This window comes from Bufo bufo, chromosome 5 (genome assembly GCF_905171765.1).
Source record: "Bufo bufo chromosome 5, aBufBuf1.1, whole genome shotgun sequence".
NCBI lineage: Eukaryota > Metazoa > Chordata > Amphibia > Anura > Bufonidae > Bufo > Bufo bufo.
Window position 1 is genome coordinate 529,476,693 of NC_053393.1, and position 288,358 is coordinate 529,765,050.

The 288,358-nt window shown below is 45.5% G+C and overlaps 2 protein-coding genes across 2 annotated transcripts; one reads left to right on the top strand and one right to left on the bottom strand.

The window, feature by feature from the left end:
• Positions 1–28,531: 28,531 nt before the first annotated feature.
• On the top strand, positions 28,532–194,570 carry LOC121000638 (probable acyl-CoA dehydrogenase 6). Its single transcript, XM_040431205.1, has 10 exons — positions 28,532–28,625; positions 28,763–28,955; positions 56,426–56,546; positions 130,288–130,417; positions 162,515–162,621; positions 179,015–179,182; positions 184,445–184,618; positions 185,866–186,027; positions 189,106–189,256; positions 194,281–194,570. Exons 2-10 carry the CDS (start codon positions 28,797–28,799, stop codon positions 194,372–194,374), a joined length of 1,266 nt encoding a protein of 421 aa, XP_040287139.1. The 5' UTR covers positions 28,532–28,625; positions 28,763–28,796; the 3' UTR covers positions 194,375–194,570.
• Positions 194,571–213,070: 18,500 nt separating this feature from the next.
• On the bottom strand, positions 213,071–223,442 carry BET1 (Bet1 golgi vesicular membrane trafficking protein). Its single transcript, XM_040431206.1, has 3 exons — positions 223,254–223,442; positions 215,315–215,371; positions 213,071–213,749 (listed from the first exon to the last, which is right to left on the bottom strand). Exons 1-3 carry the CDS (start codon positions 223,374–223,376, stop codon positions 213,594–213,596), a joined length of 336 nt encoding a protein of 111 aa, XP_040287140.1. The 5' UTR covers positions 223,377–223,442; the 3' UTR covers positions 213,071–213,593.
• Between the last annotated feature and the right edge of the window lie 64,916 nt (positions 223,443–288,358).

A 288,358-nucleotide genomic window follows, 5' to 3' on the forward strand; every position in this document is an offset into this window, starting at 1 on the left:
TATTCTTGTACATAGGAGCAGTATTATAGTAGTTATATTCTTGTACATAGGAACAGTATTATAGTAGTTATATTCTTGTACATAGGGGCAGTATTATAGTAGTTATATTCTTGTACATAGGGGCAGTATTATAGTAGTTATATTCTTGTACACAGGGGGCAGTATTATAGTAGTTATATTCTTGTACATAGAAGTAGTATTATAGTAATTATATTCTGGTTTATAGGTGGCAGTATTATAGTAGTTATATTCTTGTACATAGGGGCAGTATTATAGTAGTTATATTCTTGTACATAGGGGCAGTATTATAGTAGTTATATTCTTGTACATAGGAGCAGTATTATAGTAGTTATATTCTTGTACATAGGAGCAGTATTATAGTAGTTATATTCTTGTACATAGGGGGCAGTATTATAGTAGTTATATTCTTGTACATAGGAGCAGTATTATAGTAGTTATATTCTTGTACATAGGAGTAGTATTCTAGTAATTATATTCTTGTTTATAGGTGGCAGTATTATAGTAGTTATATTCTTGTACATAGGGGCAGTATAATAGTAGTTATATTCTTGTACATAGGAGCAGTATTATAGTAGTTATATTCTTGTACATAGGAACAGTATTATAGTAGTTATATTCTTGTACATAGGGGCAGTATTATAGTAGTTATATTCTTGTACATAGGGGCAGTATTATAGTAGTTATATTCTTGTACACAGGGGGCAGTATTATAGTAGTTATATTCTTGTACATAGAAGTAGTATTATAGTAATTATATTCTGGTTTATAGGTGGCAGTATTATAGTAGTTATATTCTTGTACATAGGGGCAGTATTATAGTAGTTATATTCTTGTACATAGGGGGCAGTATTATAGTAGTTATATTCTTGTACATAGGAGCAGTATTATAGTAGTTATATTCTTGTACATAGGAGCAGTATTATAGTAGTTATATTCTTGTGCATAGGAGTAGTATTCTAGTAATTATATTCTTGTTTATAGGTGGCAGTATTATAGTAGTTATATTCTTGTACATAGGGGCAGTATAATAGTAGTTATATTCTTGTACATAGGAGCAGTATTATAGTAGTTATATTCTTGTACATAGGAACAGTATTATAGTAGTTATATTCTTGTACATAGGGGCAGTATTATAGTAGTTATATTCTTGTACATAGGGGCAGTATTATAGTAGTTATATTCTTGTACACAGGGGGCAGTATTATAGTAGTTATATTCTTGTACATAGAAGTAGTATTATAGTAGTTATATTCTTGTACATAGGGGCAGTATAATAGTAGTTATATTCTTGTACATAGGAGCAGTATTATAGTAGTTATATTCTTGTACATAGGAACAGTATTATAGTAGTTATATTCTTGTACATAGGGGCAGTATTATAGTAGTTATATTCTTGTACATAGGGGCAGTATTATAGTAGTTATATTCTTGTACACAGGGGGCAGTATTATAGTAGTTATATTCTTGTACATAGAAGTAGTATTATAGTAATTATATTCTGGTTTATAGGTGGCAGTATTATAGTAGTTATATTCTTGTACATAGGGGCAGTATTATAGTAGTTATATTCTTGTACATAGGGGGCAGTATTATAGTAGTTATATTCTTGTACATAGGAGCAGTATTATAGTAGTTATATTCTTGTACATAGGAGCAGTATTATAGTAGTTATATTCTGTACATAGGAACAGTATTATAGTAGTTATATTCTTGTACATAGGGGGCAGTATTATAGTAGTTATATTCTTGTACATAGGAGCAGTATTATAGTAGTTATATTCTTGTACATAGGAGTAGTATTCTAGTAATTATATTCTTGTTTATAGGTGGCAGTATTATAGTAGTTATATTCTTGTACATAGGGGCAGTATAATAGTAGTTATATTCTTGTACATAGGAGCAGTATTATAGTAGTTATATTCTTGTACATAAGAGGCAGTATTATTGTAGTTATATTCTTGTACATAGGAGCAGTATTATAGTAGTTATATTCTTGTACATAGGAGCAGTATTATAGTAGTTATATTCTTGTACATAGGAGCAGTATTATAGTAGTTATATTCTTGTACATAGGAACAGTATTATAGTAGTTATATTCTTGTACATAGGGGGCAGTATTATAGTAGTTATATTCTTGTACATAGGAGCAGTATTATAGTAGTTATATTCTTGTACATAGGGGCAGTATTATAGTAGTTATATTCTTGTACATAGGAGCAGTATTATAGTAGTTATATTCTTGTACATAGGGGGCAGTATTATAGTAGTTATATTCTTGTACATAGGAGCAGTATTATAGTAGTTATATTCTTGTACATAGGGGCAGTATTATAGTAGTTATATTCTTGTACATAGGAGTAGTATTATAGTAGTTATATTCTTGCACTTAGGAGGCAGTATTATAGTAGTTATATTCTTGTACATAGGAGTAGTATTATAGTAGTTATATTCTTGTACATAGGAGGCAGTATTATAGTAGTTATATTCTTGTACATAGGGGGCAGTATTATAGTAGTTATATTCTTGTACATAGGAGTAGTATTATAGTAGTTATATTCTTGCACTTAGGAGGTAGTATTATAGTAGTTATATTCTTGTACATAGGAGCAGTATTATAGTAGTTATATTCTTGTACATAGGAGGCAGTATTATAGTAGTTATATTCTTGTACATAGGGGGCAGTATTATAGTAGTTATATTCTTGTACATAGGAGTAGTATTATAGTAGTTATATTCTTGCACTTAGGAGGTAGTATTATAGTAGTTATATTCTTGTACATAGGAGCAGTATTATAGTAGTTATATTCTTGTACATAGGAGCAGTATTATAGTAGTTATATTCTTGTACATAGGAGCAGTATTATAGTAGTTATATTCTTTGCCAATTTTCTTTTTATTAAACATCAGCAAAATGTTACAAGAAGAAATAACTTGCTTTTTCACAAGTACAGGTAATGTTTGGATAATCACATCATCAAACAGTAAACATGTACGCATCAATATTTGTTCGAAATAAAGACATATATAATCATGTGACAAAAAGGACGTTAGGAACCGAACATTTGTTAGGCTTCTGATGTGGCCAAAAAGGTGTTCCTATAAATCACAATGATACGTAAACAAGGGTAGACAGATGACAACAGGTAGGTTGACATACAGGAAACATATAAGGAGGAAAGGGGAGGGGGGGGAGGGAAAAGAGAGAAGATTGCTATGAAACAGTTGGAAAGCTCAGATGATCAAGCAAAGCCACGAAAAAGCTTCCAGGGTTGCCAGACCTTTAGGAATTTCTGGCAGTTTCCCGTTTCCCAGGCCGCTAACTCTTCTAGGCGGTATACCTGGTCCACTTTATCTAGCCATTCCACTTGTGACGGGGGTCTATCTGATTTCCATTTGAGCGGAACAAGTAGTCTAGCTGCTGTGAGCAGCATCGTGGGTAAATTAGATTTTGAAGGGGTAAAGGTTTGGTTTGGGCACCAGAGTAGTACTAGTTTAGGGTCCAATACTAATGGATGTTGTGGAGAGCATACTTGGTTAATAGTATTTTCGACTTGGAGCCAGAAGGGGCGCATTTTTGTGGCAGCTCCACCAAATGTGGAACAGTGATCCCTGTTCAGTGCCGCACCTCCAGCATACATCAGGTATGGAAGGGTTTAATTTGTGGAGAAATATTGGTGTTTTATACCATCTAGTCGTGAGTTTGAAGGAGTTTTCCTGAACTATTACACAGCGTAAGAAGCCATGCGAGTTGGTTAAAATGGCTGCTTTTTCAGGAGCCGAAAATTTCGTTGAAAGCTCCATTTCCCATGCAGTGAGATGCGACATGGTTGGTGGAGCGGCTGAGAGAAGGAGCTTGTACATTTTAGATAGAGCTTTCGAAGCAGCGAAGGGTATCCCCACACGTTCTTCAAGCCACGTTGGCGGGGTATTATGAGGGGGGGGCATCTCTAGTTTCTTAACCACCTCAGCCCCCAGTGCTTAAACACCCTTAATGACCAGGCCACTTTTTACACTTCTGACCTACACTACTTTCACAGTTTATTGCTCGGTCATGCAACTTAGCACCCAAATGAATTTTACCTCCTTTTATTCTCACTAATAGAGCTTTCATTTGGTGGTATTTCATTGCTGCTGACATTTTTACTTTTTTTGTTATTAATCGAAATTTACAGATTTTTTTGCAAAAAAATGACATTTTTCACTTTCAGTTGTAAAATTTTTCAAAAAAACGACATCCATATATAAATTTTTCTCTAAATTTATTGTTCTACATGTCTTTGATAAAAAAAATGTTTTGGTAAAAAAAAATGGTTTGGGTAAAAGTTATAGCGTTTACAAACAAATGGTACAAAAATGTGAATTTCCGCTTTTTGAAGCAGCTCTGACTTTCTGAGGACCTGTCATGTTTCCTGAGGTTCTACAATGCCCAGACAGTAGAAAAACCCCACAAATGACCCCAAGTTAGTGGAATATGAGACTTTGTAAGAAAAAAAAAAAAACTTGTGACAAAAAATAAAAAATTCTAGGAACTCGCCATGCCCCTCACGGAATACCTTGCCACAAGTTAGCGGAAATTGATTTTTTTAGTTTTTTCTCACAAAGTCTCCCTTTCCGCTAACTTGGGACAAAAATTTCAATCTTTCATGGACTCAATATGCCCCTCAGCGAATACCTTGGGGTGTCTTCTTTCCAAAATGGGGTCATTTGTGGGGTGTTTGTACTGCCCTGGCATTTGAGAGTCTCCGCAATCATTACATGTATGGCCAACATTAGGAGTTTCTGCTATTCTCCTTATATTGAGCATACGGGTAATGAGATTTATTTTTTTCGTTCAGCCTCTGGGCTGAAAGAAAAAATGAACGGCACAGATTTCTTCATTCGCATCGATCAATGTGGATGAAAAAATCTCTGACAAAAAAAAAAGGAGGGGAAAGGCGTCTGCCAGGACATAGGAGCTCCGCCCAACACCCATACCCACTTAGCCCGTATGCCCTGGCAAACCCGATTTCTCCATTCACATCAATCGATGTGGATGAATAAATCATTGCCGGGATTTTTTATTTATTTTTTATATACAAAGTATTTGCCAAAGTATATGAACACCGCCGCCTCCTCAGCTCATATGCCTCGGCAAACGTATCTTTTACTGCAGAGGAGAAATCTCGTCTTGCAGCGCCGCATACACCGACTTTTGTGTAATCTGACAGCAGCGTAATGCTTCTGTCAGAATGCACATCAGTGCTGCAGCTAGTCGATCGGTTGGTCTACCTGGAAGGTAAAAAAAAAAAAAAAAGAAAAAACCAGGCCGCAACGCAATAAATTTATTAACTTTATAATAACATTTGAATGGAACATATAAACTTTATTTAACTTTTTAAACAGAACGTTAACTTTTTTGCTTACCGGTGTTTTTTTTATTTTTTTTTATTTTTTACCTTTATAGGACAAACCTCTCCTTCCCCATGGGACAATGTGCAAAGCGCAAATTGCCCAAAGATGTGGCGAAGTACATTATGCACTTTATCCCAGGTGAAAGGAGAGGTTTGCAGTAGCTGTGAGTGACAGGGCCCTAATAGCCCTGTGTGCCTGTCCTTTGAGATGCAATCCCTATGCTAAGTATACCTGTGTGTGGTACTTCCGGAAACACTCCCCTAAGCATAGGGCAGGGTGGTCAGGGCAGTCAGGACAGAAATAGCGGGTGTCACGCCTTATTCCACTCCTGCTACAGACACGACATCTTTTTCGGGGTGACGGTTGGGATGAGGTACCAGCAACGACATTGGGGAAATGTCGCTCGTGTAGACGGCTCACTACACTGGTGGTTGGGGCCACGGAACCTCCTGGATACAGGAGGTTCACGATGATCTCTTCCTGAAATTTGAGGAAGGATCCTGTTCTCCCAGCCTTACTGTAGAGAACAAAACTATTGTACATCGCCAATTGAATCAAATATACAGACACCTTCTTATACCAGCGTCTGGTGCGTCGGGAAACTAAATAGGGAGCCAACATCTGGTCATTGAAGTCCACCCCTCCCATGAGCGAATTATAGTCGTGGACTGAGAGGGGCTTTTCAATGACACTGGTTGCCCGTTCAATTTGGATTGTCGTGTCTGCGTGAATGGAGGAGAGCATGTAAACGTCACGCTTGTCTCTCCATTTCACCGCGAGCAGTTCTTCGTTACACAAGGCAGCCCTCTCCCCCCTTGCAAGATGGGTGGTAACGAGCCGTTGGGGGAAGCCCCGGCGACTAGGTCGCACGGTGCCACAGCAGCCAATCTGTTCTAGGAACAAATGCCTGAAGAGGGGCACACTTGTGTAAAAATTGTCGACATAAAGATGGTACCCCTTGCCAAATAAGGGTGACACCAAGTCCCAGACTGTCTTCCCACTGCTCCCCAGGTAGTCAGGGCAACCGATCGGCTCCAGGGTCTGATCTTTACCCTCCGAAAGATCCGAAATTTGTGGGTATAGCCTGTGGCCCTTTTACAGAGCTTATACAATTTGACCCCATACCGGGCGCGCTTGCTTGGGATGTATTGTTTGAAGCCAAGGCGCCCGGTAAAATGTATAAGGGACTCGTCTACGCAGATGTTTTGCTCAGCGGTATACAAATCTGCAAATTTGTTGTTGAAGTGGTCTATGAGGGGCTGAATTTTGTGGAGCCGGTCAAAAGCTGGGTGGCCTCTGGGACGGGAGGTGGTGTTGTCGCTAAAGTGCAGGAAATGCAGGATGGGCTCAAATCGTGCCCTGGACATAGCAGCAGAGAACATGGGCATGTGATGAATCGCGTTCGTGGACCAATATGACCGCAATTCATGCTTTTTGGTTAGACCCATGTTGAGGAGAAGGCCCAGAAATTTTTTTAATTCGGAAACTTGGACTGGTTTCCACCGGAAAGGCTGGGAATAATAGCTTCCCGGGTTGGCGGCTATAAATTGAGTGGCATAGCGATTTGTTTCTGCCACGACTAAGTCCAAGAGCTCCGCAGTCAAGAACAGCTCAAAAAATCCCAGTGCCGAACCGATCTGAGCTGTCTCAACCCGAACTCCAGACTGGGCGGTGAAAGGGGGAACTAATGGTGCGGCTGAAGTTGGGGACTGCCAATCAGGGTTTGCCAGCACCTCAGGGACTCTAGGGGCTCTACGGGCCTGTCTATGCGGTGGCTGCGACGGGGTAACTATTGCACGTGCCACCGTACCAGCTTTAACTGCCCTTCTGGTGCTCGCCACTTCACCATGTTGTACGGCAGTGCTGGTACTAGGTCCAGGGAGGGCTGCGCTGCTGGTGTATGCCTCACCACGTGATCCGGCAGCGCCAGCCCCACTCTGCTGCTCTTGAAGCGGATCCTGCGTAACCTGTGGTCTAGCGACACGGGGCCGGGTACGCCTGGTGCTGCCAGGGACCTCCACCTCCTCGTCCGAACTTTGGGTCAGAGAGCCACTGCTTTCCACAGGTTCATATTCTGACCCGCTAGATTCATCAGATGAGGGTTCCCACTCCTCATCCGACTGGGTCAGAATCCTGTAGGCCTCTTCAGAAGAATACCCCCTGTTTGACATTTTGGACTACTAAATTTAGGGATATTCCCTGAGACTACCCAAGAAAAAAAGCAAGCCTGTCTTACAAAGGGGAGGCTAGCGAAGTACCGGAGGCCGCTGCGATTGATAAAAAATATCAAAACTGATCGCCGCAGCGCTTGTAAAGTGATTGTGCAGTGATAAAAAAATATATATATTTTTGTCACTGCGGCAGGGTGGGCGTAGGTGAACGCACGTGTGGGTGACCAATCAGGCCTGATCGGGCAAACACTGCGTTTTGGGTGGAGGGCGAACTTAGGTGACACTAATACTATTATAGATCTGACCGTGATCAGTTTTGATCACTTACAGATACTATAAAAGTACAAATGCTGATTAGTGATACGCTAATCAGCGAATCAGTGACTGCGGTGCGGTGGGCTGGGCGCTAACCGACGCTAACTACCTAACCAAGGGACCTAAACTATCCTAAACCTAACAGTCAATACTAGTGGAAAAAAAAAAAGTGACAGTTTACACTGATCACTTTTTTCCCTTTCACTAGTGATTGACAGGGGTGATCAAGGGGTGATCAAGGGGTTAATTGGGGTGATGGGGGGTGATCTGGGGCTAAGTGAAGTGTTTGGTGTGTACTCACTGTGATGTCTGCTCCTCTGCTGGAACCAACCGACCAAAAGGACCAGCAGAGGAGCAGACAAGCTATTTAACACCTTATATTTAAAAATATAATGTGTTAGATGGCTTGTGATTCGATTTTTCAAAAATCATCAACCTGCCAGCGACGATCATTGGCTGGCAAGTTGATGACGAAATACTCCTCTAACTTTTGCCGGCCCGCGATGCGCCGGCCGGCTTTGAGCGAAATCTCGCGTCTCGCGAGATGACGCGTATATGCGTGACTCTGCCTGCAGCTGCCGCCTCCGGAACGCGATCCTGCCGGTCCGGAGGTGGTTAATGTCCTTACGGAAGCCCAGTATCTGCAGGAAAGACGCTTTATTCACTAGAGGTGCATCTAGTATGGACGACCAATTCAGCTCCCCGTTTTCGTTTCTTATACTGTCAAGAGAGTGGTTATGGAGAAGTGACCAGATGCCTGAGGCATCAAGTATATCTCTGTGGATGTGAGCTTGTAACAAAGATAGAGGGAGATGAGTAAGCGGGAATCTCAGCTCCTTGGCAGTAAACAGCTTAGACCATTCCGCTAGTACTGCTTTCCACATATACGATACATTTGTGGAATTATGTAGGCAGGGGCGAACCCCCCATAAGGCGAGTTTTTCTCTGTAAGTAAGGATGGCGGCTTCCAGATGGGCGCACATTGACGCTGGCTCCCCAGCTAGTATGTCCAATCCCCTGATCACTTGGGTGGCCTTGTAATAAAGGCCGATATCTGGTAACCCAAACCCCCCAAACCTCTTTTCCCTTGTTAGGGTCGAGTAGGCTACTCTAGCTTTTTTACTCTTCCAAACGAAAGAGGAGAAAATTATTTTGATATCATTAAAATAGGAATTGGGCAGCCAGATAGGTAGCGTTTGTATGAGATAAATGAACTTGGGGACAATGTAGGCCTTTAAGTCGTTTTTTCTGCCCATCCATGAGACAAACGGGAGCTTCACTGTTTGGAGGTGCTGTCGTATGTCCTTCAGGAGCAGGGCGTAGTTTAAGTTGAATAGATCAGTTGGATTGGCCGAGATATGAATGCCGAGATATTGTATGGAGTGCGGGGCCCATGTGAACGGGATGGTACGTTGGAGTTCTAGGACCATATTTCGAGGGCACGTTATGTTAAGCGCTTGTGATTTACTGTAATTTATCTTGAAATTGGACAAAGAACCAAATTCTTCAAAAATTCTCACTAGTTCTGGGAAGGAGGTTGTGGGGTTGGATGTTAGAACAAGCAGATCGTCTGCAAAGGCCGCCGCGACATGGGTGTGTTTATTCACGCTGAGTCCAGAAATCTTAGTATTTTGACGAATCTTGCATAATAGGGTCTCCATTACAATTATAAATAACACCGGAGACAGGGGGCACCCCTGTCTGGTACCATTGGCGATGGAGAAGGGGGGGGAAAGATAACCATTAACCCGGACCCTGGCCGAGGGGGCTGAGTAAAGAGACAATACTGCCCTGACTAACTGGGGGGAGAAGCCAAACCTTGACATGGCAGCGGACATAAATTGCCAGCTTACCCTGTCAAAGGCCTTCTCAGCGTCAGTACTTAAAAGTGCTAAAGGGCAATGTTTTGATCTGGCCCAGGCAATCAAATGCAACAAGCGCTTAGTGTTTTCGTTGCCTTGTCTGCCGTGGACGAACCCTACTTGTTCCCTATTAATGATGTCTGGAAGGACCGATTGGAGTCGGGTAGCTAGTATCTTCGCCCACCATTTGATATCTGTGTTCAGGAGGGAGATTGGTCTGTAATTTCCACATGACGTGGGATCTTTGTTTGGTTTTGGTATTATGGTCATGTGTGCTTCCAGCGCCTGAGAAGGGAGGGTTCCCCCGGTCAAGAGGTGGTTACACAGATCTCTAAAGTGCGGTGCTAAGATATCTATGAATGTCTTGTAATAGACAATGGGGTATCCATCAGGGCCTGGACTTTTGCCCGAGGGGATCGATGCAAGAACTTCACGTAGTTCTGTATCTGATATTGGGGCTGTCAGGGCTGACGCTTTATCACTAGGAATGACTGGTAGTGACAATGTCTCAAGGAATTTATCAGTCGCTGCCTTAAGTTCAGCAGCCGGAGTTTGGTTTGGGGAGGGGAGGTTGTAAAGCTTGGCATAGAAGTCACAGAACGCTTTGGCTATATCTGGCGTGGTTTTAAGCTGTTTACCGTCTGAAGTTTTAATAGAGGATATACGAGAGGTGTCTAGTTGCTTTTTAGCTAGGGCTGTCATTAATCTGTTTCCCTTATTACTGTGCGCATAAGCTCGGAATTTGGAGCGCATGAGGAGCTTGGCAGAAGTTAAGTTTAATAGATTCTTTAGGTTTGAGCGGGCTTCTGAGAGTTCATTTAGGACAGCTTGAGCCTGACTCCTTTTATGGGAGAGCTCCAGCTTTGAGATGTGATCAAGCAGATTAGACAGCGCTAAAGTGCGCTGTATTTTGATGAATGCTCCTAAAGATATCAGATCACCCATGATTTTGGCCTTATGCGCCTCCCAAATAATGGACGGGGAAGGAGCTGATGGTCCCCCAGTATTAGTGGTAAAGATGGCTTTTGCGGTTTTGGCTTTATGGTTAACATCAGCGAGGAGAGTCTCGTTCAGCCTCCAGACACGTTCCCTAGAGGGGGGGGTCTGAGATATGAAGATGCAAAAAGATCGGGGCATGGTCTGAGAGAGTGATGTTACCTATAGACGTTTTTGATACTCTGTGAATCTGGGCCGAAGACAGGAACAGGTAATCAAGTCTTTGATAAGATGCTTGCGCCGAGGAGTAAAACGTATAGTCTTTTTCAACCGGATTCAGAGTACACCACACATCGACTACACCTACTCTCTTCAGGTGTTGTTTGAGGCTCTTCAAAAGCTTGTGGGAAAGGGCAGAGCGACCGGTCGAGGAATAAAGATCCGGTTCCAGGGTGGCATTAAAGTCCCCCCCTAAGATTACTATACCCTCTTGAAAAGAGGATAGGTGTGTCAGGGTTTGAGTTAGCCAGGGGATTTGACCTCTGTTTGGGGCATATAGGTTAGCAAGTGTCACTGGGTTATCCGCCAACAAACCTTTTACGAAAATGTAGAGCCCATCTGGATCCACCTCCGTCGCTAAATGTTTAAAAGATAGTTGTTTATGAATCGCTACACTCACCCCTCTACTGGCAGAGGAGAATGGACATTGAAACCAGTGTGAGTATTTAGTAGAAGAGAGATTGGGCACCTTACCGGATTTTAAGTGTGTTTCCTGCAGATATATGATAGATGGCTTTTCTTTCTGAAGCAGAGACAGTACCTGGGCCCTCTTGCAAGGTTCATTGAGTCCCTTTACGTTGTACGATGCCACCACAACAGCCATTTCGTGCAGATTCGACTCTCAGGTGGGGAGCAGTCTACGTAGCTGTGGTCGATCTCTCTGGAGCTATGGGATGGGGAAGAAGGAGACAGAAAATAGAGGGGGGGGGGGGGTACGACGAGGACACACAAGTCAAAGACAACAATGAGAGACACCAAAAACACACACAAGGATTTTCAGTATCTAGAAAAACAGGTGTAAATCCCAATGATTTGGGGATATAATAGGGGAGATAAGGAATCCCTTATGTAGGGAATAAGATGTGCCCTGTTCTGCTGAGGACACACTATCAATAGTGATAGAATCCCTTCAGGTGTTAAAAGAAGAAAGGGGGTGAGTAAATATCACAAAAGTGCCTAGACATGACGGACACCTCGGCACCGCCAAGTGTCTTACAATAATAGGTATTTAAAATTTTAACAGAATTAACATACAAAATTGTTAACTGGTAACATAAGAAATATAGAGCCCTGTGAGGCGGAAGGAAAAGCAGCCTCATCGCTCTACAGTTTACATATAATCTAATCAGGCATGTTATAGGAGTGGGTGTCTAATGATTGGGAACATACAAGGTCATGCATGAGGTAGCAGGAAGAGACGCCTATGATGAGAAGCTAGCTCACTCAAGAGCAGGATAGCATTTTCTAACTACTCCCAGAATACATAGCCAAAACCCCAGATCAATTAGAAAAACTCTTATAACGAATGATGCATCTAATTTAAATCTGAGTGCTGACTTAATAGGATGGAAGAATCTCCTCCAGCTACAAAAAACCTACCCTGTTCCCCTTTTAAAATAAACCACACCAACACTTACTTGCTTGGTATAATGACCATAGTGGCCAACTTTATTATTCCACGCATAACAAAACCACATCGTACACCATATAACATTAATAATAATAATAATAACAATAATAACAATAACCATAATAACATCCGACATTTTACACACATAACAAGGATCCTGGAGGGCAACCCAAACGAGCCGTATCCTCCTTCACCGCCTCACTTCAAGACTTACCCCTGGCCGCACTCACCGACCCAAGGGCACCAACTCCTTGAAGTATACTAGTATCCCCCCTGTAGGCCTTGTAGCCCAAACAGGGGACCCATCCTCGTCATTAACAAACCATCTGAGATGCAGGCTCCAACATGTCCTGCACCTCTTAACCATTGAATTGCTCCCCAGGATCCTATTTCCATCAGCCCTACTACTATCACCAATCTCAAATTAAAATCAATAAAAAAGGGGTGGGAGGGAGGGAAATTCCACGTTGGAAGGCTGCAACTGACCCAAAGCTCCGCCTCCCAGTCTTATATTTTCCCGCCTCAAAACCAACTCCTCCCCACCCAACTCAACCAACCCCTAAACATACCCCCGTCCATTTTAACCCTCTCCTAGCCTCCGGTCTTCCCCCTAAGTCAGCTCGCCCTGCGCTAAGGCTGCGCCCCCGCTCCGTTGCTTTTATGACTTAATAGGATGGAAGAATCTCCTCCAGCTACAAAAAACCTACCCTGTTCCCCTTTTAAAATAAACCACACCAACACTTACTTGCTTGGTATAATGACCATAGTGGCCAACTTTATTATTCCACGCATAACAAAACCACATCGTACACCATATAACATTAATAATAATAATAATAACAATAATAACAATAACCATAATAACATCCGACATTTTACACACATAACAAGGATCCTGGAGGGCAACCCAAACGAGCCGTATCCTCCTTCACCGCCTCACTTCAAGACTTACCCCTGGCCGCACTCACCGACCCAAGGGCACCAACTCCTTGAAGTATACTAGTATCCCCCCTGTAGGCCTTGTAGCCCAAACAGGGGACCCATCCTCGTCATTAACAAACCATCTGAGATGCAGGCTCCAACATGTCCTGCACCTCTTAACCATTGAATTGCTCCCCAGGATCCTATTTCCATCAGCCACCGACAACCACCGGTGAAACCTCACCTGTGGGCGTCCCGCCAAACCCTAATAGCCGTCTCCAAACCCTCCTGGATTCCCAAAGCCCACATATCTATGCCCACATCATTCAGATGTACACCATCATCTCTTAAGAATTGAGGCGACGCCGCCTCCAATTCCCGATGACGAACAACAATCCCACCTTGCCTGCGCACAAACCGCCCCACTTCCTTATTCAATTTCGCCCGGGCTTTGTTAATCCGCTCCACCGACCTAGCAAACCGCCAGCAACGCCGCGCCACCACCTCTGACCACACCAGCAACAGATCCGGAAACTCCGACAATAAGCGTAGCACATCCAATTTGATATCCCGAATAACATCCCGGGAACGCCGCACCCCCAAATCGTTGCCTCCAACATGAAGCACCAATATATCAGGTGGCCGATCTAAAGTGGCATTCGTGTGAATTTCAGGCAGAACCCGCCCCCAAAGTAGCCCCCTCAAACCAATCCAACGAACTAGCAATTCCTCCACCGGGAAACCCAACTGGCGTCCATTCCTTCTAACATCGGCGCGTAAGGCCCCCCAGTAGACGTAGGAATGCCCGAAGATCCATGCGAGACACGGCGCCGCCCCTAAAACAAAATAACATAGTTGTGACAACAGATCCAACACACTGAATCCCGTAAACAACGCCACCCACCCCACAATCACAACAAATGAGGCCGAATATAAGAGTGAAAACAATCCGACTCCCAACGCCCAATCCTTTTAATCACTTCTTCACCGAGCCCCCACTTGGCCGCCTCCGTCGCAGCCCCTATCCTAAAAGAATGAGACGCATATTCATTAACAGGGAGCCCAGCTGCGCCCAGACATTTTTTAAATACTGCAACAAATTGAAAACGCGACAACCGCGAACCGTCCCGGTGAATCAACAAAGAACCCATACCATCAGGCCGCACCTCCAAATACTCAGTCACACAACGCACCGGACAAAGCGCAGACCCCACCAAAGGCCTGAGCCACAAAACTGCACCCTTACCTAGCTGATCTGTTTTTGACCTGCGTATCACACACCGTAAACCGCCCTCTCCTAACCAAACATCCTCCCTCAACAAACCACCATCACCAGACCGACTGGCAGAAACCAATTCTGAAATCCGAAAGGCTCCGAAAAAGGCCAACGAAAACGCCGCCCTAAACAAAAGCCCTTCAAATTCAGACACACAAACCACACCTGCTTTCTCCCACAAGACTTGTAACACATCAAAAGAAACCGGCCGTCTACCGTCCTTACGAATCGTGCCCCGCCTATAACCTTTCAGCGCCTGCCGAACCATAAAACACCGAGACACATCCGTAAGTCCCCGCACCCGCAACCAGAAGGCAACAGCCGCCACCCTCTTAGACGCCACAGAAAAAGACAAACCTTCAGCATAACATGAACCTACCCAAAAAACCAACAAAGTCTGAAGCTCCGCAACCGAACTATACCCCCCAACCCGCTCTATCAACTGTTCCCACAACAACCACACTGACGAATATGCCGACCACGTACCTCTACTGAGTGACTGACCAATCAAGCCCGCTGACACCCCAAGGCCACGCTCCAGAGCCACTGGGGACAGGACAAGCCCTGAACTTCGGCGCCTGGCGCCAGACTGCGGAAACGATCCCACTGAAAACGAGAAAGGGAATCTGCGAGTGAGTTATCTACACCTGGAACATGTACCGCGACAAAACATGCATTCAAGCGCAGCCCCCGCAACACCAAATGCCTGAGTAAATTTAACACCGGCGGAGAATTAGCCGTCTGGCTATTAATCGCCTGCACTACCCCCATGTTGTCACAATAAAACCGAACTCGCCGATTCCTGAGCCAATCCCCCCACAACTCAGTAGCCAAAACTATGGGAAAAAGCTCCAACAGAACCAAGTTGCTAAGGAAACCAGCCCGCTCCCACTCCACAGGCCACGCACCCGCACTCCATTGTCCCTGGCAAAAAACCCCATATCCACACGAACCCGCGGCATCAGAAAACAACTCCAAATCCACACTACTAATCGCTTCCTCCATCCACATTGACCGCCCATTATATTCCCCCAGAAAATTCTCCCACACCACCAAATCCTCCTTTACCGCAACCGGCAATCGCAAATAATGAAAAGGGGCGACCACCCCAGCCGTAGCTAACGCTAAACGCCGACAAAAAACCCTACCCATTGGCAAAATACGACACGCAAAATTCAATTTTCCCAATACAGACTGAACCCGCTTAAGCTGAACCTTCTTAGCTTTCCTCAGAAAAACAACCTCCTCCAACAAATCAGACACCTTATTGTCCGGTAACCGACATTCCATGGCCATGCTGTCGATTTCTATCCCCAAAAACGTAATGACCGTGGACGGCCCTTCCGTTTTTTCCCCGGCTAAAGGAATACCAAACCTCCCTGCAACTCGCTCCATCGTGCGCAACAACACCGGACACACCCTGGATCCAGCCGGACCTAAGAACAAGAAATCATCTAAATAATGTAGCACCGAGTTCCATCCAGACTCCTGCTTCACCACCCACTCCAGAAAAGAACTAAACGATTCAAACAGTGAACAAGAAATCGCGCAGCCCATAGGCAAACAACAATCCACATAATAACAACCATCCCATTGAAATCCCAGCAAATGCAAACTATCCGTGTGAATGGGCAACAACCGAAAAGCAGCCTCAATGTCCGTCTTAGCAAGCAAGGCGCCCTGCCCAAAACGCCTAACCCATCGCACCGCCGCATCAAAGGACGTATAAGACACAGAGCACAACTCATCCGCTATTCCATCATTCACAGACCCCCCTTGCGGATAAGACAAATGATGAATAAGTCTAAACTTATTGGGTTCCTTCTTGGGAACCAATCCCAACGGGGACACCCACAAGTCGGGCAAGGGGAGCTCAACAAAGGGGCCTACAACCCTGCCCATAGCGACCTCCTTCTCAATCTTCTCCCTCACCACATCCGGATGACGCAACGCTGATGGCAAATTCCGCACCGACAAACACGGCACAACTGAACTACACGGGATCACAAAACCCTTAGTAAACCCCGCCAGCAAAAACCGCCCAACCTCCTTATTTGGATAACTCTTTAAATAGGGCTCCATCTCTCCCACCCTCACCGGAGTCACCCCTCTTCTGCACAACCTCGGGTCCCTTACCCTTCCCTCGCTTGAAGCAGCGCGACAAACTATGGGAACCGCCGCAACCGGAACACTCGTGCTTGTACCTGCAATCCGACAAGAACCTACAATGTCCCTCATTGTATTGCCAACAACAGCCTTTTCTACCTCCTCCCTGTGATTCATAAGCCGAGGGACCCCCGGCCGGTCCCCGAAAAGGCTGCGGGCCACTCCTAGGTGCCGCCATCAATCGCATCCAGAGACCGATGTCTTTATGATCCCACCTTATATTAGGCCTAACCGCCTTCCGTTGCCGGAACTGCTCATCATACCTGAGCCACGCCACGCCCCCATACGTCCGATGAGCCTCCCCTATCGCATCCATATAACAGAACAGCGAAGAGCAATGTTCAGGCGATTTTTCCCCAACCACGCTGGCCAAAATCGCAAATGCCTGCAGCCAATTCTGAAACGTACGTGGGATCAACCTGTACCGCCTCCTTTCCTCGTCCTCCTTTTTACTGTCATCTGGCCTTCCACGATCCAAATTAAATTTTTCTAAAGGAAGCAAGGAAAATATTTCTACATATTCATCCCTCCATATCTTCTCCCTGATTTCTTGCTTTAAATGAGACCCCAATGGCCCTTCAAAGCACACGTAAATTTCACCTTTTGCTGCATCCGACAACCGAACGCCATCCCCCACTTCACTTCTACCCCCCGCCGCAGAGGCCTGCACACCACCGGTGCCCACGCTATCCCCAACACCCGCCGTACCTTGCACCGTCACTTGCCCTAGGGTCCCGCCCGCCTGCACGGGCGCCCAGACCGACGCCGGAGATGAAGGTGCTCCTGACCCCAACCGTGACAACAAAGACAACATCCCTGACAGAACCTCCCGCGCCAAATTATCTGAACCCCCCCCACTATACTGAACATCACTCCCAGCTAACATCTGCCCCGTAGTCATCTCACCTGGCCGTCCCCGGACAGATCCTCCGGCAGCCGCCTCTTCCCTCAGAGAAGTCCCCGCCGGCGAGCTCGCTCCACATGGCACGGCCAGTTCCAGAGTTGCGTCATCTCTTCCGCCTGCCGCGACATCCTCTCCCGATTCCAGCTCTCCTTCCTCCATAATCGCAGCCTCCCCCTCAGAACGCCGTCGTGAGGGGAGGGTAACCGTCCGCACCCCAGCCGGGCAGGCCTCATCCTCTGGCCGCTGTTCCACAATCGCTCCTGCTCCCCCAGTTACCGGCTCAGCTGCGGTCCTGCAGCCAGCCGCCACACCATGCCGCCGTTCCGTGTATATGACCCCAGCTTCCTCCCTGACGTTAATCTGGCTGCCATGCCGCCGACCCACCGCCAGGGGTCGCGGCGTACCTGCATCAGATCCAGCCGCTGCGCACCGATCCTCCTCACACTGAAGCTGCCGGCCAGAAACCCTCTGCCGCAGCGCCGGAGACGCCAGCTCTTCACTCACCGGTAGGCCCAAGCCCGCAGACAGCCCAGCCGCGACACTTCTTCTCTCCACAGGTGATGTCCTCCTGGCTCGACCCCGACGCGGAGCTTCTCGCGGGGACGTCGCCGCCTGGGAACGATCCCTCCCCCGTGCTGAAAGGGAGACTGGTCTAGGGGAAGCCTGACCCTCTCCCGCCGGCCCGCCACGCGATGCTGAATTCCTCCCGCTGCGTCTGGGGGTCCGGTTGGCCAAAGACACCCCAGACCTCAGCGGAGGGTCCCTGGCGGGGCTTCTAATGCGTCGGCGGACCCGGGGGGTAGCTTCTGGGCTCAAGCGCTCAGGGGGGACAGATCTCCTGGCCCTGACAGCGCGAGCTACCGCAACCGGCGGGGCGGGAGGGAGGAGGGCAGCCTGGATGGATTGCTGCATAAAATCCACTCCATGTACCTGCACCGCGTCCCTCAATGCCGCCAGCAACTCGTCCAGGGAGGCCATGTCTAAATTCCACGTTGGAAGGCTGCAACTGACCCAAAGCTCCGCCTCCCAGTCTTATATTTTCCCGCCTCAAAACCAACTCCTCCCCACCCAACTCAACCAACCCCTAAACATACCCCCGTCCATTTTAACCCTCTCCTAGCCTCCGGTCTTCCCCCTAAGTCAGCTCGCCCTGCGCTAAGGCTGCGCCCCCGCTCCGTTGCTTTTAATATTCATGTTATTTAGTGGATGCAGGACCGCACCACCACATACATATCACATACTGAGAGCTGCAGTACATCCCTATGGAGAGAACGCTTACCGATAGTGGCAGGCAGGCAGCGCTTCCCCACACACACAGCAAGCGCCCAGAGCAGCACTGCACCTCCACTCCCAGCACAATCAGCAAGCGCAGCGCCGCCCGCACACTCAAGGTAAGCGATCCGGCGCTGCCTGGCAGATACCTGATCGAGGAGTGAATCCCTGCTGGAGGTAGTAAATATAGAAGGGGCCCCAGGGTCAGCGCAGGCAAACAGAGGAGGCCAAGCTAGTACAAAGCCCTCCCTGAGCGCCGCTGCTATCGGTCAACAACATAACAATAGTAGAGAAGGGGCAACAGGAGGATAATCTTCCAATTTGGGGGAACTTCAACAATTAACCCTACCAGTCCCGGCCAGAGCCGATGCAAGGATTTTTGCCGCCCTAGGCAAGAAAAAAAAAAATTGCCGCCCCCCCCCCCCCCTTATCAGATGATCTGCCCATATCATGTTCCACCCCTTTCTCAGCTTTTAAATTAAAAGAACTGCTATGTTTCCCTTAGGGTCAATCCAGCTTCTTGTAGCCGTCTCTTTTTGCGGAACGGAATTGCGGACCCATACATTTCTATGGGGCCGCACGACGTGCGGCCCCGATCCGGAATTGCGGACCCGGATCCGCAATTCCGATCCTGAAAAAAATAGAACATGTCCTATTCTTGTCCGCAATAGCGGACAAGAATAGGCATATTCTCTTAGTGCCGGCAATGTGCGGTCCGCAAAATGCGGAACGCACATTGCCGCTGTCCGTGTTTTGTGGATCCGCAAAACACACACGGATGTGTGAATGGACCCTAAATGTGAGGTAAATTAGTTTCCAATGTAGTATTAATAACTAAACAATTAAATAATAAACATATTGCATTGTCTACTTACCACCAGGACAATAAGATGATCTGGTCTCTGGCTGCAGTCTGGCTCTTGGTCTGGCTCTGGGGACTCCCTTGTCACTCTCTTCCCCCCCCCCCCCTCCCTCCTTTGTCACTCTCTCCCGCCCCTCCCTAGTCCCTCCCTTGTTACTCTCATTATTCCCCCCCCCCTCCCTTGTCACTCTCATTATTCCCCCCCTCCCTTGTCACTCTCATTATCCCCCCCTCCCTTGTCACTCTCATTATTCCACCCCCCCTTGTCACTCTCATTATTCCACCCCCCTCCTTTGTCACTCTCATTATTCCCCCCCCCTCTCCCTTGTCACTCTCATTATTCCACACACCCCCTTGTCACTCTCATTATTCCACCCCCCCCCTCCCTTGTCACTCTCATTATTTCCCCCCCTCTCCCTTGTCACTCTCATTATTTCCATCCCCCTCCCTTGTCACTCTCATTATTCCCCCCCTCTCCCTTGTCACTCTTATTATTTCCCCCCTCCCTCTCCCTTGTCACTCTCATTATTTCCACCCCCCCTCCCTTGTCACTCTCATTATTTCCACCCCCCTCCCTTGTCACTCTCATTATCCCCCCCCTCTCTCTTGTCACTCTCATTATTCCACCCCCCCTCCCTTGTCACTCTCATTATTTCCCCCCCTCTCCCTTGTCACTCTCATTATCCCCCCCTCTCCCTTGTCACTCTCATTATTTCCCCCCCTCTCCCTTGTCACTTTCATTATTTCCCCCCTCTCCCTTGTCACTTTCATTATTCCCCCCCCTCTCCCTTGTCACTCTCATTATTTCCCCCCCCCCTCTCCCTTGTCACTCTCATTATTTCCACCCCCCTCCCTTGTCATTCTCATTATTTCCCCCCCCTCTCCCTTGTCACTCTCATTATTTCCCCCCTCCCTCTCCCTTGTCACTCTCATTATTTCCACCCCCCCTCCCTTGTCACTCTCATTATTTCCACCCCCCTCCCTTGTCACTCTCATTATTCCCCCCTCTCCCTTTTCACTCTCATTATTCCACCCCCCCCTCCCTTATCACTCTCATTATTTCCCCCCCCTTGTCACTCTCATTATTTCCACCCCCCCCTCCCTTGTCACTCTCATTATTCCACCCCCCCTCCCTTGTCACTCTCATTATTCCCCCCCTCTCCCTTGTCACTCTCATTATTTCCACCCCCCCTCCCTTGTCACTCTCATTATTCCACCCCCCCTCCCTTGTCACTCTCATTATTCCCCCCCTCTCCCTTGTCACTCTCATTATTTCCCCCCCTCCCTTGTCACTCTCATTATTCCCCCCCCCCTCTCCCTTGTCACTCTCATTATTTCCCCCCCCCTCCCTTGTCACTCTCATTATTCCACCCCCCCTCCATTGTCACTCTCATTAATCCCCCCCCCCCTCCTTTGTCACTCTCTCATTATTTCCCCCCCCCTCTCCCTTGTCACTCTCATTATTTCCACCCCCCCTTTTCACTCTCATTATTTCCACCTCCCCCCTCCCCCCTTGTAACTCTCATTCTACCCCCACCTCTAGTGTAGCGTGGCCGAGCTCTGTTCGATCCGCGGTACAGGAGCATTTGTTTCCTGTACCCGGCCGGACTGACAGGAAGTGCTCACTAAGTGAGCACTTCCTGTCAGTCCGGCCGGGTACAGGAAACAAAAGCTCCTGTACCGCGGATCGAACAGAGCTCGGCCACGCTACATTAACAACAGCACAGAGCAGACACAGCAGGCGCAGGCAGGATTCTTTAGAGCGGCAAGCGTTCAGCCTCAGCCGCTCAGGCGGCGCAGCATGAGGGGCGCCGCCGGCCGACCGCCCGAACTTATACAGGGAGTGCAGAATTATTAGGCAAGTTGTATTTTTGAGGATTAATTTTATTATTGAACAACAACCATGTTCTCAATGAACCCAAAAAACTCATTAATATCAAAGCTGAATATTTTTGGAAGTAGTTTTTAGTTTGTTTTTAGTTTTAGCTATTTTAGGGGGATATCTGTGTGTGCAGGTGACTATTACTGTGCATAATTATTAGGCAACTTAACAAAAAACAAATATATACCCATTTCAATTATTTATTTTTACCAGTGAAACCAATATAACATCTCAACATTCACAAATATACATTTCTGACATTCAAAAACAAAACAAAAACAAATCAGTGACCAATATAGCCACCTTTCTTAGCAAGGACACTCAAAAGCCTGCCATCCATGGATTCTGTCAGTGTTTTGATCTGTTCACCATCAACATTGCGTGCAGCAGCAACCACAGCCTCCCAGACACTGTTCAGAGAGGTGTACTGTTTTCCCTCCTTGTAAATCTCACATTTGATGATGGACCACAGGTTCTCAATGGGGTTCAGATCAGGTGAACAAGGAGGCCATGTCATTAGATTTTCTTCTTTTATACCCTTTCTTGCCGGCCACGCTGTGGAGTACTTGGACGCGTGTGATGGAGCATTGTCCTGCATGAAAATCATGTTTTTCTTGAAGGATGCAGACTTCTTCCTCTACCACTGCTTGAAGAAGGTGTCTTCCAGAAACTGGCAGTAGGACTGGGAGTTGAGCTTGACTCCATCCTCAACCCGAAAAGGCCCCACAAGCTCATCTTTGATGATACCAGCCCAAACCAGTACTCCACCTCCACCTTGCTGGCGTCTGAGTCGGACTGGAGCTCTCTGCCCTTTACCAATCCAGCCACGGGCCCATCTATCTGGCCCATCAAGACTCACTCTCATTTCATCAGTCCATAAAACCTTAGAAAAATCAGTCTTGAGATATTTCTTGGCCCAGTCTTGACGTTTCAGCTTGTGTGTCTTGTTCAGTGGTGGTTGTCTTTTAGCCTTTCTTACCTTGGCCATGTCTCTGAGTATTGCACACCTTGTGCTTTTGGGCACTCCAGTGATGTTGCAGCTCTGAAATATGGCCAAACTGGTGGCAAGTGGCATCTTGGCAGCTGCACGCTTGACTTTTCTCAGTTCATGGGCAGTTATTTTGCGCCTTGGTTTTTCCACACGCTTCTTGCGACCCTGTTGACTATTTTGAATGAAACGCTTGATTGTTTGATGATCACGCTTCAGAAGCTTTGCAATTTTAAGAGTGCTGCATCCCTCTGCAAGATATCTCACTATTTTTGACTTTTCTGAGCCTGTCAAGTCCTTCTTTTGACCCATTTTGCCAAAGGAAAGGAAGTTGCCTAATAATTATGCACACCTAATATAGGGTGTTGATGTCATTAGACCACACCCCTTCTCATTACAGAGATGCACATCACCTAATATGCTTAATTGGTAGTAGGCTTTCGAGCCTATACAGCTTGGAGTAAGACAACATGCATAAAGAGGATGATGTGGTCAAAATACTCATTTGCCTAATAATTCTGCACGCAGTGTATAGCCAACTTTTTTTTTTTTTTTAAACTGCAACGGGCGCCGGGTGTCCCCTGCTAAATGGCACCCTGGGCGACTGCCTAAGTCGCCTTACTGGTGGCGCCGGCCCTGGTCCCGGCAGTGCGGCTCACGATGCATCCAATCGGTAACAGGTTTATGTTTAAAGCCAGTCCTCCTCTGTATTCAGGTGCCTCTGAAGGAGAGGGATCCCGGAGCTCCTTTTCTGGACCTGGATGATCCGGCAAAGCGCTGCGGCAGTCCCAGGTTCTTCTGTGTTGCCGATGGGAGATCTTCCTCTGGAGGTAAGGGCAGCCACGATGGTATGGGTAGCGGCTCCATATTCAGTGCACTCCACACTCTTTCCAGGTCATCCGGCGAGTGGACAGTGAGCCTCTTCCCGTTAATTAAGACGGCCAGGCCAAACGGGAAGAGCCAGGTGTATTGGATGCCTTTCTCACGCAGGGCCTCTAAGAGCGGCTTCAGGATGCGCCGCTTGGCTAACGTCGAGGGGGCGACATCTTGGTAAAACAGGATCTCTTCACCCCCATAGGTAATCGGGCGGGTTTCTCTAGCCGCTTGCAGGATCTGTGCGGTATCTACAAAAGATAGGAGTCCGCATATGATGTCTCGCGGAGGGTCTCCCTGTTTGGGCTTAGGTCGCAGCGCTCGGTGGATGCGCTCTATAACCACGCTTGCAGCCCTCTCTGGACCAAGCAGGGATTGGAAGATTTCCATGGCGACCTTCCTCAAGGATTCAGGTGCGTACTGCTCTGGGAGTCCAAGCCCAAAGACTCTAATTTATTGATAAGCCTTCTATGTGGGACAGTATAAAAAAAAATTAATGGTAAAAAATAAAATAAAAATACACCATTTGATTTTTTTGGTTACCTTGAAGCCTAAGCTGTTGGCAATTTTAGAAGGGCTTGCATTTTGCACAACTGCCCATAGCATTAGCAATCCATAGGAATTCAATGAGTGAATCAACGCAGGTGACTCGCCACGACCGTACAAAATCTATGCAATACTGTCCAATACAAACCAATCAGAGGATGACTCAACAGGGAAAATTGTGTCACTTGGGTTGCATAACGTTGGCAGCATGTAACTCACATCACTTGACCCCTTTGTGCCCAGCATTGCACGACAGTCATTACAGCGTAGTCTGGGCCTAAACTGCATCAGCCTTCATCATGTACAAGTTGGAAGAATAAAACCGCCAGAATAATCTATCTTTCCAAGGTTTGGCAGCCGTGGCCGTATGACCAAGGGCAGCAGAAACCACCACAAAACCATTGTACGTCTTCAATTATAGAGTAGTAAAACTGAGAGTTGCAGAAAAACTGCTGCTCCAATGAAAAACATACAATGGAGACTTCCCAGGATGCCCCATGGAGGAAGTGTGGATTATGACCCTCATCCTTTGCTCTTTTTGAGGTACCATCTGGAGCCTGAAGCCCAGGGAGTAACCAGTGAGATCTTCCTCCTGCTGACCCATAAATCATGACCTTTACGGCTTCCTGTGGATGAAATGACCGGGTTTGGCTTTCATCCTGTGTTTTCAGCCACATACTTGGAGATTCAGGCTGCTGACTCTTCAGGTCCCACTTAAATTCACACAGGCTCATAAATTTTAATACAGGCCATATGAGAAGATGAGAAGCGCAACCATCAGTTGTGGTTTTCACCCCAGGAAAGACTCGGAACAATTCCCAAAGGGCAAAGAAGGATAGAGTTTTCCATTCCAATGCTGATTTGGCCTGAGGAAGTTTCATTTGGCCTTACAGGGGCAGAGGGGACAGTCACAACTGAGTCCTGGTGCCGGAGGCGGCCCAAAGCTTCTCAGCCACATAAGTCAGTAGTATTATAAAAGATACAAGCTAGGGACTGTTAGATATAGCATTGGGGCCCAGGAGCTTCACGTTGCACCTTTGTGGCCTTACTTGTCCTATTACACTCCGCCATATCAAATAAATAATCCACATGGCCCATGCCTCCCAAGCTGGAGCTTCTCGTATTTAGGAACCCTCTGCTCTGGCCCATAGTAGAGGGGGTCCCTGAACAAACTACTGTACATGTACTGTGTGGTGATGGCTCAGGAACATGGGTATTCCCATCTGGAACATTTATTACATATGGATAGGATATGCCATAAATATCTGACCTCCAGGACCTGCTGCTGTATCAAGAATGGGGCCCCACTCTGAATGGAGAGCACACCGTGCATGCGCGACGTTCTCCATTTACTGCTATGGGACTTTGAAAAATAGCTGGATGCATTGTTCTAGAAGTCCCATAGCAGTGAACAGATGTGTGGCGTCCTCTCTATCACTGCCTAGGTGTACCTGCACAGACTGAAAATGGCAGCACTGATGGGTTAGAGTCAGTCTGTGCAGGTACACGCCCCCAACTGGTTACCTCCTGACCTCAACCCCATCCAAAACCATTGGGATGAACTAGAATGGAGATTGTGAGCCGGGCCATCTCCTCCAACATCAGTGTCTGACCTCACAAATGCTGGATCAATGGCCAAAAATTCCCACAGACACTCTCCAAAATCTTATAGAAAGTCTTCCTAGAAGAAGAAAGGAGGAGCAACTCCATATCAATTCCTGTGGATTTAGAAAGGGAAGTCATAGAAGCTCCTAGAGGTGTAATTAGGGTTATCACCCGGCCGGTATTTCAGCCAGTATTTTAGTGCTTTTGCCAGTGCCAGTAATTTTTTTCTACCGTCAATTTTCCTATATGGACTATTACTAATGAGCTCTTCCATTGTGGGGCGCTCATTAGTACAGCCTTTGCCTCCCTCCCCCTCCCCTACTTGTGTTAAAAAAAAAAAAAAAAGAACTCACCTCACCCATTAGATGGCACCGCGGTGAACACTCGCTGCTCACTGGAGGCTCAGGACAGGACCTGCATTCCAGTGCGATGACGTTTCGCCTCCAGTGAGCAGAGAGTGTTCACCGCGGTGCCATCTAATAGGTGAGGTGAGTTCTTTTTTGCACAAAGATAGAGGCATTACTATTACTGGGGGGCATTAATGGGGGCATAACTATTACTGGGGGCCACTAATAGGAGCATTACAATTACTGGAGGGCACTAATGGGGCAATACTTTTACTGGGGGGCACTAATGGGGCCATTACTATTACTGGGGGCCCTACTGGGGGCATTACTATTACTGGGGGGCAGTAATGGGGACATTACTATTACTGGGGGCCCTAATAGGGGCATTACTATTACTGGGGGCACTAATGGGGGCATTACTATTGCTGGGGACACTAATTGGGACATTACTATTACTGGGGGCACTAATGGGGGCATTACTATTACTGGGGGCACTAATGGGGCCATTACTATTACTGGAGGGCCCTAATGGGGGCATTACTATTACTGGGGGCCCTAATAGGGGCATTACTATTACTAGAGGCACTACTGGGGGCACTAATGGGGGCATTACTATTGCTGGGGGCACTAATGGGTACATTACTATAACTGGAGGGCACTAATAGGGGCATTACTATTACTGGGGGCTCTAATTAGGGCATTACTATTACTGGGGGCCACTAATGGGGGCATTACTATTACTGGGTGCCCTAATGGGGGCATTACTATTACTGGGGGCCCTAATGGGGGCATTACTATTACTGGGGGCCCTAATGGAGCATTACTATAACTGGGTGCCCTAATGGGGGCATTACTATTACTGGGGGCCCTAATGGAGCATTACTATTACTGGGAGGCCCATATGGGGGCATTACTATTACTGGAGGGCCCTAATGGGGGGATTACTATTACTGGGAGGCACTAATGGAGGCATTGCTATTAATGGGGGGCACTAATGGGGCATTATTATTACTGGGGGTACTAATAGGGGCATTATTAATTATAAGGTGCACTAATGGAGGCATTAATATTACTGGGGGACATTAATGAGGGCACTATTAATGCTGGCAGCCACATTATGACATAGCAACTTAAAGGGTTTCTGTCATCAGAAAAATGGGTATTACGCTGTCTGACATTCACGATGTGCTACTGTCAGTTGAACGTAACTATATTAGTCCCATGTCACCGTGTGCCGCCGTTATTTAGAAAAACAAATTTTTGAAATATACAAATGAGCCTCTAGGAGAAGGTGGGCGTTGCACCTGCTCCTAGAGGCTCCGTTCGCTTACCTCTTTCCACGCCTCTTTTTGCGTCTGCGCCGTCCCGTTCAGTATTTGGCGCAGTGAGGGAAGGACGTTCACCGATAGCCGGCTTCCTCACTGCGCCTGCGCTGAATACTGAACTGGACGGCGCAGGCGCGAGATTTCCCCGGCAGACAGGAGACCAACGCTGGCCTGGCCCTGTCAATCAAGTGTAGAAGGGCGTGGAAAGAGGTGAGCAAACTGAGCCTCTAGGAGCAGGTGCAATGCACCCCCCCCCCCCCCCCCCCCCCCTAGGAGGCTCATTTGCATAGTATATCAGTTTGTTTTTCTAAATAACGGCGGCACATAGTGACGTGGGACTAATATAGTTATGTTCAGCTGACAGTAGCACATCGCTAATGTCAGCCGGGTTAATACCCATTTTTTGGATGACAGAAACCCTTTAACACCCTGCTAAGCCACGCCCCCACAACCACACTCTTTTTAGGTGTGGCTTAACTTGGCCGGTATTTTTTGTTGGGGAAGGTGGTAACTAGTGTTGAGCGAACTTGTGTTTTAAGTTTGGCGTTTAAAGTTCGGGCTCATCGAAGAATCGCGTTACGGATTCTAAATTCCGCTATGGTCCGTGGTAACGGAATCCATAACGGGATTCTTCGATAACCCGAACTTTAGACGCCGAACTTAAAACACAAGTCCGCTCAACACTAGTGGTAACCGTCGGTGTAAGGCCTCTTGCACACAAACGTTTTTTTTTTTTTACGTTTACATTCCGTTTTTTTCGCGTTCCGTCTATGGAAGCATTCATTTTAAACGGATCCACAAAAAATACGGAAGATGCTCCGTATGCCTTCCGTTTCCGTATTTCCGTTTCAAAGACAGAACATGTCCTATTATTGTCCGCTTAACGGACAAGGACAGTACTGTTCTATCAGGGGCCGGCTGTTCCGTTAAATACGGAATGCACACGGACGTCATCCGTATTTTTTTGTGGATCCGCTTTTTGCGGACTGCAAAATGCTGTGCAGGTTTCCTAATGCTTTTCCCCATATAGTAAACCTTTAGCAAATGCAGCAACCCCCTTCCCCTCACGCGTCGTTGGGGAACTTTCGGCTCCTTCCTTATAATTGCCTATGCATCGGCCTGTGTGTGAAAGTGCCTTTGTGAAAGTTTCTCTCCTCCCTCCCTCCTCCACCATTCTAGGCTCCCAAGCAGCTTCTTGCAGATAGGGGCATGGTCAGACAGCGGGCTGTGTACAGGAAGTGCTGCGGCCGGGAGCCTTGCTTACTTGCTACAGTGAGTGCAAACAAGTGACTTTTACTAATAAATCTGCTACTGTATTGCACTGAGCGATATGATACTAGCTGCACACAACCCTGCCACCTGCAGACGTAGCAGTGACACGGTGACGACATTGTGTCCTTTGTTTGCAGGTCATAGTCCTGGGAACAGATCACTGCTGCAGTCATGGCTCTCAGACTGTGCTCCCTTCAGCTTCTGCGAAGCAGGCCCGGATCCGTGTGCAGGCTCTTCTCGCTGACAGCCCCTGCTAGCCAGGTGGGCCCCCGGGACGTGACCGCCCTGTACACCCCGGAGCACAATGCAATCAGGGACTCTCTGAGAAAGGTACAACATCCCCTTATACACACCTAAGGTCACGTCTGACATTTTGCAAAGTGACAGATCTATATATATGAACCACTTTAGGTTTTGGATGTGTTTCTGGAGCGTAATAATATTACAGGCTAGAGCTACTAGAGGGGGGTCGCTGATCCGGGGAGTTTGTCTGATTGGAGTCGGGAAGGAATTGGCTTCTACCTCACAGGGTTTTTTTTTTTGCATTCCTCTGGATCAACTTGCAGGATGACAGGCCGAACTGTTATGGGTAGGGGTAGGCAACCTCCGGCACTCCAGCTGTTGTGAAACTACAACTCCCAGCATGCATACTTGTTCTGCTCTTCTAAGAACTCTCATAGAAATGAATGAAGCATGCTGGGAATTGTAGTTTCACAACAGCTGGAGTGCCGAAGGTTGCTGATCCCTTCTATAGTGTTACCCTAAATAAATGTAAATATATTACACAGCATATCATTGTACATTTCTTTATATATATATATATATTACATGTCTAATTAAAGGGGTACTCCGGTTGTTAGAAGATGTCTCCTATCCACAGGATAGGGGGATAACTATTAAGGCTCATACACGCGTCCGCCAAAAATATGAACGATGTCCGTGTGCATTCCGTATTTTGCAGAATGGAACAGCTGGCCTCTAGTAGAGCAGTCCTATGCTTGTCCGTAATGCGGACAATAAGGCCAGGTCTACACGACGACTATAAGTCACAACTACACTGCAACATTTGTCGTGCGACAATTTTTATAATGGCAGTCTATGGTGTCGCACTGCGACATGCGACATGCTGCGACGGCGACGCGACAGTTGCAGAAAAATCCCACCTCAAATGGATTTTCTGCGACGGTCGTGTCGCCGTCGCAGCATGTCGCATGTTGCAGTGCGACACCTTAGACTGCCATTATAAAAATTGTCGCGCGACATTGGTAAGACAAATGTCGTCATGTAGACCTAGCCTAATAGGACATGTTCTATTCTTTTGCAGAACTGACATACGGAAACGGAATGCACACGGAGTAACTTCCGTTTTTTTTTTTTGCGGACCCATTGAAATGAATGGTTCCACATATGGTGCACAAAAAAATGGAACGGACAGGGAAAGAAAATACATTTGTGTGCATGAGCCCTTCGATTGGTGGGGGTTAGTGGTGAGCGAACTTGTGTTTTAAGTTCGGCGTCTAAAGTTCGGGTTCGGGTTATCGAAGAATCGCGTTATGGATTCCGCTACCACGGACCATAAGTTATGGTCCGTGGTAGCGGAATCCATAATGCGATTCTTCGATAACCCGAACCCGAACTTTAGACGCCGAACTTAAAACACAAGTTCGCTCAACACTAGTGGGGGTCCTACAGCTAGGACCCCATATCCCCTGCAGACCCCCTGAAATGAAAGGAGCGGCCGGTCGCCTGTATGCGTGGCTGCTCCATTCATTTATATGAGAGTTCCAGAGATAGTGGAATACAGCGCTCACCTATCTCCGGAATTCCCATAGAAATGAATGAAGCGGCCATACACTCATTTCAGGGGGGGCTGCAGTTGGGTATGAGGCTGGTGATCGCTGGGGGTCCCAGCAGTAGGGCGGAGGATAACTTATAACAACCGGAATCCCCCTTTAAGGGCTATTGGGTCTCGGCTAGGACGACAACAATGTATCATTTGTTTTTTGTTTCTTTATAATTTGCTACACTGTAACTTTTTGTTGCGCTACTGATTAATTTTAACTATTGAACATCAGCTGCATTAATTTGGACTGCAGCTGTAGTTCAATAGTTAAAATCTATTTGTCGCACTACAAATAGTCGCAGTGTAGCCCAGGCCTCATACCTTTGTTTATTTTTTATTTTATCAATTTTATAGTCTGTCCCTTAAAGGGAACCTGTCACCTCAAAAACGCATATAAAACCGCCAGCATTACCTCATAGTAGCCCCCAGTCTGTTAATAATCATATGTTTTATCCGGTAATCTGATGCTCTATAGATTCAAAAAACAATGTTTTAAGCGCTGTCCACGCTATCTTTCCGGTCAGCTTGAAGTCAAGGGGGCAGTGGCTTCCTTGCCTCAAGTCAAGGTAAGAACGCCCTCTATTCGTCCCTTCTTTTGTTAGATTGACATCCTGCAGTGCGTCCGGAATCGTATAAGTCTCGCGCGGTGCGCTCCTTGGTTAACCCTGATCCTGTCTCCGGCTGCCGCTGTTAGCCGGGTTTCAGTGGAGCACTGCGCATGCGCGAGACTTAAGCGGCCCGGCCGCACTGCAGGCTGTCAATCTAACAAAAGAAGGGACGGTTAGGGGGCGCGCTTAAAACATAATTTTTTGAATCTATGGAGCATCAGATTACCGGATAAAACATATGATTATTAACAGACTGGGGGCTACTATGAGGTAATGCTGGCGGTTTTATATGCGTTTTCGAGGTGACCGGTTCCCTTTAAATGGTTAGTCCTCCACATTTCGCAATTATCACTAGAGATGAGTGAATCGAAGTCAAACAAATACATTTTTCCTGAAATCGTGGTAAAAACAAAACAAAAAAACATAGTTGCCTTATCCATTTGCTCGCGGAATGGCCATTGCGGCCATCTTGATTGAAGAAACCGCGCAAAATCTCATGCAGATTTTGCTCGGTTTCTTCACTCAAGATGGCCGCTATGGCCTCTCCGCGAGCAAATGGATAAGGTGACTATCTTTTTTATTTTTTTACCCTGATTAACCCCTGAAAGGCCTCAATTTTAATGTCAGATGTTGTGATCAGCGATGAACGCGGCATCTGAGGGGTTCAATGACGGGGGGCGGCACGATCCCCGTCATTGCGCCCACTACATACAATCGAATGCACCTTGAGACAAAGTAATTTGTAACTAATCGAACTTCTCTGTGAAATTCAGCCAAATCAAATTTTTGATAACTTCGCTCATCACGAATGATCACCTACTGGATCTACAGAACATCATAGATGTCTGATAGATGGGGGTCCTATCTTTGGGACCCACACTTATCTCCAGAACGGCAGGGGGGCACCAACCCATCTGGTGAGGCATTAAGTCCAGATGGAGAATGAATGGAGAGGTGGACTTGTCCACAACTCTCTCCATTCAGGGCACCGGTTTTACCAGATATATTGGCGTCAAGGGACCCCCCCATTCTGAAGATAGGTGTGGCTCTCTGGGATGGGACAGTTATGGCGTATCCTTTTGAATATGTCATAAATGTTGTAAGTGGAAATACCCTTTAAAGGATTTACAGGATCTCCAGCAATCTCTAATTGGCAGGCACCCAATGATCCAGGACCACAATGTATGATCAGTGAGAGGCCGCATCCATGGCATCCTGCCGATCAGTCCAACATAGGGGCGGCTGTGCTGCAGTACACGGTACAGTGACATCCATACAAGTGTGGCTGTACTTGGTACTGCAACTCAGCCCAGTTAAGTGAATGTAGCAAGGCATGGTGGAGCTGCAGTACCAAGAACTGCAAACACAAATGGGTGCTGCATGAACCATGCTGATAAATAGGGGTGCAGTGGAAGGAACCCACACAATAAATGGGGGAGCACTGGAAATGCAGTGGGCGCCTCAACCCAGGGCCCTTTAAGAGGACAAAAGTACTTGTTTTCGTGACGCCAGTTGCAGTGAAGCAACAAGGGCACAGGGCCCCTTTTATTGATACTGTGGATGGCACGCAGGTGTAGGAATGCCAGAGTGGTGTAGGGTGGCCTAAATGTCCCTTAATGTTGGTGCACGTGTCACGGTGCTCCTATCTGGATATACTGGACCCTAGGCGTTGGCTCCGAAGCAATGAAAAGGGGGGTTGTTGATGAAGGGGATGAAGAAATAAATTAGGTCCAGACCTTGTGATGAGGTTGATAACAGCTTTACTTTCATTAAACGTTTCTCCAAACAGTTTCAGGCTTTGTCTTGGATCCCAGCAGGCGGTAGCATGTAAACTCTGGCAGGCAAACAAAATCAACTTTGCTACATCTGTTGCTCTCTAGCCCTGCTGTGCTGACAAGTTTAAATAGAATATCTGCTTCTGCAGGATGCTGCAACTTCTCTAGTCTGTAGTCAGACTCTAGGTTTGTCCAGTGAACTTTTCCTCCTGGCTTCAGAAACTCCAAGCTGTGCCTCCACATCCAGCAGAGCTGAAGGTGCTCTAGCTGGCCTAGACAAGGCACATCCAGCAGGGACGTGGCCCTGCATCCTTCCCCCAGCAGGGGGTAAGCTAGACCTTCACCTAGCAGGGGTAAGCAAGCCTGACTATAACCTGTCCCCACCCTTCCTGCAGGAAATGGGACTCGCCCATTCCTCCACAGGGGGGGTTAGAATGGAATAGACAGCTCCATTCTATGAGACTATAGCTCTGCTGTGTTTTCTGCCACCTACTGTTGAACCAGACACATTACATGATAACATAAACAGTTTCAAGAAATAGATATGCACAGTGTGATGGTCCTGCAATAAATACTCAGAATGACATTAGGTTAACCATAGAAGATAGAAGCGGGGTGCGGAAGTGGTAATAGCGCTCTGGGTCATTACAGAAAGGACCCATACACTGATGGCATATCCTAAGAACAGAGGATCAATGTAATATCCTGGAAATGCCTTTAGTTTTTGTTTGACTCTATTAACTATGACACAAGTGTAGTGTACGGGGACTGTAATGCCCGTCCCTACAAAAGTGTCACTTGGTGTGCTGTCGTCCCCCCTTATTTATGGGGAAGTTGGTATATATCATCTTTATAAATTGTCATGTAATGTAATGTTATGTATTTCCCTGTTACTGTGACACTTGCATGTACAGGCCTGCTAGGGGTGTCATTCCAGTTTCTAGTCACTAGAGGGAGCTAGGGAGCCCTAGTTTATATAAGGCCCAGACAGGGAAGCAAAGGGGAGTCTAGTCTAAAGTCAGTCTACAGCAGTTGGAGTTTAGACTATGTCTGAGTCAAGTCCAGGCCTGAAGCCTGCGGACCAGGAGGGGGTATTGCAGTCCCTGTAACCGGGTTCCAGATCCAAGGAGAAGGATCCCCTCCTGAATTCATATATGCAGAAGCAGGAACACCTCAAGTCAGAAGTGTCTAGTTTGGAGTTCAGAAGTTTCTAGAGTCTGAGGAAGCTGAGAGAGAGACAGGGGCAAGCTCAGAGAAGCAAGAGGTACTCAAGATAACAGAGGAGGTACTTTATAAAGAGAGAACCAAGGATATACGCCAGAGTTAAGGTATTGGGCCTTGGAGAAGATTTTCTATGTTCCAGGATCAGTCAGGAATAGAGTGCAAGCTCCTGTACTGCAAGTCCTGTGTTTCACACTCTGAAGTCACCTTGCTTAACCTGTATTGCCTGCATCAACTGTATTGAAAAATCAACCGTATGCCAAGGAACTGCGATTCCGTTAATGTCTCTATATGGAAACTACTAAAGTTGGAGTTTTGTTTTAACATCACGTGGTTCCTCAGTTATTCCTGCTATCAGCAAACGGCGTGCCACCGTTTAATTGGCACTGGCGTCACGAACATTTTCCTACCATCACCTGCCTATGCAGAGAGTCAGCCGTCTCAGGTTAGTGTCTATTGCACTACTACACCCAGGAACACATTTCTACACACAACTTGAGTACGCTGCACCTCTCTTTTGGCGTCACGAACAGGATACGCACGCTTTCCAGTGCAAGAAGCGTGAACTTTGTGCCTTATACAGTTGCCCTGTGACCAAAGTGACAAATTGCCTGTTTTATTAAAGTGGACTTTGTGGACTGAAAATCCTACCCAAAGTGTGCCTAAAACCTCCAAAAAGCGCTGTACAGTGTTGCGCTACCAAGAGGAAGAAAATCGCCACATTGGAGTGTGGTTTTGTGGACTTTTTACAATCTTGCTTGCTGTCAGTGAATAGACAGCGTTTCTTGCTAAAGATGGCCGCTGAGCTTGCTGAATTTACTGCTGCGTCATCTTCGTCCCGAAAAGGCGGGAAAAATTGGCGCCTTTCTGAGGAAATAGCGGGAAGGAGTTCAAGGTCAGGCGCCACTGCTTATCTGGACATTTGCATGTCTGCCAGCATGGACACCGCCTTCCATATACTGGAATACCTGGGGAACGGCCTCCCAGTGCAATGGGAGGAGCTGGCTGATTTAATTGACGCAACCCTATCGCTCTCCGGAGAAGGATCGAGCATGTTGGAAAGTGAACAGAGCGTTGCTGCAACGTCCGCACCTGAGATTTCAAAAATGAGTGCTATTGGTGTCGAGCCAGAGGAGGCTCCACCGGCCTACTCTCCGGGACCGGAGAAACCCGCCTGCCCGCCACGGGAGAAAGAACCGGAGCCCTGCTATGGCTCCTGGAGAGACTTCTTTCAACCCTCTTTCAAGTGGTCGTCACTTATGGCAGAGATCCGGGAGGCCGCTATAAAACGGAATACAAAGACCAAGATCTATTATGAAGAGTTGACCAAGACAATCCATGAAAGACACACCAACACCCAACCCCGCCTGGAAAGGAGAAAGGGAGTGGTGGTGTCCTTTGACAAAACCCGTGGCTACGGGTTCATACAAGATTACCTGACTGGCAGAGACTTATATGTTAATAGAAGGTCTGTCAAGAGAGACTACCTCCCTTCCTATCAGCACAGCCTCCGCGAGGGAGAGGAAGTGGAGTTCACCCCTGCCGAGAGCCTGAGAGGCCCTTATGCCACTGCCGTGACCCGTCCCAAGCGAGAACCTGAGGACTGGGAGGCAGAAGAAGAAGACTACTCTGGCTGCGAGCGGGAACCGGAACGCTCTCCAGAGCCGGCCCATCACGCCTTCCAGGAGCGGAGCTCCTTCATTGGGCCTAACGTCTTCTGGCAGCCAACCGTGTTGGAAAAATGGGTGAGCCCTTACCCTTCCCCCGAGCTGCCTCGTCGGGAGAAGACCATGCAAGAGATGGAAAATCTAAAGGGGCTTCGAAATACCTTTGAGAACATCCAGAGGGGTCGGAGACCCGATGCATCACCAGAACCTGCAGAGGCCGAGTCCGCGCCATCGGTGACTGTACCTGCGCCGGCGGCGCCAGCAGATGACCGCGACTCTGACACAGAGAGCATCGGTGAGCAGATTGTCCGGCTGGAGGAGAAATTGCGGGAGCTGCGCAAGATCGCGACCGCCAGGATCCAGACGCCGCCAAAGGAGGACGAGGTAAGGGTGCCTGTCACCACCCGTAGACTACCTTCTGCTGCCACCGCTCCGCCAGTGCCCCAAAGAAGACCCCCTGTTGTTGTGAATTGCTGCACAGAGCCCACCGGACCGCTTGCGGCGGCGGTATCCACTCCACTTCATCCCACAATTATCATGCCGGGACCGGTACGGTCCACCCAAGGGTTTACCCCTAGGCCCATGGGGCCAATACCTATTAGGGGTCCCTTCACGTTGCAGCTTCCCCCTAACACTGTTATGTGGGCCCATCCTCCTGTAGAGGACTACTACAGGCCGTACTTGCCAGCAGAGCCGGGTAATGATGACATACCCCTGTGAATCAGCCTGCTAGGCCTTTGATTTATTTCACCAATGAAAAATGCTGTTAACCCTTCCAGGACAGGAGTCCTATGTTCCCTGGTCGTTTGTTGCTGCTGCCAGTTTATCCACGGCTCAGTGGTGGGTGTTGACCACTGAAGTATTAAAGTCAACAAAGCCAAGTTTGTTTCCAGGACCTCCTGCCTGCTTTTGCTATCCCACGCCAAGTTGTGCCTGTTCCTGAGTTGCACCTTTTACCCTTAACCCCCTTTTCAGGTTGATCAGGGGTATTACAGCACTTGTCTTTGCTGTCATTTTATTGTGCAACTTGATACTAAGGAACCGTGCCCGGAGACAGACTCAAAAGAACCTGAGCCTCTGAGATTCTTACTCTTTTAAAAGGAAATGTGCCCAGAGATGGACTCCACCGCACGAGAGCCTCTGTGATTTAATAGAAAAATAACCTGGGTACGGACTCATGTTTGTTCTTTGAGCCTCCAAGAACTTTTATACTGTTTTATCTATTTTGCTGTTCTATTATGGACTTATTCATTGTCATGGACTATCCTGGTTATAATGTTACGCTGTGCCAGGTCAGCGCCCCAGTTCCATTCACTATCCTGAGAGAAGAGAACGACGCCCCTTGTCACTACCCTTCACCTTTGCCAATTGGACCTGATGTTAATGTAAATGCAGATGGATTACATATATGTATGCCTGCATGTCTCTTTTTTCTGTTTCAGGTAGAGATTCCAGTTGGGCGAGCCCTGATGGAGTACGAGGTCGTACTCAGCTTAAAGCAGTGATGTATGTAGTGTACGGGGACTGTAATTCCCGGCACTACAAAAGTGTCACTTGGTGTGCTGTCGTCCCTCCTTGGTCATGGGAAGTTGGTATATGTCAGTTTTATAAAATGTCATGTAATGTAATGCTATGTATTTCCCTATTGCTGTGAAACTTGCATGTACAGGCCTGCTAGGGGTGTCATTTCAGCTTCTAGTCACTAGAGGGAGCTAGAGAGCCCTAGTTTATATAAGGCCCAGACAGGGAAGCAAAGGGGAGTCTAGTCTAAAGTCAGTCTACAGCAGTTGGAGTTTAGACTATGTCTGAGTCAAGTCCAGGCCTGAAGCCTGTGGACCAGGAGAGGGTATTGCAGTCCCTGTAACCGGGTTCCAGATCCAAGGAGAAGGTTCCCCTCCTGAATTCATATATGCAGAAGCAGGAACACCTCAAGTCAGAAGTGTCTAGTTTGGAGTTCAGAAGTTTCTAGAGTCTGAGGAAGCTGAGAGAGAGACAGGGGCAAGCTCAGAGAAGCAAGAGGTACTCAAGATAACAGAGGAGGTACTTTATAAAGAGAGAACCAAGGATATACGCCAGAGTTAAGGTATTGGGCCTTGGAGAAGATTTTCTATGTTCCAGGATCAGTCAGGAATAGAGTGCAAGCTCCTGTACTGCAAGTCCTGTGTTTCACACTCTGAAGTCACCTTGCTTAATCTGTATTGCCTGCATCAACTGTATTGAAAAATCAACCGTATGCCAAGGAACTGCGATTCCATTAATGTCTCTATATGGAAACTACTAAAGTTGGAGTTTTGTTTTAACATCACGTGGTTCCTCAGTTGTTCCTGCTATCAGCAAACGGCGTGCCACCGTTTAATTGGCACTGGCGTCACGAACATTTTCCTACCATCACCTGCCTATGCAGAGAGTCAGCCGTCTCAGGTTAGTGTCTATTGCACTACTACACCCAAGAACACATTTCTACACACAACTTGAGTACGCTGCACAAGGGCAAACATAGAAATCAGGAAGGGGGCAAATACTTTCGCTGTGAACATGCAGGGGCACATTTAGTCCCCTTTTCTGTCCCGTGGTTTTGCGCCGTGTCTGCCAGTTGGGCGTGACAGGGGCAGAGGGCTTGTCGGGGCCCATATCTCCAGCCTCGGCAAATTTAATTACATTTGTGCCTGAAAACAGGTAGCTGGCGTAGATTTTACTCCAGGCGCACAGACTGCAACAGATGAGCGCACCCCTTGTTATAAATTAGACGTATCCAACGTCAGCGCAGAGCGGAAAATTAAGACCAGTGTAAAAAGCCGATCTTAGTAAATGTTCCCCACAACGTAATGTATGCATCGGGTGTGACATAATTGGCTTATCCTGACTTTCTCTACAGAGGAAATAGCATTGCCAGGAGAAGTCTTCTCCCTGTGTAGACCACAGAAACTGTCGAGAAGAAAGACTGTTGTTTTTCCTTTTAGACAGTTTTATAACTCTGCCCCTATGTGTTTTGAGACCGAAAGATGAAGATCCTGACTATGGGAGATTTGCATTTGCAGTAGACAACAAGGACTAAGCACCCTACTTTCTTCACTTAATTTGCCCAGCTCTGCAATCACAAGTACCTAGGGGGCGGTCCCTCCATGTGCAGTGCACCCTCGGCTCTCTGCACTGAACGCTCACTGGCTCCTCCCCCGCTGCCCTGAGTGACAGCCCTAGTGTCCTCCACTGTCCATTGAGTTGTGGATGGAGCTGGTTACCATTCACTTCAGTGGGATCAGCCCTATAGTAACCAGCTCTGACCACCATACAATGGATGGAGCTGTTAAGTTCTGGCACCTATTTCTGATGCTGTAGCTAATCCCAAACAGTTGATGGCAGGGGTGCGGACCCCTGCTGATCTGATATAGATTACCTATCCTAGAGAGAGGTTTTCAATGGTTATATCCTTGAGAACCCCCTAAATATATAACCAGTATGCAGCAGCTCCTGAGCTCCCCCTAGTGACGAATGCATGTAGCCAGAATTTTATTATTTAACTCTTTGTCTATGCTGGTCTACGCTCAAAAAAAACTGAAGTCAAAATAAAGAAGTGAAAATAGGGTAGCAGGCTGCACTTACATAAGGAGCACGTATTTATTATTAAGTGTTAAAAACAAATAGTATTAAAAATATATAGCAGCTAGTACAAGTGGATGCAATATATAGCAAATGACAAGCAGCAAGTAAATATGGTGCAAAATAGCAAATAAATATGAACAAGTAAAAGCAGCAGCTGGTGGAGATCGATCAAGTTGAATGGAGATCGATAGGTATATGAACAAATAACGGCAATCATTCGCTGAATGTTCCAATTGTAAGGAGAGTGCTTTGGTTCGAATCAATAATCCATAGAAAAACTAAATGTCATAATAGTTGCAATGTGAACAGAAATAGTGGTAGTTTGTATCTACCAGTGGAAGATTCAAATAAATGAAGGACCTGCAATTGAGGGTGGAATGGATCACATGCCGGATTGCTTTAGTGCGGCGTCCTGCAAGTTCTACAGTATACAATCCGACACTTACCTGTCACGGCCTTTGCTGTGTGCGCCGTGACACTGGTGCCATGCCGTTGGCAACGTGTTGCTGTTATGGCATGTGGTGGCAGTGTCTCGGCTTTGGCTGTGTGCGCCATGGTTGCCACGCATGCTGTTGCAACGTTGTGGCTGGCGTGTGCACTTCCCCTTTGCGTTGTGGCCTTCCCCTGTCTGGTGCAGTGGGGGTTGACTACCTTGCTGGGTGTGGTCGCTGGGTGCTTCTCTTGCCTGTGGCTTAGGGTCGAGAGTCGGTTGTGCTCCGGCCTTGGTGTGTGCTGGAGTTGTGCTCCTTGTCTGGTTGTTCCGTCTTCCGGTGTGGGGGCCGCCTAGTGGGACATCGATGTCTTCCCATTTTATCCAAATTGTTCTCCCTTTTGTACCCGCCTTGTACCTTTACCCTCACTTGTTGTATGTGTAGTGTGGGTTTATGTTCTGGGTGTGTGTAGTGTTTTGTTTGTTGTTACATGTCTGGTCTTTTGTTGGTGTTGGTCCCTGCATATATGCAATACGTCACTAGGTATGTGGATACCTCCATGAGGGGGCTGGTTTTCCGGAGGGGTTAACCATTAGTCTGTATGCAGTGCTGCCTGGGGCTGCCGTGCTCCTTGTGGCATGGGGTCCAGGCAGTATCTGAAGTGCTGTATACCTGTGTGTGTGTGTGTGTGTGTTGTCTGTACGGTGTCCTGTTTGGTGTGTGGACACCTGTACTGATGCATGGGTTCCAGTAATGGAGGCTTCGGCAGGTAAGTGAGTTGTCTTGTTGTTCTTACCTGCCGATCCTCTTGCTGTGAATGGTCTCTCCTTTTCCCTTTGTCGCTAGGCCTGTGGAGACTCTGGTTCATCCGTGTCTTGGATGAACCTGGTTGTCTCTCCCCTGCTCCTAAGTGAGGGATTTCCAGGGCGACTCAGGATTTTAGGTATCCAGGGTATGAGCCGTCCCACCATCAGGGTCCACTCATACGGTTAGGAGTTAGGGAGAGGATTAGGGACGCAATAGGAGGTGACCTGCTCCCTGATTCCGGCGTCCTGGCCTAGTTGCTACCGTTATCCCTTTAGCATTGTACGGTGGGGGGTTTTCCCCCACTCCCCACCGTGACATTACCTTTCCTGAAGTTTTCCCTCTGCAGTCCCGTAAGTATGCGTCTCTCTGTTCAGGCTTTCTCGGCGTCTCACGTGGAGTGGTACTTCCAAGTTCCGTTGTAATGGAGCGATGTCGTATAGTCCTGATGTAAGCAGTGACGCTGGGGTTACCTTTTGCACGTGACCCACTGATGAAGGGACTACGTGTCTCGAAACGCATTTGAAGATTTTGGGGATGTACCCCCTGCTTGCAAGCTAGGAAAATAACTTAGTTTGGCCTTTCAATTTGAAATAACCAGATAGCGCATGGTGATATCAATGTGAATAGCAATAAAAAAGTACTCCATTGAATCCAGCGTACTGCTCTCCAGCATCCGGGTCACGTGCAAAAGGTAACCCCAGCGTCACTGCTTACGTCAGGACTATACGACATCGCTCCATTACAACGGAACTTGGAAGTACCACTCCACGTGAGACGCCGAGAAAGCCTGAACAGAGAGACGCATACTCACGGGACTGCAGAGGGAAAACTTCAGGAAAGGTAAGCGCCAGATTGTACACTGTAGAACTTGCGGGACGCCACACTAAAGCAATCCGGCCTGTGATCCATTCCACCCTCAATTCCAGGTCCTTTATTTATTTGAATCTCAGTTGCGCTTCCACTGGTGGATACAAACTACCACTATTTCTGTTCACATTGCAACTATTATGACATTTAGTTTTTCTATGGATTATTGATTCGAACCAAAGCACTCTCCTTACAATTGGAACATTCAGCGAATGATTGCCGTTATTTGTTCATATACATATCGATCTCCATATTTTGCACCATATTTACTTGCTGCTTGTCATTTGTTATATATTGCATCCACTTGTACTAGCTGCTATATATTTTATACTATTTGTTTATTTTATTATTATTATTTATTATTAAAGCGCCATTCATTCCATAGCGCTGTACATATGATAAGCGGTGAGAGGCAGAGGAGTAATAGGGTGAGAGGTGGATTAGTCAGGCAGCAGAGTTGAGGATAGATTGGAGGGGTGCGAGAGTGCTAGATGGAAGGCCACAGAGGAGAGTGTTACAGTAGTCTAGGCGAGAGATGATGAGGGCATGTACAAGAATTTTCACAGATTCAAAGTTAAGTAAAGCACGGATGCGGGAGATGTTTTTGAGTTGGAGGCGGCAGGTGGTGGAAAGGGCTTGAATGTGCGGTCTGAAGGAGAGGGAGATGTTTTTGAGTTGGAGGCGGCAGGTGGTGGAAAGGGCTTGAATGTGCGGTCTGAAGGAGAGGGAGATGTTTTTGAGTTGGAGGCGGCAGGTGGTGGAAAGGGCTTGGATGTGCGGTCTGAAGGAGAGGGCAGAATCCAAGGTCACTCCAAGTCAGTGGACTTTGTTGACCGGAGAGAGTGTGCAGCCATTGATCGTGATAGATAGGTCTGTTGGGGGGGTTGAGCAAGATGGATGAAAGAGGATGAATTCTGTTTTATCCATGTTAAGTTTTAGAAAGCGAGAGGAGAAGAAGGATGATATAGATTATAGATGATTTGTTTTTAACACTTAATAATAAAAACGTGCTCCTTATGTAAGTGCTGCCTGCTACACTATTTTCATTTTCAATATTTAGAGTGGGTGAGTCTAATAGCAGTGCACCTATCCGTTTGTTAACCCCTGGTTGAGCAACCCATCTTATTTTTGCTTCAAAATAAAGAAGTGTGTGCACATCTTTGACCATTCTTTGGCCCTTTTTCTCATCATCATTTATGATGAGTTGACTTACTCAAACGTCTTGGGTGTAATTCCTCACATGAAAGCTTTTGTTTTGTGCACAACATTTTGGTCAAAGTCTTTTGAACAAGCAATCTGGTCATAACTGATGAGGAAGCAGGGTTGGAAAAGAGCTAAAAACAATCAAGGACTGTTAGGACATGACCGTTCTTCACTTTGGAGGAAGGTGGTTTGTAGGTCTGCCCAAAGGAAGATTTGGTTCACCGTTCCAATGCCAAATTATTTAGTCCATGGTGTAAATTTGTACAAGATAGTAGCCAACTGCCAGGGAACCCAAGTAGGGATGAGCAAATGGTAGGGGAACACTTTTTTCCTGAGAACATTTGTCCAGGAAAATGTCATGGAGTGGGGGGCATTTCTTTACCGCTTTAAAGGGTCAACAAACCGTAGCCGATCCACCGATGTATCTATGATATTATATTTCCACACAATGGCCGCTAACATCTCCCCTGGCAGTCCTAGAACGTTGAGATCACTACTCTTATTAAAGGGATTGTCTGTGATGGATCGGCAAAGTGATGCAATGATGTTTTTATCAATGGGACTACTACAGTATGCCCCAAAATTACAGCACAGTCCTCTCCTGATATAAAAGAGGGGTATTTACTTGCAAGCTCATGTACATGAACCCTTTTATATCACTGCAAGCCCCAACCATCACATCATCAATAATCAATATTCAGGTGATACATTTCTGTTTGTACAATGATAACAGGTCTTACTGCAGTGACCCGATGGTTCACTGCTTAAAGGGTTAATTCTATGATTTATTATTAAATAAGTTAATGTTCTTATGCTTTATGGTTTACTGTTAATTCTATGGTACTACAAATGGTTAATGTTATTCTGTTATGCACAATTTGCCTTCAAAATCTGTCTATGGTTAGTTAAGGATGGCAGTCTTGGTTATGGTTGCTGGGTGGTGGGCTGGCCCCACTGTTCCCTGATTAGAAGTTGTAATAGGAGGTTCCTGGTAAGCAGGCCAAGAGTGAGGACGTGGTCAGTGTGTGCTGCTGCCAACTAGACCCAGACTGAAGCTTGCAAATGGCATACTGCCTTTCACCCTGCTACCCATCCACCTAAGGCTACTTTCACACTCACGTTTTGGCTTTCCGTTTGTGAGATCCGTTCAGGGCTCTGACAAGCGGTCCAAAACTGATCAGTTTGCATTCTAATGCATTCTTAATGAATAAGGATCCGCTCAGAATGCATCAGTTTGCTTCCGTTCTGTCTCCATTCCGCTCTGGAGGCGGACACTGCCTGCAGCGTTTTGCTGTCCGTCTGATGAAACAGAGCCAAACGGATCCCTCCTGGCACACAATGTAAGTCAATGGGGACGGATCCGTTTTCACTGACACAATCTGGCACAATAGAAAACGGATCGGTCCTCCATTGACTTTCAATGGTGTCCAAGACGTGATCCGTCTTGGCTTTGTTAAAGATAATACAAACGGATCCGTTCTGAACGGATGCAGGCGGTTGCATTATCTGAACGGATCCATCCATGACGGATCAGCACAAAACGCGAGTGTGAAAGTAGCCACATCAAGGGCACCACCAGACAGGAGACCCCAAAAGTCCAGTCTGCCCTGAGAGAAAGAGGCTTTCTCACCTCCTATCACTGCATGGCCCAGAGAGCACCAGGGTATGGATTGCCCCTGTGAGAGCTACTACCAACCCTAATATTGCCACTACCACAACCATTCTCCTCCCATCCTGGGCTCGCTGCATAAGTATTTGTAGATCCCTGTGGGGTTACTCATTAATGATGCCCTCACTGAGAAGCATAGCTTAATGATATACAATACATGGCAAAAGGATCAAACTACACAGCAAATGCTGCTTCACATGAAAGGATGTGAGTCACAGGGGAGCAGAGGAACAGTCCCTGAAGGAATTTCCTGTCTCAAAGAACTTGCCATAGAAACAACAACAATAGAGACATGTACGGAATGTATTAATAGCTTTATGCCACTTTTGTTTCATAATTATTTTTTTCTAAATATTGCCGCATGCCACACTCAAATTTTCAGTCCTTTCAAAAGTGGTGAGAAAAGGTTGAGTATGGTCAAGGATGAGGAACGGGGCCGCCATAGGTTAAACTTCTGTCGTTCTTTTGCATTTTAAAAGAGCTCCTAAAAGGTGGCAGCCCTCTGACAATACATCAGTGTCTTCTTAATTCTAGTGCACACACTTGTGATAACCAGACTTGGGAGCCATCCCTATGTCCTGAAGGCCTGTCAGAACAAAGACAAAAACCTTAGGCCTACCTCCTGACTGTCCTCACTTAGTTGACTCCCTTGCATGCAGACCGCCTGCCAACTACTACTGCGAGCATCTGTCTGCATGGGAATCCATCTAGTGAGCTTAGAGAAGGGCCCAACCACCAAAACCCACAGCTGGTAGGCTTTCATCTACCATCAATCCTGGAAAGTCATCCACCTAATCCAAAAGCACCTCCAACGAGCTCAGACTGAGACACTGACCTGTGATTTGTCTCGTTACATGCCTCCCTATTGGAGGAAGACCAGTCATCACTCTGGTTTGGATCAGCTCTGGAGGCCTACCAAATGGGAACACAGGAGCACCTTGAAGTTTTGACCAATCAAGAGAAGTGGAAGGAGCCTCGCAAAACAATATTAAAGAGACTGTTTGGACACTAATTTCTGTTGTTAATGTTAAGAGGCCTGTAAAATGTTTGGCATAGCATTCTGAACTTTCATTCGACCTTATGCAAAATCATTACCAGGCCTCTTAAACTTCTCAAAAGGATTATTAAAATGGTTAATGTCAACATCCCTGATGATCAACTTCACCAGCAGTCTAAACCAGAGGAGTTGAAGTCTGCATCCATGATGATCGAGGGCAGAGAAAATGCTAGGAATGTCTCTGCTTACTGTATATAGTTTTCTTTTAGTCAACCTTCAAAATTGGCGTATACCTCCTGACAACATTCTTGTTTTCTTCTTGTGTAGTGCAGTGAATATGGGGCAAACAAGTGGAAGGTGATTTGTCCTTGGTGATCTAGGGTGGTGAAGAGGTATCTGTGTCCCTGGTGGTCTGAGGCCCAAAAGAAGTTAAAATCTGCATTTCTCCCTAATGGTTTGGGGCAGTGAAAAAGTTACCGGAAGTAAGTTCTCCAGAATTATATAACACTGTGAACTGTCCTTAAGGTAGGTCAATTAGGGGGTTTTGATCCTTGTCCCAGGCATAGCAGCTCATCTGTCTACCAGTTCTTGGGGCTGATCATCAGTAGTCCTGAAGGTCGAAACTCCACTAATCAAACATTGACAGCTTATCCTAAGGACAGATCATTATTGTTATAGTCTTACGGTGATCTAGTGCCATGAAGAAATTAAAGCCTGTATATCTAGTGGTCTAGGACATAAAAAAGGTAAATATATAAATCCCTGGTACGTTAGGGTGGTGAAGGTTGTGGGTTTGGGACAGCAAATGTTGGTAATACCAGTATCCCTGGTGGTCTAGGACAGTAAATGAGGTTAATTTCTGTATCCCTGGTGGTTTAGGGCAGTAAATGAGTATATTGTCTGTATCCCTGATGGTCTAGGGCAGTTAACTAGGTACTGTCTGTGTCCTTGGTAATCTAGGGCAGTAAATGAGGTTAATGTCTGTGTCCTTGGTGATCTAGGGCAGTAAATGAGTTTAATGTCTGTATCCCTAATGGTCTAGGGCAGTTAACTAGTTACTGTCTGTGTCCTTGGTGGTCTAGGGCAGTAAATGAGGTTAATGTCTGTTTTGCTGGTGGTCTAGGGCAGTAAATGAGGTTAATGTCTGTTTTGCTGGTGGTCTAGGGCAGTAAATGAAGTTAACGTATGTACCCCTGATATTCTAGGGCAGTTACCAAAGGTAATGTATGTATGTCTGATGGTCTAAGGCAGTAAATGAGGTTAACGGATGTATCCCCGGTGGTCAAGGGCAGTAAATGAAGTTAATGCCTGTACCTTTGATACTCTACAACAGTTAACAAGGGTAATTTATGTATTCCTGCTGGTCTAGGGTAGTAAATGGGGTTAATGGCTATATCTCAGGTGATCTTTTGTCAGTGAATGTAGTCAATGTCTGTATCCCTGGGGGTCTATGGTAAAATCTTGTGTTTATGTCACACTTTAGGTCTGGTGACTTACTCACCTTTCCTGGCTCCACGTCCCTGTAACAGGAAGCTGAATACCGATGGCTCAGCTTCTTGTTTCCTCCCGCCATTCTTCTCATGTGGCATCCTACCCTGACTACTGGTTGCAGCAATCTTGCAGATATACAGTCCCTCCCTGCACTTTCCCATCCCCAGAAGCAGGCGCCATATCTCCTTTCATTTCAGGCAGTAAACAGGCTCGAAACTTCTCTACTTACTTACTTAACTAGTCTCTTATTTCCATGCTAAGGCTTCACCATGTGTCTTGGGAATTACTTGCCGTGCTGTACACTGGTGTATACCTCCTGACAACATTCACTTTCGATCTCCTCTCGAGAGGCAGAGCTCATATAGTGGAAGGTGACTTGTCAAATGAGACAAGGTCAAAAAATGTTGTGGGAAAACATAAAAAAAAAGAAACTACAAAATAAATAATATACCATCTGCATGGGATTTCTGTAGCATGGTAATGCTCAGAGGCATCTGGCACCAGAAAAGCTTAAAATATCCTTCATTAAAACTTAGCTATGTCTTGACTTGCAAATAATGCGAGGTTCTTCTTGTCTGAAAGGTAAAGTATCAGAGGTGCATTAGAGCAGCCACAGGATAGAGTAATGATTATTAGATTACCTTCTCAAACACAATTCATGAAAATGAGACATAACTGTGGTTCTGAAATCCAAAACCTCATGGTTCTGTTTAAGGACACTTTTGCACTGGGGCCCACGCTGGCCCAGCAGTGCTTCGGGATGTGTAACATACGATTATACATTATGTAAAGTATACAAACTATATTTTACAGATGCAATTATTGCTTTAATCTATCCATGACTCAATGGAGAATAGAACCCAAAATGTTCCCCTACCATGGACAATCCTATAGTAGGCAAATTCCTTGGAAAGCCAAGAGGTTGTCTCTAAAGACATTGGTGGCACATCCCAAGCCTGATCAGTGGGGTCCAACTGCTGTGACCTCCTCCACTTACTTGAATGGCTCCTCTTCAGTTCCACTCGATTAATTTTTTTCCAAAGGTCGTTTGGTTGGGCATTAACTATAATGGACCAAATGCATATTCTCTGCTAAATTAGCAATGAGGTGGACCTTAAGCAGTCACCAATCTGAGGGTTTCCTAATTTCAAGCCGTTGTTGCCCCTTTTAAGACCATCGACGCCTAAAAATGGATATTTTAGCCACCATTGTCTTGAATGATGGCAGTACTAAGTTGTCTTTCAGCTCATCTTCCATAAACAAGGCAAGATGTAAGATGAGAGAAAAGAGAAGGGGGACACTCCCTAGTCAGTGTAATATCTTCAGATGTCTGCGTACAGTACCCAGGTAAGTATATCTTACCAGATGGTGTGGTGCAGGCTAAACACAACAATAGTTGAAAGTGAAGTCACTCCCTGGACAGGAGGTGTATCAGGCTGCTGCACTCATTAGCCAGAAACATCTCTATGGATGCTAGAGGAGACACATGGAGAAGAAAACTCAGAAGAGCCAAAAAATAAAAATAAACATTTTATACCAGTCCCCAGTGCAGCAGGCCGTTTTCTGAGCTTTCTTCTCCACATTTACCTGTAAGATGAGGGACAGTGCTGGGGTCTCCAAACTTCAGCCTTTACTGAAGCACTAAAAGGAAAAATGGGATAGTGCCTTGCTTCATCCACCTGCATGTTGGGAATGGGTCATGACATAATGACCATGGGTTTGCTCTAAGCGCCATAACAAGTGGTGTTGGGTTAGGTTGGATGAAGAATAGGAGAGCCTATGTTTTCACAGCAAGACCACCAGGGCCATAAGAAGAAGAGGGTTGCAAGAAATGTGTCACCACTCTGGTAGGAAACTGTTTTAAGTTGTTGGCAGGAATATTTTACAGTACAAGATTGATTCATGATGAATCAACTTTAGACTGATTGCCCGGATTTCGATAAAATTGTCATGTCTTTTTACATCTAAGGCTCTTGGGTGGCATACCATAACTCATCAGAAACTGTAGGGTATCTCACTGGTGAGGCCCCTTTGTCTTGAGAACATGGTTACCAATGCAATGTCACAATTAGTATTGAGCGGATCAAAGTATCCGAAGTGGACTTCGATCAGAATTTTAGGGAAAATTCGATTCGCAGCAAAGCCGAATTTCCTTGCGCTTCATGGTAACAAATCAATTTTCCCTGGAATGGTATTCAAAATTAAAAAAAAAATCATACTACCCTCATCCATTTGAGAGCGAAGAGGCCACCGTGGCCATCTTGTTGAGCATCCCGCAATATAAATCTTTGATGCTGCCATCAGAGATGAACGTGGCATCTGAGGGGTTCAATGACCGGGGCAGGGGGGTGGAGGGCGTCACTGCACCCGCTATTTACAAAGAAATACACTTTGTGACGAAGTACACTAATTTGTCTTGAAGCAAATTTTTTTTTTTAATTCGGTGAAGCAGACAAATTGAATTTTTAAGGACTTCACTCATCTCTAGTCACAATCAGTGGTTTGGTATGACTGAAGTCGTATGATAGAATTCTATTTCCCTCCACATACAGTGAGTTCGGAAAGTCTTCAGACCCTTTCACTTTTTAGACGAAATAGTAAAAACTGATTTTTAAAAATGTTATTAAAAAGGAAAAACTAAATTTGGTATGGACATAAGTATTCAGACCCTTTTCTGTGACCCTTGAAATTCAGCTCTAGGGCCTCCTATTTCTCTGGATCATCTCTGAGATGTTTCTACACATTGATTGGAGTCACCTGTGGTAAATTTAGTTGATTGGACATGATTTGGAAAGACACAGCCCTGTCTATATACGGTCTCGCAGCTGACAATGCATATCAGAGCAAAAAAACAAGCCATGAGGAGGAAAGAAATGCCTGTAGAGCTCAGAGATTTTGTGGAGGCACATATCTAGAGAAGGGGACAAAAATGCTGCTCCACTGAAAGAGCATAGTGGCCTCCATAATTCTTAAATGGAAGAAGTTTGGAACAACCAAGACTCTTCCTAAAAATGTCCACCCCACCGAACTAAGTAATCGGGGGAGAATGTCCTTTGTAAGAGAGATGACCAAGAACTGAATGAGCTCCAAAGATTCTGTGTGTAGATGGGAGAAACTTCCAGAAGTCAACCATCACTGCAGCATTCCACCAATCTTGGCTTTATGACAGAGTGGCCGGAATGAAATCTCTCCTCAGAGACATGGAAACAAAAACAAAAAAGGACTTATAGGACTCTCAGAATGTGAGAAACAAGATTCTCTGGGCTAAGCATTATGTTAGGAGGAAACCAGGCACTGCTCATCACCTGCCCAATACTATCCATACAGTGAAGCAGGGTGTTGTGAGTGTCATGCTGTAGGGGTGTTTTTCAGTGTCTGGGACAGGGAGACTGGTCAGGGTTGAGGAAAAGCTGAAAGGAGCAAAGCACAAAGAAATTAATAATGAAGACCTGATCCAGAGTCTTCTGGACCTCAGAATGGGCTGAAGGTTCACTTTCCAACAAGACAATGACCCTAATCACACAGCCAAGATAACACAGGTGTGGCTTAGGGACACCTCTGTAAATGTCCTTGAGTGGCCCAGCCAAAGCCCTGACTTGAACCCAATAGAATATCTCTGGAGAGACCTGAAAATGGCTGCCCACCGATGGTCCCCATCCAACCTGACAGAGCCTGAGAGGATTCACAGAGAAGAATAACAGAAAATCTCCAAATCCAGGTGTGCAAACCTTGTGGCATCATCCCCAAGAAGACTGAAGGCTGTAATCGCCGAGAAAGGAACAAGTCCTGAGTTAAGGGTGTGAATACTTATGTCAGTGCAAGATTTTAGTTTTTTCCTTTTTAATACAGTTACAATAATTGCCAAAAGTCTGCTTTCACTTTCTCATTATAGATAATTGATTGCAGAATGATGGCGAAAACTGGAATTTTATTTTTATTTTAGCACAAGGCCGAACCTAACAAAATGTGAAAAAAGTGAAAGGGTCTGAAGAAGACTTTCCGAACACACTGTACACATATGGTGGGATTCACAGCTAACCAATGGGCTATGATGTAGGGGCAGCATTCTTCTGTGGCCCATCATAAAAGAGCGTTGGGTCTGACAGCTAATCACACACAGCAAAAGCTTCTCCGGACTCTGGGCGTAATAACCTTGCCTCTCAGGAACTGTCTGTAAAGGTCGCTGTGCAGAATTTTAACGGAGATTTAGCTCACATCATATTTCACTTTCCTGCACCCTGAACTCTTGTCCACATCAATTATATCTCCAAGCGGAAGTAATTCAATTTCTCAAAGCAGTTTGAAGATAAGTGGATTTGCTATAATAGGATATGAAGGTGATTACACAAAAAATACAATTTAAATGCAAGTGAATGTGTGTGTGTGTGTGTGTATATATATATCTTATTCAAATTAACTTTATTGGTAGGTCAGTTTGCCAGCCAAAGCAAGTGGGAAATAACTGGGTAGTGATGGGGAATGGGGATAGAGACACATCCAGGGGACACATCATTCTTCTATCTATATACACTGCCTGTCCAAAAAAAAAGTCGCCACAAAAAAAAAGCCTTTAGCTTTGATTACGGCTCGCATTCGCGGTGGCATTGTTTCGATAAGCTTCTGCAATGTCACAAGATTTATTTCCATCCAGTGTTGCATTTATTTTTCACCAAGATCTTGCATTGATGATGGTAGAGTCTGACCGCTGCGCAAAGCCTTCTCCAGCACATCCCAAAGATTCTCAATGGGGTAAAGGTCTGGACTCTGTGGTGGCCAATCCATGTGTGACAATGATGTCTCATGCTCCCTGAACCACTCTTTCACAATTTGAGCCCGATGAATCCTGGCATTGTCATCTTGGAATATGCCCGTGCCATCAGGGAAGAACAAATCCCTGGATGGAATAACCTGGTCGTTCAGTATGTTCAGGTAGTCGCTGACCTCATTCTTGGAGCACATACTGTTGGTGAACCTAGACCTGACCAACTGCAGCAACCCCAGATCATAGCCCTGCCCCCACAGGCTTGTACAGGAGGCACTAGGCATGATGGGGGCATCACTTCGTCTGCCTCTCTTCTTACCCTGATGCACCCATCACTCTGGAACAGGGTAAATCTGGTCTCATCAGACCACATCACCTTCTTCCATTGCTCCAGAGTCCAATCTTTATGCTCCCTAGCAAAAAAAATTCTGGTTTGCCTCACTGATTAGTGGTTTTCTTATGGCTACACAGCTGTTCAGTCCCAATCCCTTGAGTTCCCTTTGTGTTGTTCGTGTGGAAATGCTCTTACTTTCACTATTAAACATAGCCCTGAGTTCTACTGTTGTTTTACTTCGATTTGATTTCACCAAACGTTTAAGTGATCGCCGATCGCGATCATTCAGGATTTTTTTCCCACCACATTTCTTCCTCGAATACGATGGGTCCCCACTATCCTTCCAGTTTTTACTAATGCGTTGGACAGTTCTTAACCTAATTTTAGTGGTTTCTGCAATCTCCTTAGATGTTTTCTCTGCTTGATGCATGCCAATGATTTGACCCTTCTCAAACAGACTAAGGCTACTTTCACACTGGCGATTCCGGGTCCGCTTGTGAAATCCATTTCAGGGCTCTCGCAAGCGGCCCAAAACGGATCAGTTCAGCCGCAATGCATTCTGAATGGATAAGGATCCGTTCATAATGCATCAGTTTGGCTGCGTTTGGTCTCCATTCCGCTTTTGGGGGGCATGGAAAGGAGAGAGAGGTGGAGCCCTCCGCTCCCTAGATAAGGCACTGTTCACATTTTCCTACAATGGGGATGCACTTAGCACCCATATAAAGTCAATAATCTTACATATATAATGTGAAAAATTCCATAACCAAAACAGTGAACATAAATGTAAACTTTCATATGCAAAAGTCAAATAAAAATACACAGTATACATATAAATACTGATATAGATTATCATGTATAGGTATCTTTAATCGCATATGCTGATTCCAACATAAATAAATCCTAAGCCTCCATTACCAATCGAAAATAAAATGGTCAATAGAAATGCATGAGTTCATTTTTCATGTTGAGACCATTCGGGTATCTAGTATCCATTAAAAATCCAAAAAGCCTCCCTCAATCTCACCAGTCTCTTCAAATCTCCTCCCCTTTTCGGTAGCCTCACTTGTTCAATCGCAAAAGCCCTAAAGTACAGGGATAATAAACACAGTGATGTCACAGTGCAAGGATAATAAACACAGTGATGTCACAGTACAGGGATAATAAACACAGTGATGTCACAGTGCAAGGATAATAAACACAGTGATGTCACAGTACAGGGATAATAAACACAGTGATGTCACAGTACAGAGATAATACACACTGTGATGTCACAGTGCAAGGATGATAAACACAGTGATGTCACAGTACAGGGATAATATACACAGTGATGTCACAGTACATGAATAATACACACAGTGATGTCACAGTACAGGGATAATGCACACAGTGATGTCACAGTGCAGGGATAATAAACACAGTGATGTCACAGTACAGGGATAATAAACACAGTGATGTCACAGTACAGGAATAATAAACACTGTGATGTCACAGTGCAAGGATAATAAACACAGTGATGTCACAGTACATGAATAATACACACTGTGATGTCACAGTACAGGGATAATATACACAGTGATGTCACAGTACATGAATAATACACACAGTGATGTCACAGTACAGGGATAATGCACACAGTGATGTCACAGTGCAGGGATAATAAACACAGTGATGTCACAGTACAGGGATAATAAACACAGTGATGTCACAGTACAGGAATAATAAACACTGTGATGTCACAGTGCAAGGATAATAAACACAGTGATGTCACAGTACATGAATAATACACACTGTGATGTCACAGCGCAAGGATAATAAACACAGTGATGTCACAGTTCAGAGATAATAAACACAGTGATGTCTCAGTACAGAGATAATAAACACAGTGATGTCACAGTACAGAGATAATAAACACAGTGATGTCACAGTACAGAGATAATAAACACAGTGATGTCACAGTACATGAATAATACACACAGTGATGTCACAGTACAGGGATAATGCACACAGTGATGTCACAGTGCAGAGATAATAAACACAGTGATGTCACAGTACAGGAATAATAAACACAGTGATGTCACAGCGCAAGGATATTAAACACAGTGATGTCACAGTACAGGGATGATAAACACAGTGATGTCACAATACAGGGATAATAAACACAATGAATTCACAGTACAGGGATAATAAACACAGTGATGTCACAGTACAGAGATAATAAACACAGTGATGTCACAGTACAGGGATAATAGACACAGTGATGTCACAGTACAGAGATAATAAACACAGTGATGTCACAGTACAGGGATAATAGACACAGTGATGTCACAGTACAGAGATAATAAACACAGTCATGTCACAGTACAGAGATAATAAACACAGTGATGTCACAGTACAGGAATAATAAACACAGTGATGTCACAGTACAGGGATAATAGACACAGTGATGTCACAGTACAGAGATAATAAACACAGTCATGTCACAGTACAGAGATAATAAGCACAGTGATGTCACAGTACAGGGATAATAAACACAGTGATGTCTCAGTACAGGGATAATAGACACAGTGATGTCACAGTACAGGGATAATGCACACAGTGATGTCACAGTGCAGAGATAATAAACACAGTGATGTCACAGTACAGGAATAATAAACACAGTGATGTCACAGCGCAAGGATATTAAACACAGTGATGTCACAGTACAGGGATGATAAACACAGTGATGTCACAATACAGGGATAATAAACACAATGAATTCACAGTACAGGGATAATAAACACAGTGATGTCACAGTACAGAGATAATAAACACAGTGATGTCACAGTACAGGGATAATAGACACAGTGATGTCACAGTACAGAGATAATAAACACAGTGATGTCACAGTACAGGGATAATAGACACAGTGATGTCACAGTACAGAGATAATAAACACAGTCATGTCTCAGTACAGAGATAATAAACACAGTGATGTCACAGTACATAGATAATACACACAGTGATGTCACAGTACAGAGATAATAAACACAGTGATGTCACAGTACAGAGATAATAAACACAGTGATGTCACAGTACAGAGATAATAAACACAGTGATGTCACAGTACAGGGATAATAGACACAGTGATGTCACAGTACAGAGATAATAAACACAGTGATGTCACAGTACAGGGATAATAGACACAGTGATGTCACAGTACAGAGATAATAAACACAGTCATGTCTCAGTACAGAGATAATAAACACAGTGATGTCACAGTACATAGATAATACACACAGTGATGTCACAGTACAGAGATAATAAACACAGTGATGTCACAGTACAGAGATAATAAACACAGTCATGTCACAGTACAGAGATAATAAGCACAGTGATGTCACAGTACAGAGATAATAAACACAGTGATGTCACAGTACAGAGATAATAAACACAGTGATGTCACAGTACAGGGATAATAAACACAGTGATGTCACAGTACAGGAATAATAAACACAGTGATGTCACAGTACAGGGATAATAGACACAGTGATGTCACAGTACAGAGATAATAAACACAGTCATGTCACAGTACAGAGATAATAAGCACAGTGATGTCACAGTACAGGGATAATAAACACAGTGATGTCATAGTACAGGGATAATAAACACAGTGATGTCACCCTATCCTGTTCCTATTGCTAAAACCCGTCTTTCTATCAAGTAGTTCAATCTATCTATATATCTAAGTTAATATTGCCCTTCCTGATTGGCTGAGAGGCTGACTGCAAGGCATTATGGGCAAGCCCGTCGGCACCATGGTTCATGTGATCCTCCATCTTCATTTTCCTTGTTCTGCTTCCCTCCCTAGGGTACTGAATTTGAAATGTAAGATGGTGGGTGCCATCTTACATAATTCATCATTGGAATCGAATTGCCAAAAGTTTGGATTCGTCAGGATAATATTTTTGGGAAATTCATTTAAAAAAAATCAATTTATTTAAAGGGAACCTATCACGTTGAACATGCAGGCAGCATTTTATAGAGCAGGAGAAGCTGAGCAGATTGATACAGTATATACTTTTTGTAGTAAAAGATTTAGTAAAACTTGTATTTCACTCATTTCAATTCCTGCGCTTTCTGGGTTTTGAAGTCCAGGAGGCGGAGCTATCAGTGATTGACAGCTCTCTCTGTATATACAATCTTAGAGGGAAGGCTGTCAATCACTGAAAGGACCGCCTCCTGGACTTCAAAGCCCAGAATGAGAAAGAATTTAAATGTATAAATTATGTTTTACTGAATCTTTCCCCATAAAACTTTATATCAATCTGCTCAGCTCCTCCTGCTCTATAACCTACTGCCTGCAGATTACATGGTGACAGGTTCCCTTTAATCTATCAATTCGCTTATCTCTCCTCAGCATCTTGAATAGGGCCGAGCTGCAATTCCACACATATCCTGAGGACAGGAGTGGAAGACAGCGCCTGCAATTCTTACACCTTATGTACATCCGACCCCATAATATTTCTTCATAATTCTTCATCTACAGATCATAGACGCTGAAATTAACCCTTATGTAGACCAATGGGAAAAAGAGGAACAGTTTCCCGCTCATCATGTGTTCAAAATCCTTGGACGGGCTGGGATGTTGGGAGTGAGCAAGCCGACAGGTAAGAAATTCTAGAAAAAGATATTATATTGGTAAAATAAAAGAAACTTGAGCCATTTCGGAGTAGAAGTACATAGGTGCAGCTGAGCTAAACTTGATGGGTAACAATGCTTAGTAAAAAATGGCACAAGAGGTTAACTAACTATTTCAATTAAATAACTCTGTGCCATGTGTTATCAGAGTCGTTTTTAGCTCAGCTACATCTGTGGCTCTGCACAGGGCGAGATATTACTGCAGCAGCGGAATCACAGCAGCTCTAAGGATCCTGGGTCTTGGAATGGCTCATATGCAGCTTGTAGTATGTGTGAGAGAATTAATATGTTACAATTACAGAACTCTGCAAAAAATCCCATAAATGTTAAAAGTATGTGCACCAACTGTGGACAATGTAGGAGATGTCTGCACCAACTGCGGACAATGTAGGAGATGTCTGCACCAACTGTGGACAATGTAGGAGATGTCTGCACCAACTGTGGACAATGTAGGAGATGTCTGCACCAACTGTGGACAATGTAGGAGATGTCTGCACCAACTGTGGACAATGTAGATGTCTGCACCAACTGTGGACAATGTAGGAGATGTCTGCACCAACTGTGGACAATGTAGGAGATGGCTGCACCAACTATGGACAATGAACGAGATGTCTGCACCAACTGCGGACAATGTAGGAGATGTCTGCACCAACTGTGGACAATGTAGGAGATGTCTGCACCAACTGTGGACAATGTAGGAGATGTCTGCACCAACTGTGGACAATGTAGGAGATGTCTGCACCAACTGTGGACAATGTAGGAGATGTCTGCACCAACTGTGGACAATGTAGGAGATGTCTGCACCAACTGTGGACAATGTAGGAGATGTCTGCACCAACTGTGGACAATGTAGATGTCTGCACCAACTGTGGACAATGTAGGAGATGTCTGCACCAACTGTGGACAATGTAGGAGATGGCTGCACCAACTGTGGACAATGAACGAGATGTCTGCACCAACTGCGGACAATGTAGGAGATGTCTGCACCAACTGTGGACAATGTAGGAGATGTCTGCACCAACTGTGGACAATGTAGGAGATGTCTGCACCAACTGTGGACAATGTAGGAGATGTCTGTACCAACTGTGGACAATGTAGATGTCTGCACCAACTGTGAACAATGTAGGAGATGTCTGCACCAACTGTGAACAATGTAGGAGATGTCTGCACCAACTGTGGACAATGTAGGAGATGGCTGCACCAACTGTGGACAATGAACGAGATGTCTGCACCAACTGTGGACAATGTAGGAGATGTCTGCACCAACTGTGGACAATGTAGGAGATGTCTGCACCAACTGTGGACAATGTAGGAGATGTCTGCACCAACTGTGGACAATGTAGGAGATGTCTGCACCAACTTTGGACAATGTAGATGTCTGCACCAACTGTGGACAATGTAGGATATGTCTGCACCAACTGTGGACAATGTAGGAGATGTCTGCACCAACTGTGGACAATGTAGGAGATGTCTGCACCAACTGTGGACAATGTAGGAGATGTCTGCACCAACTGTGGACAATGTAGGATATGTCTGCACCAACTGTGGACAATGTAGGAGATGTCTGCACCAACTGTGGACAACGTAGGAGATGTCTGCACCAACTGTGGACAATGTAGGAGATGTCTGCACCAACTGTGGACAACGTAGGAGATGTCTGCACCAACTGTGGACAATGTAGGAGATGTCTGCACCAACTGTGGACAACGTAGGAGATGTCTGCACCAACTGTGGACAACGTAGGAGATGTCTGCACCAACTGTGGACAATGTAGGAGATGTCTGCACCAACTTTGGACAATGTAGGAGATGTCTGCACCATTGCCTCCCAGCTGAAGATCTCCAGTGCAGATATTGTGGAATGGTTTACTTCTCAGCGGTCAGAAGCTTTCACTCTCTGGTCCTTTCTGCTCATATATCTATAAGACCTCGCTTATCTACAACTCCTTTACCTTCTTGCAACGTGCCGGGTCCACAGGGGAAAACACATGAGGCTCACGGTGGGCCGATAGGGGGTACTAGTTATTTGTACCAGCCCGGTGGAAGTTGAGGTGCCCTTGATGGTGGTGGTGTTTAGGGTGCTTGTGGCAGCTGGGCCCCAGGTTTGTGACAACAGCACCGTTAGGTGCAAATGTTGAGTGTAGGAGTGGAAATGATGAGGAGTCAGTTGTTATCCAACAGTTGAACATTTACCAAATCAATTGTCTTTAAGTAGTCAGTACAGACACAGTTCATTTGTATGATATAAGTGATGACTCAGAAATAGGTTGAATAGTAATCCTTTTATCAGGTTTAGGCAATTGTCAGTTAAGGAGTTCTCTTTAAGGTTGACACTTTACAGGCAAGACTTCTGTAATTATTCTACTTATTTCTACTTATCTTGAGCTATCCAATAAGGGCGTTCTCCCTCGTGGCAGGCATCAGTCTTCTGCTACATTATTTGCAGGACGCTCTCCTAAAAAGGTTTCGATTTTCCACTAGATCCCGGAAGGCTTCTAGAGAATAAGGACAATTCTGCGCATTAATTATCCATTTGTGTCTCGGCACTTGGAAAGTTGCTCTCAGGCACTCGTGCTGATGAGGTCCATAAGCTAGATTCAGCTGTAACCCTCACTAGGCTTGCTTCATATTTGGATATAGACTCACTGTCTGGTGCTTGACTGCTGTAGATAAATGTTCGCTGTACTCCCTTAGCCTGGCCATGACCAAGGGGTAGAAATAGCAGACCACATGGTGGACGATGCCTGTTTCTATCCTCCATACACTTGCTTTTCCTCCTCTCACCAAATACTTCACTTCAACTCTACATTCTGCTCTCTCTCTCTCTCTCTCTCTCTCAGCTAGATACACCCAAGCTATATATATTATGTGGTGCCAGCACCACCTAGGGGCGAATGGGTGAAATGACAATGCCGGACTGATAATAGGAAATACCATACAATGCAATTCAGATGTTTAAATTGTCCCATTTACACACGTATGTGGGACGCTGCATTATCTCCTGCCTCTTCTCACCTGGATGTGGACTCAGGATCTTTGTTTCATGATGGAGTACCTTCATTTACCTTCATTATTAAAAGCTGTGCTAGCTCACCTTGAAATGGTTGCACCCAGAGGGGATAAGCCAAAAATGCTGATCCATGGGACACGGATCCGCCGTGTGCATTCTGCATTAGGGGTTCAGAACTTCCTGCCCTAGATGGTAATGCCCATTCTTGTCCGCAATATGGAAAAGGGTGGGACATTTTCTATCTCTTCCGGGGATGGAAATGGATGTGCGGATGTGGACGGCACACTGTGTGCTGCCTGTGTCTCACAGTACCATTTGCAATAATGGGTCCGCATGGGATCTGCAAATTGTGGGACATGAAAAAATTCCTTCATGTGAATGGGCCCTAAATGTCCCTCTCAGTTCATGTGATCCCCATAGACACTCTGCGCAGAGGGACATTCTGTTAGCGCCATTTTTTTTTCCTCACCAAATGAATTATATTTAGAATCAATCGTTGTTACAGAGGGGTCTCCTTTCCACAATATACCTCTAGGTCTTCATTCTTCTCATTTTCATTCCAAAGATCACCTAAGAGGGGCTCAGAAGGAACAGATAGAGAAGAGTACTACGTTCTAAGTGTTCAGGCTCTCCAAGCACTAGAAAGTAGAAATTTGGAACAGGGAAACATCAAATGTAGGACCCCAGTCTTCCGGTGGGATTACAGAACCTTTTCTCAAACTGGGCAAGGATTACGTCAGACTCCTGGATAGAATCTTGTACCCAGGTCACTCCCTCAGGTTAAAGGGATTCTGTCACCTCGTTTTAGGTTATAGAGATGCGGACATGCACGGCTAGATCGCCACTAGCATGTCCGCAATATATCTGTCCTATAGGGCTGTGTCCTTTTATTTTGTTTAAAAAATAATTTTAGAGATATGTAAATGACCCTGGTAAGGAAGCCAAGGGGCTGTACGAACCTTCCTGGTGCCCAGCCACGCCCCCTGTGAAGGAGCCCAGCACCGCCTGCGTCCTCCGAATCTCCTCCTTTCTTCACAGTTAGATTGCCGTAATCTCACGATGCGCGAGCTCGAGCATGCGCAGTGCCGGTATAGTGTTCCTTCCCTGTGCTGGCATCAGCCTCAGGGAAGGAACTGTGCATGTGCGAGCTCGCGCATTGCGAGATTACGGCAATCTAACTGTGAAGAAAGGAGGAGATTCGGAGGACGCAGGCGGTGCTGGGCTCCTTCACAGGGGGGGTGGCTGGGCACCAAGAAGGTTAGTACAGCCCCTTGGGCACCTTTCAAGGCTCATTTACATATCTCTAAAATTATTTTTTAAACAAAATAAAAGCACACAGCGCTATGGGACAGGTATATTGCGGACATGCTAGCGGCGATCTAGCCGTGCATGCCCGCAGCTCTATAACCAAAAACGAGGTGACAGAATCCCTTTAAAGAAGTTGCCCCCCAAGGCAAAATGGTCAACCCTTCACAAAGCCTCATATGGTGGTTGTTTCCGGACTTCACAGGAAAATCTTAGACCTCTTTCCCTGGAAATTTCTGTGGTCTTTTCAGGATTGGATGCAGTGCCAAAGCCACAGGTAAGATGGAGGTTAGATCTGACGTGTTTAAAGAAATACCTTCTCGGAACAATTTTGTGATGTAACATTCAACAGCAGGATGATTTTATAGCCAAGATCATATATACAGTTGCAAGAAAAAGTATGTGAACCCTTTGGAATTATATGGATTTCTGCACAAATTGGTCATAAAATGTGATCTGATCTTCATCTAAGTCACAACAATAGACAATCACAGTCTGCTTAAACTAATAACACACAAAGAATTAAATGTTACCATGTTTTTATAGAACACACTATGTAAACATTCACAGTGCAGGTGGAAAAAGTATGTGAACCCCTAGACTAATGACATCTCCAAGAGCTAATTGGAGTGATGTTTTAGCCAATTGGAGTCCAATCAATGAGATGAGATTGGAGGTGTTGGTTACAGCTGCCCTGCCTATAAAAAACCCACCCGTTCTGGGTTTGCTTTTCACAAGAAGCATTGCCTGATGTGAATGATGCCTCACACAAAAGAGCTCTCAGAAGACCTACAATTAAGAATTGTTGACTTGCATATAGCTGGAAAGGGTTATAAAAGTATCTCCAAAAGCCTTGCTGTTCATCAGTCCACGGTAAGACAAATTGTCTATAAATGGAGAAAGTTCAGCACTGCTGCTACTCTCCCTAGGAGTGGCCGTCCTGTAAAGATGACTGCAAGAGCACAGCGCAGACTGCTTAATGAGGTGAAGAAGAATCCTAGAGTGTCAGCTAAAGACTTACAAAAGTCTCTGGCATATGCTAATATCCCTGTTAGTGAATCTACGATATGTAAAACACTAAACAAGAATGGATTTCATGGGAGGATACCACAGAGGAAGCCACTGCTGTCCAAAAAAAACCATTCCTGCACGTTTACAGTTTGCACAAGAGCACCTGGATGTTCCACAGCAGTACTGGCAAAATATTCTGTGGACAGATGAAACCAAAGTTGAGTTGTTTGGAAGAAACACACAACACTATGTGTGGAGAAAAAGAGGCACAGCACACCAACATCAAAACCTCATCCCAACTGTGAAGTATGGTGGTGGGGGCATCATGGCTTGGGGCCGCTTTACTGCGTCAGGGCCTGGACGGATTGCTATCATCGAAGGAAAAATGAATTCCAAAGTTTATCAAGACGTTTTGCAGGAGAACTTAAGGCCATCTGTCCACCAGCTAAAGCTCAACAGAAGATGGATGTTGCAACAGGACAATGACCCAAAGCATAGAAGTAAATCAACAGCAGAATGGCTTAAACAGAAGAAAATACGCCTTCTGGAGTGGCCCAGTCAGAGTCCTGACCTCAACCCAATTGAGATGCTGTGGCATGACCTCAAGAAAGCGATTCACACCAGACATCCCAAGAATATTGCTGAACTGAAACAGTTCTGTAAAGAGGAATGGTCAAGAATTACTCCTGACCGTTGTGCACATCTGATCTGCAACTACAGGAAACTTTTGGTTGACGTTATTGCTGCCAAAGGAGGTTCAACCAGTTATTAAATCCAAGGGTTCACATACTTTTTCCACCTGCACTGTGAATGTTTACATGGTGTGTTCAATAAAAACATGGTAACATTTAATTATTTGTGTGTTATTAGTTTAAGCAGACTGTGATTGTCTATTGTTGTGACTTAGATGAAGATCAGATCACATTTTATGACCAATTTGTGCAGAAATCCATATAATTCCAAAGGGTTCACATACTTTTTCTTGCAACTGTATACTACTTATATCACGTTACTGCCAACCCATCGCAAGTTCTCAGGTTGGCCATCACTCACCAGGGTTTCATCGCCTGGTGTTTTTACTAAGTGGTGGCACTAACTAAGCCCTTAGCTTCCAGTTAGACTCCAGAAACTGGTTGCTTAAGCTCTCACAGGAGCAGATCCAGAAATCAAGGTGGATGTGAGTTCTAAGGTCCCATCACCAAGTGCCAGTGGAGTAACTAGAAATAACTGGGCCCCACAGCAAATATTTGAACAGGGCTCCCCCCAGCACCCGGGCACATGGCCGGCTGCCACTTGCCTCTGGGCACTGGCTTGCTCGTTTACCTGTACACAAGACTCTGCAAATGTAAAAGCATATAGGGTTTGCATGATGTGAGCTAATGTCACCTGATAACAACCTTACAGGTAGACACCCCAGTCACCCCTAGGTGGTACTGGTGCCCTGACACATAAAAGTAACAAGGTAGGAGGCAGGAAGTTAAGTTATCGCTAATGCGCAAACCAAAGGTGTCCTAAGGTGAAGAACCTCAGGTAAGAACCTCACCCAATGTGGGCAAGGGCAAGCCTAAAGGAGATGAGTGGTAGTTCATTCTATGGACTCTACTAGCATTTGGTGAACGGGAGTGCAGCCAGCCAGTCGCAGGGGCAACACGTGAGGTGCACAGTGGACCGATGAGGGGCCAAATGATATAACACACCGTTCATCAGTTTACTCACGGTTAGCAGAAAGCCTCCCTGGGCTGGCAGCACAGTGTTGAGGTGGACAGCACGAAATCCTCCGGGGCACGCTCTGTGGTAGGAAGCATCAGCCAAGATGGTGGTTGAGGTGCCCTTGATGTTAGGGGTGCTTAGGGTGCTTGTTGCGGCTGAGTCCCTTGATGGTTTTTGTCGTGACGCCAGTACCGTTAATGGTGGTACAACCATAGGTAGTAATAATGAGGTAGACAGTGGTAAGATGCAACTCACAACTTTTACTTTGGAGGTCTTTTGGTTGCAGCAGTACAATTATGCAGTCTCTAGATGGTACAGAGTAAATTCTGCAAATCCACTGTTTTAAGGCTGTTTAGGTTTCTTGGTTTTGGAGCAGTGGGTTAGAAGTACCTGGTTCCTTTAGATGTGTTGGATCCTATTCCTTGACTTTCCCTACAAGCTGAATAATTTAGACAGGAAAACTCAACTGTCTCTCAGATGTATGGTGTGGCTGCCTGAAGCTATAAAACCTCCACCATGCAAAGGTGTCTTTGGCCCTCAATAATGGCTCTTATCACCGATGAATTCCTAGGAATGCTTGTTTCTTTTCCAGGGAGGCAAACTCTTCTCCTACTGGTCAGGGATGCAAGTCTATAGTCCGGCCACAGAAGTAAAACGCTCTTCTGTGCCTAACATCTGAGTAAACACCTCCTAGCAAAGTTGGCTCCACTCACTAATCTGTGTTGCGAAGTCTTCACTCTATCTTTTCTCCCACTAACTTGATCTGACTACCTCAGATCTGCTCTCTTCTGAACTACATTTTTCCAACTATCTTGCTCAGCATCTCCCCTGGTCTCAACTCATCTGCCTCACTAGGCCTGACCTGAGTATATATATATAGGACCTGAACTTTATCCCCATCTAGTGGCGGGATGTATAAATTACACCTAATAGGCCTGTTAACAGGGATTTTGCAGATACATAAATGCAAAGTTATACATGACAACCTAGTGCTCTTAATAATATAAAAAGTGCTTTTAAGCAGTGCCCACACACACGTAGTGGGACACTGCAGCAGTAGCCTACAGTGCCTATCCACGATCTATAGTTTAGCGCAAAGCTGTATTTGGAGTCACATTCCTCCATGGACAATGGGGACAATATTAATGGAAATTGTAGGTAACTCAAGGAGTGCAAGACATGATATGTATACCAGCCATGTGCATTATAGGGTATAGTATACTCTACACCTGGACATAGTATGAGTCAGCCTGTAGTTAAAGGAACATTCATGTGACCAGAGCACTAAAGATCCTACTCAAACCTGTTATAGTTGAATGCAGCACCAACCTGGCTGTGAATTCTTCTTGTATGGATTACATCTATCCCCTCTATGGCCATTGGTATATCTACTGTACCTCAAGATAAGTGACTTTCAGTAAATGTCAACTTAAGCCCAAATAAACTCTTCTCTTTGTTACTCTATCTATTTGCACCTAAGGGTGCTGATGTCATGAATATTAGGGACTCTGCCACCTAATACCCAAAACATCAAGGGCACCTCTGTCACCACCTGGAAGGAGACACTGCACGCCAACCCAGGGAGCTACAAAACGTCAATAGAGACTGTGCATTTCTCTGTCCACTGTGGGGATTTGCTCTGGTAGGCAGGTTAGCGGATGCAGTATAGAGGCAATAACAAAGTCTTTAACTTAAACAGTTCAGTGTTTATTCACACATTAAGTAAGTGACAAAAAAAAAAATCAGTTTCCAGAAAAAAACAGTCACTTTGATTCTGGTGTTGGTTCACACCAGGCAGTATGCAGAAGTCCTTGTATAAAGCAGAATCCACGTGCTTTCACACAAACAAGGTAGCATGCCTTAATCCCGGCCCAAACTCCCAGGCCCCAACACAGAGACTGGCAGCACTCCACTGTCAGAGAGGAGTAATCCACCCCACCTGACAGTGCTGCCTGTGTTTTATATTCCAAACCAAGACCCGGCCTGGAACGTGGGGAGTAGCCACCCACCCATCACTTTGACTACTCCCAATAAGAGCCGTCCCGGGTTAGCTTTGCAGCCATACTAAAACAGCTTAAGTGTCAGACTTCAATCTGCAAAACGGACACTTTGAGAACAACCGGCTCTTACATCACCGAGGCAAGGAACCTCGGTGACACATACCGACCATCAATGATGACCCCTTGTTCCTTCCTACACCACATTCACACTTGCAGCCATGCTCACACATATAAGCTGCGGCTATGTACGCTGCACAGGTCCTGTAACCTCCTGCAACGCCTCAGTTCCTGTGTCTCCTGGCTAGTGCCATGTAGAGATCTTTTGAAACCCATAAGACTTCCTCTGAGCTTGAAGCTATGCGGGCAGGTGGGTTCTCGATTGGCCTGGTTTCGTCGGGAGGGTTCTTTCTCCCTTCTTCCTTGAGTTCATACAAACACCTCCTGGTACGGGGTCCCGAGCTTGTCCTGGACTGGTATGAAGTAAATGGTACAGTTTTGGTTACCTCAACGTTGATGTCCATGCCTGCAGTGCGCCAATGCTCTCAGCCCGGCTGGGCTTCTTACATACCGTATTTTTTCCTCTAGAAGTGGGGCAAAAATGCCCCTGTGTCTTATGGGGCGAATATTAATGAGTACTGAATTAGTATCGGAGGACCGGGAAGTGGTGGAGCCTCTGTACTCACCGCCAGTGGCAGATTACAATAGGGACGTTCGGGTCGGCAGCCCAGGGCCCAGCACCGCTGGGGGACCCAACGCTGACCCGAACGCCCACATACTGCGGCGGGGCACGGGAGCGCATAGCTCCCTGTCCCGTCTGCGATCACCGCCATAGGCTTCAGGCCTTGTAGGCCTGAGGCCTATGCGGTAGAGAAATCCCGGCGCAGGCGTGCGTGATGACGTCATCGCGCGCCTGTGCCGGGACGCAGCACTGTGACGCGCCTGACTCATCCCGGCTTCCTCTGCGAGCAAGCGCCTGGCCCTGAACATAGGTGAGTATTTATCTTTTCATTTTTTTGTTCATTTTTTATTTTTTTATTTCATGTGCCTACTTGGGGGGGGGGGGCAGTGTGGGGACAAATTACTATATGGGGCAGTGTGGGGACAAATTACTATATGGGGCAGTGTGGGGACAAATTACTATATGGGGCAGTGTGGGGACAAATTATTATATGGGGCAGTGTGGGGACAAATTACTATGTGGGGGGCAGTGTGGGGACAAATTACTATATGGGGGCAGTGTGGGGAAAAATTACTATATGGGGCAGTGTGGGGACAAATTACTATATGGGGGCAGTGTGGGGACAAATTACTATATGGGGGCAGTGTGGGGACAAATTACTATGTGGGGGCAGTGTGGGGACAAATTACTATATGGGGCAGTGTGGGGACAAATTACTATATGGGGCAGTGTGGGGACAAATTACTATATGGGGGCAGTGTGGGGACAAATTACTATATGGGGCAATGTGGGGGCAAATTACTATGTGGGGGGCAGTGTGGGGACAAATTACTATATGGGGGCAGTGTGGGGACAAATTACTATGTGGGGGCAGTGTGGGGACAAATTACTATATGGGGCAGTGTGGGGACAAATTACTATATGGGGCAGTGTGGGGACAAATTACTATGTGGGGGCAGTGTGTGGACAAATTACTATGTGGGGGCAGTGTGGGGACAAATTACTATATGGGGCAGTGTGGGGACAAATTACTATATGGGGCAGTGTGGGGACAAATTACTATATGGGGCAGTGTGGGGACAAATTACTATATGGGGCAGTGTGGGGGCAAATTACTATGTGGGGGCAGTGTGTGGACAAATTACTATATGGGGCAGTGTGGGGACAAATTACTATATGGGGCAGTGTGGGGACAAATTACTATATGGGGCAGTGTGGGGACAAATTACTATATGGGGCAGTGTGGGGACAAATTACTATATGGGGCAGTGTGGGGACAAATTACTATATGGGGCAGTGTGGGGACAAATTACTATATGGGGCAGTGTGGGGGCAAATTACTATGTGGGGGCAGTGTGGGGGAAACTATTGTGTGGGGACAGTGTGGGGGAAATTGCCATGTGGGGACAGTGTGGGGTAATTTCTATGTGGGGATAGTGTGGGGAAATTGCTATGTGGGGGGAAATTACTATGTGGGAGCAGTGTGGTGGAAATTACTATGTGGGGGCAGTGTAGGGCAAATTACTGTGTGGGGGCAAACTACTATATGGGGGCAGTTTGGGGGAAATTACTGTGTGGGGCAAATGAGTATGGGGGGATTACTATGTGGGGGCAGTGTGGTGGAAATTACTATATGGGGGTGTTGCTATTGGGGACGCACTGTAGGGGCAATTCTATTATTTCTGGGGACACTATACAGGGATTATTGCCTGGAGCACAATATAGGGTGTTATTATTACTCGGGGCACTCTAGGGGACATTATAGCTGCTGTAGACACTATAGGAACATTTGGTGTAATTGATCAAACTGGTGTAACGCAGAACTGGCTTAGTTGCCCATAGCAGCCAATCAGATTCCACCTTTCATATTTGACAGCTCTTTTGGAAATCCAGTTCTACTTTACACCAGTTTGATAAATTACCCCAATTATGTCTATTAGGGTCACTATTTTTTCAGCAGTATAGTTCCTGGAGCATTGGAAAGCACAACGGGCACAGTATTGGGGGTGGCAGCAGGATGACACTGTGGGGACACCAGGATGGGGGGGTTGATGGAAAAATTGAGAAATCTAACGTGTCTGTGTTACAAACTGTAGAGACGAGATGCGGCTGGGTAGACAGCCCCGGGCCTATCATGCACTTAATCCGCCCCTGCTCACCGCTACCTGGTTCTTGGCTGTACTGTGGCTGCGCACAGTGTGAGGGCGCTCTGAGACCTCACGCTGTGCGGCAGGAGGAAGAAGATCTCTGGCGGTGTCCGGAGCAGGAGAGGTAAGTGTTTTTTTATTTTATTAAACATGAGGCAATAGGGGCTGCTGGAGCTAATATGAGGCAATGGGGGCTGCTGGAGGCAGATGAGAGGCATGGGGCTCTTATCTGAGGTTTATTCTTAGGCCTGGGTTCACAAATTCTGGTTGCATCCATCCTGTTCTAGTAATCTGGAAGAACACCGGAGGGTGGAGGTGGGGGGACCTTTTACCTGTTTCCTGTCCCAAGAAGGTCAAAGGGGAACAACCTGTGGTGATGTCATGATGAGGGATGAGCTGGAAACCGAATTACCAGTAAGTCTAATTCCTATTATCTATCGCATATATATTATATATTGAGAAGGCAGCACCGTGGCCTTCTTGCTGTTTACCGCAGGCCCTGTGATGTCACAACTAGTATTACTGACTCGGGCGCAACTAAACCACATTGAAGTGAACTCATTTTCTATTTATCTATAATCTATCTATCTCATATCTATCTATCTATCTATCTATCTATTATCTATCTATCTCATATCTATCTATCTATCTATCTATCTCGTATCCAGGGCCGGACTGGCCATAGGGCAGACTGGGCATTTGCCCGGTGGGCCGGGCCGCCTAGTGGGCCGGGCCGAACACAATCAGCCGGAGTCTCCCTTGCCCATTCCTCTGATAGGCTACAGGCCTAGTGCCTGCAGCCTATCAGAGGCCGGTGCAGGCGGAGCGATGACGTCATCGCGCGCGCCGCCCGAGCCGTTCAGCGCGGGACACAGGCCGGAAGAGGCCTGCATCGCATCGCTGACAGCAGCATGGAGGTAAGTGTATGAGTTTATTGTTTGTATTATTTAATTTTATACTATACTGTGGCAAGAAGGGAGGTGGGGGCCCTATATACTGGCACAATATAGGGGGGGGGTCGGCACTATGGAGAAGAGGGGAAGCACTATGGCGCCATATATACTGGCACAATATGGGGGGGGGCTATATACTGGCACAACATGGGGGACACTATGCAGAAGAGGGGAAGCACTATGGGGCCCTATATACTGGCACAATATGGGGGGGCACGATGGGGCCCTATATACTGGCACAATATGGGGAGGACACTATGCAGAAGAGGTGAAGCACTATGGGGCCCTATATACTGGCACAATATGGGGGGGGTTGGCACTATGGAGAAGAGGGGAAGCACTATGGGGCCATATATACTGGCAGAATATGGGGGGGCCTATATACTGGCACAATACAGGGGCACTATGGAGAAGAGGGGAAGCACTATGGGGGTCCTATATACTGCCACATTATGGGGGGGGGCACTATGGAGAAGAGGGGAAGGAGTACTATGGGGGCATCTACTGGGGGCCCTATATACTGGCACGCATTATAGGTGGGCACTATGGAGAAGTGGGGGACAAGAGCACTATGAGGGCATTATATAGGGGCATTTAATACTGGCACCCATTTTGATGCCACTATGGGGAAGGGAGGAAAGGAGCATTATGGGGGTATCTATGTGGGGCAGTCTATAGGGGCATTTTATAGTGCCACATTATGGAGGGCACTATGGAGACGGGGAAGGAGCACTATAGGGGCATCTTCTGGGGGGACTATATAGGAGTATTTTATACTGGCACAAATTATAAGGTCACTATGGGCACCTAAGCTCAACTGGTGGCACTAAGTGTTTTTTGTAGTGGCACACAGTACGGGTCATTGGAACCCAGGAGGGCACTCTGGGGACATTGGCTCTACGGGGGGCACTAAGAGGAGGTATTTCTTTTTTTACTGCCACACAAGGGGGCATTTTTTGTACTGGTGCACATTATAAGGGGGGGGGGGAGTTCTACTGTCACACATTATAAAGATAATTATTACTATCGGGGCATTATGGTGGGCTTTATTACAACTGGGGGACTATGGGAGCATTATTACTTGTGGGACACAATTACTGTTGGGGGCACTGTAGGAGCACTATTACTACTAAATGCACTCTGGCAAAGAAATAATTACTATTGTTGGGACTTTGGGAGCACCATTACTGTGGGAGCACCATTACTTTGGGGGCACCCTGGCACAGCATCAGCTTGGCACAGTTCTTTTTGCAGTATAGTTTTGGGGAGCACAGCTTCTCAGTATTGGGGGTGCATGATGGGATGTTAATTGGAGGATGATGGAAAAGTAGGAAACTAAGATGTCTGTCAAACTCTGCAGAGATGAGAGATGGCTGAAAGAAATCATCATGGCGGTCTGGTCTGAATGGAGAAGATGAAGAAAGAGAACATCTACATCAGAGGAGACGTCACTGGATATAAGAGGTAGGGGGCGCTGTATGAGGCTACTTTCACATCTGCGTTAGTGATCCTGGCGGCTGTTCCAGCTGAGAATTCACTGGATCCGGCACTGCTGGATGCAGACAGAATGCCCGCCGGCCCCATTATTTATAATGGGGTACGGCAGAGATCCGGCCACAATCTGGGAAAAATGCAGAGAATCAGTGGGACATAAACCGCTGCATGCTGTGCTTTGTGTCCAGTCGATTCCTTGCATTTTCTGCCGGATTAGGTGGCCGGATCGTACTAAGACCCCTAATGTCACCTGGGGACCCCCAAAGAAGCTTGTGTGTTGGCTGAAGCCTTCCTATCTTACTGGTGGCTGGCCCTGCCTCTCAATTGTGCTTCCGGTTTTGGCTCCGCCCCTAGACTGCAAGGGGGTGGGGCCTGTTGGGGGTCATGTGATTGGGCTGCTCAGTCAAAAATGCCCGGGCCTATTTTTTTGTCCCATGTTTTCTGCATAAATGTGTTTCTTTGAGTGTCTAATAATCCAGAATATCAGATAATCTGGCACCTATCAGGTCCATTTGGTGCTGGATTAAAGGATTTTAATATATGCAGTTCTGTATTTCCTTATTATTAATCTGCCTATTTACGAATGAATACTATAAGAAAGTATCGGAGATGATTCAGGTCTTGTACATGTCATGGAATGTCCGTGTGGGAAAGTCTGGATGAGAAGCAGCAGCCCCATCTGACACCTCACACGCGGGAATGTCTTCTGCGGACTGAGGGGTTGTCATTACTGTGCAGATGCAGTGGACGGCGAAAAGTGGGTCTGCTGCAGAGATTATCTGGATTTCCTATGATATGAATCATACGTGAAGGAAGAGTACAGATCCTGCAGATTGTGAGAAATGTGTTTATTCCACTTTCTTACAAGTAATTAAACGCTGAGTCTTCAGCTGCTGATGTGACCGCAAACCCAGCAGTAGCACAAATCCGGTAATTCCACAGCGCAGGCGCTTGCAGCCGGGAAAATGCTGAGCGAGCGAAGGGAGAGGAGTTAACTAGACAGAGAGGATTATAATATTATCAGGAGACTAAATGATCCCTTGTCACATCTATCTATATCAGTCTAATCATCTATCTAATATCTATTCTATCTACAGATGTAGCTGTTATTTTGGCAGACAACGCGTTATCATAGCAGAAACACATTACAGTAATACAATAAATCCCATTAAAGTGACTATCCTGACACAGATGTTTTCAAAAGTATGCTTGTTACACCTCTATCTATTATCTATCTATCTATCTATCTATCTATCTATCTATCTATCTATCTATTATCTATTATCTATCTATCTATTTATTATCTATCTATCTATCTATCTATCTATTATCTATCTCCTATCTATCTATCTATCTATCTATCTATTATCTATCTATCTATCTATTTATTATCTATCTATCTATCTATCTATCTATTATCTATCTATCTATCTATCTATCTATTATCTATCTATCTATCTATTTATTATCTATCTATCTATCTATCTATCTATCTATCTATCTATTATCTATCTCATATCTATCTATTATCTATCTATCTATCTATTATCTATTATCTATTATCTATCTATCTATCTATTATCTATCTATCTATCTATCTATCTATTATCTATCTATCTATTATCTATTATCTATCTATCTATTTATCTATCTATTATCTATCTATTATCTATCTATTATCTATCTATCTATTATCTATCTATCTATCTATTATCTATCTATTATCTATCTATCTATCTATCTATTATCTATTATCTATCTATCTCATATCTATCTATTATCTATCTATCTATCTATCTATCTATCTATCTATCTATCTATCTATCTATCTATTATATCTATCTATCTATTATCTATCTATCTATCTATCTCTCTCCTATCTATCTTATACCTATCTACAGTTGAAACCAGAAGTTTACATACACTATATAAAAAGACACAAATGCGTGTTTTTCTCAATATCTGACATGAAATCAGAATAAACCTTTCCTGTTTTTTTGGTCAGTTAGGATTACCATAATTATTATTATTTTCCAAATGCCAGAATAATGAGAGAGAGAGAATGTTTTAAGGCATTTTTATTACTTTCTGCAAAGTCAAAAGTTTACATACATTTCATTAATATTTGATACCATTGCCCTTAAACTGTATGACTTGGGTCAAACGTTTTGGATATCCTTCCACAAGCTTCTCACAATAGTTGGTCGGAATTTGGGCCCATTTCTCCTGACAAAACTGCTCTAACTGAGCCATGTTTGTTGGTCGTCTTGCTCGCACCTGCCTTTTCAGCTATGCCCATACATGTTCAATAGGATTGAGATCAGGGCTTTGTGACGGCCGCTCCAAAACACTGACTTTGTTATCCTTAAGCCACTTTGTAACCTGTCTGGCAGTATGCTTCGGGTCATTGTCCATTTGGAAGACCCATTTCCGCCCAAGCTTTAACTTCCTGGCTGATGTCTTGAGATGTTTCTTCAGTATTTCCACATAATCTTCTTTCCTCATGATGCCATCTATTTTGTGAAGTGCACCAGTCCCTCCTGCAGCAAAACAACCTTACAACATGATGCTGCCACCCTGGGGCGTAGCTAATGGCTCAGGGGCCCTGGTGCAAGAGTTCAGCTTGGGGCCCCCTTCCCTCAGTGCTTTGTGGCCAAGGGCAGGAAGTGCATAGCCTTTGTGCTGCCTGAGGCTAAAATTGAAATGGCACCCCTGCCCCCATGCCAAATTCATGATTTTACCCCCTTCCCTTGAGCCAGAGGTGTAACTTGACCAGCATGGACTTTCTATAATACTGGTGTCTTCTTATGCACCACAAGGGTCTTTGGGCCCCCTCAGGCTCCTGGGCTCGGTAGCGACTGCTACCTCTGCACCCCCTATAGCTACGCCCCTGCTGCCACCCCAGTTTTTCACACTTGGGATGGTGTTCTTAGGCTTTCAAGCTTCTCCCTTTTTCCTCCAAACGTAACGATGGTCATTTTGGCCAAAAAGTTCAATTTTAGTTTCGCCAGACCACAGGACATGTCTCCAAAAATGTAGGTTTTTCTTCCTGTGTTCAATTGCAAACATGAATCTGTATTTTTAATGTTTCTTTTGGAGTAATGGCTTCTTCCTGGCAGAGTGGCCTTTCAGCCCATGTTGATACAGCACTCGTTTCACTGTGGATAGGGACGCAATCTTACCAGCTTCCTCCATCATCTTCACAAGGTCTTTTACTTTTGTTCTTGGGTTGATATGGACATGTAAGACCAAAGCACGTTCATCTCTGGGACACAGAACCCGTCTCCTTCCTGAGCGGTATGGTGGCTGGACATTCCCATCTTGTTTCTACTTGCGTATAATTGTTTGTATAGATGAACGAGGCGCCTTCAGGTAACTTGAAATTGCACCCAAGGTTGAGCCAAACTTGTGCAAGTCCACAATTCTCCTCCTGACATCTTGGCTGATTTCTTTAGACTTTCCCATGATGCTACACAAAGAAGCCGTGTGTCTCAGGTGTGCAGTTAAATACATCCACAGGTGTGTCTCTAATTAACTCAGATGTTGCCAACAAACCAAACAGAAGCTTCCAACACATGACATCATCCTATGGGCAGTCCAGGATTGTTTAAAGGCATAGTGATCGTAGTGTATGTAAAATTTTGACATTGCAGAAGGTAATAAAAATGCCTTAAAACATTCTCTCTCTCTCATTATTCTGGAATTTGGCAAATAATAATAATTATGATAATCCTAACTGACCAAAAACAGGAAAGGTTTATTCTGATTTCATGTCAGATATCGAGAAAAACATGCATATGTGTCTTTTTATATAGTGTATGTAAACTTCTGGTTTCAACTGTATCTGTCTATTTATCTCGAAATCCCCCCTTTATAACCCTGTAATCCAGTATCTGATAATCCACAAATGTAATAATCCGTCACTAATACTGCAATGTAATATCTCATATCTAATGTTATGCACTGGTATCCGGGGTGTAGCTATGGGTGCTGCAGGGGCAGAAGTTACACCCAGGCCTAAGTCATCGGCCATATGAGAAGACACCGGCGTTATAAACGGCATATGGCAGGTGGGGACCTGTTACAGATGTTGCACTGGGTCCCGGCAGCTACAATCTATTCTTTTAATTGATCCACTTCGCACTCATCGAGTGGGTATTTAGCGATTGCCCACATGGCACACACCAACTGTACCACAGGGCCCTTACTATTTGCACCACAGGACACCTAATGGTTGGTGCCCCTCCGGTGGCTCTGCAGTGATGCCCCCTGCAGCGTGGCTGTATCCTTAAGACTCACTATTTGTGGCCACTGATTTGCGCTGACCTGATGGGTAACACTCTCCACGTGTGCCCCTGCCTCCTCTTTGTGCAGGGCATGGACTGACAGGGGCGAGAGGTGGAACGTATAGATAGTGGGCGATAAGTCCTGGGCTCCTGGTGATTCCTCCCTTATCAGTAGCTCCGTCTGCACAGTGTTAAGCCCTATTCACACGAACGTATGGCCGCCGCGCCCGTTTCGCAGACCGATTGACTTGAATGGGTCCATGAGCCGCAAAAGATAGGACATGTTATATCTTTTGCTTTGCAGAGGCACGGATCGGAAGTCCACGGAAACCCTATCTTTTGCCGTATGTTGCGGATTGTAGACCTATTCAAGTCAACGGGTCTGCACCGCAGTATGGAGTTCACATGGCTAGTGTCTGTGTATTGCCGACCCGCAACACAGGCATGGCGGCCATACGTTCGTCTGAATGGGGCCTTACATCAGATTTATGCCAGGAATTATTCAGATAAATACGTTACACGCATGAGATAAAAATACCGAGCTGAGTGTGTGCTCCGAGCCCGGGAGGACTACTCAGCAGGCGTGGACCCAGCGCGTCTCCTACACCGCCAGCCATGCATTTATTCTGTGGAAATCTAGCATTACGTGGCAGCCATACAGATAAATGGGCGTCTGTGTAACACAAGTACGGCTCCTACAAAGTGTCTCTACCTTCTAGCTCATTGAGGTGGAACTTACTGAGTGAGTCCCTCCATGATCTCCAAATGCCCTAATAGGCCTTGTCTTCAGGAGACAACCCCTTTAAGGTGCCTATACGCCTTAGATAGCAGTCAGCCAAACATTTACGTGATCGACACCTACCCTTCCTGACTCCTCTGTCCACATGCAGCGTGTGTTTTCAATGGAGGGAACGGAATAAGCCACTGCCAGGCACCTCAGCCAGCTGCTTATCTCCTCTAGGAAGAATGGACTTGGCATATTGAAATCGAACATGCCCGATCCTTCTTTCCCCTGACATCTGCTGAAGGGAGCCCAATGCACACTAGAAGCATGACCATTCCTGCCAATATTGGATTTAAGCTGACCATACTGTACATATGAGATAACCTGTTGGCCACATGCCAGGCCCACCGTGGTCCCTCCCGATCCATCAGGCTGAGCATTGCATGTGTCATGAATCGGAGAGGGGATAAAGCCACTGCCAGACAGGGGCAGACAGGCCATAGACCCTACAGGGAAATTATTTCCTGGTGGGCTGATGCCTGGGCCCAAATGAGCCCTCGTTATGGCCACCAGCCAGGTACATAATGACCTGATGCTCTCCGCTGTATGTCTTTGGGACAGCAACGGTGAACAGGAAGAGAGAGAAGGGAGACGGCACGTGCACAGCTGATCGGTGGGGGTGGCGGGAGTCGGGCCCACGCCGATCTTATATTGATGACCTATCCTAAGGATAGGTCATCAATATGAAAAAGTCCAGAGAACCCCTTTAATTAATGACAGGAGCATAAAGGCACGTATGCATCTGGCTGACAGCCACAGATTCCCTCCTGAATTCAACTGTATCACTGTCCGCAGGATGGTGATACTACAGAATACTGTGTCGGGGGTGACAGTATATTGTGCTGCACTGTGATATCTGGTTCTGCTCGGGCAGTATATTGTGCTGAACTGTGGTATTTAGTTCTGCTGGGGCAGTATTTTGTGCTGCACTGTGGTTCTGATGGGACAGTATTTTGTGCTGCACTGTGGTATTTGGTTCTGATGGGGCAGTATATTGTGCTGCACTGTGGTATTTGGTTCTGATGGGACAGTATTTTGTGCTGCACTGTGGTATTTGGTTCTGATGGGACAGTATATTGTGCTGCACTGTGGTATTTGGTTCTGATGGGACAGTATATTGTGCTGCACTGTGGTTCTGATGGGACAGTATTTTGTGCTGCACTGTGGTATTTGGTTCTGTTGAGGCAGTATATTGTGCTGCACTGTGGTATTTGGTTCTGATGGGACAGTATATTGTGCTGCACTGTGGTATTTGGTTCTGATGGGACAGTATTTTGTGCTGCACTGTGGTATTTGGTTCTGATGGGACAGTATTTTGTGCTGCACTGTGGTATTTAGTTCTGATGGGACAGTATTTTGTGCTGCACTGTGGTATTTGGTTCTGATGGGGCAGTATTTTGTGCTGCACTGTGGTATTTAGTTCTGATGGGACAGTATTTTGTGCTGCACTGTGGTATTTGGTTCTGATGGGACAGTATATTGTGCTGCACTGTGGTATTTGGTTCTGATGGGACAGTATATTGTGCTGCACTGTGGTATTTGGTTCTGATGGGACAGTATATTGTACTGCACTGTGGTATTTGGTTCTGATGGGACAGTATATTGTACTGCACTGTGGTATTTGGTTCTGATGGGGCAGTATATTGTGCTGCACTGTGGTATTTAGTTCTGATGGGGCAGTATTTTGTGCTGCACTGTGGTATTTAGTTCTGATGGGGCAGTATTTTGTGCTGCACTGTGGTATTTGGTTCTGATGGGACAGTATTTTGTGCTGCACTGTGGTATCTGGTTCTGCTGGGGCAGTATATTGTGCTGCACTGTGATATTTGGTTCTGATGGGGCAGTATTTTGTGCTGCACTGTGGTTCTGATGGGACAGTATATTGTGCTGCACTGTGGTATTTAGTTCTGATGGGGCAGTATTTTGTGCTGCACTGTGGTTCTGATGGGACAGTATATTGTGCTGCACTGTGGTATTTTGTTCTGATGGGACAGTATTTTGTGCTGCACTAAGGTATTGCTGGTGCCCGCCTACTTGTAGTATTGGTCCCGCCTTCTGGCACTTTGGACCTGCCTACAACATGGGGACACTTTTATTTATTTTTTCCCCAGGGCCGCTTTGATTTCCCAGCCGCTATCTGTCGGCAGGTGTCTTATTTCTGCCGAGAACAGAAGGATTGGGCATGTCCAAACATGTCTGGAAAAAAAAGATTAGATGATTGGTCAGACCCATCAGAATCAGCAGGTTTTCCCAAAGGGTAAAGTGCCCACCATGGAATAGCGGGCATGTGATACCACATTTCCCCTTCGATGGTCTGGTCAGGCTATGCTTCCCCTGGGGGGGGGATCACCAATCACCAGATGGGGCCAAAATTAAAAAAGGCTCATCTTCTTGAGATGACTGGAGAAGTTTAAGAAGTTTTTGTTTTCTTTCTCATTACATCATCATAACCAAGTCCAAACGTAAAAAAAACCTCCTCATCTGAAGATGTCCTTGTTCTTTGCTTACACGGTAATTTAGCAGGAGAACGATTGATGCGGCTGCTCCTCCATCCTACACACCAGCCTGGAGCTGTCCTCCATCAATACTTCACAACATTTCAAGGAAGTTTTGAGATCTCCTGAAGAGTCTTCTAAAAACCGTTAATGTCAGGAAGATTGATGTGCAAAAAGCACGGCCGCCCCCACAGGCTGCACCTCCTCAGATTTGTTGTTTCAAATTGTTTTATTCTGTATTTATACAATTGTTTTAGCGTTACTACTGCTTGTTTCATATAACGTCATTTGTTTTTTGTTGTTTTTTTGCATGATTTTTTTATTTTAAAAGGGATTCATCTTTCAAAAATACATGGGCAAACAAACTGGATCTACTGGATCTACTGGATCCAAAGGCTGCTCGATATTTTTTGCAGGCTACTGTATTAGTTGCTCTGCAAATCCAAGGGCAGACTTTAGACTCCTTTTAGACGCCGGTCTTAATAAGCCCCTGCGCTGGCGGTGGATCCCCCGACGTTATGTAGAGGCCCCGCCCTCTACATAACTTCGGCGGACCCACTACCGCTTCTAAATGTAGCTGACTTACATTTAGACCCTACGGGCCCGTCCCCTTCCCCACCCATGCCACGTCCACTTTTTTTAGACCTGGCGTGTGCAGGAAAAGTTGCAGACTGTGGCGCTAAGGACCTTGGCGCCATAATCTACGCCAAAAATGCACCTAATATAGGCGTATTTCTGTTTAATAAATGACCCCCTAAGTGCCTGACCAGACACCATCTATAGGCCCTTTTTCTAATCCCTTAATATAAACCTTTCAAAGAGGTCGTCTTATCTTGACATACGCCGTGTCTACCCATGGGATCCCTTTATGAGCCAGAATGGGGTCCCTGCTCTGAACTTCTTCTCCTGTACCCTACATAGATTCACAGCATTTACAGTCAGTCTTCACTAAGGGGAGCTCAGCGCAAAGAGGTTTTACAACTTCCATTGAGTTTAATGGAGATGGTATAATTTCCTATGCACAGAGCTCTCCCTAGTGGTCAAACATTATTTTTTTTATACTTTTTTTCTTTTTTTAAAATTAAAAATGAAAAATAAAAAAATTGCAAATTCGATTCAGTCATGTTCAGCGTTGCCTGAGTTCTGAGACACTGGGTGGACAAGAGAGACCCCTACTAAATTCTGCTATGGGGCCCTTTTGAGATCTGTGTACGCCCCTGTTGGCCTTTTAAATGGTCGCCATGTAATACAAAATTACCGCCAATGTATGACCAGTGACAACTTCTCCCGACACCTGCAACATTTTATCAGTTGCTTCTGAATAATTGGTCAATGGAAGTATCTTCTCTGGCTACTGAATGACCGAACCTGATGTAGAGGTGTCCAGTATTATGAAATATTAGACATATAACACACATAAGTGCGATATATAACTCAACTTTTCAGCAGTGGAATCATCGAGATTCTGAGAACACATCCCACCCCATTAGGTATGTCTCCTGCCTAAGACATCTGAATCACAAGTAGTCCATATAACTCCCATCCAGAAATAGATACAGACCCAAGACATGACCACCTACATTCAAAACGCATACAGTCCCAAGATTAGAAATCTAACAAAAGACACAGAGTCCCTTAAAGAAACACAGACCTTTTCTAAGCTCTAGACCACCAGGGATGCTGACATTGACCTCTTCACAGATCTTAGAAGTATCCCCTTCTATGTCCTAGTCCTCCAAGGTGACATTAATCATTTCCACGGTCCAGTCCTCCTGGCGCACACACATTTATCCAGCGTTTCCTAGCTTTAAATAGTCACCATGTTATACAAAATAACAGTTAAGTAATAATAGTTACTAAGACAGACAAGTGAGGAGCTTGTTGGCTGCTTCCTCCCACCATAACAGTTGGGTGACCCAGGCCCTTTGCTGATGTCAGCACATTGTAAACTGGTTTTCAAGATAGGAAGGGTTCTCCCAACAGTCGAACCCTTTTAACCCCTCATATCTCTTTTTTTTTCCTCTTAATATCCACCTCTCAAGGAGTAGGAATAATAGAGGAACGGCACAATGACAGAATAGATGTTTCAGAAGTTTTATTACATAGAAAATGTAAGTAGTTGCTAAAACAAAATGGAAAAATGAATCCAGCCAGCAAAGGAGGCATTATGGAGAATCACAATACATTAGTAAATGCCTTGTAGTAACTTTCTCTACATAATAGCCATTAGCTGAAGTGAGGCGACCCCTTTAACCTCCTCTCTGGCCTAGACCCCAGGGATGTTACCCTTAAACTTAACTACCCTCGACCATCTGGTTTGCCGGCACTTACCCGTCAATGCCCTTTAATATCAGGCATTTTGGAATAAACACTAAAAAACTTTATCTTGATTTTATATTAAGCTATTTATCTGGACGCTATGTGGCACTGCCGTCCTGTTCACTAGTTACAAAAGCTTACAGGAAACATTAGGCACCCGGCTCCATTGCACGGGAAATATGGAGGTTTGAAAGCCGCTGTATGTTGTCTTATGTTATTTTACTGTTTTTAACTAATTATTTCGGGCTGGACTACTCTATACTTTTCTTCTGCTGCACTAAATGCAATTCCCTAATATACAACCAAAGGAGAACTTTAAAAAATAGTCTAATTTTTGTAACTAATTGAATTACCTTTCTTACATGGAATGAGCCTATAAGACCCAGCAACAGCCGCCCCATTATCCTAATCTGTCTCTAGGCTATAAAGCTTCAGCGCGAAGAGATCTTTACACTGAGCTTTAAAAACCACAACAAAAATGATGATTCATGGTGATGAAAACTAAAATTTGAGTCATTGTTTGGTGCAATGTAGTAAAGTGAATGTTGAGAGATAAGTCGTGACGAACCATGCCGCAACCTAGACTGTGCTGGAAAAGCTGCAAGCTGGCAAATCCCCTCATGTGCACGTTCCCGTAGCAGGAGGCAGCCGCTTGGATCTCTATACTCTCACGTACTTGACGTAGGCCTAACCTAAGGCCATTATCCTGGTGAGTCCCTGGTTTTCAACCTTTAACCCTGGAATTTGGTGCAGGGAATGCACCAGGCTGCTACCTCCTGGAGTAGTCTGCGTGTGGTTGGCTGTTGACCCACAGAAGTCGACAGACACTGGTGTACAGCACCGAAGGGACAGGCAAAATTCATGGTCGGTGAATCAGTGAAAGAGTCCAAGGGTCAGGGCAGGAAGCTCAGGGTCAGTATCCAGGAACAGGGAAAAAAAATAATAAAAATCCTACACCTGGGAGAGGCATGTGTAGGATGCAGCTTGGTACTACTTTGCCCAGATTGTAGGCTGTAAGCCCAGGAGAGGCATGTCAGAGTAGGACCCATCTGATTAGAAGCGACCTTGACGACCGGTAGATGGGCCCGAAATATTTTTGATCAATTATATTCGCAAAAAGCTTCTAGCTGCATTTGCAGTAAGTATGACCCCCAAGCATTTATTCTTTTAGTGTTTGCTTATATCTTTGCGCAATTGACTAGCAGAGTGCTGTTACCTGTAGTTCTACGTATCCAAGTGTGTTTTAGCCAAGGTAGCGTGCACCTGCGTTCTTATATTCACTTATTGTGGAGGTGCTGGTTCGTTTATTTTTTTTCCCCATTGTCACTGCCACTAGGGGAGTGGCTCCCCCTGGTGGTGAGATTGAACCGTGCACCACCAGCCCATTTACCATGTGCTTTTAATTAGATAGCTTGTACAGCTGTATTCTACCCAGCCCATACTGCAGGCTCACAACCTGGGAGAGGCATGTGTAGGATGCAGCTTGGTACTACTTTGCCCAGATTGTAGGCTGTAAGCCCAGGAGAGGCATGTCAGAGTAGGACCCATCTGATTAGAAGCGACCTTGACGACCGGTAGATGGGCCCGAAATATTTTTGATCAATTATATTCGCAAAAAGCTTCTAGCTGCATTTGCAGTAAGTATGACCCCCAAGCATTTATTCTTTTAGTGTTTGCTTATATCTTTGCGCAATTGACTAGCAGAGTGCTGTTACCTGTAGTTCTACGTATCCAAGTATCCAGGAACAGGGAGAAGTCAGTACACGGGCAGACAATCAATTCTGCAGGACACCTTGGAACAGGAACCTATTGTTTAAGCACCCTCCCACTGAGGAAGGTGCCTGAGGTTCCTCAGGATTGCCAGCCATTTGCAGATATGGGTGTGCACATGCTGGCCCTTTAAGAGCTAGAGATTGCGCCCTAAGGGTAAGAGGAAGAGGCCTTGCCAGCAAGAGCAGGCCGCAGGCTGCAAAGGGAAAAGAACCAGAAGACGTTGATGGCCTGGCCCACCATAAAGTAGCTTTGGGGGATTGGTGGGTCCGGACTACTGTAACATCATCAGAGGGGTGAGTGGAGCAGTGTCCATGCCTGCAAAAGCTGGAGGGCCACAGGTTGAGCATCCCTGGCTTAAACAATCAGTTGCAGCTGCCGATCTATAGAGGAAAAACCATGATACCAAGACCGTCGGTATCACTGGCGCCCTTAGGCCATCAGCACTATTGGTTCTCCCTTATGTAGTGACAGGTAATGCGTTCTGCACCCCTAAGGCCACAATAATGAAAGCAAATGAAAATGTGCCCAAACAACTGGGGCGGTCAAACTGAGGAAGAACCTTGGATATAAAAAAGCTGTAAAGTCATAAAGTTTATTGCGTTTGAAAACACATGGGATCCTAAGGTATAAATAGGGAATATAATAAAAAAACAAAAAAAAGTGTAAAGCAAAAAGTAAATTGGCAAAGTTTTTACCTTGGATTTGACAACAGAAAAAATAATGTACAAAAAGTCTCATTCAGTTGATAAATGAGATAAAAGAAGAGCGGAGGGACCTCTGGGAGCCTGCTGCAGTATCGCTAATTATTATTTCCAAAATAAAGGGGGTAAAAAAATGTCCTTTTGACCATTCGATAGAACAGGATTGTCTTAAATACAGTTTATTTGTCAAAATAGATTTCACAGCCAACCTGTAATGAAAGAAATATGTTGTCCCTGCTTTTATCCAAACTATCCAGTTTAGTTTTTCTTGGCCGGCAGACGAGCTCATCTTTTGTTCTCCGAGCCTGTTATTTTCTTCTGTCAAGTGTCAGCGGTTCGTTGTGTGCAGGCCGTCCTTTATACGCTAAATATTTTTTACACATTTTAAAAGGATCAAAGGAAACATCTGCGATCATAAAGATCACCAGAATGGTTGCCTTCCTCTAAAAATTAATCTGAAAAAAATAAAAATAAAAATGTTGATATAAAAAATGTGGGGAAAAAATAAACAAGAGTAGAAATGCAAAGCAAAAATGAAAAGTAGCGTTGAGCTAATCAAAGTCAAATGAATTTACTTTTCATCCGAATTTCCAGAAAAGTTTGATTCGCCGCAAAGCCGAATTTCCTTGCACTTCATGCTAGCTAATCAATTTTCCCTGAAATGGTGGCGGGGGATCATACTCACCTCATCTATTTGCGCGGAAAGAGGCCGCCGTGGCCATCTTGATTGAAGACACAGCACAATGACCTGGGTACGTTAAACGTCACCGCGCAGTGTCTTCAGTCAAGATGGCCACGGTGGCCTCTACGCGACCAAATGGATAAGGTGAGTTTTTTTATATTTTTTTTACCGGATTAACCCCTGAAAGTATTGGGGCTCATGCACATGTCTGTGCCGCCCGCAAACAGTGGGTCCGCAATACACGGGCAGTTGCTGTGTGCACCCCACATCACAGATGTGGACCCATTCACTTGAATAAGTCTGCAATCCGGAAGGTCAATGCGGAACGGAGGCACGGATGCACTATGAAGTGCTTCTGTGGGGTTTCTTTCCGTGCCTCCTCACCGCAAAAAAATAGAACGTGCATCCGTCTGTAGAAATTGCACAGTTGTTGCCCTTGCGTTGGGGACCCATTACGGTCCCCAATGCACAGATCGGCCGATCAATGCGGCTGTGTGCATGAGCCCTTAATCTCAGATGCCACAATTAGCGATGAACTCGGCATCTGGGGGGTCAATGATGGGGGGCAGCGCAATCGCAATTCGGCAAAGCAGCTGAATAGAATTTTTGATAACTTTGCTCAACACTAATGAAATGTATAAAAATACAAATTTTTAAAGTGTGAAGAGATAAACAAAACTAAAATTTATAAATAAGAAGGTAAATAGCATGCAAATAAAATGAGAAAATGTGAAAAAAGCCTAAATAAAGTGGTAAATATGAGCTTTATAAGGAATCCTGTTGTAAAATAAAATATGGATAGAGAGCAGGAGCAATATCTCCGGATGCTGGGTTGCAGTGATGCTTTGAAATATGACATCACCATCCAGCTGTCAGAAACATGAGCCAAAAATCCTGTTTGCTCATCTGATCGAGCTTCCCGAGTCATACAAATAGGAAAGATGACAATACAGCCCTGACCGTCAGTGGAGATTGATATAATGTGCAGGAGGGGATTTGTGGATATTTAAAGGGGTTATCTCATGATTAATGTAAAAAATGAAATTCCGACATCATATAGTACATGACAATACCTTTCTAACAAAGCTAGAACCAGCCCTGGACCTCACATGGGTCCAGAGATCTCCTCATTCATTGCTCCAATTGCTCTTTCAAACTGACAGCTTAGGGGGCGTGAACTTGCTTAGGGGGCATATCCTGGCGGCAGTTGAAGGATGGAACTGAGCATGTGCGTCCATCTCAGTGAGCAGGACAGGCAAATTAGAAAAAGAGCAAACAGCAGGTGGCGCTATACAGATAGATTTCAGTGAATAACTCAGTGGCTATAATACATATTTAATTACATGCAATTACAAAAGTATTCAGATCCAGGTTCTGGTTTGAAAACTGTAGAATATTGTTTTGTGGGACAACCCTTTTAAGGAATGGAGATAGTAATATGTAATTTTTACATAAAAAAAAAAGTAATTTCCAACACTTGACTAGTTTATATATAGAAATAATCTCCGAGGGGGACATTTATGAAGACTGGTGATTTAGACGCCGATCTTTATCCCTCCTGCGCTGGCGGTTCATCCGGCCTCTACATAGGGCCCCTTTCACACTACCGTATGGCTATTTCAGTGTTTTGCGGTCCGTTTTTCACGGATCCGTTGTTCCGTTTTTTTTGTTTCCGTTGTTTTTCCGTTTCCGTTCCGTTTTTCTGTACCATTTTTCCGTATGGCATATACAGTAATTACATAGAAAAAAATTGGGCTGGGCATAACATTTTCAATAGATGGTTCTGCAGAAACGGAACGGCTACGGAAGACATACGGATGCATTTCCGTATGTGTTCTGTTTTTTTTGCGGACCCATTGACTTGAATGGAGCCACGGAATGTGATTTGCGGGCAATTATAGGATATGTTCTATCTTTCAACGGAACGGAAATACGGAAACGGAATGCATACGGAGTACATTCAGGTTTTTTTGCGGAACCATTGAAATGAATGCAAAAAACGGCCCGCAAAATGAAAAAAAAAAAACGGTAGTGTGAAGGAGGCCTAAAAGGTGAACTTTATACTTCTACGCCAGCTTCCTTGCTGGCATAGATTTAGACCGTTTTCTACACCTAAAAAAAGCCTTGAAAATGATTAATGAGACGGGCCTGCCGACCTGCTCTTTTCCCCACCCACACCACTTTTTTTTCGACCTGACGTGAGCAGCGGAAAAAGTCGCAGATTGTGATGCAAAATAACCTTTGCGCCACAATCTGCGACAGATATATGCCAAAAAGTGGCATATATATCGGTTCGTAAATGATCGCCGAAGACTTTTGTAAATAGAACTCTGCGAATGGCAAAAATAAAATAGTTGGCATTCAGCTGGAGAGGACATAGTTAGGAAAGCCCTGTCTGTCAGAAGCACTCCCTACCATTGATACTTATTGAGTGAAAGAAGCTGCCGGAGGGCTTTTTTTTCACTGTATTCCTCATAAATTTCCTTTTCACTTGGATGCACTATGCTATGTCCACCTTTTGCAACCATTTGTATTATTTCTCTAATGCATCTAAAATAAAAATGTAGCAAATGGGTCTCTTAAAAATCCTTTGTGATTTCGTGTTTCAATTTCAGTGTAGATCTAGGTGTCTCCATGGTAACAGACAACAAACAAATCTGGTGTAGTCTGATCCTACGGTCATACTCCCTTCCATCTGCCATCTATTGCTTGGTCACCTATCACATGTACCTGACATTAATGGCATATCCTAGCGACATGCCATCAATGTTTTAGATGGGACAACCCCTTTAAATGTCTTTTTTAAATGTCCCAAAAATACAACTAAGATTTTTCTAATGTTGTTTATGTACAAAATGGACATGCTATATAGAGTTGAGCGAACACCTGGATGTTCGGGTTCGACGAGTTCGGCCGAACTTTCGAAAAATGTTCGGGTTCGGGATCCGAACTCGACCCGAACTTCATCCCGAACCCGAACCCCATAGAAGTCAATGGGGACCCGAACTTTTGGGCACTAAAAAGGCTGTAAAACACACCCGGAAAGGGCTAGAGGGCTGCAAAAGGCAGCAAAATGTAGTTAAATCCCCTGCAAACAAATGTAGATGGGGAAATGATGAGTTAACATAAAATAAATAAAAATTAAACAATATTAATTGGAGTGAGGTCCCATAGCACAGAATCAGGCTTCAAGTCACCCACCAATGGAGAAGGTCACTTACTATTATTTTGACCACAGCACCCAGACAAAGGAGAGAGGTCCCACAGCAGAGAACCAGGCATCATATCACCCACCACAGGAGTAGGCCACCATTTAGTTACTTTGACCCCTACACCCAGACGGAGGAGAGAGGTTACACAGCAGAGAATCAGGCATTTAGATCACCCACCACAGGAGTAGGCCACCATTGAATCAGACCCCGGCAACCATGTCAGATGGCACAAGCATAAGCTTTATATCAATCAGCACAGGAGAAGGCGACTTTGACAGACTTTGACCCCTACACCCGGACGGAGGAGAGAGGTTTCAAAGCAGAGAATCAGGCATTTAGATCACCCACCACAGGAGTAGGCCCCAATTTAATGGGACCCCGGCAACCATGTCAGATGGCACAACCATCAGCTTCATATCAATCAGCACAGGAGAAGGCGACTTTGAAAGACTTTGACCCCTACACCCAGACGGAGGAGAGAGGTTTCACAGCAGAGAATCAGGCATTTAGATCACCCACCACAGGAGTAGGCCCCCATTGAATCAGACCCTGGCAACCATGTCAGATGGCACAACCATCAGCTTTATATCAATCAGCACAGGAGAAGGCGACTTTGAAAGACTTTGACCCCTACACCCAGATGGAGGAGAGAGGCCCCACAGCACATATTCTGGCATCATATCAACCACCACAGGAGAAGCCATCATTTAGTTACTTTGACCCCTGCACCCAGGAAGAGGAGAGAGGCCCCACAGCACATATTCTGGCATCATATCAGCCACCACAGGAGAAGCCACCATTGAGTTACTTTGACCCCCGCACCCAGGAAGAGGAGAGAGGCACCACAGCACATATTCTGGCATCATATCAGCCACCACAGGAGAAGCCACCATTGAGTTACTTTGACCCCCGCACCCAGGAAGAGGAGAGAGGCACCACAGCACATATTCTGGCATCATATCAGCCACCACAGGAGAAGCCACCATTGAGTTACTTTGACCCCTGCACCCAGGAAGAGAAGAGAGGCCCCACAGCACATATTCTGGCATCATATCAGCCACCACAGGAGAAGCCACCATTGAGTTACTTTGACCCCCGCACCCAGGAAGAGGAGAGAGGCACCACAGCACATATTCTGGCATCATATCAGCCACCACAGGAGAAGCCACCATTGAGTTACTTTGACCCCTACACCCAGACGGAGGAGAGAGGTTACACAGCAGAGAATCAGGCATTTAGATCACCCACCACAGGAGTAGGCCACCATTGAATCAGACCCCGGCAACCATGTCAGATGGCACAAGCATAAGCTTTATATCAATCAGCACAGGAGAAGGCGACTTTGACAGACTTTGACCCCTACACCCGGACGGAGGAGAGAGGTTTCAAAGCAGAGAATCAGGCATTTAGATCACCCACCACAGGAGTAGGCCCCAATTTAATGGGACCCCGGCAACCATGTCAGATGGCACAACCATCAGCTTTATATCAATCAGCACAGGAGAAGGCGACTTTGAAAGACTTTGACCCCTACACCCAGATGGAGGAGAGAGGTTTCACAGCAGAGAATCAGGCATCATATCAACCACCACAGGAGAAGCCACCATTTAGTTACTTTGACCCCTGCACCCAGGAAGAGGAGAGAGGCCCCACAGCACATATTCTGGCATCATATCAGCCACCACAGGAGAAGCCACCATTGAGTTACTTTGACCCCCGCACCCAGGAAGAGGAGAGAGGCACCACAGCACATATTCTGGCATCATATCAGCCACCACAGGAGAAGCCACCATTGAGTTACTTTGACCCCCGCACCCAGGAAGAGGAGAGAGGCACCACAGCACATATTCTGGCATCATATCAGCCACCACAGGAGAAGCCACCATTGAGTTACTTTGACCCCTGCACCCAGGAAGAGGAGAGAGGCCCCACAGCACATATTCTGGCATCATATCAGCCACCACAGGAGAAGCCACCATTTAGTTACTTTGACCCCTTCACCCAAACAGAGGAGAGAGGTTCCACATCAGAGAATCAGGCATCATATCAACCACCACAGGAGTAGGCCACAATTTAATGGGACCCCGGCAACCATGTCAGATGGCACAACCATCAGCTTCATATCAATCAGCACAGGAGAAGGCGACTTTGAAAGACTTTGACCCCTACACCCAGACGGAGGAGAGAGGTTTCACAGCAGAGAATCAGGCATTTAGATCACCCACCACAGGAGTAGGCCCCCATTGAATCAGACCCTGGCAACCATGTCAGATGGCACAACCATCAGCTTTATATCAATCAGCACAGGAGAAGCCACCATTGAGTTACTTTGACCCCTGCACCCAGGAAGAGGAGAGAGGCCCCACAGCACATATTCTGGCATCATATCAGCCACCACAGGAGAAGCCACCATTGAGTTACTTTGACCCCCGCACCCAGGAAGAGGAGAGAGGCACCACAGCACATATTCTGGCATCATATCAGCCACCACAGGAGAAGCCACCATTGAGTTACTTTGACCCCTGCACCCAGGAAGAGGAGAGAGGCCCCACAGCACATATTCTGGCATCATACTAACCACCACAGGAGAAGCCACCATTGAGTTACTTTGACCCCTGCACCCAGGAAGAGGAGAGAGGCCCCACAGCACATATTCTGGCATCATATCAGCCACCACAGGAGAAGCCACCATTGAGTTACTTTGACCCCCGCACCCAGGAAGAGGAGAGAGGCACCACAGCACATATTCTGGCATCATATCAGCCACCACAGGAGAAGCCACCATTGAGTTACTTTGACCCCTGCACCCAGGAAGAGGAGAGAGGCCCCACAGCACATATTCTGGCATCATACTAACCACCACAGGAGAAGCCACCATTGAGTTACTTTGACCCCTGCACCCAGGAAGAGGAGAGAGGCCCCACAGCACATATTCTGGCATCATATCAGCCACCACAGGAGAAGCCACCATTGAGTTACTTTGACCCCCGCACCCAGGAAGAGGAGAGAGGCACCACAGCACATATTCTGGCATCATATCAGCCACCACAGGAGAAGCCACCATTGAGTTACTTTGATCCCCGCACCCAGGAAGAGGAGAGAGGCACCACAGCACATATTCAGGCATCATATCACACACCACAGGAGAAGGCCTCTTTCAGTGATTTAGGCCTTTGGACCCAGACAGAGGAGAGAGGCACCACAGCACATATTCTGGCATCATATCAGCCACCACAGGAGAAGCCACCATTGAGTTACTTTGACCCCTGCACCCAGGAAGAGGAGAGAGGCCCCACAGCACATATTCTGGCATCATATCAGCCACCACAGGAGAAGCCACCATTTAGTTACTTTGACCCCTGCACCCAGGAAGAGGAGAGAGGCACCACAGCACATATTCTGGCATCATATCAGCCACCACAGGAGAAGCCACCATTTAGTTACTTTGACCCCTTCACCCAAACAGAGGAGAGAGGTTCCACATCAGAGAATCAGGCATCATATCAACCACCACAGGAGTAGGCCACAATTTAATGGGACCCCGGCAACCATGTCAGATGGCACAACCATCAGCTTCATATCAATCAGCACAGGAGAAGGCGACTTTGAAAGACTTTGACCCCTACACCCAGACGGAGGAGAGAGGTTTCACAGCAGAGAATCAGGCATTTAGATCACCCACCACAGGAGTAGGCCCCCATTGAATCAGACCCTGGCAACTATGTCAGATGGCACAACCATCAGCTTTATATCAATCAGCACAGGAGAAGCCACCATTGAGTTACTTTGACCCCTGCACCCAGGAAGAGGAGAGAGGCCCCACAGCACATATTCTGGCATCATATCAGCCACCACAGGAGAAGCCACCATTGAGTTACTTTGACCCCCGCACCCAGGAAGAGGAGAGAGGCACCACAGCACATATTCTGGCATCATATCAGCCACCACAGGAGAAGCCACCATTGAGTTACTTTGACCCCTGCACCCAGGAAGAGGAGAGAGGCCCCACAGCACATATTCTGGCATCATACTAACCACCACAGGAGAAGCCACAATTGAGTTACTTTGACCCCTGCACCCAGGAAGAGGAGAGAGGCCCCACAGCACATATTCTGGCATCATATCAGCCACCACAGGAGAAGCCACCATTGAGTTACTTTGACCCCCGCACCCAGGAAGAGGAGAGAGGCACCACAGCACATATTCTGGCATCATATCAGCCACCACAGGAGAAGCCACCATTGAGTTACTTTGACCCCTGCACCCAGGAAGAGGAGAGAGGCCCCACAGCACATATTCTGGCATCATACTAACCACCACAGGAGAAGCCACCATTGAGTTACTTTGACCCCTGCACCCAGGAAGAGGAGAGAGGCCCCACAGCACATATTCTGGCATCATATCAGCCACCACAGGAGAAGCCACCATTGAGTTACTTTGACCCCCGCACCCAGGAAGAGGAGAGAGGCACCACAGCACATATTCTGGCATCATATCAGCCACCACAGGAGAAGCCACCATTGAGTTACTTTGACCCCCGCACCCAGGAAGAGGAGAGAGGCACCACAGCACATATTCAGGCATCATATCACACACCACAGGAGAAGGCCTCTTTCAGTGATTTAGGCCTTTGGACCCAGACAGAGGAGAGAGGCACCACAGCACATATTCTGGCATCATATCAGCCACCACAGGAGAAGCCACCATTGAGTTACTTTGACCCCTGCACCCAGGAAGAGGAGAGAGGCCCCACAGCACATATTCTGGCATCATATCAGCCACCACAGGAGAAGCCACCATTTAGTTACTTTGACCCCTGCACCCAGGAAGAGGAGAGAGGCACCACAGCACATATTCTGGCATCATATCAGCCACCACAGGAGAAGCCACCATTTAGTTACTTTGACCCCTTCACCCAAACAGAGGAGAGAGGTTCCACATCAGAGAATCAGGCATCATATCAACCACCACAGGAGTAGGCCACAATTTAGTTTATTTGACCCCTGCACCCAGGAAGAGGAGAGAGGCCCCACAGCACATATTCTGGCATCATATCACACACCACAGGAGAAGGCCTCTTTCAGTGATTTAGGCCTTTGGACCCAGACAGAGGAGAGAGGTCAGAGATTAGCTTCATATCCCCCAGCACAGCAGAAGACCGCTTTATTTGACTTAGGCCTCAGCACCCAGACAGAAGACAGAGGTAGCATGGCAGAGGTTATGGCTTCATGTCACCCGTTAGTTTAACCGGCCACTTTCATCTGGTTAGGCCCCGGCGCCCAGACAGAGAAGAGTTTCATTCAACTGTGGGTTTCATAAAATTTGTATCAAATAAAGAAGTGGCCCGTAGCACAACAAGACATGTTTTAGGCAGTTAATAAGGACTACTCTGCACAAGGGAGGGACAGGTCCTGTGAGATCCATGCCTGGTTCATCTTTATGAAGGTCAGCTTGTCCACGTTGGCTGTGGACAGGCGGCTGCGCTTGTCAGTAATGACGCCCCCTGCCGTGCTGAATACGCGTTCAGATAAAACGCTGGCCGCCGGGCAGGAAAGCACCTCCAAGGCATAACATGCTAACTCTGGCCACGTGGACAATTTCGAAACCCAGTAGTTGAATGGGGCCGAACCATCCGTCAGGATGTGGAGGGGTGTGCAGACATACTGTTCAACCATGTTAGTGAAATGCTGCCTCCTGCTAACACGTTCCGTATCAGGTGTCGGTGCAGATAGCTGTGGCGTGGAGACAAAACTTTTCCACATTTCTGCCATGCTAACCCTGCCCTCAGATGAGCTGGCCGTGACACAGCTGCGTTGGCGACCTCTTGCCACTCCTCTGCCTTCACCTTCCACCTGTTCCCCTGTGACATGTGGGAATGCTCTCAAGAGCGACTCTATCAGCGTGCGCTTGTACTCGCGCATCTTACGGTCGCGCTCCAGTTCAGGAATTAAAGTGGGCACATTGTCTTTATACCGGGGATCCAGCAGGGTGGCCACCCAGTAGTCTGCACACGTTAAAACGTGGGCAACTCTGCTGTCGTTGCGCAGGCATTGGAGCATATATTCGCTCATGTGGGCCAGGCTACCCATGGGTAAGGACAAGCTGTCCTCTGTGGGAGGCGTATCGTCATCGTCCACCGTATCCCCCCAGCCACGCACCAGTGATGGGCCTGGGCTGCCACCCCGCTGTGAACTTGCGTCATCCTCGTCCCCCTCCACCTCCTCCTCCTCATCCTCCTCGTCCTCCAGTACAGTGCCTTGGCTGGCGACTTGTGAACCTGTCCTCTGCTGCTTAAACAAACCTCCCTCTGAGCCACTTCGAACAGACTGGCCCGAAAGTGTTAGAAACGAGCCCTCATCCTCCTCCTCCTCCTCCACCTGGGCCACCTCCTCTAACATCATTGCCCTAAGTGTTTTCTCAAGGAGACATAGTAGTGGTATTGTAACGCTGATAACAGTGTCATCGCCACTGGCCATGTTGGTGGAGTACTCGAAACAGCGCAGCAGGGCACACAGGTCTCGCATGGAGGCCCAATCATTGGTGGTGAAGTGGTGCTGTTCGGCAGTACGACTGACGCGAGCGTGCTGCAGCTGAAACTCCACTATGGCCTGCTGCTGCTCGCACAGTCTCTCCAGCATGTGCAAGGTGGAGTTCCACCGGGTGGGCACGTCGCATATGAGGCGGTGAGCGGGAAGGCCGAAGTTCCGCTGTAGCGCAGACAGGCGAGCAGCGGCAGGATGTGAACGGCGGAAGCGCGCACAGACGGCCCGCACTTTATGCAGCAGCTCTGACATGTTGGGGTAGTGGTGAATGAACCTCTGCACCACCAAGTTCAGCACATGCGCCAGGCAAGGGATGTGCGTCAAACCGGCTAGTCCCAGAGCTGCCACGAGATTTCGCCCATTATCGCATACCACCAGGCCTGGCTTGAGGCCCACCGGCAGAAACCACTCGTCGGTCTGTTGTTCAATACCCCGCCACAACTCCTTTGCGCTGTGGGGCCTGTCCCCCAAACATATGAGTTTCAGAATGGCCTGCTGACGTTTACCCCGGGCTGTGCTGAAGTTGGTGGTGAAGGTGTGTGGCTGACCGGATGAGCTGGTGGAAGCAGTGGAGGAGGAAGCCGAGTAGGAGGAGCAGGCTACAGGAGGCAGAGAATGATGCCCTGCGATCCTAGGGGGCGGAAGGACGTGCGCCAAGGAACTGTCCGCCGGGGGCCCAGCCGCCACTACATTCATCCAGTGTGCAGTTAGTGAGATATAGCGTCCCTGGCCGTGCTTACTGGTCCACGTATCTGTGGTTAGGTGGACCTTGCCACAAATGGCGTTGCGCAGTGCACACTTGATTTTATCGGACACTTGCATGTGCAGGGAAGGCACGGCTGTCTTGGAGAAGTAGTGGCGGCTGGGAACCACATACTGCGGGACAGCCATGGCCATCAGCTGTTTGAAGCTGTCTGTGTCCACCAGCCGGAATGACAGCATTTCAAAGGCCAGCAGTTTAGAAATGCTGGCGTTCAGGCCAAGGGCTCGAGGGTGACTCGGGGGGAATTTGCGCTTCCTCTCTAAGGTTTGAGATATTGAGAGCTGAACGCTGCTGTGTGATATAGTGGAGACGCTAGTTGACGGTGGCGGTGGTGGTGGTGTCGGTGGCACATCCTCTGTTTGCTGCTCGGCCGGTGGCAACATTCCTCTCGAGGCGGAAGCCGAGGCAGCAGCGGTAGAGGGAGCAGGGGGAGCCTCAGCGAGTGCCTGGTTTTTAAGGTGTGTACCCCACTGCAGTTCATGCTTTGCATGTAGATGCCTGGTCATGCAGGTTGTGCTGAGGTTCAGAACGTTAATGCCTCGCCTCAGGCTCTGATGGCAGAGCGTGCAAGTCACTCGGGTCTTGTCGGTAGGACATTGTTTAAAGAAGTGCCATGCCAGGGAACTCTTTGAAGCTGCCTTTGTGGGGCTGGGTCCCTGTTGGCGATGTCCAGTAGCAGGCGAACTCTGGGGGCGGCGGCTCGTCTGCTTTGGCCCCCTGCTCCCTCTTTGGCTTCGCTGTTGTCTCGGTCTCACCACTACCTCTTCCTCTGAACTGTGAAAGTCATCGCCACGACCTTCAGTCCATGTGGGGTCTAAGACCTCATCGTCCTCTGCATCGTCTTCCACCCAGTCTCCCTCCCTGACCTCCTCCTGTTCAGTCTGCACACTGCAAAAAGACGCGGCAGTGGGCACCTGTGTTTCGTCATCATCAGAGAGTCAGTGACTCTGCTGTGGTGGTATTCCCATGTCCTCTTCATCTGGAGACATAAGTGGTTGTGCGTCAGTGCATGGTATGTCTTCCTCCACTGGGGAAGGGCTAGGTGGACGCCCCTGGGAAACCCTGGAAGCAGAGTCTTCAAACAGAAGAAGAGACTGCTGCATAACTTGTGGCTCAGACCGTTTCCCTGATATGCTTGGGGGTGATGTGACAGACTGATGGGCTTGGTTTTCAGGTGCCACCTGTGCGCTTTCCGCAGAAGACTGGGTGGAAGACCATGTGGTGAACGTGCTGGAAGCACTGTCGGCCACCCAATCGATTAATGCCTGTACCTGCTCAGGCCTTACCATCCTAAGAGCGGCATTGGGCCCCACGAGATATTGCGGTACATTCTGCCGGCTAGTTGAGGGAGTTCGTTCCCTACTGTGTGCGCCTGGGGCCGAACGGCCACGTCCTCTACCAGCAACAGAGGCTCCACGGACACCACCACGACCGCGTCCTCGTCCCTTAATAGTATTTTTCTTCATTGTTGCGATTCAACTCGCACCACAATGAAATATATTATTTTTTATAAGCAAAATCCCCTCACTGGAATACTTTCAGTCTTTTGACTGTATGGATTACAGATGGAATGACTGTTATATGTGAGTACTGCTTTCTTTGACAGATTCTAGTATGGGTACATATATGTTTTCCCAACCCCAGCACATTAGTTTGCTAATTCCAGATGTATGAAACGCAGGCCTAACTGTATCTAGTATATTGAACGCCAGATAAACTAACTTGGCCTTTTTTAAATAAAAAAAAAATTCCCTCACTGGAATACTTTATGGCTTTTCACTGTATGGATTACAGGTGGACTGGTATTAGTAGGGGTGACACAAGCACACCCAAGTCCCTGATGTAGGATTTCTATGGCACAGACCACTATTACAAGTGATTAATGGACGTTGGGAGAGATTGTGCTGCAGCACTAGTCCCAAGATGGCCGCCGCCTATCAGCCCAGTAACATGTGCCACAAAATGGTCTGCACAACCTTTAAAAAAAATAGCCTTGGACTGTGCTGCTAAATCGCTATTGGTCTGAATCCCAGGTGTAGATGTCTGACTTGTTTGGAGCTTTGGAATGCACACTGTGGCAGCTTCTGCTGCAGCACTACAAGTCGCAAAATGGCGGCCGGCGGTCAGCCCGGGTACATGTGGATGGAAAAATCACTCTGGCCACTCTAAAAATAGCCAATCCCTATCAAAAAAGCAGCTCAGCTGCAGTTGTTCAGATGAATCACAGGTGGAGGAGAGAAATTTGCTTCCAGTTATTCAATTATCCCTGCCTATTCTCGCCCTAGCATCAGCTGCGTCTATCCCTGTTCTATTCACATCGGGAGTGAGCACGTCCCGACGTGCGCACAAGCTTATAAAGAGGCTGAGTCACATGCTGCACTTGGCCAATCACAGCCTTGCCAATAGTAGGCATGGCTGCGATGGCATCTTAGGGCAAGTAGTATGATGCATGTTGATTGGCTGCTTTACAGCCTTTCAAAATGCGCCAAAATACATGCCGAACGACGAACCCGAACCCGAACTTTTACGAAAAAGTTCGGGTTCGGGTCCGTGTCACGAACACCCCAAAATTCGGTACGGACCCGAACTATGCTCGAACTGTTCGCTCAACACTAATGCTATACTAATCTGTACTTATTAATGTCTTCATATACTTTCATAGCAGTTGGACCTCCATTTTTTTCTAACACAGAGCTCCAAATCCCCTGCTTAGACATAAGTTTAAAAGGAACATCCTGGCTGCCTGCAGCCACCACTAGAGGGAGCTCACAAGCTTATTGCATACTGGGTTATTATTCAGGTCAATAGGTATAACAATAGGTAGTACATGGATTGCAGGATAAAACTTACCAGGAAAGGTTAAAGGACCATAATATGTATAGCTTTGAAGTAAGAAGAGACAGAGGGGATATGATAGAAACTTTTAAATACATAAAGGGAATCAACTCGGTAAAAGAGGAGAGAATATTTAAAAGAAGAAAAACTACCACAAGAGGACCCAGTTTTAAATTAGAGGGGCAAAGGTTTAAAAGTAATATAAGGAAGTATTACTTTACTGAGAGAGTAGTGGATGCATGGAATAGCCTTCCTGCAGAAGTGGTAGCTGCAAATACAGTGGAGGAGTTTAAGCATGCATGGGATAGGCATAAGGCCATCCTTCATATAAGATAAGGGCCAGGGGCTATCCATAGTACTCAGTATATTGGGCAGACTAGATGGGCCAAATGGTTCTTATCTGCCGACACATTCTATGTTTCTATGTAACACTATACAGTAAGCTCTCTCTAGTGGTGTCTTTTAACTCTATGCAGGGGATTTGGAGCTCTGTATCAGAAAAAACAAAGCTCTGCTTGCTATAAAAGACATAATACATTTTTTTCAGAGCGCAGACATTAAGGCAACATCAGAATGTGACATAGACATTAGAGATGAGCAAATTATTGAAAAGTTTGATTTGGCCAATTCGCCGAATTTTACAAAAACATTCGCTTCGTGACGAATTACTTCATCATGAAGCGCATTTTTTGTAAGTAGCGGGTGCAATGACAGGAAGCTGCAATAGCGCCACCCCTCGTCATTGTACCCCGTTGGCCTCATGCACACGACCGTTGTGTGCACCCGTGGCCGTTGTGCCGTTTTCCGTTTTTTTTCGCGGACCCATTGACTTTCAATGGGTCCGTGGAAAAATCGGAAAATGCACCATTTTGCAGCCGCATCCGTGATCCGTGTTTCCTGCCCGTGAAAAAAATAGGACCTGTCCTATTTTTTTCACGGCCAACGGTTCACGGACCCATTCAAGTCAATGGGTCCGTGAAAGAACACGGATGCACACAAGATTGGCATCCGTGTCCGTGATCCGTAGGTTACTTTTTATACAGACGGATCCGAAGATCCGTCTGCATAAAAGCTTTTTCAAAGCTGAGTTTTCACTTCGTGAAAACTCAGAACCGACAGTATATTCTAACACAGAAGCGTTCCCATGGTGATGGGGACGCTTCTAGTTAGAATACACTACAAACTGTGTACAAGACTGCCCCCTGCTGCCTGGCAGCACCCGATCTCTTACAGGGGGCCGTGATCAGCACAATTAACCCCTTCAGGTGCGGCACCTGAAGGGGTTAATTGTGCTGATCACGGCCCCCTGTAAGAGATCAGGGCTGCCAGGCAGCAGGGGGCAGACCCTCCCCCCCCCTCCCCAGTTTGAATATCATTAGTGGCCAGTGCGGCCCAATCCCCCCCACCCACTCTATTGTAATAATTCGTTGGTGGCACAGTGTGCGCCCCCCATCGGCCCCCCCTCCCTCTATAGCATTAACAACATTGGTGGCCAGTGTGCGGCCTCCCATCTCCCCCCCCCCCCCATCATTGGTGGCAGCGGAGTTCCGATCGGAGTCCCAGTTTAATCGCTGGGGCTCCGATCGGTAACCATGGCAACCAGGACGCTACTACAGTCCTGGTTGCCATGGTTACTTAGCATCCCATCCCCCCCCCGATCATTGGTGGCAGCGGGTTACTAGCAATAGTACAATAGTAGAAGATTCATACTTACCGGCTGCTGCGATGTTCGTGTCCGGCCGGGAGCTCCACCTACTGGTCTGTGCGGCGCATTGCTAAATGAACTGTCACTTACCAGTAGGAGGAGCTCCCGGCCGGAAGCAGACATCGCAGCTCCCAGGTAAGTATGAATCTTTTACTATTGTACTATTGCTAGTAACCCGCTGCCACCAATGATCGGGGGGGGGGGGGGGGAGAGATGGGAGGCCGCACACTGGCCACCAATGTTGTTAATGCTATAGAGGGAGGGGGGCCGATGGGGGGCGCACACTGTGCCACCAACGATTTATTACAATAGAGGGAGGAAGGGGGAGGCCGCACACTGTGCCACCAACGATTTATTACAATAGAGGGAGAAAGGGGGGGGGGGGGGGCGGGGGGGGCGCACACTGTGCCACCAACGAATTATTACAATAGAGGGAGGAAGGGGGGGGGCCGCACTGGCCACCAATGATATTCAAACTGGGGAGGGGGGGGTCTGCCCCCTGCTGCCTGGCAGCCCTGATCTCTTACAGGGGGATATGATAGTACAATTAACCCCTTCAGGTGCGGCACCTGAGGGGTTAATTGTGCTGATCACGGCCCCCTGTAAGAGATCGGATGCTGCTAGGCAGCAGGGGGCAGTCATGTACACAGTTTGTAGTATATTCTAACTAGAAGCGTCCCCATCACCATGGGAACGCCTCTGTGTTAGAATATACTGTCGGAAATGAGGTTTCACGATCTAACTCATATCCGACAGTATATTCTAACATAGAGGCGTTCCCATGGTGATGGGGACGCTTCAAGTTAAAATATACCATCGGATTAGAGAAAACTCCGATCTGATGGTATAAAAGGGACTCCAGACTTTACATTGAAAGTCAATGGGGACGGATCCGTTTGAAATGGCACCATATTGTGTCAACGTCAAACGGATCCGTCCCCATTGACTTGCATTGTAATTCAGGACGGATCCGTTTGGCTCCGCACGGCCAGGCGGACACCAAAACGACTTTTTTTTCATGTCCGTGGATCCTCCAAAAATCAAGGAAGACCCACGGACGAAAAAACTGTCACGGATCACGGACCTACGGACCCCGTTTTTGCGGACCGTGAAAAAAAACGTTCGTGTGCATGAGGCCTTAGATGCCGAGATCTTCAATCGAGATGGCGGCTGGGGGCCCGTCGCAAGCAAATGGAGCAGGCAAGTATGATTTTTTTTTTTGTTTTTTTTACACTATTCCAGGTTAAATCGATTCACTAACACGAAGCACAAGGAAATTCGGCTTCGAGGCGAATCGAATTTATCCTGAAATTCACTTCATGGGATTTGATTCGCTGATCTCTAGTAGACATAGGTTTAAAAGGAACATGCTGGCTGCCTGCAGCCACCACTAGAGGGAGCTCACAAGCTTACTGCATACTATTATTGAGTTCAATAGGTATAACACTATACAGTAATCTCTTGAGCTCCCTCTAGTGGTGTTTTTTTTAACTCTATGCAGGAAATTTGGAGCTCTGTATCAGAAAAAAAACAAAGCTCTGCTTGCTATGAAAGACATAATGAATTGACTAGAGCAGAACTTGTTTCAGAGGGCAGATATAAAGGCAACATCAGAATGTGGCCTATAGCAATTATCTAAAGCTGCCTATAAATTACAGACAATGCGAAAAAACAACAAGGTATAAAGATCACCTTCATAAAAAAAACATAATGATAAAATAAAATCTTAAGCGAGGTGGCAATTACCCAGTTGTTGTCTCGTAAAATTAACTAAATTGACGCCTCGCTCACTACCGGGTAGATTTTCTAGCAGAATAAGTGATGGTGATTGCAGTCATTATCCTGTCTTCACAGCGATGATAAGCGAAAGGTCAGTTATTACAGAAGATAAACTGAGTCGGAAAATCATGCTCCGCTAACTCATTTCATGACAAAAAAACTTCTTTTGATTCTTGCTGGGCTGGAAAATAAAATGCACCTTGCTCTACAAACTGCAGAATGAATGGAGGGGGGAGGGGGGGAGGGGGGTTACACTTTGGGGACCCTCAGAACTCCATAACCAAACTTTAAAAATGTCTACTACCTGTTGCCACCACTAAGGGGGCTCGTCTGTATAAAGCTTCCATTCACAGCAGTGGAACCTGTATAGATTAGGTCGCCTCCTGGTGGCCATGACAGGCAGGTGTCATCTTCATTGCTCCATAGGTTTTGATAGCATGCTGCCCTGTCTTATAGCAAAGATTAAATTAACTCTCCTGATCCGGGGACAGTCGGATTTGCTATTTTCCTCTACCCAACTCCTTCCATTATCCTTAGGATAACGTTTTCACCCTTTTTGCCTGAAGTTCAAATAGAAATAGAGACAGACACACTGTGCAGCCTCAATGGAGCCAACCTGGGCTGGGCCCCTATCTCCAGGGGCCCCATAGCAGATATGTTTCCCTTCAACAGGCAAGGATTAGTAAAAAAAAAAAGAGTCTATTTTGCAGAAAAAAGACCACTGCCGTACAGTGGCAGTGTTTGGTATTGCAGCATATACTTGAACATATACTGAGATGCAACACCAGGGACAACCTGAAGGCAAAGGTGGCGCTGTTTCTGCAAAAAAAAATTCAGATGTTACCGGGCAATTTTCCATTTTTGTGTTTTAGTTTTTTACTCCCTGCATTCCCAGAGCCATGACTTTTTTATTTTCCTGTTCACATAGATGTATGTTCTTATTGTGGGATAAGATGGACTTCATAAAGGCACCATGTAATAATGTCCATGATCTAGTGGGTAGTTGTAAAAAAAAAAATCTAAATGGGTGAAATTGAAAAAAACACAATTTTGCCACAGTTTTTTGGGTTTAGGTTTTACGGCATTCCCTATGCGGTAAAACTGACATGTTCCCTTCATCCTTCCAGGTTAGTAAGATTACAGCGTATAGTTTTCCTTGTGTTCCAAAAACTTTAGAAATGTGAAGAAAAAGAAAATTTCACTTGCATTGACTTACAGTTGTTTTCAAAATTATTCAACCCCCACTGAAATGTCTTTTCTGTGCTCACATCATTATCAGTTTTATTCAACCCCCAAGTGACATTCAATCTTAGTACTTAGTACAACATCCTTTTCCAGTTATAACAGCTTTTAAACGTGAAGCATAGCTTGACACTAGTGTCTTGCAGCGATCTACGGGTATCTTCGCCCATTCTTCATGGGCAAAAGCCTCCGGTTCAGTCACATTCTTAGGCTTGCGCGCTGCAACTGCTTTCTTTAAGTCCCACCAGAGGTTCTCAGTCGGATTTAAGTCTGGTGACTGCGATGGCCACTTCAAAATGTCCCAGCCTTTAATCTGCAACCATGCTCTAGTGGACTTAGAGGTATGCTTGGGATCATTGTCCTGTTGAAAGGTCCAACGTCTCCCAAGCCTCAGGTTTGTGACGGACTGCATCACATTTTCATCCAATATCTCCTGGTACTGAAGAGAATTCATGGTACCTTCCACACGCTGAAGCTTCCCTGTACCTGTAGAAGCAAAACAGCCCCAAAGCATGATTGACCCCCCGCCATGCTTCACAGTAGGCAAGGTATTCTTTTCTTCATAAGCCTTGTTCTTCCTCCTCCAAACATAGCGTTGATCCATGGGCCCAAACAGTTCTAATTTTGTTTCATCAGTCCACAGAACACTATCCCAAAACTTTTGTGGTTTGTCCACATGACTTTTGGCATACTGCAGTCGACTCTTCTTATTCTTTGGAGACAGCAAGGGGGTGCGCCTGGGAGTTCTGGCATGGAGGCCTTCATTACGCAGTGTGCGCCTTATTGTCCTACCTGAAACTTCAGTACCCACATCTGACAAATCTTTTTTCAGTTCCTCAGCAGTCACACGGGGACTTTTCTCCACTTTGCGCTTCAGGTAGCGCACAGCAGTCGAAGTCAGCATCTTCTTTCTGCCACGACCAGGTAGCGTTTCAACAGTGCCCTTTGCCTTGAATTTGTGAATGATGCTTCCTATGGTGTCTCTTGGTATGTTTAACATCTTTGCAATCTTCTTATAGCCATTGCCCTTCCTGTGAAGAGAAATCACCTCTTCTCTTGTCTTCCTGGACCATTCTCTTGACTTCACCATGTTTGTAAACACACCAGTAAATGTCTAGAAGGAGCTGAGTATCACAGTCCTTTTAAATCTGCCTAATTGGTGCTTATTATGCTTGATTGCTGCTCCTTGACATCCACAGGTGTTTTCAATACCTGATCGAAAACACTTGAATGAACCTCTGTTCTTAAGGCCCCTTTCACACGGGCGAGTATTCCGCGCGGATGCGATGCGGGAGGTGAACGCATTGCACCCGCACTGAATACCGACCCATTCATTTCTATGGGGCTGTTCACATGAGCGGTGATTTTCACGCATCACTTATGCGTTGCGTGAAAATCGCAGCATGCTCTATATTCTGCGTTTTTCACGCAACGCAGACCCCATAGAAGTGAATGGGGTTGCGTGAAAATCGCAAGCATCCGCAAGCAAGTGCGGATGCGGTGCGATTTTCACGCACGGTTGCTAGGAGACGATCGGGATGGAGACCCGATCATTATTATTTTCCCTTATAACATGGTTATAAGGGAAAATAATAGCATTCTGAATACAGAATGCAAAGTAAAATAGCGCTAGAGGGGTTAAAAAAAAAAAAATCATTTAACTCACCTTAATCCACTTGCTCGCGATGCCGGCATCTCCTTGTGTCTCCTTTGTTGAAGGACCTGTGGTGACGTCACTCCGGTCATCACATGGTACGTCACATGATCTTTTACCATGGTGATTCACCATGGTAAAAGATCATGTGACGTACCATGTAATGACCGGAGTGACGTCATCAAAGGTCCTTTATCCAGGTCCTAAAGAAAGGAGACAGAAGCAGATGCCGGCTGCGCTATCAAGTGGACTAAGGTGAGTTAAACATTTTCTTTCTTTTTTTTAACCCCTCCAGCGCTGTTTTACTATGCATTCTGTATTCAGAATGCTATTATTTTCCCTTATAACCATGTTATAAGGGAAAATAATACAATTCACAGAACACCGATCCCAAGCCCGAACTTCTGTGAAGAAGTTCGGGTTTGGGTACCAAACACGCACGATTTTTCTCACGCGAGTGTAAAACGCATTACAATGTTTTGCACTCGTGCGGAAAAATTGCGGGTGTTCCCGCAACGCACCCGCACATTTTTCCGCAACGCCCGTGTGAAAGAGGCCTAAGAGTGGTAGTCTTTAAGGGGTTGAATAATTGTGTCAATGAAGAAATCACAAAAAAAACATTTAATACTGTATTACAAAAACAATTGATGTCATTTTAGTTGCATTTGGTTCTTTAAAAAGTCCTTGTAAGATTTCATTCTGAACACAATTACAAATGTACACTAAATTCCCTAAAACCCTTTACAGCATTGGGGGTGGAATAATTTTGAACACAACTGTATATTGACCTTCATAACTTTTTATGGTTATGTCTATGGAACTGTGTGAGGGATCTTATTTTTTGTGGGGTGATCTGTAGTGTTTATTGCCACCATTTTGGAGCATGTATGATTTTATTTTATTATATATATATATATATATATATATATATATATATTTATTATATTTTTAATAAAATTTTAGGGGGAGGTAAAGCAACGACAAAAAACCTCTGAATTGGCAGTTTTTATCCATTACATCGTTGACTGTATGGGATAAATAGGCTTATATCTTAATAGTATGGGTGTTTTGGGACGCAGCTGTGTCTATGATCATAATTTATTAGTGTTTATTTTTAATATGGGGAAAGTGGGGGTAATTTGGAAATTAGAATTTAATCTTTTAAAAATTTTGTTCTTACTTTTTCGACACATATTTTAGGTCCCTTAGGGCACTTTAACAAGTTATTGTTAGATCGCTTGTCCCATAGACTGCAATAAATTAACATAGCCGTCTATGGGAAATTCGCTACATTCCTATAGAGCCCTGCCACCGGCAGGCCTCCATGGGAATTAATGCTGTGATAGCCTTGGATCCTTCAGAGGAACCAAAGCTAGCACAGTGAATGAACGGCTTTCCCGATCTCAGCGCAGGAGAGCTGTTTGGGCCCTGGGAGCGCAGCGCTCCTGGGGAAAGCCTGCGCAGATGTCATGATTGTGAATGACCACAGCATCTGAGGGGTTAAATGTCTGCCTCCGCGTGTCTGCTATTAAAACGGCAGAAACCAGGACGGTTCTGTGTTATCACTGTAGTCTATAGGAGATTTGCAGCACAAACCAGAAGGGTGCTGAATTATCACTGCAGTCTATGGGAGATTTGCTACGTTCCTATAGAGCTCTGACACCTGCAGGCAGGGGTACTTAGGGCCACCAGTGTAACTGATTCTGGGGGCCCATCTTAGGGCTCCTGCACACTAACTTATTTTTTTTCCATGTCCGTACCGTTCCCTTCACTTTAATGAGGCCACAAAAAAAAATTACTCTGTGTGCATTCCGTGTCTGTATGTCCGCATGGCCGTTCTGCAGAATGATAGAACACGTCCTATTATTGTCGGCATTACAGACACGGACAGGACGGTTCTATCAGAGGCCGGATGTTCTGTTCCGCATAATGTGGAATGCACACACCCGGTATCCATGTTTTGCGGATCCGCAATTTGCGGACTGCAAAACATCCAACGGTCGTGTTCATGAGCCCTTACAGCGATAACAGAAATATTACAGATGAAGTATGATGGCGGACAGTCACAAACATACATGTGGCAGAATTTACACATATATGGATATCCTGCACTTAAGTCAGTCAGAAACAAGACACATGCAGCGCACACCGATCACTCACTGGACACACGTGGCACATAAGACACTTATACGTGGCTCACATGCCACTGATGCATATGTCACATACTGCACACACACCACTGATACATAGATCATACATAGCACACACCAATCACACATAGGAAACACGCAATGCACACACCAAGACATTTATGCCTAACCCTATTAAGTGTAGCACAGTAAGGTTGTCTCACATCAGCAATTGGCATTTATCATGCAGTTAATACAAGGCACTTACTAATGTATTGTGATTGTCCATATTGCCTCCTTTCCATCACATTATACACAGCACGTATCCGTGGTTATTACCACCGTGTAATCCAGCAGCGATGGCCGTGCTTGCACACTATAGGTGAAGGTGTTGGCCTATGCGCACTTCCAGCCTTTCCCTATAGTGTGTAAGCACGGCCACCACTGCTGGATTACACGGTGGTCATAAACACGGATACGTGCTGTGTATAATATGATGGAAAGGAGGCAATATGGAGAATCACAATACATTAGTAAGTGCCTTGTATTAACTGCATGATAAATGCCATTTACTAAAGTGAGACAAACCCTTTAACCTCTAAGCATAAATGTCTGGCATTGCAGCGTACTCAAGTTGTGTGTAGTAGGTGTTTCTGGGTGATGTAGTGCAATATACACTAACCTGGTACAGCTGACTCTCTGCAAGGGCAGGTATAGGTAAGGATAGTTCGTGACGCCAGTGCCAAGTAAACGGTGGCACGCCGTTTGCGGATGCAGGAATAAATTGAGGAAACGTAGTCTTAAAACAGAACTCCAACTTTAGTAGTTTTGCAAGCAGAGACAATATAGGAAATGCAGTTCCTAAGCATACAGTCGATTTTGCAATTCGGTCGATGCAGGCAATTCAGTTATAGCAGGGTCATTACAGAGTGTTGAACACAGGACTTGCAGCACAGGAGCATGCACTCTAATTCTGTCTGATCCTGGAATACAGCAATTCTTCACCAAGGCCCATTAACCTAGTTCTGGCTTTATATCCTTGGCTATAGCTTTAATAAGTACCTCCTCTGTCTTTCTGAGTACCTCTTGCTTTCCTGATCTTTGCCTCTGTCTCTCTCAGCTTCTGAAAGGTTCCTCAGGCTCTTAGTCTAAGGTATTCCTGCTTCTGCATATGGGAATTCAGGAGGGAATCTTCTCCTGAACAACAGGCTTCAGGCCTGGACTTGTCTCGGACATTGTCTAATCTCCAACTGTAGATTACAGATACTAGACTCCGTCTGCCTTGCACTTCCCTGTCTGGCCTTATATAAACTAGGGCTCCCTAGCTCCCTCTAGCGACTAGAAGCTGGAATGACACCCCTGCAGGCCTGTACATGCAAGTTTCACAGCAACAGGGAAACACATAGCATTGCATTACATGACATTTTATAAAACTGACATATACCAACTTCCCCATAATTAGGAGGGACGACAGCACACCAAGTGACACTTTGGTAGTGACGGGTATTACAGTTCCCGTATACTACATACCCCACTGCTTTAAGCTGAGTACGACCTCGTACTCCATCATGGGTCTCCCAACTGGAATCTCTACCTGAAATAGAAAATAGAGACATGCAGGCATACATACATGTAATTCATCTGCATTTACATTTACATCAGGTCCAATTGGCAAAAGTGAAGGGTAGTGACAAGGGGCGTCGTTCTCTTCTCTCAGGATAGTGAATGGAACGGGGGCGCTGACCTGGCACAGCGTAACATCATAACCAGGATAGTCCATAACAATGAATAAGTCCATGATAAAACAGTAGAAAACGGTATAAAAGTTCTTGGAGGCTCAAATAACAAACATGAGTCCGTACCCAGGTTATTTCTCATTAAATCACAGAGGCTCTCATGCGGTGGAGTCCATCCCTGGGCACAATACTTTTAAAAGAGTAAGAATCTCAGAGGCTCAGGTACTTTTGAGTCTGTCTCCGGGCACGGTTCCTTAGTATGAAGTTGCACAATAAAAGGACAGCAAAGACAAGTGCTGTAATACCCCTGATCAACCTGAAAAGGGGGTGAAGGGTAAAAGGTGCAACAAAGGAACAGGCACAACTTGGCGTGGGGTAACAAAAGCAGGCAGGAGGTCCTGGAAACAAACGTGGCCTTGCTGACTTTGTAATTTCAGTGGTCAACACCTACCACTGAGCCGTGGACAAACTGGCAGCCGCAACAAAGGACCAGAAACATAGGACTCCTGTCCTGAAAGGGTTAACATCACTTCTGGTGAAATCAATTAAAGGCCTAGCAGGCTGATTCACAGTGAAATATTGTAATCACTTGGCTCCGCTGGCAAGTATCGTCTGTAGTAGTCCTCTACAGGCGGGTGTGCCCACATAACTGTGTCAGGGGGCAGCTGTAGGGTAAAGGGGCCCCTAATAGGTATTGGCCCCATAGGCCTAGGGGTGAACCCTCTGATGGACCGTGCCGGCCCTGGCATGATCACTGCAGGGTGTGACGTGCTTGGCACCGCCGCAGCAAGCGGTCCGGTGCTCTGGGTGCAGCAGTTTACGGCAATCGCGGGTCCGGTCTGGGGCACTGACGGAGCGGTGGCAACAGAAGGCGGTCGGCGGGTGGTGACAGGCACCCTTACCTCATCCTTCCTCGGCGGTGTCTGGATCCTGGCGGTGTATGTCTTGAGCAACTCCCGCAACTTCTCCTCCAGCCGGACGATCTGCTCACCGATGCTCTCTGTGTCGGAGTCGCTGTCCTCTGCTGGCGCCGCCGGCGCAGGTACAGTCACCGATGACGTGGACTCGGCCTCTGCAGGTTCTGGCGATGCGTCTGGTCTCCGTCCCATCCGAATGTTCTGAAAGGTAGCACTAAGTCCTTTTAACTGCTCCAGCTCAGATATTGTCTTCTCCCGACGAGGCAGCTCGGGGGAAGGGTAAGGGCTCACCCATTTTTCCAACACGGTTGGCTGCCAGAAGACGTTTGGCCCAATGAAGGAGCTCCGCTCCTGAAAGGCGTGATGGGCCGGCTCTGGAGAGCGTTCCGGTTCCCGCTCGCAGCCAGAGTAGTCTTCTCCTTCTTCTGCCTCCCAGTCCTCAGATGCACGCTTGGGACGGGTCACGGCAGTTGCATAAGGGCCTCGTAGGCTCTCGGCAGGGGTGTACTCCACTTCCTCTCCCTCGCGGAGGCTGTGCTGGTACGAAGGGAGGTAGTCTCTTTTGACAGACCTTCGATTAACATAGAGGTCTCTGCCAGTTAGATAGTCCTGAATAAACCCGTAGCCACGGGGTTTGTCAAACGATAGCACCACTCCCTTTCTCCTTTCCAGGCGGGGTTGGGTGTGCGTATGCTTCTCATGTATGGTCTTGGTTAGTTCCTCATAGATAATTTTGGTCTTTGTGTTCCGCTTGATAGCGGCCTCTCGGATCTCCGCCATCAGGGAAGACCATTTGAAAGATGGCTGGAAAAAGTCCCTCCACGAGCCATAGTAGGGCTCGGGTTCTTTCTCCCTTGGGCGGCAGGCGGGTTGCTCCGGTCCCGGAACGTAGGCCGGTGGAGCCTCCTCTGGCTCTACACCGATGTCAGTCATCTTTTTAATTTCAGGTGCGGACGCTGCAGCAACACTCTGCTCACAATCCAACATGCTCGATCCTTCTGAGGAGAGCGATAGGGTCGCGTCAATTAGAGTAGCCAGCTCCTCCCATTGCACTGGGGAGCCGCCCCCCAGGTATTCCAGTATATGGAAGGCGGTGTCCATGCTGGCAGACATGCAAATGTCCAGATAAGCCGTGGCGCCTGCCCTTGACCTTCTTCCCGCTTTTTCCTCAGAAAGGCGCCAATTTTTCCCGCCTTTTCGGGATGAAGGTGACGCAGCAGTAAATTCAGCAAGCTCAGCGGCCATCTTTAGGTACAAACGCTGTCTATTCACTGACAGCAAGCAGGATTGTAAAAAGTCCACAAAACCACACTCCAATGCGGCGATTTTCTTCCTCTTGGTAGCGCAATACTGCACAGCGCTTTTTAGAAGTTTTTGACACACTTTGGGTATGATTTTCAGTCCACAAAGTCCACTTGAATAAAACAGGAAAATTGTCACTTTGGTCACAGGGCAACGGTATAAGGCACAAAGTTCACGCTTCTTGCACTAGAAAGCGTGCGTATCCTGTTCGTGACGCCAAAAGAGACGTGCAGCGTACTCAAGTTGTGTGTAGTAGGTGTTTCTGGGTGATGTAGTGCAATATACACTAACCTGGTACAGCTGACTCTCTGCAAGGGCAGGTATAGGTAAGGATAGTTCGTGACGCCAGTGCCAAGTAAACGGTGGCACGCCGTTTGCGGATGCAGGAATAAATTGAGGAAACGTAGTCTTAAAACAGAACTCCAACTTTAGTAGTTTTGCAAGCAGAGACAATATAGGAAATGCAGTTCCTAAGCATACAGTCGATTTTGCAATTCGGTCGATGCAGGCAATTCAGTTATAGCAGGGTCATTACAGAGTGTTGAACACAGGACTTGCAGCACAGGAGCTTGCACTCTAATTCTGTCTGATCCTGGAATATAGCATATCTTCACCAAGGCCCATTAACCTAGTTCTGGCTTTATATCCTTGGCTATAGCTTTAATAAGTACCTCCTCTGTCTTTCTGAGTACCTCTTGCTTTCCTGATCTTTGCCTCTGTCTCTCTCAGCTTCTGAAAGGTTCCTCAGGCTCTTAGTCTAAGGTATTCCTGCTTCTGCATATGGGAATTCAGGAGGGAATCTTCTCCTGAACAACAGGCTTCAGGCCTGGACTTGTCTCGGACATTGTCTAATCTCCAACTGTAGATTACAGATACTAGACTCCGTCTGCCTTGCACTTCCCTGTCTGGCCTTATATAAACTAGGGCTCCCTAGCTCCCTCTAGCGACTAGAAGCTGGAATGACACCCCTGCAGGCCTGTACATGCAAGTTTCACAGCAACAGGGAAACACATAGCATTGCATTACATGACATTTTATAAAACTGACATATACCAACTTCCCCATAATTAGGAGGGACGACAGCACACCAAGTGACACTTTGGTAGTGACGGGTATTACAGTTCCCGTACACTACAGCATGAAATAAGGGGGTAGATAGTATAGATAGAGAGTGGGATATAGGAGGGGACAGTGGGGATTTAGTGGGGCTGGGGTTAGAGAGGAAAGTAGGGAGAAGACTGGGCAGAACTATACACCAATGAAAAATAGAACTGCTGGTAACAAGAACCTGTTACATACAAACATCAACCAAGATAACCCCAAAATCCCAGATATTTACTTTACAGGTAATAGTCATTTAAAATGTATTTTCACAAATGCCAGAAGTCGAGCTAGAAAAGTGGGGGAGCTGGAGGCTATGGTACTAGAAGACCACATAGATGTAGTTGGTGTGGCTGAGACATGGTTGGACTCTTCGCATGACTGGGCTGTAAATATTGAGGGTTTTACACTATTTAGGAAAGACCGGGTCAATAGAAAAGGTGGTGGTGTGTGTCTCTATGTGAGGAGTGATCTGAAGACAAGTGTGAAAGAGGCAAATGTAGATGAGGATGTGGAAACCTTATGGGTGGAAGTTCAAAGGGATCTAAACACTGAAAAAAATAATACTTTGTGTAATCTATAGACCCCCTAACATCACAGAAGAGATAGAAACGCAACTGTATAACCAAATAGAGCGGCTGCACAGGCTGGTACAGTGGTCATAATGGGAGATTTTAACTTCCCAGACATGACCATGACCCCAGTCAAAGGGGAGAAAATTCCTCAACTTGCTGCAGGACCACTTTATGGGCCAGTTTGTAGAAGCTCCCACTAGGGGCGATGCTCTGTTGGATCTGGTCATTTCTAATGATGCAGAGCTTGTTGGAAATGTTACTGTTCGAGAAACACTAGGTAATAGTGACCACAATATAATTAACTTACCTCATCCTGTTGTTCGGGCAGCCGGCATCATCTTCTTTCTTCTTCTTTCAGGACCTGCCAAAGGACCTTTGACGTAATCGCCCTCACCACGTGGTGAGCGCTGTGACGTCAGCGCAGGTCCTGCTGAATGAAGATAGAAGATTTCTATCTTAATTCAGCAGGACCTGCGCTGACGTCACCGCGCTCACCACGTAGTGAGCACGATTACGTCATCAAAGATCCTTTGGCAGGTCCTGAAAGAAGAAGTCGCCGGCTGCGCGAACAACAGGATGAGGTGAGTTACATTTTTTTTTATTTTTTAACCCCTAAAGCCACATTTTAGTAAGCATTCTGTATTAAGAATGCTATTATTTTCCCTTCTAATCATGTTATAAGGGAAAATAATAAAATATACAGAACACCTAACCCAAACCCGAACTTCAGTGAACAAGTCCGGGTCTGGGTACCACAGTCAGTTTTTTTTTATCACGCGCGTGCAAAACGCATTGCACCCGCGCGATAAAAACTGAACATCGGAACGCAATCGCAGTCAAAACTGACTGATATTGCGTACCTAATCGCACGATTTTCCCTGATCACAGACGCAACGCATTCGGACCTAATCTGGACACGCTCGTCTGCAAGGGGCCTAAGTGATTGGGCATCAACTTGGAAAATGAAGTTCAACGTGGATAAACGTAAAGTGATGCATTTTGGTAGTAATAATCTCTGTGCTTCATATGTCTTAGGTGATGTAACGCTGGGAGAGTCACTTATAGAGAAGGCAAAAAATTGAAAATATAGTGGCTCACCCCTCCTGATAAAATGGACAGGTGCTCACACTAAGGTGTGGTTCACCCCAACCACAATAGATATGTAGAGATGAAAAATTTAGTGGGCACTCAATATCTGCAACTCCACAAAGGGTACAACACATTTATTACATAGCATTCAATAAAATACACAAAGATAATGTTAAAAATTGGTTGGCATAAATTAATATAGATTAATAAAAATTAATAGCAGCTTTAGTTGAAATAGATGATATAAATAAAATGCATTTCATAGCCTGTATTATGAATTCATGATATCGATTTGAACCTAAAAAGTTCCTTAAAAAACTTCAATTATGCTGGTTCCAAAAAGTCCAAGCACTGTGTGCTATATGTTGTATCCAAAGTTATAACTATCAATGATCAGGGTGGTATAATGCAGTATATGTATTGTACTTACTGCTTACAGTCCTGTCGTTTTTAGTATTGACTGTAGTGGCGTCCCACTATAAGTCAAACCACTCACCCCTCTTCTTCTATCCAGTGATGTATATAGGTTTGCGGCTTGTCCTCGTTGTGATTACCGCGTCTGTTTGGTATGCTTCTTCCGGGTTCTGTTTAGCGTCCCACGTGATGATGGTAACTCACGTGATCGGAGCTTGCGGTGAACTCAGTCAGCTTCTTCCGGTTCCTGCTTAGCGTCCCACGTGATGATACTCTCTCACGTGATCGGAGCTTGAGGGAATTCCAAGTGATCTCTAGTGTTCCGGAGGCGGTACCAACCTCTGTACGGACAATTGCTTCCGCAGCTGATCTCCTTGGATTTTTCACAATAGTATGATGCTGTACAGTATCTTCTTAAGTTGAGGATCTCATCCGCTATCGCTATACGCGTTTCGGGGTCACCTACCCCTTCATCAGTAGCTGGTTTGTGAGATCCATCTTGCTTCCTTATATACTGATATGAGTTCCACCCTTTGTTTTAATTAAGGTTCTTTGTAAAATCTGGTTCGGAATTTATGGGATTCCGGAATTTCCTTCATTGTTCATATCCCAGCACATTTACATAGTATATTCTTATTGTGTTATATTTATATAATTATAAGACTATAAAATTGCCATATTTACAACATATTCGCAATGTTGTGAATATTTCCTGCTCCATATACTTAATAACCGATTTTTAAAAAAATATATATAGAAGTTCTCTGCCATAATTCCAATATGATAATAATATAATTAAAATGACAATAAAATAATAAATTATTAGCTTATATTTAAAATAAAGTTCATTTCATTACCTAATACATCTTAATTTGTTGGCTATATATATATTTTTTTGTGTGTATAATTTTATATTTTATATTTTAGCTGTGTATTTTCTATACATTTTCTAGAACACAGACTAACAAAACCTTAAACCAAAGGGAAAAAGAGAAAGAAAAAGAGCAAATTGATGAAAGATCAGTACAATACAATATCCAAACTACAAACAGATATGAGTCACTGAGTAATCCCCATTTTTTAGATCGCACACCCCCACACCACAGGGTACGGACGAGATCCTCCCAACAATCACCGCAGAATCAACACTACACAACACCAGTTATGGGGCACAATTACAATTTGAGACACAGGGAGGAGACTCAGAAAACGAACCAGGAGTATTACCCTCAGAGAACACACCAAGGGAAGAATCACTATACACCTCACCTAAACAAGGAAATTTATATAGGGAATCAACACAAACACTATCACAGTCAAAACACCGAAAAAAGACGACACGAAGAGGGAAGGGAAAGAAGAGAAAGGGGGAACCCCAGGAGACACTAACTGAGGAGGAAAACTCAGTAATTAATCTAAGCACAATCACCTTATCACCAGCACAATATGCACTGTTAAATAAGGGTTTAAAATTTGCACCCACAACACAATTAAGTAAATTTGACACCTATATTGGTATTGAAAAATTTGTACGTAAACTTTGCCTAAAAAAGTACTTCCTAAGGAATCCCATACTACCAAGAGAGGATAAACAAGAACTGTATATACATACGGATCTAAAATTAAAAAGCAAAATGTACCCAAGACATGAAATGGGACAGGACCTAACCACTTTTAAGAAAAATGTGGAAGCGGACATAAGAAAAATTAAAGGAGATTCGAGGAGATTCAATAATTTAAAACCACATGAAATTCAGGCAATTAAGTTATTACAACAGAATGAGAATATAACTATACGTCCTGCAGACAAGGGAGGAGCTATAATTATTTTAGACACATACAAATATGACAGCGAATGTAGGAAACAATTGGAAGATAAGGAGACATATAAAAAATTGAAAAAAGATCCAATAAAGGAATATAATAAATGTTTGGAATTATATGTGGAGCAGGGCCAAAAGAAGGGATTCCTGAATGAACAGGAATCTAAGTTCATTGTGGGAACCCCACAACGTATGCCCGTTTTTTACACAATACCAAAAATACATAAAGATCCACTCAACCCCCCTGGAAGACCTATCATTTCGGGTATAGGATCATACACTTCCAATTTATCCCAATACCTAGATAGGTTATTACAACCAGCAGTTAGGAAAACATTTTCATACATTAGAGACACTACTCAAATTGTACAAACTATCGAGAGTTTAAATTATAATCCTAGGTGGATCCTTGGTACTCTTGATGTTACTTCCTTGTATACAATAATAAGACATGACCAAGGATTAGAAGCGTTAATGCAACAATTAACAATATATGGGGAATATGCATCTGAGCAAGTAAAATTCATAGTGGAAGGAGTTGAACATATTCTTACTCATAATTATTTTTCATATGATTCCGAATTTTACCTCCAGATAAGGGGAACCGCCATGGGCACCAGGTTCGCCCCCAGTTACGCTAATTTATTTATGGCGCATTGGGAAGATCAACATATAGCGCCTAAGATGGGGGAGAACCTGGTGCTCTGGCGAAGATTTATAGATGATGTGATCTTTATATGGCAGGGAACAGAGGAAGAACTAACATTGTTCTTTAATGAAATAAATATGAATGAAAACAATATAAGATTTAAGCTAAACATGAGTAAGGACCAGATAGAATTTTTGGATTTGACTATTAAAGTGGAAAATGAAGGATTAATATGTCATACATATCAGAAAGAGGTAGCTAGAAATAGCTACATTCTATATACTAGCTGCCATCTACCGAGGTGGTTGCTGAATATCCCTAAGGGGCAGTTTAGAAGATTAAGGCGAAACTGCACAAAGGAAGAAGACTATATTAGGGAAGCAACTGATATGAAGGAACAATTTCTTATTAAGAAATACCCCATTAAACAGGTCGATAAATCCCTAAAAGAAGTTTACAATATGAATAGAGGAGTATTCTTTGAAGAAAAAGTGAGTGTAGAGTCAGATACAGATAAGCAAAAAGATGATCTAACGAGGATCATCCTACCCTACAGCGCACAATATAAGAAAATTGAAACTATTATAAAAAATCACTGGCATCATGTCGTGAAAGATAAAATGATAGGATCACATCTAATTAATGGACCACGAATGGTATATACCAAGGCCCCAAACTTATCTATAAAGGTGGCACCGACAATAAAAAATAGGAAGAAAAACACCAACCATAATTTATTCAATCTAAAGGGATTCTATAGATGTAATAAGTGTAAGAATTGTAAGAATACGAAATTTCCCAACAAAACAAGTAAAGCCTCCTCCACTACGAATACATTTTCCTATGAAATTGACACGTTTCTATCCTGCAATACATCTAACGTCCTATATTTAATTGAATGTCCTTGTAGGAAACAATATATAGGACGCACGAAAAGATTATTGAAGACCAGAATAGGAGAACATATGACGAAAATCAGGTCAGGGTATGAGAAACACTCGCTGTCCAAACATTTTAAAATTTATCACAACCAAGACCCTTCCTTGCTGAAATTTATGGCATTTGAAAAGATTGATATACACTGGAGAGGAGGGGACCATATCTCGAATATGTCGCGACAGGAGGCAAGGCGTATATACGATTTTAACACCTTGCAACCTGAAGGTTTAAACGCGGACTTCGAGATATTTGGATTCTTGTAAATAGGTGGGGTGCCCCTCGTTGATGGGATATCGGTGTTTTATTATAATACGAACATCCGATTTCCTCTTGATGAGGGGCCCCCCACCTCCACTCCCTCAGAAAATGTATAGAAAATACACAGCTAAAATATAAAATATAAAATTATACACACAAAAAAATATATATATAGCCAACAAATTAAGATGTATTAGGTAATGAAATGAACTTTATTTTAAATATAAGCTAATAATTTATTATTTTATTGTCATTTTAATTATATTATTATCATATTGGAATTATGGCAGAGAACTTCTATATATATTTTTTTAAAAATCGGTTATTAAGTATATGGAGCAGGAAATATTCACAACATTGCGAATATGTTGTAAATATGGCAATTTTATAGTCTTATAATTATATAAATATAACACAATAAGAATATACTATGTAAATGTGCTGGGATATGAACAATGAAGGAAATTCCGGAATCCCATAAATTCCGAACCAGATTTTACAAAGAACCTTAATTAAAACAAAGGGTGGAACTCATATCAGTATATAAGGAAGCAAGATGGATCTCACAAACCAGCTACTGATGAAGGGGTAGGTGACCCCGAAACGCGTATAGCGATAGCGGATGAGATCCTCAACTTAAGAAGATACTGTACAGCATCATACTATTGTGAAAAATCCAAGGAGATCAGCTGCGGAAGCAATTGTCCGTACAGAGGTTGGTACCGCCTCCGGAACACTAGAGATCACTTGGAATTCCCTCAAGCTCCGATCACGTGAGAGAGTATCATCACGTGGGACGCTAAGCAGGAACCGGAAGAAGCTGACTGAGTTCACCGCAAGCTCCGATCACGTGAGTTACCATCATCACGTGGGACGCTAAACAGAACCCGGAAGAAGCATACCAAACAGACGCGGTAATCACAACGAGGACAAGCCGCAAACCTATATACATCACTGGATAGAAGAAGAGGGGTGAGTGGTTTGACTTATAGTGGGACGCCACTACAGTCAATACTAAAAACGACAGGACTGTAAGCAGTAAGTACAATACATATACTGCATTATACCACCCTGATCATTGATAGTTATAACTTTGGATACAACATATAGCACACAGTGCTTGGACTTTTTGGAACCAGCATAATTGAAGTTTTTTAAGGAACTTTTTAGGTTCAAATCGATATCATGAATTCATAATACAGGCTATGAAATGCATTTTATTTATATCATCTATTTCAACTAAAGCTGCTATTAATTTTTATTAATCTATATTAATTTATGCCAACTAATTTTTAACATTATCTTTGTGTATTTTATTGAATGCTATGTAATAAATGTGTTGTACCCTTTGTGGAGTTGCAGATATTGAGTGCCCACTAAATTTTTCATCTCTACTTATAGAGAAGGGTTTGGGTGTCCTTGTAGATGGTAGATTAAATAACAGCATACAATGTCAATCAGCTGCTTCTAAGGCCACCAGGATATTGTCATGCATTAAACGAGGCATGGACTCGCAGGGCAGGGATGTAATATTACCACTTTACAAAGCGCTGGTGCGGCCTCATCTGGAATACGCAGTCCAGTTCTGGGCACCAGTACATAGAAAGGATGCCCTGGAGCTGGAGAAAGTACAAGGAGAGCGACTAAACTGATAAGGGGCATGGAGGGTCTTAGTTATGAAAAAAGATTAAAAGAATTGAATTTATTTAGTCTTGAGAAGAGACGTCTAAGGGGGGACATGTATAGGTTAATCAAATATATAAATGGGTCAGACAAAAAAAATACGGCGAAAAGCTGTTCCATGTAAAATGCCCTCAAAAGACAAGAGGGCACTGCCTCCGACTGAAGAAGAGAAAGTTCAGTCTCCAGAAGCGTCAAAGCTTCTTTACTGTAAGAACTGTGAATCAGTGGAATAGACTTCCTCAGGACGTGGTCACAGCAGGAACAGTGGACGGGTTTATACAAGGGTTTTAGATGAATTCTTAAAAGTAAACAACATTAATACTTATGAAAACGTGTAGAAATCTGAGTCTCACCTCCTTCTGGGATTCGCGTCCCGACCTATCCCTTGGTTGAACTTGATGGACTTTTTTCAACCGTATCAACTATGTAACTATGAAATTTACCAAATTTTAACCTCCTCAGATTGCACATAATCTACATTATAATTAAAAGGGTTGTCCTACCATACTGACCTATCGCCTATCTACAAGATCGGTGATAAATATCAGATTGCTGGGGTCTGACTGCTGGAACACCCACTGATCATGAAAAAAGGGGTCCTGAGACATTCAATTTCATTACCGCCAATCTATGTACACAAGGGTCTTAAGACCACGTTCCCTTATATCGTGGGGGTCCCAGCAGTCAGACCCCCAGCAGTCAGACACTTATCACCTGTCGTGTCATAGCTGTTGGACCCTTTCACATTCCCTATCCTTAAAGGTTTTCTTTGGTTGTAAAAAATAAAAAAAAAAATAATTACAAATCTGGCCCAAAATATGTGTCAAACTAAAATAGAAATGCTCGCCTGTTAAAGGGCCTGTGTCCACTTTTCTAGTTATCCTCTATCCACAGGATCGGGGATAACTAAGTGACCCGTGGGGTCTTAACGCTGGAGCCCCCACTGATCCCCCTTCTTGACTGAGTGGCAGGTCGAGCATATGCCCTGCCTCTCCATCCATTCTCTATTGGGTCGCTGGAGATGGCGGAGTACAGCGCTGGGTATTTCCAGTGGTCCCAAAGAGAATAAATGGAGCAGCAGGGCATATGTGTGGACACACCATCAAAGTGGGGGAACAGAACCCGTTCCTGGAATCAGTGGGGGGTTAGCAGAATCGGATCCCAATAATCATATAATTATGCCCTATGGTGTGGAGAGGATAACTTGAAAACCTGGACAACCCCTTTATATCCTCCACCACTCCACCACCAGTATCTCTTTACATGGCAGCAGTGATGCCTGTAAATACAGAATATCATCACTGCCGCCATGTAAACCATAAGTGTCCATACTGGAGAATGTGACGCACTGTGCAGAATTTTTCAGTCAACCTCCTTTGCAGGTCACAACCTTTAACAAACCCCAAGAAAAGGCGCTAGAGGAGCAACGTGAGCAAAGGGCACAAACGGAGGGTCATAATTGAAACAGGGGCATTAGGGTCACCTGAGGCAGGGTAATAGTGGGGATCCTGGAGCAGGGGTAACTGGAGAAGAGGCAATATTAGCGGTGCATTTAGAGTGGGGGCATCTGGAGCTGGGGCACTAATGGGTGTGCACCTAAAGCAGAGGCATTAGGGTCGCCTGAGGCAGGGTAATAGTGGTGATCCTGGAGCAGAGGTATTAGGGGGGCAACTGCAAAAGATGCAATATTAGGGGTGCATTTAGAGTGGGGGCATTGGGGGCATCTGGAGTTGGGGCACTTTTGAGGGTGCACCTAAAGCAGAGGCATTGGGGGGACCTAGGACAGAGTCTCTGCAGAGAGCAGCACACATACACAGATCTGAGTCTGCTATAAACAAATCCTGTATTTCCCCCTTACAGTCTCCTACAGCTCACTCCTGTCACACCTGCGAAATCAGCCCAGCAACGCAGAGTAGTCCTTCTCTCCAGCAGCCAGTTTTCTGACAGCAGGGAGGGCAGGAGGATGGCCAGACATGTTCTCCCCTCCTTCACTGCCAGCAGCCATGAAGATACTGCGGGGTCTCCTGAACAATTTTCACCAGTAGGAGTCTGCATCACTGTGCGATACTGCCACCTAGTGGCTACAATAATTATCTCTCCTGAGAAACAAGAAAAAAAATTACTCCTCCGTCTTAGGCTACTTTCACACTGGCGTTCGGTGCGGATCCGTCTTGTATCTGCACAGACTGATCTGCACCGATAATGCAAACGCTTGTATCCATTCATAACGGATCCGTTTGCATTATTCATTCAAAAAAAAGTCTAAGTCAAAATGGATCCGTCTTGACTTACATTGAAAGTCAATGGGGGACGGATTCGTTTTCAATTGCACCATATTGTGTCAGTGAAAAACAGATCCGTCCCCATTGACTTACATTGTAGGTCAGGACGGATCCGTTTGGCTGCGCATCGTCAGGTGGACACCAAAATGCTGCAAGCTGCGTTTTAGTGACCTCTTCAAAAACACAACGGAGACCAAACACAGCCAAATTGATGCATTCTGAACGGATCCTTATCCATTCAGAATGCATAGGGGCTGAACTTTTTGGGCCGCTTGTGCGAGCCCTGAAACGGATCTCACAAGCGGACCCAGAAACACCAGTGTGAAAGTAGCCTTATCTCCGGGGCATAGGAGACTGGGGGCCCACTGAGGAATCCCCTGCCTCCCCGGTGGGCCAGTACAATCCTGCCGGCAGGCCTCCATGAGGATAAATGTTGTGATAGCCTTGGATCATTCAGAGGAACCAAAGCTAGCACAGTGAATGAACGTCTTCCCCGATCTCTCCGCAGGGAAGCCGCTTCGGACCTGGGAGAGCAGCCCTCTCGGGGAAAGCCTGCCCAGATGCCGTGGTGATGAGTGACCACAGCATCTGAGGGATTAAATGTCTGCTTCTGGGTCTCTGCTATTAAAACAGCAGACACCAGGAGGGGGGCTATGTTATCACTGTAGTCTATGGGAGATTTGCATCAGAAACCAGGGGGGTGCTGAATTATCACTGCAGTCTATGAGAGATTCACTACATTCGTATAGAGCCCTGCCACCTGCAGGCCTCCATGGGAATTAATTCTGTGATAGCCTTGGATCGTTTAGAGGGATGGCCAACCTGCCGCTCTCCAGCTATTTATAAACTACAACTCCCAGCATGCCCAGACTGCCTATAGCGATCAGCCTACAGCAGGGCATGGTGGGAATTGTAGTTTTACAACAGCTGGAGAGCCGCAGGTTGGCCATCCCTGGTTTGGAGGAACAGCTTCCCCAGTCTCTGTGCAGGGGAGCCCGTGGGCCCTAGCAGGGAAGTGCCCCCGGGGAAAGCCTCCTCATATGTCGTGGTCAAGTATGACCACAGCATCGAGGGGTTAAATGTCTGCCATTAAAACAGCAGAAATCAGGAGGGTGTTTAAATTCGGAGCAGGCGCCAAGTCCCTACTGCCAAAATATATAGTCGAAGGGCAGTAGGAAAGTGGTTAAAAGGCAAATATATTTATTATTCAGTGATACAAAACCAGAGTATTTGCCATACAGGAGCTGAAATTTTGCAAAGTGTTGGGTTCACGGGAAAAATCTTCTCCTTTAACATTGCCAGATAGATGAGTCTTGTGTGGTTCGTATGCTTAGGTCGGAGCCTCCTGCATTGGTTAATGGCCATAATTTAGGGCTCGAAATGCGTTGCTTCATTCATCTATGGTGCGATTTACCTGTAGATGAGGACATTGATTTGTAGAATTCACAGTGCCCAGATTCTGCTTTATAGTGTTTAGCACATGATGGGAAAAATCCATTTGCTTTCATGTAGTGGAGCTACGCTACCTGCTTTGTGTGATTTACTGCAGATAATGGTGGAGAGCGGCCAGATCCCCCGCCGCAGCTAGTCTCCTGGTCATCACTCTTCTCGTACTTTTTCTTTTCCACTTTTATCCTTGTTATCTACAGCGTGCAGTATCCCAGAAGAAAAGCTGTAAGATATGCAGCAGCTGTAATAGGAAAGTATCACTGCAGCACGGCTCAGCTACTGGCGAACTACAAGTCCCTGCATGACCCACTAAGTGTCTGAGTAGGTGTCGGTGTGGAGGAGAAGAGGAACCTTATCATTAAGGATGAGCGGACCCGTGGATGTTCGGGTTCGCTGGGTTCGGCCGAACTTCGGGTAAAAGTTCGGGTTCAGGACCCGAACTTGACCCGAACTCGAAACCGAACGCGAACCCCATTAAAGTAAATGGGGACCTGAACTTTGGGGCACTAAAATGGCTGTAAAATAGTAGTACTAAGGGCTAGAGGGCTGCAAAAGGAAGCAACATGGGGGTAAGAGCAGGACAGTTGCCCTGCAAACAAATGTGAATAGGGAAATGACTTAAAATAACATAAAATATATAAAAAATAATAATAATAATAGGGGTGCACCGAAATGAAAATTCTGGTCCGAAACCGAAACCGAAAATTCAGGATGCCCTTGACCGAAAAACCGAAACCGAAACTGCCTTTTTGCCCAAATACTTTTTAAATACTTTTTTTTTAATGATTGGCGCTGTTATGGAGAGGGGGATCTGTGGGTGGCGCTGTTATGGAGAGGGGGATCTGTGGGTGGCTCTGTTATGGAGAGGCGGATCTGTGGGTGGCGCTGTTATGGAGAGGGGGATCTGTGGGTGGCTCTGTTATGGAGAGGGGGATCTGTGGGTGGCGCTGTTATGGAGAGGGGGATCTGTGGGTGGCGCTGTTATGGAGAGGGGGATCTGTGGGTGGCTCTGTTATGGAGAGGGGGATCTGTGGGTGGCTCTGTTATGGAGAGGGGGATCTGTGGGTGGCGCTGTTATGGAGAGGGGGATCTGTGGGTGGCGCTGTTATGGAGAGGGGGATCTGTGGGTGGCGCTGTTATGGAGAGGGGGATCTGTGGGTGGCGCTGTTATGGAGAGCGGGATCTGTGGGTGGCGCTGTTATGGAGAGGGGGATCTGTGGGTGGCTCTGTTATGGAGAGGGGGATCTGTGGGTGGTGCTGTTATGGAGAGGGGGATCTGTGGGTGGCGCTGTTATGGAGAGGGAGATCTGTGGGTGGCGCTGTTATGGAGAGGGGGATCTGTGGGTGGCGCTGTTATGGAGAGGGGGATCTGTGGGTGGCTCTGTTATGGAGAGGGGGATCTGTGGGTGGCTCTGTTATGGAGAGGGGGATCTGTGGGTGGCGCTGTTATGGAGAGGGGGATCTGTGGGTGGCGCTGTTATGGAGAGGGGGATCTGGGGGTGGCTCTGTTATGGAGAGGGGGATCTGTGGGTGGCTCTGTTATGGAGAGGGGGATCTGTGGGTGGCGCTGTTATGGAGGGGGGGGATATGTGCACTGTTATGGGCATAACAGTGCACAGATCCCTTTCCCCATAACAGTGCACAGATCCCTTTCCCCATAACAGTGCACAGATCCCCCTCCCCATAGCAGTGCCATAGACCGATCCCCCTACCCATAACAGCCCCGGCCCTGCTGCTCACAGCATCACTCACTGCATCTTTATTTTACCTTACAATCGTGACGCTCCAGTAAGAACTCTGCAGGCAGAGCGGAGGGCGGCGCAACGTCACTTACTCACGTGACGCACCTGCTCCGCCCACTTTATGAATGAAGGAGGCGGAGCAGGCGCGTCACATGAGTAAGTGACGTTACGCCGCCCTCCGCTCTGCCTGCAGAGTTCTTACTGGAGCGTCACGATTGTAAGGTAAAATAAAGATGCAGTAAACCGCCCGCCCGGCGCCCGCCCGCAGATGGTGGGTGACAAATCCCACACCCCATATTTTCGGCCGATATGTAACAATATCGGCCGAAATGGATTAGGTACATTTTCAGCCGATATTTTCGGCTGCCGGAATTTCGGTGCACCCCTAATAATAATCTTGAACTAGGAGGCGGAGGTCAAAGTGGAGTAGGAGGTTGAGGAGGCAGTGGACATGGCAGTGTCGGTGGAAGCGGCGGTGGAGGAGGTAGCCAACACTGTTTTTGTTATTTTTATTTTTTTTCCTTTATTTTTTTTATAAATTTGGGAAGATCCCAAAACATTGGGAAATAGAAAAGAGAATGCAAAGAGAAAGTGCGCTGGAGTCTAACAATGGCTGGTTAGTGCCCGGTATACTTGTCTACTCAGCACAAGGTACGGACAAGTCCTGTGGGATCCATGCCTGTTTCATTTTAATGAACGTGAGCTTGTCCACGTTGGCTGTGGACAGGCGGCTGCGCTTGTCTGTGATCAACCCCCCCCCCTGCCGTGTTAAACACACGTTCAGATAATACACTGGCTGCAGGGCAGGCCAGCACCTCCAAGGCGTAAAGGGCAAGCTCAGGCCATGTGCCCAATTTGGAGACCCAGAAGTTGAAGGGGGCAGACCCGTCATTCAGTACGTGTAGGCGTGTGCACACATACTGCTCCACCATGTTGGTGAAATGCTGCCTCCTGCTAAGGCGTTCCATATCAGCTGGTGGTGCTGGTTGTTGTGGCGTGCTGACAAAGATTTTCCACATTTTGGCCATGCTAACCCTCCGTTCCGAGGTGCTGGTGGTGCCCCAGCTGCGTTGGCGACTTCTTCCTCCTCTGCCTTCGCCTTCTGCTTCCACTGAGCCCTCGCTGTCAGGTGTGAATGCCATCAGCAGCGTGTCTACCAGCGTGTCCTTGTACTCGCGCATCTTCCGATCACGCTCCAGTGACGGAATTAAGGACGGTACATTGTCCTTGTAGCGGGGATCCAGCAGGGTGGCCACCCAGTAATCAGCACTGGTTAGAATGTGGACAACTCAGCGGACGTTGCGCAGGCACTGCAGCATCTAATCGCTCATGTGTGCCAGGCTGCCCAGAGGCCTCGACAAGCTGTCCTCTGTGGGAGGCGTATCGTCTGTGTCCTCTGTATCCCCTCAGCCATGCTCCATTGATGCCCATAAGCTGCTTTGGGTGCCACCCTGCTGTGAACACGGTTCCTCATCATCATCATCCTCCTCATCCTGCAGAACTATGCCCTGGCTGGACAGTTGTGTACCTGGCCTCTGTTGGTGCAGGAACCCACCCTCCGAGCCACTTGTGAATGACTGGCCTTCTTTCATTGTTGCATGGTCCACTTGGGATGCTCACATGCCCATTGTGGGCACTGGGAAAAGATTCCAACCCTAGAACTCTTGAGATGTCATGTTCCTCTGTTATTCCTCCTGGCAATGCAGAAATAAATTGATATCTTACCATCTCTCCTGTCAAAAAATTGTTCCCCTGCCCCCTCTTCTCGCTAATCCACAGACAGTAGAAGAGAACTATTTACACTGCTGCAGGAGTCTCTGGGATTGGAGAAAATTCAGATCCCGAAATCATAATATTGCAGTTGGTAGATTCGGGGCATGTAAACTCTACCCCAAGGATGGGCCAAACCCACCCAGGAGCGCCCACTTATGGGCAAAGTTTACATAAGCCCCACCCATTTGAGTCCCAGACAGCCCAAATTTGCTAGGACTGTCTGGAAAGTAGGGATGGTCCCTGCAAATTCCGAACTGTTGCAAAAGTTTAACCCTTGTGATGCCTTGGTGTGACCAATAGCCACCTATTGCAAGGGGCGGAGAAGAAGAGAAAAGGGGAACGCTGAGACCAGTGATTGGTCGCAGTAGTCACAGGACCAAGAAGCAGCCGGGAAAGGGTCAGCTGTGCTGGAACGGCGGGGCGGCGGACAGGTGGAAGTTTTTTTTTTTTTTTTTAACTGGGTGCCAGTTCCGTCCATTAGGATTGCCAGAAACTGGGCCGGACAACCCCTTTAAAGGGTTATTTTCTATCTACACTCCTCACTTCCTTCGACGGTGTGCTCTGTTTACACTCGGTGACATTTATAAATCAGTTTTTCCCATCCGCCGAAATGTCTTTGTGCGACGTGATTGAAAAATGATCTTGTTTTTATCCAAAGTTTGCAAATTGCCGATTGTGCAGCTGTTAGGAAAGCTCCAAAATAAATTTCTATGGGATTAGACGCCGCGGGAAGATGTTCGCAGGCATCTGAGCAGCTGCTTTATCTCCAGCACGGTCTCGAGGAGGCTTCGTGATTGTATTCTAAAGCTCAAAGCTTTCATAAAGGAAGGATTTTCTTGTATCGTTTTTCACGTCCTGTACTCATCGCACAGATGGGTTATGGGCAATAGTAACGAAAACTATGCAGTAAAGCTTAAACATTTCTGACCACGGTAGAAATCAAAGATATTGTTCTTTCAAATAAAACAAAAAAAAAAAAAAAACGGTGTCAGTATTTACAGCAGGTCTGGTGTTCTATTCATGAACCAGGAGGCTCAGGATAAGCAGTGTCCTAGATCCTGCCCAGATAGTAGCCGACACATACCGACCTAAAATGCTCTTTTGTCATGTACTGGATTTATTATGGGGGGGGGGGGGTCTACGAATACATTTGGCGATTTCCTGGTGCTTAGGCTAAATGTGGTCTGAGCAGAGCATGAGCTAAACACATGAGCAGCAGATGCACAGATCTCTCTGGTGCTTTGCTACAATGTATCAGTCTGGATTCACAGAGCATTGTTTGGACTGGATATGCAAAGACACCTTAAGGAGCTGGGATAGAAGATGGGAGTGGTAGTGGCCCTGATGAAGTGTTGAACAACATACAGTAGTAGCAGGCTTTAGTGCAATTCTTCTCTGGCACCAGCAAAGATATCGAGGCAGTTTGGTTGGTGGTAATTCAGCATTTAGGTGATCCTGGCCAGGTGGTTATTTGGTGATGGGTGGTTTGGCTGTAGTCCCTCACCTTACAGCAGTGTCTATAGATGCAGAAGTAGCAACGTAGCTTTACTTGAGGACAATTTGGAGAAATCTGTAGAAGGAGCTCTGTCGCCAGCTTATTCTACCTTCCAGTCTTGGCAAGACGCAGGGCCAGCGCTAGACTCTACCACTTGGAACCAAACCCCAGTTCGGGAAATGTTTTTGTACAGTAAAAATTGATTTATGAAATTATTATGAGAAGTTTCGGGAGACTTCGCGAAGTAATAACTTTAGCTCATCGGAGCCAATACATTCTAATACTGTACGGCGCTCCTGCTCCGTACAGTATTAGAACGAAGTTTTATGCGAATCGACTTCGGATGAAATACCTGAAGTAGATTCGCTCATCCCTATTGATGACGTCACCACACCCCGTCAGTGCGGTGATATGGTGATGTCACGATGGCTGCGGTGGCCTCTCTGCGAGCAAATGGATGAGGCATGTTTTTTTGGGGTTTTTTTGTTAGGAAAAATAGATTCACTACCACGAAGCGTGAGGAAATTCGAATTCGTGCAGAATCAAATTTTTCCTGAAATTCGTATCGAAGTCGATTCTTTTGACTTTGATTCCTTCATCTCTACTTATGACTTTGTTCTGCCATGAAATAAATGATTTTTAGCTTGAAATAAATAAAATTCAATCTTAAAAAAATGCCCCCGAAGATGGACATAGCCTTTAAGGGTATATCCACATGGGAAGGATATGGTGGGTTTGCATAGGGAAAATCTGCAGCATTTTAAAGCAGCAAAGTGGATGAGATTTAAAAAAAATTATGAAATAGCTCATCCACACACTGCAAAAATTTAAAAATAATATAAAAAATGCATTATGTCAATTTATGCTGTGGATATCTGCCAGTGTGCAAACGGTACAGTAGGTGGGGGATCCCAGAATTTGCATAGAAGCTTAGGAATTTCAAGTTACTCTTCTGCAGGTTTCCATACAGATGCTCCACTGGATACAAGAGGGTTAATCACACCAGCCCCCATGAATAAACTCCCTGATATGTGGGGATCTTTAACGGCACGTCTCTCGGTTATGTACCATCTCGGGAGAGCTGTATTAAAAATGGCTAATTAAATCTCGCCATCCTTCAGAATCTGTCATCTTCGGTCATGTCCGGAGCTCGGGGCAGCAGGTGCAGAGCTGACTCCAGCAGGAAACGCCATCTCCAGGGCTTCCTGACCCGACCCCAATCTACCAGCAAAACATTAGAAATAAAAAGGGACACCTATCTGATTTTCCTTACTCTAGATTTTCTCCAAAAATGTCACGACCCCTTCTCCTTCCTTTCACCTGCAAAGCAGTTTCTGTATGTGTGCACTGCAGTAAACGCTTACTATGCGCCAAGTGGCTGTATGGCGCTGAGAGACATGAATCAGCTCTGCGTACTATCAGGAATATAGTACATAGAATTTACAGGGACTAACGCAGAAGCCCTGGGGTTCGGTACATGAGATAAGATGTCACGCACATGGGCTCCTGCTTTTATACTCCCTCCATACAGTCATGAAGCCTTAGGCTCCGTTCACATTGGTATTGGGCCAATTATGGATTTCAGTTAATCCTGACAGAGCCTATTGACTTTAAAGAGGTTTTCCGAGACGTTTTTACTGATGACCTATCCTCTGGATAGGTCATCGGTATCTGATCGGTGGGGGTCAGACACCTGGGACCCCGCCACAGCCTTCTCCCTGCTGACCAAGCACAGCGCCGTCCATTGTATTGTGGCTGTGCATGGTATAGCGCCCAACCCCATTCACTTCCATGTGACCGAAGAACACAACGTCATATGGCCTAGGGAAAGCTGAGAGAAGGCCGCGGCGCTACTGATCAGATACCGATGACCTATCCAGAGTAATAAATTCTCGGAAAACCCCTTTGATGGATTTATTAGGTTTCCATTGGGTTTCCATTTTTTTGACAGCAAGAATACTGCAACCAGGGGAGGATTGGGAATTTAAAGTGGCCCTTGGTACAAACTAAAAGTGGCCCCATGTTGTTGGTGGATCCAAATTGGCAGAAGACCATAGTGCAAAATATCGTCCCATCTGAACTATATACCACACAGAAACACAATATACGGCCCCAAAGGCTGTTCCTCTGTGGTGGCCATCAATAGATGTCATTTGCTGTCCTCCTCCTCCTCCAGTTGTCTCTCATTAAGGTATGGAGAAGGGGGCTTAGGAGGTGCGGGCCACAGCAGTTGAATTCAGGAGGGCATGTGTGGTCACTGGCTGGGTACATGAGTACCTGATTCTCACAGCGTTAATTACCACTCATTATATACCCGGCCAGCGGCAGAGAGGAGGGCTTGAGTGGCCTCCTGGACATCAACCCACCGGGAAGTTTCCCTGTAAGGTCTATGGCCAATCCGTCCCTGAGTGAAACATACAACATGCTGTTCTGTCCATCAAAAATCATAGGAAATCTGACAGAACGGAACCCCAGGCCATTACAAATGGGCCAAAAGATGCAAAATATACTAATAAATATGATAGATATACTAAAAACATGTTAAAGAGGTATAAGATGCAAAATATAAAAAAAGAAATGGTAAAGGGTTTGTCCAGTTTATAAACCCCATTTCATACACTCTGTTAAAGGGGTTGTGCAGTGCTATTATAATGACCTATGCAGACAGGTCATTATTATCAGATCGGTGGGGGGTCCAACTCCTGGCACCACTCACCGATCAGCTGTTTTGAGTGCTGGTTCCACTTCAAAATTACCTGAATGTACGGTAGTCTCCTTTTCAGTGGGGTGCAAACTTAAAAAGACATCAAAGGAGGCTTTACCATCAGTCTGACTACCAATAAAAAGGGATTTAGTAGGATGCATCAGGAAGGTATAAAAAAAAATGGCTTACATTGATTTTTGTGGTGTCCACGTAATGTCACATGGTAAAGAGAAGTCCTAATGTTGGTAGAGGTAGCATGGAAAGCTTCCTTTAGTTACCTGACCCAAAACCCAAGTAACTTACACAACCTGGCTGGAGACTCCAACCTACCTTCAATCAAGCCTCAAGACACTAGGAACATCTTAAAGAAAGTTGTAGTTCTTTTCTTTATCCTTGTAACTTCTTGAAGAATGTTTTTGAACTTTTATAAGCTCAAGACATAGCAACATTATCAATCAAGGGACTTCAAAAGTATGCTTGATATCCATTGTAATGGTTTGGGTAGTACATCATCATGGTTTGAACTTTTTTTTTTAATATGGCCATTGTTTTGTCTTTTCTTTACATTAGAATATGGTGGAATGGGATTGGACTTCTCCTATAGTATTGCTATTGCTGAAGAACTTGGGAACATTAACTGTGGAGGCATACCAATGGCCATAGGCGTTCAGTCTGACATGGCTACACCAGCTCTCTCCAGGTAAAGTACTACCATTTATCTCCATTAAATGGAGGCCTTTCTCCACTATATCATCCTGCAAGAAAAAAGTGTCTTGGCAGTAGATGGTCTTACTGATGCTACTGATCCAGGGTTCTGATGAATCCCATGTCAAGGAAGCATGAAAAAAAGTCCACATCTAGAACTGTGTTGGTGGATTGAATGCAGTACTTATATCATGCATCATGGTCCAGAATGAAAGGACCACGAGGGGCACCTAAAAATATAAAGTAAGCTACATAGTTGAAGACTGATAAGAAAAGGGTGAAAGAGACATTACTACTGGAAGGGGAAGAGGCACTGGCAGAACTACTGATGTAACAGCCATAGTGATGGCAATGGTCCTGAGGGGGACCTCAAAGTCCAAATAGCTTATTTTACCATAGTTTAAGCATTGCTGATGTTACCCACGCTAGAGCTGATGCCGACTACTGTGCACGAAATCACTCTGATCATAAATGGTCACTATCTTCATAGAGAAAATAAATATTTCAACACCAATAAGACATCAGGGAATAGTCAAAGGGTACCAAGGAGAAAACATGGAGGCACAGAGTAGTAGGTAGAGAGAAGGAGGCATCAGGTAGTAATTGGTCATCAACTACTGTAATACAAGGGATTCTAAGAGATACTAAAAAGGAATATAAAGCAAAGGTATCAGATCCTGAATGTACCACTGACCACCAAGAACACTGATTATATCAAAGGTACCTAGACCCTCAAGAACTCCGATCATATCAATTACCACCTGATACTTCTACCACCAAAAACAATCATTATATCAATGACCACCAGGTACCTAAACCATTAAGAACTCTGATCATATCAATGACCACAAAGAACATTCATCACAGACTACTGGGTACTTCTGACCAACAAGAACCTTGATTATATTTCGGAGCACCAGATACTTATGGTCACTAACAGCATTGATATAGATACAATAAGATAAGACTTTATTGTCATTGTAACTTACAACGAACTTTGTAGCTTGTTGTGTAGCTCGTACAGTTGTCCAGCAGCAATGTACAATGTTCACAATGTCATCTACAGAACCATGTGCATACAATACACTCACAACTAAACTGCATACAGTACATGCAGAAATTTAAAAAGAAATCAAATCTAACCTGTCAAAACCCATAACCAAAAGTACATCAATTCTTAAATGCCTGTGCATATATGTGCGAAAATAAGATGAGGAAAGAGCCATATTATCTGATACAACCTCAGTAGTGTTGAGCGAACTTCTGTTTTAAGTTCGGCGTCTAAAGTTCGGCTTCCGGTTAGCGGAGAATCCCGATATGGATTCCGAATTCCGTTGTAGTCCATGGTAGCGGAATCAATAATCGGCCACAACGGACCACAACGGAATTCGGAATCCATATCGGGATTTTTCGCTAACCGGAAGCCGAACTTTAGACGCCGAACTTAAAACAGAAGTTCGCTCAACACTAAACCTCAGTCCTCAGTCTATTTGTTCATGCCTTAAAGGTTCTGTGTGTTTTGCCAGGTGGTAACAAAACAAATGACTCATAACCTTGGTGAGTTGAATCCGCTTTTATTCTACAGGCTCTCTTATACAGACAGCTAGCATATACCATATCCAAACTCGGGAGCTCAACCCCCACAATTGTCCGTGCAGTCTTAGCTACCCTAGCCATATCTCTCCTATTTCCACAGTGGTATTTCCATACCAAACTGTGATACAATAGGAGAGAATACTCTCTATTACACTACTTAAAAAAAAGGTGGGATGGAAGTCTAGCTTTATTCAACTTCCTCAAAAAGAAAAGCCTTTGTTGGGCCTTCCTTACCATATAATATACAATATTTTGAATTATAAAGCCCCACCAAACCTAAGATCATCTCCCCTTTCTACTCCCTCTCCATTTACACTGACAAGCAAAAGGGTAACAATGTTTTGAACTTTTGACTTTCAAGCTCCATATCTCACCATCCACTACAGCCAATCTCGACGTATGCTTCAGGTCGTTGTCCTACTGGAACACTATGTCGTCCTTTTCATACCCATAGTACTTAAGTGTACGAAGTAACTCATCTTGTAGGATACTGACATATAGCTCAGAATTGAGACCACCATCGATCCTGGTCAAGTATCCAACGTCTTTGGCTGTGAAATAACCCCATATTATGAGGTTTCCTCCAAAGAACTTGACAGTTCCTTCAATTTCTCGATCCGTTAGCCCCCTTTTCCCTTCTTTCTTCCAGACCCATTTCCACCCATCAGAACCCAGTCTATTGACTTTCGTCTCATCATTTCAAATCGCCTGTTTCTAAGGTTCTACTGTCCACCGTTCATACATTTTGCAAATGACATTTCTTATGATGATATTGAAGTCAAGACTTCTTCACCTTTTCTGGGGTCACCATTCCAGACTTGTGTAATGTGCGTCACACTGTACTTGCATGGACATCTGAGAAGCATACGAGCTACCTCCAATGCAATGTTTTTTCTACTGGATTAACCCCTGAAAGCCATCAATGTTAATCTCAGATGCCACGATCAGCAATGACGGGGAGGTGGCGTGATCGCCGTTCCCTGTCGTTGTGCCAGCTACATAAAAAGAAATGCGCTTCATGAGGAAGTAATTCGTCATGAAGCGAATTTCTTTGTGAAATTTGGAGAAGCAGCCGGATTCAATTTTTGATAACTTTGCTCAACACTAATAGAGAGGAGAAAGTGCTGTCCTCCTTATTCTCCTAAAATCAGTTATAACCTCTTTCATTTTTGCTTTATTAACCACCTCCGGACCGCCGAAAGCAGCGACGCGTCCTGGAGGTGGTTGATTCATTCCTCCTGGACGCATATACGCGTCCTCTCGCGAGACGCGAGATTTCCTGTGAACGCGCGCACACAGGCGCGCGCGTTCACAGGATTGGAAGGTAAGCGAGTGGATCTCCAGCCTGCCAGCGGCGATCGTTCGCTGGCAGGCTGGAGATGCAATTTTTTTGACCCCTAACAGGTATATTAGACGCTGTTTTGATAACAGCGTCTAATATACCTGCTACCTGGTCCTCTGGTGGTCCCTTTTGTTTGGATCGACCACCAGAGGACACAGGTAGCTCAGTAATATGTAGCACCAAACACCACTACACTACACCCCCCCTGTCACTTATTAACCCCTTATTCACCCCTGATCACCCCTGATCACCCCATATAGACTCCCTGAACACCCCCCTGTCATTGATCACCCCCCTGTCATTGATCACCCCCTTGTAAGGCTCCATTCAGACATCCGTATGATTTTTACGGATCCACTGATACATGGATCGGATCCGCAAAACACATACGGACGTCTGAATGGAGCCTTACAGGGGGGTGATCACCCCATATAGACTCCCTGATCACCCCCCTGTCATTGATCACCCCCCTGTCATTGGTCACCCCCCTGTAAGGCTGCATTCAGATGTCCGTATGTTTTTTACGGATCCACGGATACATGGATCGGATCCGCAAAATACATACGGACATCTGAATGGAGCCTTATAGGGGGGTGATCAATGACAGGGGGGTGATCACCCCATATAGACTCCCTGATCACCCCCCTGTCATTGATCACCCCCCTGTCATTGATCACCCCCCTGTAAGGCTGCATTCAGATGTCCGTATGTTTTTTACGGATCCACGGATACATGGATCGGATCCGCAAAACACATACGGACATCTGAATGGAGCCTTATAGGGGGGTGATCAATGACAGGGGGGTGATCACCCCATATAGACTCCCTGGTCACCCCCCTGTCATTGATCACCCCCCTGTAAGGCTGCATTCAGATGTCCGTATGTTTTTTACGGATCCACGGATACATGGATCGGATCCGCAAAACACATACGGACATCTGAATGGAGCCTTATAGGGGGTGATTAATGACAGGGGGGTGATCACCCCATATAGACTCCCTGGTCACCCCCCTGTCATTGATCACCCCCCTGTCATTGATCACCCCCCTGTAAGGCTGCATTCAGATGTCCGTATGTTTTTTACGGATCCACGGATACATGGATCAGATCCGCAAAACACATACGGACATCTGAATGGAGCCTTATAGGGGGGTGATCAATGACAGGGGGGTGATCACCCCATATAGACTCCCTGGTCACCCCCCTGTCATTGATCACTCCCCTGTCATTGATCACCCCCCTGTAAGGCTGCATTCAGATGTCCGTATGTTTTTTTACGGATCCACGGATACATGGATCGGATCCGCAAAACACATACGGACATCTGAATGGAGCCTTATAGGGGGGTGATCAATGACAGGGGGGTGATCACCTCATATAGACTCCCTGATCACCCCCCTGTCATTGATCACCCCCCTGTCATTGATCACCCCCTTGTAAGGCTGCATTCAGATGTCCGTATGTTTTTTACGGATCCACGGATACATGGATCGGATCCGCAAAACACATACGGACATCTGAATGGAGCCTTATAGGGGGGTGATCAATGACAGGGGGGTGATCACCCCATATAGACTCCCTGGTCACCCCCCTGTCATTGATCACCCCCCTGTCATTGATCACCCCCCTGTAAGGCTGCATTCAGATGTCCGTATGTTTTTTACGAATCTACGGATACATGGATCGGATCCGCAAAACACATACGGATTTTTGAATGGAGCCTTATAGGGGGATGATCAATGACAGGGGGGTGATCACCCCATATAGACTCCCTGATCACCCCCCTGTAAGGCTGCATTCAGATGTCCGTATGTTTTTTACGGATCCACGGATACATGGATCGGATCCGCAAAACACATACGGACATCTGAATGGAGCCTTATAGGGGGGTGATCAATGACAGGGGGGTGATCAATGTAAGGCTCCATTCAGACATTTTTTTGGCCCAAGTTAGCGGAAATATATATTTTTTTTCTTACAAAGTCTCATATTCCACTAACTTGTGTCAAAAAATAAAATCTCACATGAACTCACATACCCCTCACGGAATCCAAATGCATAAAAATTTTTAGATATTTATATTCCAGACTTCTTCTCACGCTTTAGGGCCCCTAGAATGCCAGGGCAGTATAAATACCCCACATGTGACCCCATTTCGCAAAGAAGACACCCCAAGGTATTCCGTGAGGGGCATATTGAGTCCATGAAAGATTGAAATTTTTGTCCCAAGTTAGCGGAAAGGGAGACTTTGTGAGAAAAAAAAACAAAAAAACAATTTCCGCTAACTTGTGCCAAAAAAAATAAAATTCTATGAACTCGCCATGCCCCTCATTGAATACCTTGGGGTGTCTTCTTTCCTCACATGTGGTCACATGTGGGGTATTTATACTGCCCTGGCATTTTAGGGGCCCTAAAGCGTGAGAATAAGTCTGGGATCCAAATGTCTAAAAATGCCCTCATAAAAGGAATGTGGGCCCCTTTGCGCATCTAGGCTGCAAAAAAGTGTCACACATCTGGTATCGCTGTACTCAGGAGAAGTTGGGCAATGTGTTTTGGGGTGTCATTTTACATATACCCATGCTGGGTGAGATAAATATCTTGGTCAAATGCCAACTTTGTTTAAAAAAATGGGAAAAGTTGTCTTTTGCCGAGATATTTCTCTCACCCAGCATGAGTATATGTAAAAAGACACCCTAAAACACATTGCCCAACTTCTCCTGAATACGGCGATACCACATGTGTGACACTTTTTTGCAGCCTAGGTGGGCAAAGGGGCCCACATTCCAAAGAGCACCTTTAGGATTTCACAGGTAATTTACCTACTTACCACACATTAGGGCCCCTAGAATGCCAGGGCAGTATAACTACCCCACAAGTGACCCCATTTTGGAAAGAAGACACCCAAAGGTATTCCGTGAGGGGCATGGCGAGTTCCTAGAATTTTTTATTTTTTGTCACAAGTTAGCGGAAAATGATGTTTTTTTTTTTTTTTCTTACAAAGTCTCATATTCCACTAACTTGTGACAAAAAATAAAAACTTCCATGAACTCACTATGCCCATCACGAAATACCTTGGGGTGTCTTCTTTCCAAAATGGGGTCACTTGTGGGGTAGTTATACTGCCCTGGCATTTTAGGGGCCCAAATGCGTGCAAAGTAGTTTGAAATCAAAATCTGTAAAAAATGGCCGGTGAAATCCGAAAGGTGCTCTTTGGAATGTGGGCCCCTTTGCCCACCTAGGCTGCAAAAAAGTGTCACACATCTGGTATCACCGTACTCAGGAGAAGTTGGGCAATGTGTTTTGGGGTGTCTTTTTACATATACCCATGCTGGGTGAGAGAAATATCTTGGCAAAAGACAACTTTTCCCATTTTTTTATACAAAGTTGGCATTTGACCGAGATATTTATCTCACCCAGCATGGGTATATGTAAAATGACACCCCAAAACACATTGCCCAACTTCTCCTGAGTACTGCAATACCAGATGTGTGACACTTTTTTGCAGCCTAGGTGGGAAAAGGGGCCCACATTCCAAAGAGCACCTTTCGGATTTCACCGGCCATTTTTTACAGATTTTGATTTCAAACTTCTTCTCACGCATTCGGGCCCCTAAAATGCCAGGGCAGTATAACTACCCCACAAGTGACCCCATTTTGGAAAGAAGACACCCCCAGGTATTTCGTGATGGGCATAGTGAGTTCATGGAAGTTTTTATTTTTTGTCACAAGTTAGTGGAATATGAGACTTTGTAAGAAAAAAAAAAAAAATTATCATTTTCCGCTAACTTGTGACAAAAAATAAAAAATTCTAGGAAGTCGCCATGCCCCTCACGGAATACCTTGGGGTGTCTTCTTTCCAAAATGGGGTCACTTGTGGGGTAGTTATACTGCCCTGGCATTCTAGGGGCCCTAATGTGTGGTAAGTAGTTTGAAATCAGAATCTGTAAAAAATGGCCGGTGAAATCCTAAAGGTGCTCTTTGGAATGTGGGCCCCTTTGCCCACCTAGGCTGCAAAAAAGTGTCACACATGTGGTATCGCCGTACTCAGGAGAAGTTGGGCAATGTGTTTTGGGGTGTCATTTTACATATACCCATGCTGGGTGAGATAAATATCTTGGTCAAATGCCAACTTTGTATAAAAAAATGGGAAAAGTTGTCTTTTGCCAAGATATTTCTCTCACCCAGCATGGGTATATGTAAAATGACACCCCAAAACACATTGCCCAACTTCTCCTGAGTACGGCAATACCAGATGTGTGACACTTTTTTGCAGCCTAGGTGGGCAAAGGGGCCCACATTCCAAAGAGCACCTTTCGGATTTCACCGGCCATTTTTTACAGATTTTGATTTCAAACTACTTTGCACGCATTTGGGCCCCTAAAATGCCAGGGCAGTATAACTACCCCACAAGTGACCCCATTTTGGAAAGAAGACACCCCAAGGTATTTCGTGATGGGCATAGTGAGTTCATGGAAGTTTTTATTTTTTGTCACAAGTTAGTGGAATATGAGACTTTGTAAGAAAAAAAATAAATCATAATTTTCCGCTAACTTGTGACAAAAAATAAAAAGTTCTATGAAGTCACTATGCCCATCAGCGAATACCTTAGGGTGTCTACTTTCCAAAATGGGGTCATTTGTGGGGTGTTTGTACTGTCTGGCCATTGTAGAACCTCAGGAAACATGACAGGTGCTCAGAAAGTCAGAGCTGCTTCAAAAGGCGGAAATTCACATTTTTGTACCATAGTTTGTAAACGCTATAACTTTTACCCAAACTATTTTTTTTTTTTACCCAAACATTTTTTTTTTATCAAAGACATGTAGAACAATACATTTTGAGAAAAATTTATATATGGATGTCGTTTTTTTTTTGCAAAATTTTACAACTGAAAGTGAAAAATGTCATTTTTTTGCAAAAAAATCGTTAAATTTCGATTAATAACAAAAAAAGTAAAAATGTCAGCAGCAATGAAATACCACCAAATGAAAGCTCTATTAGTGAGAAGAAAAGGAGGTAAAATTCATTTGGGTGGTAAGTTGCATGACCGAGCAATAAACGGTCAAAGTAGTGTAGCGCAGAAGTGTAAAAAGTGGCCTGGTCATTAAGGGTGTTTAAGCTAGGGGGGCTGAAGTGGTTAAGAACCTAATTACATTCTGAGCACAACCTAACCAAATTCTGAATCCCCCCCCCTATAATAACACTCATCATTTGTAGTCAGCAAACATCACTATAGTATTAGATGGATATATGGATACACAGTCATGATGATATCACTGACTACTAAGTATGTCTGACCACAGGGCCGGTGCAAGGATTTTTGCCGCCCTAGGCAAAGATCCATTTTGCCGCCCCCTCATGTCACTCACTCACTGACAGACACACACACACACACTGACAGACAGACACACACTCAGACACTCACTGAATGACGTACACAGAAACTCACTGACAGACAGACACACACTCACTCACTGACAGACACTCACTGACAGACATACACCTACCCACTGAAACCCCAACACACACATATACTCACTGACAGACAAACACACTCATATACTCACTGACAAACACACAGACACTTACTGACCAACAGACATCCACACTCACTGACATACACACACAGACACTCAATGACAGACACACATACATTTACTGACAGAAAGACAGACATACATACACTCACTCACTGACATAAATACACAGGCAGACACTCACTCAGTCAAACACTTAAACACTCACCTCCCTGGGGTCCAATGTGGTGCAGCTCCTCAGTCCTCCAGCGCGCAGTTTAGTATGCCGGGGCCGGAATGACGTCATATTCCGGCATCACAGAGGGCGCACGATGGAGGAGTGGGGAGCTGCTAGAACAGCCTCCCTTGCTGCCCGCCTCCTCATCAGGATAAGCAGATGTCTGCTCTGCCATATTTAAGAAGGACCTTCACCTCCTAGCCCCCCTGTAACGGCGCTGGGGGCGGCTCAAGAGCCGCTCGCCCAGGGCTGCAGCCCCAGTCAAGGGGAGCCCACCAGGGCGCCCCCAGCAGGCTGGCGCCCTAGGCGAACGCCTAGTTCGCCTATATGGTTGCACGGCCCTGTCTAGCCACCAAGAACATTGATTATATCACAGACCACCATGTGCTTCTGATTCTGACCACCATGAACTCTTTTTATATCACTGACTACCAAGATACTTCTGGCCAATATAGACATTGATTACATGACTGGTTGCCAGGTACCTGTGACCAACATAAACACCGATTATATCACAGACCACCTGTTACCTCTGGTCACCAAGAACATAGATAATTTCACTGACCACCAGGTACCTCTGACCACCAAAAACATTGATTATATCACAGACCACCTGTTACCTCTGGTCACCAAGAACATTGATTATATCACAGACCACTAAGTATGTCTGACCACCAAGAACACTTATTATATGACAGACCACCAGGTACCTCTGACCACCAAGAACATTGATTATATCACTGACCACCAGGTACCTCTGACCACCAAGAACATTGATTATATCACTGACCACCATGTGCTTCTGATTCTGACCACCATGAATTCTTTTTATATCACTGGCTACCAAGGCACTTCTGGCCAATATAGACACTGATTAGAGATGACCTTGCGTTTCGCCCGGCGGTCGTTTTGCTGCGAACTTTGCGGGTCCCCGATTCTCCGAACATGCGAACATATGGCGATGTCTGCTGGCGCCATATTCTTTTGCATTGCGCCGAACTTTGACCCATGACACATCCATCAGGTGTGACAGGACAGCCAATTGAGATGTTTCAGCACATGGACACACTCCCACCCTATAAAAGAACTCATTCTGACAGCCATTTTACATTCTGTGTTTTGCCAGTGTATGGAGAGGTTGCTGTGTGGAGCAGGGACAGACTGTTAGGTACACCAAATGCTAGCTAATAGGGCCACAAAAGTCCTTTTAAGGACTGGTATAGGTGTGCTATCGATAGGTGTGATATAGAGGGGTGTGATACACTTATAATATACTTTCTAACATAGAAAGTATATTATAGTGCATTTGTATTGTGCAGCAGTTGTGTGCTGTTCTGCTGCGATACCGCAGCTATATAGAGGGACAAACGCTATTGGAACAACTAATTGCAATGGGTGTGATACACCTGTTTCCACCAAATATTGATTGAGGCCTGCGATATACCTGCTTCCACAAAATACTGATTAAAGGGTTTGATATATCTGCTTTCACAAAATACTGATTAAGGGGTTTGATATACCTGTTTCCACAGAATACTGATTGAGGGCTGCGATATACCTGCTTCCACAAAATACTGATTAAAGGGTTGTGATATACCTGCTTCCACAAAATTCTGATTGAGGGGTTTAATATACCGGCTTCCACAAAATACTTATTGAGGGCTGCGATATACCTGCTTCCACAAATACTGCTCTTCTCTAGGGACTTTAGACACAGGGTCTTTTCGAAAATGACTGGCAGAGAAAGAGGAAGGCCGTTTCGCGCGGGGGGGGGGGGGGGGGGGGGGGGAAGGGTCGAGCAGGTGCACCAGGCTGGAGCCTAATGTACCTCCAGCCACATAATCACAAGTTCTTTTCTATCAGGTAAATGCCTAATTTTGGGGGCCTGTACTCCCATGGCCTACAGTATAATTTTTATCCAGTGACCGCCTAATGTACCTCCAGCCACATAATCACAAGTTTTTTTTCTGTCAGGTGAATGCCTATATTTTGGGGCCTGTACTCCCATGGCCTAAAATAAAATTTTTCTAGGCTCCAGCAGGGCACATTTTTGAGAGTTTCCCTTTAAGACGCATAAAAATGGCCCCTGATTAAAATACATATTTTTTTGTGGGAATTTTTGCCAATGATCCCCCTCTGGTATGTCACTGTCCATGTTGTGGCACTATTTGTGCACTTCTAGTAAGTATATGGAGGCTGCAAATATGACCTGAAGGTTTTTCGGTTCGCCTGCCATTCAATGGGGCCCACCGCGAACGAGCGGTTCTCAAATATTTGATCGCGAACCGTCCCGGCCGATGTTCGTCCATCACTAACACTGATTACATGACTGATTGTCAGGTACCTGTGAGCAACAAGAAAATTGATTATAGCACTGACCACCAGGTACCTCTGGCTACCAAGAGCACTAATTATATCACTAATCACCATGATCAAGGCCGGCATCAGCACCCGGCATTTCAGGGCAAGTGTCGGGGCCCACAGCTCCTGCGGGTGCCCACAGCGCAGCTGCCAGAAGCAATGAGCACTTCCATTAATACAGATGGAAGCACTCATTGCTGGAGTGCAGGGAGCTGGGTCCTGTCACTCACCGCTCAGCTACCCCGCGCTCCACCCCTCCTTCAGGCCAGTGGCGCTCTGGTGAAGCAGTAAGACTTCTCGCCGCTCCACTATTCAGCCTGCAGGCACGGATCGCGCTGCCAACCTGTGTGGGCAGAGTCTGCAGCCCAGTAATCTGCATAGGCTCCGCCCACACAGTGCTGCAGAGCGATCTGTGCCTGCAGGGAAGAGAGGACTGTGAGCTTCAGGAATGGGACAAGGTGAGTAGTTACTGTGTTTTTTTTTTTTTTTTTAATACAGAGGGGTAACAGAGGACTTTATTACTATGGAGGGGGCACAGAGGACATTACTACTATGGAGGGGGCACAGAGGTCTTTATTACAATGGAGGGGGCACAGAGGTCTTTATTACTCTGGAGGGGGCACAGAGGTCTTTATTACTCTGGAGGGGGCACAGAGGACTTTATTACTATGGAGGGGGCACAGAGGACTTTATTTCTATGGAGGGGGCACAGAGGACTTTATTTCTATGGAGGGGGCACAGAGGACTTTATTACTATGAACGGGGCAAAGAGGTCTTTATTACTATGGGGGGGGCACAGAGGGCATTTCTACTATAGAGGGGGCACAGTGGGCATTACTAATGTGAAGTGGGCACAATGGGCATTTCTACTATGGAGGGGGCACAGAGCCAGAGGGCATTACTACAATGAAGGGGACACAGTGGGCATTATTACTATGAAGGGGGCACAATAGGGATTTCTATTATGAAGGGGGCACAATGGGGATTATTAATGTGAATGGGGCACACATAGGGCATAACAACTGTGAAAGGGGCACAGAGAGGGTATAACTACTGTGAGAGGGCACAATGTGGGCATAACTACTGTGAGGGGGCACACTTCTGTATAAAACTACTGTGAAGGTTGTACAATGAGGGCAATACTACTGTGAGGGGGTACAATTTTTTTTTAAAGTATTGAGGGGGAAGGAGGTGCCAGAGAAAGGACACGCCCCAGGTGCCAAACACCGTAGGCACGCCACTGAAGCAAGGAACTATTTGCTCTCTGTTCCACCACTGAGGCGCCAGCAGCACAATGTCCTCACACATGGTCCTGCTGACCTGTGTAGGAGGAGGAACGGGGCAGGCTGGGAATCAGCTTCTGCTCCTCCTACACAGCAGCGCCATGTGTCACAGTATCCTGCTGATGGGGAGCACAGATCATGGGAGGAGCCAGGTGACTGAGGCCAGGAGGATTTATTGTTTGTTTTTTTCACTTCCTGTGAAGGGGGCACATCTGGGCATAACCACTGTGAAGGGGGCACTGGGCACATATATTGGCATATCCACAGTAAGAGGGCACATATCTTGGCATATCTAATATGAAGGGGCACACATCTTGGCATATCAACTGTAAGGGCGCACATATTTTGGGATATCTACTGTGAGGGGGCACATATCTTGGCATATCAACTGTGAGGGAGCACATATTTTGGGATATATATTATGAAGGGGGCACATAGCTTGGCATATCTACTGTGAGGGGGCACATATCTTGGCATATCAACTGTGAGGGGGCACATATCTGTGAGTAGACCTGAGGGACTAAAACACTGGGTAGAAAATAAAAGCAGGCACATAAGGACTGATTCCCATATAGCATGCTCTGTGTAAGGTATTTAATCTATAATACATGCAGTTTCATTGCTGTAAGCGCAGTGCAAAATGCCACAAGGGGCCCAACTGAGACTTTATCGGCCAAGGGCCTACATTAACCTGGAGCCGGCCCTGACCATGATCATCAATGATATCACTATTCATCAGGTAACTCCGGCCTCCACGGACACTGATTATATAACTGATCACCAGGTACATCTGACCACCAAGAACATTGATTACATCACTGACCATCAAGAACATTGATTACCGTACATCACTGGCCACCAAGAACAGTGAATATATTACTGACCACCAGAGACCACATGACTATCTCTTTGCTTAGCAACGTGAGAAGACTTGTTCCACATCCTTGTGTGTTGAGTAGAGAAGATAGCCTTTAAGATTTCTTGACAGAACTTTTATTTGGCTCATTAATTGAATTATTGGAGCCATTCCTATAGCTGCTCATTTATCAGCGTTTGCTGTTGGGTTCCCAAGGAAATCATTCAAAGCTATAGCTTGGGATTTATGCCAGGATGCTAGTCTCTGAAAATGTCCGTCTTACCAGTAATGATATTCCATGAAGCCTGCCAGGGGGAGACAGCCTAAACAGCCACTTGACTAATGATGCAAGCGAAGAGATTGTCTTTCTTCATTAAGAAGATTGCTCCATTCCTCTGTTGCTGGGGCTATGAAGGTTCCTCACAATCCGGCTCATATGTTTGAACAGTTTACTCCAACATAATATCTTGGGCGACCTATATGCTGTTCTAGATTTGCGATAAATTAGGATTATCAACCATTCATATCTTTAGTAGTGATGAGCGAGCATGCTCGGCCGAACACCTGTTCGGCTTGAGCATCTCGATGCTCGGCACATGGCGGTACTCGGCCGAGTACCGCATGTGCTCAAGCTCCATGCTCGAGTCTCCTCCCTGCACGTTTCTTGGCTTCTACGCAGCCAATAAACGTGCAGGTAAGTACTGCCCTCACTTTAATGCCAGTAGTCAAATATCTGTGACATCCAGTGTACTTTTTCAATAGACGGTGTCCGCGGCGGACAGTGAGATTAGCTGCGCCACATCTTCAGTGTAAAGTGTGCACATCCCAAAAATATCTGTGACATTCAGTGTACTTTTTCAATAGACAGTGTCCGCTGCGGACAGTAAGATTAGCTGCGCCACTTCTCCTGTGTAAAGTGTGCACATCCCAAAAATATCTGTGACATCCAGTGTACTTTTTCCGTAGACGTTGTCTGCTTCTGACAGTGACCTTCTCAGGGCCACATCTGCAGTGTAACGTGTGCGCTTAAAAAAAAATTCTGTGACATCCAGTGTACTTTTTCCGTAGACGGTGTCCGCTTCTGACAGTGACCTTACCAGGGTCACATCTGCAGTGTAACATGTGCGCTTCAAAAGTTTATCTGTGACATACATTGTAATTTTTCCATAGACGGTGTTCGCTTCTGACAGTGGCATTACCAGGGCCACATCTGCAGTGTAACATGTGCGCTTAAAAAATGTATCTGTGACATCCAGTGTACTTTGTCAGCTTTCAAACCATACTCCCCCCGGAACCAAAAGACTTTGGTTTCTCAGAATCAGCTCGGTGGTTCATGGGATCGCCGGTCGTCATCGTTTATGATCGGAACTACGACGGTATCTGATCGTCTTCGAACCTCCGACTTTCGTTCTTGATTAATGAAAACATTCTTGGCAAATGCTTTCGCTTTGGTTCGTCTTGCGCCGGTCCAAGAATTTCACCTCTAGTGGCGCAATACGGATGCCCCCGGCCATCCCTCTTAATCAGGGCCCCAGTTCCGAAAACCAACAAAATAGAACCGGAGTCCAATTCCATTATCCCTAGCTGAATGGTTAGCTAGGCAGCAGGCACAGCTCAGCGCCAGGACCTCAACCATAAAGTTTTAGAGGGTCAGCTAAGCAGCAGGCCCTCGCATATAATTTTTTAGAGGGTCAGATCACCTGCAGGCCTAACCTACAATCTTTTAGAGGGTCAGCTCACTAGCAGGCCCTCACCTATAGAGTTGAGCGGACACCTGGATGTTCGGGTTCGACGGGTTCGGCCGAACTTCACCAAAAAGTTCGAGTTCGGGCCCCGAACTTGACCCCGAACCTTATTGAAGTCAATGGGGACCCGAACTTTTGAGCACTAAAATAGCTGTAAAAAGGTCATGGAAAGGGCTAGAGGGCTGCAAATGGCATCAAAATGTGGTTTAGAGCATGGCAAGTGCTCTGCAAACAAATGTGGATAGGGAAATGACTTTATCATAACATAAAATACGTAAAAATAAAAAATAATAATCTTGATCTAGGAGGACAAGGTCCATATGGAGTAGGAGGTTGAGGAGGCGATGGATGTCGCGGTGGAGGAGGAGGTAGCCTACACTGCTTTTTGATTTTAAATTTATTTTTATTTAATTAGGGTCCACCCCAAAACATTGGGAAATATAACCTTGATCCAGTCATGCTAAACACACGTTCAGACAATACACTGGCTGCAGGGCAGGCCAGCACCTCCAAGGCGTAAAGGGCAAGCTCAGGCCATGTGGTCAATTTGGAGACCCAGAAGTTGAAGGGTGCAGACCCGTCATTCAGTGAGTGTAGGCGTGTGCACACATACTGCTCCATCATGTTGGTGAAATGCTGCCTCCTGCTAAGGCGTTCCATATCAGCTGGTGGTGCTGGTTGTTGTGGCGTGCTGACAAAGCTTTTCCACATGTCGGCCATGCTAACCCTGCCTTCTGAGGTGCTGGCGGTGCCCCAGCTGCGTTGGCGACCTCTTCCTCCGCCTCTGCATTCGCCTTGTGCTTCCACTGTGCCCCCGCTGTCAGGTGGGAATGCCACTAGCAGCGCGTCTACCATCGTGCGCTTGTACTCGCGCATCTTACGATCATGATCCAGTGACGTAATTAAGGACGGTACATTGTCCTTGTAACTGGGATCCAGCAGCGTCGCCACCCAGTAATCAGCTCAAGTTAGAATGTGGGCAACTCGGCGGTCGTTGAGGAGACACTGCAGCATGTAATCGCTCATGTATGCCAGGCTGCCCATAGGCAACGAAAAGCTGTCCTCTGTGGGAGGTGTATCGTCTGTGTCCTCTGTATCCCCGTCCAACAACGGGTGATGTTCAAGATTGGATGCTTCATGCATAGGGTATTCCATGGTGTGGGGCCCTTGTACCTGCAACGTAAATTCACCAGGTATGCCCCGTTGAGGACATTGAGGTCTAGTAACTCTGCGAATTTTAACATCCCACAAGTTATTAAGATCAGACGTGGAGGTAGATCCTTTTCGGCTCAAGGGGCCAGATTTTGGAACCACCTACCTCTGGCCCTGAAAATGATTCCCAGTCTTCTCTCATTCAGACGTGCACTGAAAACCCTACTTTTCAAACAGGAGTTTGATCTTCCTATGTAACACTTACCTTGGTTCATATAATTTTGGGGGTTTTCCTAAATCTTAGTCTATAAATTCACGGTTGGTAATGTCCCTTCTATTTCAAAGATACCTTTTCCTCACGTTTATTAATTTTGTTCTCTTCACATTCTCTATATCTCGTCCGAACCCTTTGAACCTTGAGATCCCCCTACCTTCCCTCCCTCTTTCTTGATTCTCCATTTGAAAAGTGCTAGGAAATTGGTCTCTGGAATAGGTGCCTTATCCTCTAGGCCTTTGCAGCCCATGGTAAAGTGTCATGCCTTCTTCTTAGCCAGCTAAGCGCATCGAGGCCCTAAGGGTAAGACTGCGTGTACACAAGACTATACATCATCATCATCATCATCATCATCCCCCCAGCCACGCAACCGTGATGGCCATGAGCTGGTCTGGGTGCCACCCTGCTGTGAACAAGGTTCCTCCTCCTCCATCTCCTCCTCCTCATCCTCCACCTCAACATCCTCCAGAACTGTGCCCTGGCTGGACAATTGTGAACCTGGCATTTGTGGGTGCACGAACCCACCCTCGTAGCCACTTGTGAATGACTGGCCGGAAACCCTACGAAATGAGAAGTGGTGCTGTTCCACAGAGCGACTCACCCGTGCGTGCTGCAGCTAAAACTCCACTATGGCCTGCTGCTGCTCGCACAGTCTGGCCAGCATGTGCAAGGGGGAGTTCCACCTTGTGGGCACGTCACATATGAGGCGGTGAGCGGGATCGCCGATGTTATGCTGCAGCGCTGACAGGCGAGCAGCAGCAGGGTGAGAATGCCGAAAGCGCGCACAGACGGCCCGCACTTTATGCAGCAGCTCTGACATATCGGGGTAATTTTTAAGGAATTTCTGCACCACCAAATTCAGCACATGCGCCAGGCAAGGGATGTGCGTCAAACCTGCTAGGCCCAGAACTGCTACGAGATTTCGCCCATTATCGCACACCACCAGGCTGGGCTTGAGGCTCACTGGCACCAACTACTCATCGGGTCTGTTGTTCAAGGCCCATCCACAGCTCCTGCGTGGTGTGGGGTTTGTCCCCCAAACAGATAAGTTTTAAAACTGCCTGCTGTCGTTTACCCCTGGCTGTGCTGAAGTTGGTGGTGAAGGTGTTACGCTGACCGGATGAGGAAGCGGAGTAGGAGGAAGTAACAGGAGGCAAACTGAAGCGCCCTGCAATCCTTGGTGGTGGAAGAACATGCGCCAAACTGCTATCCGCCTCAGGCCCAGCCACCACTGCATTCACCCAGTGTGCTGTTATGGAGATATAACGTCCCTGACCGTGCTTACTGGTCCACGTATCCGTAGTCAGTTGCACCTTGCCACAGATGGCATTGCGCAGTGCACACCTGATTTTGTCCCCTACTTGGTTGTGCAGGGAAGGGATGGCTCTCCTGGAAAAGTAGTGGCGGCTGGGCACGACGTACTGTGGGACAGCCACCGACATAAGGCTTTTAAAACTCTCTGTCTCCACCAGACGGCATTTAGGGCCAGGGATCACGGGTGGGTAGGGGGGTACTTCCTCTTCCGCTTCAGTGTTTGGGAGATGGAGAGCTGAACGCTTCCGTGGGACATTGTGGAGATGCTTGGTGACCCAGATGGTGGTGTTGCTGGCAGATCCTCTGTTTGCGGGGTGGCAGGTGGCACTGTCACTCCAGAGGTGGGTGAAGAGGCCGAGACTGCAGCAGAAGAGGAAGCAGGAGGAGCCAGAGTTTTTGAGGTGTCTACTCCACTGCAGCTTGTGCTTTGCACTTAAATGCCTGGTCATACAGGTTGTGCTCAGGTTGAGAACGTTTATACCTCGCTTCAGGCTCTGATTGCACAGCGTGCAATCCACTCATGTCTTGTCGTCAGCACATTGTCTGAAGAACTGCCACGCCAGGGAACTCCTTGGAGCTGGCTTTGGTGTGCTCGGTCCCTTGCTGAGGTGGGCAGTAGCAGGTGTACTGTCTAGAGGACGGCCGCTCCGCTTTTGCACCCTGCTCCCTCTCCTGCTGTGCTGGTGGCTCTGTGCGACCACCGCCTCTTCCTCCTGAACTACACAGGTCACTCGCATGACCTTGATTCCATGTGGTGTCGAGGACCTCATCGTCCTCCACATCATCTGCCACCCAGTCTTCACCCCTGCCCTCCTTGTTTGCACACTTTCGAAAGCCCCAGCTGTTGGCACCTGTGTTTCGTCATCATCCGAGACATGCTGCGATGGTCCTCCCATGTACTCATCTTGAAAGATAAGTGGTTGGGCATCGGTACACTCAATCTCTTCCACTTCTGGGGCAGGGCTAGGTGGATGGCCCTGGGAAACCCTGCTAACTTGGGGCTCAGACTGCTTGGCTGATTTTCAAGGGGGTGAGGTGAAAGACTGATAGACATCGGCTGCAGGTGCCAACTCTGATCTTTCAGCAGGAGACTGGGTGGGAGACAATGTGAAGGAACTGGAGGCACTGTCAGCAACCCAATCTACTACCGCCTGTACTTGTTCTGGCCTCACCATTCGTAGAGCCGCATTAGGCCCGACCAAATACCGCTGCAGGTTCTGTTGCCTACTCGCACCTGAGGAAGGGGTTTCACTTGTGCGTGTAGCTGGCACAGATCGACCACGTCCTCTCCCTGCAACAGGAGCTCCACCAGCAGCACCACGACCGAGGCCTTGTCCCTTATTTGACGCTCTCCTCATATTTCTCAAATTTAGGATCTTGCCCAAAAAGGGTGTTTTTCTAATAGCAGAATAGAACCACAGTATCTAAAGTGTGTATCTCACACGTACAGATGCAGACTAGGCCACAATTAAATATTTTTGTCCAAAATCGCTGTTTTTCAAATAACAGAATAGAACCACGGTATGTAAAGGGTGTATCTCACATGTACAGATCCAGACTAGGCCGCAATTAAAGATTTTTGCCCAAAATAGGTGTTTTATTAATAGCAGAATAGAACCACAGTATGTGAAGGGTGTATCTCACACGTACAGTTGCAAATTAGGCCGCAATTAAAGATTTTAGCCCAAAAGGGGTGTTTTATTAATAGCAGAATAGAACCACAGAATCTAAAGGGTGTATCTCACAATGACATATGCAGCAAAGGCTGCAAAATTAATTTTTTTGCCCAAAAAGGGTGTTTTTTAAAACCCAGAAAAGTATAGCTGTATTTCTAGCTTAAATTGCATACTGACTAATGCTGCAAAGGCACCAGATGTAGGATATTGCCAAAAAAGGGTGTTTTTTCAAGCTTGAATTTGAATGTCACAAAAGCACAGATGCAGTGCTGGTGCACTGAGCTTGCATAAAATGGCCGCCGCCGCCCACCTAACAGACGGATAAAAGTTATTTTTTTCTCTGTCATTGAGCCCACGGCAGGGTAAAAAGATTGTGCACTGCACCCACACAACTAAATCTATGTAGATCGCTGAATTCAATTGGAGTTCTGATTAAAGATTGTCCTATTCTCTCCCTCACAGCAGCAGCATCCTCTCCCTTCACTAAGCACAGCAGAGTGACGTGCAGCGCTACGTGACTCCAGCTTATATAAAAGCTGGGTCACATGCTGCACTGGCCAATCACAGTCATGCCATTAGTAGGCCTGGCTGTGATGGCTTCTAAGGTCACACAGTTAAACGCTTGTTGAATGGATGCTCTGCAGCCTTTCAAAAAGCGCCAAGAAATCACCGAACCTGAACCCGAACTTTTACTGAAATGTTTGGGTTCGGGTCCGGGGTCCAAAAATCCTAAAGTTCGGTACGAACCCGAACTTTACAGTTGGCTCTACCCTACTCACCTACAATCTTTTACAGGGTCAGTTCACCTGCAGGCCCTCACCTATTTATTATACCTAATAGGTAATTTGCGCTCATGCTGCCTTGCTTGAATGTGGTAGCCGTAGCCGTTTCTCAGGCTCCCTCTTCGGAATCTATCACTGATTCCCCCTTACCCGTGGTCACTGTGGTTGGTGCTGAAAAGAACATCGAAAGTTGATAGGGCAGACATCTGAATGGATTGTCGCCGTCACGGCAGCAGGCCCTTGCCCCTAAGGTTTTAGATGGTCAGATCAGCAGGCGCTTGCTCCAAATGATTTCGAGGGTCACCCACAGGCCATCAATCATAATTTTTCAAGGCTGTGTATGATGCTCTCCTTTATGTGTAACAAAGGGTGTATCGGAGTGCCGGTTCCTTGTAATTTTTGGCAGCCCTTTCACTTAGTGCATAGGCTTTATGAGTGTAGGAGTCCCACTACCTGAACTATTGTACCACAATGTGAATGAGGCCCTCCACTATGTGATATACAGGTTGTATTGGAGTACCTCTTCATTATAATTTTTGGCAGCACTTGCACTTTATACGCAAGTAAATATACAGGAAAGAATGTTTCCTAACAATGTTTCCTCTAAAATCGATTTTATCTTCGGTTTTGTGCGTATTATTGTCAGTTTGTAAAAAAGGCGCACTACTCGGACAACATCGTTCCCAGCAGCGACCTGGGAGTCCAAGATGCATCCAGACATCCTCCCCATGCTGTTCCCGAACCATTTCAATAGTGTTTCCATCAATGTCTGACCTTTTCCTATGAACCAGACACCCTCCCCTCTTCAGAGCAGTGGGTTCCTGGTTTAATGCTCGGGTTCTCCCATTGACTTCCATTATACTCGGGTGCTCAGTAGAGCACCTGAGCATCCCGATGTGTTCGGCCCAAGCACTATGGTGCTCGATCAACACTAATCTTTAGTATTTGCTAAGTTTTTCTGGTTTGTGGCTATTAGAGTGCAAGCATTGTGGGAGCTCGGACGACAGGCACCGTGCATATGGCTTTGTCAAGTGAGCCCTGAATATGGCACCAATAAATATATAGACCCAAATGGTAGCTCCATTGGCAGTATAGATGTATTCATAAGGACTTAACCCATTTGCAGTGAGAAAAACTTAATCAAATGGTTGAACATTACATCAGGCTATGTAGTCTGGAGAGCTCTGTATAATAGAAGTCTGGATGTGTAGTCTGGAGCACCCCCTATAACAGCCGTCTGGCTGTGAAGTCTGGAGCGCCCCCTATAACAGCAGTCTGGATGTGTAGTCTGGAGCACCCCCTATAACAGCAGTCTGGATGTGTAGTCTGGATCGGACCCTATAACAGCAGTCTGGATGTGTAGTCTGGAGCACCCCCTATAACAACAGCCTGGATGTGTAATCTGAAGCGCCCCCTATAACAGCAGTCTGGATGTGTAGTCTGGAGCGCCCCCTATAACAGCAGTCTGAATGTGTAGTCTGGATCGGACCCTATAACAGCAGTCTGGATGTGTAGTCTGGATCGGACCCTATAACAGCAGTCTGGATGTGTAGTCTGGAGCGCCCCCTATAACAGCAGTCTGCATGTGTAGTTTGGAGCGCCCCCTAGAACAGCAGTCTGGATATGTAGTCTGGAGCGCCCCCTTTAACGGCAGTCTGGATGTGTAGTCTGGAGCACTCCCTATAACGGCAGTCAGGAGCACCCCCTATAACAGCAGTCTGGATGTGTAGTCTGGTGCGCCCCCTATAACAGCAGTCTGGATGTGTAGTCTGGAGCACCCCCTTTAACGGCAGTCTGGATGTGTAGTCTGGAGCACCCCCTATAACGGCAGTCAGGAGCACCCCCTATAACAGCAGTCTGGATGTGTAGACTGGAGCACCCCCTATAGCAGCAGTCTGGATGTGTAGTCTGGAGCGCCGCCTATAACTGCAGTCTGGATGTGTAGTCCGGAGCGCCCCCTATAACAGCAGTCTGGATGTGTAGTCTGGAGCGCCCCCTATAACAGCAGGCTGGATGTGTAGTCTGGAGCGCCCCCTACAACAGCAGTCTGGATGTGTAGTCTGGAGCGCCCCCTATAACAGCAGTCTGGATGTGTAGTCTGGAGCGCCCCCTACAACAGCAGTCTGGATGTGTAGTCTGGAGCGACCCCTATAACAGCAGTCTGGCTGTGTAGTCTGGAGCGCCCCCTATAACAGCAGTCTGGACGCGTAGTCTGGAGCGCCCCCTATAACAGCAGTCTGCATGTGTATTCTGGACCTCCTCCTATAACAGCAGTCTGGATGTGTAGTCTGGAGCGCCCCCTATAACAGCAGTCTGGATGTGTAGTCTGGAGCGCCCCCTATAACAGCAGTCTGGATGTGTAGTCTGGAGCGCCCCCTATAACAGCAGGCTGGATGTGTAGTCTGGAGCGCCCCCTACAACAGCAGTCTGGATGTGTAGTCTGGAGCGCCCCCTATAACAGCAGTCTGGATGTGTAGTCTGGAGCGCCCCCTACAACAGCAGTCTGGATGTGTAGTCTGGAGCGCCCCCTATAACAGCAGTCTGGCTGTGTAGTCTGGAGCGCCCCCTATAACAGCAGTCTGGACGCGTAGTCTGGAGCGCCCCCTATAACAGCAGTCTGCATGTGTAGTCTGGAGCGCCCCCTATAACAGCAGTCTGGATGTGTAGTCTGGAGCGCCCCCTACAACAGCAGTCTGGATGTGTAGTCTGGAGCGCCCCCTATAACAGCAGTCTGGATGTGTAGTCTGGAGCGCCCCCTATATCAGCAGTCTGGACGCGTAGTCTGGAGCGCCCCCTATAACAGCAGTCTGCATGTGTAGTCTGGAGCGCCCCCTATAACAGCAGTCTGGATGTGTAGTCTGGAGCACCCCCTATATCAGCAGTCTGGATGTGTAGTCTGGAGCGCCCCCTATATCAGCAGTCTGGACGCGTAGTCTGGAGCGCCCCCTATAACAGCAGTCTGCATGTGTAGTCTGGAGCGCCCCATATATCAGCAGTCTGGACGCGTAGTCTGGAGCACCCCCTATAACAGCAGTCTGGATGTGTAGTCTGGAGCGCCCCCTATATCAGCAGTCTGGATGTGTAGTCTGGAGCGCCCCCTATAACAGCAGTCTGGATGTGTAGTCTGGAGCGCCCCCTATAACAGCAGTCTGGATGTGTAGTCTGGAGCGCCCCCTATAACAGCAGTCTGGATGTGTAGTCTGGAGCGCCCCCTATAACAGCAGTCTGGATGTGTAGTCTGGAGCGCCCCCTATATCAGCAGTCTGCATGTGTAGTCTGGAGCGCCCCCTATAACAGCAGTCTGGATGTGTAGTCTGGAGCGCAACCTATAACAGCAGTCTGGATGTGTAGTCTGGAGCGCCCCCTATAACAGCAGTCTGGAAGTGTAGTCTGGAGCGCCCCCTATAACAGCAGTCTGGATGTGTAGTCTGGAGCGCCCCCTATAACAGCAGTCTGGATGTGTAGTCTGGAGCGCCCCCTATAACAGCAGTCTGGATGTGTAGTCTGGAGCGCCCCCTATAACAGCAGTCTGGATGTGTAGTCTGGAGCGCCCCCTATAACAGCAGTCTGCATGTGTAGTCTGGAGCGCCCCCTATAACAGCAGTCTGGGTGTGTAGTCTGGAGCGCCCCCTATAACAGCAGTCTGGATGTGTAGTCTGGAGCGCCCCCTATAACAGCAGTCTGGATGTGTAGTCTGGAGCGCCCCCTATAACAGCAGTCTGGAAGTGTAGTCTGGAGCGCCCCCTATAACAGCAGTCTGGATGTGTAGTCTGGAGCGCCCCCTATAACAGCAGTCTGGATGTGTAGTCTGGAGCGCCCCCTATAACAGCAGTCTGGATGTGTAGTCTGGAGCGCCCCCTATAACAGCAGTCTGGATGTGTAGTCTGGAGCGCCCCCTATAACAGCAGTCTGCATGTGTAGTCTGGAGCGCCCCCTATAACAGCAGTCTGGGTGTGTAGTCTGGAGCGCCCCCTATAACAGCAGTCTGGATGTGTAGTCTGGAGCGCCCCCTATAACAGCAGTCTGGATGTGTAGTCTGGAGCGCCCCCTATAACAGCAGTCTGGAAGTGTAGTCTGGATCGGACCCTATAACAGCAGTCTGGATGTGTAGTCTGGAGCGCCCCCTATAACAGCAGTCTGGATGTGTAGTCTGGAGCGCCCCCTATAACAGCAGTCTGGATGTGTAGTCTGGAGCGCCCCCTATAACAGCAGTCTGGATGTGTAGTCTGGAGCGCCCCCTATAACAGCAGTCTGGATGTGTAGTCTGGAGCACCCCCTATAACAACAGTCTGGATGTGTAGTCTGGAGCACCCCCTATAACAGCAGTCTGGATGTGTAGTCTGGAGCACCCCCTATAACAGCAGTCTGGATGTGTAGTCTGGAGCGCCCCCTATAACAGCAGTCTGGATGTGTAGTCTGGAGCGCCCCCTATAACAGCAGTCTGGATGTGTAGTCTGGAGCGCCCCCTATAACAGCAGTCTGGATGTGTAGTCTGGAGCGCCCCCTATAACAGCAGTCTGCATGTGTAGTCTGGAGCGCCCCCTATAACAGCAGTCTGGATGTGTATTCTGGAGCGCCCCCTATAACAGCAGTCTGCATGTGTAGTCTGGAGCGCCCCCTATAACAGCAGTCTGGATGTGTAGTCTGGAGCGCCCCCTATAACAGCAGTCTGGATGTGTAGTCTGGAGCGCCCCCTATAACAGCAGTCTGGATGTGTAGTCTGGATCGGACCCTATAACAGCAGTCTGGATGTGTAGTCTGGAGCGCCCCCTATAACAGCAGTCTGGATGTGTAGTCTGGAGCGCCCCCTATAACAGCAGTCTGGATGTGTAGTCTGGAGTGCCCCCTATAACAGCAGTCTGGATGTGTAGTCTGGAGCGCCCCCTATAACAGCAGTCTGGATGTGTAGTCTGGAGCGCCCCCTATAACAGCAGTCTGGATGTGTAGTCTGGAGCGCCCCCTATAACAGCAGTCTGCATGTGTAGTCTGGAGCGCCCCCTATAACAGCAGTCTGGATGTGTATTCTGGAGCGCCCCCTATAACAGCAGTCTGCATGTGTAGTCTGGAGCGCCCCCTATAACAGCAGTCTGGATGTGTAGTCTGGAGCCCCCCTATAACAGCAGTCTGGATGTGTAGTCTGGAGCGCCCCCTATAACAGCAGTCTGGATGTGTAGTCTGGATCGGACCCTATAACAGCAGTCTGGATGTGTAGTCTGGAGCGCCCCCTATAACAGCAGTCTGGATGTGTAGTCTGGAGCACCCCCTATAACAGCAGTCTGGATGTGTAGAGGCCCCTATAACAGCAGTCTGGATGTGTAGTCTGGAGCGCCCCCTATAACAGCAGTCTGGATGTGTAGTCTGGAGCGCCCCCTATAACAGCAGTCTGATGTGTAGTCTGGATCGGACCCTATAACAGCAGTCTGGATGTGTAGTCTGGAGCGCCCCCTATAACAGCAGTCTGATGTGTAGTCTGTAGCGCCCCCTATAAACAGCAGTCTGGATGTGTAGTCTGGAGTGCCCCCTATAACAGCAGTCTGGATGTGTAGTCTGGAGCGCCCCCCTATAACAGCAGTCTGGATGTGTAGTCTGGAGCGCCCCCAATAAACAGCAGTCTGGATGTGTAGTCTGGAGCGCCCCCTATAACAGCAGTCTGCATGTGTTATGTCTGGAGCGCCCCCTATAACAGCAGTCTGGATGTGTATTCTGGAGCGCCCCCTATAACAGCAGTCTGCATGTGTAGTCTGGAGCGCCCCCTATAACAGCAGTCTGGATGTGTAGTCTGGAGCCCCCCTATAACAGCAGTCTGGATGTGTAGTCTGGAGCGCCCCCTATAACAGCAGTCTGGATGTGTAGTCTGGATCGGACCCTATAACAGCAGTCTGGATGTGTAGTCTGGAGCGCCCCCTATAACAGCAGTCTGGATGTGTAGTCTGGAGCACCCCCTATAACAGCAGTCTGGATGTGTAGTCTGGAGCGCCCCTTATAACAGCAGTCTGGTTGTGTAGTCTGTTACGCCCCCTATAACAGCAGTCTGGATGTGTAGTCTGGAGTGCCCCCTATAACAGCAGTCTGGATGTGTAGTCTGGAGCGCCCCCTATAACAGCAGTCTGGATGTGTAGTCTGGAGCGCCCCCTATAACAGCAGTCTGCATGTGTAGTCTGGAGCGCCCCCTATAACAGCAGTCTGGATGTGTATTCTGGAGCGCCCCCTATAACAGCAGTCTGCATGTGTAGTCTGGAGCGCCCCCTATAACAGCAGTCTGGATGTGTAGTCTGGAGCGCCCCCTATAACAGCAGTCTGGATGTGTAGTCTGGAGCCCCCCCTATAACAGCAGTCTGGATGTGTAGTCTGGATCGGACCCTATAACAGCAGTCTGGATGTGTAGTCTGGAGCGCCCCCTATAACAGCAGTCTGGATGTGTAGTCTGGAGCGCCCCCTATAACAGCAGTCTGAATGTGTAGTCTGGAGCACCCCCTATAACAGCAGTCTGGATGTGTAGTCTGGAGCGCCCCCTATAACAGCTGTCTGGATGTGTAGTCTGGAGCGCCCCCTATAACAGCAGTCTGGATGTGTAGTCTGGAGCGCCCCCTATAACAGCAGTCTGGATGTGTAGTCTGCAGCACCCCCTATAACAGCAGTCTGGATGTGTAGTCTGGAGCGCCCCCTATAACAGCAGTCTGGATGTGTAGTCTGGAGCGCCCCCTATAACAGCAGTCTGGATGTGTAGTCTGGAGTGCCCCCTATAACAGCAGTCTGGATGTGTAATCTGGTGTGCCCCCTATAACAGCAGTCTGGATGTGTAGTCTGGAGCGCCCCCTATAACAGCAGTCTGGATGTGTAGTCTGGAGCGCCCCCTATAGCAGCAGTCTGGATGTGTAGTCTGGAGCGCCCCCTATAACAGCAGTCTGGATGTGTAGTCTGGAGCGCCCCCTATAACAGCAGTCTGGATGTGTAGTCTGGAGCGCCCCCTATAACAGCAGTCTGGATGTGTAGTCTGGAGCGCCCCCTATAACAACAGTCTGAATGTGTAGTCTGGAGCTCCCGCTATAACAGCAGTCTGGATGTGTAGTCTGGAGCGCCCCCTATAACAGCAGTCTGGATGTGTAGTCTGGAGCGCCCCCTATAACAGCAGTCTGGATGTGTAGTCTGGAGCACCCCCTATAACAGCAGTCTGGATGTGCAGTCTGGAGCGCCCCCTATAACAGCAGTCTGGATGTGTAGTCTGGAGCACCCCCTATAACAGCAGTCTGGATATGTAGTCTGGAGCGCCCCCTATAACAGCAGTCTGGATGTGTAGTCTGGAGCGCCCCCTATAACAGCAGTCTGGATGTGTAGTCTGGAGCACCCCCTATAACAGCAGTCTGGATGTGTAGTCTGGAGCGCCCCCTATAACAGCAGTCTGGATATGTAGTCTGGAGCGCCCCCTATAACAGCAGTCTGGATGTGTAGTCTGGAGCGCCCCCTATAACAGCAGTCTGGATGTGTAGTCTGGAGCAATGTTTTTTTAGCGGTAGTCAGTATAATAGGCATCTTCCTTCTCCTCCTCAGAAGTTTACATTCTGTAAACTTTTTCCTTTCTGCTGCGGATCTTTCCTTACAAGATCCAACACGTGTATTGTTGTGGGCGACATAATCACGTTTTAGTCTTGTTAGTAGGCTTAGAGACGACGCGGGATGATAGTTCTGCTCTTTTGTCCGCTTTACCTGGTAATTAACCAGCCGCAAAGAATTTTAAAATGTGAAAACAATTTGAGGCAGCTCATCGAAGATTCACAGAATGACATCCCCCATCATCTCCATCTGTGTAATGCAGGTCCCTGGAAAAGAGCTGACAAGTCTGATCCTCTAATTTAGATGTTTTCCATCCCTTCACTTATTTTAAAGGTCAAATCTGCAATGTAATTTGCATAATACCAGTGACACTGCAGAGTAAGTGAAAATTACTTCTGTCCCTATTTTTGCTTACGGCAAAAAAAAAAAAAATCCAAGGGCGCCAATTGTAAATGTCGAGTGGAGCCGTCTAATTTGTACTTTTATATATTTTTTACTCTAAAAAAGAAAATTTCACACATAGCGAGCATTTGGTTTCTGCAGACAAGAGCATTGTGACCCTCACGACATGAAGCTGTTGCAGAAGCTCGGAGCGGAGCAGCAGAAACATCCGTAGGAATGCACGCTTCTATATTATCGATGCAGCTTTACTAATATTGCTGGACCACCGAGCGGTCTACCGGTTTGTTTAAGGGCTTATGCACATGACCGTATGTATTTTGGGGTCCGGAAAAAATACGGATGCTGTCCTTGTGCATTTCGTACTTTGCGAAACGGAACAGCTGCCCCGTAATAGAACAGTCCTATACTTTTCCGTAATGCAGACAATAATAGGACATGTTCTATTTTTTTGCGGAACAGACATATGGACATACAGAAACGGAATGCACACGGAGTAACTTCAGTTTTTTTTGCGGACCCATTGAAATGAATAGTTCTGTATACAGTCCGCAAAAAAAAAAAACGGATGACGTCCGTGTGCATTCCGTACTTTGCGGAACGGAACAGCTGGCCCCTAATAGAACAGTCCTATCCTTGTCCATAATGCAGACAATGAGAGGACATGTTCTATTTTTTTGGGGAACAGACATACAGAAACGGAATGCACACGGAGTAACTTCCGTTATTTTTGCGGACCCGTTGAAATGAATGGTTCCGTATACGGTCCGCAAAAAAAAGGAATGGACATGTAAAGAAAATACGTTTGTGTGCATGAGCCCTAACAGTGTAGCACACAGTATTCGACAAAACCATGCAGCCACTGAGCGATGCGAAAAAGTGTAAATATGACCGCTCATTTATGAAGTCACCATGCCATATAAAGGGACACAGAGGGAGCCCCATAGGTCACTCACCGGACTCTTTTTCTGACCAATAAGATAGCAGCTAAGGAGTCACAATAGTTTTGATTTAGCAAAAAGGCTCAGAGTGGTGCAAAATAATGAAAGAAGCCATATTCACCCCACCAATCCTGTTCCGACTCTTCCCGGTTTCCCGCCAGTCTTGTCTGGCCCCATAGGAAATGATAGCACGGCCAGTTATTTGTTTAAGTGAGGACCCGCCTCAGCCAGTGATTTTTTATTTTTTTTCTGGATGGCAGAGGGCTCTAAACAAAGGTGCGAACCTAGCCTAATGATGGATACAACGGGTCAGTTTCCAACAGTCCTGAATTTGCAGGGGATGTCCTAATTATCAGAGCCAGTTCTGGCAAATTCAGGCTATCCTAGACTGAAAGTGGGCAAGGTTTATGTAATCCCCATCCATAAGTGGGTGGCTATTGACTGGTTTGTAGTGATGACCGGCATAGGCAATATTCGCTTTCGTGATATTTCTTGAATTTTTCGGTTAATATTCGCAATAAATTTGTGAATTCTAGAATTCGTGAACTCCAGTCATTATTTTCGCGATTGCGCAGATCAGCACTAATGATGCGCATATTTTTTGTGCAATACGTGCAACTTCACATTTTATCAGGTCTGAGTAGATATTACTGATTGGTGCACTAAGTATTGTTGTGACATCACAGCACTATGTCTGTAGCATGTATGTATGGAGAGCAGAGAAACAGTAATTCCTATCACACTGCCTAACACCCTGCACTGGAACCTACCAGCTACACTATATCAGGATATAACCTACACTGACTATCTCCCACTAACTATCTGTATTATATATATGAACTAACTAACTAACTATCTAATGTAATTGAATAAGGAATAGGATCCAGATGAAGGCACAGAGCACAGCAATGTCACTGCTCTCTCTCTCTCAGAACTGCAAAAAATGGCTGCTGGGGAGGTTCTTATATAGTAAAGGGGTAGGCAACTTTCCTATTGGTTGCTAGGGATGTTGCTAAGCTCTGACAAAGATATTGCAGCCTTCTCATTGGCCCACAAGCAAGTAGGGAGGTTACTGATGAAAAAAAAAATATCTAGAATATTCGCGATTGCGAATATATAGCACTATATTCTACATCTTCGCGAAGTCTCGAAGTGCCGATATTCGCAATAAAAATTCACGAATAGAATATTCGCAATTCACACTACTGGTTTGGGGCGTTCCCAAGGTGGGCTTACGTGCCTCGAAGTTACCAAGTGCAATGTCTGTAAGTATGCAACTGTAGAAGGATGGTGCCAAAATAACAGTGCCATATGTTAACCAAGTAACACCATCATACTGTTGCCTAAATAGCGCTGCCTTTCAAAACGGTATACTGTTCAGTGCCACACAATGCCTAAGTAGATTACATACCGCCACAGAGTGCTCAGATATTACCAACATAATGTAATAGTGCCGTACAACAATGGACAAATACAGGTTCTTCTAAAAAAATTAGCATATTGTGATAAAGTTCATTATTTTCTGTAATGTACTGCTAAACATTAGACTTTCATATATTTTAGATTTATTACACACAACTGAAGTAGTTCAAGCCTTTTCTTGTTTTAATATTGATGATTTTGGCATACTACTCATGAAAACCCCAAATTCCTATCTAAAAAAATTAGCATATCATGAAAAGGTTCTCTAAACGAGCTATTAACCTAATCATCTGAATCAACCAATTAACTCTAAACACCTGCAAAAGATTCCTGAGGTTTTTAAAAACTCCCAGCCTGGTTCATTACTCAAAACCACAATCATGGGTAAGACTGCCGACCTAAATGCTGTCCAGAAGGCCATCATTGACACCCTCAAGCAAGAGGGTAAGACACAGAAAGAAATTTCTGAACGAATAGGCTGTTCCCAGAGTGCTGTATCAAGGCACCTTAGTGGGAAGTCTGTGGGAAGGAAAAAGTGTGGCAGAAAACGCTGCACAACGAGAAGAGGTGACCGGACCCTGAGGAAGATTGTGGAGAAGGACCGATTCCAGACCTTGGGGTACCTGCGGAAGCAGTGGACTGAGTCTGGAGGAAGACTGGGGAGAGGGAAATGCCAAAATGCCTGAAGTCCAGTGTCAAGTACCCACAGTCAGTGATGGTCTGGGGTGCCATGTCAGCTGCTGGTGTTGGTCCACTGTGTTTTATCAAGGGCAGGGACAATGCAGCTAGCTATCAGGAGATTTTGGAACACTTCATGCTTCCATCTGCTGAAAAGCTTTATGGAGATGAAGATTTCATTTTTCAGCGCGACCTGGCACCTGCTCACAGTGCCAAAACCACGGGTAAATGGTTTACTGACCATCGTATTACTGTGCTCAATTGGCCTGCCAACTCTCCTGACCTGAACCCCATAGAGAATCTGTGGGATATTGGGAAGAGAAAGTTGAGAGACGCAAGACCCAACACTCTGGATGAGCTTAAGGCCGCTATCGAAGCATCCTGGGCCTCCATAACACCTCAGCAGTGCCACAGGCTGATTGCCTCCATGCCACGCCGCATTGAAGCAGTCATTTCTGCACAAGGATTCCCGACCAAGTATTGAGGGCATAACTGAACTTAATTATTTGAAGGTTGACTTTTTTGTATTAAAAACACTTTTCTTTTATTGGTCGGATGAAATATGCTAATTTTTGGAGATAGGAATTTGGGGTTTTCATGAGCTGTATGCCAAAATCATCAATATTTAAACAAGAAAAGGCTTGAACTACTTCAGTTGTGTGTAATGAATCTAAAATATATGAAAGTCTAATGTTTATCAGTACATTACAGAAAATAATGAACTTTATCACAATATGCTAATTTTTTGAGAAGAACCTGTATTGTTAGTGCTCTCAAGTGCCAGACCATCGGTACCCCCATGTTCAGCAGGGTGAGGTCGTGTGCGTTGTACCACCACACAGGTCCCACCACACAGGTCCCACCCACCAAAAAGAACAAACAAAAAACAGCCCCATTACTACAACTGCTTGCTATGGAATTACGGAGAGTCTTTGCTGATCCTGTTCTTTTTGCTTCCCTATTTTCCAGGTTTGGCAGCGATGAATTGAAGCATCAGTTCTTGGCGCCAACTATAGCTGGAGATGTGGTGGTCTGTCTGGGGGTCAGCGAGACCGGAGCAGGATCTGATGTGGCAAGTAGGTAATGGAGTCAGACTCCAAAATAGACAAAGTAAACTTTTTGAGAGCAGAACCCAGAACTACAAATGGTGCACAATTGTATCCACTCTAGACAACGCTCTGTGAGCTTTACTGATGCACTGTATCAAATGACCAGAGACTGGATACAATTGTATCACTTCTCAGCTATAGCACTAGCTATGGACGGGTTTACTGCCTCTGAGTGTAGACAAGAGTGTTTTTTTAATCACTGACAGCAAGCGGAGATCTTAAAGTTGTGAACAAGGGATATGTAAAGCCTGTTGTAGAACTTTTCATTTCTACAGTGACTATGCTTCATTGCCACAAAAGTTAACTTAATCCTTCCCGACCAACTCTGGCACACCCGTATGCCGTTCACTCAACATGACCGTTTGCAAATAGACCTGGACGTTTCGGAAGTTAATTGCATTTTTCTGACTTGCAGATGTCACAGTTTCGTTCTGTCAGATGAGGGCTTCCCCGACTAACGCCAAATCTCATTTTAATTAAGTCCTGTCACTGGAATACTTGTCCCCGCTTGATGTCAATTTGCATGGAAATTGATCAGGGAACTGTGTGAAAAGTTAGGAACCGTGATTCTTCTACAGATGGAGAGATTCTACCATCAACTTATAGAGCACTTGTCAGCAGGATCAATGGGCGCCCCCAGGGCCCTTAATCGATGTAATGACACGCGTCCCAGGTGTAGGAATGCCGAGTGATTTAGTGCGGCCTAAAATGTCCCTTTATGTGTCACGGTGCTCCTACCTGGATACGGCTGGAACCCAGGCTTTGGCTCCGAAGCAATAAATAGGGGGATTAATTGAGGGATTGAAGAAAGAATCGAGTCCAGACCTTATATAAAGTTGAACAGCAGTTTTACTTCAATAAATGTTCATCCAAGTCAATCTTCAAGCTTTATCTTGGTCCTAGCAGGCTTTAGCATTAAAACTTGGCAGGCAACCTAGTCTCTGCTATATCTGTTTCTCTCTGGCTCTGCTGTACTGACAGGCTGGCTGTATAACTCAGATTTTTCTGTCTGCTGCACTTCCCTCTTTGTAGTCTGACTCCTAGATTTTGCCAGGGAACTATACTCCTGGCTCCTGAGGCTTTATTATTTGGCCTCCATGGCCAGCAGAGCTGAAGGTGCTCTGGCTGGCTTTTGGGCACATCCAGTAGAGACGTGCCCAGTACACCCTCCGTTGGCATGGGGTAAGCTGGAACTTACTAACTCTGGTTCCCACCCTTCCTAAAGGAAGTGGGGAGAGCCCACTCCTCCACAGAGGGGTGTTAGAATGGAATGGAAGGTTCCATTCTAATTGTAGCTCTGCCGTGTTTGCTGCCACCTGCTGGTAAACCAGGCATCTTATATTTGAACATAACAGTTATAAGATGACATTATATTAGCCCATTAGAAATAGTAGCGGGGTTAAGAAGTGGTAATGCCACTCTGGGGCATTACGTTCCTCCTTACTTAAAACCAAACCATCCTCGGCTTGTGCTTAGGATATGCTCTAAAGCAGCGGTCCCCAACCACCGGGACGCGGCCCAGGACCGGGCCATGGAAGATACTTTGCCGGGCCGCAGAGGAAGAGAGAAGCGCTGACGCCATGCGCGCCCGACGCGTACATGTTTTTTCAAGTCAGTGGAGAAGGAGGGAGGGACGGAGGCTTGGGAATCCCTCCCTCCCATGACGTGGCCGCCGCAGAGCCCAATACAATGAGCTGACTCTGAGGCGCCGCACCACTGCCACCAATGAATATGTCTAATATTAAAGTAGGGGGCGGGCTTACCGCTGCGTACCGCTTGTGCTCGCCGAACGGCAGCCTCCTCCTCCTGACGTTGCTCTGTCTGCCCTAACGCTGCCCGCGCCCTTCTCCCGCCCATTTATTGTACATAGGAGGTGGCGGAGCTGGAGCGGAGGCAGAGACGTGAGCCAGGACAGGAGAGGGAGTAGTCCCATCTGGGGAGGCAGAGGAAGCAAGAAGAGCCGGCCTGCCTGAAGATACTGCGTCACTGCGTGCCTGCTAAGTTAGGTGAGGGTAGTGGTGTCATCATGGCCAACTGCTGCTCCCTAAATGTAAAGTACAAAAAACTGTGCCCTGAGTGAGACGTTCAGGGAATAAAAATCCATGTGCAAACCTACAAAAACACTTTTCATGCTGTAATATTGCGCTGCAGGTATATTAGGGAAGGACGAAATAACTTTCCACAAATGAGACCTTCAGAGCAGAGATTGTGAAAGGTGATACTGAGGTTGTCTGATTGCTAGCCATTTTCCCTAAGGCTACTTTCACACTAGTGGCACGGACCTCCGGCAGGCTGTTCCGGCGGGTGAACAGCCTGCCGGATCCGTCCTGCCGCTAATGACCGCGTGCCCCCGGACTGCTACTCTGCCCCCATTGACTATAATGGGGGCGGAGTTCCCGCGAGTCACGGCAAAAGGCTGTCGGAATAAAACTAGAACATGTCCCGTTTACTGTACATAGGGTGGCGGAGCTGGAGCGGAGGCAGAGACGTGAGCCAGGACAGGAGAGGGAGTAGTCCCGTCTGGGAGGCAGAGGAAGGAAGAAGAGCCTGCCTGAAGATACTGAGTGCCGTCCCGCGTGCCTGCTAAGTTAGGTGAGGGTGGTGGTGTCATCATGGCCAATAATAAGCTCTAAGTAACCAGATACAAAGGGCCACAGAACATCCAGCATTCAGGCAAACTGCATTAAACAGCATGCAAGTGAAGCTTATTGTCTGCATCCCTGGTGGAGTAAGGCAGTCACAGGGTTAATATAATATATATATATATATATATAATCCAAATAAATGTAACGCAGCACTCCTTAGATAAAAACACATTTTGATACAGGCAACGTTTCAGCTCTCTCACAGAGCCATTATCAAGCCAAGTGATAATGGCCTGATACTGAAACGTTGCCTGTATCAACATGTCAAAATCACAGAAATATAGTGGCAAATATGGAGGAGCTGCTCAAACCCCAAACACTGTATCGTGTTTCTCATTGGGGGAGCAGTCCCACCGCATGTGGACCGCAGTAATCGACTATCCCCAGCAAAAAAATGCGTACAATGGAGGATGTCGGCGCGGTCCACATGCACCACAAAGGCATCCTACACAAACCGAAGCATTGTGCGGAGGAAAATATAATCGTATAAATCACACAAAAAAATGCACCAAACGGATATGCCACTGACTATACTGGCTAGTCATAAATGCAGATATTAAAAGCTGAGACTTTTGCCAACACGTGTTGAATAAATTTTGTATTTTTTCACTTTTTATCTAAGAAGTGCTGCGTTACATTTATTTGGATTGTGTTTGCACCCCAGGACCCAGGGGAAAATGCTGGCACCTTAATCATTTGCATCACTTGAAGTGAGGAGTGCTGCCCTGCCATCCTTTGGATATATATATATATATATATATATATATATATATATACACTGTACAAGGGTATATACTCACTGTACACAGGGATATATATATATATACACTGCTCAAAAAAATAAAGGGAACACAAAAATAACACATCCTAGATCTGAATTAATTAAATATTCTTCTGAAATACTTTGTTCTTTACATAGTTGAATGTGCTGACAACAAAATCACACAAAAATAAAAAAATGGAAATCAAATTTTTTAACCCATGGAGGTTTGGATTTGGAGTCACACTCAAAATTAAAGTGGAAAAACACACTACAGGCTGATCCAACTTTGATGTAATGTCCTTAAAACAAGTCAAAATGAGGCTCAGTAGTGTGTGTGGCCTCCACGTGCCTGTATGACCTCCCTACAACGCCTGTGCATGCTCCTGATGAGATGGCGGACGGTCTCCTGAGGGATCTCCTCCCAGGCCTGGACTAAAGCATCTGCCAACTCCTGGACAGTCCGTGGTGCAACGTGACGTTGGTGGATAGAGCGAGACATGATGTTCCAGATGTGCTCAATTGGATTCAGGTCTGGGGAACGGGCGGGCCAGTCCATAGCATCAATGCCTTCGTCTTGCAGGAACTGCTGACACACTCCAGCCACATGAGGTCTAGCATTGTCTTGCATTAGGAGGAACCCAGGGCCAACCGCACCAGCATATGGTCTCACAAGGGGTCTGAGGATCTCATCTCGGTACCTAATGGCAGTCAGGCTACCTCTGGCGAGCACATGGAGGGCTGTGCGGCCCTCCAAAGAAATGCCATCCCACACCATTACTGACCCAATGCCAAACCGGTCATGCTGGAGGATGTTGCAGGCAGCAGAACGTTCTCCACGGCGTCTCCAGACTCTGTCACGTCTGTCACATGTGCTCAGTGTGAACCTGCTTTCATCTGTGAAGAGCACAGGGCGCCAGTGGCGAATTTGCCAATCTTGGTGTTCTCTGGCAAATGCCAAACGTCCTGCACGGTGTTGGGCTGTAAGCACAACCCCCACCTGTGGACGTCGGGCCCTCATATCACCCTCATGGAGTCTGTTTCTGACCGTTTGAGCAGACACATGCACATTTGTGGCCTGCTGGAGGTCATTTTGCAGGGCTCTGGCAGTGCTCCTCCTGTTCCTCCTTGCACAAAGGCGGAGGTAGCGGTCCTGCTGCTGGGTTGTTGCCCTCCTACGGCCTCCTCCATGTCTCCTGATGTACTGGCCTGTCTCCTGGTAGCGCCTCCATGCTCTGGACACTATGCTGACAGACACAGCAAACCTTCTTGCCACAGCTCGCATTGATGTGCCATCCTGGATAAGCTGCACTACCTGAGCCACTTGTGTGGGTTGTAGACTCCGTCTCATGCTACCACTAGAGTGAAAGCACCGCCAGCATTCAAAAGTGACCAAAACATCAGCCAGGAAGCATAGGAACTGAGAAATGGTCTGTGGTTACCACCTGCAGAACCACTCCTTTATTGGGGGTGTCTTGCTAATTGCCTATAATTTCCACCTGTTGTCTATCCCATTTGCACAACAGCATGTGAAATTGATTCTCACTCAGTGTTGCTTCCTAAGTGGACAGTTTGATTTCACAGAAGTGTGATTGACTTGGAGTTACATTGTGTTGTTTAAGTGTTCCCTTTATTTTTTTGAGCAGTGTATATTGCAAAAATCCACGGCACTCCTTAAAAGTGAAAAAACTTGCTATTTATTCACACATGTCATACAGCAACGTTTCGGTTCTCTTTCAGAACCTTTTTCAAGCCTTCAACACTTGGCTTGAAAAAGGTTCTGAGAGAGAACCGAAACGTTGCTGTATGACATGTGTGAATAAATAGCACATTTTTTCACTTTTAAGGAGTGCCGTGGATTTTTGCAATTTGTCTACCACCCAGAATCGAGGGGTTACCGCTGGCACCCACTTTACAGTTGGCAAAGGAGTGCTGCCCTACTTTTGATGTGTGTGTATATGTATATATATATATATATATATATATATATATATATATATATATACGGTATATATATATATCGCTAGTGGCCTAGGGAAGTACAGGTGTTAGTGTTAGCATCCTGGGTGATCAAAAGCATTGAAAGGGCTGATATCAGTTTTCCTGGTGGTCCTGCTTGCATCTGTGACCCCGCTAGCTATACCACTATGCTGTATTAATATGGCGCAGTTTAATTGCATTTGCAGTAACATATTGCGTTGATTTGTATCCTTAAGTTAGGACACCCCATGTTCACATTATAGGGCACCTGAATATGTGAGAGGACGTCCCTGACCAGAGTGAATCAGCAGGACCTTCATGTGAGCAGCTACAACATCTGGGCTGGCAGTACGGTGCCAGAAAACCAGCAGTAGTCCTTCAAAATCCGTGACCCCAGGTGCCCGGCTGAGACCCTATAAGTAGAAGTTATAATACAGTATGCACTACGCATATAAAGTACCTGCACCCCTCCTCAGCTCAGTTATATTACCCCACTGTATAATGTACCCTATACTCCACAGTTATATAACTGAGGGCTATCAGGGTACATTATACAGGGGTAATATAACTGAGGGGTATCAGGGTACATTATACAGGGGTAATATAACTGAGGGGTATCAGGGTACATTATACAGGGGTAATATAACTGAGGGGGGCTATCAGGGGACATTATACAGGGGTAATATAACTGAGGGGTATCAGGGTACATTATACAGGGGGTAATATAACTGAGGGGTATCAGGGTACATTATACAGGGGGTAATATAACTGAGGGGTATCAGGGTACATTATACAGGGGGTAATATAACTGAGGGCTATCAGGGTACATTATACAGGGGGTAATATAACTGAGGGGTATCAGGGTACATTATACAGGGGGTAATATAACTGAGGGCTATCAGGGGACATTATACAGGGGTAATATAACTGAGGGGTATCAGGGTACATTATACAGGGGGTAATATAACTGAGGGGTATCAGGGTACATTATACAGGGGGTAATATAACTGAGGGGTATCAGGGTACATTATACAGGGGGTAATTTAACTGAGGGGTATCAGGGTACATTATACAGGGGTTAATATAACTGAGGGGTATCAGGGTACATTATACAGGGGGTAATATAACTGAGGGGTATCAGGGTACATTATACAGGGGTAATATAACTGAGGGATATCAGGGTACATTATACAGGGGGTAATATAACTGAGGGGTATCAGGGGACATTATACAGGGGTAATATAACTGAGGGGTATCAGGGTACATTATACAGGGGTAATATAACTGAGGGGGGCTATCAGGGGACATTATACAGGGGTAATATAACTGAGGGGTATCAGGGTACATTATACAGGGGGTAATATAACTGAGGGGTATCAGGGTACATTATACAGGGGGTAATATAACTGAGGAGGGGTATCAGGGGACATTATGCAGGGGGTAATATAACTGAGGGATATCAGGGGACATTATACAGGGGTAATATAACTGAGGGGTATCAGGGTACATTTTACAGGGGGTAATATAACTGAGGAGGGGTATCAAGGGACATTATGCAGGGGGTAATATAACTGAGGGGTATCAGGGTACATTATACAGGGGTAATATAACTGAGGGGTATCAGGGTACATTATACAGGGGTAATATAACTGAGGGGTATCAGGGTACATTATACAGGGGTAATATAACTGAAGGATATCAGGGTACATTATACAGGGGGTAATATAACTGAGGGGTATCAGGGTACATTATACAGGGGTAATATAACTGAGGGGGGCTATCAGGGGACATTATACAGGGGTAATATAACTGAGGGGTATCAGGGTACATTATACAGGGGGTAATATAACTGAGGGGTATCAGGGTACATTATACAGGGGGTAATATAACTGAGGGCTATCAGGGGACATTATACAGGGGTAATATAACTGAGGGGGGCTATCAGGGGACATTATACAGGGGTAATATAACTGAGGGGTATCAGGGTACATTATACAGGGGGTAATATAACTGAGGGCTATCAGGGGACATTATACAGGGGTAATATAACTGAGGGGTATCAGGGGACATTATACAGGGGTTAATATAACTGAGGGGTATCAGGGTACATTATACAGGGGGTAATATAACTGAGGGGTATCAGGGTACATTATACAGGGGTTAATATAACTGAGGGGTATCAGGGTACATTATACAGGGGGTAATATAACTGAGGGGTATCAGGGTACATTATACAGGGGTAATATAACTGAGGGATATCAGGGTATATTATACAGGGGGTAATATAACTGAGGGCTATCAGGGGACATTATACAGGGGTAATATAACTGAGGGGTATCAGGGGACATTATACAGGGGTAATATAACTGAGGGGGGCTATCAGGGGACATTATACAGGGGTAATATAACTGAGGGGTATCAGGGTACATTATACAGGGGGTAATATAACTGAGGGGTATCAGGGTACATTATACAGGGGGTAATATAACTGAGGGATATCAGGGGACATTATACAGGGGTAATATAACTGAGGGGTATCAGGGTACATTTTACAGGGGGTAATATAACTGAGGAGGGGTATCAGGGGACATTATGCAGTCGTAATATAACTTATATATTACCCCTTGTATAATGTCCCCTAATACCCCTCCTCAGTTATAATACGCCCTGTATATAATATACCCTGATAGCCCTCAGTTATAGACAGAGCATTTCTTCTGCTCACACAGGTTAAATAAAATAGTCTGCTCTATAAGCACCACATTATTTTCTGTCCGCCGCCACAAAACAATCTGGAAGTGCCCCCCCCGAGACCAGGCTCTGGATCCGCCACTGTCCAGTCCCCAGGCATCAGTGATCTGAAAAGCGCGGGTACCCACACACTGTCCCACAGATGGGGTCGCCTATTATTAATCTGAGGTACATGGTGCTATTACATTAGTACCCCCATGTACCTCAGATTAAAAGTAAGTGGCCCCCAAGCACCTCATCAAATAATGGGCAACATTGGGTTAACCATTAATGTGAGGTACACATAATGAGGTTACTTAGTGTTAATGTGAGGCACATGCAGGTCCAACTTGATAAAGCAATGTGCCTCATATTAACAGCATGTACCTGATTCCATTAACCCCATGCTGTCCATTATGTTAAGCGGGGTACTTGACGAGGTTGCTATTAATATGTGGCACATGGTTTCATCAATTCAGACTCCATGTGCCTCCCATTAATAGCCAGTAACCTTATCATACCCAACACCAACCCACACATTAACCCCATGCTGCTCAATGTCCATTATGTCAGAAATTACTTGCTGGTGTTACTATTAATATGAGGCACAAGGTTTTATCCATTTAGACCTCTATTTGCTTCACATTAATAGTAAGTGACCCCATCAGATACTTAGCAAAAATGAAAAATGAAAAAATACCCACACATTTACCCCATGCAACATGGGGTTAACGTGTGAGTATTTTTTATTTTTTTGCATGTTATCGAATTGGTGTTGCAATACTTTTTTTGGTATCAAACTCAAAATTCTGGTATTAGAGAAGACTTCATCCCTGTTCAGTGGACGTTGTATTCTCTCTAGCTGAGACACCGTGCAATTGCTGCGGACCTCTTCACAGCCATTGAGAAGATGAGCGGTTCCTGCAAGAATGACCTAGTCTCGCAAGAACAGCTCATCTTCTCCCTGGCTGTGAAGAGGTCCGCAGCAATTGCACGGTGTCTCAGCTAGAGCGAATACAACGTCCACTGAAAAGGGATGAAGTATCTTCCTCCCTGAACCTAGAATTACAGATTTTTCAATATAGGGCGCTGCCTATACCTATACTATGCTACACTACATGCCAATCACAGCTTGACAAAGGGCGTATTCACTGTTGCCCAAAACGTTACAGCAGTATGTGAATATCCATATGTGGTGGTTCTCCAATTGCAGGATTTATTAGGGCAACGCGACAAATAGGAGAACAAGAATAGTGCCGTTGAACTTGTGTATAAGTCAAGTGAATACATACTAGGCGTGAAAAAGAAACAGAAAGCTGCATTTAAAAGAAAATACCAATAGTCCTACTTAAATTACGGGTTCATCGCAACAGGTGATTCACATGCCCCAAACCCGCTGTGTGTAATATGTGGCGAACGACTACCTAACGAGGCCATGAAGCCTTCAAAACTGCTTCGCCACTTAGAGACCAAGCACCCTGCATCAAAAGACAAGCCTTTGGAGTTTTTTGAAAGAAAAAAACATGAATATGAAGGACAGAAGCAATTACTGAAGACCACCTCATCATCAAATGTGTCTGCACTGAAAGCATCATTCTTAGTGGCTAACCGCATTGCCAAGGCTAAGAAGCCCTTGGTGAAGAGTTGATCCTGCCTGCCGCTAAGGACATCTGCCGTGAGCTTTTAGGAGAGGCTGCAGTTAAAAAGATAGCACAGGTTCCTCTTTCGGCTAGCACCATAACTAGACGAATTGATGAAATAGCAGAGGACATTGAGGTACAATTGTTAGAGAGGATTAACGAGTCACCGTGGTACGCAATCCAAGTTGACGAGTCTACTGACGTTGACAACAAGGCAATAATGCTCGTCTTTGTGCGATATATATTTCAGGAGGATGTGCATGAGGACAACCAACAATACCACAGCTGCAGAGCTATTCAAGTCTTTGGATGATTACATAACAAGAAAACTAAACTGGTCATTTTGTGTCGCTGAATGCACAGATGGAGCCGCTGCCATGACTGGACGGCTTTCTGGTTTAACTACTCGGGTCAAGGAGGTTGCGCCTGAATGGGAGTCTACGCACTGTGTCATCCATAGAGAAATGCTGAAATGTCACCCGAACTTGACAGCGTTTTGAAAGATGTGATTAAAGTAATAAATAACATCAAAGTACATGCCCTTAACTCTGGTCTGTTCGAGCAGCTCTGTGAGGAGATGGACACGGAGCACAAACGTCTTTTGTTACATACAGAAGTGAGGTGGCTTTCTAGAGGTAGATCTCTGGCAAGAGTTTTTGAGTTACGAGAGCCGCTTCATAGATTTCTTTTAGAAAAAGAATCACCACTTGCTGCACATTTCAGTAGTAAAGAATGGGTTGTAAAACTTGCTTACTTGTGTGACATATTCAACTTGCTCAATGACCTCAATCTGTCACTTCAGGGGAGAATGACAACTGTCTTCAAGTTGGCAGATAAAGTGGCTGCATTCAAAGCGAAACTGGAATTGTGGGGACAGCGACTCAAAATAGGGATATTAGACATGTTTCAAACATTAGCAGGGATTTTGGAAGAGACCGAGCCTGTACCTTCATTCTCCCAATTGCTGCACGCTCACCTATCTCAGCTTTTAAAAGAGTTTGAGCGTTATTTTCCAACCACACAAGACCCTAGAACCAGGAAGGAATGGATCCGTGACCCATTTGTGAACAAGCCTGGTGAGGCAACCTTGTCCGTGCTAGAAGAAGACCAACTGCTTGAGTTTGCAAATGATGGCGGCCTGAAAAGTATGTCAAATCTCGCAACGTTCTGGATTAAAGTCAAGGCAGAACATCCTGAGATCTCCACAAAAGCGCTGAAGACTGCTGCCATTTCCAACATCCTATCTTTGTGAAGCAGGGTTTTCTGCAGTAACAGCAACCAAAACAAGATTACGGAGTAGACTGGACATAAGGAACACACTTCGGGTGTCATTGTCGCCCATCACCCCTAGATGGAACTGTCTCGTTGCACGGAAGTAAGCCCAGTGCTCCCACTGATTCAGCATTATGGTGAGTTGAGTCACATTTAAATAATAAGTGTATTCGTTACATAGTGTAATATATTTTAACATGCACCTTGTGTTTTGTCATGCGCGTGAATCAGTGAACCCCGCCCACTGCAAGCCCCGCCCACCCCCTAAGCCCCGCCCCAGAACCCACCCGGTCCCCGGGAAAATTGACTTGTATGAAACTGGTCCTTGGTGCAAAAAAGGTTGGGGACCACTGCTCTAAAGGTACCAAGGAAAAGTTAAAGTGCTGCATGAGATTATTTTCTATTACTGACATACATAAACGGATATAGCAACAGCTACCACTAGGTTCCTGCCCTTATGAGTAGGGTGTCTATTCACAATTTGCCCTCTCGGTAATGAACTAACAAGACTGCACAAAGCGCTCAAATACTCAACGACGTGGCCGTAGTTGTATATGGAGCGTGAGGGTGACATGTACTGTAATCCCTCTATGATGCTATGAGACGCCCGCAAATAGAAGGGTGGCTTCATCCTGTATTCCCTTCCAAGCACCAAGGTCTATAAATAGATTTTCGCACGGTCACCTTGATGACTAACAGGTAGCTACTACATTTTTCTTAAGGCAGTGCACAAGGCCTTAGGACATAGACTAGGAGAAGGAGCCGATTCTCTCCCATATCTCCATGAGGGTTATTCCCTCCAAACATATATTAGCAGCGGGTCTACCCTTGACTGTGTTAGATCTGCTTGTGACGTAACCTGACGTCCTCAGAGGCAGTCCATTTTCAAAGGGTGCTCCCAATTAACCTGCGCAGACGTGCGCAACTGGGGATGTTCCTGAAGATGGGGGGAGTCCTGACGAGCATGGCCATCTGAGTGAGGACAAAATGGGGGCAACAAAACAAATAAAACATAGCCAACAGTTCCTCACCCGTCAAGTCCAGTCCATGAAGTGGCTCCCTTTAGTCCGTAATTTTCTAAATTCAATAAAGAGGCTCCTTAGAGGAGGTTCTTGAAATCCTCCTCACTGCTACTGCTGCTGATTGACATAAGAGGTTGTTCCTGCCTCTTGTAGGCCAGGCGTGCTGCAACAGTAGTGCTCTGGCGACTCCTGCTGGCAGATCTCGGAAGTGACCTTGTGGTTACAATAGCCACTGCTGCAGCGACTCTCTGCTTCATCGGGCCGGAACCTCCTGCCATGGAAAAGGAATCCAGTACCTCCAGCTGAAGAGGCAGTGGTAGAGAATCCTCCGGTCACGGTGGTGACTCCCAGGCAACTCTCTCCATTGCCGATGCCATTTTCAAAGGTAGTTGGTAGTTTACTACCGTCGGGCTGAACGTAAACATAGCAGTAGCCGCACATTCAAGTTGGCATGTGGGTGGCGGGGGCATACCTGGAATAAGGAACTCCGGCTTTGGCTGTGGATTCTCACCAAAGTGTAGTACTCACCCTGCGGTTTCTTGCAGGCAGTGTACTCGACCGACGGCTACTGGGTCTTCCTGCCAGCACTCCGGTGCTAGCGCTGGGACGAGGGGCTTCTCCAGGAGGGTCACTCCAACAGCGAAGGGTCCCTTGAGGGCCTCCATAGGGGTATATTCCACCTGGTCTCCCTTGTACAAGCTGTGCCAGGCCTGGGGCAAATAGGGGCGCTTGACAGAGCGACGTCCTACGAATATCTCCTGCCCGGTCTCGTCATCCATAAGGAATCCACTTCCGCATTCAACTGAAAACCAGACGACGGTTCCTTTTCGCCGTTCTAATTTCGGGGTCCCCTGGCCATGGACGATCCAAGATGCGGATTTCCCAGTCTTCAATGGCTCGCTTATATTCCCACATAGTAGAGGTGTGGGCCGTTATTTCTTTAGGGACCATAGGGTTTAGTCTAACGAAGGTACCGCTCTTCCTGGGCGGCGGAGTGGATACATAAGTGGCGCCATCTTACTTCCTCTTTGGCCACAATGAACTGGTGAGGGAGGAGGAGCTTTTGGGGTGGAGTTTCCTTTCTGTATATTTACATCGGGTTGTTCCCTGTGGGCAGGGCTGTATTTTCCTGCTCTTGGGCTGGACGTTCCTTGGTTTTCCCGCTCTTGGGGTGCAAGAAGAAGATACGCCATCACAGGCAAAGATGGAAGATTAACCCCTCGGATGCCGATGTGTACTTTTCTGTGCCTGTCGCTCCACAGTAAACGTAATAAAGTCATTTCTAAAGGAACCCAGGCTTTGGCTCTGAAGCAATAAATAGAGGGAATAATTGAGGGATTAAAGAAAGAAAGAATCGAGTCCAGACCTTATATAAAGTTGAACAGCAGCTTTACTTGAATAAATGTTCATCCAAGACAATCTTCAAGCTTTATCTTGGTACATTAAAGCTTGGCAGGAAAACCCGTCTCTGCTACATCTGTTTCTCTCTGGCTCTGCTGTACTGACAGGCTGGCTGTATAACTCAGACTCTTCTGTCTGCTGCACTTCCCTCTTTGTAGTCTGACTCTTAAGTTATGCCAGGGAACTATACTCCTGGCTCCTGAGGCTTTATGCTTTGGCCTCAATGACCAGCAGAGCTGAAGGTGTTCTGCCTGGCATGGCCACGTCCAGCAGAGACGTGCCAAGCACACCCTCTCTTGGCAGGGGGTGAGCTGGAACTCACTAACTCTGGTCTCCACCCTTCCTGCAGGAAGTGGGGAGAGCCCACTCCTCTACAGAGGGGGGTTAGAATGGAATGGAAGGTTCCATTCTACCTAATTGTACCTCTGCCGTTTGTGCTGCCACCTGCTGGTGAACAGGCATATTACATCTGAACATAACAGTTATATTAGAAATAGGAATGCACCGTGTAGTAGACTGAAATAAAAACACAAGATGACATTATATTAGCCCATTAGAGATAGTAGCGGGGTTAAGAAGTGATAATGCTACTCTGGGGCGTTACATATTTAACTAGGCATACTTCCTGGTAGGATTGATCTGGCTGGTTAAAATGATTCCTTACTTTTCCTGTGCTGGCTATGCCCCTCAGTGCACTGGCAACCTTGTTTGAATAAAAAATTTAACTTTTTATTCTTGGGAACAAGACAGGTATCACTGTGATTAGCAGGATGTACCCTACCAGGTGGTATGCCTGGTTTAATAGAGTTGATCATGCTGACAGGTGCTCTTTAAAGGGGTTGTGCCAAAATATAAACTTTACTCCATGTCAACCGCATAGGTGTCACGACGGGGAGTGGGGGAACCCCCATCGCGCAATGCTCTGGCTACCAGGCCGCAATGCAGGGAAAAGGGAGCTGGTCACCTCCTAACGCTTCCCTCAACAGGCCCTAGTCTCCTAACTGTATGAGCCCCCTTCAGTGGTAAGAGGACTCATACCCACGTGCCTAGAGACCTAGGAATCCCTGCATTGACCTACAGATGATGACAGGGCAGAGAATACCTGTGCATCCATAACACGGATGACAGGCGTCTCCAGAGGCCCAGGTAGCTGACAGGATGCAAGACTATGGGTGAAACAGTATGGCAGGTAAGTCACACAGCAACATAACAATGCTATAAACACTTACCTGCTGCAGCCGAGATGGACGGAGGCTCCAGGCTGGGAAACCCATAGTCTTGCCTTCGCTTAAACTCCTCTGGGAAAGGAAGCCCCTTCCGGAGCAATCACACCACCATGCGAACCTCCAAACAGGGACCACACCAAAACTACATACAACAGGTGGGGGAGGAATAACAGAAACACACCGGAGAGGACAAACTGACACAGCAAAGGAAACAGAATCAGAAATAAGGGTGGCTCAAACATCAAACATACAGCCAGGGAGCAAAGCTCCAACACAGGCTGACAAGCAAACTCTGACCTCAGACAGCAACACACCAACATATAAAGAGGCCAGAGGTCACACCCACCACAGAACATTAACCCTGTGCAAACCAAAAATGGGGAAACACCCCAACCCAGGGAAAATGCCTCACATGCAAACACCGTGGCCAGCGGCAACCGCACGTGTAGACAGAGTCACGACTTAACCAAGGGTCGTGACACTCCCAACCCTCAAAGCCCCCCCAACCGAAAAGGGGAAGCTGGTGGGGCCAAACAACAGGGAGGGGGGGAGGGGCAATGCCTGATAACCACCAGTGTCTCCCTCCAGAACTGCCGCCAACCAACCTGGACCGTCACAAAGGTCCCAGGTCGTCAGCCACCAAAGCAGACTGGAGAAAAGAATAACTGGAGGCACTGCCAGACAGGTACCCGTATCTCCCTCCAGAACTGCTGCCAACCTACCTGGACCGACACCTAGATCTCAGGCAGCCAGCCACCAAAGCAGTCTGGAGGAGGGACACTGGACACCGCGTCCAACTCTGGAAAACGTTCCTACTCCAGGTCGCTGCCAGCAGACATTCCCAGACCAGCACCGAGCAGGTATACCAAGGAATACACTGCCAGCAGACGACCAGAGCAAGAAACCCTGAGAGGGACGAGGGGTCACCAACATGGACACGGTTAGCAAGGTGGCGGGGAATAAGCCACCAACCGCGCCGTTAATGGTGAACCCCATAACGCTCTCCCTCCGGAGAACACGCATGTATGCCGAAAACGGCAGACAATACATGCTGCACCCTCTTTCGAAGGCCCGCGACTGCGGAGCCATTATTTGTGATTATGTCACGACGGATTGGATGTGGACCAAGAATACGTTTGTGTGCATGTGGCTTAATCCTGATATGGAGAACGGCCACGACTCGAGCATAGGGACCAGAAAAAAATGTCATCAGATGTGTAATCTATAGGGTCCTGTGAATGGAAGAGGTGCAGCCATGTCTCATAACAGCCAATCATAGATGATGGGGATGTAGTGCTACAACCGCAAGTTGTAAAAGAAGGCACTTTTCATGCTGAGATGCAAGGAAATTTGAGCAATCACTAGTAGATGGTGGAAGAGCTTGCTTAGAACTTTACTAGGTCAAGTCTATGTGAGAGACATCTTAACTGAGTGTCTGATACAGGCGTTCAGGAGCTATAGAAAATAGCCCATATTCTGCCAAATTTATTTTGCGCATTTAGCTAGGTATGGAGTACACCCTTCTCCTTACACTACCACATTTTTTAAAATATATCATTTGTATTTCAGTTGCTCAACAATTCAAGATCTCTGCTTGCTGCCAGTGAATGGAAACATTAAGCAATTCTTATTTAAACACATGCCACCAACAACTGTCGTTTCACAAATTTTCCTTCTTCGTTAGGTATTAAGACCAACGCTGTGAGAAAGGGGGACGACTATATTATCAATGGAAGCAAGATGTGGATCACTAATGGCTGCCAGGCCGACTGGATGTGTCTCCTTACAAACACAAGCGCTGGACAACCCCACAAAAATAAGTCTCTTATTTGTCTCCCCATGAAGACACCCGGTAAGCTCAGGCTCCTTGATAATGTGTGTTATGCACCATGTTTTCTACTGAAAAAAACACATCTTTGGGGGGCATTTTTCTATTATTATTGCATTGTACTCATTTTGAGCTAAAAATTATTTTATCAATTGGTCTTTATTAAAAATATGGAGCCCTTTTTTCTATACAGAGCTGAGATGCTCTAGAAGCTCCCTTCGGATTCTCTGTCTTTTCCGTCAGACCAGGAGCAGACGGACCCCTTATCTCTGCTCTCTGACATTATAAACACTCATTATAGCTCATTTCTTATATTACTAATAAGAATGTGGCTTAAAAAAGTGTTTATGCCCTTTTAGTAAATTAGAGATAATGGTTATTAGATGACTGGCAGGGGAAAGTGAAAGTAGGATGCACACAGCTAGAAAAACAATTAACTCTTTGTGACAGAACAGTTCAATATTTTTAATAAAGGCTAATTGAAAAAATAATTTTTAGACAAAAATTAGTAAAATGCAGTCATAAACAAAAATTGCCTCTGAAAGAGTACAGAGCCTTTAAAGGACTATACCAAGCAGAAGAACTGGACAGGTGATAAATACTAGATACTCATCCAATGGCTAGGACCTCGACCAGCTGCCAGCCGTTGGATCCTGTTCCCCCATTCCGTCCAGCCTGCTGGTGCGGCAGTGGAGCATGCACCCCACCACTCCATTCAAAATCTACGGCACTGACCAAACCAGATGAGCACAGTACTCCATTCAAACGCCTCCTAGCTCATGTCTGGCAGCTGAAGAGAACAGGGGACCTTTTCAGGGGCAGGACCCCCATCAAGCTAGACCTTTTATAAAAACGTCTAGAATATAAATGTTTCTGTATGGAATGCCCCTTTAAATGAATTAGATTAGAAAAACATGGCTGCCTTCTAGTTTGGGGAAGTGTTTAGGGTCCATTCACACATCCGCAATTCTGTTCGGCATTTTGCGGAACGGAATTGCGGACCCATTCATTTCTATGGGGCCGCACGATGTGCTGCCCGGATCCGGAATTGCGGATCCGCACTTCCGGGTCCGCAATTCTGTTCCCGGAAAAAATAGAACATGTCCTATTCTTGTCCTCAATTGCGGACAAGATTAGGCATTTTCTATTAAGTGCCGGCGATGTCCGTGTTTTGTGGATCCGTGGATCCGCATAACACACACGTTCACATCAATGTTTAGCTTTCCGTTCTTCTGATCCGTCAGAAGAAGAGAGAGAGAGAGAGAAAAAAACAGGATCCTGTAAAATAAATACGGATCCTGTTGCATCAGTTGTATTCCATTTGAGCCCTTTCCGTCTGAGATCCGTTTTTCTTAGACGGAAACGAAAGTACTGCATGCCGACAGAAATGGCTGAAACGGATGACAACTGATGCAACAGGATCCTGTTTTTTTTTTTTTTCCTCTCTTTTTCTGACAGATCGGAAGAACGGAAGGCTAAACGGTGATGTGAATGCATCCTTACCTGCAATGTATTTAGCTCTGCTCCATTAGGACACAGCTCCATGACTCCAGCTTAACTGCATTGTCTACTGGAGTCTACGGTAGTCTGAAATCCAGTCCCTGTTTCATCAGAGGCTTAGACTGCCATGACATTTTTCATAGCAACTCTGCCTGTTCAGGTTGGCTGCTCTGTGAAAGCACAAGCCCACTAGGATGTTAAAGGGGTAGTCGTCCAGTTAGAAGAAATTCCCTATGTACAGGATATTTCCAGTTGTTAGAGGATATTCCCTAAGACTACTAGACTGGTGAGTGTCCTACTCTCGGGGACCCTAATGATCATGAGAACAGGGATCCCAAACCCCCCGGAGCTCCCTGAAATGAATGGAGCGGCAGGTCGGGCATGCGTACTGCTGCTCCATCCATCTCTATGGGGACTTCTGGAAATAGCTGAGCGCCGTACTCGTCTGCCTCCGGAATGCCTGCCACTCCATTCATTTTGGGGGGCTCCGAGCTGTAAGCGGTCTCCGTCTTTGTGATCAGTGGGGTCCCATTGGTAGCACTCCTACAGATCTAATACTGTGGATAGAGGATAACTTCTTACAACCGGAATACCCCTTTAATGCGTGCAGAGCTGATATGTTTTATGGCAAGGAGAGAAGCATCAACTACCAGTAACTAATCCACCAGTGAAGATATCTGGTAGCATCCACATATGTTAATTAGGGGGAGATCGTTCCTGGGTTATGAGAAATACATTATATTGGGGAGTTGCCAGTTTAGCAGTTTCCTATGCGGCTCAGCACAGAACTATACTGTTAAATGGAGCTACATCGTTCACATCATTTCCTCCACCTTTTCTGTTGGAGCAGAATGTGTTGCCTCGAGCTGATTATTACCTGCAGGCAGGGCCGGCTCCAGGGTCATGTGGGCCCTTGGCCGATAAAGTCTCAGTGGGCCCCTTGTGGCATTTTGCACGGCGCTTACGGCAATGAAACTGCATGTATTATAGATTAAATACCTTACACAGAGAATGCTACAGAGTGGATATATGTGAATCAGTCCTTATGTGCCTGCTTTTATTTTCTACCCAGTGTTTCAGTCCCTCAGGTCTACTCACAGATATGTGCCCCCTCACAGTACATATGCCAAGATATGTGCCCCCTCACAGTAGATATGCCAAGCTATGTGCCCTCTTATGGTGGATATGCCAAGATATGTGCCCAGTGCCCCTTCATAGTGGTTATGCCCATATGTGCCCAGTGCCCCCTTCACAGGAAATGAAAAAAAACAAACAATAAATCCTCCTGGCCTCAGTCCCCTGGCTCCTCCCATGATCTGCGCTCCCCATCAGCAGGATACTGTGACACATGGCGCTGCTGTGTAGGAGGAGCAGAAGCTGATTGCCAGACTGCCCCGCTCCTCCTCCTACACAGGTCAGCAGGACCATCTGTGAGGACATCGTGCTGCTGTTGCTGTGGAGCGCTGGCGGCTCAATGGTGGAGCAGGGAGCAAATAGTTCCCTGCTTCCGTGGCATGCCTACGGTGTTTGGCACCCGGGGCGGGTTCTTTCTCTGGCACTCCGTACCCAATACTTTAAAAAAATTTGTACCCCCTCACAGTAGTATTGCCTTATTGTACAACCTTCACAGTAGTTTTGTACAGAAGTGTGCCCCCTCACAGTAGTTATGCCCACATTGTGCCCTCTCACAGTAGTTATACCCTCTCTGTGCCCCTTTCACAGTTGAAATGCCCTATGTGTGCCCCATTTACAGTAATAATCCCCATTGTGCCCCCTTCATAGTAATAATCCCCATCGTGCCCCCTTCACAGTAATAATCCCTATTGTGCCCCCTTTATAGTAATAATCCCCATTGTGCCCCCTTCATAGTAGAAATCCCTATTGTGCCCCCTTCACAGTAATAATGCCCACTGTGCCCCCTTCATTGTAGTAATGCCCACTGTGCCCCCTTCATTGTAGTAATGCCCTCTGGCTCTGTGCCCCCTCCATAGTAGAAATGCCCTCTGTGCCCCCTCCATAGTAATAAAGACCTTTGTGCCCCCTCCATAGTAATAAATACCTCTGTGCCCCCTCCATAGTAATAAAGTCCTCTGTGCCCCCTCCATAGTAATAAAGTCCTTTGTGCCCCCTCCATAGTAATAAAGTCCTCTGTGATCCCTCTGTATTAAAAGCAAAAAACACAGTAACTACTCACCTTGCCCCGTTCCTGAAGCTCACATACCTCTCTTCCCTGCAGGCACAGATCGCTCTGCAGCACTGTGTGGGTGGGGCTTATGCAGATTATCGGGCTGCAGGCTCCGCTCACACAGGCCGGCAGCGCGATCTGTGCCTGCAGGCTGAATGGTGGAGCGGGGAGAAGTCTTCCTGCTTCACCATTCTGTGTGCGCTGGCCTGAGGGAGGGGTGGAGCGCTGAGAGCTGAGCGGTGAGTGACAGGACCGCAGCTCCCTGCGCTCCAGCAATGAGCGCTACCATCTGTATTGATGGAGGCGCTCATTGCTTCTGGTCTCTGTCAGCTGTGCTGTGGGCCCCGGCATTTGACCGGGTATGCCGGGTGCTGACGCTGGCCTTGCCCCATTGTATTCACCCGTCTTCCCTGCCGCTCACCATCTCCTATGACGTGACTAAGGGTTACTCATCTATATGGGTTATTGCTATGGGTACGGTCAGCCTGCCTATGGTTTCCCAGAATTTGGCTTATCTGATGATTTTTAGTTCTCACATCTCATCTGTATTCTGCTGGCGTACCCTTTGATGACACATCGCCCGGAAATGTACTATATCATCCTATAGTATGTGGGCCAGACCCAGAATTTAGCACGCATTGGATCACATGGGGGGGTCTTCTGGTGAATGTCCACATTTTTTCACTATGTCCATTTTAGGTCCAAAATTCTGCTCTCAATAATTTCTTAATATAGCTTTCATTTTTTCCCTGCATAGAGAATTGGTAAATTCTGCCACCACTAGGGGGAGCTTACTGCATACTGAGCTATGATTGGGTTCAATGTATTACAGGTCATCTGTCAGCAGATTTGTCCCTATGACACTGACCTGTTACATGTGCTCTTGGCAGCTGAAGGCATCTGTGTTGGTCCCATGTTCCTATGTGCCCGCATTACTGAGAAAAATGATGTGTTATATGCAAATGAGCCTCTAGGAGCAACGGGGGCGTTACCATTACACCTAGAGGCTCTGCTCTCTCTGCAACTGCCACTTTGAATGACAGGACCAGGAGTGATTATGTTTTTCCTGCCTGGAGGGTGCGGCAGTTGCAGAGAGAGGTGAGCCTCTAGGTGTAATGGTAACGCCCACGTTGCTCCTAGAGGCTAATTTGCATATATTAAATCTTCATTTTTCTCAGTAATGCGGGCACATAGGAACATGGGACCGACACGGATGCCTTCAGCTGCCAAGTGCACATGGAACAGGTCAGCCAGTGTCATAGGGACAAATCTGCTGACAGTATGTAGTTAGCTCTGATGCTCCCTCTGGTGGTGGCTGCAGAAAACACAATTCTATTACTATATAGCTGTGCAGGGGTTTTGGAGCTTTGTATCAGAGAAGTAGAATTCTGTACAGTAAGGAGATTTATTAAGAAATGAATCGGCATAAAAATAAAGTTTTTAAGCGTGGACATTCACTTTAAATGTAGCCCTCAATACTCGTGCCCTGGATCGGGTATCCAAATGAATACCCGGCCAGTCTGCCTTCAGCGCTACTGTATATGTTGGCAGCAGCAGGAAATAAACACTTCCACTTTGTACCATTTTTCTTCTTTTTTTAGGTGTCCACGTCACAAAGAAAATTGACAAAATGGGCATGAAGTCGTCGGACACGGCGCAGATATTTTTCGAGGATGTCAGGGTGCCCAGTAAATATCTGATCGGTGAGGAGGGCATGGGGTTTGTCTATCAGATGCTGCAGTTCCAGGAAGAGAGGATGTGGGGTGCGGCGAACGGTAAGTAGAATTTATTTTCTTTTGTCAGCCTTTTCTCTAACCTGTGGCCCACCAGTTCTTGGGAAACTACAACTCCCAGCATGCCGCTGTCAGGACACGCTGAGAGTTGTAGTTCCTCGCCAGGAAATCGTACATTTCCTTTTCCAGGCGGGATATAAAGTGGATGTCGTTGTTTCTGGCAGTGACGAACACGGCTGGTGAGCCGTCAGCCACCGGGGAATAGCAGCGAGAAGTCTAAAAGGGCAACGTGTCAGAGGGAGACTGGGCTGAGCGTCCTGTGAGAGCGCCATGTCCAGCGCAGACAGGAGGCGACCCGGATCCGTGACTAGCAGAACGGCTCACTTCGTTCCTATTTCACTGCTGAGTGACAGCCCCGTGTCACTCAGCATTAACCCTTTACACTGCTCTGTGTGCGCCTCGTGATTCTACGTAACCAAAAAAAAAAAAAGAAAAAATTGCCATAAAAAAAGTATGTACCCCCTCCCAGATTTCTTCTGTCTTTCCATCAGATCTTGAAAACGGAGTAAAGACAATTTTTAACCCCTCAAGGACTAGCCTTTTTTGGGGGCCTCTAAGAAGTTTCTTTTTGTTTTTTTATCATAATTTTTATTTTTCTATTAACAAAGACAAATGAAGCTTTTTTTTTTTTTTTATGGAAGGAAGAATAGTTTTTATTGACATTATTTTGTGTTATATATAATTTTTTGATTTAAAGTTGTTGTTTTTAGGACTTAGATATTGATAACGTATCCTCAGGACAGGTCGTCAATATGAGAATGGTGGGATTTATTTTATTTTCATTTATACAGCTATAAAAATCTGTATACAGTGAGCTCCCCCTAGTGGCAGCTGCAATTCTATGTCGGAGGAAATAGACACCTTCTCACCATGGGCCCCACAGCAGTCACCATCTTTTTTTTAAATTATATATATATATATATATATATATACTATTATCCTGTGTGAGTTTGGTGTGTTGGTGTTAGGTTGGTCTGGGGTCTGTATTCATTTTGGGGACATGATGGCCATATTTATATACACATATGCATCTCCTGTGACCCAAATGCCTAGGTCGGGGTGTGCCCTAGATGGGGCTTATGATTGACACTGACATTAAAATATGGGATGTAGTCACCCTTGCCTGGGCCCTCCTTTCTCCAGGGGCCCCTAGAAGTTGCATGGGCTGTAGTACATATGATTTGATAATGTAAACCATAATTACTATCATGCTCTTATTCCAATCTCAGTTTTGACTACCATGGAAAACATCCTACAAGAAACCATCAAATACACAAGTGAGAGGAAGATCTTCAACCAGCCGCTGCTGGACAACCAGATAGTGCACTTTCGTCTGGCCGAGCTGAACACCGAGGTGGAGCTCCTGAGGTCTCTGCTGCATCGCACGGTCGGTGAGTCCTCCACCTTGGTCTTATACTCTAGTCCTGGCCAGATTTCTACTGGCGTTCAGACCTTGTGTCACACTGGAGCCCCCTGCTGGTTCAGTGTCTGTACGGCACAAGTTCTGTGTATTGTGAGATGTAGTGTTTTCTCTAACCGTCTGTCCTAAGATATTTCTTTAAGGGGTTCTCCCATGATTAATGTAAAATACGAAAATCAGGCATCATATAGTACATGACTATCTATTTCTAACAAAAGCTAGAACCAGCCCTGTACCTCACATGGATCCAGACATCTCCCCGTTCATTGCTCCAATTGTTCTGCTAGATTTATATCAAGGTAGCAGCTCAGGGCGTGTCTCCTTTCTGCTGCAGCTCTCTTCCTACAACAGCTCGGGGGTGTCCTTTCTGCTGCAGCTCTATCCCTACAACAGCTCGGGGGGTGTCCTTTCTGCTGCAGCTCTCTCCCTATCACAGCTCAGGAGGCCTTTCCTTTCTCCTACAGCTCTCTCCCTATCACAGCTCAGGGGGCCTTTCCTTTCACCTACAGCTCTCTCCCTATCACAGCTCAGGGGGCCTTTCCTTTCTCCTACAGCTCTCTCCCTATCACAGCTCAGGGGGCGTTACTTTCTCCTACAGCTCTCTCCCTATCACAGCTCAGGGGGCCTTTCCTTTCTCCTACAGCTCTCTCACTATCACAGCTCAGGGGGCCTTTCCTTTCTCCTACAGCTCTCTCCCTATCACAGCTCAGGGGGCCTTTCCTTTCTCCTACAACTCTCTCCCTATCACAGCTCAGGAGGCCTTTCCTTTCTCCTACAGCTCTCTCCCTATGACAGCTCAGGGGGGCTTTCCTTTCTCCTACAGCTCTCTCTACCTATCACAGCTCAGGGGGCGTTACTTTTCTCCTACAGCTCTCTCCCTATCACAGCTCAGGGGGCCTTTCCTTTCTCCTACAGCTCTCTCCCTATCACAGCTCAGGGGGCCTTTCCTTTCACCTACAGCTCTCTCCCTATCACAGCTCAGGGGGCCTTTCCTTTCTCCTACAGCTCTCTCCCTATCACAGCTCAGGGGGCGTTACTTTCTCCTACAGCTCTCTCCCTATCACAGCTCAGGGGGCCTTTCCTTTCTCCTACAGCTCTCTCCCTATCACAGCTCAGGGGGCCTTTCCTTTCTCCTACAGCTCTCTCCCTATCACAGCTCAGGGGGCGTTACTTTCTCCTACAGCTCTCTCCCTATCACAGCTCAGGGGGCCTTTCCTTTCTCCTACAGCTCTCTCACTATCACAGCTCAGGGGGCCTTTCCTTTCTCCTACAGCTCTCTCCCTATCACAGCTCAGGGGGCCTTTCCTTTCTCCTACAGCTCTCTCCCTATGACAGCTCAGGGGGGCTTTCCTTTCTCCTACAGCTCTCTCCCTATCACAGCTCAGGGGGCGTTACTTTTCTCCTACAGCTCTCTCCCTATCACAGCTCAGGGGGCCTTTCCTTTCTCCTACAGCTCTCTCCCTATCACAGCTCAGGGGGCGTTACTTTTCTCCTACAGCTCTCTCCCTATCACAGCTCAGGGGGCGTTACTTTTCTTTTACAGCTTTTTCCCTATCACAGCTCGGGGGACATTTCCTTTCTCCTACAGCTCTCTCCCAATCACAGCTCAGGGGGCCTTTCCTTTCTCCTACAGCTCTCTCCCAATCACAGCTCAGGGGGCCTTTCCTTTCTCCTACAGCTCTCTCCCTATCACAGCTCAGGGGGCCTTTCCTTTCTCCTACAGCTCTCTCCCTATCACAGCTCAGGGGGCCTTTCCTTTCTCCTACAGCTCTCTCCCTATCACAGCTCAGGGGGCCTTTCCTTTCTGCTGCAGCTCTCTCCCTATCACAGCTCAGGGGGCGTTACTTTTCTCCTACAGCTCTCTACCTATCACAGCTCAGGGGGCGTTACTTTTCTTTTACAGCTTTTTCCCTATCACAGGTCGGGGGACATTTCCTTTCTGAAGCAGCTCTCTCCCAATCACAGCTCAGGGGGATGTGTCCTTTCTGCTGCAGTTCTCTCCACGTAACAGCTAGGGTTTGTGATAGTTGAAGGAACTGAGCATGTGTGACCACCTCAGTAGGTGGGCACACACATTGCTATACAGATTAAACACCAAGGGGCACCATTATAGTGCACTGAAAAGAATATCTCACAACTGGAGATTTTTTTGTAACAGAAAGTAAATTACAAAAGTAACTAGGTTTTCATGCTGAATTATATTAAAATAACATTTAATAGTGGCACAACCCCTCAGTACCAGTCACTTGCTGAACTGCAATACCAGACCATAGACCACTGTGGCTGTTTCTGGAAGAAAAAAAACTCCTTTAAAGAGACAGTGCAGGAAAGACACAAATGAATTGATTTGTAGAGACAGGACAGATAATGAGTTGCAGAATGTCGACCTTCCGGAACGGTTCCATCTCCATCATATCTGGCAGTAGGTATCAATATTACCAGCCCTAGTCTTGTACGGTGTAACCCCACAAGATTTTCGGAATTGGTGTAGAGATCTGATGATGTCACCTGCCAGGCACGACCTCTGTTGCTTAGCAAATATAAGACGATAACTCTTTAAAGGGGTTGCCACTGCTGTGATCCGCCACCAGATAGACATTGCCCCTGTAGAGCCCACAAAGGAGAAATGTAATATTACATAGCGGCCATTCCGATGACTGACTGTTCATGGTATATATGGATGACCCGAGTCCTCTCCATTCTGGCTCATGGAGAGAGGGGGTCCCAAGTGGAGGACATCTCTCTCTCTCTCTCTCTCTGTGACATCCATATGTCCTAATGTGGCAATTAGACAGAGCTTTTTATGAGACAGCCCTTTAAAAAACTGGATCTTGCAGCCGAAAGCGTTTCGATACTGCTTGCGTCAGTGCCATAAACTATGAATGGGGTTGCAGTGCGCACGCTCAATCTCCTACTAGACGGAAAGGGGGGCAATCAGAGGTAGCACCCACTTAAAGGCGATCTCCCCAAATGTATCGTTTATAGATACTTTGTAATAAGTTTCTTTTATGTAACTATTTCCTAATCATATGTGTATTCTTTCCTGTAGGATTATATATTGATGGCAATGACGTCACCAAATTAGCATCCATGGCCAAGTTAAAGGCTGGACGTCTGGCGAGAGAGCTGAGTGACAGCTGCCTCCAGTTCTGGGGAGGGATGGGATTCACAAATGAAGTTCTCGTAAGCAGGTTTTATAGGTAAGTCCGTCGGTACGCGAGGCTTTTCATCTTCTTTAAAAAGATCCTTTAAAGCATCCTTTAAAGCAGGGATGCTCTCAACCTGTGGCCCTTCAGCTGTTGCAAAACTACAATTCCCAGCATGCCCTAATAGCTGTAGGCTGTTCAGGCATAATGGGAGTTGTAGTTTTGCAACAGCTGGAGGGCCACAGGTTGGGCATCCCTTCTTTAAAGGCTATGCACACCTTTGGGGGTAAATGTGTACAAGAACTGAGCTACAATAAGTGTTTGTAAGGTCAGAGATATGGAGCCGTCTGCTGAGCTGCCTGACGGAAAAGAGTGAAAATTCAGAGCCTGCTACTAGAGAAACTCAAGGCTGCACAGAGACAGTGGGTCAAAATTTTGAAAAATTATTTTTAGCTCAAAATGAGCACAATGCAATAATAACCAGATTGACCCCAAAGGTGTACATAGCCTTTAAACCCCTTAAAGGAACACTCATCAATGGTGTTATACCTGTGCAGGCCCTGAAGGGGCGGAGTCTGACACAGGGATTGGTGTTCTTTATATCCCTTTGTCATGCTCCGCCCCTCAGACTTTGCACTATGCATACCACATTGTATATACATTTTGAAGAGAATGTTCCTTTAAGAAAAAAGGCAATTCGGTGTTAAAATTCCATACACCTTATTAGGGCACATGGACGTCACAGAAGGCTATCCCCCTGCTTGACATCCGCCTCTCTCTGCTGGTTTATTACTATATAAAGGCACTTCTGGGGGCCACAAGGGGTCTCGGAGATTAAAAAACCCTTTGACACTGCGTAGAGATTTTTCTTCATAGAAAACGAATGCAACTTTCTAAATAGGGGCAAATGTACTAAACCTTATCGTAAATGTGGCAAAAAAAGAATAATCTGCTGCACCCAGCTCACCTGTTTCAGAGTTTTCCAGCTCGAAGGGGGGCAAAGCTTATCGTAAAGGGTGTGGTTTATCACAAATGAGGTGTGACTTATTGGAAAGGGGGCATGGCTTATAGTACAGGGGGCAGGCTAGCTATAAAGGGGAATGGCTTATCATAAAAGGAGTGGCCTAAGGTGCAATAATGTATGAAAAGTAATACAACCAATAGACTATGTAACATTACACCTTTTGCATATAACATTGTATCCAGTTTCCAATAACAGAAATCTGTGAACAGTGCCAAAGGGGTCTGACAGCTCTATCGAAAACTAGGGCTGTTCTGCCATTACAGAATTTACCGATGTCATCTTCTTACCTGCATCTATGACATACCAGAAATGAACTTCCCCTTTAAGTCATGATCTCCGGGTTCAGTAGAGGCAGCCGCATTGCATAGCTCATTGAAAGCCATGTAAGCTCCAGTAGAGAAGTCATAAACCTCTTCTGATTTCATCTTGGGGTTGAGGACCCAACCTCTAGGGACAGAAATTGAATGGCACATGGTCATTATCAGGTTAAAGGGTCCATCTAGTTTACAAAACCCATTTTAATAGAGGGGTCTTCTATCCTCATCTCTTGGCTGGAGTGGACAATGGCTCTGGAGGACCTGTCCTTTCCGGCATTGATATGAATGGACACTGTGTAATACTCCATTTCCCCTGGGGAGGCGCTGTAGGGAAATTGAACACTTTACTGCCAGGTTTCCCCACAGATCACAGCTGATCGCTTCAGGTCCTATTAAAAGGGACCTTTCCAACATGTAGGAATTGGGGAAAGTTTAGCACTAGGGATGAACGAACCCGTGGAAGTTCGGGTTCGCCGAACTTCAGGTCAAAGTTTGACCCATAGAATGTGTCGGCAGATAAGAACCATTTGGCCCATCTAGTCTGCCCAATATACTAAATACTATGGATAGCCCCTGGCCCTATCTTATATGAAGGATGGCCTTATGCCTATCCCATGCATGCTTAAACTCCTCCACTTCGGGACCCGAACTTGACCCGGAACCTCATTAAAGTCAATTGGGGACCCGATCAGCGTGATCAAGTGGATGAGGTGTGTTGTTGTTGTTTTTTTTACCCGTAAATGGCCATATTATTTTGCATTCTGTCTTAAGAATGCTATTATTTTCAGATATAACCATGTTATAACGGAAAATAATAAAATCACCCGAACTTCAGTGAAAAACTCCGGGTTCGAGTCCTGAACTAGCAAAGTTCGGTACGAACCCGAACATTGCAGTTCGGGTTCGCTCATCCCTATTTAGCACCCCTTTAATACATTAATGAAATAGTAGAACGTTCCATGCTGGATCTTTCTTTAGTTCGGGTAGAAGGGTTCCTGATTCACTGGGAGGGTTCCTGATTCACAGAGGGCGGTCCTGATTCACAAGGGGCGTCATTATCAGATCAGGTTGCACACCAGACAGATCCTCTTTACACATATCGAAGGTAAAGATACCAGTTTCACAATCTCAGGAGTTGGAATTTCCAGTATCTCTTCTCCTGATGCATTCCAGCTCGGCCCTGTGCCTGGCACAGCCCGCCGTCACCCGCTTGTCCTTCAGTCCACAAATATTTCCAAGCCCTTTTACTGTAAACGACTCAATTTCACCTGCTTATTTTTACTATTACACATTATGAACCTGTTTTATGCAACCCAGGACTTTTGCCACCTGTTGTAACCTCGGCATCAGGCAGTGCAGATTTATTCTGCTCGGATGGGAGGGGGGGGGGCTCTGTGATATTCCCATACATGAGATGTTTTTTCGATGCAGGTCATTTCTTGGCTTTCATCACGGGACACGAGGATGAGGTCAGGAGATTTGGACCTTCTTCTTTTCCGATAATAAAATGTTCTTTTCACATTTTGTACATTTCTGGAAAGCCGTGACCTCGGGAAGACTCTGCTTAGACGTTGCTCTGCTGTTCTACCTGACATTGCAATGGGACATAAAATGAATATCTACTAAATGTGGGTTTATAAGGGGGGGCCTCCGTCTGCTGTCATGAGTACAAGCTGATATGGTATGACATTATCACTATTTAGAGTGCACTGTTCAGGAGCTGGTGTCCCTTAAAGGGGTTGTCTCATCTGGGATAAGGATGGCATATTGCTAGGATATGGCACCAATGTCAGAGAGGTACAGGTCCCACTTCTGGGACCTGCACATATCTCTAGAACTGGCCCCCGAAAGTGAACGAGAGCATACCGCGCATGCGCTGTGTGCTCTCCATTCATTTATATGAGAGTTCCGAAAAAAGTCGAGTGAGCATTCTCCAATATTTTCGGAAGACTCATAGAAATTAATGCAGAGCACACCGTACAAGCGCTGACATCTCCCCATTCACTTCTATGGGACTGACAGAGACAGACGAGCCCAGCGCTCACCTATTTTCGGCAGTCACATAGGGATGAATAGAGGGGGGCCAACTTGAAATAAATCTAGCAGAGCAACTGGAGCAATGAATGGGTAGATCTCTGGATCCATGTGAGATGCAAGGCTGGTTCTAGCTCTGTTAGAAAGGTATTGTCATGTTCTATATAGTAATATAGTATATAAGGCCGAAAAAAGACATTTGTCCATCCAGTTCGGCCGGTCATCCTGCAAGTTGATCCAGAGGAAGGCAAAAAAAAAACTGTGAGGTAGAAGCCAATTTTCCCCTCTTTAGGTGACTTCCCAACTCCAATCAGGCATCAGAATATCTCCCTGGATCAACGACCCCTCTCTAGTAGCCATAGCCTGTAATATTATTACACTCCAGAAATACATCCAGGCCCCTCTTGAATTCCTTTATTGTACTCACCATCACCACCTCCTCAGGCAGAGAGTTCCATAGTCTCACTGCTCTTACCGTAAAGAATCCTCTTCTATGTTTGTGTACAAACCTTCTTTCCTCCAGACGCAGAGGATGTCCCCTCGTCACAGTCACAGTCCTGGGGATAAATAGATGATGGGAGAGATCTCTGTACTGACCCCTGATATATTTTATACATAGTAATTAGGTCTCCCCTCAGTCGTCTTTTTTCTAAAGTGAATAACCCTAATTTTGATAATCTTTCAGGGTACTGTAGTTGCCCCATTCCAGTTATTACTTTAGTTACCCTCCTCTGGACCCTCTCCAGCTCTGCTATGTCTGCCTTGTTTACAGGAGCCCAGAACTGTACACAGTACTCCATGTGTGGTCTGACTAATGATTTGTAAAGTAGTAGGACTATGTTCTTATCACGGGCATCTATGCCCCTTCTGATGCAACCCATTATCTTATTGGCCTTGGCAGCAGCTGCCTGACACTGGTTTTTACTGCTTAGTTTGCTGTTTATTAAAATTCCTAGATCCTTTTCCATGTCAGTGTTACCGAGTGTTTTACCATTTAGTATGTACGGGTGACTTGCATTATTCCTTCCCATGTGCATAACCTTACATTTGTCAGTGTTAAACCTCATCTGCCACTTCTCTGCCCAAGCCTCTAGTGTATCCAGATCCATCTGTAGCTGTATATAATGTCTGATTTTCATTTATTTTTTACATTACTCGAGTTGACAGGTGTGAGCCATGCCCAATCATCTGCCTCCTCTGCTGCTCTCCCTCCCCTCTCACAGCATGCATCTCAACACAAGCTGAGGCAGAGCTACTGCAGCTCCATCCCCTTCCTCCCTCTCCTCTGTGTCTTTAGTTCTTTAAACTGCCTTAGGAGCCTTCTGAACAGAGGATCTGCAGACAAGGAAGGCAACGTCCACTTGGCCCTAATAATATATATCGCAGATTAGGGCTCATTCACATGAGTGCCAATATTTTCCATCCTTCTGCTCCATTGTAGGAGCAGAAGAAAGGAAATAACGGAAGTTCCAGATTTGGCCCATAACTGACACAAAAGGAACCTTACAGATCCGTTCGGTTTCCGTTCTCGAGAAAAAAAAAAATTTCAGCATGCAGGACTTTCCTTTCCGATATTGTTGACGAACTCTGTGACGAAGCCTCCAACGCAGATGTGAAAATACCCTAAAATTTTAAGTTTTTTTTTCCCTTTTTGTTACTTTATTAATGCTGATAATAAAAAGTATCCATTTTCTTTTCCACAGAGACTCCAGGCTGCTCTCGATCGGAGCTGGAGCGGATGAAGTCATGCTTTCAATTATATGCAAATATATGGGAACTCTTCCAAGAAAAAAGTAACTCCAACAGCATTAATATCCTTCCAGAAAAAAATGATAAAATTACAAAAACTGGGTCAGAACCGGAGGCGAATGTAATTACACGTGGACTGTGTCAGCAGGAGACGCATTTTGGTGTTTTATTCCATCCTTTGTTTCTAACTGTATTAATAGTGTTGTGTAAAAATACCAATAAACGGTGACTCTCGAAAACTCAAGAGGGAATCTGACTATTTGGATTTTACCCTGAGATTCTGATAACATTATGAAAACATGTGTAGGCGGTTATATGAAATGACATAATCACAGCTGAAGTATTATTGTTCTATAATCGGTTGGCTCCCTTCTCGTACAGGCAGCTTTCAGACAAAAAAAGTTGTTGTCTTCTGGGCTTTTATGCATTGTTCACTTTCTTAGAAGTGTCCCAGTACCATAAGCTGATCATGGGTGTAATCTGTGGGCAAATCTAGCAGCAAGAATTTAATTTCCCTGCAGCGCCTCCCCCAGGAGAAATGAGGTATTACAAACCTCTATGCATTCTTATAAGGCTTATGGAAAGGGTTATCTAAAAGTGGACAATCCCTTTAAATACTCTGAAGACAATAATTTTACAACAAAGTTACAGAGGCTCCTGTAAGAGTATGTGCTACCGAAAGATGCCCCCATCAGTGCATCAACCCCAGATATGCCCTTTTCTGTGCCTGCGCCAGATGTGCTCCTTTCAGAGCCTGCCTTGGCTATACCAACTGATGTGCTTGCCATAGTTATACCCACTTTTTTGCCTGCCTTGAGTATTCCTCTTGAGTGTGCCCACAACAGGTGTGCCACGTTCTGTGTCTAAATTCATATACCCCGTTTCTGTGGCTGGTTAGCAGTCCCCATTTGTTCCACTTTATCTGCGCCAGGACTGCTGTTTTCTGTGCCTGCCTCCCATATGTCACCTTTTGTGCCTAAACTAGGTATACTCCCTTCTGTCCCTGCTCCTGGTGTGCCCCCCTTTCTATGTCTGCCACAGCGATGCCATTCTCATGTATGCCCCATTTTATGTGTCTGCCTCAGCTGTGCCACCTCCAGGTATGCCACCTTTCTGTGTCTGTCCCAGCCCATGTATGCTCCATTTCTATGTCTGCCGCAGCTGGTGTACCCCTGTGTATGCCCCAGCTGTGCCCCCTTTCTGTGTCTGCCCTAGCTGTGCTGCCGCCAGGTATGCCCCTTTTCTTGGCTCCTTCTGTGTCTGCCCCAGCAGTGCCACTACCAGATGTGCCATATTTCTAGGTCTGCCCCAGCTGTGCTGCTCCCAGGTGTACCCCCTTCCAATGTCTTCCCCAGCTGTGCTGCCTCCATGTATGCTCCCCTTCTGTGTCTGCCCCAGCTGTGCCGCCCCCATGTATGCCCCCTTCCAATGTCTGCCCCAGCTGTGCTGCCTCCATGTATGCTCCCCTTCTGTGCCTGCCCCAGCTGTGCCGCCCCCTTTCTGTGCCTGCCCCAGCTGTGCCGCCCCCATGTATGCCCCCTTTCTGTGCCTGCCCCAGCTGTGCCGCCCCCATGTATGCTTCCTTTCTGTGCCTGCCCCAGCTGTGCCGCCCCATGTATGCTTCCTTTCTGTGCCTGCCCCAGCTGTGCCGCTCCCATGTATGCCCCCTTCCAATGTCTGCCCCAGCTGTGCTGCCTCCATGTATGCTCCCCTTCTGTGCCTGCCCCAGCTGTGCCGCCCCCTTTCTGTGAATGGCCCAGCTGTGCCGCCCCCATGTATGCTTCCTTTCTGTGCCTGCCCCAGCTGTACCGCCCCCATGTATGCTTCCTTTCTGTGCCTGCCCCAGCTGTACCGCCCCCATGTATGCTTCCTTTCTGTGCCTGCCCCAGCTGTACCGCCCCCATGTATGCTTCCTTTCTGTGCCTGCCCCAGCTGTGCCGCCCCATGTATGCTTCCTTTCTGTGCCTGCCCCAGCTGTGCTGCTCCTATGTATGCCCCCTTTCTGTGCAAGCCCAAGCTGTGTTGCCCCCATGTATCCTCCCTTTCTGTGCCTCCAGGTATGCCCCCTTTCTTCGAATGCCCCAGCTGTGCTGCCCCCAGGTATGCCACCTTTCTGTGAATGGCCCAGCTGTGCTGCCCCCAGGTATGCCACCTTTCTGTGAATGCCCCAGCTGTGCTGCCCCCAGGTATGCCCTTTTCTACGCCGGCTTCAGGTGGAGACACAGATGATGCTGACTCGGCCGCTCCCTCAGGTGTGCAGTGCATTGTGTTCTCTAGTCTTCTATACCCGGCTATCACATAACACGTCTGACCCTCTTAAGGGAGGAACAGAACAATTCGCTGCCAATCAGTCTCCGCAGCACATGCACAACGTAAAGAGAATATTGCCAGAGAATAAATGGGGTTCCTGGTTGTGGGAAGCAGCATCGGCAGGAGAGACCATTCAATCAGACTTCTGACATGAAAGCCTTCCAGTAGTATACACCGAGGGCCGCTTACTGGGACAGTCAATCAGCTGGTAATGGCTCTGCAGAAACCAGACTGCGGCACGGAGGAGGACGTGTATCCAAAAACTATTGTAGTCTAATGGCGGCTGAGTGGGGACTGATTCACAGCGGATAAAGCCTGGGAAGAACTTTACAGGACATTACAGCAGCGACCATCGTAAGACCCATGGGCCTCGACAGGGTCATGAGTGATGTTGAGCCCCTCGCATTACACCGGACTCACTACTGATTGTAGCAATCAAGGAGTTACACTTTTTTCCCCCCAATTCCATATGTCGGTTGTATACGGCTGTATGTACACAGCACGCTGCCAGAAGCGGTTAAAGGAGATCTCCGGAGGTTGCGAATGAAGAGTTCTCCAATTTTCTAATATACTTTGTGTATCAATTCATCACCATATTCAAGATGTCTGCTTGCCGTCAGTGAATGAGAACACTTCTTTACATTTGGAGGCAGTGAAACCTTTTGCTACTTTCACACTTGCGTTGTTGTTTTCCGGTACTGAGATTCGGCAGAGGATCTCAATACTGGAAAAAAAAACATTTCCGTTTAGTCCTCATGCATTCTGAATGGAAAGAGATCCGTTCCAGCAGCATTCAGTTTTGTGTCCGGTCATAAAAACAAATACGGCACTGAAAACAATATGTCAATGGAGGCAAAAAAAAAAACGAATCAGTCACCCATTGACTTTCAATGTACTTAGTGACGGATCAGTTTTTTCCCGTTTTGATTTCACACAACCGCATCCTAACGGAACGGATGCTTCCTGATGCGCAAAATCAAAACGGATCTGTTTAATTCCGGTATTGAGATCCTCAACGCAAGTGTGAAAGTAAGTCCTGCTCAGGACTGAGGAGTGGAAACAACTGTATCCATCTAGACCAGGGGTCAGCAACCTCTGCCACTCCAGGTGTTGTGAAACTACAATTCCCAGCATGCTCTATTCACTTCTATGAGAGTTTTGAGAAAAGCAGAGCAAGTGTGTATGCTGGGAGTTGTAGTTTCACAACAGCCGGAGTGCCGGAGGTTGCTGATCCCTGATCTAGACAATGCTCTGTGAGCTGAAGCTACAATGTATCAGTCTGGAGTCCAGGCCTTCGGGCTCACAGAGCACTGTCCGTCTCTTTTTTTACTTTGGCTTCTTTGGGGGAGATTTATCAAAACTGGAGCAAAGGAAAACTGGCTCCAGATAAGAGTCCATCTTTCTCTGACATATGAAAGGTGGAATCTGATTGGCTGCTGTGCACCAGTTTTTGGATAAATCTCCCCCTTTGATTGTTTTGTAAACTTTATTTATTTATTTTTGTTCTCCTTAGAGACCTGACCGCGCAATTGTTTAATTGCTTTGCTAATATTCCGTAATCCTCTTGTATTATACCAGTCAGGCGACCTATTAGGTCCAGCTTCCGCACAAGTACATGGCAGACCTGCACGCCTTTGTTATGGCTGCAGCGGACATGTCAACCCATCTGCAGCTAGGGGTTCTGTTGGGCTTACAGAGGGAGACTCTTCACTATTGATCACATTATCTAAGCGGTTGTCCGGTTTCCAATATTGATGACCTATCCTCAGGATAGGTCATCAATATTAGATTGGTGGGGGTCCGACTCGGGGCACCCCCACTGGTCAGTTGTTTGAAGAGAAGGCGCTGGAATGGGAAAGAGCAGTTGTATTTACACTCCGTCCCATTCACTTGAGGAGCTGCAATGTCGAAGAGAACGCAACGCTCGCAGGAGCCAGGTGACAATGCGTTGACATCAGTAAAGGGCCTTGGTCACCCCACAATTAACTGTTTGGTGGTGGGGAAGAGGCTAGCACGCCCTCAGGAAGAATGACATAATGCCCATTTTAAGAGGACCTCTCACCTCTTATGACATGTTTCTTTTAGTACCTAACTTGCTTTCCCCATGTAACAACAATTATGGAGCATCTGTTCTTGTGACTCTATGCTGTGCCAATCCTCTATTATACATGAATGAATTACCGGCAGTATGCAATGAAAGTCCACATGGGTGTAACCAGCTGGGGGAGTGTCCCTGCTCAGTCTGACACTATCCAATCAATGGGGCCAGTGTCGCACTATGCAGGGACGCACCTCCAACTGGTAACACCCATCTGGACCTTCATTGCAGGTTGCTGGTAATGTATTAATGAACTTCTAGTAGGAATACTAGAGGCAGTGGCGTGCGTAGGGTGTTTGGCACCCAGGGCGAGTCCTTTCTCTGGCACCCCCCCCCCTCCCCCAATACTTTAAAAAAATTGTACCCCCTCAAAGCAGTATTGCCCTCATTGTACAGGGTGGGCCATTTATATGGATACACCTTAATAAAATGGGAATGGTTGGTGATATTAACTTCCTGTTTGTGGCACATTAGTATATGTGAGGGGGGAAACTTTTCAAGATGGGTGGTGACCATGGCGGCCATTTTGAAGTCGGCCATTTTGAATCCAACTTTTGTTTTTCAATAGGAAGAGGGTCATGTGACACATCAAACTTATTGGGAATTTCACAAGAAAAACAATGGTGTGCTTGGTTTTAACGTAACTTTATTCTTTCATGAGTTATTTATAAGTTTCTGACCACTTATAAAATGTGTTCAATGTGCTGCCCATTGTGTTGGATTGTCAATGCAACCCTCTTCTCCCACTCTTCACACACTGATAGCAACACCGCAGGAGAAATGCTAGCACAGGCTTCCAGTATCCGTAGTTTCAGGTGCTGCACATCTTGTATCTTCACAGCATAGACGATTGCCTTCAGATGATACGAGACGTGCAGCACCTGAAACTACGGATACTGGAAGCCTGTGCTAGCATTTCTCCTGCGGTGTTGCTATCAGTGTGTGAAGAGTGGGAGAAGAGGGTTGCATTGACAATCCAACACAATGGGCAGAACATTGAACACATTTTATAAGTGGTCAGAAACGTGTAAATAACTCATGAAAGAATAAATTTACATTAAAACCAAGCACACCATTGTTTTTCTTGTGAAATTCCCAATAAGTTTGATGTGTCACATGACCCTCTTCCTATTGAAAAAACAAAAGTTGGATTCAAAATGGCCGACTTCAAAATGGCCGCCATGGTCACCACCCATCTTGAAAAGTTTCTCCCCTCACATATACTAATGGGCCACAAACAGGAAGTTAATATCACCAACCATTCCCATTTTATTAAGGTGTATCCATATAAATGGTCCACCCTGTACAATCTTCACAGTAGTTTTGTACAGATGTGTGCCCACTCACAGTAGTTATGCCCACATTGTGTCCCCTCACAGTAATAATGCCCATTGTGCCCCTTTACAGTAATAATCCCCATTGTGCCCCTGTTATAGTAATAATAATTCCCATTGTGCCCCCTTCACAGTAATACTGCCCATTGTGCCCCCTTAATAGTAGTAATGCCCTCTGTGCCCCCTCCATTGTAGAAATCCCTGTTATGCCCCCTTCACAGTAATAATGTCCACTGTGCCCCCTTCATTGTAGTAATGCCCTCTGGCTCTGTGCCCCCTCCATAGTAATAAAGCCCTATTTACCGCCTGTTTTTTTTTAATACAAAGTACCTACTCACCTTGTCCCGCTCCTGAAGCTCACAGTCCTCTCTTCCCTGCAGGCACAGATCGCTCTGCAGCACTGTGTGGGCGGAAATTATGCAGATTTCTGGGCTGCAGCTCCGCCCACACAGGCCGGCAGCACGATCTGTGTCTGCAGGCTGAATGGTGGAGCGGGGAGAAGTCTTCCTGCTTCACCATTCAGAGCGCCGCCGGCCTGAGGGAGGGAAGGAGCGCGGGGAGCTGAGCGGTGAGTGACAGGACCCAGTTCCCTGGGCTCCAGCTATGAGCGCTTCCATCTGTACTGATGGAAGCGCTCACTGCTTCTGGCTCCCCCCTGAGAGTCGGCACCCGGGGCGGAATGCCCCCTCCCCCTTAGTACGCCACTGACTAGAGGAATGGCATAGCATAGAGTGGTAAAAATAGATTCTCCAGAATTGTCATTACATGAGGAATGCAAGTAGTTACTAAGGCTTCATGCACACGACCGTGCCGTTTTATGCGGTCGGCAAACCGTGGATCCGCAAAAAACAGAAGCCGCCCGTGTGCCTTTCGCAAATTGCGGAACGGAACGGGCGGCCCATTGTAGAAATGCCTATTCTTGTCGGCAAAACGGACAAGAATAGGACATGCTATTTTTTTTTTTTTTGCGGGGCCGCGGAACGGAGCAACGGAGGCGGATAGCACACGGAGTGCTGTCCACATCTATTGCGGCCCCATTGAAGTGAATGGGTCCACACCTGAGCCGCAAAAAACGCGGTTTGGATGAGGACCACACAAACGATTGTGTGCATGAGGCCTAAAATAGACATGTCAGGAGAGGTCCTCTTTAAATCAATGCCCTATCCAGATAACCTGGCCCTCTTTAACGTGGCCTTCTGCTTTGGCTAACTGAGGGGGAGGGGGGGGGGGTCCCAAGCAAAAAGCCCCCCTTATTACTTTCTAATATGGGCAGAAAAGAAAAAAACACTCCAGTGGCTGGTGTATTGCAGTATTATTTGCACACTTCTATTGTACATTTACTCAATGTCCAGAGCACACGAGAGTTGCTGCATCCGAGCAGCTCTCACCCCTGGCTCACTGGAAAATATAGAAAAGTTCTGTCCTGATGGGACTACCCCTTTAAGAGAACCCCCTCTCACCGTGATACTTATCCATCTTTACGGACACAATGCCAGCGTGGCAGATCATGTGCAGGAGTCTGGGCCCTCTGCCCAGAATATTTACAGGGAGCAGTCTCCCGTTAGTATATCTAATGATCGCTGTGTAAGAAATGTTGTCCTGTTTTATCTACTGTACTTTCCAGCAGAATCTTAAAGGGGTATTCCCATCTTCAGTTTTCATACTTCAGCGCGACGTTGACTTCCTGGATTCGGCTGGGCTTGATTGAAGTCTTCTCCCGGCCGGGCCGCGCAATGTCCTGAACGCGCACGCCGCCGCGCATGCGCCATGGTGACTTATTCCTGGCCTGTATAGTACAGAGCCGGCGTGCGCGTTCGCGGCTCCGTACTATACTGGCCAGAAAAGAAGTCGTTCTGGACATTGCCCGGCCGGGAGAGAATCTTCAAGCTTCTGCGCAAGCGCGGCCCGCCGGGATTCGACAGGAGAGGTGGCTGTAACCAGGGGAGACGAAAGACAACAATCAGGTAAGAGGGGACTTATTTTCTCAAAAAGGGTGGGAATTGGGTAATAAAATGTATTTAGAAAAATTATCGCTGTCAAATCATTAACAGATTTAACAGTGATCATTGTGATGGGAATACCCCTTTAATCTGAGATCACAGGTCCATTCACAAGTCCGTATGTGTTTTGCAGATCCACAAATCGCAAAACACGGACCCCGGCAATGTGCATTCCGCATTTTGCAGACCGCACATCGCCGGAACTCTTATAGAAAACGCCTTTTCTTGTCCGCAATTGCGGAAAAAAATAGGACAGGTTTTATTTTTTTTGCACAACAGAAGTGCGGATCCGCAAAAGCGGATGCGGACAGCACATTCCGGCCCCATTGAAAATGAATGGGTCTGCACCAGTTCCGCAAAATTGCGGAACGGATGCGGACCCATTTTGCGGACGTGCGAATTGACCCTTAGGCTCGTGAAAACGGCAGTGCTCTGTGTACCTATGGTTCAGGATTGTCGGTCTGTACACATTGTGCCTACGGGCAGGGGTGCAGAGGTAAGTCACACTGGCACTGGTGCCCGAGCAGATCCAAAAGGCTAGCAGGCCACATAAGACCACCAGGTCTACAGTAGGTGGGGGCTTGTCCCAGAGTCACTTTAGCCCCGATGCTTCAAAGTACACCTCTGCCTTATGGGTCCTTGCTAGTAACCAGTAGGCACACTCTGTACCGCCATATGATGCTCATACACTTTCATCTCTCGACTACCCCCCGTACACATACACATGAGAATGCATGTGTTGTCAGTGGGCAGAACTTAGAGAGCTGCTGCTGGCGGTGGTGGTGTATCTCCCAAGATTGGGTGAAAAAATAAAAAACACCTGGTCCTTCTCTTCCTCGACATCATCTGTCGGAGTCAAAGTCCCCATGCACATTAGATTGTCGGCCAGTCCCATGAAAAGCGTTGGGTTCACCCAACAATGCGCTAATGTGTAGGGGGCTTAGGAACATATTTGCGGGTTGTAAAAACGTAACCCATGAAAAATATTCTGCATTTCTATAGATTTTCCATTTATTTACGTTTTTTTGTGTCTTTATTTCCCAACAGCTTACATTTTATTTACCATTTCATCAAAATTGTACTTGCTTTTTCTTTTTACAAATATTAGACTTTTACAGTGTGCAAAAAAGTAAGATATATATATATTTTTCCCCTCACCCATGACGGCACCCAGTGCGACTCAGGACCTCCCATCAGGACAGGAAACCTGAGAAGATAAAAAGGACACACCTCCACCCAACACCAGTTCAGGTTTCCTGTCCTCCGGATGGGAGTTCCTGAGAAGCAGCAGTAATACTGCACGACATACCTCAGAAGAAGAAGCACCAGCGCTGGGGGGGGTCTGTGGCTATGCCGTGGGAAGACCTATCCCTGGGGAGCGGTAGTTCTGTGGCCGTGCCGGAAGCCGCTCCCCACAAGTCTGCCTGCGCCCGCACTCGCTGCCGGTCCTGCGGGGAGCCGCTGTGGCCGTGTTCAGGCGGCTCCCCATGCCGGTTTGCCCAGTTTGAGAATGGCGCCCGCGCGTCTGAGCGCTTATGCGCATGCGCGGGGCCATCTTTCAGGGCTGGCCGATGACGTCGGGGGGCGGGGCTTCTCCCTTGACGCGCAGGACCCGGAAGTGAGGGCCGAGGCGCGTCTTTTAAATCTATAAATGCGGCCGCAGGTGCAGGCAGCCAGCGGAGGCACAGTGTGTTTGTGCTGAAGTAGGATCCAGCTAGCAAGCATGTCGGAGCCTACAGATGGACGCGCTGAACCCCTGGACCCCTTGAGGCCTGCAAGTCCGGTACTGGTCCTAAGGATGGGGAAGGAAAAATTCACATGGTGAGAACGTTCCTTTTTTTTTTACTAATAAGGTGTTTCTGTCTTAGATCCCAAAGCCTCCAAAAAAGTCGTCTTCCAAGTCAAAACACAAAGAGTGTGCAGATTGTAAGACGACTCTATCTGCATCCTATCAGAAGCCTCTGTGTACGGCATGTATAGACAAACTGGTAGCGGAGCAGTCCCAGACCCTTACAAGATCTATGAGGTCCTTAATTAAAGCATCCTTCAAGACATTCAGTAAAGGCCGTGCCAGATCCCCGGATAAAGCCACAGAATGTGATAGTATGGAAATGGACTCATCCGATAGTGAGGCCAGAGAATCCGGGCAGCTAGATTCCAGTAATTCAGATTCCTCGGACGAGGAATATTCAGGGAAGTCCTTCTTTTCCCCTGACGATACGCAGCCATTATTAAAAGCGGTCCGAGCAACTATGCAGCTGGAGGACATTAAGCAGACCAGATCAGTTGCGGATCAGGCCTTCCAGGCATTAGGCCCTAAAAAGCATAGGGTTTTTTCTATGCATGAAAGCATGCAGGCGATTATTAAAAAAGAGTGGAAAAATCCTGACAGAAAGTTCTTCATACCTTCCTCTGTTAAAAGAAAATACCCTTATGAAGAAAAAGTGTCCTCAAGTTGGGATAGGGCCCCTACGGTGGATGCGCCAGTCGCCAAAATTGCAAAAAAGTCTGCCCTCCCATTTGATGATTTAGGTTGTCTTTCTGACCCGTTAGATAAAAAAGCGGACATATATCTTAAACGGGCTTGGGAGACATCGGCCGCCTGTCTCAGACCGGCAGTCGCAGCCACCTGGGTTTCCCGGTCGCTGAGACTATGGATTGACCAGCTAGAGTCACATCTTAAAGAAAAAAGACCTAGAGAAGAGCTCCTAGCTTCTCTCCCCACCTTCTCAAAAGCAGCTGATTTTTTAACGGATGCCTCCACTGATGTGATGCGCTTTTCCGCCAGAGCCTCTGCTATGACAAATGCGGCTAGAAGAGCTATTTGGCTTAGATCCTGGAAGGGTGACCAGGGATCTAAGGCCAGACTCTGTGCCCTTCCGTGTGAAGGCGACAGATTATTTGGGTCATCTTTAGATGACATCCTGGAGAAGGCCTCTGACAAAAAAAGGGGGTTTCCTGTCCCTCAGAAGCCCCCCTTTTTTCGTAGGCCCCAGCAGAGCTTTAGAAGGCAGAGGGGCAAGCCCTACGATAGGAAAGAGAGAGATCGATTTCAAAGGAAATCTAGCGGCTTTCTTTTCAAATCCCAGGATAATAAAAAAGATAAGCAGCAATGACGCCGGGCTCCAAGTTGGGGGGAGACTCTCTTCCTTTCTCCCTGCTTGGTCAAAGGTCACCCAAAACAAATGGGTGTTGGGAGGGATAGCAGAGGGAGTCAGATTGGAGTTTCTCTCCTACCCCCCAAATTTCTTCACCCACACTCCAACTCCGAAAGATCCCTTAAAATCCACAGTTTTAGAGGCAGAGGTTCAGTCGTTATTGGACAAAGGAGTCGTTTGTCAAGTTCCCATAGAAGAGGAGGGCAAGGGGTATTACTCCCCACTCTTTTTAGTAAAGAAACCCAATGGGTCCTTTCGAATGATTCTAAATCTAAAACGACTAAACAAATTCCTGAAATACAAAAGATTCCGGATGGAAACGATAAAAACAACTATAGACCTGCTATACAAAGATTGCTGGATGGCAAGTATAGACTTAGAGGATGCTTATTACCACATCCCTATTCATCCCTCCTCCCAAAGGTATTTGAGAACGGCAGTCCAAGTAAAGGGCCAGCTTCTGCATCTGCAATACAGGGCCCTCCCGTTTGGGGTCTCACAAGCCCCGAGAATTTTTACAAAGATTGTGGCGGAGATGGTGGCATTCCTCCGATTGTCCAGGATAGTGTTAGTACCCTATCTGGACGACTTTTTGTTCATAGCCCAAACGAAGGTACAGTTACAGACGGATCTTGTCCTGGTGTGTTCTCTACTGAAAGATCTGGGATGGAAGATCAATCGAGAAAAGTCTTGCCTAACCCCCTCTCAAAATTGTGTATTTTTAGGGATGCAGCTAGATTCCAGGGCTCAGAAAACATTCCTTCCTCAGAAGAAAATAGTTTCAACAAAGAAACATGTTTGGATCCTTTTCCGCTCCTTCCGATGTTCCATCAGGAAGGCGATGGCAGTATTAGGGCACCTGACGGCTACGATTCCCGCAGTGCCGTTTGCTCAGATTCACACAAGATCGTTACAGTGGGATATCTTAAAGAAATGGAATGGTCTTCCACAAACACTAGAGGAAAAATTTCATCTCTCCTCCGGAGCAAGGTATTCCCTCCTATGGTGGACATCCGAGAAGAATCTTTCGACAGGGAGGCCCTGGTCCTTCATAGAACCCATACGGATAACAACAGATGCCAGTCCGTGGGGTTGGGGGGCTCATTCAGATGGGAAATATTGGCAGGGAAGATGGGATCTAAGAACCCGAGCCTGCACATCAAATTACAAGGAACTCAGGGCAGTAGAAAGAGTTCTAAGGGTGGCAGTCCCAGATGTCTTGGACAAAAAACTGGTCTTTTACTCGGACAATTCAACAACAGTGGCCTATATAAATCACCAGGGCGGAACAAAAATACCATCCCTAATCTTCCTCTGCCAGGAAATTTTCAAAATAGCAGAAGACAGGAACCTGCTCCTATCTGCAATACATCTAAAGGGAAAAGAGAACACGGTGGCCGACTTTTTAAGCCGAGTGGAACTCAGCCAGGCAGAGTGGAGTCTGAACGAAGAAGTCTTTTCCCAGATTGTCTTAAGGTTTGGGACTCCAACTATAGACCTCTTCGCTACCCGGAAGAACAGGAAGACAGAGAGGTTCTTCTCTTTAAATCACACAGAGAACCCCACGGCCGTGGACAGTCTGGCCCAGGATTGGAGCCGAGAACGAGGCTATGCCTTCCCACCTATTTCCCTAATTCCTCACGTACTGAAGAAGGTACGGAGGGAGGGAGCCTCTATAATCCTGGTAGCCCCGAAATGGCCCAAAAGGATCTGGTACTCCACCCTGTTAAATCTAGCCAGAAGCCCCCCCTGGATGATCCCTCCAAGGGAGGACCTCCTTCTCCAGGGGCCTGTATGCCACCCCAATCCGGAGATTCTACAATTGGCAGTGTGGAGTTTGACAGGGGCATCTGGTTGAGTAGAGGGCTCTCTAACAAGGTTGTTTCCACCCTTTTAGGCAGTAGGAAAGCTACAACAGCCAGGAAATATAATAGAGTGTGGAATATCTTTGCTTCCTTTCTAGGGTCTAGCCCTGATCCATTTAAACCTCCAGAAATACCTAAAGTTTTAGACTTCTTGCAGGCAGGGTTAGACAAGGGACTCAAAGCCTCCACCCTAAAAGTACAGGTATCCGCCTTGAGCTATTTTTTCGACTATCAGTTAGCAATGCATCCTTGGGTCAAACGTTTTCTTTCTGCCGCAGCCAGAATCCATCCTTCTGTAAGGCCTCTTTCCCCTCCATGGGATTTAAACAGGGTCTTGACAGCCCTAACCGATAAGCCATTTGAGCCCTTGTTAGAGATCCCAATTGACATCCTGTCCATTAAAATGGCTTTTCTACTGGCAATCACCTCTGCTAGGAGGGTCTCGGAGATCCAAGCCTTCTCTGCACATCCACCATATACTGTCATCCAGGACAATCAAGTAGTAATTAGGCCCCTGCCTTCCTTCCTTCCCAAAGTTGTCTCAGATTTTCACAGGAGCCAGGACATTGTGTTGCCTTCCTTTTTTCCTAACCCCTCCAATAGCAGGGAAAAAAGTTTGCATTCCTTGGACGTTAAAAGATGCTTGTTAGTTTACCTGGATGTTACGTCTTCATGGAGGAAAGACGAGAACCTTCTTGTCCAGTTTTTAGGGAAGAATAGGGGTAAAAAAGCATCCTGCGGGGTTATTGCCAGATGGGTAAAGAAGGCCATAACAAGGGCTTACATCTCCTTGGGTCTTTCCCCTCCTTCTGGGTTCGGGGCCCATTCTACTCGGGCAGTGTCTACTTCATGGGCTGAAAGAGCTGATGTGTCCTTAGCTCAGATTTGTAGGGCAGCTACGTGGAGTTCCCCACATACCTTTCTCAGACATTATAGGTTGCAGCTCCATTCTGACGCCTCATTTGGGCAGAAGGTCCTGCAGGCCGTAGCCCCCCCCTAGACTCTACTTATAGTCTATCTCGCACTGGGTGCCGTCATGGGTGAGGGGAAAACAACATTACTTACCGGTAATCGTTTTTCTCGATACCCATGACGGCACCCGATAGTTCCCTCCCCATATATAGATACAGATACGGATACATTTATAAAAATATATAAAGTATCAGTCAGGTCTATATGAAGTAATATAGATTTAAAAAAAAAAAAAAAAAAAAGAAAGAATAAGAGGGTCTTTAATCCCTTATCACTTCTCTCCGGAGAACAATTTATTTCTTCCACTGGTGTTGGGTGGAGGTGTGTCCTTTTTATCTTCTCAGGTTTCCTGTCCTGATGGGAGGTCCTGAGTCGCACTGGGTGCCGTCATGGGTATCGAGAAAAACGATTACCGGTAAGTAATGTTGTTTTTTTAACTCAATTAGGTTTCTATCACATCAATAAAACCCCTTAATTAGAAATACCATATTTTCCACAATTGTTATTTTAAAAAAAAATTATTTTACTGTTTTTATTTTATTTTTTATGCGTCACCTAAAATGTCAGATCAGACTGTCACCGTCAGGGCTGTGCTGGGTCCATTTAGACCCAGCCACAGGGCCACAGGACCCTAGTCAGTCTGAGGGGCCCCCAAAAAAAGACAAAATTGCACATGGTACTAGGCACAATTACCGCTCTTTCATCGGGGCTCATTTGCCGCCAGCTGTAAACTACAGCGGCTTCCAGTCCATTTCTTTACTCAGTCTGGAGTGAAACGCGTTGTAAGTGTGCCAATTGTAAAACGCAGGCTGCCAACTCTGCGTGCCTGTTCTGTAATGACATGGAGACCAATTATACAGGACGGACATCATGCTCGTTATTTGTGGTCCCCGCTGAAATAAAAAGACTGATAGGAGCGGTAGCAGCTGCTGTGCAGGGAGCGAGGTTTACTTACCTAAAAACACCCTCTTCTGCCAGAAAATATGGTCCGGATTTTCAAAAAAAACTGTGGGACGTGAGAATCTTTAGTCTTCTTTTTCAGAATTCATTCAGAAAAACGATAGAATTTACAACAAAATGCTATTTTTGGAGGGAATTTAAAGAGATTTTCCGCTTTTTAAAAAACGCCCGTCTTCCTGCTATACCCCCGGAGCCTGAACTAACCCAATATATCAGATCAAAAGGTTAAAAAGATTAGCAAAAGTGTTTAAAATTGAAATAGGTTATATTTTATCTTCCCTACTTTATCCCGCTTTATGTTTAGACTTGGGCCTCATGCACACGAATGTATTTTCTTTCCTTGCCCGTTATGTTGTTTTTTTTTGCGGACCGTATGCGGAACCATTCACTTTAATGGGTCCGCAAAAGAAACATAAGTTACTCCGTGTGCCTTCCGTTTCCGTAATCCCGTTCCGCAAAAAAATAGAACATGTCCTATTATTGTCCGGATACGGACAAGGATAGGACTGTTCTATTAGGGGCCGGCTCTTCCGTTCTGCAAAATACGGAATGCAAAATACATACGGTCGTGTGCATGAGGCCTTAAAGGGTTATTCCAGCTTGTGGGTCAATTGTAGAGGGCTGATCCTGAAGTAAAAATGTCATGCACCTGTATCAATGCCATTGCGGTATCAAGGGTCTGGTCCAGCTCCTTCCATTCCTGTAAATGTCTGAACCTGGTCAGAAGCGCTGCTGCTGCAGCCAGTCACTGGCCTCTGTGGTGATGTTTTCCCAAGCGGCACGTGAGATGCTGATTGGAGTCATGTCACTGGTGAGACCAGTGATTGGCTGCAGAAGAACACATGATCCTTCCCAGAAGTTTAAAGCCCGGGGACTGGCAGGAGCAGGACTGGACTCTGGAATGGAGTGGCAGAGAGCAGACAAGTGACTTTTTTATGTAAGGATCAATGCTCTATGGCCAAATTGAAAGCTAGAAAACCTTTAAACAGGTTTTCCATTCCTCGGGAGAGGTCACCCATATTTGATCGGCAGGGTTCAGACTCCCGGCACCTCCAACAATCAGCAGTAAAGTGGCCCAACATTGCATAGTGGTTGTGCTTGGTATTGCAGCCAAGGCTCATTCACTTGAGGTGCACATAGGACAACGTTACATCACTGGCCTAGGACGTGGCTGCGGCACTCATTAGAGTGCGGCGGCCTCTTCAAACAACTGATCGGTGGGGCTGTTGGTATTTAGATCCCCAGCAATCTGATCCTGAGGATAGGTCATCAATAATCTACTCTCAGAATATCCCTTTAGGGCCAACAGTCTAATATGTATAGGGGCCTCCTGACTTTCCTCCGGTAGATGATTCTGGGGTAGATAAAGATCGGGCGCTTTGAACTTCAACACCCAACCTTCCCAGGAGATAAGTCGTCAGCAGGGTGTTGGGAGAGATCACCGTCGGCCGAATGACCGATACTGAAGGTGTTTGGGCACATTAAAAGAAGAAGAGCTCTAGGAAAATGAGGAGGTGTTTAGGTTTAGATCTGGAAGGTAGAAGAAACCTTCTCATACTGCAATGAACTTCAGACTAAGCCCCCACCCATTTCCAACACATCAGCAATATGGAGAAGACCAAACCATTAAAGGTCCTTTCATCTTTGGCAGTTTTCTAGAAGATTGCTTCTTTCGGGGTCTGGTAGGAGTCTATGTAGGTGGGCTAACAGGCAACTCTCTAATTTGTGTCAATCTTTAGGTTACGTGTCCCTTTCTAACAATTTCTATAATGTTAAAGGGATGGGGCTTCCACCAAAACTGTTATCAGGTGTCAATAAATGTTTGTCTGACTGGGTGGATTCTCATCAATAGTAAAGGAGTCCTGCGTAGGGAGGGGTAAGCAATCCAATAGCAACCGTTTTAAGTTCGCCTTCAAGCGGTTATTTAAGGCCTATAATGCCCCTTACCTCGCTCCTCGGCACCTGCGCCGCTTCTAATGCCGGCACGGCCGCCGCTGCATCTCCCCGTCCCGTGGATGAAAACATCCGTTGTCGGGGGGCAGCGATTAGCAGGCCACGACAGGAACGAGCCTCACCCACGATGCTAGGGAGGCTCTTTCCCGTCGCGGCCTGCTATTGGCTGCCCCCCCCCCCCGATGCTGGATGTTTTCACCCGCGCAATGGGGAGATGCAGCGGCGGCCGTGCAGGCTTCAGAAGTGACACAGGTGCCAGGTAAGTACTATCTATGTGATGGGCCTGAGCATATGGGGGAGGCATTATAGGTCTTCTTGGATAACCCCTTTCAGCGTAAGGAGACAATATGGCTGCAGATTGCACAAGTCTATGTGAAGTCAGTGCTAAGAGAGTCTTTAAAGGGAACCTGTAAGCTCCAAAACATCCCCTAAACAATAGTAAGTAGTTATAGAGTCAATGACTCCGGGATCAATTGTGCAATTTTTATCTTCATACTCACTTGCATTCTGACAGTGTGCTCCGATAATCCAGCTGTAAATAGCATTGAGAGGACTCCTCAGCGCACGCACACAATGCAGAGGACTCGCACAGCAGTCTTCTCAATGCATTTACTGTGTCAGCATGCAAGCGAGTATTAAGAGAAAAATTCCATAATCAGACTCTGTGTCACTTACGCTATATACACCTCTTAGGGCTCTTTCACACTTGCGTTCTTGTCTTCCGGCATAGAGTTCCGTCGTCGGGGCTCTATGCCGGAAGAATCCTGATCAGTTTTATCCTAATGCATTCTGAATGGAGAGAAATCCGTTCAGGATGCATCAGGATGTCTTCAGTTCCGGAACGGAACGTTTTTTGGCCGGAGAAAATACCGCAGCATGCTGCGCTTTTTGCTTCGGCCAAAAATCCTGAAGACTTGCCGCAAGGCCGGATCCGGAATGAATGCCCATTGAAAGGCATTGATCCGGACTTAAGCTAAATGTCGTTTCGGCGCATTGCCGGACCCGACGTTTAGCTTTTTCTGAATGGTTACCATGGCTGCAAGGACGCTAAAGTCCTGGCAGCCATGGTAAAGTGTAGTGGGGAGCAGCATACTTACCGTCCATGCGGCTCCCCGGGCGCTCCAGAGTGACGTCAGGGCGCCCCACGCGCATGGATGACGTGATCCATGCGCATGGGGCGCTCTGACGTCATTCTAGAGCGCCCCGGGAGCCGCACGGACGGTAAGTATACCGCTCCCCTCTACTACTATGGCAACCAGGACTTTAATAGCGTCCTGGGTGCCATAGTAACACTGAACGCATTTTGAAGACGGATACGTCTTCACATGCTTTCAGTTCACTTGCGTTTTTCCGGATCCGGCGTGTAATTCCGGCAAGTGGAGTACACGCCGGATCCGGACAACGCAAGTGTGAAAGAGCCCTTACTCTAGTGTGGGGGGTGTTTTGGAGCTAACAGATTCCCTTTAATGCATGCACGATCAACGCTGGAGACCATGAACGGTGCAGTCCTAGGATTATATCGCACGACTACCATGGCATCATATGGCAATCTTTACTCACGGCCATATTGTGCAGTACCAGATGCTGTCTCATGTGCACGGATGTAGCACGGAGCACTATGGTTAAAGGGGTTGTCCCTTTTCAAACCAAGCACCTGGGTCTAAATACTTTTGTAATTTTATGTAACTAAAAATTTTGCGAAACCGCTGAGTTATTTACTGAAATCTATCTGTACAGCGCCACCTGCTGTTTGCTCTTTTTCTAAATTCTTTGTCCAGCTCACTGAGATGGACGGACATGCTCAGTACCATCCTTCAACTGCCACCAGCGGCAGCAGAAAGGACATGCCCCCTGAGTTGCCAGCTTGCAGAGCAATTGGAGCAATGAATGGAGAGATCTCTGGATTCATGTGAGGTCCAGAGACTGTCATGTTCTATATAAGGGATGTCCAACCTGCGGCCCTCTAGCTGTTGCAAAACCAACTCCCTGCATGCTTGTAGTTTTGCAACAGCTGGAGGGCCGCAGGGTTCTCTGCACAGAGGGGACCTGTGTTAGAAAGCTGCATGTAAAAGTAATACGAGATGATCACATATCACAGGATAAAAGCGCTGTTTAATGTCCGTCCAAAATATTAATTTACTACAGATAAATGTTTTAACTTTCCATAGTGGAAATTCCAGGAGGTGGGGGAGGAGGGTTAGATGCATCCAAGCCTGGAAATTGTGCGCTTCCATCCATAAGGATGAGTCCCCTGTGCGACTTTCTCATAATTAGATAATGATTGACACAGTGTGGTCCTCCATAGCTCTTCTCAGATCATTAATTCTCTTCTGCTGGGAGTTGCCACTTTCATCATTGTACACCTATGGATTTACTGGAATGAATGACGGGGAACATGAAAGGATCCGGGTTCCGGTGAGCTAGGGCGATTATAAGGCGATTCATGGTCTCAACGACGCCATCTTCCACCAAATGAGGGTCTACGCTGCAGTCACTGGAGAATATGCTCCAAAACACTGGTCTCCGTTGTGTTGTAAAACTGAAATTCCCAGCATGTCCCGAGAGAACGAAGACCAAATTGTTTGGCACAATTAAAAAGAAAAAAAAACAAGTCCGATCACCTGAGCTTCACAAACCAGTAAATGACAAAGAAAACAAAAAAGGCGAAGAGCATCATATACAAAAACAGCTTAGCCTGGCTGCCCCTGGAGAGCGCCTTCAGTCTGCCCATTGTAGCCCCTAAGAAACCACCGGCTGAGTCGAAATCCGAGTCCTTAAAAAACAGATAAAATGTAAATTGTTCAGCAAAAACGTAGTTAATTTATACAATGTAACATTAAATATTCTGTATGCAGAAAGAACATATAAGAATAAGATCTATTAAATACTGACTCCTAAGTACAGGAACTACTATAATACTGCCTCCTATGTACAAGAATATAACTACTATAATACTGCCTCCTATGTACAAGAATATAACTACTATAATACTGCTCCTATGTACAAGAATATAACTACTATAATACTGCCTCCTATGTACAAGAATATAACTACTATAATACTGCCTCCTATGTACAGGAATATAACTACTATAATACTGCCTCCTATGTACAAGAATATAACTACTATAATACTGCCTCCTATGTACAAGAATATAACTACTATAATACTGCCTCCTATGTACAAGAATATAACTACTATAATACTGCTCCTATGTACAAGAATATAACTACTATAATACTGCTCCTATGTACAAGAATATAACTACTATAATACTGCTCCTATGTACAAGAATATAACTACTATAATACTGCTCCTATGTACAAGAATATAACTACTATAATACTGCTCCTATGTACAAGAATATAACTACTATAATACTGCTCCTATGTACAAGAATATAACTACTATAATACTGCTCCTATGTACAAGAATATAACTACTATAATACTGCTCCTATGTACAAGAATATAACTACTATAATACTGCTCCTATGTACAAGAATATAACTACTATAATACTGCTCCTATGTACAAGAATATAACTACTATAATACTGCTCCTATGTACAAGAATATAACTACTATAATACTGCTCCTATGTACAAGAATATAACTACTATAATACTGCTCCTATGTACAAGAATATAACTACTATAATACTGCCTCCTATGTACAAGAATATAACTACTATTATACTGCTCCTATGTACAAGAATATAACTACTATAATACTGCTCCTATGTACAAGAATATATCTACTATAATACTGCTCCTATGTACAAGAATATAACTACTATAATACTGCCCCTATGTACAAGAATATAACTACTATAATACTGCCTCCTATGTACAAGAATATAACTACTATAATACTGCCTCATGTGTACAGCAATATAATTGCCTCCAAAATCTATCACATTTTGTCATTGTTTCCACAGCAACCATACAGATGACATAATGTGCAAATCCGCTTTGGAAAATGAACGGCAGTGATCTAATTGGTAACTATGGCAAGAGTGATGACCCATTCCTCTGAATTCATCTACACCAGAGTCTTGCACCCCACCTAGCACCACATTACTAAACTACCTCACATGTGCCAATAGTTTCATTCTTGCAAAAAGAACCAAAATGAGGGCAATTTCTGCAAATTAGCCCCCACAGGGGCGTTTCTTTTTGTGTGGGCGGGGCTTACAAACATGGGGTAATTTGGTAGTGAAGTGTTTCATGCAGGGTCAGCAGGTGCGGTAAATAGTGAGGGTGGGTTTTCACGTTCACCTTCGGAAGTCTCAAGATTCATCTGTTTAAGGCCTGGTGCATCCTGTCGCGCGTACTCACCATTTCTGACAGTAATTTATTGTGGTATTTCACTTCTGTCCCAATATCGATAGAAAGCTGAAGAAATAGCAAGAAAAAAAATTAGTCTGCAACTGGACAGCATGGAAATATGGAGTCCTGAAGGAGATTTCTTAAAGAAGCACTTCCAAGAAAAAAGTTATTCTCTGACCTGTAAGGCCCATTATGTAATCTTCTTGCCAGTGACTGTATTTGTGAGTTATAACCTCCCTTCTGATCCTCAGCTGTGTCATGTGACCAGCACTAACTTTCCAAATAATACAGCTTCTTATGTGTGGACAGGAGGCCAGTTTCTCTATGTGTTCCTATGGGAGCCTCAATGTCAGTCTCTTAGGAATAAATAGAGGAGTAACTGACTTCCTGTGTTAGTTGGAGATCAGAGTGCTGGTCACATGACACAGCTGAGGATCAGAAGGGAGGTTATAACTCTCAAATACAGTCATTGGTAAGAAGATTACATTCAGTACAGTTTACATCATGTACTTCATGTAACAGGTCAGAAAATAACATTTCAGTGGGAGTTCTTCTTTAAGGGGGAGTTCTTACTGATCAGTACTTGATCGGTGGGGGTCTGACACACAGGAGCCCCAATGATCAGCAGTCTGAGAAGGCCCAGCACTCCTGTGAGCACACTGTCTTCTTGCAGCTTACCCATCGGTCCCGCTTAGGCGCAGCTCACTCTCCTTGAAGTGAATGAGACTGAGCTGCAATACCAAGCACAGCCACTATACAATGTACGGCGCTGTGCTCGATAAGCTGCGAAAAGGCCGTGGTACTCACAGGAGCGCCGCTGCCTTCTCAAACAGCTGATCGGCGGGATCCCGGGTGTCTGTCCCCCACCGATCAGATAATGATGACCTATCCAAGTTAGAAATAGTCGAACAACCCCTTTAAACAGGTTGTCCAAAGATTTAAACCTATCCCCAATTAACAGGAGAAGGGATAAGTGTCTGGTCAATGGGGGTCCGATGGGTAGAACCCCCCCCCCCCCCCCCCCCCAAGGATCATGACACTGAACACCAAGGAGCAGTGGTCGAGCATGCGCACTGCCGCCCCATTCATCAGCATGAGATTGAGTACAGGGCTCTGCGATATGGAGATGAATGGGGCGGCAGTGCACATGCTCGACCACCCCTCCATTTATCCAGGAGGACACAGGACCCCGTCCTCGATCAGTGAGACCCCAGCGGTCAGGCCTGAATCGATTATACCCTGTGGATTAGAGCATAAGCTTAAATCTTGGGACAACACCGTTCTCTTGTTCAATAAGTTCATAGTGAGAAAGTTCTGCAACTTTTTAAAATACGGTGTTTCCAAGTCTACTCTATTGGCAAGATCTCAGCTTGCTGTCACTGAATGGAATCGTTAGTGAAAAAAATGCATCTCATTCGTGCCCAGATACAGCAGCAGGGCCAGTTATAGCTGAGACTGTCAAGTTAGGGCCTGCAAAACAAATGTTTCGCAGACAGCAAGCAGAGATTTTGATTTCCATCACAAGCTCATATAGACCTCCCAGCTCCCAGATAGGTGCAAGGAGGCAGAATTGGTATTAGACGGCCGCGCCCTGTCCCGATTCCAGGTCGTGGGGCCCCAGGTATGATCCCTTTAATTGTAATATTCTGTATTATTGATCATTCAGTCAAAATGTGGATGATTTAACCCTTCTAACCCCGTCTTGTACGTTGGTGTTTTCCGTGAACCGTCAAACTGCTATGGTGCAGACACAGCACTGGTAATTGTAGGTGTCTTTCCCCCGGTAACAGCGCCTCTCTCAGGAGGTCGCAGTAACGCCTGTACAAGCGCCATAGACACCTGTTCAGGCCATTTTACTTGCGTTGGGCGGGCCCTGTGTACGAAAGCAGTGGTCTTATGCCTAGTGTATGATATTGGATAAATGTAAAATTGTCTACATTTATTTCTGCATGGGAGACTAGCAATGGTTTCCCTGCAGAAATATCCGCCTCATAACCTTATGTGGGCCTATGCATTATACACTCACCTAAAGAATTATTCGGAACACCTGTTCTATTTCTCATTAATGCAATTATCTAGTCAACCAATCACATGGCAGTTGCTTCAATGCATTTAGGGGGGGGCTCCTGGTCAAGACAATCTCCTGAACTCCAAACTGAATGTCAGAATGGGAAAGAAAGGTGATTTAAGCAATTTTGAGCGTGGCATGGTTGTTGGTGCCAGACGGGCCGGTCTGAGTATTTCACAATCTGCTCAGTTACTGGGATTTTCACGCACAACCATTTCTAGGGTTTACAAAGAATGGTGTGAAAAGGGAAAAACATCCAGTATGCGGCAGTCCTGTGGGCAAAAATGCCTTGTGGATGCTAGAGGTCAGAGGAGAATGGGCCGACTGATTCAAGCTGATAGAAGAGCAACGTTGACTGAAATAACCACTCGTTACAACCGAGGTATGCAGCAAAGCATTTGTGAAGCCACAACACGCACAACCTTGAGGCGGATGGTCTACAACAGCAGAAGACCCCACCGGGTACCACTCATCTCCACTACAAATAGGAAAAAGAGGCTACAATTTGCACGAGCTCACCAAAATTGGACTGTTGAAGACTGGAAAAATGTTGCCTGGTCTGATGAGTCTCGATTTCTGTTGAGACATTCAAATGGGTGATTCCGAATTTGGCGTAAACAGAATGAGAACATGTATCCATCCTCTGATGGCTACTTCCAGCAGGATAATGCACCATGTCACAAAGCTCCAATCATTTCAAATTGGTTTCTTGAACATGACAATGAGTTCACTGTACTAAAATGGCCCCACAGTCACCAGATCTCAACCCAATAGAGCATCTTTGGGATGTGGTGGAACGGGAGCTTCGTGCCCTGGATGTGCATCCCTCAAATCTCCATCAACTCCAAGATGCTATCCTATCAATATGGGCCAACATTTCTAAAGAATGCTATCATCACCTTGTGGAATCAATGCCACGTAGAATTAAGGCAGTTCTGAAGGCAAAAGGGGGTCCAACACCGTATTAGTATGGTGTTCCTAATAATTCTTTAGGTGAGTGTATATGTGAATTACCGCAAAATTCATACTCCTTGGCGGCTAAAAATACTCCTCAAAATTGTTAAGAGGAGTGATTTTACTTTTCTTTAAAAAAAAAAAAAAAGTGTAGTGTGACCTCTGGTGTCCACTCAAACCAATGGGTTGCCTGTGTAATGTTGGACAGGTCGGGTCCTCCAGAGCGAGAGACGCTCTTTATAACCTATTGATAGGCAGCTACATGCACACTCAGAATACGGAGCAAACAAAGAGCACTGAGAAATATAGAAGTCCGAAAGGCGGACGATTTCTATGGTGGTCTACATAAGCTTCTGGAGTGGTCTATCCAGTTCATGAAGTCTACATTACGTCCTAAAACCTGCATTTAAGTCTTAGGCCGGCCATACGCACAACATAGCTACCACTACCATTTGCCTCAAATACATGCATGCTCAGCTGGGTCAAGCAAACAAGTTCTCAGTAGGAAGAGGAAGCCACTGCTAGAGACCTCTGACATCCACTTATCTCCTCAAGAACTAAAAGGTTGAGGAAGTTGAAATTCAACTTGCCCAATCCTCATTTGCCCCGACAGCTACTGTTAGGGAAAAGTTGGGAGGCTCCCATACACATTAGATGCTTGGCTAGTCTTGCCAAAGTAGTCTGGTTTGGCTGTCACACATCTATTCTGTATGGTCAGCTTAACTCTTCATGAATAGTGAAACTTTATCTTTGGTAAGGAACCTTCCTACTCCTCCCACATGTCTTCCCTTAAAATGACTGCATACAAGATCTGCAATGCTAAGCCGCCAGGCAGGCATAACTATCCAAAAGCCATGTCATGAGCAGAGCAGGGTCACTACTATTGGTGGGGCATCTCCGAGGCATCTCCTACCAACGCTGATCACAAGTGGTACACTCCCTGGTGGCCTGGATGAAGGGTGTTGGAAGTTTTTGGACGGTTTTACGTTAGACGCTCCCTTCTGAGTGGACAGTTGTTCCTCAACCCCTTAAATATCTAGAGCTGTCACCTCCACTTCTGTGAGAAGGTCTGACAGACGTCCTTTTCTACCTCTTGCATGATGTTCTTTGTTTTGGTTTCACTTTGTCATCTATTTTCCTTCTCCCAGGTGTCACCTATTTAGACTAATCCTCTTTCCTTTATATTCCCTCCCATACTGCCTCACTTTGCGGTTTATACTACTTCCTGGATTGAAGTGTTCACTGCTGGAGTCTTCTGTTGCTGCTTGTTCAGATAATTCCTTATAATATTACAGGCTATAGCTACTAGAGAGGGGTCGTTGATCCAGGGAGTTATTCCGATTGCCTGATTGGAGTCGGGAAGGAATTTTTTATTCCCCTAAAGTGAGGAAAATTGGCTTCTACCTCACAGGGTTTTTTTGCCTTCCTCTGGATCAACTTGCAGGATAACAGGCCGAACTGGATGGACAAATGTTTTTTTTCGGCCTTATGTACTATGTTACTATGTATTGTGTTTCCTTGCTGGCTTGATTCTAGGTGACCCTGACTCCCTCCGTATTAAGTGCAGGGAGCCGGTGGTCGTGTCCCCTCACTATTATAGGGTTTTCAGGTGTCACACAGTCTAGGTACGATGGCATGCAATTGTCTACCTCCGAGACCCTTGTATGTGCTTAGCAGTCAGGGTGAGCTCTTAGGATTTTATAGGGGTCACCTTTATGCTCCTTAGTTTGGGATCAAGCCAGTCGGATGTTTATCCATAACTTCCAGCTATCTGCAACATCATCCGTGACAAGAGCTAAGAGCTTCTTCAAGTGTGGCTTTCTAAGAGCCTCTTCAAGTGTGTCTTTCTGTTCTGGAAGACCAAAGGTGTCCAAAAAAAACCCATAGACATCCACTGATTTCGATAGGAGCCAACAATTATCACTTTCATAGGCATCAACAGAAAACAACCCCAAAAAGAAGCACAAGGAGCAATTCTTCAGGCTCATTGGCAACGTCTCCAAAGGTTTCTCCAGCACTGATTCTAAGGGAAACATAGGGACGAAAAACAAGACTCTCACAAATATTGGTTTAGGACTTAAGCTGTGTACACATTACACAAGACTATGACCTAGGCTTGGCGAGCTGTACACCTCACACGTAATCAGTGTGGACAGACCGGGATTCTAGTTTATTGAGGACACTGATTTCCCCACGTTCACAACGAGAGTCATCTGCGTTTTATTATTCTAAAGGGCAATGCACCTTGAAAGTCTACTGAGATGTCCTGGAGACGATATTAGTGTGGTCAATGACCAAAGGTCCCTACCAATACACAGAACGAAGGAGCTCTGGACTGGGGTGAGCCTCGGGACATCAGAGTTTGGTCAGATGAGTCAAGGAGCTGTACCAAGAAATTTGCTGCTGGTACCCAATGACTTAGGTGGCGTCCTATTGACGTCATGGAAATCACACCAGCTCCTGGAATTATCTAGGTGGTGCCCAAGTAGATAATTGCTCCAAAGGTAGCAAAACTCACAGGTGATTTGTCAGATCGCTGTCCATGGTATCAGCCAAATAATTACTGCATGAAATGGTCTGATAACATTCACCAGTGTGACCACTGTGCTGGTTACTACTGGGGTGAGGACACACGCTGCAGTGACCAATGGACTAACGATTCTGGATGGGATACCTTGGTTTCACTTGGAAAATCCGGCAGCCACCAACCACTACATGTAGGCTAGTGCTTCACCCACATACAGGCGATGCAATGCATGTCCCTCAGATGTATTCATGTCAAGGGCCCAATAGGCAAGGAGGGCCCATACCACAATAAAAACGGGCAACCCTTGGCTTGTCACAGTAGGGCCGTGTTATGGCCATTTTTAGCGCCAATTAAAGTCTATGGGGCTATTCACAAGGCCGTTTTCACGACCAAATCAATGGGGTTGCTTTTAACGCCCGCCTAGACAGGGGTGCACCCATCTAACGGCCTTTAAAAATGGGTACACTAGTTCAAAACAGTCTTTTAGGGATTAAAATAAAAAACTCCTTATCCACTTGCACAGGCAGTCGCTCCTCTCTAGATGGTGAAGGACCTGCGCTCAGCGTGGTGACGTCATCACGCTTAGCACAGGTCCTTAGTCAGGTCCTTCATAATCAAGAGAGATGCGACTGCCTCTGCGCGTGCAAGTGGACGAGGCGAATTAGTATATATATTTTTTCTAAAAAGAAACATTACAGCTGAGGGCCACTATGGGGGACATTATTACAGCTGAGGGCCACTATGGAGGACATTATTACAGCTGGGGGCCACTATGGGGGACATTATTACAGCTGGGGGCCACTATGGGGGACATTATTACAGCTGGGGGCCACTATGGGGGACATTATTGCAGCTGGGGGCCACTATGGGGGACATTATGTGTACTGAGGGCACTGCAGGGGTTGGAATTATTATTTTTTTTTTTAAAAAGCCAATGGAATTAATCCATTTTTAACAGCCATTAAAAATGGACAGATAGCCAGAAAATGGAAGCACAAGTGGTTGAACATGGCCATGAAAAACAGCGTGTCAGTTTTTCACTGTGGTGTGTCTGTAGCCTAAGGGACAAGGAGCCCTATGATTAAAGGGTTTTTCTGGGAATTTAAAGGGGTTTTTCATCTTCAGGGATCCTTTCTGCCAGCCCCTCTCATTTGGCTGGACCTGCAGAGAAAAAATACCTCCCCTCCGGACCCCTGCTGCCTCGGTCTGGTTTGCTCATGTCAGCATCCTGTTCGACGCAGGTCATGCGGCTACAGTAGCCGACGACTGGCAACAGAGGTGACGTGTCCCATCACAGTTGCGTCCGGCCATCGGCTGCAGTGGCCAGATGCTGACATGAGGACACTAGTGAGCCGGAACCCAGCACGTATGTTTCCCTATGCAGGTCCGCCCACGTGGGAGGTCTGGTAGAAACTTCCCCCCCGAAGGATGAACAACTCCTTTAATACTGATAATCAAGGGGGTTCAACGCCCAGACCCCCCACATATCAGCCTTTTAAAGAGGCCACTTCACTCCAGTGAGCACCATGACCTCTTCCTAGACCAATGATGGCGCATTCATCGGTCACGTGGCCTAGGTGCAGCTCAGCCCCATTCAAGTGAATGAGACTGGGCTGCAGTACCACGCACAACCACTATACCATGGAGGGCGCTGTGCTTGGTATGGTGTGAGGAAGCCGCAGCGCTGATTTTCAAACAGCCGACCATAGCGGTGACGGGAGTCGGACATCAATATAATAAACAGCAAGGGGCCAACACACTAATGCTGCATAGGGGCCCCTCTGCTGTCTATATCCGCCCCTGGTGTCCCAACCCTGTAGTGGAGTGCTTACTCCCGTCCTGAACCCTGGCTCCTCTGACTACGACTACAGTATAACACACACAGCTCTGCTACATATACGTTACTGTTCCAAGGCTTCCTGACTCCGCCATCACCCGTGTATCACCATCGCCTCTTTATGTTCCGATCCCTTCTTCTTTTTTTTGTCTAGTAACCACCAGACCAAACTTTCTAATACACCCATATGGCGGTAGCAATTCTTTTATGCTCCCATATGTCTAGGTGCAGCGCTCTATGTCACGAGGCCCTTTCCTGGGGTGTATTAAAAATGTTCATTTACAACCCAATTCCAGCCTCTGTAGCAGCAGCAGATGATCACATTGAAGCCTTCCTGTACTTCAGGCAGCCTGTAGCTCTCCACTACCTGAGAAATAAAAACCACATAGAAAAACAACCAAAGCGTGCTTCAAACTACAACTCCCATAACGTTTGCTCGTCTATGGCCATTGACAGCCGGCACAGAGGCCTGACGGGATTTGTAGTCCAGCACCGGCCCTACAGGCTCGTTGCTTCTAAGCCGTACGGAGGCCCAGTCGGGTCAGTTTTATTATATACTCACAGATTTCAGCGCGCTGGCTTTGAGCCGCAGAGTTTCCGTAAGTTTCTCGTTCTCTTCCTCGTACACACTGTAACCGCTCATCTCCGGGCGTCCTTCCCGGTGCTTCATCCCTCCCCGGTCCATGCTGGCGATGCTGACTGCTCAGCGGCTGTCACATCCAACACACAGTGATTACGTGTACACATGAGATCAGCGGGCAGCGAAAGGAAACCGGCTGTGTACGGCGCGCAGGATGGCTCAAAATGGCTCACTTGTCGTTTTTTATTATTCTATCCTTTTTTATTATATTGGAGGTAAGCGTTTATAATATTCTTATTTCATCTTTATCCTATTTATTTATTTATTTTTTGTTGTTTTAATTATTTTATAATAATTTATAATTTTATTTATTTATTTAATTTTTTATCTGGACATGTACTATATTATACAGGCTGTTAGGGGCAAATCTATAATATGTATGCCTGAAACTTTAAAAAAAAAATGTTTTAAGGTTTTTATAAGTTAAAATAAAAAGTGGACATAAAGTATTGCACTACATTGGTAAATGCATTTACAGGCCGTTTTTTTGCGTTCCGTATACGGTCTGTATACGGAACCATTCATTTCAATGGTTCCGCAAAAAAAACGGAATGTACTCCGTATGCATTCCGTGTCCGTATTTCCGTTTTTCCGTTCCATTGAAAGATAGAACATGTCTTATTATTGCCCGCAAATCACGTTCCGTGGCTCCATTCAAATCAATGGGTCCGCCCCCAAAAACGGAACACATACGGAAATGCATCCGTATGTCTTCCGTATCCGTTCCGTTTTTGCGGAACCAGCTATTGAAAATGTTTTGCCCAGCCCCATTTTTTCTATGTATTTACTGTATACTGTATATGCCATACGGAAAAACGGAAACAAAAAATAGAACAACGGATCCGTGAAAAACGGACCGCAAAACACTGAAAAAGCCAATACAGTCGTGTGAAAGAGGCCCAAGACCACTTTAGGCCTCATGCACACGATCGTTGTGTGTTTTGCAGGTCGCAAACCGCGGATCCGCAAAACACGGATGGCGTCCGTGTGCGTTCTGCAATTTTCGGAACGGCACGGACAGCCATTAATATAACTGCCTATTCTTGTCCGCAAAACGCGGACAAGAATAGGACAGGTTATATTTTTTTTGCTGACCACGGAACGGAGCGAAGGATGCGGACAGAACACGGAGTGTGCATGCGGCCCCATTGAAGTGATGCGGACCAAAACAACGGCCGTGTGCATGAGGCTTCATTGTGTGAATTTGTTTGTACATGCATGACTGGAGGTGTGGCAACTCCAGGTCTGAATGTGCCTGATTTTGATGTATGGGTAACATTCAAGTACACCTGTGCGGCCTGCGTCATATGAGTCAGTGATGGGTGGGACTCACAGCCTCCTCCCATTGTATGAGTGATTTCACGCTGGAGGTAACTGGGGGTCAGTTGGCTGTGTGTCGGACTCTATGCCCCTATCAATAATTGCTTATATGGCATAGGTAGGTTAGCGTTAGGTCCCGTGCCACTTTGAGAGACCTTGACGAGGTGCGCAGGCTCCGGTATGTTCTTCATATAAGAATATATTGGCGAAAGTCTCATTTTAATATCAGTGTCAGGGTTTAGCCATATATTGTCAAGTGAATTTACCAATGTAGTGAACTCATTTAAAGAACTAATAAATAATGAGATCCGCACATTTGGCTATCCTGTTTAGGATGTCCTTGTGGTACATGTGGTCCGCTGCGGGCATCCTCCATTGTATGCAAATGTGCTGGGGATTCCTGTTAGCAACGGATCACATGTGCAGGATTTGCTCCCCGGTTAGAAGTGTGCAACAGCACATGGGGTTTGGAGCATCTCCTGCTTTGTAAGACCACTTTATTCTGTGAATTTTTTTTTTTTTAATAAGTTAAGGCAACATGACCTGATACAGATGACAACATCACCCACCTGTGGTGACCGATAGATGCTCAAATTTACAGCAAAATTGGCCGGCGTGGCTTTGTCATGTGACTAAGGTTGCCACCTTTCCCAACAAAAAATACTGGCCACGTTTACGGGAGTAATAAGGGTGTGTGGTTTGGGGGGGGCGTGACTTAACACAGGTGTTATTAGACACCAATGGTTTGATAATATTGGCGGCGGCACATATTGCCGAGATGTTAGTGTCTAGTGTTGAGCGAACTTGTGTTTTCAAGTTTGGCGTTCAGGGTTCAGGATATCTAAGAATTCCGCTACCACAGACCTTAACTTATGGTCCATGTTAGCGGAATCCATAACAGAATTCTTAGATATCCCGAACCTTGTACGCCGAACTTGAGAACAGAAGTTCGCTCATCCCTATTAGTGTCCCTCGTATCACTACTAGGGGTGACCGACTGTCGTAAGCCATGGCTCCGCAGATCGTCACACCAGCAGTCGGGGCAGTGTGTCCTCCACAGTAAAGGCAGGATTTCTACCTCCTCTATTTTACAATGGGGACTGTCTAATAGCGGGACATTACACGGACAGATACGTTCGTTTTAGATCTACTTGAATGGTCAGACGTTCTACTAAATCAGGTGTTATTCCTAGTGCTCTTAAATGTTCTCAAGCCAAGCAGAGCCTTCAGAAGGATAAACCTATGCTTACCTGATGACCACACCTATTTCATAACGAGAGAAGAACATGTCTCCTGCACCTTCACCTGGACCTTCTTCGATATCATTGTCTCCGTCTATCCAAAATAGTCTGCGCACGCCACTGTGGTAGTTCAAGAAGTCTCCCGTCTTTTGTTTCGAAAGTTCGACAACCGTTTGTAGGCATTACGCTCCTCCATTAATACCAACTTGTCCCAAATCACTCTAATGACTCAGAGAAGTGAAAAATAGCGTAAGTGGTTGTGAAGCTAATGTCACGTCGCTTCAGTCCATGGCGTCTGAACAAGAAACGCGCTCAACAATTATTTGACCGTCTAGAGGAATTGGAAAATAATCTGAGATTCACCGGCATTCCTAAATCCATTAAAGGGGCATTCCCATCACAGACAATGGGGGTATATCGCTAGGATATACCCCCATTGTCTGATAGGTGCGGGTCTCACCTGTGGGACCCGCACCTATGCTGAAAACGGAGTGTGGAAAAGGTGGCTGAAGGACTCCAGGTTTCCCGGGGTCGGACCACCGCCAAGCTCTCTCCCCGTAGTAGTGAATGGGAACGCACAGTGCTTGCGTGGCCACCTTTCCCATTCCTTTCTATGGGGCTGACGGAAATAGCCGAGCTTGGCTATTTTCGACGGCCCCATAGAAATGACTGGAGGAGCAGTGTGCCCTCCACCACCTTTCCACGCTCTTTGTAAAAAATTTCTCTCAAAAGACCTAATGGAAGTTCCCAACCACTCAAGTCTTGCCCCCTATAGAGCGTACACGCCGGCTGAGAGGGGTTCAACCAGCCGCAATAATAAATTAAGTTTTTTTCTTAACTAACAAACCCAGATTTTACTGGTGTATAGAAGGGAAGGTCCTCCTGAGAGGAGAGGTCACAGGATTGTAGTATGAGACTTTTTCTTCAGTCTCAGTCACTTGAAGGAGAAAAGCTTTTTCAGAGGTAAGAATCCGGTGAATAACAATATTCGTTTCCCGTTAAATTGAGAGTCCCCTTAGATGGCCTTACCTTCACCTTTGACAAACCCATTTCAGCCAAGAGTCATTTCATTCCAAATAGAGAATGACTTTACTTGTCCTACAGCTAACCCTACAAGTCTAGCTCATTTCTGAATAGTGTATTGTATTAACCTCTTATTTTCTTATGTACTCTATTTCTTGTGGGATTTAGGATGTCTTTTACACATGCTTCTTTTCTCATATACTGTATTAAGAGTGACGTGCATGTCCACTCGCTCTTTCTTTACTCCTGGGTTGCCTGCTTGCTTGGACGGTACCCTGGGAATCCTTTTGGCAAACCTTGTTTGTCTAATACTGCTCCTATGTACAAAATATAACTAGTATAATACTGCCTCATATGTACAATATATAACTACTATAATACTGCTCCTATGTACAAAATATAACTACTATAATACTGCTCCTATGTACAAGAATATAACTACTATAATACTGCTCCTATGTACAAGAATATAACTACTATAATACTGCTCCTATATACAAGAATATAACTACTATAATACTGCTCCTATGTACAAGAATATAACTACTATAATACTGCCTCCTATGTACAAGAATGTAACTACTATAATACTGCCTCCTATGTACAAGAATATAACTACTATAATACTGCTCCTACGTACAAGAATATAACTACTATAATACTGCTCCTATGTACAAGAATATAACTACTATAATACTGCTCCTATGTACAAGAATATAACTACTATAATACTGCTCCTATGTACAAGAATATAACTACTATAATACTGCTCCTATGTACAAGAATATAATTACTATAATACTGCTCCTATGTACAAGAATATAACTACTATAATACTGCTCCTATGTACAAAATATAACTAGTATAATACTGCCTCCTATGTACAAAATATAACTACTATAATACTGCTCCTATGTTCAAGAATATAATTACTATAATACTGCTCCTATGTACAAGAATATAATTACTATAATACTGCTCCTATGTACAAGAATATAACTACTATAATACTGCCTCCTATGTACAAGAATATAACTACTATAATACTGCTCCTATGTACAAGAATATAATTACTATAATACTGCTCCTATGTACAAGAATATAACTACTATAATACTGTCTCCTATGTACAAGAATATAACTACTATAATACTGCTCCTATGTACAAGAATATAATTACTATAATACTGCTCCTATGTACAAGAATATAACTACTATAATACTGCTCCTATGTACAAAATATAACTAGTATAATACTGCCTCCTATGTACAAAATATAACTACTATAATACTGCTCCTATGTTCAAGAATATAATTACTATAATACTGCTCCTATGTACAAGAATATAATTACTATAATACTGTCTCCTATGTACAAGAATATAACTACTATAATACTGCCTCCTATGTACAAGAATATAACTACTATAATACTGCTCCTATGTACAAGAATATAACTACTATAATACTGCCTCCTATGTACAAGAATATAACTACTATAATACTGCCTCCTATGTACAAGAATATAACTACTATAATACTGCTATGTACAAGAATATAACTACTTTATTACTGCTCCTATGTACAAGAATATAACTACTATAATACTGCCTCCTATGTACAAGAATATAACTACTATAATACTGCTCCTATGTACAAGAATATAACTAGTATAATACTGTCTCCTATGTACAAGAATATAACTACTATAATACTGCTCCTCTGTACAAAATATAACTACTATAATACTGCCTCCTATGTACAAGAATATAACTACTATAATACTGCTCCTATGTACAAAATATAACTACTATAATACTGCTCCTATATACAAGAATATAACTACTATAATACTGCTCCTATGTACAAGAATATAATTACTATAATACTGCTCCTATGTACAAGAATATAACTACTATAATACTGCTCCTATGTACAAAATATAACTAGTATAATACTGCCTCCTATGTACAAAATATAACTACTATAATACTGCTCCTATGTTCAAGAATATAATTACTATAATACTGCTCCTATGTACAAGAATATAATTACTATAATACTGCTCCTATGTACAAGAATATAACTACTATAATACTGCTCCTATGTACAAAATATAACTAGTATAATACTGCCTCCTATGTACAAAATATAACTACTATAATACTGCTCCTATGTTCAAGAATATAATTACTATAATACTGCTCCTATGTACAAGAATATAATTACTATAATACTGCTCCTATGTACAAGAATATAACTACTATAATACTGCCTCCTATGTACAAGAATATAACTACTATAATACTGCCTCCTATGTACAAGAATATAACTACTATAATACTGCTATGTACAAGAATATAACTACTTTATTACTGCTCCTATGTACAAGAATATAACTACTATAATACTGCCTCCTATGTACAAGAATATAACTACTATAATACTGCTCCTATGTACAAGAATATAACTAGTATAATACTGTCTCCTATGTACAAGAATATAACTACTATAATACTGCTCCTCTGTACAAAATATAACTACTATAATACTGCTCCTATGTACAAAATATAACTACTATAATACTGCTCCTATGTACAAAATATTACTACTATAATACTGCTCCTATGTACAAGAATATAACTACTATAATACTGCTCCTACGTACAAGAATATAACTACTATAATACTGCCTCCTATGTACAAGAATATAACTACTATAATACTGCTCCTATGTACATGAATATAACTACTATAATACTGCTCCTATGTACAAGAATATAACTACTATAATACTGCCTCCTATGTACAAGAATATAACTACTATAATACTGCCTCCTATGTACAAGAATATAACTACTATAATACTGCTCCTATGTACAAGAATATAACTACTATAATACTGCTCCTATGTACAAGAATATAACTACTATAATACTGCTCCTATGTACAAGAATATAACTACTATAATACTGCTCCTATGTACAAAATATAACTACTATAATACTGCACCTATGTACAAGAATATAACTACTATAATACTGCCTTCTATGTACAAGAATATAACTAATATAATACTGCTCATAAGACAAGAATATAACTTGTCACGGATGGTGTACAGGAAACAAGACAATGCAATATAATCAATGACTCACTGGATCCACAACTAAGGAACAAAAGGGAGACCCCTGCATGAGACCTGCCACTCTCCCTGACTGCTCAGCCTATGCGAACACCCCAAAGGTGGATGGGCGCATATCCACGTACCTCGGCTATCTAATACCTGAAGACCCTACAATAGTGAAGGGACACGACCACCGGCTCCCTACACCAGACACGGAGGGAGTCAGGGTCTCCTGAAATCCAGCAGACAGAAAATCACAAATAAAGGAACAGCACTTATCTTGCAGAGGACTGGGAAATAGGAACAGCATGCACACACACTCCAGGAAGTTGTATAAGCCGCATACTACTGCATTATGGGGAGGAACTTAAAGGGAAGCAATCAGTCCAACTGCATGACAGCTGAGATAGACTAACGAGATGAGGAACTGAAACCAAAACAAAGAAACTCAAGGAGGAGGATCTGGAAGACTCCTGTCAGAGCTTTTCAGCTGTCTGGTTGTGACAATAACTACTATATTACTGCTCCTATGTACAAAATATAACTACTATAATACTGCTCCTATGTACAAGAATATAACTACTATAATACTGCTCCTATGTACAAGAATATAACTACTATAATACTGCTCCTATGTACAAGAATACAACTACTATAATACTGCTCCTATGTACAAGAATATAACTACTATAATACTGCTCCTATGTACAAGAATATAACTACTATAATACTGCCTCCTATGTACCAGAATATAACTACTATAATACTGCTCCTATGTGCAAGAATATAACTACTATAATACTGCTCCTGTCCTATGTACAAGAATATAACTACTATAATACTGCTCCTATGTACAAGAATACAACTACTATAATACTGCTCCTATGTACAAGAATATAGCTACTATAATACTGCTCCTATGTACAATAATATAACTGCTATAATACTGCTCCTATGTACAGGAATATAACTACTATAATACTGCTCCTATGTACAAGAATATAACTACTATAATACTGCCTATTATGTACAAGAATATAACTACTATAATACTGCTCCTATCTACAAGAATATAACTACTATAATACTGCTCCTATGTACAAGAATATAGCTACTATAATACTGCTCCTATGTACAATAATATAACTGCTATAATACTGCTCCTATGTACAGGAATATAACTACTATATCACTGCTCCTATGTACAAGAATATAACTACTATAATACTGCCTATTATGTACAAGAATATAACTACTATAATACTGCTCCTATCTACAAGAATATAACTACTATAATACTGCTCCTATGTACAAGAATATAACTACTATAATACTGCCTATTATGTACAAGAATATAACTACTATAATACTGCTCCTATCTACAAGAATATAACTACTATAATACTGCACCTATGTACAAGAATATAACTACTATTCATATATGGTGGAATTGTAAGAAAATCCGGCCTTTTTGGTTTGAAATTGAAGCTGCTATAAACAAAGCTTGCAGTACCCAGGTCAGAATTGATGCCAAACTCCTATTATTATGGTGTCCTAACAGTACGCTTACCCCTTCTAAGTCGAATCTTCCGACTATGCTTATAACAGCAGCTCGCCTATTGATCCCACTGCTGTGGAAAAATGACTCTCCTCCATCCATCTTAATGTGGACCAAGAAAGTCGACCAGCTGTACAGGTTTGAAGAACTTGCACACTGGGAAACATATTCTAGAGCTTTCTTCCTCAAAATATGGCTCCCCTGGAAGCAATATCGTAATTTCTAGACTCATAGGTCATTGACATCTATCACCCCCCCCCCCCCCCCCCCCCCTTATGTCTTGTCTTACCCCCCCCCCCCCCATTATTTTTCTATTTGCACATGATATTGTGTTTCTGTGTCATATGGCAACTGCCTCAGACCTTTTTCACTGTATGATTGAAAGATTCCCAGCTGACTATTTGCTTTTCCATCAATAAAAAGAAAATTGATTAAGAATATAACTATTATAATACTGCCTTCTATGTTCAAGAATATAACTAATATAATACTGCTCCTATGTACAAGAATATAACTACTATAATACTGCCTCCTATGTACAAGAATATAACTACTATAATACCGCACCTATGTACAAGAATATAACTACTATAATACTGCCTTCTATGTACAAGAATATAACTAATATAATACTGCTCATAAGACAAGAATATAACTACTATAATACTGCTCCTATGTATAAGAATATAACTACTATAATACTGCTGCTATGTTCAAGAATATAACTAATATAATACTGCTCCTATGTACAAGAATATAACTACTATAATACTGCCTCCTATGTACAAGAATATAACTACTATAATACTGCTCCTATGTACAAGAATATAACTACTATAATACCGCACCTATGTACAAGAATATAACTACTATAATACTGCCTTCTATGTGCAAGAATACTGTATAACTAATATAATACTGCTCATAAGACAAGAATATAACTACTATAATACTGCTCCTATGTATAAGAATATAACTACTATAATACTGCTCCTATGTATAAGAATATAACTACTATAATACTGCTCCTATGTATAAGAATATAACTACTATAATACTGCTCCTATGTACAAGAATATAACTTCTATAATACTTCTCCTATGTACAAGAATATAACTACTATAATACTGCTCCTATGTACAAGAATATAACTACTATAATACTGCTCCTATGTACAAGAATATAACTGCTATAATACTGCTCCTATGTACAAGAATATAACTACTATAATACTGCCTCCTATGTACAAGAATATAACTACTATAATACTGCTTCTATGTACAAGAATATAACTACTATAATACTGCTCCTATGTACAAGAATATAACTACTATAATACTGCTCCTATGTACAAGAATATAACTACTATAATACTGCTCCTATGTACAAGAATATAACTACTATAATACTACCTTCTATGTACAAGAATATAACTACTATAATACTGCTCCTATGTACAAGAATATAACTACTATAATACTGCTCCTATGTACAAGAATATAACTACTATAATACTGCTCCTATGTACAAGAATATAACTACTATAATACTGCTCCTATGTACAAGAATATAACTACTATAATACTGCTCCTATGTACAAGAATATAACTACTATAATACTGCTCCTATGTACAAGAATATAACTACTATAATACTGCCTCCTGTGTACAAGAATATAACTGCTATAATACTGCTCCTATGTACAAGAATATAACTACCATAATACTGCTCCTATGTACAAGAATATAACTAATATAATACTGCTCCTATGTACAAGAATATAACTACTATAATACTGCTCCTATGTACAAGAATATAACTACTATAATACTGCTCCTATGTACAAGAATATAACTACTATAATACTGCCTCCTATGTACAAGAATATAACTACTATAATACTGCTCCTATGTACAAGAATATAACTACTATAATACTACCTCCTATGTACAAGAATATAACTACTATAATACTGCTCCTATGTACAAGAATATAACTACTCTAATACTGCCTCCTATGTACAAGAATATAACTACTATAATACTGCTCCTATGTACAAGAATATAACTACTATAATACTGCTCCTATATACAAGAATACAACTACCATAATACTGCTCCTATATACAAGAATATAACTACTATAATACTGCTCCTATGTACAAGAATACAACTACCATAATACTGCTCCTATATACAAGAATATAACTACTATAATACTGCTCCTATGTACATGAATACAACTACTATAATACTGCTCCTATGTACAAGAATATAACTACTATAATACTGCTCCTATATACAAGAATACAACTACCATAATACTGCTCCTATATACAAGAATATAACTACTATAATACTCCTCCTATGTACAGGAATATAACTACTATAATACTGCCTCCTGTGTACAAGAATATAACTACTATAATACTGCTCCTATGTACAAGTATATAACTACTATAATACTGCTTCCTATGTACAAGAATATAACTACTATAATACTGCTCCTATGTACATGAATATAACTACTATAATACTGCTCCTATGTACAAGAATATAACTACTATAATACTGCTTCCTATGTACAAGAATATAACTACTATAATACTGCCCTTATGTACAAGAATATAACTACTATAATACTGCCTCCTATGTACAAGAATATAACTACTATAATAATGCTCCTATGTACAAGAATATAACTACTATAATACTGCCTCCTATGTACAAGAATATAACTACTATAATACTGCTCCTATGTACATGAATATAACTACTATAATACTGCTCCTATGTACAAGAATATAACTACTATAATACTGCCTCCTATGTACAAGAATATAACTACTATAACACTGCTCCTATGTACAAGAATATAACTGCTATAATACTGCTCCTATATACAAGAATATAAGTACTATAATACTGCTCCTATATACAAGAATATAACTGCTATAATACTGCTCCTATATACAAGAATATAAGTACTATAATACTGCTCCTATATACAAGAATATAACTACTATAATACTGTCTTCGCTAACCAAAAAAGTCTAACCAAGTCTGCAACATATATACCACTAGGAGTCCAGTTTATTTCCCTCATCTATCTGGGCTGCTGCAAGGAGTGTCTGTGGCTCTAGAGGTGATCCAGTCCCTTCACAATCCTCACCACCAAGACAGACAAATTTACCGCTAAAGAAGGTCCGCGAGGACCGAAACATCCGGTCACCGTCACTACTAAAGAGTGGTTTCTATCATTGCCTCTGTTTAATCATGTAACTGGATCTTGAACTTTGTAATCATTAAATACCAATAAGTGCCGCAATTCTATATTTTTGATTGTGGCTCTGGAGGACTCAGCAGATCGGTGTATTACACAGAATATACATTAATTTCAGTGAGAACTGTGTAATATTTCTCTTACAATTAAAGGCTATTTAGTCACCTTTGGGGGCAATTTCTATATAAGTGCATTCTACTCATTTTGGGCTACAAATCATTTTTTCAATTGGTCTTTATTAAAAATGTTCAGTAGTTTTTGTCTTAGAGGGTTAGTTTTCAGCCCAGCTGCAGAGTATCTTACTTTTCATTTTTAGAAATAAAACACGCTTACTGGCGCTCTTACTTTAACATGTTGTGAGTATGCTGCAAGGAAGGACAAAGTGAAGAGGTACAAGAAGGATTCCTGCGCTTACTCTCTGACTGCACTGAAGTACCAGTGACTAGAAGTGGGGTTCTACCATGTCTGCTGTCTTCTAAGTTATAAGTAGTATCTATCCTACCTGTACTTCTAGAGGTCGTCAGTACAGTAGTTGGAAAACGTGCCCCGGCCGGCAGCACGTTTCCTATTAAAAAAAACTGTGCTCCCGATCGGTGCGCCGGTGACATTACGCTAGCTTATAGCTACAGGAGCTGTATCAAATATTCACCACTATATATCAACATCACGGACTCCCCTACTTTCATTTTCAGAGTCCATTCACACGTCTGTAGTTTTTGGTCCGCATCAGTTTCGCAATTCGCGGAATGGGTGCGGACCCATTCATTTCAATGGGGCGGCAAAAGATGCGGACAGCACACCGTGTACTGCCAGCAATTCCTTTGCTCTGTTCCGCGGCCCTGCAAAAAAGATAGAGCATGTCCTATTCTTGTCCGCAATCACGGACAAGAACGGGCATTTCTATTATAGGGCTGGCCATGTGTGGTCCGCAAAATGCGGAACACACAGGGCTAGTATCCGTGTTTGGCGGATCTGCAAACTTTTTCAGACCGCAAAACACTTGCAGACGTGTAAATAGTCCCTTACACTGAGTCTCGTTTTGTTACTGTTCTAACGGCTGGGATGTGTAGCCCTTATCTCTGGATTCCTGACAGCTCATAAACACTCATTAGAGCTAAATCCTTATCAAACTGTTAAGAATATAGCTGAAATAAGTGTTTAGGAGCTGTCAGGAACTCTGTTCATAGGCTTTACATTTTCCTTTAGATCACAGTAGATCTTTTGGGGGTCCTGGGAGCAGACACCAATCTATCTTCTAATAAAAAATTATAGTTCTTAGCGCCACAACGTAACTACAGTGCCTTGCAAAAGTATTCACCCCCCTTGACTTTTTTGGGGATTTTGGTACATTACAGCCTTAAGTTCAATGTTTTGTTAATCTGAATTTCATGTGATGGATCAGAACATAATAGTCTGAGTTGGTGAAGTGAAATGAGAAAAATATATAAATAAAACTATTATGAAACTGGTCAGAGTGGAGGGAAAGATGGACGGTGCTAAATACAGGGATATTCTTCAGCAGAACCTGTCCCACTCTGTGCGTGATCTGAGGCTCGGACGGAGGTTCACCTTCCAGCAGGACAATGACCCCAAACACACGGCTAAAGCAACACTTGAGTGGTTTAAGGGGAAACATGTAAATGTGTTGGAATGGCCGAGTCAAAGCCCAGATCTCAATCCAATAGAAAATCCGTGGTCAGACTTCAAGATTGCTGTTCACAAGGGCAAACATCCAACCTGAAGGAGCTGGAGCAGTTCTGCAAGGAGAAATGGGCAAAAATCCCAGTAGTAAGATGTGGCGACTGCTCATAGAGACTGATCCAAAACGACTTGGAGCTGTGATTGCAGCAAAAGGTGGCTCCACAAATAATTCACTTTAGGGGGGTGAATAGTTCTGCACATTGACTTTCTGTTATTTTGTCCTATTTGTTGTTTGCTTCACAATAAATAAATAAAAAACATCTCCAAAGTTGTGGGCCATGTTCTGTAAATTACATGATGCAAATCCTCAAACAATCCATGATAATTCCAGGTTGTGAGGCACCAAAACACGAAAAAAGTCAAGGGGGGGGTGAATACTTTTGCAAGGCACTGTAGATGTCTGGTGCGGTGTAAATGTATCGGGGCAGGCTCCGCGCTGAGCTTGCTTCATATTCAGCAGGTACAGCTTGTGTAATGAAGCTGACACTGGGCCGCAATGAACGAGATTGGACTGAACTCCGATACCAGCCATATAACCCCTCAGATGCCACAGACAATATTGAGTGCAGCATCTGAGCTGTTAGACAGAGCTATGGACAGGGGATGACTTCAGATAACCGGAATACCCCTTTTAATTTTTAATTTCTTTAAAACTTGGATTGTAATGGGGCCCATACTGAGTTTTGCTATGGGGCCCTAGGACATCTTGGTATGACCCAGACAGGGGGTGATCTTTCCCTTTAAGTTAACCTTTCTGATTCTGCTGATGAACAAGATGCAGAACAATCTCCCGACAAAGTCTTTGCGTTTCTTTCATTATCATATAATTAGTACAATCCGAAGAAGAGGAGATCTTTCTGGCGACCTAATTGGACTGATTACTTCTCCAACCTTCTTCTGGCACTTGAACCCCATCATGAATTCCACAGATGGCGGCGTAGTTTAATATTCAGAGCGGTAAATGCATTGTCTAAGCTTACGACCATGTACCGGCTCTTTCCCGGTCGTCCGTCGAATATCAATATTTATATACTGTAACACCGACGCTTCGGAAATAAAGCGCAAGGAATTTAATGTTATGGGGTGTGGAGAAATGAAGAGGCCGGAGCTCCGCTTCCTTTCATCTACGCCGGCCGGTGCTGCCATTTAAATTTTTTAGAATTCAGGAATTTATGGCTTTGAAGTGCCCTCCAGTCTCAGATCTCCGGCTACGTGAAAGCCTATTGTTATTCTCGGCTTTGATCTGCTTTTTATGTAATTTCTGTTTTCACAGCCAAATAGGCAGAATGGAGCGCGATGGGAGGAATACTCTCAGCGGTGCCTCCTTGTGTCGCTCCAAGTTTCTGGTAATTGTGGGACCATATAGTCATTTTTGCACGGGTGTCTGCTTTTGGTAAAGGCCCAGTACACACACACACGCGCATACTAAATATATAAGATACGCACATATAGTAAATACATACATAATGAATAGAGCATACATAGACACATACAGCACAGACCAAAAGTTTGGACACACCTCATTCAAACAGTTTTCTTTATTTTCATGACTATGAGGGCATCAAAACTATGAATTAACACATGTGGAATTATATACATAACAAACAAGTGTGAAACAACTGAAAATATGTCATATTCTAGGTTCTTCAAAGTAGCCACCTTTTGCTTTGATTACTGCTTTGCACACTCTTGGCATTCTCTTGATGAGCTTCAAGAGGTAGTCCCCTGAAATGGTTTTCACTTCACAGGTGTGCCCTGTCAGGTTTAAAAAGTGGGATTTCTTGCCTTATAAATGGGGTTGGGACCATCAGTTGCGTTGAGGAGAAGTCAGGTGGATACACAGCTGATAGTCCTACTGAATAGACTGTTAGAATTTGTATTATGGCAAGAAAAAAGCAGCTAAGTAAAGAAAAACGAGTGGCCATCATTACTTTAAGAAATGAAGGTCAGTCAGTCAGCCGAAAAATTGGGAAAATTTTGAAAGTAAGGGCTATTTGACCATGAAGGAGAGTGATGGGGTGCTGCGCCAGATGACCTCGCCTCCACAGTCACCGGACCTGAACCCAATCGAGATGGTTTGGGGTGAACTGGACCGCAGAGTGAAGGCAAAAGGGCCAACAAGTGCTAAGCATCTCTGGGAACTCCTTCAAGACTGTTGGAAGACCATTTCAGGTGACTACCTCTTGAAGCTCATCAAGAGAATGCCAAGAGTGTGCAAAGCAGTAATCAAAGCAAAAGGTGGCTACTTTGAAGAACCTAGAATATGACATATTTTCAGTTGTTTCACACTTGTTTGTTATGTATATAATTCCACATGTGTTAATTCATAGTTTTGATGCCTTTATTGTCATGAAAATAAAGAAAACTCTTTGAATGAGAAGGTGTGTCCAAACTTTTGGTCTGTACTGTAGAAACAAACACACATGGAAAGTTCTACCGTAGAGGCAGACCATGGGGCTGCAGGGAGAGCAGCGTTACCGCCTCTACATATGCCGGGTTACTTTCTACACATCATGGCGAAAAAATGCCAGGTAAATACACCCCAATGTGGGTAAAAAAAGAGGATGTGGTTTGGGGGAGCAGACATGCCACTAAAAACATTCCGCACCTGGATCTGAATACTTTTGTAATTGCATGTAATTAAAAATGTTGTATAGCCACTGAGATATTGAATAAAAGGTATCTTTATAGCGCCACCTTCTGTTTGTTCTTTTCCTTATTTTCTGTCCATCTCACTGAGTTGGTCAAATGTGCTCGGTTTAAATCTTCCATATCTTCTATTAGAAGATGTGACAGTTAGAGGAAGATAGCTGCAGCAGAAAGGACACCCCCCCGCTGAGCTGTGAAGGGGGAAACAGCGGCAGCAAAAAGTGCACCTCCCCTGAGCTGTGATGGGGAAAGACCTGCAGCAAAAAGGACACCCACCCTCGAGCTGTTATAGGGAACGAGCTGCAGCAGAAAGGACACTCCCAAGATGTGATAGGCATAGGGGTGCAGTAGAAAGGACACTCTGCTTAACTGTGATAGAGTTGCAGAAGAAAGGACCCCCCCCCCCAGGTTGTTATAGGGAGAGAGCTGCAGCAGAAAGGACACATACCCTTAACTTTGATAGGCAGAGGGCTGCAGTAGAAAGGACACTCTGCTTGAGCTGTGATAGAGTTGCAGCAGAAAGGACCCCCCCCCGGGTTGTGATAGAGAGATAGCTGCAGTAGAAAGGACACACCCATGAGCTCCAGCAGAAAACACACCCCTGATGTAGCAGAACTACTGGAGCAATGAATGAGGAGATCTCTGGATCCATGTGAGGTCCAGGGCAGGTTCTAGCTTTGGTAGAAAGAGATTGTCCTGTACTTGATGATTTCTTACATGAATCATAGGATCAACTGGGAACCTCAGACAAAGGCTCCATTCACACGTCCGCAATTGTGGTCCGCATCCGTTCCGCAATTGTGCGGACCCATTCATTTTATATGGGGACGGAATGGGTGCGGACAGCACACAGTGTGCTGTCCACATCCGCATTTCCGGAGCACGTCGCCGATCTTCCGGTCCGCAGCTCGGGAAAAAAGTTGTTCTGTCAGAGAAGCAGAAACGTGGATAAAAGTGCCAGATCCGTCATACCAGTACATGCACCCATTGTTCTGCAGCATGTAATGCTTCACTTCCCCTGTGGTGGCGCTGCAGGAGAACTAAACACTTATTTCCAGGTTTTCCTTCTGATGACAGCTGATGGTTTCCACACGCAGGACACCAAGTGATCAGCTTATTTAAAAGGGACCCTCCATAGTGTACAACCCCTTCAATAGAAACGCACGTAGCCCAAATTATGGTGATAGATTATTGCGGTATTATACACTGTACTCTGCGTGTCACAAGACAAACATGACTGCTCTTCTATTCAGGACAATTATTGTGCTCCCCCAACATGAAATTACAATTCTTCTATTTTCCCTAATTATCCGTTATTTTCTTGTCATTATTCTCATTATTATTATTACTCTTTTAGTTCATAAAATCCACAGCTTATAAAGTGGAGAAAAACTTCAGAAGAAAAGATAAACTATGCAAATAAATTCCAGTCTAAAACACAGTAATCAGGGTGGCAGCGGCGCAGAACGCATCTTATGGAAATGACTTATCTAATGCACGAAGACAGGAAATTTCCCTTGGTTTTATCTCAAATTAGCGTATTTAGTGCAGCGCTCTTCCTCCCCCACATAAGGGTTTCGATATGGTATTATAACTAGTGATGGACTAACATCGGCTGGGACGATTCGCGAACGCGCGTTCGCGATCAAATGTTCGGGGCGGGCCCTATTGACTTTAATGGCAACCTTAAAAAACCTTCAGGTGCACAAATAGTCCCACAACATGGACAGTGACATACCAGAGTGGAATCATTGGCAAAAATTCCCACAAAAAATATGTATTTAAATCAGGGGCCATTTTTATGCGTCTTAAAGGGAAACTATCTAAAATGTGCCCTGCTGGAGCTTAGAAAAAATGGATTTTAGGCCACGGGAGTACAGGCCAACTGAAGAAATGGTGTGGTGTTAAACAGGCAGGAAGTGCTCAAGCCTATATACAGTTGTGCATGTGTATACAGGGGAGCAAATCCTGCACTTGTGGCCCGTTGCTAATGGCGATCCCCAGCAAAAATGCTTACAGTGGAGGATGCCTGCAGCGGACCACAAGTACCACAATAGACATCCTACACAAGATAGCAATTATGTGGATGTGATAACCAATATAACAATATAATAACATTTGCAAAGAAAGACAGGTGCACTCTGCGGTCGTACTAAACCCTCATACTGATGTTAAAATTGAGAGATTAGCCAACATATCCTACTGTGGAGGACGTGTCTGAGCCCGAGGTTTCTCGAATAGCTCGGGACCTAACACTCACCTACCTGTGCCATGTGGCCATGCTTGCAGTGGGAGGAGGGAGGAGTCTGTGAGTCCCACTCAAGACTGGCTGATACGGCCCAGGCCTCACAGGTGCACCTAAATGTAGCCTGTGGATGGGAAACAGGCACATTTAAATTGGAGTTTATACACCTCCAATCATCTCTATGTACAAACCAACTGAAAAAATGGCGTGGTGTTAAACAGGCAGGAAGTGCAGGAAGGGGCAACGTCCTGTATTGCAGCTTCTTTGCTGCATTTTCTTGTTTACCCCTGCTTGGTTCTGATGGGGTAATCTCCCTCTTCTTTGGTTCCTGGGTGTGTCCTTTCAGATGCGCTCGTTAGGCTGCTACTTCTGTCTTTGGGTGTGGAGGTTCAGGGCTCAGTGAGCATAGCTTGTGGTCAGTTCTGTTAATTCAGTCTGTTCCTATTCTTGTGTGCATTCTGGCGGGTCAGTACTGTTAATTCAGGCTGTCCAGTACCCTGCTATGTTTTTGCTCTTCCTGTCCATGCCACGCCATGCCATGCCTTGAGGGTGTCTGTACCCTGTTATGTCTTTGTTCATGTCTGTCCTTGTCCATGCCCGGTAATTGTCATGCCCTTTTGTCTCTATAATGTCTGTCTATGTTTTGCTTTGCCAGGTTTTGCCTTTGCCTTTGTCCTGCCATCTACGTATCGGTATGGGCCACCTGGTTTTGCATTGTTGTCTTCTGTTCAGTTTCATGTCTTGTACCTCGCTTTGCCTGTTCATATTTCTATGTTATGTTCATGTCATGATGGCTGCGCTCCTAGTTGGCTCCAGTTGGCTCCAGGCTCACCTTCGGAAGAAGGTTCCAAGTGTTCCCCGGAGGGGGAATGCCATTTCTTTGCGATGCCTTGTCCACGCCTTGCTCGGGACCTCCGGCACGTGCAATTGTGATTATTTGCCTGGAGGTACATTAGGCGATCACTGGATAAAAAATTTACTGTAGGCCACTGGAGTACAGCCACCAAAAATTAGGCATTCACCTGACAGAAAAGAACAGGTCACAATGCGTCCTGGAGGTACCCCCGGGACCTCCGGCACGTGCAATTGTGATGATGTGGCTGTAGGTACATTAGGCGGTCACTGGATAAAACTTTTTACTGTAGGCCAATACAGGCCCCAAAAATTAGACATTCACCTGACAGAAAAGAACTTGTGATGATGTGGCTGTAGGTACATTAGGTGGTCACTGGATAAAAATGTTACTGTAGGCTACTGGAGTAGAGGCCCCAAAAATTAGGCATTCATCTGACAGAAAAGGCTTTTTATGGCATTGTATATACATAAGAAAAGGACCATACTTTTTTCTGGGTTGTGGCGGATATTTATGGGCTGGCATGAGGAAATTCAATTACACATGGTTGTCACAGGTGTTGAATTCCTTCGAGATCCATGCCTCATTCATTTTTAGAAATGTGAGTTAGTCCACACTGTCGTGAGCTAGGCGAGTGCGTTTATCGGTCACGATCCCGCCTGCTGCTCAGGACACTCGACAAGGGGCAAGCCAAGAGTTCCATGGCAAATTGTGCCATCTCTGGCCACAGGTCAAGCCTGCACACCTAGTAGTCCAGGGGTTCCTCGCTTCTCAGAGTGTCCACATTGGCTGTTAACCCGATGTAGTAGGACACCTGTCGGTCTAGGTGTTCCCTGAGGCTGGATCCGGAGGGCGGCTGTAGATGGGTTGGCTGCAAGAATGATCTCATATCCGAAGTGACCAACACATCTTCAAACCTCCCTCTTCTTGCAGGCGTGGTAGGATTGGTACACGTACCTGTTTCGCTGTGGGTCGAAATTCCTCTGCCAGCACCCGCAACAGCAGAATGCAGCATCTCTCGAAGCAAGGCCTGGAAATGCTGCATTCTGCCAGCCCTCTGTGATGCTGGTAACATGTACGCCATTTTGTGTTTGTACCGGGGGTCTAAGTACGTTGCCACCCAGTACTGGTCCTTGCCCTTTATGCTTTTTATATGGGGGTCCCTCTTTCAACACTGGAGCATGAAGGCCCCCATTTGCACTAAATTGGAAGCGGTGGAGCGCCCTGGCTCCTGCTCATCTCCCAGGAGAATGTCGTCCCCGGTCTCCTCCCCCCAGCCACGAACAACACCAGGGATCCCCGAAAAGTTTGAAGTCCCCCTTAAAGCCTGCTCTTCTTGCTCCTACCTTCCCTCCCCCACAGCCAACATCCTCCTCTGACTCCTCTTCAGACTCCTGTTGACTTGTCTCAGATGGAGTAGCCCCCCTGGGAATTCATTCAGCATTGCGACTTCCTGATCTTCCAGCTCCTGCTCCTCGACGGCTTAATCAATGACACAACGCAATGCACGCTCCAGAAAGAAGGTGTAAGGTACTGTGTCACTGATGGTGCCCTGGCTGCGACTGACCAGTTTGGTGGTCTCATCAAATGGCCGCAGAAGTCTGCATGCGTCGCGCATGAGCAGCCACTGGAGCAGTGAAAAGAAACCAAGCTCCCCAGAACCTGTCCTGCTACACAGCTCGTACAGGTAGTCGTTAACGGCACGTTTCTGCTGGAGCAGCCTATCAAGCATATACAAGGTGGAGTTCCAGCGCGTCGGGCTGTCACAAATTCAACAACTATTTAAAAAAAATTGTGTACAAACATTGGCACATCTTGACAAGCAATTTCCCCAATATTTTTCCTGAAATGCCGCTGATGTCCTATAAGAGGGCTAGGAATATCAAGGATATGCTTGTAAAATCGGACCTCGGAATTAGCAAGGGTAATAGTATACAGACTACCATTACAGGCTCCCCTAATAGTGGCACGTACCCATGCCTCTCATGTGCCCAATGTAGCAATGTTACCAAGGGCCCGACCTTCACCCATCCCACTACAGGGAAAACATACAATATCTAGGGTCACTTTTCATGCCAAACCAATTATGCGATCTATCTGATCAAATGCCCTTGTGGCCTTGGTTAGGTGGGCCAGACCATTCAAAAAATAAAGGAGCGCATTTGTCAGCATAAATCAAATATTCTGATTAAAAAGGCTGACGCTCCACTAGTTGAGCATTTCATTTCACAAAAACATGCCATTAGCCAATTACGGTTTCAAGTGATAGATTGGATTCCTCCCCTGAGGAGAGGAGGCGATCGTCAAATGGTGTTACGGGAGAGAGAGATGATGTGGATTCGACGCCTTTGTACTCTGCAACCTATTGGACTCAATAGGGATTATCTTTTGGATGAATCATTTTTCAATATTTCCTCTATGAGATATTCTAATGTTTGTTTTTTCTTTCACCTTGTCCGTCACCTTGTCCGTCATGACCTCCAGCACCCTATAACTTATGTGTCTCACATTAACACATACAGGCATATGCTAATGTGTAGCGGTGCCCTTGCCCTTTCTATCTAGATGGAAGTATGTTTCCCCGTAATTTAGGCATAGTTTAGCCCATTTTTTATACATGGCTATCTAGTCATTCTCCACTTGTAACCCCTGGTTATCTGGCCTCATGATCACCCAGTTATATGAGGCTCTTTCCGGCGCCCATACCTTTTGCCCCCTTCTAAGATGGCCGCGAGCAGACGGCCGTCGTTCGGTTCATGCGCAACTATGTGACGTTCGCGTCACAGACTATACTTGTATTCGCGTCCTGCTAGCGCTCCTCTGTCACTCTGCTCATGCCCAGTCGGTTCACAAGTATGTAATGCCGTTCCTGCGTTCCACACCTCATTTTCGGACGCTTCCGCCCACTTGGGCGGACACATGACCCCTGCCCACCAATCAGGGACCCCTTGCCGGTATTTATTATGGCGCTCCACATCACAGGCTAGCGCCGGCAGCGTTTTACATGTGGTCTCGTTAGTGGTAAGTTTTTGATCTTAGGGCTTCACTATACCTAACTTTTGTCTACTATGGGATATGATTTGCAGTGTTTGCTCCTCTCCAGAGCTTTATCTTTTCACTATTGTCTTTGTTACCAGGTTTCATCATTTTAGCCTGCCTGTAGTCACTTAGTGCTTAGTATTATATTCGGATCAAATCCTTGATGATTGTTATGCCATCATGTATCTGATCTGACCAGGATACAGCATTCACCTACTTCACTATTTGTATGGACTGGTTGTTGGATATCAACCAGGGGCAGATTAAGTGCATGATAGGCCCGGGGCTGTCTACCCAACTTGGGCCCCCCTCCTCCATTTTAGTTTTTTAGTTTTTTTTGTATGAAGAGGCTGCGGTGCTTCATGGGCGCCACAGTCTCTTCTTAGGCCATATGACATCATCAGACTAAAAAAAAATACCCCAAATTGGGTCCTAAACTGAAAAATTTGGTCACCAAATTTAAAATACATATAATTGTAATAAAAAAGACATGGAGGAGAATACAGCACCACATACCTCTTACATCCAGGGACATCTCCTGTCATGTAGACCTTCTCTTTCCTCTTCTCCTCCATTTGACCCAGACCACCATGGCAAATTCTTTCAGCCACATCTCGTCTCTACAGTTTGTAACACAGACACATTAGATTTCTCAATTTTTCCATCAACCTCCTCATCCTGGTGTCCCCACAGTGTCATCCTGCCACCCCCAATACTGTGCCCGTTGTGCCCCCAATGCCCCAGGTACTATACTGCTGAAAAAATAGTGACCCTAATAGACATAATTGGGGTAATTTATCCAACTGGTGTAAAGTAGAACTGGATTTCCAAAAGAGCTGCCAAATATGAAAGGTGGAATCTGATTGGCTGCTATGGGCAACAGTTCTTTGATAAATTACCCCATATGTTCCTATAGTGTCTACAGCAGCTATAATGTCCCCTAGAATGCCCGAGTAATAATAACACCCTATATTGTGCTCCAGGCAATAATCCCTGTATAGTGTCCCCAGAAATAATATAATTGCCCCTACAGTGCCTCCCCAATAGCAACACCCCCATATAGTAATTTCCACCACACTGCCCCCACATAGTATTCCCCCCATAGTAATTTGCCCCACACAGTAATTTCCCCCAAACTGCCCCCATATAGTAGTTTGCCCCCCACACAGTAATTTGCCCCCACACTGCCCCCACATAGTAATTTGCCCCCACACTGCCCCCACATAGTAATTTTCCCCCACACTGCCTCCACATAGTAATTTGCCCCCACACTGCCCCCACATAGTAATTTGCCCCCACACTGCCCCCACATAGTAATTTGCCCACACTGTTCCCACATAGCAATTTCCCCACACTGTCCCCACATAGAAATTACCCCACACTGTCCCCACATGGCAATTTCCCCCACACTGCCCCCACACAATAGTTTCCCCCACACTGCCCCCACATAGTAATTTGCCCCCACACTGCCCCATATAGTAATTTGTCCCCACACTGCCCCCACATAGTAATTTTCCCCCACACTGTCCCATATAGTAATTTGTCCCCACACTGCCCCCACATAGTAATTTGCCCCCACACTGCCCCATATAGTAATTTGTCCCCACATAGCAATTTCCCCACACACAATAGTTTCCCCCACACTGCCCCCATATAGAAATTTGCCCCCACATTGTAGTCCCTCCCATAATAATTTGCCCCCACACCGCCCCCACATATCAATTTGCCCCCACATAGTAGTCCCTTTCATAATAATTTGCCCCCACACTGCCCCCACATAGCAATTTGTCCCCACACTGCCCTCACATAGCAATTTGCCCCCACACTGCCTCCACATAGCAATTTGCCCCCACACCGCCCCCACATAGCAATTTGCCCCCACACTGCCCCCCATAGTAATTAGCCCCCACATAGTATTCCCTCCCATAATAATTTGGCCCCATACAGCCCCCACATTCCCCCCCCCAAATGTACTCGATTTAACTTCCCTAATATGTCCTCCTGTGTCTCCCCCCCCCCCCCCCAAAGTAGGCACATGAAATAAAAAAATAAAAAATGAACAAAAAAATGAAAAGATAAATACTCACCTATGTCCAGGGCCAGGCGCTTGCTCGCAGAGGAAGGCGGGATGAGTCAGGCACGTCACAGTGCTGCGTCCCAGCACAGGCGCGTGATGACGTCATCACGCACGCCTGCGCCGTGATTTCTGTACCTCATAGGCCTCAGGCCTTCAAGGCCTGAAGCCTAAGGCGGTGATCGCGGACGGGACAGTGATCCGCCACTGATATAAACATTTACCTTCTATCAACTCCAGTCCCAGGTCTTATATACTGTCTATATGTTATCATATCATTATGTCTCCTACAAAAAATCATGTTTTACTCAAACTAATCATGTATGGTTAATTTTCATGTTTGTATGAATCATGTCCATATAGTATCCTTATGCACGAATCATGTACATGTTATTTTGTTGTGTATGCAATACTAGTGCACATCTTACAGATATGTTTTTTGTCATTTTATTTTCTGTCAGTCTGATGAAGGGCTAATGTTATTGCGACTTGTGTACCACTGTGCCCGGCTGAAATAAACATTTACTGATTATCATCATCACCACGGAGTGCTGTCTTAATCTATGTGATACTTACAGTTCTTGAGGTGGAGCTAAAGAACACAACCCGGACGTGCACCCAAGTTTGCCAGATTTAGAAAGAGTGCTATGGTCTAATAGAATACAAATTCGACAACTGACGGGCAAGTGGTATCGCCGCTGAACGTCAGCAAGGAGAGCCATGGCCGTGTGAGATCTTCTAAAATGGCCAAATATTTTCCTGGCCTGCCGCAAGACGTCCTGGACCCCGGGGTATTTGGCAACGAATTGCTACACGACTAAATTCAGGACGTGTGCCATGCACGGCACGTGTGTCATTTTTCCCTATTCAAGGTCGCGCTCAGCAGATTGGCACAGTGGTCAAACACCACTTTACCAAATGTCAAATTCAGCGGGGTAAGCCACTGATCGGCCTGTGACCGCAGAGCTGAAAGCAGTGCAGGACCGGTGTGGCTCTTGGCTTCCAGGCACAAGTCTGCCTTCTGCCAGATGAACACGACGACGGCACAGTGGAAGATGGAGTGGAGGACAAATGGGAGGATAAAGGAGAAGAGGCAGGACGTAGAGCACTGGGATGTGGCTTTGTGGGTTCTGACGGCGTTGCTCCCACTGGGCTCGGTGATGGGAGGCCAGGTGCCTTCTTAAGGCAGTCGTCCCTAGGTGAGTGTTGGGCTTACCGCGACTTATGCGTTGACAGCACAGGCTGCAGATGGCAACACTATTGTCAGCAGCTGACACGTTAAAAAAAAAAGCCCACACTGCGGAGCCATGTGCCGGCGTCCTGGGAGCGCCAGAGCTCGCTCCAGATACATTTGCAGTCCGCTTTTTGCCTCCTGTGCCCTGCGAGTTCTGCCTGCTTCTCCTCCTTCTCCTTCCTATCTGCTGCTCCGTCTCTCCCTCTGAACTGCCCTCCTCTTCCTCTCTTGTGGGCACCCACGTGACGTCCATCGACACGTCATCATCGTCACCTTCACCACCACTGACATTAGAGATCTCGGAGTAGGCAGCAACAGCGGGGACCTCCCTTCTTGGGCTGATCTGGGTACTGTCGTCAGACCGCTGTGTGGCGGCCATTACTACCTCCTCTTCCTCATCCAATGTCAAGAATGGCTCTGCATCGGTAATGTCTGGGAATGGATGGGAAAATAATTCCTCTGACTCGAGTGGAGGGGCTATGGTGGTGGTGTCTTTGGGGGTGCACACTAGTGTTGAGCACGAATATTATACCAGTTTGAAAAATGTAGCATAAGTGACCCACGACAGTATTTCGCGCATTACACGAATAATACATTGCCGATTTTCGCAATCAAGAATATAATCTCAAATTCTCGAATTCACGAATATATGACGAATATTCTACAAAATATTCGCGAAATATTGTGAATTAGAATATTGTTCCTGCTGCTCATCACTAGTGCACACAGCAGAGAGTGAGGAGGGTGCAGATACAGAGGATGAGGAGGGTGCAGAAGCGAAAGGGTGAGTAAGCCACTCAACCAACTCTGGTGCGCCCTTTAAAGTAATTGCATGCGCTTTCTCCAACTTCCCACTTAGGCTCCGGCCTGGTGCACCTGCCCGACCCCTACTACCCCTGCGGAGCGGCCTGCCTCTTCCTCTGCCTGTCATTTTCTAAATGATGCTGTGCCTAAGTCCCTAGAGAAGAGCAGTATTTGTGGAAGCAGGTATATCGCAGCCATCAATCAGTATTTTGTGGAAGCAGGTTGTGAGGAATATAGATTATCATTTATTGTCAGCCCTGATTGTCAGTTGATTCACCTTTTGGCATGTACGCAGTCAGTGTACATGCAAAATATGTTCCCACCCCCCCAGCCATCTGATTTTCAGCTAGCAAGGGAGAAAGCTCCAGGGGTCCAGGCTTCAAGGAGGCCCCAGGTGGATAATGTCACACCTCAACCAGCCAGCAGGCGCGAGGCTTGGTATCTCTCACACAGGTATATCGCAGCCCTCAATCAGTATTTTGTGGAAGCTGGTATGTCGCAGCCCTCAATCAGTATTTTGTGGAAGCAGGTACTGTATATCAAACCTCTTAATCAGTATTTTGTGGAAGCAGGTATATCGCAGCCCTCAATCAGTATTTTGTGGAAGCAGGTACTGTATATCAAACCCCTTAATCAGTATTTTGTGGAAGCAGGTATATTGCAGCCCTAAATCAGTATTTTGTGGAAGCAGGTATGTCACAGCCCTCAATCAGTATTTTATAGAAGCAGGTATATCAAACCCCTTAATCAGTATTTTATGGAAGCAGGTATATCAAACCCCTTACTCAGTATTTTATGGAAGCAGGTATATCAAACCCCTTACTCAGTATTTTGTGGAAGCAGGTATATCAAACCCCTTAATCAGTATTTTGTGGAAGCAAGTATATCGCAGCCCTCAATTAGTATTTTGTGGAAGCAGGTATGTCGCACCCCTCAATCAGTATTTTGTGGAAGCAGGTATGTCGCACCCCTCAATCAGTATTTTGTGGAAGCAGGTATGTCGCACCCCTCAATCAGTATTTTGTGGAAGCAGGTATGTCGCACCCCTCAATCAGTATTTTGTAGAAGCAGGTGTCACGACGGACGTGCACTCAGTATAAAAGATGACACACCAACCAGGCTCTGGACGATAGACAGGGGAAGGGTCACCTCCTAGTTTATCCCTGACCTCTTTCCCTGCACTGCTCAGCCCACAGACAGACCTTGAAGGTAGGTGTGCTGTGTCCTCCAGCCTGGACTGAGAAAACCCTGAACTCCCTGAGATGGTGAAGTGGGGAGATAGGAGCAGCCTGCTCGCACAGAACCTGGATGGGATAGATGACACAAACAACCAAACTAGAAATGACACTTATCTTCTGAGAGCAGGAACTGACAGCCAACCTTCCCTCCAAACTTCCCAGACCAAAATGATCAGTATAATCCGCTCAGAGCACTTAGCTGGAGATCATTTAAACTAATGACTCCACCCAGTGCACCTGATGAGAGGCGGATCCAGCACGGCACCAAAACAAATACTAAACCTGTGCTACAATCCTGGCCGACCTCCGCACATCGTCAGAGTGGGGCATGACAGTACCCCCCCTTCTACGGGTGACCTCCGGACACCCTGGACCAACCTTATCCGGATGGGACCTATGAAAGGCCCTCACCAGTCGGCTGGCGTTGACATCTGACGCCGGAACCCACATCCTCTCCTCAGGACCGTATCCCCTCCAGTGCACCAGGTACGGGAGGGAACCCCGCAGAACTCTCGAGTCGAGAATCCTGGAGATCTCGAACTCCAAGTTTCCCTAGACTAGAACAGGAGGAGGAGGCAATGGCGATGGTACCACCGGTTTAACATATTTTTTAGTAAAGACTTGTGGAAGACATCATGGATCCTCCAAGTCTGCGGCAGATCCAGTCGAAACGCCACAGGATTGATCACCGCAGAAATTTTATACGGACCAACAAATCTTGGACCCAGTTTCCAAGATGGCACTCTCAACTTGATATTCCTAGTGGACAACCACACCAGATCACCCACACACAGGTCCGGACCAGTCACACGTCTCCTGTCAGCCATTCGTTTATACCACTCACCCATCCTCTCCAAATTCCCTTGAATCCTCCGCCAGATAGAGGACAAGGCAGAAGAGAATCTCTCCTCCTCTGGCATCCCGGAGGAACCAGACCCAGAAAAGGTACCAAACTGGGGATGGAAACCGTATGCGCCAAAAAATGGCGACTTACCCGTGGACTCCTGCCTACGGTTATTCAATGCAAATTCTGCTAAGGACAAGAATGAGGACCAGTCCTCCTGATTCTCAACCACAAAGCACCTCAAGTAGGTCTCCAAGTTTTGATTGGTACGCTCCGTCTGACCATTCGACTGTGGATGAAAAGCCGATGAGAAAGTTGAATGCCAAGTCGAGAGCAGAACGCCCTCCAAAACCTGGAGACAAACTGCGTGCCCCTATCAGAGACCACATCCGAAGGAATACCGTGCAATTTCACAATATTATCCACAAAAATTTGCGCAAGAGTCTTAGCGTTAGGTAGACTTGTTAGTGGTATAAAGTGAGCCATTTTACTGAAACGGTCGACTACCACCAAAATCACTGTTCTCCCGGAGGAACGCTGCAGGTCCGTAATAAAGTCCATGGACAAATGCGTCCAAGGACGAGATGGAATAGACAATGGAAGAGCTGTCACGTAATTCTCAATACTCTTACACAACCCAGGCCACCAGAACCTCCGGGACACCAGATCACAGGTAGACTTACCACCAGGATGTCCAGCGAGAACAGTATCGTGATGTTCCTTGAACACCTTGTATCGTAGGCCCTCAGGAACAAACAACCAACCTGGGGGACACGAACCAGGAACCACCTCCTGAGCTCTCAATACCTCCATTTCTAATTCAGGGTACAGAGCGGAGACCACCACTCCATCCACCAAAATCGACGCTGGATCTTCTGAATCACCTCCCCCGGGGAAGCTGCGAGACAAGGCATCTTGACACGTTCTTGACCCCTGGGCGAAAGGTAACCACGAAATTGAACCTGGTAAAAAACAATAACCATCTGGCCTGTCTAGGGTTCAGACGCTTGGCAGATTGCAGGTAAGCCAAATTCTTATGGTCTGTATACACAGTAACGGGGGGAGAAGCCCCCTCTAACCAGTGACGCCATTCTTCAAAGGACAACTTGATAGCTAACAACTCCCTATCTCCAACATCATAATTCCTCTCGGCGACCGAGAGCTTCCTGGAGAAGAAGGCACACGGGACCCACTTGCCAGGAGAAGGACCCTGCGAAAGCACCGCCCCAACCCCCATTTCTGATGCATCAACCTCGACCACGAATGGCTGAGATACATCCGGCTGCACCAGAATGGGAGCAGACGCAAAACGCTCCTTAATAGCCGAAAAGGCCTGTAATGCCTCATCCGACCAGAGACATCAGCGCCCTTCTTGGTCATATCAGTAAGAGGTTTGACTAGCGTGGAATAATTCTAAATACATTTTCTATAATAATTCGTAAACCCCAAAAACCGCATCAAAGCTTTCTGATTCTCCGGTCGGTCCCACTCCAGAACCGCCCGGACCTTTTCGGGGTCCATACGAAAACCGGAATCAGAAAGCATGTATCCCAAGAATGGAAGCTCTTGCACCGCAAACAAACATTTCTCCAATTTGGCATACAACTTATTCTCCCGAAGGATCGTCAAAACCTGTCTCACATGATCCTGATGGGTCTTCAGATCAGGAGAATAAATTAGAATGTCATCTAGGTAGACTACTACGAACCTCCCCACCAAGTGATGAAAAATATAATTGACAAATCGCTGAAATACCGCTGGCGCATTCGTCAACCCAAAAGGCATTACCAGGTTCTCAAAATGACCCTCGTGCGTATTGAAGGCCGTTTTCCACTCATCCCCCTCCTTGATCCTTATCAGATTGTATGCTCATCTCAAATCCAACTTGGAGAACACCTTGGCTCCAACAATCTGATCAAAAAGATCAGAGATCAAAGGCAGGGGATATGGATTCCGGACTGTAATACGATTCAGCTCCCGGAAATCCACAGTCTCAGTGATCCATCTTTCTTCTTCACGAAGAACAACCCTACAGCCACTGGAGACTTAGATGGTCTAATATGACCCTTTGCCAAACTCTCGGCGACATACTTTCGCATGACCTCTCTCTCGGGTTGAGAGAGGTTGTAGAGCCGAGACTTAGGCAACTTAGCCCCCGGAATGAGATTCACTGGACAATCATAGTCACGATGAGGGGGCAATTCCTGAGCCCCACCCTCCAAAAAGACATCCGAAAAATCCGAGAGATACTGAGGCAAGGCCGTAACGGACACTTCAGAAATAGATGTGACAAGACAATTATCCGAACAAAACTTGCTCCAACTAATGATTTGTCTCGCTTGCCAGTCTATAATTGGGTTATGTCTAGACAACCATGGCAACCCCAAAACTATTGGAGCTGGCAAATCCTTCATGACGAAACAGGAAATAATCTCAGCATGTGAATCACCCACCCTTAAATGAATACCATGAACAACGTGAGTAAGGCTCCATTGAGAAAGAGGGGAACAATCAATAGCAAAAACACGAATCTCGTTCTCTAACGTGCAAGTACTTAGTCCCAGGCCCTGAAGAAACAGAAAGTCAATTAAATTTACCCCAGCACCACAATCAAGAAAAACATCAACAAACACATTTCTAGACTCTAGCGCCACCATAGCTGAAAGGAGAAAACGGGAACTGCAGGGAACTTGCATACCAGTCCGCTCCACCACACCATTCATACTACCAAGTGTGAGGGGAGTTTTTTTTTTTCTCTTTTTTCTTTATCTTTTCCCCCTGTGGTTCAACATACGGAAAAGAAAAAACAAAATGACCCCTCTTCCCACAATAGAAACATAGATTGTGCACTTTTCGAAAGTCTCTACTATCCGAATGGCAAGACATCTGACCTAACTGCATGGGTTCCTCCCCTACCCCAGAGTAACAAGCAATATCACCCTGGGCAGCTGGTGAAACAAAACCACACGCGGGAGGAATCCCCTGCACAGAGGGACCCTTACACCTCTCTCTGATACGTCTATCCAAACGTATAGCCAAAGACATTGCGTTCTCCAAAGTATCTGGGTATTCATGAAAAGCCAGAGCATCCTTCAACCTTTCAGATAACCCCTGACAAAACTGACTACGTAACGCGGGGTCGTTCCACCCCGACTCAGTAGCCCACCTTCTAAACTCTGTGCAGTAAACCTCAGCAGTATGTTTACCCTGTAGTAAGTTACGTAATTTTGATTCTGCCATCGAAACTCGATCTGGGTCATCGTAAATCAATCCCAGGGCTTTAAAAAATTCCTCCACCGGGCCAGAGAACCGGGCGGCAGAGAAAAAGCCTTTGTGCTTTTGTGGAAGCAGGTATATCAAACCCCTTAATCTGTATTTTGTGGAAGCAGGTATGTGGCAGCCCTCAATCAGTATTTTGTGGAAGCAGGTATATCAAACCCCTTAATCAATATTTTGTGGAAGCAAGTATGTCGTAGCCCTCAATCACTATTTTGTGGATGCATGTGTATCAAACCCCTCAATCAGTATTTTGAGGAAGCAGGTATGTTGCAGCTCTCAATCAGTATTTTGTGGAAACAGGTATGTCACACCGTTGCAATTAGTTGTTGCAATAGCGTTTGTCCTTCTATGTAGCCGCGGTATTGCAGCAGAACCGCACACAACTGCTGCACAATACAAATGCACTATAATATACTTTCTATGTTAGAAAGTATAACTATATCATACCCCTCAGTATATCACACCTATCGATAGCACACCTATACCAGTCCTTAAAAGGACTTTTGTGGCCCTATTAGCTAGCGTTTGGTGTCCCTAACAGCCTGTCCCTGCTCCACAAAGCAACCTCTCCCTACACTGGCAAAAGACAAAATGTAAAATGGCTGTCAGATCGGGTTCTTTTGATAGGGTGGGGGTGTGTCCATGTGCTGAAACATCTCAATTGGCTGTCCTGTCCCACCTGATGGATGTGTCATGGGTCAAAGTTCGGCGCAATGCAAAAGAACATGGCGCCGGCGGACATCGCCATATGTTCGCATGTTTGGCAAATTACGAACGCGCAAAGTTCGCCGCTTAGGTAGGTAGGAGGTCCTCATGTCTTGTCCAGAGTGGAGAGTGGCTATAAAGAGGGTCTCCCACGCCCCGGTATCCCTATCCCTATTGGAGACTATACCTAGAGGTACAGACTACATATGGCGCATGCCTAGTTATTTGGCTGCGGATGAGGAATTTCTCCTTCAACTGAAAGGGTGGTAGTGGGATTTTGTAGACACTAATGGGGAGCATCGAGATAACCATACCCTATTTTGGGACACGGCAAAAGCAGTTATTAGGGGACGAATAATTTCATATGCCGCGGCTAAAAAGAAAAAGCTGGCCCGGAAATTGAGCGTAGTGACAGACGAGGTACGGAGTAAATATACGGCCTTCCTAACCAATCCAACGGACCTTAACAAAATCCAATGGGTCACAGCTAAACACAGTTATGACTTTTATGTTGAACAGAATACAAAACTGACCATGGACTATAAGACAGCACACTTATTTAAATATGGAAACAAGGCAGGGAAGATGTTATCTAATTTAACTAAACCTTATGTATCCAGCACCAATATTAGACGCATAGTGAATGCATCGGGAAATAAGATTACAGACCCAAAAGAAATAGTAGACTGCTTTGGGCAATTCTATGCTACTTTGTATGGTCAAACAGAATATGATGATAATAGAGCTGAGGAACTTATATCTAGGACCTCGCTCCCGCGTCCTACAGAGGAAATGCGCACCCATCTTAATGCACAGATTACGAAGGATGAGGTCAAAACTACCATTAAATCACTTTCAAATGGGAAAGCTCCGGGCCCAGATGGATTTGGAGCAGACTTTTATAAAGGTCTCAAGGAAGAAATTACCCCTTTTTTAACGTCATTGTTCAATAGCTGCATGGAAGGTCGGGGTATCATGCTATCTGGGAACATGGCACATATCAAACTCATCCCTAAGCCAGGCAAAGATGTAGAACAGCCTGCCTCATACCGACCAATTTTCTTAATTAACCAAGACCTTAAAATACTGACCAAATTGCGAACTAATAGATTAGCGCAATATATGCCGCATCTTATAGGGTAACACCAAGAGGGATTCATAAAAGGTAGGGCGGCGGTGACGAATATCAGATTGGTTTTGGTTGCACAGGATTATATCCATCATGGCCCTAATTGTATTGGAGGGAGCCCTGCCTTGTTATCTGTCGATGCGGAAAAGGCATTTGACACCGTAAACTGGAATTGGTTATGGAGAACCATGACTGCTTTCGGAATAGAGGGATCTTTCAAATCATTGATTGAGAATATCTATCAAAGCCCGCAAGCTCAGGTCAGTACACCCGGCTTTTTGTCGAGTCCTTTTCGGCTCGGCAGGGGCACGAGGCAGGGCTGCCCTCTATCCCCCCTCCTATTTAATTTGGCTCTGGAACCACTTGTGCAACATCTGATCCAATCTGACATTTTTAAAGGGATCCGGATAGGAAGGAAAGAGCTTAAACTAATTTGTTTTGCTGATGATATACTATTATTTATAGACTCCCCACGCCTTCACCTTAAAAAGATCCTAGACACTTTTGAATATTTTGGGGGGACTACTGGTTATAAAATAAATGTCACTAAGAGCCAATTACTATTCTTAGATAAGGGGGGATCTCAAACTCAGCTACAACATGACCTATGTGAAGTTGAAGTGGTACCACAATATTTGACCTATTTAGGCATCAAAATAGGACGACACCCATCTTCCCTGTATAAGTTAAATTATGATCCCTTAATTATGAAAATAGAAGTGGAGCTAGACAAGTGGACTAAACTACCACTATCACTTTTTGGCAGAGCTCACCTCTTGAAAATGGTGAGTTTCGCAAGATTACTTTATCCTATCCAAACTATACCCCTTCTGCTAACACACATTGATGTAAATAGGATCCAACGGGCGTTTGTACGATTCCTCTGGCAGGGAAAACGCCCTAGAATTGCATATGGCAAACTATGCCTCACCAAATGGGAGGGAGGACTTCAGATGCCGTCCATCAGAAGATATAACTTGGCTTCATTATTTAGGCATGCTAGGGATTGGCTGAGAGGGACTTCGCATTTTTCTAATACCCCCCTGGAGAATGAATTGGTAGCTCCTTGGGATTTAGTAGCCCTTTTACACACTAGAGTGAGAGATCTCCCTAAGCCGCTCAAGAACTACGTAGTCCTGAGAGACACTCTGGCTGCATGGCGGAATATACGTAAATTATATAAACTGCCCATGTACATTACTCCATATATGCCATTGTGGACTCTTCCAGCATTCCCGGAAGGCGGACAATCCAGCCTATTCCAGATGTGGAAGAGTAAAGGGATACTCATATTACAACACCTACTGAGTGACGGGGGTACTGAGCTCCTCACATGGCCCGCTGTTCAATCCAAGTACCAGATCCCTGCTTCCCATTTTTTATCATATAAGCAAATACATTTCTATTGCGAGGCCCAGTCGGCGAAACTGGGTGACTCTGAGAGATTGGCCTGGTTTGGGGCCCTGGTGGGAGCTCAGGACTTCTCATTATCTGATCTCTATAGGCGAATGCAGAATATTCTTTCTACCCCACTAGGTGATAAAGTGTATAGGAGGTGGGAAGAAGAACTAGAGGGTGATATAGTCACTTCCATGCTGAGAGAAGGGATGGAGAGAGTGAGACAGGCGATAACCAGTGAAACGTGGAGGGAGATGCACTTTAGGATCCTACACTGAGAGGCATTGATAATTTGCAAAAGAGTTTGCTTCTCACCGAGCAAGCACTCTTTGGGGTAGATGAGGGGGAGGGTGACAGAGAGGAGGCTGAGGAAAGTGAGGTAGCTAGCTGGGTAAAAGTTAGAAAGCGGGGTAGAGGGAAGAGTGCCAGGGAGGCTAGCCCTGATCTGACACACCCCAACAAGTTTGCACGTTTGGCAGATGAGGGGGATGTCAGTCCGGGGACGGCACTGCTGCAGCCAGACACTTCCTCTGCCAGTCAGGGGAATGTCAGCTCCAGTAAGCAGGGAACCAGGAGAGCAGGCCAGGCCAGACAGGTGCTGGTAGTGGGAGACTCCATTATTAGGGGAACAGATAGGGAAATCTGTCACAAAGACCGTGATCGCCGAACAGTGTGCTGTCTTCCTGGCGCTAGAGTTCGACACATCGCGGATCGGGTTGACAGATTACTGGGAGGGGCTGGAGACGATCCAGCGGTCATGGTCCATATCGGAACCAATGACAAAGTTAGAGGTAGGTGGAGAGTCCTTAAAAATGATTTCAGGGATTTAGGTCAAAAGCTGAGGGCAAGGACCTCTAAGGTAGTATTTTCCGAAATACTGCCTGTACCACGAGCCACACAAGAAAGGCAATGGGAGATTAGGGAGATTAACAAGTGGCTCAAGAACTGGTGTAGGATGGAGGGGTTTGGGTTCCTGGAGAACTGGGCCGATTTTTCTATCGGCAACAGGCTCTATCGTAGGGACGGGCTGCACCTCAATGGGGAAGGGGCAGCTGTGCTGGGGAGAAAGATGGCTAGAAGGTTGGAGGAGTGTTTAAACTAGGGACTGGGGGGGAGGGTAATTACGTTATAGGAGGGGAAGATAGTGCAGATAGAGACCGGGGGCAAGGTAATAAGAAAGGGGGAGGAATGGAAGGAGGGACTAGAACAATTCAGAAGGAAAGGTGTAGGGTAAAAAATATACATAAACCTCTCAAATGTATGTATACTAATGCCAGAAGCCTGACTAATAAAACTGGTGAACTGGAATTAGTGATGTGTGAGGAGGACTATGACATAGTGGGAATAACTGAGACATGGCTGGATGATAGCTATGACTGGGCAGTTAATGTACAAGGTTACAGTCTGTTTAGAAAGGATCGTCAAAACCGGAGAGGGGGAGGGGTCTGCCTTTATATAAAGTCCTGTCTAAAGCCCACAGTCCGAGAAGATATAAGTGAGGGACATGAACATGTGGAGTCACTATGGGTAGAGATACATGGAGCTAAAAACAACAATAAATTACTAATAGGAGTTTACTATAAACCACCTAATATACCAGAGTCCACAGAAAATCTACTACTAAACGAGATAGACGAGGTGGCAAATCATAATGAGGTGGTTATTATGGGGGACTTCAACTACCCAGATATAGACTGGGAAACTGAAACTTGTATATCTCATAAGGGAAACAGGTTCGTGGCTATAACCAAAGACAATTACCTCTCCCAACTGGTTCAGGACCCGACTAGAGGGACGGCCATACTGGACTTAGTATTAACCAATAGACCTGACAGAACAACAGACGTGCAGGTCGGGGGACACCTGGGAAATAGTGACCATAAAGTAATAACCTTCCAATTATCATTCAAAAGAGCGTTTCTACAGGGAGGAACAAAAATACCAAACTTCAAAAAAGCTAAATTTAGCCAACTAAGAGAGGCCATAGGCCAAACTAACTGGGACAAAGTCCTCACAAATACAGACACAAAATGGGATATCTTTAAAAACATCCTAAAAACTCATTGTCAGAGGTACATACCGTATGGTAATAAAAGGTTAAGGAACAAAAAGAAACCAATGTGGATAAATAGAACTGTAAAGAAAGCAATAAATGACAAAAAGAAAGCATATAAAACACTAAAACAGGAGGGTTGCACGGAAGCACTGAAAAACTATAAGGAAAAAAATAGAACATGTAAAAAACAAATAAAAGCGGCCAAACTAGAGACCGAGAGATTAATTGCCAAAGAGAGTAAAACCAACCCTAAAATGTTCTTCAATTATATAAATGTTAAAAAGTATAAAGCTGAAGGTGTTGGCCCTTTAAAGAGTAATGAGGGGGGAGTCGCAGAGAGCGACGAGGAGAAAGCAAAGCTGTTAAATATTTTTTTCTCCAATGTATTCACTGAGGAAAATAAATTGTCAGATGACATGCAGAATGCAAAAATAAATTCCCCATTAAAAGTGTCCTGTCTGACCCAGGAAGAAGTACATCAGCGGCTTAAAAAGATTAAAATAGACAAATCGCCAGGACCGGATGGCATACACCCCCGTATCCTAAAGGAATTAAGTAATGTCATAGCCAGACCCTTATTTCTGATATTTGCAGACTCTATACTGACAGGGAATGTCCCACAGGATTGGCGCGTGGCAAATGTGGTGCCAATATTCAAAAAGGGGCCAAAAACAGAGCCTGGAAACTATAGGCCGGTAAGTTTAACATCTGTTGTGGGTAAACTGTTTGAAGGTTTTCTGAGAGATGCTATATTAGAGCATCTCAACGGAAATAAGCAAATAACGCCATATCAGCATGGCTTCGTGAGGGATCGGTCATGTCAAACTAATTTAATCAGTTTCTATGAGGAGGTAAGTTCTAGACTTGACAGCGGCGAATCAATGGATGTCGTATATCTGGACTTCTCCAAAGCATTTGACACTGTACCGCATAAAAGGTTAGTATATAAAATGAGAATGCTCGGACTGGGAGAAAACGTCTGTAAGTGGGTAAGTAACTGGCTGAGTGATAGAAAACAGAGGGTGGTTATTAACGGTACACATTCAGATTGGGTCACTGTCACTAGTGGGGTACCTCAGGGGTCAGTATTGGGCCCTATTCTCTTCAATATATTTATTAATGATCTTGTAGAAGGCTTGCATAGTAAAATATCAATTTTCGCAGATGACACTAAACTGTGTAAAGTAATTTACACTGAAGAGGACAGTATACTACTACAGAGGGATCTGGATAGATTGGAGGCTTGGGCAGATAAGTGGCAGATGAGGTTTAACACTGATAAATGTAAGGTTATGCACATGGGAAGGAAAAATGCAAGTCACCCGTACATACTAAATGGTAAAACACTCGGTAACACTGACATGGAAAAGGATCTAGGAATTTTAATAAACAGCAAACTAAACAGCAAAAACCAGTGTCAGGCAGCTGCTGCCAAGGCCAACAAGATAATGGGTTGCATCAAAAGGGGCATAGATGCCCGTGATATGAACATAGTCCTACCACTTTACAAATCGCTAGTCAGACCACACATGGAGTACTGTATACAGTTCTGGGCTCCTGTAAACAAGGCAGACATAGCAGAGCTAGAGAGGGTTCAGAGGAGGGCAACTAAAGTAATAACTGGAATGGGGCAACTACAGTACCCTGAAAGATTATCAAAATTAGGGTTATTCACTTTAGAAAAAAGACGACTGAGGGGAGATCTAATTACTATGTATAAATATATCAGGGGTCAGTACAGAGATCTCTCCCATCAGCTATTTATCCCCAGGACTGTGACTGTGACGAGGGGACATCCTCTGCGTTTGGAGGAAAGAAGGTTTGTACACAAACATAGAAAAGGGTTCTTTACGGTGAGAGCAGTGAGACTATGGAACTCTCTGCCTGAGGAGGTGGTGATGGTGAGTACAATAAAGGAATTCAAGAGGGGCCTGGATGTATTTCTGGAGTGTAATAATATTACAGGATATAGCTACTAGAGAGGGGTCGTTGATCCAGGGAGTTATTCTGATTGGAGTCGGGAAGAAATTTTTTATTCCCCTAAAGTGGAGAAAATTGGCTTCTACCTCACAGGGTTTTTTGCCTTCCTCTGGATCAACTTGCAGGATAACAGGCCGAACTGGATGGACAAATGTCTTTTTTCGGCCTTATGTACTATGTTACTATGTTACTATGTTACACAAGGCTACGTATGCCTTTGATCTATCTTATAGGGACGCGCCTGCACATTATTTGAGATGGTGCCCCAAATGCCTACAGCAAAAAGCTAACTTGTTACATGGCCTATGGCATTGTCCTAGCTTGAAGTCATTATGGGAAGAAACCGTCAAATATATCCAGCAAGTGTGGGGAATAAAACCACAATTGTCACCTTTACATTGCATTTTCCACTATATACCACTAGATGACAAAGGGGAAATATCCCATTCGACTCATATTAAAAGGATTCACTTATTTCTTCTGGCGGTCACAAAGACCATACTCAGACACTGGATATATCCCACTGTCCCCACATTTCAAGAAGCAATGGGGGCGATGAAATATATTATGCATCTAGATAGACTAGAGGTAGAACGTAGCAAAGAGAGGTCTGCAAAACTGTTTTTTTAGTACATGGAAAAAAGTTTATTGTACATTCACTGACATCAGCAGAAATAACAGAAGTAGTCATGCCTTTTGTACATACTAGATGGTATCTAGAAGGGAAGACGAAGGGTACGTTAGAAGGATTAGAGGTAGTCTAAAGATGGAAGACGTTAATAGATGGTACTGATCAGCCACTCCTATTACACATGAATGAGAGATATACTGCCCGAAAGTATTTATATGATATAGTGTCATGACATTGTGGGTTGGAAAACAGTTGGGGGGGGGGGGGGGGGGCTGTTTACTGTTCAGGGGGGGGGGGGGGGGGGAATTGAAAATTCGGAAAGGTCTCCAGCTCATAGAACCAGGATTCAACTGCTGGACAATTGATTGAATATATACTCTACTGCGAGCTGATATATATGCCAAATGTGATTTTGTTCATGCCTGCGCGCATGAGTAATGAACATGTTGTAATGATTGTACACGGCTTATCTTTCCGAAATAAAAATTGTTTTAAAAAAAAAGAGGGTCTCCCCCTGTGGAGGACCTGTCCTGTCCTGTATTACACAGAAAATCTATGGATCTGAATAGACACTATGTCAGGGCTGGCCAACCTGCGGCTCTCCAGCTGTTGTAAAACTACATTTCCCACCATGCCCTGCTGTAGGCTGATAGCTGTAAGCAGTCTAGGCATGCTGGGAGTTGTAGTTTTGCAACAGCTGGAGAGCCTCAGGTTGGCCAGCCCTGCACTATGTAATACTAAATTTCTCCTATGGTGTCGCTGCAGGGAAATGCAACACTTACTGACTGTCAGGTTTCCTCACAGATTACAGATGATTGTTGGTGGTCACAACAGGTGGACACTTTGTGAGTTTATTGTCAAGGGACCCTTCCAAAAAAAATTGGCAAAAGCAGAGACCCCTGGGAATTTAAAGGGCATCTGTCAGCAGTTTTGTACCTATGACACTGGCTGACCTGTTACATGTGCGCTTGGCAGCTGAAGACATCTGTGTTGCTCCCATGTTCATATGTGCCCGCATTACTGAGAAAAATGAAGTATTAATATATGCAAATGAGCCTCTAGGAGCAACATGGACGTTGCCTCTACACCTAGAGGCTCTGCTCTCTCTGCAACTGCCGGTCCCTCTCCCCTTTGATGACAGGGCCAGGCAGTGTAAATGTGATCACACCTGGCCCTGTGAAATTGCATCGGCTGCCGCAGTTGCAGAGAGAGCTGAGCCTCTAGGTGTAAAGGCAACGCCCCCATTGCTCCTAGAGGCTCATTTGCATATATTAAAACATAATTTTTCTCAGCAATGCGGGCACATCTGAACATGGGACCAACACAGATGCCTTCAGCTGCCAAGTGCACATGTAACAAGTCAGCCAGTGTCATAGGTACAAATCTGCTGACAGAAGCCCCTTTAATTCCTCCTTATTGCATGGGAAAGCATGCCTTCAAGGGGGATTCCCATCTTACACATTTATCACAGACGCACAGTATTATTGGCTGCAGAGGTCATGTGGCCTAGTCGAGCACATCTACACTGTAGCATCGGAAATTAGGAGCACAAAGCATACAGGAATGACAGGATTGAGGAGCTGAATAAGGCCTCATTCACAACGTCCGTGATGACATCAGTGACAAGATGTTCAGTAGTTCATCGGTGAAGATGTCCGTGAAGGATCATGTTTGGTCTGTGTGTCTTTTTATTTAGCCTCCATGTGTCATGCGTGTTGCACGGATACTGTTCAGCTGAAAATGTATTTCAAGAGCATCTCCTAGCAACGATCCGTGAAACACGGATGCCATTCATGTTGTGTCCGTGTTTTTTCACGGACCCATAGACTATAATGGGTGTGAGAGATTCGTAAACATGGACAAAGTAGGGCATGCTTCCATGAAGTAACCATCAATGAACCATGGAAATTCATGGATGTGTAAATACACACATTAAAATTAGTGGTTACGTGAGCTCTCCGTGGAGAACACAGACAGCACACGTCCATGATTCACAGATGTGTAAATAAGGCCTTAGGCCTCTATTTTTATTAAAAAAAATTGGGGATCCTGGAAAATCCCTTCAACCCATGTTCAGCCAGATTGACAAGATCTCATCCATATGGATAAAGTTTAAGCTAGAGACTAAAGGTTAGATATTCTGGCCCATTTTAGCCAAGGCCAGGGCGGGAACTCTTGCCTTGGAGCATTATGATTATTAATATTTCATGAAGGTCTTCCAAAACACTTTCCTCATACTGTATTCCTCCTAGATGAAGATCTTAATTGGTCTTGGTGCTCTTACTACCCCAATCATCTGGGCACCCATTGTACTCCATGGACATCTATGTCATGAACTGTTAACATACACGTTAGTTTGATTTAGTCGAACTCTTGTTTGGCCAACATTTATCTGTCACAGACATTCCCGCTACAGGTGGCAGGAGATCGGTGAGACTGGCAACACATGGTTTGATCTGACATGTTTTCCGTTTGGATCAAATGACGTCTGTGTTGTTTCTGGTGCTTGCCACACCTTTTTTCCCCAGGTGTGGTTATTAGGGTCATTTAACCTTCTCTATTTATTGTTGTTTCTCCCACTATGCTATGGGGTTTATAGCTTCTGTTGAAGTTGTGGATAGCTGGTGTGTGGATCTCGGCTGAGTTCCTGGTGCTGCCATAGCCACTTGAAGTTAAGTGTTTTCTTTCCCTTTTGTATTTTGTTTGGGTTAGTTTGTGTGTTGCATTTCCCTGTCATTTGTTTTAAGGCCTGATGGAGACTCCTGTTCGTCCTTCCTTTTGGAGGAACAGGTTTTCTCAGTCCTGACATTAGCACCAGGGTCTTATAGGGTGACCTAGGACACTGGGTATTCCAGTGTATGAACTCACCTACCTCTGGGGTCTGTTCATACTGGTAGTTAGTCAGGACTTTTATTAGGGTTTTACTAGGAGGTGTCCATCTCCCTTCGCTAGTTTCCAGGCCTTATTCCCTCATTTCCCTCCTATGTTCGGTGTGGTGTTTCCGTCCCACACCCGAACGTGACAGTATCTCTCATGATTTTCCAATATGCTCTGCTTGGCTGAACGTTCATGTGTTCTGAATGAGGAGCCTGGAATTTTTTTTAGATACGGTACCTTTTAAAGGCTTATGTCCCTGAGAATTAAGGGTCAGGCATGTTGGATGCCATCCTTCTACCCCTGACAGGCGAGGCCTTTATACACATTAAATGGTTGTCCAATCCAACTGAATTCTTTAATACCTATGGCCAACCCTAGATGTTCGTAGAAGAAGTTCCTCTTGTCTAAACATACCTACAAAGGCTATCTGATCCGGGTTTTAAAAACCTAGATAACATTTTCTCCTCCAAAGTGTCTCTTCTCCCGATCTCACCATCAGTGGCTTCCAGCAGCTTCCTATGTATAGCTTGGCTTCAATGAGTAAAATGGACCTACATGAGATGGTTTCTATCCCATCTGTTCTTTGTATTGAGCCTGTAATTATCTAATTTTTCCACACTGTACTTTAGTTTGTACTGGTATCTATAGTCACAAATCTTTGTTCCCTAATGAACCATATAGAAATGCGTTAGGACAGTTTGACATTTGTCTCTGGTATAGTCCCAGGTCATGCATTATTCAATAGGTGGAGGGACCTCCATGGTGAAATCCCCATCCAACAAATTTGTACTTTTTTAACTTACGGTTTTTAATCGAATTAATACGAGTTATATTTTACTTCTGATATATTTTGCAACTTTGACTTTTATCACACAGTGTTTTTTTCTCTCTTTTTATTATGAAGTGAACTATATAAGAGCTCAATTACAGATGTTCCATGAAAGATTAATCTGCTGGATCACGCTGTGCATTACATTGTGATATGTCCTATTCCAGGTAACTAGAGAATAATACATTTTGTTCCACGTAAAACTTGGACAAGGTCAAATAAAGCTGTTAAATACTTTTCATAGGGACGAGTTTAATTTTTATTGAAATCCAGTAATAATGAATTGCTTAAATCGTCCTTCAAAGATATATCTGGTGAAAATTCAGCGGAGACTATTAGATGAGTGGTGCATACTTTTTTTTACTAATACAATAATGGAATATAAAAAATAAAAAAACTTGGAAAAACCTTTTTCACGCCATCATATTGTTGTGCAGGTGGTAGAGCAAGAAGAGAGGACTTGAATGGGCCTCCATGTTTAAGAAAGGCATCATTCGGCACCACACATATTTACCCCATTTATGTTGGTACCACATAATGGCCACTAATTTTGGCTATGAATTTTAGACCATACATTAAATATATATATACTCCACCTGTCTTGGCTTTGAATTTTAGATTAGGTACATGCTAAGAATCTGTATATTTACTTGCCACCAGATATACCATACAGTAAAACCTCACTAAAGACCTCATTACTTCTCAATGAGGTCTTTAGTGAGGTTTTACTGTATGGTATATCTGGTGCCAAGTAAATAAACAGATTCTTAGCATGTACCTAATCTAAAATTCAAATCATATCTTTTCCTATGACATGTTTTTTTCCAATCTACATTAACCACATCTTTGGGATTCTGGAAGTCACTTCTCTACTGCAACTTTAAATGGTCAACGCAAAAAAGTTTCCTTGGTACCAGATATAAAGTGAACCTTCTCAAATGACCCACACATTGAGAATTAAAGGGGTTATTTTCAAACATGTTTTTGCCTTCTGTATATTGACCATGTCTTTGAGATGGTGAGCAATTCTAGAAGTCAGTTTTTCTACTGCAACTTTAAATGGTCAACGCAAAAAAAGTTTCCTTGGCACCAGATATACAGTGAACCTTCTCAAATGACTAACACATTAAGAAATAAAGGGGTTATTTTTTGTATAAATGTTTTTGCCTTCTGTAACCATGTCTTTCAGATTGGTACCAAATCTAGAAGTCAGTTTTTCACTGCAACTTTGGATAGTCGTCTTAAAGAAGTTTCCTTGGCACCAGATATACAATGAACCTTCCCAATTGACCACAACTTTGAGAATTAAAAGGATTACTTTTTTATATAAGTTTTTGCCTGTTGTATATTGATCACGTTTGAGATAACTAACCCTTCTAGAAGTCAGTTTTTCATTGTAAATTTGGATGGTCGTCTCAAAGAAGGTTCCTTGGCACCAGATATACAGTGAACCTTCCCAAATGACCACCACTTTGAAAATTTAAGGAATTTCTTTTTTATACACTGACGAGCAAAATGGTAACAATGTTTTGAACTTTTGACTGTCATTCTCCATATCTCACCATCCACTACAGCTTCGAACATGAGACTATCATCATTTTATAGACAGTCATCTTGGCTATCTCAAACATAAATTAGACTTGCAACAATTTAGAATATGATTTAGTTAAGCAGATTATTGTCATGTAACTGCACTGTTACTGTTTTGATCCTGGTGGTGGAACAATCTTTTTCTTGTATACTACATATTACACCCTGTTCTCACATTCCCTAATAGCTCAGTGTGCTATCAGGTTGATTCCCAAGCGAAATGTTTGAATTCAGGAGCAGCCGTGAAGAAGATCTCTCAAGAAAAGAGAAGCTGCATCATCCAGCTCATCGATAGCGGTATCTCGGCCAAGAAAATTGCCAAATTGCATCATATGATCGCCATGACAGTTGGAAGAATATGAAATTAAGTCTGGCCATCCATTCCAAAGCCACGAGGACGTCCAGGAAAAATATCAGAGTCAATAAATTGGCTCATCACAAGGTCTATCAGTTCTTGCATGACAAAAACGGCAGTGGAGGAGGCTCGTATGCTGAAGGAACTGTCAAGTTCGGTGGAGGAGCCTGATCATATGGGGTTGTTTCACAGCCAAAGGCTGTGGGTATGGAAGTACTATGGGTATGGAAAAGACAAAATAGTGTTTCAGCAGGACAATGACCCGAAGCATACGTGGAGATTGGCGAAGAAATGGGTCAATGACAATGAAGTATAGGTGTTGGATTTGCTCAGCAGGCCTAGAGTGATACATTCATTTATGGGCTAATGTAATAATAAAATAAAAAAATAAGTCACATTATTCCCTAATATTGGGTTGTTCCATTTAGAAAAACAGATGTAAAAATAACAAAAAACAATAGAGCACAAAGCATATGAAATATTACTCCAGCATAACATCCAGAAATTGTAAATTCCAAGGACATTGTGCATTATGGAATGACTACACCTTCTGCACGGCTGTAACATTGCCTCTGTTTACCTACCTCTTGATAGCACGTATCTGACAAAAAATAACCCAATACATTAATAAACAGATGCTGCTAGGTGATAATAATGACCCTGTTGGGCATAGATACAATTCCATGTAGGAATAACCCCCTTGAGAAGAATGGAATAACATATTTGCCCATTAATGCATATTAAGTAGAGTGGAGTTCATTATGACTTTTGGGCAGTGAGTGGTAGATGACAGGCAAGAATGGGGGCTTTATTGAACTCTTTACGCACCCGTCAGGCAGCCAGGGAGACAGACGCAGTCTCACCGGAAGCATGTCACCAAGCGAAAACGTGTCTCATTCTCCCAGGTGGTCTCCGGCGGGACATCCCTCACCCCTCACTGGTCACGAGGGGCGGAGCTAGTAAAGATTTGCGCTTTACACAAACTCGTCACTCTGCGAGATCCACTCTGGATCTTGGTACTGCTGGGAGATGGGATGCTGTCATTCCCAGTGCCGACGCTAGTCAGGGGTCCTGGGACACCGGAACCCTTAGCATCAGCTGTTGCCAGGGAACCTCTGTTATCATGTCTCCTGACTTGGACATGTGGTGGGAGGTTCCCTCCTCTGTACACTCTCAGCCCCCACTTGTGCTTCTTTGGGCTGAGGGTGGAGATTGGGTGTGACCTCAGCGGTGTCAGGTGATCTGTGGAGGGATATTTAAACCTGGTCTTTTCCCCTCACTCACTGCTGATTATTCAGTTACTTCCTGGTTCTGGATCTAAAGCTATCTGGTGAGTGGTTTCTCTGGTTATTGACTCTGGTTTTGGTTTTGGTTGTCTTCTGGTTCTTGTGCCCTGGCTTACGTTTATTGACCATTCTCGTGTTTCCCTATTGACCACCATTGCATAGTGTCACGGTATTTACTTTGGGGTTTTTCCCAACTGCAACCGGTGTGCCCAGCCATTAGCCGCCCTGCTATTTGACACCTGGGAAGGGCTCTGCCAAAGTTCCCCTCCCTGCTGGAGGCAGGTGAAGAGTACCACGGCCCTCAAGGGTGTAATGGCTTGCGCAAAGTGTGTCTGGTACGCCGCGTTTGCTGGCCGTCAGTTAGGCTTTATCGTTACATTTGCATTACACCTCCCAGGTCCTTTGTGGACCTGATGGTTGCCACGGGTCTTCTGCATTAGCATTTCTTTCACTCTTCACTTTTTTTAAGGAAAAGGGAAGTCCCCACAGCTACCAGCAACCCAATGTTGTTGCCTGTTTGACTTAGGGCTAACCCTAAGGGCGTCCTACCACTTGTAGTAATCATGCAATTGAAATATGAAACAAAACTGAAATAAAAAAAATTCAAAAATAGTATTCTTGGACTTTTGGACAAGATCAACCAACTGTATGCTGCTGTGCTTCAGGGTTACTTTAAGGTGAGACATAACACCTGAACATCACCATGGAGTTCGATAGTTTCAAAGCCATAGATAAGAAGACCCTCTTCCAGAGTGATGACTTGGTAGTTACCAGAAAAGCTTTTAGGAGGTGGAAAGTGGAAACCCATTACTCATTACCAGGCCTGTCTTGAGACTAAAGTTGCCCTCCCGGACAGATTCTCTGGGGGAATTGATTATTTAATTTTGTTTAGGGAGGCATGCAAATTGTATTTTAGGCTACGTCCACACTCATCTGGGGATGAGATTCAGAGAATTGGTGTGGTTATTTCGCTTAAAGGGGACGCTCAGTCATGGGGTTTTTCTCTGCCAACCGGATCGTAGTGTCTCTCCGGTCGGTGGATACATTTTTCAAAGCTATGGGTCTCATCTATGATGACCCGGATCAGACCGCCCTGGCCGAGACCAAGCTACGTGGACTTCGTCAGGGAGAACGTTCTGCTTAGATCTATTGCTCTTAGTTTAGGAGGTGGGCTACGGATACTGAGTGGAACAATCCGGCTCTCCGTAGTCAGTTTTGTCAGGGATTATCAGAGAGGCTGAAGGACGCTTTGGCCTTTCATGAGGATCCTGAGTCTCTGAAAGCCGCTATGTCTCTTGCAGTACGCATTGATAGACACCTATCACATAACGTATCGTCTTCTCTGACACTTTGGGAGAATATACTCCAAGGTTTATGTCTGGGGATGAGCCAATGCAATTAGGGGGAGCTACTCCTGGATCTGCTTTTAAGCGTATTAGTCGTAGGAAGAGAGTGTGTTTTTTATGCGGACAAAAGGGACATTTTGTCTGCATAAAGCGTCAAAAAGAAAAAAAAGGGGGACATCTAATTCCTATCTGACTCTTGAAGGGGTGAGAGGAGAGTCAGAGAACATGCATTTGTCTTTGACTAGTAGTACCCGATTTCTCCTGACTGCCGAAGTGGCGCTAGAGTCCAAGACTGTGGGCATTGAGGTGTTTATCGACAGTGGGGCAGGGGTGAACCTGATTTATGCTCAGTTCGTCTGTATGCACGAGTTGTCTCCAAGTGCATTAGAGAAAAACATTTCCATTTTTGCTATTGATTCTGCACCTCTAACTCAAAAGTGTTTATCTCAGATGGTGCATGACATCCGATTAAGAGTAGGTGACTTTCATCAGTAATTCATCTCATGTTTTGTGTTGGAGGGTCTCCCTGCTCCGTTGGTTCTGGGTTTACCGTGGTTAAGCAAGCATAATCCAACCATCGATTGGCAAGCGAGACAGATTCTGGATTGGGGTGATTATTGCGTTGACAATTGTCTGAATACATCTTTTTCTGATTTAACAACTAAAACATTACCCTCTTTTATATCTGACTTTGCCGATGTATTTTCTGAAAGTAGATGCCAGGACTTACCTCCGCATCGGGAATATGATTGTCCTATCAACCTTATTCCTGGAGCTAAGTTGCCCAAATCTAGGTTGTATAACCTATCTGGACCCGAAAGAACGGCCATAAGAGAGTATATTACCGAGAGTTTGGCTAAGGCTACTTTCACTCCTGCGTTCGGTGCGGATCCGTCTTGTATCTGCACAGACGGATCCGCACGATAATGCAAACGCTTGTATCTGTTTAGAACGGATCCGTTTGCATTACCATGAACATTTTTTGTCAATAGGAGGCGGATCCGTTTTCAATTGCACCATATTGTGTCAGTGAAAATTGTAAGTCAGGACGGATCTGTTTGGCTCCGCATCGTCAGGCGGACATCAAAAAGCTGCAAGCAGCGTTTTGGTGTCCGCCTCCAGAGCGGAATGGAGGCTGAACGGAGGCAAACAAACTGATGCATTCTGAACGGATCCTTATCCATTCAGAATGCATTGGGGCTGAACTGATCCGTTTTGGGCCGCTTGTGAGAGCCCTGAAACGGATCTCACAAGCGGACCCAGAAACGCCAGTGTCAAAATAGCCTAAAGGACACATAAGACCTTCCAAATATCCAGTGGCAGCAGGGTTTGTCTTTGTTAAAAAAAAGGACGGAACTCTTAGGCCATGTCTGGATTTCCGTGAGCTCAATCGGATTACTGTCCGTGATCCTTACCCCCTTCCTTTGATTTCTGAATTGTTTAACCATATTGTTGATGCCAAGCTGTTCTCCAAGTTGGACTTAAGGGGGGCATATATTCTGGTCAGGATCAAGGAAGGGGATGAATGAAAGACAGCGTTTAATACCCCAGAGGGTCACTTTGAGAACCCGGTCATGCCTTTTGGGTTGACCAATGCTCCTGTTGTTGTGCAGCATTTTATGAATAACATTTTTCATCACCTGGTGGGGAGGTTTGTTGTTGTGTGTTTGGATGACATACTAATTTATTCTCCAGAAGTGGAGACTAATCAGGATCACGTTAAACAGGTGTTACAGATCCTAAGAGATAATAAATTGTATGCATTATTAGAGAAGTGTGTTTTTGCTGTACACGAGGTGCAGTTTTTGGGCTACCTGCTGTCATCTTCAGGTTTTCAAATGGATCCATAGAAAGTCCGTGCTGTATTGGACTGGGATCGACCCAAAAATTTAAAGGCTCTTATGCGGTTTTTGGGGTTCACAAACTACCGAAAATGTATTCAGAACTATTCGACAGTGGTGAAACCCTTAATGGACATGTCTAAGAAAGGGATCGATGTTTTAGTGTGGTCTGATTCGGCGTTGCAAGCCTTTTCTGCGGTTAAGGAGTGCTTCGCTTCTGCCTCTATATTGGTGCAGCCGGATGTATCACAACCTTTCATTGTGAAAGTTGAAGTGACCGAGATGGGGGTAGAAGCAGTCTTATCGGAGGGCCTATAACCTGGTAAATGGTGCCCATGTGAATTTTTCTTTAAAAAATTCTCTGCCGCAGAGCGAAATTACGATGTGAGTAACAGAGAGTTGCTGACCATTAAGTTGGCTTTTGAGGAGTGGCATCATTGGTTGGAAGGGGCCATTCATTGATCACAGTGTGCACAGATCACAAAAATCTGGCTTACCTGGAGTCGGCTAAACGACTGAACCAGAGGCAGACCAGATGGTCTTTGTTTTTCGCCAGATTCAATTTCATTGTCACTTATCGTCCTAGGGTTAAGAACGTCAAGGTAGATGCATTGTCACATCGTTTTCCTGGAGGTAGTAATTTTGAAAATCTGAGTCAGATACTGTTGCAGGGGGTGGTGATATCCGCTCTATACCCTAACCTAGAGGTGAAGGTGTTAGAGGCTCATGGTGACGCCCCGGAGTCTTGCCCCTCTGGGAAATTGTTTGTTCCATTAGAATTGCGTCATAAGGTGTTTAAGGAACATCACTGTGCGGTTCTTACGGGACACCCTAGGAGTAGATCTACTGCCGACCTTATCTCTCGTAAATTCTGGTGGCCGGGGTTGCGTGTGTTGAGTGTGTTGAGGACTATGTGTCAGCCTGTAGTATCTGTGCACATGCTAAGGTGACACATACTCGACCTTCTGGATCTCTACTTCCGTTGCCCATATCGTCCAGACCATGGACTCACTTGTATATAGATTTTATTATTGATCTGCCTAATTCGTCTGGAAATACAGTTATTCTGGTGATAGTTGATTGTTTTAGTAAAGGTGCACTTTATAGCATTGCCTGGCCTACCTAATGCTAAAACACTTGCTCAAGTGTTTGTTGACAACATTGTAAAACTTCATGGCATTCCCTCTGACGTGGTCTCCGATCATGGGACTCAGTTTGTGTCCAGATTCTGGAAGGAGTTCTGTTCTCGGCTGGGGGTACAACTGTCTTTTTCTTCTGCTTTTCATCCTCAGATGAATGGACAGATGGAGCTCACTAATCAGAGTCTGGAGACCTACTTAACCACCTCCGGACCGCCTAACGCAGGATTGCGTTCCGGAGGTGGCAGCGCTGCGCAGAGTCACGCATATACGCGTCATCTCGCGAGACGCAAGATTTCGCTCAAAGCCGGCCCGCGCATGCGCATCGCGGGCCGGCAAAATTAAAAGAAGTATTTCGTCACCAGCCTGCCAGCAACGATCATTGGCTGGCAGGCTGGCGATTTTCAAAAAATCCAATCCAAAGTTATATAACAGATCATATTAGTAAATATGATCTGTTATATGGCTTGTCTGCTCCTGTGCTGGTCCTTTTCGTCGGTTGGATCCAGCACAGGAGCAGACTGAACTGTGAGTAGCACCAACACTACACCTTAGCCCCAGATCACCCACCTGCACCCCAATTAACCCTTTGATCACCCCTTTGATCGCCCCTGTCAATCACTAGTGAAAGGAAAAAAAGTGATCAGTGTAAACTGTCACTTTTTTTTTTTCACTAGTATTGGCTGTTAGGTTTTAGGGATAGTTTAGGCCCCTTGGTTAGGTAGTTAGCGTCAGTTAGCGCCCACCCCACCGCACCGCAGTCACTTTTATTCGCTGTTTAGCGTATCGCTAATCAGCATTTGTACTTTTATAGTATCTGTAAGTGATCAAAACTGATCACGGTCAGATCTATAATAGTATTAGTGTCACTTTAGTTCGCCCTCCACCCAAAACGCAGTGTTTGCCCGATCAGGCCTGATCGGTCGCCCACACGTGCGTTCACCCACGCCCGCCCCACCGCAGTGACAAAAAATATATATTTTTTGATCACTGCACATTCATTTTACACGCACTGCGGCGATAAAAAAATCAGTTTTGATATTTTTTATCAACCGCAGCGGCCTCCGGTACTTCGCTAGCCTCCCCTTTGTAAGACAGGTTTGCTTTTTTTCTTGGGTAGTCTCAGGGAATACCCCTAAATTTAGTAGTCCAAAATGTCAAACAGGGGGTATTCTTCTGAAGAGGCCTACAGGATTCTGACCCAGTTGGATGAGGAGTGGGAACCCTCATCTGACGAATCTAGCGGGTCAGAATATGAACCTGTGGAAAGCAGTGGCTCTCTGACCCAAAGTTCGGACGAGGAGGTGGAGGTCCCTGGCAGCACCAGGCGTACCCGGCCCCATGTCGCTAGACCACAGGTTACGCAGGATCCGCTTCAAGAGCAGCAGAGTGGGGCTGTCGCTGCCGGATCACGTGGTGAGGCATACACCAGCAGCGCAGCCCTTCCTGGACCTAGTACCAGCACTGCTGTACAACCTGGTGAAGTAGCGAGCACCAGAAGGGCAGTTGAAGCTGGTACGGTGGCACGTGCAATAGTTACCCCGTCGCAGCCACCGCACAGACAGGCCCGTAGAGCCCCTAGAATCCCTGAGGTGCTGGCAAACCCTGATTGGCAGTCACCAACTTCAGCCGCACCAGTAGTTCCCCCTTTCACCGCCCAGTCTGGAGTTCGGGTTGAGACGGCTCAAATCGGTTCGGCCCTGGGATTTTTTGAGCTGTTCTTGACTGCGGAGCTCTTGGACTTAGTCGTGGCAGAGACCAACCAGTATGCCACACAATTTATAACCGCTAACCCGGGAAGCTATTATGCCCAGCCTTTCCGGTGGAAACCAGTCCAAGTTTCCGAACTTAAAATTTTTTTGGGCCTTCTCCTCAACATGGGCCTGACAAAAAAGCATGAATTGCGGTCATATTGGTCAACGCACCCAATTCATCACATGCCCATGTTCTCTGCTGCTATGTCCAGGACACGATTTGAGACCATCCTGCGTTTCCTGCACTTTAGCGACAACACCACCTCCCGTCCCAGAGGCCACCCTGCTTTTGACCGGCTCCACAAAATTCGGCCCCTCATAGACCATTTCAACCTGAAATTTGCAGATTTGTATACCCCTGAGCAAAACATCTGCGTAGACGAGTCCCTAATACATTTTACCGGGCGCCTTGGCTTCAAACAATACATCCCAAGCAAGCGTGCCCGGTATGGGGTCAAATTGTATAAGCTCTGTGAAAGGGCCACAGGCTATACCCACAAATTTCGGATCTATGAGGGAAAAGATCAGACCCTGGAGCCGGTCGGTTGCCCTGACTACCTGGGGAGCAGTGGGAAGACAGTCTGGGACTTGGTGTCACCCTTATTCGGCAAGGGGGTACCATCTTTATGTGGACAATTTCTACACAAGTGTGGCCCTCTTTAGGCATTTGTTTCTAGAACGGATTTGCGCCTGTGGCACCGCGCGAACTAGTCGCGTGGGCTTCCCCCAACGGCTTGTAACCACCCGTCTTGCAAGGGGGCAGAGGGCTGCCTTGTGTAACGAAGAACTGCTCGCGGTGAAATGGAGAGACAAGCGTGACGTTTACATGCTCTCCTCCATTCACGCAGACACGACAATCCAAATTGAGCGAGCAACCCGTGTCATTGAAAAGCCCCTCTGTGTCCACGACTATAATGCGTTCATGGGAGGGGTGGACTTCAATGACCAGATGTTGTCTCCGTATTTAGTTTCCCGCAGAACCAGACGCTGGTATAAGAAGGTGTCTGTATATTTAATTCAATTGGCGCTCTACAATAGTTTTGTTCTCTACAGTAAGGCTGGGAGAACAGGATCCTTCCTCAAATTCCAGGAAGAGATCATCGAGAACCTCCTTTACCCAGGAGGTTCCGTGGCCCCATCCACCAGTGTAGTTAGCCGTCTACACGAGCGACATTTCCCCAGTGTCGTTCCTGGTACCTCAACCCAACCGTCACCCCGAAAAAGATGTCGTGTCTGTAGCAGGAGTGGAATAAGGCGTGACACCCGCTATTTCTGTCCTGACTGTGCTGACCACCCTGCCCTATGCTATGGAGAGTGTTTCCGGAAGTACCACACACAGGTACACCTAGCATAGGGATCACATCTCACCAGGACAGGCACACAGGGCTATTAGGGCCCATTCACTCACAGCTGCTGCAAGCCTCTCCTTTCACCTGGGATAAAGTGCATAACGTACTTTGCCACATCTTTGGGCGATTTGCGCTTTGCACATTGTCCCATGGGGAAGGAGAGGTTTGTTCTATAAAGGTAAAAAAAACTAAACAAAAAAAAAAATACCGGTAAGTAAAACAGTTAAACGTTCAGTTAAAAAAGTTTAAAAAAAAGTTTCTATGTTCTGTTCAACAGTTAATAAAATTATTGCTTTGCGGCCTGGTTTTTTCTTTTTTGTTTTGTTTTTTTTACCTTTCAGGTGGACCAACCGATCGACCAGCTGCAGCACTGATGTGCATTCGGACAGAAGCATTGCACTGCTGTCAGATTACACGCAAGTCGGTGTATGCGGCGCTGCAAGACGAGATTTCTCCTCTGCAGTAAAAGATACGTTTGCCGAGGCATATGAGCTGAGGAGGTGGCGGTGTTCATATACTTTGGCAAACACTTTGTATATATAAAAAAAAAAATCCCGGCAATGATTTATTCATCCACATCGATTGATGTGAATGGAGAAATCTGGTTTGCCAGGGCATACGAGCTGAAGTGGGTATGGATGTTGGGCGGAGCTCCTATGTCCTGGCAGACGCCTTTCCCCTCCTTTTTCTTTTTTTGGCAGAGATTTTTTCATCCACATTGATCGATGCGAATGAAGAAATCTGTGCCGTTCATTTTTTTCTTTCAGCCCAGAGGCTGAACGGAAAAAAAAAAAACTCATTACCCGTATGCTCAATATAAGGAGAATAGCAGAAACTCCTAATGCTGGGCATACATGTAATGATTGCGGAGACCCTCAAATGCCAGGGCAGTACAAACACCCCACAAATAACACCATTTTGGAAAGAAGACACCCCAAGGTATTCGCTGAGGGGCTTATTGAGTCCATGAAAGATTGAAATTTTTGTCCCAAGTTAGCGGAAAGGGAGACTTTGTGAGAACAAAATCATAAAAATCAATTTCCGCTAACTTGTGCCAAAATTTTTTTTTTTCAATGAACTCGCCATGCCCCTCATTGAATACCTTGGGGTGTCTTCTTTCCAAAATGGGGTCACATGTGGGGTATTTATACTGCCCTGGCATTTTAGGGGCCCCAAAGCGTGAGAAGAAGTCTGGTATCCAAATGTCTAAAAATGCCCTCCTAAAAGGAATTTGGGCACCTTTGCCCACCTAGGCTGCAAAAAAGTGTCACACATGTGGTATCTCCGTATTCAGCAGAAGTTGGGGAATATGTTTTGGGGTGTCATTTTACATATACCCATGCTGGGTGAGATAAATATCTTGGTCAAATGCCAACTTAGTATAAAAAAAATGGGAAAAGTTGTCTTTTGCCAAGATATTTCTCTCACCCAGCATGGGTATATGTAAAATGACACCCCAAAACACATTCCCCACCTTCTCCTGAGTACGGAGATACCAGATGTGTGACACTTTTTTGCAGCCTAGGCGGGCAAAGGGGCCCACATTCCAAAGAGCACCTTTCGGATTTCACAGGTCATTTACCTACTTACCAGACATTAGGGCCCCTGGAAAATGCCAGGGCAGTATAACTACCCCACAAGTGACCCCATTTTGGAAAGAAGACACCCCAAGGTATTCCGTGAGGGGCATGGCGAGTTCCTCGAATTTTTTATTTTTTGTCACAAGTTAGTGGAAAATGATGATTTTTTTTTTGATTTTTTTTTCATACAAAGTCTCATATTCCACTAACTTGTGACAAAAAATAAAAATTTCCATGAACTCACTATGCCCATCAGCGAATACCTTGGGGTCTCTTCTTTCCAAAATGGGGTCACTTGTGGGGTAGTTATACTGCCCTGGCATTCTAGGGGCCCAAATGTGTGGTAAGGAGTTTGAAATCAAATTCTGTAAAAAATGACCTGTGAAATCCGAAAGGTGCTCTTTGGAATATGGGCCCCTTTGCCCACCTAGGCTGCAAAAAAGTGTCACACATCTGGTATCTCCGTACTCAGGAGAAGGTGGGGAATGTGTTTTGGGGTGTCATTTTATATATACCCATACTGGGTGAGAGAAATATCTTGGCAAAAGACAACTTTTCCCATTTTTTTATACAAAGTTGGCATTTGACCAAGATATTTATCTCACCCAGCATGGGTATATGTAAAAAGACACCCCAAAACACATTCCTCAACTTCTCCTGAGTACGGGGATACCAGATGTGTGACACTTTTTTGCAGCCTAGGTGGGCAAAGGGGCCCACATTCCAAAGAGCACCTTTCGGATTTCACAGGTCATTTTTTACTGAATTTGATTTCAAACTCCTTACCACACATTTGGGCCCCTAGAATGCCAGGGCAGTATAACTACCCCACAAGTGACCCCATTTTGGAAAGAAGAGACCCCAAGGTATTTGCTGATGGGCATAGTGAGTTCATGGAAGTTTTTATTTTTTGTCACAAGTTAGTGGAAGATGAGACTTTGTATGAAAAAAAATAAAAATAAAAAAAATCATCATTTTCCACTAACTTGTGACAAAAAAAAAAAAATTCTAGGAACTCGCCATGCCCCTCACGGAATACCTTGGGGTGTCTTCTTTCCAAAATGGGGTCACTTGTGGGGTAGTTATACTGCTCTGGCATTCTAGGGGCCCAAATGTGTGGTAAGGAGTTTGAAATCAAATTCTGTAAAAAATGACCTGTGAAATCCGAAAGGTGCTCTTTGGAATATGGGCCCCTTTGCCCACCTAAGCTGCAAAAAAGTGTCACACATCTGGTATCTCCGTACTCAGGAGAAGGTGGGGAATGTGTTTTGGGGTGTCATTTTATATATACCCATACTGGGTGAGAGAAATATCTTGGCAAAAGACAACTTTTCCCATTTTTTTATACAAAGTTGGCATTTGACCAAGATATTTATCTCACCCAGCATGGGTATATGTAAAAAGACACCCCAAAACACATTCCTCAACTTCTCCTGAGTACGGGGATACCAGATGTGTGACACTTTTTTGCAGCCTAGGTGGGCAAAGGGGCCCACATTCCAAAGAGCACCTTTCGGATTTCACAGGTCATTTTTTACTGAATTTGATTTCAAACTCCTTACCACACATTTGGGCCCCTAGAATGCCAGGGCAGTATAACTACCCCACAAGTGACCCCATTTTGGAAAGAAGAGACCCCAAGGTATTCGCTGATGGGCATAGTGAGTTCATGGAAGTTTTTATTTTTTGTCACAAGTTAGTGGAAGATGAGACTTTGTATGAAAAAAAATAAAAATAAAAAAAATCATCATTTTCCACTAACTTGTGACAAAAAAAAAAAAATTCTAGGAACTCGCCATGCCCCTCACGGAATACCTTGGGGTGTCTTCTTTCCAAAATGGGGTCACTTGTGGGGTAGTTATACTGCCCTGGCATTCTAGGGGCCCAAATGTGTGGTAAGGAGTTTGAAATCAAATTCTGTAAAAAATGACCTGTGAAATCCGAAAGGTGCTCTTTGGAATATGGGCCCCTTTGCCCACCTAGGCTGCAAAAAAGTGTCACACATCTGGTATCTCCGTACTCAGGAGAAGGTGGGGAATGTGTTTTGGGGTGTCATTTTATATATACCCATACTGGGTGAGAGAAATATCTTGGCAAAAGACAACTTTTCCCATTTTTTTATACAAAGTTGGCATTTGACCAAGATATTTCTCTCACCCAGCATGGGTATATGTAAAAAGACACCCCAAAACACATTCCTCAACTTCTCCTGAGTACGGGGATACCAGATGTGTGACACTTTTTTGCAGCCTAGGTGGGCAAAGGGGCCCACATTCCAAAGAGCACCTTTCGGATTTCACAGGTCATTTTTTACAGAATTTGATTTCAAACTCCTTACCACACATTTGGGCCCCTAGAATGCCAGGGCAGTATAACTACCCCACAAGTGACCCCATTTTGGAAAGAAGAGACCCCAAGGTATTCACTGATGGGCATAGTGAGTTCATGGAAGTTTTTATTTTTTGTCACAAGTTAGTGGAATATGAGACTTTGTAAGAAAAAAAAAAAAAAATCATCATTTTCCGTGACAAAAAATAAAAAGTTCTATGAACTCACTATGCCCATCAGTGAATACCTTAGGGTGTGTACTTTCCGAAATGGGGTCATTTGTGGGGTGTTTGTACTGTCTGGGCATTGTAGAACCTCAGGAAACATGACAGGTGCTCAGAAAGTCAGAGCTGCTTCAAAAAGCGGAAATTCACATTTTTGTACCATAGTTTGTAAACGCTATAACTTTTACCCAAACCATTTTTTTTTTACCCAAACATTTTTTTTTTATCAAAGACATGTAGAACAATAAATTTAGAGCAAAATTTATATATGGATGTAGTTTTTTTTGCAAAATTTGACAACTGAAAGTGAAAAATGTCATTTTTTTGCAAAAAAAATCGTTACATTTCGATTAATAACAAAAAAAGTAAAAATGTCAGCAGCAAAGAAATACCACCAAATGAAAGCTCTATTAGTGAGAAGAAAAGGAGGTAAAATTCATTTGGGTGGTAAGTTGCATGACCGAGCAATAAATGGTGAAAGTAGTGTAGGTCAGAAGTGTAAAAAGTGGCCTGGTCTTTCAGGGTGTTTAAGCACTGGGGGCTGAAGTGGTTAAGATGTTTTGTCTCTGAGAACCAGGAGGAATGGTCCTCGTTTTTGTCTTTGGCAGAGTTTGCCATAAACAATCGTAGACAGGAGTCCACTGGTAAGTCGCCATTTTTTGGGGCATATGGGTTCCACCCGCAATTTGGCACATGGCAATCATACAGCATATATGTCCCATACACATCACCCATTCAACTATATATACATTAATATAAATAAAAACATAACAAAGAGAGTGTAGATAACCAATGGCCAAGGCCTGTTTATTAACTCATAAATAACCAGTAACCATAACACAATTTAAAACCTAGTCATAAACTCAGACTCAAACCATAATAATAATAACTTCAGAGTCCATCCTATACACAGGATGACCTATGTAAAACCACCAATACAGGCCAATGACCATCCTATTCCAGAAACAAGGGTGGGTGGGCGGGGCGTGTGTTTCCAGGCTTCACGGGCTGTCGCGGACAAAGTGCAAGCCAGCCCGCGGAGCCAGGACAATTATAGCTTTACTCCTGAAGCCCCCACAAATCATGCACTTGTTGCCAGGGTCCCGGTATCTCTACCCGAAACCCTGCAACCGGACAGGCCCTAAACTTTAGCCAATTACGGCCATCACTGAGCAGAATAAGCATCTGCCCAGTGACCACCGCAAAACGGTGGGAAATTTTCCCTCCAAAACCCACACTAAAAATAGTATCTCAGAAATCAACCTCTGCCCAGTGTGGGAGACACCTAACATGTAGAAACTACATATTAACGTAGTCTTAAAAGGCAGGAAATGCTCAACCCCACTCGACACCTAACATGGGACAATGCTGATATGCCCATGTGAATCCCTCCTTAATGTCCGGGATCCGGCATTCTCTGGTTCGGATACTTCTGGTATTCCTGAGGAGGAACGTTTTTCGTCATCATTGTCTTCTATATGGCGGAAAATTCTAAATAACTTGATGACTATGGGCAAAAAGTATAAATGTGTGGCTGACAGGAAACGTATGAATGGTCCAGACCTAAGTGTGGGTGATTTTTTGTGGCTGTCCACAAGAAATATTAAGTGGAAGGTTCCTTCTTGGAAGTTGGGTCCAAGGTTTATTGGTCTATATAAGATCACTGCCATTATTAATCCTGTAGCTTTTCGTCTTGAACTTCCTCAGGCTTTGACAATTCATTATGTGTTTCACAAATCTTTGTTGAAGAGATATGTTGACCCTTTGGAGTCATCCCCCTTGCCACCCGCTCCTGACATGGTGGACGGCAGTTTGGAATTCCATATCGGCAAGATTACTGATTCTCAAGTTCTCCGTAGATCTCTTCAGTATCTTGTTCATTGGACGGGTTATGGACCAGAGGAGAGGATGTGGGTACCGTGACGTGAATGCCAGTCGTTTGGTGAAAGCCTTTCACAGGTCTCATCCGGATAAGGTTGGTCCTGGGTGCCCGGAGGTCACCCGTAGAAAGGGGGGTACTGTCACAGACGTTCCCACGACAGGTGGAAGGAGATCGGTGAAACCAGCAACACGTGGTTTGATCTGACATGTTTTCCGTTTGGATCAAATGACGTCTGTGTTGTTTCTGGTGCTTGCCACACCTTCTTTCCCCAGGTGTGGCTATTATAGTCATTTATCCTTCTCTATTTATTATTGTTTCTCCCACTATGCTATGCGGTTTATAGCTTCTGTTGGCGTTGTGGATAGCTAATATGTGGATCTCAGCTGAGTTCCTGGTGCTGCCATAGCCACTTGAAGTTAAGTGTTTTCTTTCCCTTTTGTATTTTGTTTGGGTTAGTTTGTGTGTTGTATTTCCCTGTCATTTCTATTAAGGCCTGGGGGAGACTCCTGTTCGTCCTTCCTTTTGGAGGAACAGGTTGTCTTAGTCCTGACATTAGTACCAGGGTCCTATAGGGTGAGTTAGGACACTAGGTATTCAGGTATATGAACTCGCCTACCTCTGGGGTCTGTTCATACTGTTAGTTAGTTATGACTTTGATTAGGGTTTTACTAGGAGGTGTCCATCTCCCTTCCCTAGTTTCCAGGTCTTATTCCCTAATTTCCCTCCTATGTTCGGTGTGGTGTTTCCCTCCCACACCTGAACGTGACACTATCTCTCCTGACTTTTCAATATACTCTGCATGGCTGAACGTTCATGTGTTCTGAATGAGGAGCCTGGAAAAAATTGCTTTTAGATACGGTACCTATCAACGGCTTATGTCCCTGTGAATTAAGGGTCAGGCATGTTGGATGTCATCCTTCTACCCCTGACAGGCGAGGCCCTTATATACATTAGATGGTTGTCCAATCAAACTGAATTCTTTAATGCTTATGGCCAACCCTAGATGTTCGGAGAAGAATTTCCTCTTGTCTAAACATATCTACAAAGGCTATCTGATCCGGGTTTTAAAAACCTAGATAACCTTTTCTCCCCCAAAGTGTCTCTTTTCCCGATCTCACCATCAGTGGCATCCACCAGCTTCCTATGTATAGCTTGGCATCAATGAGTAAAATGGACCTACATGAGACAGTTTCTATCCCATCTGTTCTTTGTTTCGAGCCTGTAATTATCAAATTTTTCCACACTGTACTTTAGTTTGTACTGGTGTCTATAGTCACAAATCTTTTTTCCCTAATGAACCGTATAGAAATGCGTTAGGACAGTTTGACTAGTGTCTTGTATAGTCCCAGGTCATGCGTTATTCAATAGTTGGAGGGACCTCCATGGTGAAATCCCCATCCAACAAACTTGCACTTTTTTAACTTACGGTTTTCAATCGAATTAATACGAGTTATATTTTACTTCTGATATATTCGGCAACATTGACTTATCACACAGTGTTTTTTTTTTTCTCTTTTTATTATGAAGTGAACTATATAAGAGCTCAATTACAGATGTTCCATGAAAGATTAATCTGCTGGATCACACTGTGCATTACATTGTGATATGTCCTATTCCAGGTAACTAGAGAATAATAAATTTTGTTCCAGGTAACTCGGACAAGGTCAAATAAAGGTGTTAAAGGGAAACTGTCACCTAGAAAATTCATATTAAACCGCCAACAGTATCTTTTGGCAGCCTGTAGCATGATTATAAAGGCGTCTGTGTCTTTTCTGTACAAGTCTGAAAAAATACTTTTATTCAACTGCCCACGCTATCTAAACGATAGTCTTAAAGTCAAGGCGGCTTTCTCAACTGAAGTCAAGTGTGCCCTGCTCCCTTGCCCGCCCCTTAGTATTTGATTGATAGGATGTCCAATTCCTTCACTTCTGGGCACTGGAAAGGACAACATATTGTTTCAGCAGGACAATGACCGGAAGCATACGTGGAGATTTGCGAAGAAATGGGTCCATGACAATAAAGTAGAGGTGTTGGATTGGCCCCCACAGTCCCCAGACCACATAAAATCGAACTCTTGTGGTTAGAGTTAAAGAAAAAGTTGCATTTGTACCCAAGTGAGTCGACCGGTATGCACCAACATTGGGAATGTGTGGAAGAGACCTGGGAACAGATTTCAGTTGAGACATGCTTGAATCTAATCAAGAGCATGTCCAGAAGGATTCAGACAGTGCTAAAAGCCAAAGGTGGATTAACAAAACAATGGAAAAAAATAATAATTTGAATTTTAGGAGCAAAACAGTAACAATGCAGTTACATGATAAGTATCTGCATAACTAATGATATGATAAATAGTTGCAAGTCCAATTTATGTATGAGATGGCCAAGATGATTGTCTATAAAATGATTGTAGTCTCTCGTTCGAAGCTCTAGTGGATGGTGAGATATGGATACTGAAAGTCAAAAGTTCAAAACACTGTTACCCCTTTGCTCGTCAGTGTATATGGCTCAGAGTGGGTTAAGCCAGTCCCCTCTGCTCTCCATTTCCAGGTCTCGGCTCAACAATAGTGTTCGAATGTGGACTTACACACTGATAATAAAGCAGGTAGAAAGTGCGACTGGAGGGACCGCCTGGCCAATGTATGCCTAATTTTTTGTTATATTTTTGCATGAAGACCAAAGACAAGTTCCAGCCTTTTTAGGTACATGTTCTATGTTCTGGTGGATCACTGCTAAAGAGTTAATATTGCGACTCATTACCAAAGTACTTAAATGGTTAAAGTATTCTTTTTCTTTTGTGTTGTGTATCCCAGATGGTTGTGTATAGGCAGCAAATAGTTATCTGGCAGCCCTTTATTGCAGTTGCCTGGGTCATGGGCTGGCCCCACCCCACCCTGGTTAGAAGTCTTTGCTGAGCAGGCCTAGAGTGATACATTCATTCCATGGCTAATGTAATAAACAAAAAAATAAGTCACGTTATTCTCTAATATTGGGTTGTTCCATTTAGAAAAACAGATGTAAAAATAACAAAAACAATAGAGCACAAAGCATATGAAATATTACTCCAGCATAACATCCACAAATTGTAAATTCCAAGGACATTGTGTATTATGGAATGACTACAGCTTCTGCACGGCTGTAACATTACCTCTGTTTACCTACCTCCTGATAGCACGTATCTGACAAAAAATAACCCAATAAATTAATAAACAGATGCTGCTAGGTCATAATAAACTTCAGATAGTGAAGGTGTTGATATGTTTATACCAAACGTAATGACCCTGTAGGAATGACCCCCTTGAGAAGAATGGAAGACGGAATAATAACATGTTTGCCCATTATTGAATATTATGTGGAGTGGAGTTCATTATGACTTTTGGGCAGTAAATGGTAGATGACAGGAAAGAATGGGGGCTTTATTGAACTCTTTACCCACCTGTCAGGAAGCCAGGGAGACAGACGCAGTCTCACTGGAAGCATGTCACCAAGCGAAGACGTGTCTCATTCTCCCAGGTGGTCTCCAGCGGGACATCCATCACCCCTCACTGGTCACGAGGGACGGAGCTAGTAAATATTTGCGCTTTACACACGCTTGTCACTCTGCGAGATCCACTCCGGATCTTGGTACTGCTGGGAGATGGGATGCTGTCATTCCCAGCCCTGACGCTGGTCGGAGGTCCTGGGACATTGGAACCCTTAGCAACAGCTGTTGCCAGGGAACCTCTGTTGTCATGTGTCTTGACTTGGACATGTGGTGGGAGGTTCCCTCCTCTGTACACTCTCAGCCCTCACCTGTGCTTCCTTGGGCTGAGGGTGGAGATTGGGTGTGACCTCAGCGGTGTCAGGTGATCTGTGGAGGGATATTTCAACCTGGTATTTTCCCCTCACTCACTGCTGATTATTCAGTTACTTCCTGGTTTTGGATCTTAAGCTATCTGGTGAGTGGTTTCTCTGGTTATTGACTCTGGCTTTGGTTTTGGTTGTCTTCTGGTTCTTGTGCCCTGGCTTACGTTTATTGACCCTATTGACCACCATTGCATAGTGTCACGGTATTTACTTTGGGATTCCCAACTGCTGCCGGTGTGCCCAGCCACCAGCCGCCCTGCTATTTGACACCTGGGAAAGGGCTCTGCCAAAGTCCCCCTCCCTGATGGAGGCGGTTGAAGAGTTCCCCGGCCCTCAAGGGTGTAATGCCTTGCGCAAACTGTGTCTGGTACGCCGCATTTGCTGGCCGTCAATTAGGCTTTATCGTTACATTAGTATTACACCACCCAGTTCCCTTTGTGGACCTGATAGTTGTCACGGGTCTTCTGCATTAGCATTTGTCACTTTTTAATTTTTTCGAGGGAAAGGGAAGTCCCCACAGCTATCAGCAACCTAATGTGGTTGACTGTTTGACTTAAGGCTAACCCTAAGGGCGTCCTACCACTTGTAGTAATCATGCAATTGAAATATGAAACAAAACTGAAATGTAATCTTTTCAAAAATAGTATTCTTGGACTTTTGGACAAGATCAACCGACTGTATGCTGCTGTACTTCAGGGTTACTTTAAGGTGAGCCATAACACCTGAACATCACCATGGAGTTTGATAGTTTCAAAGCCATAGATAAGAAGACCCCCTTCCAGAGTGTTGACTTGGTAGATACCAGAAAAGCTCTTAGGAGATGGAAAAATACCATATACTTGGAAATGCATGTTACTCTTCTAAATTTTTTTCAGTGAATTCACCTCTATTTTAGCCCAGGCTATTGGACTAAACTTCAGTAAGAAGAGTGTTTTCTATACAGTCTTGAAAGATGTGCAGTCTACGATTGGCACTATTTTTTATTCCCCTGTCTGTCTACTTTGCACATGTCTATGATACTAGAGTTGACAAGAATAAATTCCCTTATTGACATCCTGCCTGATTATCTAAGGGGCCATGTATATGGTCTTCACTTTCTTCACCCCCTTGAGTCCTTTTGGGAAAACAACCCAGTCGTGAAAGATACTTGAGTGGCGGAGCTTCAATGACGGGTGATTCACTGTATGCTACATTACACATTACATGTAGAAGTTTTATCGAGCCAACAATCTAAATTTTTCAGGACGATACTTTAAAAATAAATACAATACATCCACATCCGTGATTTAAGTTCAAGGCCCAAGAGTTAGAAACAAACCGAGTGAATTTAATTGCTTCATGACCTTTGGGTGGAACATTGCTGACTATGCAAGGTGTCAGGATGTGTGTAGACAAAA

Excerpts from the sequence above, each read along its gene's own strand:
- LOC121000638 (XM_040431205.1), top strand. The coding sequence starts at position 28,797 with ATGGCTCTCAGACTGTGCTCCCTTCAGCTTCTGCGAAGCAGGCCCGGA. Across the intron at positions 162,622-179,014 it reads AGCAGGATCTGATGTGGCAA|GTATTAAGACCAACGCTGTG; the intron begins GTAGGTAATGGA and ends CTTCTTCGTTAG. Across the intron at positions 179,183-184,444 it reads TCTCCCCATGAAGACACCCG|GTGTCCACGTCACAAAGAAA; the intron begins GTAAGCTCAGGC and ends TTCTTTTTTTAG.
- BET1 (XM_040431206.1), bottom strand. The coding sequence starts at position 223,376 with ATGGACCGGGGAGGGATGAAGCACCGGGAAGGACGCCCGGAGATGAGC. Across the intron at positions 215,372-223,253 it reads AAGCCAGCGCGCTGAAATCT|CTTTCTATCGATATTGGGAC; the intron begins GTGAGTATATAA and ends CTATTTCTTCAG. Across the intron at positions 213,750-215,314 it reads ATAAATTACTGTCAGAAATG|GACTCGGATTTCGACTCAGC; the intron begins GTGAGTACGCGC and ends CTGTTTTTTAAG.